Genomic DNA, 232,663 nt, shown 5'->3' on the forward strand with positions numbered 1-232,663 from the left:
GTTTTAGTGGTATAAAAATTGTTTCCCTGTGAGAAGATGATGGAGGAGATTTAGAGTAAGATAGATTGCAAGGAATTGAGGTAGATGTTACCTCTGCAAACGATTTTATTGCAGGTGGGAATAATTTTGATGCCTGGAAATAGGAAATGTTGTCTGAAGCCATTGATTGTTTAATATTCCTTTGTCTGGTCAATTCTGGACAGGCCACACTAACCGCTGTATGATTTCCCTTGCAGTTAATGCAACGTGGATCATTCGATGATTTTTGGCAAAGATCAAAGGGATGGTCCTCTCCGCAATGAAAACAACGTGGAGGGGAACGAGATATGGGTTTTGAGTGTCCGAAACGGCAGCAGTTAAAACACTGGATCGTGTAATAAATAAATACCCGAGATGGCAAAGTTTGGCCTTCAAAAGTAATAACAACCGATTGTGAGGGTTTCCATATAGTGGTTCCATTAGATGTATCTTTGTAATTTAATCTACGAGATTTTAAAACCTTGGGGGTCACTTGAGAATCATTAAGTGCATCAACAATTTCAGATTCTGAGAGATCGGTTGGTATACCTCTCACTCGGCCCATTCTAGTAAGGTTGTAAGTTGGAATATAAGATTTAAATTTGTGGAGTGAAAGCGTATCAATTTTTTGGACAAATTCATTTGCAAAGTTTGCGGATTTAAATTCTAGGGATAACTTATAGCGGCCTTCCAGCTTAATAGATCCGTTAACTATGCCAAGGTTACTGTTTTTTGAACTAAAAATGAATTTCCCGAAATCCAGAGGATGAATGATTTTTCCTTGTTCAGTACTTTGGACATTGACAATGAATGGAGCCGAGGAAGATGGGGAATAACTTAGTTCAGTATTTTTAGATTCTGATAATATGGTATCCTTACGACTTTCCTTAGGGTTTGAGGTTTCATCGGATTGCGAAGGTTTAATTTTGGGTGGTACATTAAGACAGAGCGATGGTCTTCGTTTTCTGGAAGGGAGTATTATAGAAACATCCGTAACATACTCATCTCCAATATTAAATATGGACTCGGGGTCAGGAGGTCGATTTTCATCTTCTTCCATATTTATAAATTAATTAACAAAAAAAAAAATAATACAGTCTATTTGATTGACTGTACACACTAATTTATCAAAACCTAAATATAACAAACAAATAATAGAAAACAAAAATGTAACAATAATTTCTTATCTGTACGAAGTCCGCGACAGCAGGTAGGCAATTCGTCAAACACAGAGCACGACTATCCACTACCGTAGTTCGATGACTCATCCATCGAAATTTTCAACATCACTTAAAGACAGCTCAGCAAACTATCTTTTGACATGTGTCACAAAATAGTAAAACTGCCCCAATGACCTTTATACTTACATTTACCTCAAATTTGTGATCTTCTCCGCAATATGTTGGTGCATATCCGTTTCACGGAGAACTTAAATAAACAAATATCAAATAAACAATGTCTTCCTCCAAATTACAGACGCTAATAAAAAAATTATGTAAATGAAGCCCTGACGCCATATTTCAAAAATCTTTTATGGAATATTAAAATATGGGCAAAGGAGAAAAATTTCAAATACATCTGGTGCAAAAACGGAAAATCACTAGCACGTAAATCTGAGGACTCGCGCATAATTGAAATAAAAAATCACAATGACCTGGAATATAAAATGGTGTAAACAAAGCATCGTTTTTATACCCATCTACAATATAATATGTACAGCAAAATGGACGACTTCGTGACCACGCAACTGGAAAACAGCTTCAAAATCAACGAATTCGAGAGTCTAAGTGCAAAAGAGTGCAACGAAATCGTCACTGATAGTTTCTGCGGTATAGAAATTACTAATACAGAGTATCTTTTATCTTGTTTATCAGCATATATCTGAATCTCTGAGATAATTCGCAATTTTTTATATTGCTTGATAATATGCTGAATATTTTGGGCACGTTGTATTCCAGGGTTCGCTGTCCGTATTTATTGTTATGTTTTGGTACAAGCATTCATTCATTTTTTGTGAACCTAGTATTATGTTCATGTTCCACTTTCCTCTTATATTCGGAGTCAGATATAATATGCTGAGTCAATATTTTGTGCCATAATAAGGCCTGTACCGGCAAGACAGTCAAGTTCCGATACAACAATGATATGTTTCGCCTCTGTGCAAATATCTGTTTTGGAACTAGTAATTTAATCATAGAATTTTGTACGAATTGTAGGTAATTTAAATTAGTTTTGCAAGAGTGTCCCCATGTGGTTATTCCATTACGCAAAGTAGATTCTGCGAGTGATAAGCAAATTATTTTAAAAATATTCACAGGAACGAAACATTTCAATTTGTACAGTTTACCCACTATCACCCTCAGCCTGTTACAAATTTTGTTTATTTGCAAGTCCCATTTAAAGTTGCAATCAACAGTCACTCCCAAATAAACATATTCATTATCTAGTTCAATATTATCGCATATGCAGTGATGGAAAATGTTTTGATTAATATATGCAAAATTGTGAGATATTATTTTAGGGTTATTCAGAACTGAAGAATGTGAAGATCGAATTTGGTTTTTTGGTATTTATGATTAGGCCTGCGTCGTGTGACCATTTAATCAGGGACGTAAAGTCATGCTGCATATATTTAATGGCATTAGATAATTGATCATCAAATATAACAAGAGCAGTGTCGTCTGCATATATAAAATGTTTTACATATAAAAAAAGGTTTTTCATTATTGATACAAATATTATATAAAGCGTGGGTCCCAAAATTGAACCCTGAGGGACGCCAGCGTTCATTTTTTTCTTCCCACTCAGTTTTTCTAATATTTTTTCACAGATAATAGGTTTCCTCTAATTCCAATTTTGTATTAGATTTTTAAAAATTTTTGTGGATCAATGGTATCAAATGTTTTGGAATAATCGATAAATAGTACTAATACATGTCTTTTATGGTTTAATTCATTATTTATATAATTCGAGAAGTCCTGTAATATTTTTCTGTGCTTTTTTTTCTTTTGAAATCCATATTGTTTTTGTGTCTATAATGCGAAAATTTTCTAGGTATTTGTTTGATTATACAGAAACATATTTTTCTAAAATTTTATCGATTGCAGGCAAAATAACTCACGTTATAATTAAAATTTTAAAGTTATTTGTTGCGATAACTGCTTTCTGATAGTAATAAATAGTAAGTTTCATAGATTCAGGGAATTCATTCTCTTGACGAGTCGCCATTCTGAAGGTTGTGTGTCAATAATACATATCTCCATCATGTGTACCATAATCAGGAAAATCATCACTTCACCCAACACCTACAAGCCTGGAGGACCCTACAGGTTTGTGAACTTGATTATTATATTGAGCACGTCTGTTGCAAGTTCTAGGTTTGTAAGTTACGTTTTCTTTTCCTGTTTAGGTGCATGGCTCGGTTTTTTAAAAATATTTTTTATTTATTTAAGACATAAACAGGACATTTAAAGTACATTCGTATTGTTGGTACAAAATAAATCTACATACAAATATAAATGTCCCTAGACTAATGTGTCTGCAGCAATCACATTTGCACATGTTTGCAACAATATTTGTTTGTTTTTTTTTAGGTACAGAAATCGCGGAGACATCTCTTGAAACAAGTTATATTATTTACGAAAATATCTATGCAAGCATGTGTTTTAGCAATATTTTTGTATGCTCGAGACATTCTAGGATTATAATTCATAGGATTTAAATAACCAGTGTTATTGGTAAAAATTTCGGTCCAAAATATGTTAAGGTTTCTAGTGAATTTGGGCCTAGCGTTTAACTTGATTTGATGGACTATGTTACTATCTACTTGATTATTCACAATTTTGTAAAGCATTAAGAGGTCATTTAAGTTTCGTCTTTTAACTAGACCCTCTAATTTGAAATATGTAAGTCTTTGTTCGTAACCGTCTAGTATCTAGTAGATGGTAGACACCTGATCGATAAGACAAAATCCGTATAAATTTTCTTTGGACAGATTCAAGTCTAGTTACCTGTGTGATATAATGTGGATTTCAGACTGTTGACCGATACTCAAGAACACTGTGGATTAACGAATTGAATAGAATTATTAGGCTATTAGAATTCTGAACAGTTTTTGATCTTACAATAAAACCAAGTCATTTATGTGATTTACTTACAATGTATTCGATGTGTTGGTTGAATGTTAGTTTGTTGTCGAATATAATTCCTAAATCTTTGATCGATTCAACTGTTTCCATATTGTGACCACATATGCTATATGAATAGTATAGGGTTTTATTGGTGTTCTTAGTAAAATTTATAACTTTGCACTTAGCTATATTCAGTTCCATTTAGTTGTCAACACACCAAGCAGATAAAGTGTTAAGGTCTTGTTGTAAGAGTTCACAATATTCCATAGATTTAATTGCTTTATATAACTTGAGGTCGTCAGCATATAGAGAAAAGTTACAGCGGAGTTTACGTGTAACAAACTCCGTTGGTTTGTTTGTTTCCTGTAAAAAACAAGTTCTATAATGTGTGGAGCTAGGAACGTGAAGGGCAACAAAATGGGATAGAGAATGGATAGAAATGCCTGATAGTTTTCCATGATTCAAAAGCATTTAGATATTACATCATGAAGTTAGGTACCTACTGAAAGTATGAAAGTGCACCGGAGACGATCAATATCAATTTTCAAACGTTACTTCTTCTCAATTTACGCCATTGATGCGATTGACAAGATTTTTTACATTGGCGGGAGAATGGTGGTTATTTGGGTTAGGTTCAATGGCTTTCGCCATGTTTGGTGACCGAATCTAAATGACCAGGTAATCCCAACTGTCCTCTTCCCCATCTCCTTCCCTTCCCCACTCCCTTCAGCGTAACAATATACCCCAGACGGGGATGCCGTAATCCAGCTGGCTCCTGACAGCTGGGGTTCTTGTACTTGTTCTTGTCATTGAAAAACGGGAAAGTTACTAGGCAAAGGGAAATGTAGGAGGGGAAGGGGAAATGTATTGGTTCGAGCCAGATAAATAACTACCTGATTATTCAGTTCTAGCAACATTTTCATCTTACTATGCCAATTTATTATTTTTCTAAAGCCGGGTTTGAACTTTTGACCTCTCTACTACAGAGGTCATCGGAGGTACATACGTCATAAAAAGGTGTGATTTTATATTGTTATGCTTGATATAACTTCTTGGATTTTATTGCAAAGCTAAATATACGATTATTTTACGACAGTTCATGGGAGTACAATGTACAATAATAGTACCTAATAGTAAATTAATAGGACTGTACTAGTGTAAACAGCGTCCGGAAAGTGGTGGTACAAGCGGAAAAATGATCAAACAAAGAACCCAAAAAACTTTTTTTTTCTATCAAAGCATTTCGATTATTACTATTTTTAACTTTTGGATCGGGTCCTATTAACTTCGTAATGATATATTTTTTAAATTGACCTTAAAAACTTCGGCCTAGGATTTTCTCGAAATCGAAAGCTCAAATCCATAAAAGTGATACTTCGAAATCGACTCCAAGTGTGACGTAGATTCCACTACTTCCCGCGTTAATACAAGTTTCCGGACACCGTGTATACAGGATGTTTAGGGACGTACTAGAATTACTTTAGTCAATGTTTCCTGGTATTATTTCTAGTAAAAAATGTAAATGAAATTTTGACCCCGGTGATTTTTTTGATGTTTTTATAATTTTTTTTTCAAAAACAATTTTTAAAAAATCTTCCACATGTCGTCTCTGGCAACTCAGCCAAGTAACCGCCAAACCTCTCACATCGACCCCAGCTGTCCAATTCTGTTTTTTTTTTCAAAAAGTCACCCTGTATGGTGCGGTTCAATCTTGGAGAAATTCAATTTACTTTTTTTTTTTTTTTTTTTTTGGAATTATTTTTTATTTTTAATAATAAGTTTACATGGTACATAATTCATTTTACATCTTGGGTTTTTTTTACTACTCTTCCATTGAAAGCATTTGCTTGTGTATGGAAGGGGAGTGTACAGAAATGTTGTTGTTAGTTAGTACTTAGATAATTCATTGTACATAAATGTATGTTTGCTGTAGTATTTTTTTTTGATAGTAGTGAAGGATAATATATTAATATAATAAATTTTAATAAAGAAAGAAAGTTATGGAAAACTAAGGATATTTTTGAGATTAATTAAGTGACAGTAGTTTTTTTTTCAGAATATTTTTAAAGTGTCTCTTGACAGAGAGCAGTATTTGGGTTTTATCATTAATGCTTCTGATTTCTTCTGGTAGACGATTGAAAAAAGTTCTTCCCTGGTAAGTATAATGATGTTGTGCAAAAGACGTATTTAGTTTTGGGCATAGAAAAACATGTCTAAGTCGCGTTCTGTTTTCATTTAAAAATTAATATTTATCTTTTTCTTTTATAATTTGGATTAATGAGTTTTTAATATATAGGTCTTTAAATGTAGGTACTTGAAATTCTTCAAACAGGCGTTCTGTTGGGTAGTCAAAGGATTTTTTTAATATAATTTTAATAATTGTTCTTTGTATAATTTCAATTGGAAGAAGGTTACATTTATACGCGGATCCCCAATTAATAATAGCGTATTGTAAAGTGGATTGAACTAAGGCATAGTAAATTAAATATAGATTTTTTATCGACAGAAAGTTTCTAATTCTTAAAAATATATATATTAATTTTCTAATTTTTTTTACTACTTGACATATTTGTTCCTTCCATTTCAGATTTTTATCAATAATTACTCCTAGATATTTAATTTCATTTGTTGTTTTTAGTACTGTACAGTTTGATTTGCAATAGTTTTGGTTGTGAATTTTAGTATTATTATGTATGACAATGTTAAAATTTTTAGGAGTATCATTTGTATGGATTGCAAATGGAATTACAAATGTCTTTTCATTATTAAGTGACAGTAAATTGGTGTCGAAAAAATTCTTGAGCGTGTTGATGTCTTCTGTGGCCTTTAATTCTACTTTTTCCCAAGTCTTATCACTTATTATTAATACTGTATCATCGGCGTATGACGTGATTTGACCATGTAAAGGTTGAAAAAAAATATCGTTTACATATATAGTAAATAGAATTGGTCCAAGCACTGTACCTTGGGGGATTCCAAAGCTTGTAATCTCTTGATCACTTTTAACACGATTGATTTTTACCACTTGAGGACGGTTTTTTAAGTAGTCGGTGATCCATTTAATCACGTTGCCTTTTATGCCGATATTATTCAATTTTTTTAATAGCATCTCATGGGATATGCTATCGAATGCCTTTCTAAGGTCAATAAATATACCCGCACATTTTTTACCTTTATCTAATGATTCGTGAATGTATGAAGTTACGTTAGCAATAGCATCTTGTGTGCTGAGTGATTTTATAAAGCCAAACTGGTTTTTGTGTAATATTTTATTATTATCTAGAAAATTTACCAATTGTTTTTTTACTATTTTTTCAAAGATCTTTCCTATATTAGAAATTAGACATATTGGGCGATAGTTCGTTGCTTGATGTGGATCTCCAGATTTGTAAATAGGTGAGATTATTGTGGTTTTGTAGTTCATTGGAAAAATTCCATTTGTTAAACTTAAGTTTATTAAATGAGTGATAGGTTTTATTATGTGAGGTTTCATAGTTTTTAACATGTGTGTCGTAATAGAATCAAAACCGGGAGACGAACCTCCTTTCATATTTTCTATTATTTTCGAGATTTCACATTCTGTTGTTGTTTCAAACATTGAAAGTATATTATGTTTCTGTATATTTTTATTTTTATGGTTTTCTTGGTTTGAAGGCTTATGGATATTTTTCGCAAGATTTTTCCCAACATTTGCAAAGAAGGAATTAAGTATGTTTGCACATTGTTTAGGCTGTATATTGGCATCTATAATTTTTTTATCATGTTCAATGTACTTAATGTTTTGTGTTTTTTTTGTATTTTCTATGGCGAAATTAACAGTTTTCCACATTTGTTTATGGTTATTTTCTGAAGATAATATTTTATTTTTAAAATACTCTTCCTTACTTTTTTTAATATAAGATGTTAATTTATTTTTATATTTTTTATAGAAAATATATGCTTTTTCATCTTGGGGATTTTTTAAAGTTATTTTGTAAAGTTTTTCTTTATTTCTGATAGATATAATAAGCCCTTTGGTAATCCAAGGCTTTAAACATCTTAATTTTGATTTTATGTGTGTTGTTATCTCAGTTGTCGAATTTTTAATGTGTTGTGACATAATATTTTCGAAGTTAGTCGAACAAATTTCAGTATCATCACTGTTTAAAACATTATTCCAACTCTCCTTTTTTAATTTTTCAGAGAGAATAGTCATATCTATTGTTGATTTTTTGGTTATTAAATTATGTTTTTTATGTTTAATATTATTATTATACAGAAGTAAGCATGAGTGATGATCAGTTATGTTAGTTTTCCAAACAATTGATTTTATTTTGTGAAGATCTTTAATGTTTACATTTGTCCAAATGTGGTCTAAACAAGATGGAGTATGTTCTTTTATTTCCCTAGTATTTTTATTTATGCAAGATATAAAATTTTGTTCAGTCATACAATTGATGTATTCATTTTTGTTATTATTTTCTATTTTTTCATTAATATTAACGTTAAAATCTCCTACGACGAAGCAAAGTTTATTTTTTAATTTTAATAATATGTATTTGAGGTCATTAATAAATGTAATAATATTCGAGCCATGCGTTCTATAGATAGCTATTAGATGGTATATTGATTTGCCGAGTTTGAAATGTACTTCGATGCAGTTTACTAAGTGTATTGGATGTTCTATTATGTTAACAATACTAAATTTATTGCTTGCAAATATTATTATTCCATATTCACTTTATCATTACATTGATCTAAAATTTAACGTTTTTCAATGAATGTACAATATCTACATCCTACATACCTACCTATATACTTTTCATTGAAACATGCACATTTCCCTCACTGTGTCTGCCACTAAACAATATAAAACATTGAGCTCTGGCTTCAAGAAATTTTCACCGCTTTTCTGCATAAAATTTATAGGCCAACGCAACGCAACTATTTTCAACTTGCCATGTCAATTCAATCGTGGACGAGGAAGCTTCAAAATTTTATAATGTTAAAAATAATAATTTATTGCCATAAATATATTGTTTTTTTCCCAAATAATTTACGTTATATATATATATATATACGTAGGTACCTAAATATATTTTGAAAAAAAATGCGCGGAACTCGAGCGAGGCAGGAAAATAATGAGTAGTTCGTAATAATTTTTCGATTTCACGTTTTGTGATTATTATGACCACATTATATATTGTAAGCTATCAGGAACTAAGTATATATTAACGTTTTTGTAGAAATTAAATTGAGAAGATAGATAGGTACCCACTTACTCAGGGCCGGACCCTGTCCGGGCGCAATTGGAGCGGTCTGCTGAATTGTCAAGGCAACAGTTCTAACACAACGCCGCTACACAGAAATACAAATCATCCAAATATGATTGATTACAGTGTGATCACAATAGTTGATCCTAACTGGGCGCCTACTGGTTTTGATAAGGGGCGTAAAAAAATTACTCGCGCCAGGCGCCGTTTGGCTCAGAGCCGGCCCTGCCTTAATACAATACTTAAGAATGTGAGTGTGTCTGTCCTTGTAAAATGGTGGTGAAATCGATTACTTCTGTCAAATTTTCTAAAAAATGGCAATAATTATAATTGCATCATATAAAAATACTTACTAAACAAGTCTTCAAAGATAAGGTTATTAATCACTCCTCTAAATTTAGATCTCAAAATGTACTCCAGCATGCGGAAATTATTTGTATTTTTATCTATAAGGCCACTCAGGGGTTAACAAGGTTTTGCAATAAGGTAGTATTTTTATCTTTCTTACAGCGAGTTTACAAATAAGTATAGGCATTCGAAAACTGACTAAGAAACAGTATTGTGATGTTTGGTAATAAGTTGGGTTTTCAAGCGATAGATGGCACCAGTCATAAAGTTTACTTCAGAGTCCGACAGATGTCGCTAGAGTATAGCAATTGCCTGTGGGATTTTATTGCCAGAAAACAAGCTTCGAGAAACAGAGAATTACCAACCCTCGGGTAATGAACAGTGTAGCTAAATCCAGACTTATTTATTGTAACGTAAATAAACGCAATTATAGTAAAAAAACCTTTTACTTTTCACAAGAGTTCCCAACACAGAAATCTGCTAGTAAGCAGAGATATAACAAGTATTAAAACATACTAATTTCGTTTATGGGTCTGTCTTTGAATGATAATAACTCGAATTTTGTCTTTTATCATTCTCAACACTGGAACTGATTGTTTCTGATGAGCGATAAAGTAGCAACCTATTGTAATATAATGTTAAAACAGAAAATTATTTTAATTATAAATTATTTGAAATGTGTGTTTCTTTTATATAAATTTCTTGGGGTTAATCTTGACAAGTGGTTAATAACAGTTAGATTTTGTAAACAATCATTTTTCTGTCAGTGCTTTTTCGATTTTCATCAAAGATAATATGAATCATTGAAGACGACTCTACAACGGAAATTTGAAACAGAAAAAAAAACCTTCAAGTTATTTCAAAAATAAAAGGTTTACGCTAGTTGGATACGATAAGAATGACCAAAACTATGAGAAGAATAATATAATTACTGATTTCAATGCATGAGATCGCCCAAAAAATTTATTTCCCTAGATTTCGGTCTGAAATTTCCCTAGATACCGGGGATACCACCTCAATCAAAATGATGATTGACACATGAATTTGTGTGAAGTAGCTTAATGTGTCAGTTTTCGCAACGTTTCTAACGTGATGTCTTTGAATTGCAGCACCGCCGTACTGGCAGACCACACTCTCTACGTGTCGGGGTTGGTGGGGCTGGACAAGGACTCGGTCAAGGTCAAGCTGGTGGCTGGGGGCGCGGAGCACGAGGCGCGCCAGGCCCTTTCGGATCTGGGGCACATCCTGGAGGCTGCCGGGAGCAAGTACGAGAACGTCGTGAAGACCACCGTCATGCTCAGTGACATTGCCGACTCCGCGGTTGTCAATTCTGTCTACCAAGAATGTAAGCGGATTTTCAATGTAGCATGCAGGATTAATTTCAATGACCTTAGTGTAATTAGAATAAAGAATTCACACTGAATTTTTAACCTTTAAAGAATAGAGAATGAATTAAATAAGATAACATCCCGGGGTTTTACAATCTGGCTGCGAAATGATTTATTTAAATCCACAAGTGTCTTATTTTTAAGCACGGCTTTGAAGCCTACTGAATAATTTTTGGAAAGTTAAATATTTGTATAGCAAAATGACTTAAAACGTTTACTTCACTTTATATAAACGCAGAAAAATTTCTGATGCATTATTCTTACACAAAATCGTGAACTGCCTTGTTGATTCATCATATCTGTTAGAAAGGATTGCAGTCGTTGCCCCAAGCAAAACACCAGATCGAACGATTTATTTAGAATACCACATTGTAAATCCAAATAGCGCAAAACTCTGTAATAGTACGTATCTGTGAAACTCACAATGCCTCTAGAGATGTAGACATTTTCAACCATAACTTGATATCATATAAAATTCAGCTAAATAAATTAATAAATAAAAATACTTTCATTTTATTCGATTTTTTTGTTGTTGTGAAAATTACATTATTATCACCCGTAGTGAATAGTATAGCTATGCGATAAGTTGTATTTTTTCTATTTGTTTTTAATTTTATGTATTTCTTTATTATGTTTATTTTTTGCCATTTAATATGTTGTGTAGGTAAAAAATACTAAATCAACATTTAACTCAATGGAACTTAATTAGTCTAGAACACATGAATGTTTATTGTTATAATTTTTTACTGTACGACTGTTTGCTTCCTAAATAAAAAGAAATAAAAAATAACCTAAATAAACGTGCATCGTTTTGTCACGATGCCGACTGTTATATTAGAAAAAAAATCACACGCGATTAGAGATGTCATCTTTGGGGATGCCGTGTGGAGGGTCTTTTTAACGAAAGGAAGGATAGGATGTTCTAGGTAGGAAAAAGGTATATTGTGTGCGTAGGAACCTGGTGGTCAGTGTGTCCAGGAGCGACGGACGCATGAGTCCATCCTTCACACTCCCGTGCAAGGCAATGCGATGGGTCGAGAGTCCGACAGGAGAAGTCAATCAACCAGCCCCTTCCGATCCGGCCCGCCACACAGCTGGTGGGGATAATCCACGCCATGAAGCTAGGCACCCCTGCTATGGCAGAAATTTTGATTATCCAATTATTAACGGTTCCCAGTGCGGCGGTACCATAGCCGCCTCACAATTTTTCACAAAAAGCCTGTTTACAGAGCATTGAAAATTATTGTCAAAGTGGTTACACCAGCGGAAGCCATCTAGAGACAGACCGACTAAGAGGTAGATTGCTTTGACACTAGATTGAGACTGATTGCTTGGAGGAAGACTGGTGCAGGATGGAGAGGTTCGAGGACTGGAGAAGAATGGCTAGGAATTGAAGCCGGTGGAGATATTTTTTAGAGGAGGCCAAATTCCGCCCTGAACTAGTATGGTTTGCAATCCCAGCTTCAGGGTAGATTATCTTGGTATAGTCAAATCATCATTCGATTATTTACAAATGTGTCAAAAATCTTTATTTTTGAGTCATACATTATACCCATAGGCTTCAAGTTGGTATTTCATTTGTTTTGTTTCAACCAACCCTCTTATCTTTACGAGTATTATATCTGAACTTCTGGCGTCGTGTGGCGTAAAATATTTTTAATTTGATTTGGTTTTATGGACTTTGAAATTGTTTTCTATAATAACAATTTTTATAATAGTTGTTACATATATGTAATATTTATATGTAATATTAAAATAATTAAATTTAAAAAAAAAATATATATATATATTTAAATCCATAAAATAATAATGCTCTTTTATGACAAGTATAAGCATCATACGTCAATAATCGGCACCAAATCACGGTTGTCAATGGTTTTGCATCTTGCTTAACGGAAATCGTCTCAGGTGTGCCCCAGGGGTCACATCTTGGACCACTCTTATTAATATTTATATAAATGACATTTACGTATGCTTTAAAAATAGTTACTTTGTTTTATACGCGGATGACATGAAAATTTATAAAGCTATACAGTGTTTACCCGATTGTATGGAATTTCAAAGCGATCTTGATAATTTGTGCGTATATTGTGAATCAAATTTATTGTCCTTAAACATATCTAAGTTTCACTCGATTACATTTACTAGAAATAAAAACAAAATCATCTATCCATACAACTTGAATAACAAACCTTTACAACCTATGTCTACGTGTAAAGATCTAGGTGTTTAATTAGATAGCAAATTAATTTTTGACAAGCACATTAAACACATTATTTCAAAATCCTACAGAATGCTAGGTTTCTTATTAAGAATATGCAAAGTTTTCAAAAGTGCTAAGACTCCGAAAATTTTGTTTTGTTCATTGGTCAGAAGTCCACTGGAGTATGCTTCCACAATATGGAATCCTCAATATAAGGTATACATAGATTTAGTAGAAAGTATACAGAATGAATTTTCGAAACATTTACTCAAGAAATACAACTAAACTACAAATAATATGTTGACTTTACAAAAAAGACGCACATTGTCAGACCTGTTGTTTCTACATAATTTGCTAAATAATAAAATTGATAGTCCCGAATTGCTATCCGTCATTGGTTTAAATGTTCCAACGAGGCGTACCAGGCACACTACACTATTTCACATTGAAGCCAACAATATCAATGCAGCAAACAACTCAGTAATTACTCGAGCAATCACAACATACACCCATTACGAAAAATTACTACATTTAGACATCTTTCATGATTCCTTTCTAACATACAAAACTAACTTATTAAATTTCTTAACATGACATATTTCAAAAATAATTTCACATCATTTTTCAAAACTCCTATGTATTAACAGTCAATTACAATTCGTGAGCTTATTATAATTCTTGTTTTCAATTCATTTATTATTATCTATCCACACACTTCCTTCCTTTTATAACAATCTCAGGCGAAATTACGTAATGATATTTTATGGACATACGTAATAGGTACTACAACTATGTAATAACTAAAAATATCTAATTGTATCTTATTGTACTGTGTATGTCTTAACAAATAAATAAATAAATAAAATAAAGTATAGCCTGCAAGTATAACATGTGGAATTTTGACTTTTTAAAAACATCAACACTCCTAAACAAGGTTTCCAAAGAGGAAGCCGTTGTCGATTACGGTTATTACGGTTGATCTGATTGTGATACACCTCGTTTTCAACCTATCGATGTATATTTATAATCTTTTCTTATAATACAACACAAATAGATAAACATTAAAGTTTGGCCCGTTGCCCCCAACGGGGTGATTAAAAATACAAAAATCATCACATCACACCACAACAACCACCACAGCAAACACCATAATCATAACCGCAACAACACAATAATAGTCCAGAATTGCTTCCATTGATAAGCTTTCGGATTCCACTATGTAATACTAGATGTCGGGATATATTTCAGTGCAGAAATTCTGGGACAAACTACCATATGTACTCGTCATTGCCCTGAATACTTATGGAGGGAAATAATTATACCGAGTCAGTTTATTCAATTTATTTATAATATACATACAAAAGATTGTTAGTCAGGCATATTAGTTTGGTGAAATAAATATGTAAAAGCCCCTAAAAAGGGCGTTTATAAAAAAAAATAAAAATAACCGCGAAAGCAATAACCACAATAACCACCACCAACCATGACAACAACATGAACGAAACCACAACAACAAGCACAAAAACCATAACAAACAACAAAAATATGGCTTCACACGCTACACATCACAACAATTCGTGTTTTATTTCACAAAAACCATCAAGCTAGACTCCCAAAAGACAAAGCCGGTACCTAAATAACTTCATTTAGCATGTATGGGAATCATTGATTTTTTATTATCTTATTTAGTCAATGATGGGAATGTTATATCCATGATATTAGTAAAAGACCCAGGACTGTCCAATTGGAGCAGTCCCACCCTTCAACACAGGTCACCCTTGAGGTTATTACCACTGCCGTTTATTAGATTACCCATCGATGGCGTTCAGCTGTCGAGTATTTTAGAGACCTAGTGTATAATAAATAAAGTGGGAACCTCAAGGTCGGGATCCACAATATTCCAACCTGCCATGCCCGCTGAGCCCATTGACAATCTATCACATTAAGTAACGTTTTGTACAGCTGAAGTTGTTATTTAATAAGCGAGTTGGTGAGAAAACCCCGAGATTCAACAGATACGACGTATGAATGTGAATGAATGATACAAATAGGGTGTGCCAAGACCGAATTGTTTGGCGGTTCCATCTCTTTGCCTACTAACTTACGTTTGTTATGTTTTGTTACAGTTTTCAAGACGAATTTCCCCGCCAGGTCTTGCATCCAGGTGGGTAAGCTGCCCCTGGGCGCCAAGGTGGAGATCGAGGTGGTGGCCCTTGTGGGAGACGTCAAGACAGTGGCATGACAAGATGGTCAGGAAGCCACCGACCAATACCATACATATCACCTCTGAATGTTCATAATTCTTACTAGATCTTTGGTTTTATGACACTATGTACACTCCATGTTAAACTTTTAGCAATTATCAATATTTTTTTAGATTTTTGGATTTATGGATTACCTTATAACATTTTTCAATAATTTTATTTAAACTTTGTATACCTATGTTTTTATGATTATTTGCATGCATGAGTATACATAAGTGATTGTATATGTGTGCGTATGAGTACATATAAATGTATGTATGCGTATTCATGTATGTGTGTATATTGATTAATAGGTAAATATACGGATATATAAATATATGCGTACGTATGTATGTATGTGTATGTGTAAGCATATATCTATATGTACCCGCCTCTGAACAGAAATCTTCTAGTGAGGTGGGTTACTTATTTGTTTGTAAATGATAATATTAGTTTATTAAACGCCCGGATTGCCGGCAATCAAAAAAAGGTCAATCTTATGTTTTGTATAATTGTATATGTACCTGTATGTATAAAAAAAAATGTCACAAAAAAACATATATTAATACTTAATTCAAAGTATTTAGTAGTTTTGTAGTTTTGGTCACATTCATTGTTAATGTATTATTCTTTAACTATCTTTTAACAACAATCATGTCCCCGTTTGCTTTTAAGTATTCATCATTTCAATTTCTTGATTTGAAGAGGAGAATCGTATCATCAACGAAACATACAATTTTGGCATCTATTTGAAGATTACACAATTCATTAATGTATATTAAGAACAAGGTAGGACCCAAAACGCTTCCTTGAGGCATGCCGTAGCTAATTGGTAATTGATTGCTTTTGCAGTTATTTTCACACTTTGCTATCGGTTTGACAGGTAATCGCTAATAAAGTTCATTTCAAAGAGTCAGGCACCGGTGCTCATCAAGTGTGCCAACTGTTCTGTAAACACTTCCAATCTACTTACGTAAGCGATGAGGGCACGGATGATCCCAGTAATATAGATAGTTCTACCTGCGTTAATAATGATAACCCGATCGGGGACGTACAAATAAGCAACTCATTGGTCAATAAATACTTGAATGAATTGGATGTTACAAAGGGTGCGGGTAGTGATGGTATCTCGCCATTTTTTATCTCAAAATGTGCCAAAAATCTTGCATTTCCTTTAACTAACTTATTTAACATGTCTTTAAAAAAAGGAATATTTCCTACAAAATTCAAAGAAGCCATTATAATCCCCATCCATAAAACTGGTTCAAAAAGTAACATTGCAAACTATCGCCCAATCTCAATACTCACAGTATTTAGTAAACTCTTTGAGCGTATTGTGTACGATGAAATTTATATAACTATTGTCCGCAGCATACAAAATCAACAACATGGTTTTTTACAAAAAAGGTCAGTAATAACAAACTTAGTCAACTTTACTGAATACTTAACAAGCAATATGGATAATGGACACCAAGTAGATGTTATCTACACAGATTACTCGAAAGCTTTCGATAAAGTTAACCACTCTATCCTCATTAAAAAATTACACCAATTAGGAATCCATGGCGACTTACTTAGGTGGCTAACTTCATATCTGCAGAAAAGACTACAGTGCGTATCAGTTGAGGGAACTAAGTCTAGTTTCTTAACTGTGCCCTCTGGCGTACCGCAGGGTTCCCATCTGGGACCATTACTGTTTAATGTATATATATTTGATATTTATAAATGTTTTTTTACATGCTAACTACCTTGCATATGCAGATGACAAAAAAATATACTTAGTAATCAAATCTATCAATGACTGCATAAAACTTCAAGAAGACCTAAATCGTCTTTTTGCATACTGTAAATTAAACAAATTAATCATAAACATTTCTAAGTGCAACAAATTATCTTTTACGCGCAACAAAAATAAAATTTATTTTAATTATAACTTTCATGATACACATATCAATGAAATAGAATCAATCCGTGACCTTGGGGTAGTACTGGATGTAAAACTAAATTTTATCAAACACATTAACGAAGTAATCAACAAAGCCAATAAAATGTTGGGATTTATAATTCGTATATCTAAACCTTTTCGCAATATTAAAACCATGTATTCCCTTTACACCACGTATATCCGCCCCCACTTAGAATACTGCACACTAATTTGGGCACCGTTCTACCAATGCCATATTGACAGAATCGAAAGTGTGCAAAACAAATTTTTTAAACACATAAATTATAAATTTAAATTACTCTTTGCAAATAACACCGAATCCTTAAAATTTCACAACTTTACTCCACTTCAAACACGTAGATTAATATCTGATCAAATATTTTTATACAAAATTCTGAATAACGGCCTGGACTCTCCTGAACTCGTAAATTATTTAAGAATTCACATACCTACAAGGCCAACCAGACAAAACCATTTTTTTCATTTGCCCGCATGCAGAACCAACCTTAGAAAAAATTCTCCAATCCCCCGTATATGCGCGCAATATAACACGCAATTTAATAATATCGATATTCTTAATAATACTCTTGTGAAATACCGAAACGAAGTCAAGCGCACGACCACAAATATTAATTAAATTAATGCACAGTTATAGAAAAGGTACAACATGAGCGTCTCCTGTCCCCATCCCATCTTCCTCTGCCTCTTGCCCTTTCCTATTCCTTCTTCCTTCTAATATATTTAAATGATTTTTATTTTTTTTGTTAATTTCATTTTCAGTCAATCTTGTATTATATCACATTAACCAACATTAGCATAAGAAACTATTTTGGCTTACCTCATATGTAACCTCTTGTATAACTAATCCTGTAAAAAAATGCTGTTTGTTTCTTACAATAAATAAATAAATAAATAAATTACAATTTATACCAATATTAGATAGTTTTTGTAATAGTTTAGAGTGAGAGATAGTATCAAATGGTATATATAATATCACAGGTCTAAGAATATTGCTATGCATTTTGAACCCTTCTCTATGTTTTCATTTAGAAAATCGGTAACTGTTGCCAGGGCTTCGGAGGTGCCTTTATTTTTCCTGAATCCAAACTGGCTGTGGGATAGTATGTTATGCAAGTTGTTGGGAAAATTTGTATTACAGTTTAGTGTACTGGTGTTGGCATAATTTACATCGATATTTTTTGCGAGTTCTTCACCTATTTTTGAGAAGTATTTATTTGCATGCTTAACAATAATATTGGGATTACTAGAAAAACTAAATATTATGTCATTAACTTTTACTCATTTTAAGTCATTCGTAGGATTAGGTTGAGAGTGTGTGGCTTCTTTAAGTGTTTTCCAAAGTTATTTAGGATCATTATTACAGTCTTCTATTTTCTGTTTGTAATATATCTCTTTGGCCTTTCTTATTATTTGTGTAAAAATGTTTCTATATATTTTGTAAATATCGAGTTGCATATCATGAGAAATATAATAACGTTTTTGTGCAATTTGTTACGTTTACGGATAGATTTAATAATAGTGTAGTTAATCCATGGCTTAATTGGTAAAATGTTATTTGGTAGCTGTTTTATAATTATGTTTGTATGTTGGTTAATTGCAGTCTGTAAGTAATTAATAAAGTACGTGCAAGCGTCTTTTGGATTTTTGATGTTATATAATTCTGACCACGATTTACTCATCAGAGATTGACAAATACAATCATAGTTGATTTGAATGATTTTTTTTTCTTATTTGCTGTCTTTTCTGTTGCATGTTTGTATGGAAAGAATAGTAGTGTAGTAGTCGTTAAGTGTAGATTCATGTATAATAGATGCTACTGGGTAGTTGGATTTGACCATGATGTGGTCAATGCATGAGATGGAATCTAATGTAGCACATGTGGGAGTGTTTATGGTGCTTTGGAATCCATGGTATACATATGAGCATATTTAGGTATTCTTGACACTGAGAATGTTCATTTGTGGGTAGAATATTTATGTTGAAGTCACCAGCAATAATACAATTTTTAATATTACATAATTCAGTTAAACAGTTAGTAATCGATTCTAGTAATGGTGAAGTTATAAGAGGATGGAGAATGGTATATTGCTAAGATACATGTGTCATTATTGAGAGTTATTTGTAAACAGTTTGCACCGCTAACTTGGATTTCATCTGTTCTACGGGTATTTAAATTTAGCCTGATCTACGGAGCTAGCAGCATTGATCCCCGGTGCACGTGCGTGAAACTCGTACACGAGCGGAACACCCGTTCACAGTTGATGTGGGCTTCATTAGAACGGTCGGCTTCGTCCACTCGTTTTTGTGTAAAAATTTTGTGTTTAAGTATGTGAAACGAGCTGGCATCTGTTTTTCCTCCTTCATTTAATCCTGACCACTTCAAGACCCGCATTAATAAATCCCTTCCTACAGCACCTACCTTAACTCTGAATTTGAAATATGAAGTTTACAAATATTAGGTCCCAATGGTCTAGTGGGTACATACGTTGTCCCTGTAAGACAGAGATCCTGGGTTCGATTCCCAGTTGAGACCGTTATCTTTTTATTATGAGTCTTGTTCCGTTTTATGTAACTTTTACATTTGTTAGCATTAACTTCTTCTTCAATGATATATTGCATTGCACCTTCAAAAGTGAAAGAAAAGTTGTTTTGAAAAAAAAAAACAATCATTTTTTGTTATACATTTCATCGTTTATTTTTCGTGATGATTTGGACTGTGAACCCCGACTATTAGGATATGAGACACGCACACTTCAACTCAACCACAAACGAGTCAAATTTCCATAAATTCAGCTGCGTACAATCAATTCTCAGCCTAATTTATTTTTGATTGGCCATCATCTGTTTATTTGTACGCTAGCTGACGTGTACCCGGCGGCGTTGCTTGGATTTACGAATGGTTCGGCGTAAAATTTGTCGACTTAAATTCGACTCTGTACCTCTATATAATCTATAATTCGACTCCATATCTCATTCCAATGCAGAGATAATGCGTTAAGCCTTTCTCGGGCTGCTATGACTTATTCTACCATTCAAAATACTTTCTAAACACTGACTTTATAAGAACAAAATAATTTTTAGAGAAATCGGTCCAGTAGTTTTTGGTGTCTGTAGGGGAGAAACAAAGAAACGTATACACTGGTGGGCTCGGGACGGTGTCCTGCCACAGTCCGCCTTCTATGTAGACTATATTTTATATAAACCTCATTTAGACCGCCTTTTATCTAGTGGCGCTTTTGTCGGATATTTTATGCATTTGACATACATAGAATACATGCGCAAGTCACATGCATCGTTAATATTGTTTTTGACGTTTCGTTTGATATCGATCATTTCAGTAGAATTTGATTATTTTCAGTGCGATAGAAAATAAGTAAAAATGCGACCGTCACCATTCTATACTATTAAAACTGCCTTAAAGTATGAATAAGATACGATGTAGGGCAGTTGAAATTTGTGGTTGTATGTATTTTTGGATGAGAAATCAAAAGAAAAAAAAAGATATTTTAATCTCAACAACAGCGCTACCTATCGGGTCCAAAACTGTCCTATATTCCAAGCAGTAACCAACCATACACATTCACGAAATTTCATTGAAATCGGTTGGGCGGTTTCGGAGATTAGCGTGTACGATAACAGAAACACATCATTTTTATATATTAAGATATAGATTGTTAGTTTGGTGTTATGCACACTCGTAAACTAGAGGTGAGATCTACGGATACTAAACGTACGCCACTTTGGGTAGCCATTAAATTGCTTGATTGAACACACTCAATGCTTTAATGTTTGATAATTTAATTCGATTTAAAGTGGAAGTTAAAAATATTTTAAGAACAATGAAAATACGATTAAAATGCTTTGATTAATAAAATTTGTAATATTCGTGTGGTGTATGTTTTTAGGCCTTTAGAAGTTTTTTTATTACTAAATTTTGGGCATGTCGCGTGGTCGGTTTTGTCAAAAATTTACATAATGCTTGGTTATTTTTGGGCTGGTAACACTGAAAGTTCAAGGCGTTTTTGAATGTAATACCCAAAGTTGAAATTCTCTTCTTGAAAGTAATCATTACAGAACTCACCACAAAATATGATAGAAATATAAGTATATTTTTTACATTAGCTCCACATAGCAGGCACTGAGGAAAAAAAATCTTCAGGGTCTATGTTATCTTTGGGGATACTGTGTAGGGGGTGTTTTTAGGAAAAGGAAGCAGAGGAAGTTCTGGGAAGGAAAACGGTGTGAGAGGTGGGAAGGAATCAGCAGGTCACTGTGTCCAGGAGTCTCAAGGTCTCCCTCAACCAGTATTTCCCCATCCGGCCCGCCATGCATAGGTGGGCAAACGCACCCACGGCCAAGACCTAGATAAACCTGATCCCATGAACCCGAGCACCCCTGCTAAGACACCAAACGTAACGAACTACTTAGGATGATCTATGGCGGGGTGTTGGTTATCCAATAAATGGTTCTCGGGTCGGTGGTACCCATAGCCGTCTGTCAAATTGAAAAAAATAGATAAAAAAAAATAAAAACAAAAAATTAACATTACATATGTATGGTAGATATAACGTTGATATGAATAATTATCAAACATACATAATACTGTCACGTAATGATAAAAAAAAAGATTTGTCATGTTTGAAGTCTAACCTTACATTTATAATAAATTGTGTTTTTCTTTATTAATAATATCAATTAACTAAACATCATGCCGTTTCCCCGCAGAGGTAGGTAGAGGATGGACCGCCAACCAACTCTGTCTTGGCACACACTCCTAGCCTCATTCACTTTCATAAATCGTTTCGTACATACTCTTATATTATTCTGACTCTTGACATGGCACGAGTCCAGTATCTGATTCACTTGGTAGTGCCATGTCTTCCTCGGGCGTCCCCGATTTCTGCTACCATTTATAGAAGCACAAACATGCACAAACCATCTGAGCGTCGCTTTCTTAAAAAATGTCAAATTTCAAATGTCACTACACCTTAAATGAATACCTTACATAAATTAAATACCTCTGTTTTTTAGTTTTTATTTACATACATTTGCTAACGTGTAATTGTTGGGTTATGTAATATAATGTGTATTTGTTGGGTTAGCTGGAAGAAATAGGATGTAACCTATAAGCCTTACCCTTTGTACTCTGTATTTTTTTGCAATAAATATTTTTAATCATAATCATTACGATTCTTACATCATTGCATTCTTTGAGGATTTTCACATTTCTCAAATGATCTTACATGGTTTTGACACACATACGCCTCAGGGATCTTATTTTTACAGCATTCATTCTGAAAACGATTCTGAAATCGAAACAATTCCGAGTTTATTAAACCAGAATTCCAATTACAGAAACAACCGAGAATAGTATTTTTGATGAAATCGTATAGTATCGTGAAGAGGAAATATCAGTTGATCATGAGATGTACTCTAATTATCAACATTATATTATACTATCACGTAATAATTTTAAAAATATATGTATGTGTATTGTTTGAGCTTTGACCTTTTCATCATAATAAATCGTGTTTTTCTACATAAATAATTACACTATTTAAAAAAAAGTTTAAAGTAGTTGATTACAGTAATCACGCTCATTGTTTTCACCTATTTGTCCTCTGCTGTACGTTACACGGAGAGGTGCTTGACCTGAGATGTAGATAGCCGCTGGAATTGAAACCGCGTAGTAATGGCGCTGTATCTCCCGTTCTCCTCGAGTGAAGTGGTTTGCTAAGGCGGAGGTAGGTGGCACCTAGACCAGTCACTCGGCTTCTTGACCCTAGCTCCGGCCATATGTCAGACTTGGCACGCCACCCCGGCCGTATCACATCACTGCTGTAAGGGTGTAATAATATAACACCACCAACCCCCCTTAATATCCTCCTTTAAAGGAATGCATAATTAATGCCACCCTCTCACACAAGGCTTTGTTCCCGCCTTGGCTAACTTGAAAACGCGTAAGAATATAGTTTCACGTTGAAGTTATTTTCAGTTTTAAATGCCGGTGTGAAAAATATATTATAATTATTTCTGTGACTCTCTGAAATTCTTTATTAAACAATTTGCATACCCGAGGTTTGAAAAGATCCGGATATAGGAAGTTGGTACCCACCTATTTACATACTTTGCGCGGCCTTTTTCATGCAAATCTTAATTTTTCATTATTTAAAAAAAAGTTATAATATATAGGCTATTAAAGAATTCTATTTTTGCTGACCAAAGTTGCAGCTTTGGTAATTTTTTGAGTGTTAATAGTAATTATAAAAAAACTATCTTGAAACTATGATAATTTAAAATAAAATATAATTTTATAATACAATATTATTATATAATACAATGTAATTTTATAATACAAGTATGAACATTGGTGGAAAATCTCTTTAAATTTTTGGTAATTCGGTCAAAACGGGACTTCAAGCCGTTTCATGATAAACTTTTAGTAAGTTCCTAACATATCGGAACACGTGTTCAAGCACAAGTGTTCAAGGGTAAGTAAGTTTACTAAACCTTACCTACTAATTTTAAATTATGCACGGAGAAAAATTAGTATTGCTAATGTATTATAAATTTCTACTTATTATTGGTAATCTGGTTAAAAATGGGATTGCAGGCCGTTTCCTGATTAACTTTTAGCAAATTCCTTTTATGTGTTCATGCAGCTGCATGTGTCTTGACAATATAAAATGACGAAATGCGAAACTAATAGGATTTTCATGATACCTGTTCCGACATCGTGATAATATGTTCGTCATTTACTAAAAGTTTATCAGGAAACCTATTAATACATTCGTTAAGGCCTGCAATCCCGTTTTTAACCGTATAGCGAATAATTTGAAGAGATTTCACTTTTCTCCATGTACATTCTGTGTTTGATATTTTCTTGTTGTTCTATCGTTATAAGCAGTTGAATATTTACCATTTTCCCTTAATCAATCTTCACAGCGATTGACTAAAATTATTATTTGTAGGTAAATGATAATTTACCTAAAATTATTATTTGTAGGTAAATGATAATTTTACAAATCTGGTAAAAAAATTGTTTTTTCAAAAAGGGTGTCCATTTGGTATAAAATAAAGAAGAAAACTAGAAGTGCAACAAATTTGAATGGAAACAAATGTGCCACTGACTTAGTACATTTTGGTTCTAGATCAATTAGCATGTGGTCTGTCTCTTTTACACTTGGTTGAAATTGTATATCACCATCCCATTTTAATTTCGTAATCACGGTGAAATACAATATAGGCCCAAATTGGTATTTTTGGTCTTTGTATTTTTGGGGTACGATGTTTAATGCATGTTTAATTCCGTGATAACTTAACACATTAGCAATTGACCTATTTTATCCACAATTTGTTTCATGACGTTTCATCATTTTTAAAATATGTGTTTATTTTCATTTTGATGAGTTCACCGGTTAATAATATGAATAATATTTGGATGATTTGTATAGCGCCGTTTATTGTGCAAAATCACATCAAGGGCGCTGTACAAATATATAATACATTTCTACAATGGTCTATGTCAGGGCTTCCCAAACTTTTTTCAACTGTGACGCCCTTGGGAAGTTGCCATATTTTTGCGACGCCCCCCCCCCCGGTGACTAAAAATCTAAGCCCCCCCGCCGCTCATTTGTACCAAGCGTAGTATTTTGAAGCCGCCCCCTGAACGGGTCACGCTGTATGGGTACGTTACCTAATAACAATTTGTCAGAAAAACTCCAAATAGTATCTAAATTTTTTATTAGAAAATAAAGAACACAACATAAAAACAAAAATGGAAGCAAACAAAAAGGATAAAAAAACAGTTTTTTTCTTTGGTATTAATGAGAAGGATGTGCTTGCTTTTCTGAGCATAGTTTCTCACAACGAGGTTGAAGTTTCGAAATCGCCACTCTCGTCTCTGCCTATAAATTTATTTTTGATCTGTACTTATTCTTAATGACTGCAACTGCAGAGAAACCTGTCTCACACAAGTATGATGTCGCAAACGGTAATAAAACACTTAACGCTGCAGTGCTGATGGAACGATATTCTCGCTATAAAGATTGCCTCACGACGCCCCTCGGATTGACTCACAGTTAGGGAAGCCCTGGTCTATGTTATTACTAACTATAGACTTGTCAAACTATTATCAATTTATGTCTAACAGATTGCATCCACCGGTTCGTCGATCACTAATACAAAGCTATACAAATGTACAATGCATTTGATTGATGAACATGATGCTAGAATGCACATATGTTATTATTCTTATTTATTTATATTTTAATGCTATATAAATCAGTGCTGGTATTTTACTGAGAGAGTCTACAAGCCCTGAAACGTGGGGTAAATTTTTTTTAAAATTTAAAATTTACAAAGATACATTTCGAATTTTATTTAAACCGCCATGCTAGGGATGTAGGGATGTAGGAATGTAAGAATTCCCCTGTGTTATGACGGGTGAAGTTTACAGTTTGGAGATTTTCATAACATACATTATAGTTGAATATTTATTTTATATTTTAGTTTTAGTTTACATTTTATGTGACAAATAATAAGTGAAATATTATATATTAAATGAATTAAGTCAGTTGACGAATGTGAGAGATGTGTGGAGGGAGATTAGAGATATGTATGGGATGTATGGGTGTCGTAGTTGAAATGTATTGCATATGTAAGGATCCATAGAGTTATTTGTGTTTTGAAAGTATGGAGTTAACATTCGTTCGAGTTGTCATTATTTTTTGGATATCAGGGAGAAGGTTGAAGATTTTAGGAGCTAGGTAGGTTGTCTTTGTGCTGATGTAGGTAGTATGATGTTTTAGTGCCGTTTGGTTATATTTCTTATATTTATTTTGGTTATACTGGCTAATTGACATTATTTGGTTATTCCCCATACGTTATTTTGTATTAATTATTTGTGGAATAACATTTAACAGAATGAAATATAAAAAATAATAAAAAAAAAATAAAAAAATAAAAAATAAAAAATATATAGGTATATAAAATTAGGTAAAAAGTAGGTATATAATATTATAATATTTATATAAAAAATAAAAAAATAAAAATAAATAATATCTAATAAAAAATTAAAATAAAATAAAATACAATAAAATAAAATAAAATAAAACAAAATAAATTAAAAAAAAATAAAATAATAATAATAATAATAAAAAATTAAAATAAAATAAAATACAATAAAATAAAATAAAACAAAATAAATTAAAATAGAACAATATAAAAAAAAAACAAAATTTAATTAAATAAATACTTAACATTTATTTGCCTACCTGGGTTTTAGATCAACGACCGAGCCAAGGAAAGAGGTCGTCATTGAATAGGTAGTAGGTACCTGATTGCAATACTAGGTTATCTCTGTCCATATCAGTGGGAATGTTGAATGCAATATCTACCACACTAATCACAAGAAGCAGCAGTAGTTCTTACTTACTATCCGGTGTAGGGGTGAGTTCACGAAGGCCATTTGCAGCCCTCTAATTACCCATCAGGCGCCATGGCTTGCTCATTATTAAGTTAGGATTCAAACGTTCAACGGGAGATTAAAAATTAAATATTTGATTAAATCTGGCGTCAGTGATTTTAGTTATTAATTTAGTAACTTCAAAATAGTTTTCATTCATGTGGTCTTATATAAACCTACATTTTTACAATATAATTTACCCTTGTTTCTAATACTAAATATGCTAAGTCTAAGTACATTTATAATATGGATACAGCGCCCTTGAGGTGATTTCTCACGAAAACGGCGCTATATAAATTAGCCAAATATTATGGATACTGTAACGCTGTCCAAAACTTTGGAAAAACTGCATTTCTAAATAGTAAAAAATAAAGTCGCTATCCGTGTCTGTCTGTTTGTGAGCTTAGTTCTTCTAGACTATGCAACGGATTTTAATAGAACTTCTTTTGGGAGGTTTTAATATATAATACATGCATATTATATTTATAAAAAATAGAGAAAAGTCAATGTTTTCTAATCAAGTTGTAAAAAAGATATTTTCGATCGCTTATATTGCTAATGCTGGCTAAACCTTATGAGATACATCAAAATAATGTTCCAAGGAATTGTATATCTTAAGAAGGCCTACAGAAAAGTCAATCATAGAATATGGCTATCTCCTAAAGATAACCCCCCAAACCCCCAGCAACGCCGGGTAAATAATACCTAATAACTCAAAAATTAATCACGATGATGACAAATTACGTTTTAAATTAACCCCCTTACTAATGAACATGTAAATTTTACACAGCTGATTTACCCTACATTAAGGTTTGTTTGTCCGTTGTGTAAAATTAAACTAGTTTATTAGTACGGCCCGTAACGTTTAATCAGAAGTGCAATAATCTAAGTCACTGCCGAAGTAGAATTTTAAAACTTTGTCAAAAATAAATTAGTGAAAGAAAAAGTACACCGCTTTTCCAACAGGTCATCTTTAATACACTATAAAATCTTGTAAAATATATTAAATAAATTATTACCGCTGAGCGTCGCCTGACGCAAAAATGTCGAGTAATAGGCGTCAACCTGTATTGTTATTCAAGGCGAAAGCCTTCAAAGCCTTTAAGATGAATGACCGGTTATACACTATTCATTAAGTTTAGTATGTAAGTACATTTTATTGTTCGCACTGCGGTAGTGCGGTTACATAAAGGGTTGAAGATACATAAAGGGTTGAAGTTACGTAAACAGTTGAAGTTACATAAAGGGTTGAAGTTACATAAAGAGTTAAAGATTCATAAAGGGTTGAAGTTACACAAATGGTTGAAGTTACATAAAGGGTTGAAGTTACATAAAGGTTTGAAATTACATAAATGGTTGAAGTTACATAAAGTTTTGAAATTACATAAAGGGTTGAAGATACATAAAGGGTTGAAGATACAAAACCGATTCCATCTTATGTGCTTCAATTGAATTTCTGAAATAAGATTCCTAAGTATCTTGTTTGGAAGAATCGTTCAATGATCAGTTTCAATGATTGAAGATAGAGTTTTCGAAATATAGGGAGATCTTTACTTGAGGGGAACGTTTGCGCGGCCTTTATCATACAACACTTAAAAATGGGGCCAAAATACTTAACGAAACTGAATAAGTATTATTTTAACCTAAGGGTACGTCAAATATCTAGTAATTCTAATTTATTTATTTATCTTTTAAGTTATAAATTATAGGCAACTAAAGAATTAAATTTGTCACGATTTTAGAGGCAAACATTTTTTTTGAGATAGTGGCAATTATTACAAAAATAATCTCGCATTTCGTACTAATAGTAAATTAATAATATATAAAATAAATACAAATATCAAAAAAAGCAATTTTTAGGTAGAAATTTTCGATTAATGTACGACATATTTGTGTTCCAATGTAAATCAGTCGTTTGTAATTTAAATGTAAACCCATCAAAATGCTTCGCGATTATTTATATTTTTTAATTATAATGATATTTAAAATAAAAAATCCAAAAATCATTTTAAATACATGTGGGATTACGAAAGATTTTTAAATATTTATATTGAGGGATCAGTAGGATTTATAGGTCCAATTATAAGTTCTACCGAGCCGAACCCTCTGATATGAAAAGGTGTCGGTGAATTATTTTCCCATTTGATCTCTGGTGATTTGACGTGTTGCATTTGTATTATTTTGTATTTATTATGCTTATATAATGCACTTGCATAATGTGGATTGACTAGATGATAATTTATGGAAAAGTGTGTGGAAGGGTTTAGTTTTTCCTGTGGGGAAGATTTATCCAGGTCATAAAGTCGGAAAATAAAAAGAAAAAAAAATTTAAAAGAATTTTGATGGGTTTAAATTTTAAATACCTGTTACTGTTAATACCCTGATAATACTTAAAATTTAAAAAATATACATAATTTTTTTTAAATTTGAAATATTATATTTAGGTATTAGGTTAGGTAAGATAATTTTATTAATTACAATTATCTCAGAAAAATTGTCTAGTAGCATACAACAGTAATAGGTATTTGTTACAACTTTTTATAAAAAAAATATTCAGTTCGGTTGAATATTTTGGAATCAAATCTAAATTTCAGTTTTGTATGAAAAAAGCTGCCGATCCATTCCTCCGTTCATTGCGTATTTACAAAACCTATATAGTTTGAGGCAAGGGGTGTGTGCCAAGACCGAGTTTTTTTAACGTTCTATATTCTCTGCCTAACCTGCGGAGAAAAAGCCTGATGGTTAGTTAGTTAGTTATATAGTTTCAGTCACGGTGGCCACTGAAATAAAGTCGGCTTTGCTGTACAAAATCATCTACCAAGGTTATATACCGTTTCAGTCAAGGTGACAAATATTTATAGCAATATTAGAGTACCTAGCTTTTGTTTGGGTTATATCATTGACAAAAGCTTTACTTTCTTGCAGCGGTTTATCCTATCTGTCTACCTCTGTTTATAGCTGTGGAGAACTGCCTGGTGGTTAGGATAAGTTAGTTAGGTAAGGTTAGGATAGGTCAGTTAATAAGGTTAGGTTAAGTTAACTAAGCTTCTAGACAACATTAGACTAGAATTAATGTATCTTTCAACTCATTAATACAGTATATTCGATTTTAGTCAATTTCTGTAGTCTAACAGGCTGTAACTTTATGGGTGATTTTGACAGCAAAACCTACTCTATTTCAGTCGTCAGTGTTACTGAAACGGTATAGGCTTTGTCAATATTCTGCCGGGACGATGCGCGGTGTGCGCAATTGTTATATATACCTACACTTTACCTAGAGAAAAACAGCAGGATGTTAGCAGAAGTAAAGACGTTTCCGGATGCTGCCAGGACTCTCAAAAGGATGTAGGATGTAAGTACAATCATGATATTTATTAAGAGGTTGAGGTTTATTTTTTTAACATACGTACATACAGGGGTCTCTGAGGATGGAAATCTTTCAAGGCCATGTCATCTTTGGGGATACTGTGTGGGGAGTACGCAGTATGTGGGCAAACGCATCCGCCGCCAAGACCTAGACAAACCTCATCCCATGAAGCCGGGCACCCCTGCTAAGTCACCAAATGTAGCGAATCACTTGAGGTGACCTATAGCAGAGGTGTTGGTTATCCAAGAAATACTCGTAGTTCCCGGGGCGGCGGTACCTATACCCGCATCTCAAATTGAAACGTATTACAATTGAAGAAAAAAGTAGAGATGCCAACATATAAAAAATAGACTTTTATTGAAAAAAGGTTAAACGTTGATTGTACCATTTTGACTCGCTCCCCTTTTCCTTTCCGACACAGATTTAATTGCTATTTTTAAAAGTAAACACAATAATAACATGCAATATTATAAAATCAATATGCAATCCTTGCACAGCATAATACACACATTTTACAACATAATTGCAGTAAGAATGACGTACAACAATAATTCAGTTATTAATTGACTTAATTTGCCGTGGTTTGTGCTGTTTTACAGGATGAAATACGCGTGTGTAAATAACTCCGGATAATTTATGTGGCCAATTCGAACCTTGTAGCTACATCACCCCGGCAAGGTCGCCCCTCGCCCCTCGCCACGCGGCTACTAAGGTATGCAGTTCAAAAGCGATTTTCTTTCGTTTCCCATTTATAATGGTCGGGGTGTTTTATAGCTACTGCCTCAAATAGCCTTCAAAACGTAACACCCGCGTTTTCTTTTAATCATTTTGTAAATACGGTTTTTAAATAAGGTTTAGACGTGGTAATATTCACGTGGATAAATTGAGAATGTGTTTATAATTTGGCATCCTAGAAATCTTCACAAATAACAACAATTTTAAGATCCGAGGACACTAAAAAAAAACCCCTTTGTATCCAATCATTGGAATAGAGTAGTGGAAGTATGGAATAAACTTCTACGACATGTCGTCGATTCTACTAAAATAAACCAATTTAAAGCTCGATTGGATTTTTATTTCGAGAGATGAAAGAATTAACTTATTTTAAATTAAATAAACTCGATTACTGTTAAATTTACTGTGAAATTATATGTGAGCTCATCAGCAGAATACTGCCAGCTAATTAAATAGTAATAATAATTGCAGAAAAAATCTCCAATTACATTATCATGAAATACCCCGAATTGACTTTAGTTTCCTAAATTCATGTAAAAATATTCCAAAAAAGTTTCCTGGAATGGCGGGTTCTCGCCAGCGGGATTATTGTCATTGCTTTTAATGAGTTCCTACTTACTCATTTTTACAAACGTTTACGTTTACGTTAAATTGGCTTGTAGGTGATTTTAGTCCCGGTCACGCTAGTTGTTTTACTTGCATTATATTATGAGATAGCTTCACTTTTAACGCGTTGAATTTAACAAAACTTTCTAAAATGTCAGGAGATACTACTATGTAAGTTAAATTAATCGATAAAACTCAAAATACAAACACATATCATCTCAAAAACTTTGATCAACATACCTAACTACACAATTCAAAACTGTATAGTGACCTCTCCCTCTTATTATCAAAGTACGCATGTAACGGAAAGAGATGTTTAATTATTACGTTGTACAAACATAAGGTCCCGTAGTAAGCGTTCAAAGATGGTCTGAAAGGGAGATATGTAAATACGAATGTTAGAGGGGGCGCGCTTATATTAAAAAATGATAACAATTAAGCGAATATGGTGAAAATATTTAACATTTAAATATTTAACACGACTTGTTCGAAATAGAGCAAAAATCTCTCGAATGATTTAGTTGCATTTAAAGATACACTGTGAATTTTTCATGTTTATAACATATTAAATAACAGAACAAAACGTGTTTTTAATATTTTTTACAGCTTAATTTGCGTTTTGTTTCTATCGAGGGAATTTCATATAATTAACGTTTCGGCATAACAAATCTATAGATATAATTTTTTTGGAACTTAAAAACTTAAAGAGTTAAATAGAAACTTGTTATAAATCGGTAGAAATTGGGATTAACGCGGAGTACATTTGACGTCAGATTTCGTTCGACCAATCATGGAGCGTACATACAATAGAGTTTTTAAATCATTTTTCAAGAACGTTTTATTAATTTAAAATATAGAAATGTATTTAGAATCGATGTTGTTTGATCTACATGAATATATTTTTTAAGAGTCTAAATATTTTTTACACACATTCCTTATTATCATCTTTGTTAAATGTTCATTTGTACCTATGAGAGATCCAACTCTGAAAATTCTAGAACCAGCAAACAAAGAATAACTATTGTCCAACACTGCTGAAAATATTAAGAGGAAAAATAGAATTATTGTCAATAATAATAAATCCAGTATTGCCAGCTAATCATCTAGAAATGTCTTCAAATTCAAACATTTTAACATCAAATTTATATTGGAATAACGTTTGATGGTTATATAAATGTAATATATCATTGAAGAAGATAATACTAACAAAACTAAAACAGAACAAGATACAGAAAAAAAGATAAAGGTCACCTTTTAACAACTTGGAATCGAACCCAGGATCTCTTCTCTTACCGGGACAGCGCCTTAACCACTCGACCATTAGGACCTAGATATTAAACTTCATATTTGTCGAATCACATTTCAAATTCAGAATTAACAATATTAGCTCATAACATTTGTTTGCAATATTTTTGGCAGCTACATTTCCAATGATAACAAATTTAGAATGAATCGGTTTGAAACCTAGATAGCGTCTCGGCTAAACATATCCATTTTTTTATTTATTTGGGTTACCTATCAACTTTTTCCCAAAAATATTTATTTATAATTTAATATCAGTCGAAGCTGTAAGCATAGCTTTCGATTATGAGGGTAACCCCAAACTCCTGAAAACATTTTTATTCCTCACTGTTATTTTGTAAGTATCAGTAAGGAATGATTATGTTTGCACAATGTTAGCAATTCTGTGCGGTGATAAATTAAAGCTTATCTGTAATTTAAGTGAAGTAAAGAATTATGTATTTTGTTATTTCGCGTGGTTTATGCTGTTTTCTTTTAAAAATGGACGTTGTGGACATTTTAAAACCGGGCATTTCGCAATACATAGACATGATATCATTTTTATACTAACTCAATGCTGTATGGCGGCACGCGACTAAATCCCAGGTTTAAAGAATTTTCTATTTATAATCTAGCCTTTGAATAATAATTATAACAATATGACCTTTCACTTTGCAAAAAAGTTTCATATAATATTAATATGGATAAGATACTTACTTGAAATTTACGAGCGCCAGCTTCTATAGAAGAGGAACATTAAAAAAATCAAAAGCAGTGAAAACTAATTGTATGAATTATTTTAGTTAACATTATTGATTATACTCTGTAAATTGATTAATGATTTTAATTTAATAAATAAAAAAATAAATTATAATATTTTTTTGAAACATGGAAATAATGTCATATATTGACAATATTTCCAATGTTGCAGGATTGATGAACTACCCGGCTTTACCCGAGATATGGGCGGAAAAATAAGTTTTAAATATATATATATATATTTTTTTTTAAATTTAATACCTCACAAGAGTCCCAACTGCTCACAACCATCTGGAGCCAGTTATCCCCAATCGGGGTATGTTGTGAGGCTGAACGTAGTAGGGAGGGTATGGAGATGGGGAAGAAGAAGATGGGGAGTACCTGACTATTCATATCTGGTCACCAAACATGGCTAAAGCCATTTCAAGCCACGTTTCAGTTTTGAATGGTGGTCTTACAGCAGGGCGATACTGAGAGTATCTTCCACTGTCGAACGTCACTATTTTGATAAATCTTTATAACGAATTGGTTTACATTATGAATACCAAAAATATGCTTTAGATAAATTGAAGGTTTTCCTATCTCTTCGCTTGAGTAGAATACAAATAAAAAATAATTACTCAATGTAAAAAATAAATGTAAGCTTCTAAAAAAAATATTTTTCAATAGAAATGTATGAACGCGTAAAAGAAGCAACTTTAAAAAATACAGTATTATGGCTAAGATTATCTGTGACAGTTTCACTTGATCAACTCTTTTGTTTTCTTATAAAATTATTTAAAAAATAAATAAAAACCAGTTTTTTGCTTGAAATCGAACGTTTCTAGACTCCGTTCGTCAAGCAATTTTAATGCCTATCAATAATATAAGGTATATCAAGAATATACACATTTTTGGCTTATATAGCTTCCTTTTAATAAGTTGAGAAATAACATAAATTCATAAAATAAAATTTACTTGCGCACGCCAGGATTTCCTTACGCCTCCTCCACCAAAAAGAAGTATTGATAATTTAATGAACTATAACGTTTCGGAATGCAAATGTAGCAGTACCTAAGAATGATTCTACCCTGAGTAGAGTATGTGGTATCTTACCCTCTATAAAGCGGAAAATTTGCCTGGTTTGCCTGGTTTGAAAACGTCGTACGGTAAGCTTATACTCGTACAACTTTAGGTCTATAAATTTGAGACTGTTTTTACCAACATTACTATTTTTGGCTAACAGCTGTCAAAATATGAAATTAGACGCCACTTTGTGAGTTCCACAGACATAGGAATTAATAGACGAGAAGATAATGGCGAGGGGTAAAATCAACTGTTGAAGAACGAAGGGAGTGAAGCTGACTGTGATTCGTCAATAAATCAATCTGACAGTAAATAGGCATCTCGCATTATAATATCACCATTTACTTCTTAAAAGTAAAATCTGCCTTTGAATGAATAGACATTTTTACATGGGAGCGCAAATTACTCGCCACGTTATGAACAAATTTGCGAAGTCCAAATTCGGCAAAAAAATTCGGTTGTATTTTCAGAGTCGAATATTTCGTTTAAGTATTTAGTTAAGACACTTTTATAAATGTTCATAATTTACTTCCCAGCAACCAACCAGCTTTGTGTTTCGCGTCCAGACGTTTCTCGATGTGATAGTAACAACTGATTCATATTATACGATGTGAATATGCTTAAAATAAAGTAAAATAATGCTTATATATGGAATGTAATACGACAATTGGGTTTATTCTCTTTTTCACATCTATTTTTACAAGTTTTCATAGTACAAGTCAACATTTTGCCGTGTTATTTCGTAAAATGAACCGATGATGCCTCGACCATAGTTCGCACAAGAATGATGACGTCACGTTTTCAAATTTCACTTGAGGCCATACGCGAGCACAGCCGGCTCCAATGGAACCGGTATGGGGAGTGGGGATAATACGCTTTTAATCACTTAGGGCAGGTCTACTAATATTCATATGTCTATGGTGAGTTCCATATTTTGCGAAAGATTATAAAAAATAAATAATATAAAACACTGTTAAAATCTCGGCCAAAGCCGGGTATGTCATACCGACGTATGTCATTGAACAATTAAAAATGTAAAACAATCGTTTTTTTAGTACTGCAAAACGTATAGGTATTCTACCCTTCTTATGGTTTTCTTAGGGATTATAGAATGTTTGAAAGTCACGCAAATTCAAAAGAAAATTAAGTCTGTAAATATAATTGCTACAGAGTAATTAGTTAAAAATTCTTTTGAATTAAAACAATTCTCTAATGATATTCTTTACGAAGTTATCAATAAATTTAAATATTAAATATTTATTATGCATGAAAATGACAAATCAATGAACCTTGTCGGTGGCCTAAGCGTGAGCTGTGGGCAGAGGCCTTGGCAAAACCTCCCCGCGGTTGGGGAAACAACCTGAGATCGATTCCTTATCGTACTTTGATTTTTTAATATTTTGGACTTACAGTTAAACGTTTCGGGCAGATTTTAGTCACGACAGGGTCAGGTTCATGATGTGGAGGTAGGGCTAAATTTGGATCGAAATCGTTCTGGAATAACCATAGAATAAGTGTCTGAAACAAGTGTCTTGTGGGCATGCCTAGTCATTATTATTTTTTATAATGATAAACTAATGTTATAAGACAAGGTTTTATGCATAGCATAAAGGATATCAAATAATTATAAGCAATAATTAATTAAAATATAAATTTTAAAATATTTCACTAACAAATGTAGATATAATATGTCTCGACGCCATCTAGTGGGAAATTTAACTCTAACAAAGCCTTTCCTACAAAAATAAAGTCGGTTGTTTAAAGGTGAAAAAAATATAATAAGCAGTAATTGTTGATTGAGGTACTAGTACATATTGAATTATTTGGCGTGTTGGAAATAAGCCGACATAGCTCAGTGGTTCAGAGCACCAGAACGGACATCAGAAGGTATGGGTTCAATTCCCGTTGGCGGCATCTATTTTGACTCGGGAGAAATTTTCAATTTATATTGATATATATATATATTTTTTTTAAAGCTGATCTTTATTGACTGAAAATTTTTATATTTTTTTTTTAGACAATGTATAGATAGTCCCACGAAGCTGCCACATGGCTGCTTGTCTGCAGGTTCTATCTCAATATACAATTATAATACAATATAAGTCTCCCGTTATTTAAAATAAATAACAGACTCTTACATACAATCATAGAACTCACTAATTATTGCTTTTAATTATTTGTTATGACTAATCATGCCTTAAAATTCCATTACAAAACTGTAATTACCAAGTTGAAATGGGATAGAGATCTATGTCAGTGCGGGTGTAAGTGAGACGGAGCTAATGGGTTAAATGAAATGTATTAGTTTCCAATCAAATTTGTATGGAAGGCACTTCTAGTGTTTGCCTGCCATTTTGGGTTATTTGATTATTAGTTACAAAAACCTGTATTTTATATCACTGTTTTCAGAAAAAAATAAAACAATTGTTTTATTATTATAAAAATATACACAAAAAAATATTATTAATTATTCATCATCATTTAGAATAGATCCAATGCTAATTTTAGTGAGAATATAAGCGAATATACCGCACAGAGTTTTGGCGGCCGGGCCCTAATTTTTAACGCGAACTCATGTAATGTTTAAAAGTCGGTTACCTGTGGTATGGTGTAAACTATAATTATTACCTCTTAACAGGAAACTAAAAAAAATATTTAATTATACGGAGGTATTATAAAAAAATACTGACTCTTCAGATTTTTCGTTTTATGTCAAAATATTTATTAATAAATTATTTTAAAAAATTCGGGATCGTCTACGGTAAACTTTTGTATGCAAACTGAAAGCGTGATGTTTTCTCTTTCTAACGCCTTTTAAATCATATATATATATCACCATAATACAAAATGAGATTGCAAGCATTTTGTAAGCCCGTATAGAGATATATCACGCAAAATGACTCGGGTGTTTGACATCTGGGACGAATATCTCCCCAAATTACTCTAGGGATCAATTAACTGAGAAAGTAGGGTAATCATTGTGACATCGTGTCTTTTTCGATACTTGTAGAGGTACATGGACATTTCAAAGATCCACAGATGATGAAGGAATTATTGCTGTAAGATTAAAATGGCAACGCTTGCACAGACACAGTGGAGACATAGATCCTGGTTCAAGATTTTCTTCTGCTTTAGATAAACAGAATTTCGATGAATATTACGATATATATGAAATAGGTTTCTTTTAGAATTTTGAGGTTCAGTTAGTTGTGACAAAATTGGAGCAAACTTTTACCCCGTAAAGGGTGTTCTCGGATATCATTTCAATATACTGTATAGAGAAATGAAAGGCCATTTAATTGACAATCAAAAATTGTCAAAGGATTCGAATAGCTTTAAGAAGTAAGATATGAAATTCCCAAAATGGTATAAAAAGCCTGATGAATTGTGAGCGTGCGTCACAAAACAATCACGCTACTTTCACAGGATAATAAATAACTAGTATAACAGTAAGAGCCATTTCTACCACAGTCCACTACTTGCCTACGTTAAGTGCTTTTAATTATTTTTTATGCCATTCTCTCCAGCCTTGCCAATGTTGTTTTGCCAATCTATCAAGATAAGTATAAACGTAAGGAATAAGGACTGCGTGCCATATATTTGTACATATATACATGTTATCTTTATTCATAAGCAAGGGCGAATTTAGGGAGAAACCAAATGCTTAAAAATAGACAAAGAGTAGCAAACATAAAACATAAATATGATTTTTTTACTATTTTCATATTAATAACTTTTATATTAAAATTACAAGTATATAATTATAATCTCCTTACCCTTAATGCTGGAAAAACAAAATTCTTAACCTTCAGTCTGTCAGCTGCAAACCAACCTACCAACAACCAGAAGATAATAATTCACTCCTGTCTGAGAACTTGCTCTTGCTGTTATTGCCCAATTCTGGAACAAGTCACCCACGTAAAATACCTAGGGGTCATCATTGATCAACATCTTCACTGGGATCAGCACTTGGCCAGTCTAACTCCACGCATCCGCAAGCTCTCTTATGCTTTTCGAAATCTAAGAAATATCCTTACTACCTCAATTCTTAAAACTGTATACTACGCTCTCTGCCAATCCCTACTAGCTTACGGCATTATAATCTGGGGTGGCTGTGCACAATCTATCATCGAACCTCTTCTAAAAGCCCAAAAAATGGTGATACAAGTCATTAACAAGCGACCGACAAGATACCCCTCCACTCGACTCCTCATAGAGTATAAGGTCTTAAACATACGACAACTCCACCTAAAATTTTCGCTAATACATTTCCTGTTCAAATATAAAAATAAAACTCTCTTATAACACAACTACACCACCAGAACAATAACCAACGGTCACTACAAAGTACCTTCACTACATACCACGTCAGCTCAAAGACAATTTTACTTCCTAGCTCCTAAAATCTTTAACCTTATCCCTGAAAACCTAAAAACCGTGTGTCAACCCCATTCCTTTAAAAAACAAATAACGAAATGGATCCTTACACACGGAATACATTATAACTACAATACCCATTCATTCTACACGCTATCAATTTAATCACCTTTCAGACAAAACATAATATATCCTTATTCCCTAACTTAGCTGTATAGTATGTACATAATTAATGAGTGTGATCTATTTACTAATAATCTCTCAAAATTTTCATCTTCTTACAATTCTCTAACTTCTCCATTCTCTTCTTTCAATCCAAATTAGCTTTACATCATCTTTCTTTTTCATATTATAGTAATGTATAGATTCTGTACAAACTGTAAAATTCACCCGCCATAACACAGGGTCATCCTTAGCATGGAGGGTGAAATATCGCAAAAACCATATGTACCCTCTAAATCAAGGCTGCCCAACCTTTTTAACAGTTGGGCCAAATTGACGATTTTGAATCACTGCCGGGCCACTGAATGCCTGACGGTTCCTATTTCCATGGGGGGGGGGGGGGGGGGGGGTTGTTAGAGAATTTCTATAAAACATAATTCCCCACAAAAAAAAATTCAATTGTGAAATTCAATGAGTGCTCCCCACAAGATATTTGAAATCCATGGGGGGGGGGGGGTTGTTACGGAACTTCGCTGAGAAAAAAAATTCCGCGCACGCAATTGGCCCGCGGGCCTGGGGTTGGGCAGCCTTGCTCTAAATCATGTATTAATAAAATAAATAAATAATTCTTACACTTATTGTTGTAATATGAGAACACTTTTTTGCCCTTGTGGCCCTTCCAGAATCCTGGACCTCCCTTGTTTATAAGCTATTCGAAGAGTTTTAGCATTATTTACTGATTATCTATGGTTTCCAAATACCCTAATTTAGTTTGTTGCAGTTATAAAAAAGGATATTATTATTATATAATTATGATTCAAACACATCTTATGATAACTAGAAATAAACAGAATCATTACAACGATGTATTCCATGTTCCAACCATGTTAAATTTTGATTTATATAAATATATTTTTTTCATAAAATTTTAATTTTGGAGGCGGGTATGGGTACCGCTGCCCCAGTAACCATTTATTGGATAATCAACACCTCTGCCATGGGTCACCCCAAGTGGTTCGCTATGTAAGGTGATTTAGCAGGGGTGTTCGGGTTCATCATAATAATAAAAATAAAATTATTATCTTATTATTTTTATAACAAATAGATATAATTTTATCCTCGAATATATATCCAATAGAACTCTCTCGGAACATCACTTTGCACTGCAGTGGGAGGTATGAGTTCATATTTATGTCACTCCTGGACACACTGACCACCAGATTTCTACCCACCCTCATAATTTTTCTTACCCAGAACTTCTTCCCCCCACACATCATCCCCAAAGATGACACAGGCTCTGAGGGGAATTATTTTCCTCAGGGCTTCCTGTGTTGAGCTAATTTAAAAATATTAATATTACATTTGATAGCAAAATGTTATTACACAACCAAAAGTTTTCTTCTGAAAAACTAATAGAATTAAAATAATATTTGTACTGACAAAAAAAGAAAATAATTAGATTCCTATTAGTAATTGCATGAAACTTGAAAAATGCTTTTAGAAATTTATAAATATGGAGCAAATTCGTGTCTTAAAGCACTAAACCAACTGCACTACCCGACCTTAAACATAAATTTTATACATCTCAAAAATAATTACTATCTCACGAAACATCATCCTTTAGGCATTTTGCGAAAAGCTTACAAAAGTGTTCTATCTAACTTGAAAAATTTGTGGAATTATTAGCGGAAAGGTTTGCGGGTTCAAGGCTGTTGTATGACCACCACCAGCCACCATAACTACCCTTACCTCATGTACCTGACTTTCCACTACCCTTACTTTGTACCTACTCTCCATACTCCACCCTTGTGACCGGTGTACTAGAGGAATTCCAATTGCCTCCCTTTGCACCCCCACATCAACCGCTTTTATTCCACGGATCGAAATAGGATTGTTTAATCGCTTTGACGTGAAAAGCTGAATGTATTTTGTAGCAATTTGTGTTTTACTAAAAGTACCGGAAATTTGTGTTCAAAACCAATTTTCACATTACGGATAATTTTTTGGGGCAGGGATTTTCCAATCACTAAAAGCAGGGTACTTCTGACATTATTTTTCATTATATTGAACGTCTCTAATTTGGTATAGGTAGGTATATGAGATATATTTAGTCCTAAGGTGAGAATGAGAATTAACCATTTCAATTAACCACTAAGAACGCTAAACAGAGGAATATTACTAATATTAAATATTGCTTATTTATTAAGTATTTCTTCAAATTATTAACAAATGAATTGATTGGTTTGCAATAGACGTTGTCAGAACACGTGTTGATAAAAATCCTAACATTTTCAAATTTCGTTATTATATATTATCAAGACAAACGCAGGTGCATGAACACATAACAGGAATTTACGAAAAGTTAGTCAGGAAATGGCCTGCAATCCCATTTTTAAGCGTATTACCAATAATTTTAAGAGATTTTTAAATAAGTTAGCATTACTTATTTTTCTTCGTGCATAGTCCAAAATTAGTAGGTAAGGTTTAGTTAACTTATATAAACTTACATCCTTACTAATAAACGTGTTTTAATCTTTACATAACTGATAAACAGCTAATTACGATACAATAATGGTGGTTTATCAATTGAATTACATTTATAATGCGTTTATTAGTAAAACCTCATATATTGACGTTTTAACAATCGTATATTTTTTATTTGGGTTTTATAAAGTAATTGGTTAAATTAGTTTGCTCGGTTAGGCAATTTACTTACTTGTTTATATGTTCGCTTACTTAGCAACAATGCTTACAAACTTACAAACTTGTTGATTAGTTAATCAACAAGTCTACGGATTTGTAGGTTGACTTTGTTATGTGAGGCATTATTACTAACAAAAAAAATGGATGCCTAACTAACATTCTTTATTGAATATTGGAAATTATGGAATTAACTTGATAGGATTAGGTGATGAGTTGTATTAAATTACCAATTCATTTTTTGGCTTATTTTAAGTTAATGAAAATAAATAAATTTGTGCATCGGGAAGGCACATAATGTAAAATAGGGTGACCGGATAAATCATCAAAATGATAATTCATCACATCTTTAAAAAGTTATGTTATATAAAGTCATGGTAAGTGATGAAACAAAAACTTTATTAACTGGGTTAAGTAGGTTAGGTTAGTTTAGTTTAGGTTAGGTTAGGTTAATTTTTTTATTTCATATTTTCTATTTCAGATCTCCCTATATTAAGTATCCAGCTTTTTATTTGAGATTTAAATGTTATAATGTTGAGGTTTTTGAGTGAGAGTGGTATTTTATTGAAGAGTTTAATACTATGATATAAGAAGCTTCTTTGCCCAAAAGTTGTATTAGTAGTTATTTGTTGGATAAGTTTTTGACCATGAGATCTAGTGTTTCTACTGTACGTGTTTTTTGTTATTTCTTGGGTTTTGTACTTATGCATGTAAATGAGTATAGTTTTAGAATATAGTTGTTTAATTGACATGATGTTAAGATTGGTGAAGATTTCGTAAGTGCTAGTTCTTACAGGAACTTTCAGTATAATTTTCATTATGGCTTTTTGAGTTTTAATTCGTGGATTTAGTATATTTTTATTTGCACAGCTTTATTGTAAAAGATAATCACAAGGACGTGTGTGTTAGAAATTAGTATTACCAATAAAATTCAGCGGACAGCTCCGAGCGTCTGCGTCGGGCCGGCCCTGCTTATAGCGTTAAATATTTGATCAAATTATGCAAAAAAATATTTTTTCGAATGATTCGTAAAATCGTATTATTTTAATCAAACGTTGGGAACACGCAATATAATATATTCTAGTGTTCTTTTATCAAATATTTTACAAGAGAAATAACATTACATGGAAAACAAATGACTCGGCCAAATGAGGTAAAAAATGTAGTAACTGTATTTAATTTTCCAAGAAGTTGTAAAACTTTCCAAAAATATTGTTTTGCTATTTTATCGGTAAGATTTCATCAGCTGATGTTATAAGTTTACATAAGAACTTATTGGCCGACAGGTCAGTGAAATAGATTACTGTTCTAGAAAGAATGTTAGATGTTCGAAAAGTGTTGATCATTTTCTCCCGGAGTAAGAGAAAATCCACATACTTCGGTAAAAAAAACAGTCACGCCCACAAAACACATATGTCGGTGTATTGGTTGCACTCATGTTAATTGAAATTAGTCTTGTAGCTAAACTTATAAAATTATTCATTTATTGCCCATTAACGGCTTTTACATAATTTATTTAAATAATATACCCGTAAACAGTGCAAGAGATAAGTGTGACTAATATAATTACGATACTTGAAACTATCGTTACACGGAACCTGATATAAATATTAATCGTATTACTGTTAAAAACGCTACTGCAGGCCCTTACTAAATGAATTGACAGGTTTCATGTTAAACTTTCAGTAAAAAGGGAATGTATTAAAGCAATGTCGGAACACGTGTTCATAACAATCATTAAATATCGTCTTTATATATTAAACAGCTCAAATGCAGGTTCATGAACAGGTGATACGATATATTCGGTGAGTATTAATATTTTATTGGGAAACGGCATGCTGTCCCGTTTTTAATAGGATTTTAATAAATCAGGAATACTTTTCTGCGTGTATCAAGAAAAAATAATAGACTCTTTCAGCAAACGATATAACGTTAATTTATTTATTTATGGATTCATAGTTACTACCTACGTCATAATACACTCTTTTTATATATTAGAAACTAGTTGTGTCTTGTTGCTATGGCTCAGGATGTCTGTGCAAATAGAGAAACAATTGTATGTCCAACTGATGGCGCTGCTTTTCAAAAAAAGCATATTTTTACTTGTCATATGTGACGTCTATATAATATGGGTAAATAAAAACACACGCGTATTCGAATGCAAAGTTGTGTCAAAATTTCAAAGCTATCGGTGAAGAATTTTCGGAGAGTTAAGATTTTGAACAAACGAAAATTCAATTTTTTATTTATATAAATAGAAGATAAATGTTAAAAAAAAAAATTAATTTCTATTCTAATTCCTTTGGTAATTCTAATTTAATTTGGTAATCTTCATTGCTTTGTACATCAAAGACTTGATTCTAGATTTTTTTCGGGCAGTCTTTTTTGATGATTACTTTTCATAGCCTCATGTATGTTCTCGTGCTGCAGGTTTTCAATTTTAGTCAAAAAATAATTTGATACAAGGCCATTGTATATTCAAAACAAAGTATCGAAGAAAATATTTTGTTTAAATGTCAAGATATTTGACTCCTACAAAATATAGATTACGATTAGGTTTACAATAAAATATCCATGTTTTTTTTATGTTAGGCAGAAAGGGCAGACCGAGGCGCGACCACTAAAGAGGCAAAGCTCGCAATTAATTATTTTACAATTCACACATCGGCGTGGCTAAGGTCGTCAGTTTGGGTGAGTGAGCTTTGACCATTCGTGCCCGGTGCCATCGATTCCTTTTATTTCTGAACGCAGAATTTTTACGACCTACACAAGCACAATATAACACAATATATAATCTGGACACGCGCCAAAAAATAATTCACAGAAGGCTTTCGTGATTTTTCGTCGATTTTTCAATGTAGAATGGAGGTTGACCTTCGCCTTTCAGCGATATATCGCCGTAATAGAAACGAAATACATAATACATCGTAAAACAGGTAATTGGTAATTGATTATGCATGCAGGGTAGGTACTATACAACTTATAAATCTTAACGATTCAATAATATTTAATATCTTTGACAAAAGCATAACATATTTTACTATAATTAAAACAGGTATTTTTTATTATTGTTTCGTGAAATGGAATTATTCTTATTTGTAATAAGCATTTACTTCGTGGCTCGTCATAATTTACAATAAAAGATATAAATTTGTTTTAGACCACTTTTTAGACCAAGTTTAGCCAATTTCCTGTTACCCAATTACATCTTCCTGTATGGACAGTGTGGAGTACCTACCTAAATCAGTGAAATTGCGATGATTGTACAAACCAGTTTGTTAAGAAAGCCTGTGCCGTGAACATGTTAAGTGCTCCCTCTCAGTGTGCATAAAATCGAATCTACTGTGGAAACTTGAGAAGTGATTACCACCAGTAATTCTCTGTTCCCAATTCTAACTGTTAATCAGCTATTTCAAATAGTTGTCAATTTGAAAAGTTATAATTGTTGATTACAGTCCACTTTATAAATAGAACCACAAATTGCTTCTCAAATAATATTTGCGACTACAGTTCTTTAAAGATGACTTTTTTTCTCAGTAAATCGTCTTCATACCATCAATCTTAGTACGCATTCAAGAGTTCAGTCTATTTCATCCCATAGATATAGAACTTGACTACACTACATGCGTATATCATTTTTCCTGTATTTATTTGTTTTCTAATATATATATATATATATTGTATTGTTTGCTAATTCTAAGAATGTAAGTTAATTCATCTCTGAAAATTGTATTATTCTACTTAAGATACCTTGACTAATTACTCCAGAGATTTTCGGTATACTATGCCGGGTCTACAAAACGTCTTAAGTGATCGCACGCCATAATGAGCCATTTTGACTCGCAGAATTCGCGCAATTGCACTTTAGTCAGTTTATATGTTTCCGTATTCAAATTTAAAGATTTATTTAAAATTTTCAAATCCAACGCCAATCAGTCAACTTATATTCCAGTTATTGACGAGAGCACTCAAGTGGTTATCTGATGCTGTTCCCCTTTTTTGCACGAGTTCTTAAAAAAATTGTAACATTGTGTTATTCGTATAAAGTGAGCTTTTATATTTAGGGTGCTATAGTTTATACGAGAGTCAACACACTTTAATGTGTTTCAACATTATAAGAATAATTCCAAAAATATTGATGACTAAAAACACCAATATTGTAATAATCGTAGTTCGTAATATCTTTTGATATCATAACTCTGTATGGGACAAAAATAGCCTGGTTTTTAATCGCAGTAATAATTCCTACCCCAATTATAATCTTCGAATAGACCTTAGTCTATTGAAAGATTTATCATTTTGAATCATGCCTAAAAAATAACGAATCGTTTTATTATGCTGCATGTACAATTGCGAACCGAAATTATGGGAAAGGAACGAAGCAACAGCAAATGGCGCGAAACGCCGCTTGTGGTTGCTTCGTCCCAATCCCACAATTCGAAGCTCGCATATGTATACGCAGCATTAGATGGGAAACATCGCTATTTTTAGGGTAGACAGGAAATCCTTTTTTATACTGCCGTGTAAGTTTTTAAGTATTGTATATTTTTTCTTGGTTTTCATGAATAACCGAACGGAAAACTACCATACCATTCAGATTTCCGAGGATTCATTTTATTCTCTATTTATAGGTGTATTGACCCAGCCAAAATTTAAACCGATTTTTTTTCAGATTAGTCATTTTGTAAAAGGTTTTCTCGTGTGAATCATCTACGCTGTACAACGACAACAGATTTTATATACCTATATTACATAGATGTCTCCTGTGACAGGTAAAACATGTTTTTTTTTAAACAGCGCCATCTGTTGGACGGACTATAGTTTCTCTGTCTGCGCAGACAACAACCACGTCTAGTAATAAATAAATGGCTGATTTTCTTGGGTAGAGGGAAGTCTAAAAAATTGTTAAATAATATTACTTTAAATTATACATACGTACCTGTTAATGACACACCTAGTAAAAACTTATTAGATTGTTTTAATAGAAAGCAATATTTTTTTACAGAATAATTCATTTGGAATTTTCACGAGCATTTGGTTCCTTAGAACATGCAATCTGCCTAACTAGGAACTATAACATCGACCTGAGAAGACATAATAACACGTCTTGTACACATTTAATTAAGATAGAATAAAACTTTAATTTTTTTTTGTTTCTGATTTTAAAATTCGAATAAATCATATATGGTAACTACTTCTGTATATAGCTTCACATTCATCAGGGCTAGTCACGGTAACTAGACAATCTTGTATTTCATCAAAACGTTGCTCAAAAATCATAATGAGATGTAACTAATTTGTAGCTAGGTACCAAAAACGTATTTAATAATAAATAAATAAAATAAATGTGATGTTTAATAAATATAAAGGGTATTTCAAAGTGTTATGATATTCCTTATGTAAGATAGCTGTAATTGAATTTGATAATTTATGTTTTAGATTCGTTTTACGAGTAGAAGCGCTCTTGTAAGTTTAATATTTTATCATATATAATTAAGAATAAAACGTATATTGACTAATTACCGATATCAACGATATAATTTCGACGTTTTGTCGTTATTTTTCTTATCTTTAATACTTTTAATGGAGATGTGAAATTTGTTATATCGTCTAATTAATTTTGGTATTTTTGTTAATAAAAATATTTTTTCACCTTATTTTTGCAAAGTTTATAGAACAAATAAATAGACTTGCCCTAACACGAATTCTGGGTATCATTTCGACGAGCTAGCCGTAAAAAGCTAAACCGTATTTTGTCACGAAGAGCGCACATTGAAATAACCAGACCATGCGCAGAAAAGTAAAGTTCGCTAAATTAAGGAAAAGGTTCGCAGCGATGTCTATTGTGAGACTTTTCTGCGCAGAATCTGAATGTTCGTTCTTAAACGAATCGCTTGGCGAACCGAAGCTAAAATTGAGTGAGGTGGGTAAATTAAAACAAAATATTCAATTTCAAAGTCCGCACTTTTGTTTACCCGATTTGGGATACGTAGTTAAGTTTTTACGCACCCAGCAATTTGCGCGCCATTATAAAAAGGACTAGTAATTCATTAGCAGAAATTATTTTTGAGGACCGAATGGTGATATTACAATGCGAGTTGCTTGTATACCTTCAGATTCATTTATTGACAAATCACTGAAAGTGGGATGCTCGCGCCACTTACAGCACTCCCCACAAGTTGGTTTTTTCCCTTTGTCTATTGGCTCGGTTATTAATAAAGATGTCTGTAATGGATTCAAATTTTCCAGTAGGTTTCAGAGCAACGTGTATTTAAAAGAACCCATAACATAGTTTCTTTAATGGTTATTATGGAACTAAGTCACTTTATTTCACCAATTTATATTTTCACTACGAAGAACCCGTCTAAAAAAGTATCAATAAAATTCCAACACGAAGTTTTCACGGGGTTGAAAAACCCTAAATTAGAATTGGGTATTAATAAAAAGAATCCAAATTGTATTGAAATAGGGGCTAGATGTTATCTTATCCCCCATAACGGGGTGGCCAGCAGACCAATTCTATCATTTGCTCAATAATTATATTTTATTTTTGGCCACAAGCGTAACCGTTCAAATTTATGGCATAGTCTATGAATAGGGATATCTATTTTCGGACCTGTTAATCTTATAAACCGGCGATACAAACTAATAATTTATTATTTCTTCGTTAACTGGTATCAAAATTGTTTGAATATGCATTTACTTTCTTTAAAGCTATTTTTGGCGTACATTAATTACTTTGATTGATGGAGCATTTTTGCTTGAAATGTAGTAAGACATATAATTATAAAGAGTTAATGTTTAGCTAAGAATTTTTTGCACCTAACGTTATGAACAATCAATTTAAAACTAAAAATTGCTGACACGAGTTTTTTTAGCGCAATTTCCTCACTTCTTTGTTCTTCCATGAATGTCTATTCAAGAATTATGATCCATGCAGGGTTTTATCCACTCGAGCGATTTTTGGCAAATTATGACAAATTTACAAAAACGTTTCGAGCGATCGCTTGTCATAATAGGCCAAATTTATAGGACCCAAAATATAGGATTAACGGCGAAATCCAGGTGAATTAATTGGCTGTAAACTGCAGTAAGCAGTTCATATTTTTTCATGTCAATATTTTAAGGAATGATATTAATCAAATAGTATATGTAGTTGACGTATTCATAAACAATCGTGTATATAAAATCCTTACCAATACAAACTGACATTTACCGGCCATAAAATAGTTCATTTAAAGATATATGTACATTCTTTATACAGCAAAAGAGAATTGTTTATCTGTTGTATGAACCTGGAATTTCTCATCGAATGTCGGAATATTGCCAAAGTATTTTAAATATGCTATTTCTTCTTTTTGAAAATGTTGTAAAAACAAATATTAAATTTTATCTTATATTGTAGATTGTATTTAGATTATATTTTCATATTATAAAATGAAGGCCTCAGCACGGGCAAGCCACCCAATGAGGCTTACATTACTGGAAAACTTTGAAATGTAAAAAAATATTGTACTAAATAAAAAAAAAATACCATTTTAGAAACAAGATAAGATTACCTTTTAGATTTTTATATTTTGAATGTACTTTAAATAGATATTTATAAATTGGAGTAATTTAATTTCAAATTTTATTATTATTCAATTTTAAATTTATTATTTTAATTTTAATTACATGAAAAATTTGAAAAAAAAAACACATATTTTTAATCGAAATGTTGAAAAATTGTTGATAAGGCGAAATTTAGAAAGCACATTCCTTTTAATTGAAGATTCTGCAAGATTTTCACTTCACTTTTAATCTTGCTTATATAAATAACATACTTCTTTAGTCCACTCAGTCTGTCAAAATGTGATGTTGCTAGTTTTTTTGCAACCAATTTAAGAAATTTTTTATTGGTAAGAATTCAAAGCAGAGTTTTTATAGTCTTTATTTATTCAATGCGTAAAAAAACACCTTAAAATGGTTGGGAAATGTTTTTTTTAACATTAACGGCTGTTAATAATTAGCTTTAGTCAACTCGTCTTATCAGTCATACAAATTCACTTTTAGCTGGCCTACGTAAGATCAACAACGCTCTACAAACCACTTATTTTAAGATAACATTTTGACTTGTTCAATTTGGTTGTAAGGAGGACATTTTTGTCCAATAGTGGTCAATGTCGGCAATGTTGGTGGTTTTATTTTACATGTTTCTCCTTCTGAAGGGATATCTTCAACGGTGATTAGTTAGTAGATTGTTTTTGTGATTTCAGAGATTATTTCCACTACATAAGAGTATTTCTCATCAAAATGCCCAGAGTTGATAAACAAGATTCCATTCAATGTACCTGCGCGTTCAACACGCTCTTGTGTCCTGTTCAGAGTTGATCAAAGCAAAACGAACTCTAAGCAGAATTCTTGCATGAACAGACTGTGCAATAATTACAATAGCGTATTATTCAAGGTTGATATTTTCAGTTCCGAACTTACCAAATACAAGAGGTGTATAAAAGAATATTTCTCTGATGGTTTGTGAATAATGTTTATGTCTCTATTGGTTATATCACTATTATGATTTGATTTATACCTACAATCTCTCTCCATGGCTATAAATGTATTGTTTCGTAAATTTTTCGTCTTATTTAATCTTTGTTTTGCATAATGTATTTAAATAACTTATTCCACATTATGCTGTCTCAGTTAAAGTCACAAGGAGGAAATCCATAATTGGTTTTATTTTACTATAAAATACTTATGTTTGTGAAATGTTACATGTCTGTTTGTACTGCATCATACTGACATGTTCTTCTTTATGTGTAACATATGTATGGTGTTCTTATACATATATACTCCACATATATACATATATGTTGACACCTATATACATATATGTTTAACACCCGTTCACGGTTGACGTTGGCTTCATGAGGACGGGCCGTTTTTACGACTCGTTTTTGTGTAAGTCGGCTCTTATGTGGAAAGAGCTACCGGCATCTGTTTTTCCTCCCTCCTATAATCCGAGCCTCTTCAAGGCCCGCATTAACAAATCCCTTCCTACAGCCCCTACCTTATTCCGCCTCACAACGCCGCCCAACCGGGTGGTGACATAGTTCCCCTGTCTGTACACTGCACAGGCAGGGACACTCTTGTGAGGTGTCACATAATTTTTTTTTTTTTTTAAAGTGTGAAATGTATATGTATAGCATCTATATAAACTGCTTGCTTCAGATGTCTTATCATGTTGGCTTTCGGATGTATTATTTTAATGAAAAATGTTATTTTTAATTGTTAAGTCTCTGACAGCCCTGAATTGTTGAAGCTACTTTGCCATACCCGCCGGCCATAGTGGCCAAGTGGAGATAAATTTGATTGTAACAATAAACTCACTACTATAATATTTTGCTAGATTATATCTGTTGGCAAGTCACCTTTTCTGTATATTTTATCCTGTTTAAATGAAGTGTTTTCTATTATTGTAGCATTCCTTAAGAAAATTTCAGCTGTATCTCATTCAATGTCGTTTTGTATACATATTGTTGTGTTCTTAAATGTAATACTAATATTCGCCTATGTACCACTGTGTACTTATAATCTCATGTATCACATTATTGTAAAAGCCTTTTATGGCGTTTAGTAAATAAACTGATTAAATGTAAACTGTCCCAAAAATGAATAAATAAATAAATAAAATTGATGTTTTTTCAAGCCTTTTAGTTCGTTTTTCCTAACATCCTCTCTCAAAAAACACATGTTACATCACTCTGATGACTTAATTATTTTATACCAATGCAGACAGTTTGAAGCTTTTAGATTCAATAAAACCAGGATGTGCAGAATACCAAATGTATATTTATTTGAAAATATGAATCAATCATCACCTAAACAATATTACATTGACAATATGTATTCACATAGTTGATTTTAAATATACATCAATTGAACATACATTATAAAATATTACACATAGTAAACAAAAGATTTCTCACATAAGAAAATAAAATATTAAAAGAACCATTTATTACTATTTAAAACTAACAATTTTTACTATTTAAAGGGCCAAAAAATTAATTGAAAAAAAACGGTTAGTTTGATAATAGTTTTGAACGCCAAAACAACTGTCACAATAATTTAAAAAAAAAACTGAATTACTTGCAGAACATTACAAATGATAGTGAAAATCATATTAAAATCAGTTGCGTAGTTTAAAAGAACTAAGCACACAAACAGACAGACAGACGCGAATAGCGACTTTGTTTTGTACTATTTAGAGCTAAATAAATTAAATGGAATTCTGCGAATTGAACATAATAATTCTTTTTCAAAGAAAGCATACTTTGATGTGAAATTATATAATGAAAAAAAACACACTTTAACAATAATAAAATAATTGTATTTCAATGTGTGTTTTTCATTTAATATACAAAATCAATTAATAAAAGATTGCACCAAAAATAATAAAATGCAAGTCACAAGCAAAATAAATTAAGAGGATTAATGTGATGTTATAATACTAGTAGTTTGACAAATTTTACAATATGACATTATTTGAAAAGGGAGAAAAATAAACAATATTAATAAATACAATTTTAGTTTTATAACACGATAATATATTCTTAGCTAACTATTATTTACAATCATTATAATCTTAATATTAAACACTTAGAATTTTATATAAGTTTAAACAAGTTTTTTATGGTAGACAAAATACCGTGGAAGTAATTCATTTATCCAATATGGGTGATAATACGTCTGAGTGAAATTATGAAACCCGAAATCATACAACTTTTTTATGTTAGACAGTATTTTGTCTAACATAAACAAGTTGTTTATGATAGACAAAATACTGTGGAAATAATTCATTTGTCCAATATGTGAGATAATACGTCTGGGTGAAATTATGAAAACCGAAATCAAACAATATTTATAAAAAGTGAAAGAACCAGAAACTGATGGTGTTATCTATTATCATTCAAGCAATTATCTGGGTTCAAGCAATACAAAAATCCACAAATCTAAACATCCACAGTTTCGCGGATCCCCACGTTCCACATAAATTGTATTGAACCCGGACATTTGCACTTTTTTAGCTAGACAGATATGAAAAGTACTGGTATATATCTGGTCGAACTACACCACTATAACGATAATAGACGGTGTCGAAAAGTCGAATATTTCGTTATTTAAGGACCAACCTACCCAACTCGTGGAAAATATAGAATTCGGTATACTGGCATCTTCAATTAGGTTGTGTTGTGAGGCTGGATGTAGCGGGGAGGAGAAGGAGATGGGGAAGAGGAAGGTGGAAAAGTACCTGGCTATTCAGATCTGATCACCAAACGCGTCCAAATCTATTTTAAGCAACGTTTAAATTCTGAATGGAAGCTATGAAATATACAATAAAATGTTCCTTGAAAGTATAGCAGATGCCATATCACTGTCTATATTTAGTTAGAAAGAAAATATCTTAATACATATGCACCAGAAACAGAAAATTTAGTATATAAAAGAATGGACGGAGAGTAAAACTAATTTTAAGCTTCCTAAGGCACAATTCTATCCTTAAGACATTTAAGCTCACATAAGAGTATTTATTAAATTTAATTCTTATAAATTATGATTGTATTTGCTTTTCCTGCAGTAAATATACAAAAATTTATCATTTTTTAAATTACTTTGCTGTTTTCAACTTTAAAACGCATTTTAGGGTGATTGCTTTGGAATTTCTCCTTCTTGAGTCAACATTTCGATAGCTTGCAAAATCTGTCCATCATCAGAGGATATTCGGTGAGTCTAATAATAAATGACTTTGTTTTAAAAAATATTTTAATTTAAAAAAATTAATAAAAATAGTTCCAAAAACTTATTTTACAATTATTTGCGAAGAAATTATACTATTATTATTTTTTTTATGATAAACTAATGTTTATAAGACAAGGTTTTTATGCATAAAGGATATCCAATTACTGTTATTTTTTTAAATATATATAATACGCAGAAAATTGTCAATTGAAGTACTTTTACATATTGAATTATTTGGCGGGTCGGGAATAAGCCGACGTAGCTCAGCGGTTGACCGGACATCAGAAGTTGCTGGTTCAATTCCCGTCGGCGGCATTTATTTTTACTGGGGAGATATTTTCAATTTGTATGGACATTTCAGGCGAGTAATTAATGCTTATAATAATTTAAAGAAATTATATGTTCAATCATATTATTATGTGTACCGAAGACAGAGTTAAATGATCGCCACGCGCAAGAAAGTATTGCATATTCGTACTCAACGACAACGTTTAAATGTGCATCCAGCGCTGTTGTTTTATGTCCTGCTTTTTATAACCTACTACTTTCAATAAATATAATTTCCATGTAATATATATATAAACCTTCCAAACCTTGAAAATCCTATCAAACTCCGTTGCATAGCTTAGAAGAACTAAGCGCACAAATAGACAGACGCGGATATTGACTTTTTTTATATTATTTAGAAATACCAATGTATTGTCACGATTACGAATTTACTCAAAATTAATCAGGAAACGGCCTGTAATCCAGTTTTTAATTCATTATGATGTTTCCGAACGTTCCAAACTATTCCCGAATATTCTACAAGATTCCAGAATGTTCCGGATGTTCTCGAATACTCTCGAATGTTCTGGAATGTTCTAGAAATTTCTAGAGGACGAACCTTCAGCCCTTATATCTTCAAAAGCACGCCCTTCAGGTAAAAACGGGAACCTTCTTCATGGATGGCGGATAGAGGGCTACCACACCATATACTCCCTTGATCGTACCAGGACTCGAGACTGAGTTTTAGCAGCACGCACATTGTACACTTACTTTAATAATATATATTTATTTAAAACCATATGGGTGTGATACTATACACTTTAAATCCTTTTTTATCGAAAATGTCGGCTGCGACTGCACCCTTTAACGTACCATGACAATCATCAGCAGTTATTTACATATTTTTGAGTCAGTTATGGCATATTGTCAAAACGACCAAAACCTTGGTTCTAGAGGTAGAAAGCCAAACACGAGTCAAGAACCTTATTTAATAGTAAATGGGGGGTACAATGTTAAATGTCAGAATATAAACTTATAAAAGCGCATAAATGTGAAACCAACATTGTTATTATTCAAGAAATTAAACATTTTGAATGACGTCCATAGATTTTTTTTACTTGACGACCATTCCGCCCGCACGCTATATTTTGTGAACCCTTAGATTTTACTGAAGATTGTTCTGTAATTGTTACTTTTATATTTTTATTGACCTCTGAAAGTACCTGACCGAATCCACTTATAACATAAAATATATATGACGTTGTGTTAAGGTGTTGTAATTCGATCAGATATACAGGATATAATTTTATAAGGTTGACAATACTCAGCAAATAATAATAATTATGCAATACAAAACATACCGTTACAGAATAATTGAGTGAATAACATTCAGGGTATATTTATTTTTATTTTTCAGAGTGATCTCCATCTTAGTGATGATTTGAATCTGAAATTTTAAAATATTATTTTTAGTATGATTGAAATAACGATTTTAATGTTTTACGTTTAAGAAATCTTTTATAATAAAGATACAAATCATTATCATTTTCGAGCCATTGATGTAAAACTTATTTACAATATAATGTTTTTAAAATATATAATTAATATTTTAAAAATTTATAAAGATTTGTTTGCGTTGCAATACGTTGTTAAAACATCTAATATTTTTTTTCTGAAAACATTACAAAATAAAATACATCATCTTTATTTTGACTGTTTGATCTAGTCAATCACCACACGGAGAAAACTAAATGATATAAAATATTGCAAATTTATTAAGAATCTCTTCAAATTATTCGTATTCCGGTTCAAAACGGGATTGCAGGCCTTTAACGAATGAATTGATAGGTTTCCTAATAAACTTTCAGTAAAACACGAATGTGTTATCGCGATGTCAGAACACGTGTTCATATAATTATTACATTTTCGCATTTCATTATCAGGGCAAATGCAGGTGCATGAACACTTGTTTCTATGTATTAGGAAAGCACTGATAAGGAAATGGCCTGAAATCCCGTTTTTAACTAGATTTTAATAAATTAGCATTACTCATTATTCTCCCTGCAAGTTTTTTCTTCACAGGCTTTTTTTCTTAATTACCTCGAAATATATTACAGATGGGATAAAAGTAAGTTATTTTCTGCTTTAACCAGTTTTATCATTGGTAAAAATAATTTGATAATCGTGTACTTAGAAGGTTTGCCCTCGTGAAAAATGTCTAAATGTTTCGCATGGGCTAAATTTTGCCCACAATAATAATAAGCTTACTATTCGGTGGTGTGACGCACAGCCAATGTGAATGTACGCCAGCATACCGCACGGTTCAAGGTGGCAAGTAAAAAATAACTTTCATAAATTAAAGGCTTTTTTACTCTTCTGACGTCATTCTTTTAGTCACAACCCCGAACCTTGGTTTACTCAGAATTTCCTATGAATAAGTCGTTATTACTACCAATACTGGGCTTAAAATAAATTGTTAAGATTAGCGTTCTACTAAAAGTAAAACCAAAGTTTGTAAATTTAAATGCAAAAAAAAACAATTGACAGGCGAAGTAAACAGCTTGGTTACAACTTGATCAAAGCAAATTTGTACGGATTTTTTATATGTACTTTTAGTAGAAATTTACGAATAATAGATTTTTTCATTTAAATTTTGAATGACTCATTTTATCTGGTAAGACAGAGTGAAATTATTACATTTAAATTTTGTATAACTCATTATATCTGGTGAGACAAAGTGAAATTATTACATTTAAATTTGGAATGACTCATTATTTCTGGTGAGACAGAGTGAAATTATTACATTTAAATTTTGAATGACATATCTGGTGAGACAGACTGAAATTATTACGTTTAAAATTAACATTTTTTTCGAGAAAGTTTAAACATTTTCAACGTTGTTAATACTATTACGTTACTTGACTTTTGGTAAATTGAGTTTCATTTTCAGGGCAGAATATGGATACTGTTACGTTGTTCGTAATATTACATACAAACTTTCTTATATTCCATCTTAAGTGATTTTAATTATGACCAAAATACTATTCTGAAATTTTACTATTATAAGTAAGATTGCAAAAAATGTTTATTAAAAAGTCAACTAACATAATATTACATTTTTACAAGAATATCACATTTAATGTAGTAAATAAATAAATACATTTATTTAAAAAAAATTAAGTGTACATGACCACTTATGAGTATAATCCACTCGAACGATTAATTATTTATATATTTATACTCGTTTACCATATTGTTTATTTAATATCGTTCCTTAAAATATTAATATGGAAACATATTACTGTTTGCTGTTTACTGCGGTTTAAAGTCAACGAATCCAACAAAATTTTGCTTTCTATCCCATATTTTTAGGATCTATAAATTTAGCACATTATGACAAGAGATCGCTCAAAACATTTTTGCAAACTTGCCATAATATGCCAAAATTTGCCATAATATGCCAAAACTCGCCATAATATGCCAAAAATCACTCGAGCGGATATAGGCGGCAATTTTTTCGGTAGTACGAAAAGTAGTGGCGCCTCGTGGATAGGCAATATTTTAGCACTTAGCTGATAGATTGTTTATTTTTAGTTTTTTAAGAAATTGATAAAAAAGCATTTTGCGCGCTATTTCATTTCTATAACTAAGTCAGTCTACGATAAGAGTAACATACAAAGTAATAAGAAGCTTATTTGTGAAATATTCTAAAATCTAAGACGGTGCAGCGAATTGTGAAGTACAAAAATCTAGATTATAATAAATATATATTCTAATAAAAAAAGTTATATATTTCATTTTTTCCTAAGGATATTGTTATTTTGAAAATATATTACCTGAACAGTATATTTGATGTATATCTTTCTTCATTTTCAACGTAATCTATCTCCGATTATCACAGACAAAATATACCGTAAAGTAACATTTTTAAGTTTAAATATGTGTGTAATAGTGTTACAAGGATTCATGTTTAAAAAAAACACCGAATCAAATACAAGTTAGGTTTTTAACCGCATGTATAATTTATTTTCTTCAAAGTTGTTTAAGACCAACTAGAAGACTTGTATTTGTACAATTGAGGACCGTTTTTTTAAATCCTCTAAATGCTGCTTTCGAGATGCATCGATGTCTTAAAAAATATATTAAAATGTCGTTTTTCCAAAATACACTGTAAACTAAAGCATTTTTTACAACACGTTCATATTTTTCTGTAGTGAACATAAAGTTTAATTATGAAATAAAAAAATTAAAATGCTTTCTGTTAATTTTTTATTTTTTTTTAATGTATGTTCTAAAAAAACGCAAAATTATATATTTTTTAATAGAAAATAAAATCGAATCATAAATGATGTGTAAATTGCTTTTAATCTTAACTATAATATCAAAAATTTTGAAATTTAAGCATTTAGTGGGTTTTGAATAAACGGTCATCAATAATAATCGATTATTAGTTTTATATAATGTGGTTGAATAGTGTTAGGCATACCTTTAATTTCTGACTTGTATAAATATGTACATAAGTCGCAGAGCAATTGTAAATAAAAAATTTACACCAATTAATCAAAGAAAGTTTCCTTTTTCAAAAATATTTTATATCTAAATACTAATAATTAAGCTCTTTTAATGATATATTTATATAATAATGATAATGAGAATAACATGTATTCAGTGTTCTTTCACGTTCACTTAACAAAGAAACCTCCGATCTCTGGAGAGATGAGACGAGATGAGTTAGTAGTTTCCTATCACAGCCTTTATGCGTAGTGCGCCCTCGCCACGGGCCGCCCGCCCTTATGAGGCGCCGTTGTCTGGAGCGAGCTCCTTGGGGGCGGCGCGCCCTCGAGCTCGAGGGGGGGGCTCGTCCTCGCCCACCACCGCGTACAGCTGCCCCGTGCCCAGGTCGATGGACATCCTGGGCGGCAGCTCCACAATGGCGTCTGCCAGCGCCTCCCACTTGGTCGGCCTCAAGTCGTACCTACACATCACCAGAACATGTAAAAGCCCCGCCACATGTACTAACCTGATAGTGACTGTTCTAGGAACGCGGCTGTGGTTTCATCGCGTATTTACAAGAAAGCTAAGCTTCATTAGCGGGCTTTTACGCAATCGGTTTAGTATTGGATTAGATGGGCCGTCGCCGCGTGATCTAGGTCTAAGTTCTACAGTCGAACCTACAAAGCATAATAAGCGTACTGACTTACTTATAGGAAAATCGAAGTCTCAGCTGCATTGAAATTAAAAAAATATACTCATTATCACCCGTTATCTTTAGCTTCTTGTTATGTATGTAGGATGAATGGAATCTTGTCGGATGATGGCATGGCTGGTGATACTCACTCAAGGTCGGCATCATCTCCTTCTTCTCCGTCTGCAGGAGGAGCGTCTGCCGGAGGAGTGTCTGCCGGAGCGGCGTCTGCCTCCTTGAGCTCCCCTGCCGCCAACAGCGGCTCTAACTGCGCCACCACTGGCGCTACCACTTCATTCATCGACTCCATTGCTTCTGTTTTCATTAGCTCTGTTTTCATGTCCTCGAGGGGAGGCAGCTTCTGTTTCATGAAGCTCATCGTCGATGTCTTCACTTCTGTGGCCACCGCCTCGGTTTCTTTCAACAGATCATTGGTCATGTCATCGAGGGTGATGGTGACTGCGCTTGCCGCTTCGTCTATCTTCTCCATGGGTGCCTCGAGAATGTCTGCCAGAGAGCCCATTGTCGCACTTGGAGTGGGAGGTTTATCGAAACTAGGTACGGGAGTTGGTTTGAACTTTTCTAAGGGATGCACGGTGTCCTGGGAGGTAGGAGAGTGTTGCGGGGTGTCCATGATGTCATCGATCATCTCAGCCATGTCTCCTTCCGGTCCCTTTAGAGGGATGTGTCTGCAGGCGTCTGGGTCGCTCCCGTTGCTGTGTAGGAGGTCTGGGGGCACGGCGGGACTCATCAGGGTGTCCGCCTCTTTCTTGATGCCTTCGGTGAGGGAGTGGGTGGCAGTGGTAGCGGCGGTGGCAGCTGCGCCCACGTGCCCGGTCACCGCATCAGCGGCCGAAGAGACTGCGCCCTTCACTCCGTCTATCGCCTCGTGAACCATCTTCCCGGCCGCATCGCCCATTTCTGTAATAAATAGAAACATTTACATCATTATCATCAAATATTGCAAATATTTTCTTTATACATAATGATCATTTCAAACTTCACAATCAAATTATTTGTTTTTCTTATAACATAATCCGCTTAAATATCGCTATCGAGGCAACAATAATACATCTACGTTCGACTAACATGTATTTTTGGTGTTCACGCCTTATCACAGTTTCAAGACTCTTCAAAAGCCTCTACCATTATTATTTTTTGCAAACTAAATATTAATCAAACGAAATCACTTTTAGATGATACCTACTAGAGAAACAATACTTTTATTATGACATTCACTTTCCGTCTTATTCAACCAATTCGTGGATTAAATCATTATTTACTTATTCGCCTCCAGTACTATTGCAACATAAATCTTATGCTATAATCACATTATAGTTTGTTTATAAAAATATATGGCTCTGTATGATGAATCGATTACGCCACGAATTTGGGTCTTTTGAGAGACTTTTTGAAGTTGTTTTTAGGTAGGCTAATTTTAATGTCAAAGCCAAATATATGGCAAACACATTGAATCTGAAAATACAGAATACTTCAACAAATACTTTGACCTTTGCCTAAGTACAGTAGTTGTTAGTGACCGACTAAAATAAGGGTTGGGAAATGAACACAAATAGTCATTTTGTACCATTTCTATTCATCGAATCAGACCCCGCCAACTTAAGGAGTAATTTACTGTTAGTAATATTTCACACACACTTCAAACATTTCGATCAATATTTCTGAGGCACGGGGTGGCATAACATATTCAAAGGGGTAGATTTACGAAAAAAAACTTAACATATAAAACAAAATGAAGTTTACAAAACAATGTCTTATTTAAATCTAATTTTAGTTCTCTTTGCCAAAATTTTGTTTCCTTTGGGTTTACGAAGTTCTTATTTATTAATTTAAATCAATTTGTGCAAATATTCAGAACACACGTATCACATAAGAGTCATACGTGAAGTAAGAATAAAATAGCACGAGTAAAACATGATATTATTATTATATTTTTTGCTGAAAATACTGGAAAAAAACAATTGTACATTGTAGAAGAGATTAAATTGAAACATAAATTTTAGCACGCAGGACACGGATGTGCAGAATAACAATAATTGATCTGTGATAGTGAGATCTGGATAATATGTGAAGATCAACTTCTGGAAAGTCTTGGAAAGTAAAATCTCGAATCTCGAAGCTCTCCAAGATGTTTTAATCGAAGGAACAACCTGTAAAAAAATTCATAATTGAGGGAAGCTTTAAAGGGTAACGAATATTCAAATTTTCGATATTTTACTCGGAAATCAATAGGTAATTAAAATGAAATCTATTTGTTTTTCATTATAAGTACCTATTTTTAGTTTTATTAAATGTTTATTAAAAAAAAAATAACGTTACGTAATTTACAGAAAATATATAAATAACGTCACCGTATTTTATACATAAGATGAACCAGCTAGGCTTGTATGTATGGGGGATGTGTCATTTTGTTTTTCATTTTTATTTATATCAAGGCAATAATATAAATATATCGTATTAAATTGGCTTCACCACATTTTGACAATGCCTTCAGAAGGCCAAACAGCTGTCACACGTTACACAGCTGAACTTTTTTAAAAATATTTTAACTGTTTTGTTTATAAATAGAATTAAAACATTATTGAATATAAAAGAGAGAAAACCTAAACTAAATTGGAGTTCTACAATTAAACTTGATAACAATAAACAATCTGTAGCCTGTAATTTTTTTTCAAAAGAAATACAAACATTCCCAGGTTACGAATAACCTGACATTATGTGAGAATCTTCTATTACCGCCACAGTAAGCGGAAAATTGTGCTTGTGTTGTGATGGCGGACTTAGCCAGCCGAGGAATTGAACACACTACGTCCAGTGTTGCCAACTCAACTACTTCAAAATATGCTAGAGTGATGGGAAAAATATGCCAGAAATATGCTAAATTCCTTTAAAAATGCCAAAAAAAGCCAACATAAATTTAACTTAGTATTTGTTGAGAAATAGAGTGATGGGGAAAATATGCCAGAAAAATGCTAAATTACTTTAAAAAATGCAAAAAAGCTAACATAAATTTAACTTAGAAATAAAATCAGTGAAATAAAATATCAATATCTTCATCTTCATCATCTTCTTCTTCATTAACAGCAGCTGATGTGGAAGGCTGAGAGACGGAGTCGTAACTTTCTTTGGTCCCAATGCAGCGTAGTACTTCGTCAGGAACAGTGTAAGAATAACAGCACTTTCCTGCTCTCTTTAGGCCAGATCTCACGTACAAAATGGCATTCAGGGTTCTCACCGCCAAACGATTTCGGAGTTTTGTTTTGACCAGACTCGTTTGGCTAAATACATGTTCAATGTCCGCATTTGAATGCGGCAATGTTAAAATAGACATTGCAAACTGACATAAATCACCGAAGGGGTTATTATTAGCTGCATCTTTATATTGCATGACTTCATTCCAAAACTCTACAGTGGAAGTCAAGGATTCCCATTTAATGTGAACTATGTTTCTTCATTGAGACACCAGTTTTTCAATCGATATCATTTTTGTTAGTTATAAAATTGGTTTTTGTTATTTTCATGTTTCTGTAAAAATAAGCCAAATAAATATGCTATATGCTAAAAGCATAATAGTTTTGCTAAACATGGAGTAATTATGCCAAATTTAGCATATAATATGCTAACTTGGCAACACTGACTACGTCTGGGTGGGACCCAAACGCGATGTCAACTCAGCCACCGTAAGATTTTAGGTAATGATTTTAAAATACATGTTTATTTGTTATAATAAGTATAAAATATATAATAGTATAAAATAGTTCAATACACTAAAACATAATTTAAAAAATGCAAACATTTGGTTGAAAAGCATTAAACCTCAAACAGGTTAGTTCGTGTGACGGCTACCATCTTTATTCCTTATCTTTGGCTACATATTAATGTTGAATGTGGAGAAAATGGAGTAATTTAGGAGTCAAAATTTGTGTATTTTTTGATAAGTGCTTTATTATCTTCGTTTTTGTAACAAAGAGAAATAATGATATCCTCGATGTGATCTCTCGTATTGAGGTTTACATTTACATTCTTTTAAAATTAAGTAGTATGGATAATATGAAGTAATTATAAATATATTCAGTAGTGTTTTTTCTAATGAAATTAAAAATCTATTGGATGGTGTTTTTTTAGTGCATTTGAGTGTCTTCGGTTTCAGTCTGTATTTGGTTTCAGTATATTTTCTATTTCTGATCTCCCTATGTTTTGTATCCAGCTTTTTATTTGAGATTTAAATTTTAATATTGTGGCGAGTTTTTATTGACAGTTATATTTTGTTGTACCTAGATTTTAAAACTATAGTAAAAGAAGCTTTTTTGCCCAAATGTTGTATTTGCAGTTGCTTGTTGGATATGTTTTTGACCCTGATATCTAGTGCTTCTAATATACGTGTTTGCTGTTACTTCTTGTGTTTTGTATTTATTAATGTTTGGAGGATTGTGATTATCGCCAATTTAAATGGTTGTTGGCCGAATGATTCTGTGGTTCTCTAATCCGCAGAATCCAAGGTTGCGTGATTACTCTCGGTGTGCAAAAATGAGAATTTGGATATCTTCAATTAAGTTTTTATTTTAACAAAACTCAAGTTACAATAATTTTATGAACAAAACAGATCGCGTACGTTAGAGGATATTTAAGGCTAAACAGGCGGCAAGACCACTGGAGATAGAATGAATTATTTGATACCAGCCTCACAAGAATGTGGGTAAAAGTAATGTTGTCATTATTTTCGGGAGATGTAAACTCCCTATAATTTACCCTACAAATGTAAAGGAGTATTGTTTTAGAATAGTGTTGTTTAATTGACAATTAATTGATGTCAAGTTTATTGAAGATTTCGTCAGTGCTTGTTGTGATCGTATGTTTGCGGATATGAAAGAGACCGCGTGCCAGAGTGAGACAGATGAATGGGAGTATAAAGTTGTCCATTGTCTCTCTCTTATCTCAGATTCGGTGCACTAACCTTACCTTATACACCTGATAGAATTGAATAACGTAAAAGTACCCACGTGTATCACATATATAAATACAATAATAGAAATTTTAGTAATTTGTCGGCCACGATACATAATTACTTTTCAGAAAAAAATTCATTATGACTTTTTGGGTTTTAATTAGTGATCTTAGGATTTTGTCATTTTCACTGCCCTGTTCGATAATAACTTATTCTAACAATGTTTTGATTCAAACTTTGTCAATTTTTTTATTTGCTAAAGGTTAGTATTTTTTTAAGAAGTTCAACAAGAAGCCACATTCGGTCCAAAAAATTCAGACCATATGTGGTAATTTTTCTATTCTTATTCACCAGTCAAGGGTCACTAGAATTAGAAGTTTCAGGTAAGTAATGTATTATACAGCCGCGTGTTCTTGCTGTCGCAATTATTAATATTTTTCGTACGTGGGGGGGTTTTTTAAGGCCCCATGCTAATTTAAGTTTTATGGGGTGAGGTTTTTTTAACGAAAGTGTGTCACTGTGAGTCATTTATTTCCCGCGAGTGAATAGGACTTTGTGGAAACTTATATGATCTATGATATCTTTATAATGGTACACGGAGAAAAATAAGTATTGCTAATTTATTAAGAATCTCTTCAAATTATTCGTAATCCGGCTACAAAGGGATTGCTGTCCCATAACGAATGAAATCTTTTTCTTTGATGTGCTAAATAATATTATATTTTTATTTATAGAAACAAACATGTTCTGCAGGATTCCATGATAACTTCTCAAAATGACAATTCAACACACCTTTAAAAGGTGACAAAGTCGTTAAAAGTGATGTTTCATTACTTTTCATAACTTTATAACACTTTTTATGTGTGTTGAATTGTCATTTTGATGAATTACCCGATCACCGTTCTGCAGTATGATTATTTTTATCCGTGACAGCTGTTTCGCCTTCCGAATGCATCATCAAACAGTTTACTTCAGAATGCGAAATAGCTGGAATAATTATATTGCAGAAGCTGTTTATAAATAAACTGTTTTTTTTCTTAATAAATTAAATAATATTGAATTATTGAAGACAATATTGGCGATTCCCAAACGAAAATCTGAAACAGAAAAATCAGAAAAAGGTACGGTTGTAACATTGTTTGCTAATGGATGTGTGATGAAGAGATTAATTGTATAAATTAATGATGGATCTATCGATTGTGACATTAATTGGTAAATTACCGAATACAATAATCTAGTCATCTACGCACACGCACTAACGCAATGTAGGTAGGTAGTGATGAGAACTGATAAGGAAGATTAAATAATAGAATGTTTTAATATCAACAGACGCTAATTTATTAAAACAATTATTAAAATAATTAATCAAATAAAATAAACATGAGACTCTATCAAACAACTTATCTCCGGGCGTGTCAAGAATAAACGTGTGTTTAACGCCATCTTGATAAAATTTTGACTAACGAACATGTAAAATTAATAAATTTAAAACATTTAAATCTTGTAAGGAATGTCTGAGCGGGCGCCAGCGAGTTATGAAATAACTACGCAAGAAGTTAAAATAAGTAATCCCTATTTGAGTTATAAGTACATTGTTAAAAAAGTTATAAGTGAAAAAGACCTTTCGTGATTTGCAAAGTAGACCCTCATTGTTCAGCGTCGCACGAACACACCGTCGTCTCCCGAGTCCAGCAAGCAACTGAGCATAAATAAACCAATCACTAGATTGATAACTTCGGCCTTTAGTAGGGAGAAATTTTGTCCACGATGACGTCACATCCAGAATTGAGGCATAAACAAACCACTCAGCAAAGTAGAGGAAACAAAAAAAAAAAAAGCGCGGCCATAGACAATATGATCTTACCTAGGTAGGCACCCAGGGAAGATAATATTGTGCTATTCATCAGCCTAGAATATTATTTTAAAAATAAATTTTAGAAATGTTAACAGATTCTCTCAGGACGACAAGGCTCTAACTCACAAAGTGCGGTCCTGCGAAAATGAGCTATAAGGTATCTTTCCTTACGGCACATTTTCTCAGGACGGCGCTTTGTAAGAAAAATGAAAAACTTTGTTACATGTTGTTTAAGTATTTTTTATTTTATTTCAGTAAGATAACAGAAAGAAACAAATAAATTTATAAGCACAAAACACATTTTAAATGATTACGAAGTCTGCGACTGAAGCTTTTTCTGGTTTAAATATTCATTTGAGTCGCTAATATTGTTTTAAATTATTAAATATTTCAATTTGAGGATTTAGTCATGAAGTTATTCAAAAAATAATATGAATACAGAAAACATGAGCACAAAACACATCTTAAATTTGTACCAAGTCTGCGACTAAATCTTTTTCTGATTTAAATATTCATTCGAGTCGCTAATATTGTTTTAAATTATTAAATATTTCAATTTGAGGATTTAGTCATGAAGTTATTCAAAAAATAATATGAATACAGAAAACATGAGCACAAAACACATCTTAAATTTGTACCAAGTCTGCGACTAAATCTTTTTCTGATTTAAATATTCATTCGAGTCGCTAATATTGTTTTAAATTATTAAATATTTCAATTTGAGGATTTAGTCATGAAGTTATTCAAAAAATAATATGCTTACAGAATTCATGAGCACAAAACACATCTTAAATGTGTACAAAAAACTATAAATATTCTTACGCAGAGGAGCATTGTGTTTCCGTGTAACGGCTGAATTACTGCCGCTGAGTCCCACAGGAACAGGAACACTGATGTCTGAAAACAAAATGATCTTAGTGGTCAAAGGAAAGGAAGAAAAGATCTGCATATTGGATAACAAGTAACATAGAACAGATTTACCTTTGTAATATTCCATGATCTTTTTGGCAGAAGGAACACACCGCTGGTACCCGGTAAGATGTTATCAAGCTCTGAAATAAACATATTTATCGGGTTAACCAAAGTTCCTGAACTAAACATATCATATTGCAAGTAATTATGGTCTTTTATGACATCACACCGTCCTGGTGGTACGCGGACGGGGTCTAAAAGTAAATTCAATTCTTAGGTGAAATTAAGTTACACATTACATGGAACACTGAAGACAAACAAAGGGATATTCACACCTGTATTTTCGTCATAACGGGTTCGATACTGTCTTAAATCTGCATAACTACCAATGCCGGGTAGATTTAAAGTCAGCAGTGCGCATCTTCGAAGGGATCCATTTGGCATTTTTGTTTCTTTTGTAACTTCCGTATTTTGGGTATTAATGAAGAGTGGTATGTCTGTCTGTACACACAACACAGCTTCATAATTTTAGACATTTTCACACAACAACAACTCATGAATTCACGAAAGCAAACAACATAAATAAACCACTCACGCAAACAATCTGAATCTGTCACGATCTGTCAGAAGGACGCAACCATGACGCAATAATGGCGTCACATTGGTCACATTGTTTCCGGGGGAAATGGAGCGTAGCCTCTCTCTCTCTGTTACACGGGAGAGAGTGAGAGATCAAACCAGGACGGCTTTTCATTGGATAGTCTGGAACTGACGTCATCAAAAAACCAAAAAAGTGTCGGAGTTATACCCCCCTGCAACTGAGGTCGATGAAGTGCGCTCTGCACCAATAGCTCGAAACAGTAGTGCCAATTGTAGAATGTTGACCAATGTTTATTCATATCGGGTAGGAACTGCCCGTCCAGAAGTACGCACTGCTACATTACCCCCCTTCCAAAGGAAAAAAAATTTTCGGCACGATAATTTTTTTTTTGATTTTCTCCTCATGCCTCCAAATCCAAGTCCAATGAGTGGTAAAGAGTCACAAAATGCAGATAATGCCTTAGAAGAAGAATCCAGCACGTTCTGTAGAAATCCGTGATGTGCTCGCTGAGCAAGGATTGAAGCGCCAACACCAAGGAAGTAGAAGGAAGAATTCTCGCTGATGGAATATCTGAATGACCCTCTTCTGACATCAGTGAAGAAGATTGAACTTGCTTGGCGAAGATAATGAGCCCCGATAATTGTATCATCATTCTCCAATGTTGACAACAAATGCAATCTTGAGAAGCTGCACCCTCTTTCTGATAGCAGTGAACGGCCAGGTAGTATCCTATTAAACTCTTCCCGTAGAAGAATGTTGCTTCCCTGAAGGCTCGAACTTGTACAAAATTGCTTCCTCGAAGAATTGATAAAAGTTTGTAAATCTTGAAATTTTGTATTATCTTGAGTTATCTTGACGTGAAGAACCGAAGAGTGATGAAGGCGACTGACTTCCTTGAGGCAAGTGAAAAGAAAGGTATGCTATGCTTGACAAAATGGATTACTGAGCAAGGAATTTAACAACTACTGAAGTGAAAACAAAAACTTGAATAGAATAACAAATGAAAAGATAAACTGTAGTAAAGACTAACAAAATTTATTAAAAAATTTTTATAAAACGAGTCTAGCTAAAAGTGAAAGCTGAGCGCCCAACAAAAGTTAAATTTGAAGCTAAAAGAAACACTATAAAATGAAAATAATAAAGTCTAAACCCACATTGCAGTTACTGCCCTCTGCGAGCAGAGATGAAAAATTATAAAGTTTTCCCAGAAACAAACCCAAATTCATAATAAGATAGAAGTGACCGGCTCAAACAGAACCATATATTAATGACCCAATATTGACAAAAATACAGCTAAGTCCAAATGAAATTGATGCGACTTGTCTTGAGCTCAGAGAGAAGCCACAGCAATTGCATGTGAAAACGCATAGTATTTGTTAAAAGAAAATGTAAAAAAAAATTACTCATTTACATTCTTAATAATATGAACAAATATCATTTTAATAATAATTCAAGCCAAGGACATTAAGAGCAAATAAAAGTAAAAAAAAACTTCATGAAAGGATGCAATTTTTAAAAGTTAAAAATATGATTATGTAAATCTCAAATAACCTGAGCGAGTGCCAGCGAGTTATGAAATAACTACGCAAGAAGTTAAAATAAGTAATCCCTATTTGAGTTATAAGTACATTGTTAAAAAAGTTATAAGTGAAAAAGACCTTTCGTGATTTGCAAAGTAGACCCTCATTGTTCAGCGTCGCACGAACACACCGTCGTCTCCCGAGTCCAGCAAGCATAAATAAACCAATCACTAGATTGATAACTTCGGCCTTTAGTAGGGAGAAATTTTGTCCACTAATGACGTCACATCCAGAATTGAGGCATAAACAAACCACTCAGCAAAGTAGAGGAAACAAAAAAAAAAGCGCGGCCATAGACAATATGATCTTCCCTAGGTAGGCACCTAGGATAGATAATATTGTGCTATTAATCAGCCTAAAATATTATTTCAAAAATAAATTTTAGAAATGTTAACAGATTCTCTCAGGACGACAAGGCTCTAACTCACAAAGTGCGGTCCTGCGAAAATGAGCTATAAGGTATCTTTCCTTACGGCACATTTTCTCAGGACGGCGCTTTGTAAGTTGAAAATCTGTCGTCCCGAGGCCGTCGTAAAATAACTCAAAATTACTTGAAATTCCACTAAGGAAAAACATTTTCAAACAATGATTGTGTTTTTCTACGACAGCATTGAATGTTAACATTTCTCTGTTAATCAGAAAAATGAAAAACTTTGTTAGATGTTGTAAAGTATTTTTTATTTTATTTCAGTAAGATAACAGAAAGAAACAAATAAATTTATAAGCACAAAACACATTTTAAATGTTTACGAAGTCTGCGACTGAAGCTTTTTCTGGTTTAAATATTCATTTGAGTCGCTAATATTGTTTTAAATTATTAAATATTTCAATTTGAGGATTTAGTCATGAAGTTATTCAATTCTTAGGTGAAATTAAGTTACACATTACATGGAACACTGAAGACAAACAAATGGATATTCACACCTGTATTTTCGTCATAACGGGTCCGATACTGTCTTAAATCTGCATAACTACCGATGCCGGGTAGATTTAAAGTCAGCAGTGCGCATCTTCGAAGGGATCCATTTGGCATTTTTGTTTCTTTTGTACTTTTGTAACTTCCGTATTTCGGGTATTTATGACGAGTGGTCTGTCTGTCTGTACACACAACACAGCTTCATAATTTTAGACATTTTCACACAACAACAACTCATGAATTCACGAAAGCAAACAACATAAATAAACCACGCAAACAATCTGAATCTGTCAGAAGGACGCAACCATGACGCAATAATGGCGTCACATTGGTCACATTGTTTCCGGGGGAAATGGAGCGTAGCCTCTCTCTCTCTGTTACACGGGAGAGAGTGAGAGATCAAACCAGGATGGCTTTTCATTGGATAGTCTGGAACTGACGTCATCAAAAACCAAAAAAGTATCGGAGTTATACCCCCCTGCCAGCAAGTAACTGAGGTCGATGAAGTGCGCTCTGCACCAATAGCTCGAAACAGTAGTGCCAATTGTAGAATGTTGACCAATGTTTATTCATATCGGGTAGGAACTGCCCGTCCAGAAGTACGCACTGCTACACGGTCACATCTAGAACTCGAACCCAGGAGCCTTTCCTTGCCGGGACACAGCTCTACCAACTGACTAATGGGACCCTATCTCCTTCGGTCACATTTAACTGTGTCACAATTCGAATAAGAACTACCGACATTGTCTTAATTTTTCTCACCGTGAGAAGATTTTTCTCACCGGCGAAATTTATTTATTTATTTATTAACGCAGATTATAGCGGCTTTTACAAAAGAATAACAATTGTTTTACATTTGAATACAGAATATACATAGATAAAAAAAAATATAAATATAAAATACATAAAAGGGAACAATAGAAATAGTAGTATCAACATAAAAAGTACAATGAGTAGGTTATTATAAATACAATACAACATATTATAAATCCCGGATATTATGTAATGAGTGTTAAGAAATTAATACTTTAAAACTGTATTTGATTATAGTTAATCTGAGAAGCGCTGACAGACAGTTTTAATTGAGAAGTGTTTGTATGAGGTTAAACTAGCAATGTTTATAGGTTCATCCAAAACATATTTATTACCAAGTACATGTAGGCGATTCATTATGGAATTGAGTTCAGCGTTAGATCCTGTATTGTTGTAATGATAGGGTAATTTGAAACGAACTGATCGACTAGGTACATGGAAACATATTAATGAAAGAAGTTCAGGGGAGTTCAACAGGTTGGTAACGATTTTAAATAAATAAAATAGGTTATAACAAATTCTTCTTTCTTTTAATGTATCGAGTCCCAATAATTAAATAAATAAATAAACCCCAGTAAAAATCTTAAAATTAAAATGGAGTTCTTTAAATTAAACTTGATAAAAATAAATAATTTGATATTTAGCAGGTCCATTTTATATTAGATAAACATCTATATAAATACTAAAGGGAATGTTTCTTTGTTTGTCCCGTACTTATTTCTGCGTTCCTATACCATTCATCCGATTGCAATTTAAATATAAAGTAGTGAATCGTAGAAAAAGTCGGTGACGCCCAAGGAAGACATGGCACGATCAAATAGTAAATCAATTACTTGTGTTTGGTGACATGTGGCGTTTGTTATGAACGATGAAAGGGGTGTAAGGAGAATGTATGTAGTGGAAGTGACTGGCAGAAGAAATTGAGGACGCCGGAGGAAGGCATGACATATAACATATTTCTCTTGAACACTTTAAGATCTTAAGTTCCTAAAAAAATATGTGTTATTTTATGAAGATAATATCTATACTTTTGTAAAGCCTAAACGGTAATTATATGAAATCACCTAGATATAAAAAAATCGCAAAGTAAGCTTCGAAAATTATTAACAACACGTTTTTTTCTGTTATTTAATATCTTATAGGTATAAAAAAATCACAGTGTATCTTTATTGATTTTTGCTCTATTTCAAACGAGTGGTGTTTTATTAAATATTTTCACCTGTTTCACTCAATTATTATCGTTTTTCAATATTAGCGCGCTCCCTCTAACATTCGTATTTACATATCTCCCTTTCAAACCATATTTGAAAGCTTATTACAGGACCTTTAAGTGAAACATATTTCCTTTAAGTGAAATTTTAAAGTGCACCCAGTTTTCAGGTAATTTCAGGTATTCATAACCTCAAAACTTTAGTCCATACCATTCATAACCTCTAGCAACGCCGGTACACGTTAGCTACTGAATTACAAATTACATTAATAAGTTGTTTCTCATTATATTTTACATAATTATACATATTTAAGAAAGCTAATTTATGGATTCGATTTCAAAAATAGTTTTCAAGGCCATCATTGCCAAGGGATTCGATGAATGTACTCAAACATAATATTATGCTTTCGCCCTGAAAAGGTTGAAATTTCCTCGCCAACCTTGAAATATTGCGATCGATTTCTGATAAGAATATTACCTGAACATTTTTAGAGCCTGATCTATCACATAACCAAATACATACTCATTATTATTCTTCATACAACGTTCGTGAATTTATTACGAAAATGTTGAAGGTCCCATTTTTTATTAGCTTCTTCGGAGGTAACTCTCCCACAATATCAAGTTTGTGTTTATTTTTAGTGTTTCATGATAATTAACAATATTATTTTTTATTTTTTGGAATAACTTGAGTTTTGATAATGAGTAAAACTTCAAATTGTACCGCTCTACCAACTGAGCTAATGGGACCCTATCTCTTTCGGTCATATTAACTGTATCATACTTCCAATAAGAACTACCAACATTGCCTTCATTTTTTCTTGGCTGCTATTTTTATGTATGATCGCTAGATTCAACTCGAACTAAATGCAATCTAGACAGTGTCTTAGATAAATATATCTTATTTTTATTTTGATGTGCGACATCTATTGACTTTATCTGCAAGTCTAGGATGAATATTTTATTTTTTGGAATATCTTAATGATTAAAACCTCAAATTGTAATATTTAATTATTTAAGACACTATCAGCGATTCCTAAACGAATATTTATTACGGAAAAAAGGCAGGGCAAAGGTCCTGGGTCCGAGTTCTAGATGTGACCTATCCTTTTCTGATTTTTCTGTTTCGAATATTCGTTTAGGAATCGCTAATATTATCTTCAAAAATTAAATATACTATATTTGCTACCCGGTTACCCCAGAGTTTCAATACAAATTTTCTTTTTGTAAACTCATCTTGTCTTAACTTTTGACAACGGATATTTCAAAGCTTCAGCTTCGTGATGGAAATGGCGTTGCGTAATAATCTCAACTGCCAAAGAGATCATGGTATCCTGATTTGGGGAATGTTCTGTTGAAGAAATGAATGAGAAGAAGGTGATAGAGGTTAGGTTAGGTTTTGTAAACATAGCGTTCGATAGTTCGAGTTACATATTTATAAAAAAATCATGTATATTTCAAATACGATAATAATATAACAAATATAAATACAAATAAATAATATAAAAAAATCTAAAAAGTCATTTTATCAATTTTCTAAAATGAAATATTTTTACGACATCTTCAAAAAATATATATAAAGCACGTTTAAAATACCTTATAAATATTTCGACGAAATATTTGAAGTTTATACAACAAATAAAACTACCGTCTTCCGCTATGTAAACAAGGAGGTATGGCTTTTTATGGCTGATAAATATCAGTTAAATAGTCCATTTTAGTTTATTAGTAAGGTTTTTACTTACACGGTTGTTTATCAAATGTATGAAATTTAAACTACTTTTCTCATAAGCTGAGTGTTTTATTTTGAAGAAAGGGTAAATAGCAAACACAGCAAAAATCATCTCAAGCAACTTTTCTATTGGCAATGGCCACCATTTTTCTTAATTAGAAGTTACTGATATTGTCTCGCATTCAGCACTGAGGTGTAAAAATTCAATATTATTTTTTAAATTTACTCTGTTACAGAACTAAAGGTATTCTGCCAAGGACCTCGTTATTTTTATATCCTACGAGTGTATTGCTTTATGTACAAAGTAGGTTGTACGCAAATAAAACAACTTTCAGCGAAGATTTAATAGAACAACTTTATTGTGTTGTTCAGCATATTGTGCCATGAACATTTGCCAAAGCTGTCTTCTCTCCGCACTTAGTGAATAATATGACCTAAGAGTTCATAGTTCCAAGGGTATGACATTAGTTTTTATTTATTTATTTATTTATTTAATACATGTTACATTGTTTTGAAATTTACATAAAGTAGATATAATGAATTACCATACTAGGCGGCTGCCTGTTTCATGGTGACCAATTGAGTGTACTTTGTATGAAATATGAAATCTAGTGTAAACATATGAAATTAGTAACTATAGATGAAGCTAAAATTTTGGAAAAATTGTAATAAAAAGTAGAAGATAGAAATTAGAAAGGAGAAAGAAGTAAATTAGCATTAGATTGTAAAAATGTACATAATTATATATATATAATTTTTAATATGTGTGCATGCAAGCACACATGTGTATATAGCAGCAGACATAGGTACCTATATACATATAACAACACATGTATACATACACCCATATGACGCATCCTCACGCATATAAACAATATATACACCTCTATCTGAGTACTTGGAATAGGCTACTAACACTATAACAATCAGTTTAAAAATATATTTTTAATTTAATTGGCTATTTTTGGCCTCAAATCCAAAATTAAGTTTTTCGTGAAAAAAGTATCCGTCTCGGACGCATGGAGATGCGAAACAGCGAAATCGATTTTTTATTGAATGAAGTGAAAATTAATTTTAACAAGCCTTAATATTTCGGACAATAAAACAATTATTTTATAATTAATAAAATATATATTACGAATTACAAAATTCATCATCATTTAGAATAGATCCATATCCAATTTTAGTGAAGCAAATATACCGCACAGAGTTTTGGCGGCCGTGCGGAAAAAGCCGACAAATCACGAGGCCGGCCAAATGAAGCGTCGGAGCGTACCAAAGATATTAGAAGAACGAGATGTGCTATGAGCAGTTCATACTGTGTGGAATTGTTTTGGCCAGTGTCGCCGGTTTTGTTCACCAATACTACTGCACACCTTCGCTTACGCCAAGGTATCCGCACTAATACATAGAACAGATTTCTGTGCGTACACGTCCCGATAGTATTCAAAGTACCCTAATTAGGTAGTACTCCGCCTACGGTCCGGCGGCCAACATAGCATATCTCGTTCTTCTAATATCTTTGGAGCGTACTAACGTTTCCGTGCAAGAACGTGGTCCCGTCTTACCACGAAGACGTGCCAAAAGATGTTTCACATCAAAAAGGCCGAGCAGCCTTTCATCAAAGTGTGAAATTTATCCTTCTTTAATCATTTCTTTTATTGCGGAAATAACAAAAATAAAACATCAACCCTTATTCAGGCAATTTTAATAGAGCCGTAGACTTAAAGAAAAATGAAGCAATAAAGTTGAATTATTCATGGAGCGGTTTGAAAGGCTCCCGGGTCAGAGAACTGGGAGGGCGGGGAGGGTGTCAGATCAAGTATTCCGATAATTCGCATAAAAATATTGATTTTAGGATTACACGTGTCATTGAACTGTTTTCTTTTGTGACCATATCTGGGTCGTGAAACTAAAACTTTTATTAAATAAAATTAAGACGTTTGGACGAGACCGGTTAGTTGATCGAGAGGTCCAAAGCGTCTTTCGCTTTCTCTGTGGGTGAATTAGACAGGAAACTTACGTATTATACTGGAATGAAATGTCAATTTTCTTTGAAATACAAATTGTCATGTCACCCTTTGTTTCTGAGAGGACGTGCTACCATTAGTATCAAATTAAGACCTTATTACATATTTATATTAACAATTCTCCTATTTTTATATGTAGAATCCATTATTTTTAATGTTACTTTTTATAGTTAAAGAAATATCTACAATCTGCTATTATAACTACATAATTCAATGCTATTATCATAAATTTATAATAATATTATTCTTATCCCAATTGGTTATTTATTATTTATTTATTTATTCACGTCTTGAAGGTTTTTAGATGTATACCTTGTCACATAGATAAGTTATTCAGGAGTAAAATAATAAGTGCATGGTACATAACATAATAAAACGAGAATGAACAATATAAGCAGGTACAAAACAAGTTATCATAAAGAGTTCTGTTGTACAAAGGAGTTTAACAATTGTATTTAATAACAAGAGTACAAAACAAGTACCCGGTACTATGAAAGTAGTTACAGAGTAATGTGAACAAAACTTTGCTGATATTGTTAAAAATAAACATGAACAATTTGTTGTAAAGCATCTTGGTGTTTGCAAACCTTTACTACGCCAGATTGGGTATTTTACAGAATACTGTTACGTTAGGTGCTTGTATTATAAGAGTACATTTTAATTTGTTTCACTTATTTTAAAAATGAACAGTTTAAAAAAGTTGTTACCAGGATTTTAATTTAAGTTAAATTATTTTATGGCTGCTAAAAGCAATTAAAATAATTACCTTAATTTCTTACAATTAATTTTCTGTCTTTCAAATGTCACTTCGCTAAATTAGAGCGGTAGAACGATTGTCAGAACGATTTTATAAAAATCAAGAAGTGTGTCAGGTAAGGTTTTGTTAGGGCTTGGTTAGGAAATGTTATAGGTTGGGTTAGGTTAGGTTCCCAATTATTGGTTATAAATATAAAAGGTCACGGAGTACCATTAGATTGTTGATAATAATCTTTACTTACATTATTATTTCATTCGTCTAGTGGAATTTCTGCGCATTGATTAGATTCCATACAACAGGCTAGAAAAGCCAACGCTGTTTACCGAGTTCTCCATCAATTACACACAACACGTGCATTCGGTTATACAAATAAACCAGCATAAATCCACGTCAAGCATTTTTTTAAATTTGCATTGTTTTTTTTATATACACGGTGTCCGGAAAGTAGTTGGTCAAACGGGCAACCGAATAATCTACATCACATCTGAAGTCTATTTTGTGGTATTTTTTGTTTTGAGCTTTGAAGTTGGAATTTATTAGGTAAAATTTGAAAAAAATCTGTCTCTAGGGGGCGTAGTATCACTGTGTGAGATACAGAAAAGTTTCTTTATGTGATGTATGAGCAGATTCACCAGTTTTCTACTTGTACTACGAGTTTCCGGATACCGTTTACATTGATTGATCATCGTTGATCAATTTTTGTGCATTAACTCCCCACAGGAGTTCCTGAGGAATGGAGTTCCTGAGGAATGGAGTTCCAAGTTATCATAATGATTGAAACATGATTTCACACAGTACATACATGAAAATTCTTTTTGACCGGTCGGTGGCCGAGTTGACATCGCGTTTGGGTCCCACCCAGGCGTAGTGTGTTCAGTTCCTCGGCTGGCTAAGTCCTCCATCACAACACAAGCAACATTTTCAGCTCACTGTGGTAGTAGTAGGAGATTTTCAAATATTGTCAGGTTATTCGTAACCCGGAAATGTTTGACTTTCTTTTTAAGAAAAAAAATATATCTCACATAAGGCCTCACATAACCAAAAGTTTATGAAAATTGCAAAAATTAGTAAAAAAAACTCCTTGCATAAGTCTAAAATGTAACAGTCGGAGGTGGCCAGTTTGGAGTGAAACCAGTCTGGTAAGTACCTAAACAAGTGGCAAAATGCACAATACTGTTTTTCATCAAAAGAGAATTTACATTTAATGGAAACAAAACGTACGGAAATTATTCGACGAAGAAAATGGAAATGGCAACAAATAATAATTAGCAAGTGGCATTTGAAAGCTTTGTGGAAATGTCATTAGATGCAAATTTCCAAGCGCCATTAGCGGAACTGCCATTCCGACTGCTGCACTCAGTTTTTACAGAGAAATGCATTAAGGTTAGCTATTTCTCTATCAGAACTTTCCACGGTCAACGCTGACAAGATGAATGAATATGTGTGCTTATAAATAGGACTACGTCATGTACTTCAAAAGAATACATTTTGTATTTAGTCAGAAGCATTCTTGAATATAATTCCTCTCTCTAGTCACCTTAATACAACATACATTCACATAAAATTGAATGAATACAGCATAAATTGCAAGGCACATAAATTATAAATTTCTAAATAACTCACATTACATTTGTTTCGCTAAATCAGGAGTAAATGTACACATGTACATGAAAAGCCAAAATGGCAAATGATACCTCAAATAATCATAAAACCAGAGCAACGTAATTATAGAGGAAAAATATACTTAAGTATACATTTGGTAGAATTTTTAGCTGTAAAGTTATACAACTAACTCCCAATTAGTATTTTTTTGCAAAGATATGCGACAAACTCTCAACCGTTATCAAACTCCCAACTAGTATTTAGCTTTAAAGTTATACAACAAACTCCAAACTAGTATCAATAGTATTTAGTTGTAAAGTTATACAACAAACTTCCAACTAGTATCAAACTCCCAATTAGTATTTAGCTGTAAAGTTATACAACAAACTCCCAACTAGTATTAAGCTATAAAGTTATACAACAAACTCCCAACTAGTATCAAACAAATAAAATCAACGAATAACTACGCATTCCCAATTTCTAACGATTTATAAGAATTTTTTCGTTAACTTTTTAAGTTTTTAAGTTCCAAAAAAATATATATTATTTTTGAAGATAATATCTTTACATTTGTTATGCCGAAACGTAAATTATATGAAATTCCCTCGACAGAAACAATTGTAAAATAAGCCCCCAAAATTATTAAAACACGTGTTTTTCTGTTATTTAATATGTTATAGGCATGAAAAAACCACAGTGTGTCTTTGTTCTCCGTCTAACATTCGTATTTACATTCCTCCCTTTCAAACCATCTTTGAACGCTTACTACGGGGCCTTAAGTCCAGCAAACAGACAAGAACCAACTATATAGTATTTTTTAAAAACATCGTCATTGATGTTACTGAAAATACTCTAACCTAACCTTAAAGTTGAACACAAAGTTCTGAAGAATTGGTTTGACTTTTTCTAAAATTCTAACGGTCTTACTAAAAAACAGGTTGAAAAATTTATTCAATTGATAAACGACCGTGTATGTAAAAAAATACTAATATAGAAATTGGCATAAAAAACAAACAAAAATTATATAAATATGTATATAAAAAAAAGAAAGAAATATTATATATATCGTTTACTCAGCCAAAGGGGGTGTTTATCTGTTGTATAAACTTGAAATTTCATTAAGGTATTTTAAATGTATTATATATGTCAATAAAGATGTCTTAAAAACAAATACCATTGAAACTAGATAAAATTACATTTTAGATTTTAGTATTTGAAATAGACTTTGATGTTTATAAATTTGAATGTTTTAATTTCACACATTAAAATTTAAAAAAAATCAAACATTATTTTACACCGAACGTTGAAAAATTGAGATAATGATAAAAATCTGCAAAAAAACTGTCATCTCACTTTTAATCACGTCTATACATTCAAAAAATATATTATAATAATTCCCAGAGAATAACACCAACAAAAAATAAGTGTTGAATGAATTGTTAGCGCAAAATAAAAATTTATTTATATTTACAAACATCTATGTTATTAAAAAAATCACTTTCATAGAAATCTTATTAAATTCACGCGGTAACAGTCAAATAAAGAAAAATGTGTCCGAAATAACCTAACTTTAACGTTGCCAGTTCTTTTGGAACCCAGTCAAATATATTTTTTATTAGTACTAACTCGAATCTAAAGGTTTACAGTATTTATACAATGTGTTACAAACACGCCCTTTAACGGATGTGAAGTGGTTTTTATTTAGTTAGACTGTATATGAATATTCAATTTTATTTGGAACAACTTTTCTTTAACTTTTGAAGACAAAGATCCTGGGTTCGATTCCCAATTGAGAACGTTATCTTTTTTTTATTTTTTGTCATGTTCTGTTTTATCTTTCATTTAGATTTGTTGGTATTATCTTATTCTTAATTAAAATAAATATAACTTTGAGTGTGGGCGTAATATTATACTTTTTGTGTGACATTGGGTACTTAGGAAAATGCATTTTTCCTATCGAGTCAAAAAATAAAAGTACTTTATAAGTGCTGAAAAATTTGCATTACTTTTTATAGGACCTAGCGAGGCATTAAAAATCCCTAATTGTGGGGATAAATTTCTTTCCAGTAAGTAATTGCAACACCAATAAACAATGGAAATTATTCTCGTTTCGTAGTCAAGCTCTGCAAGCCGGGTTGGAAATTCTGGCACGACAACTGAACGGCGACCATATCGAATCAAAATTGAAAGAAAATAACATACTAGGTATGTAAATGAAGAAAAATTGGGACCCTGACCAGAGAAAGTACCCATAGATTTGTTTTATTTGGTGCAGTAAGTATAATACTAGTTGGTACCTATACGATATATTTTTTATGAAATTTTTCACTTTTCTTTTTTTTACAAATTGTAAGCCGATAGAAAGTAAATTGTTGGCGTGTCTGTGTGCCAAATGTGAGCTCAGCATTTATTACCTCTGGTGAAATTTAAAATTATTGAACAGATAATAATTTTCATTGGCCTGTTTGGTTCCTAGGAGTCGAAAGATCTTATGTAAATTGGCTATTTTCTCTCAAATTGGTTTATAGGACACACACTACACTGCTGTAGACTATTTTTCTAGTGTATTTAGGAAATAAATATATACAGGGTGCATTAGAGCGTACGTACGCTCAGCAAATTTTAATAGGAAGCCACAAGCAAAAAATGTGTACATTCTTAGCGTGCATTCTTACATCGCCACGAATATTTATATTACATAATAGGAATAAAAATCACTTGGCAAACCGAGCCTAAAACGCTCGATTTCACTCCAAAAGATGATTTTGAAAAAAACCGCTAATTAAACCTTACCGCTAATTTTTAAGTTGAAAAGCCTTTTATGAAATATTCAAACCATTTTACATGCAATATTTGAATAGTAAGGTGCTGTTTTTATTAATCTCAGATAATTTACATCCGTAGGGATTATTCTAAAAATTTATTTATATTTTAGTTAAGAATTTGTCGAAATTAATAAAAATATGAGCCTCGAGCAAACCCCCCGTTATTAGAGTCTTGTGTCGCCTTAACCAGTGATTCCACAGCTTATTTTGGTTTCGACTTCTTTGAAAAGTATGTAGGGTTTTTTTAAATTATTTTTTATTCATTGAAACAACTACAAAAAAAATCACATATAACTAGAGTCAGTAGAATAACTTTGGGATCTCTTGCCCTGAACCTAAATGTATTTTATTTTTTAATGATAAACTAACGTTTATAAGACAAGGTTTTATGCATTGCATAAAGGATAACCAATAATTATAAGCAATAATTAGTCATCCGAAATACTAATACAAATTGAAAACCTATCCCGAGTAAAAATAAATGCCGCCAACGGGAATTGAACCCGTGCCTTCTGATGTCCGGTCAGGTGCTCTGTATCCACTGAGCTATGTCGGCTTATTTCCAACCCGCCAAATGATTCAATATTTACTAGTACCTCAATCAACAATTACTGCTTATTATCTGTAAACAACCAACTGACAAAAGTTAGTTTTGTATGTTAGAAAGGAATCATGAAAGATGTCTAAATGTAGTAATTTTTCGTAATGGGTGTATGTCTGTTGTGATTGCGCGATTAATTACTGAGTTGTTTGCTGCATTGGTATTGTTGGCTTCAATATGAAAAAGTGTAGTGTGCCTGGTACGCCTCGTTGGAACATTTAAACCAATGACGGATAGCAATTCGGGACTATCGATTTTATTATTTAGCAGATTATGTAGAAATAACAGGTCTGACAATGTGCGTCTTTGTTGTAAAGTTAACATATTATTTGTTGTTTTGTTGTATTTCTTCAGTAAATGTTTCGAAAATTTATCAAATATCTACTGACATCTAAATTTTTACTTCATACGAGTTAAGGAATCACTGGTTATATTTTTTTCGTGTACATTCTGATACGATATGTATAACGAGAGTTAATGAGGTGTTCGCCAATGCCACACAATGAAAGAAAATGAGGTGTTCGCCGTACTGATGCCCCTTCCGTCCGGCTCGTTCCATATTATAGTAATATATATAATGTATGTGTTATGTGTGATAAGTGAATTTCTGGAATTGTACAGCCATAAAAAAGTTAAATGTATCAGCACTGTCAGGGGCGGATCTCGGGAATTGGGGGAAATCCTTCCCCGACAGAGATAATGCGTTACGTCTGTATCTGGCACTAATAATTTGATGATTTTCTTTTCGAGGGCCCTTTAAATATAATGTAAGTACTTTGATTGCTCGGGCCCCGGGATCGATGTGTTTAATATTAAAACAGTTTTGGATAATATCTACCATTTTTCCCATCTTATACCTATTATCATACCTAGTCTACTATCCATTTCCTTCCTTAAAAGCAGCCTTACCCACATTGGAAAGAAGATGATTTTTTGCACTGTAAATTGCCGCAAGTCAACATTCGTATTCGTATCATGTAGCAAAAAGGTGCAATGGTCGTGTCCTCGTCGTATTATTTACATGCTTTGTGCTATGTTTGCAAATATCAAAATCATATTAAAGATTATCTCGTTTTGGAGGAAATTTCACCCCGTGAACAATGCAAGTTCGACGAGAGCCCTATTGCCGGGATTCCTGGGAATTCAAGGTAGGCAGTTCCTTCATTCCACTTTTCCCGTGATTTTTCAAAACCAATTGAATGAGCTTTACATTGTCATTTTTTTGTGGATTTAATTTACAGTTCATTTCCGTGTAATAGAACACGTTACACGATAATTTATACTTCTCTGAACCCCACTCTGTCTATAAGCAAGAGTTACGGGGCACGGCTCAGGACGGGGGCCCTGGGCTAGTGCCCCGCGTGCCCGTAGGGTAAGGACGGAACTGCAAAGGGGGGCCAGTCAGGCGGGCTAACGAGCGATAAGACATGCAAACGCTGTGGTTGATAAGCTTGAAAACTTCGTTGCCCCCGGCAACACTCCAAATAGCGCCTATTTATATGCATTACATAAAGCGACTAAAATCAAAACCATCTTGTGATCGAGGTGGTTTTGCTAAAATGTACTCAAGGCATTGCAATATGATCAAAAACGCACAATTATTGAGCCTTCTTAAAAGTAAAAATCATTTTTAAAAAAACTGTAAAACAAATGTACTTTTCTGACGGCCCATCAGCTGGTTGGTTATGTTAACAATAGTAATAAGCAAACTTCTGATTAAAAAACCGCCAACTAAACGCTTTAAAGTTCTTAAGTGGAGTAATAACGTAATAACTGACTTCTGCCTCTCGTAAGAGCTCCTTGTATGCAAATCCACGGGTTATTACTGGCTGTTAAAGTGGTCACGCAAGGAATATAGCTGGGCGTGTCTACACCCCTGACATGAGCATCCAAAGCCTTACAATATATATCTACAACCTTCTTACCTTTCCCGCACAACTAATATCTACAGCCCCATCGCTTGCACGTTAAGTAATTATTTAACCGGGATAGCTAACTGATAAGATTTTACTAAAACTAAAGAGTCTATGGTTTTAGGTGTTCGTGCATTTTTACTGCTGCTAAGACAGATTGAAATATTGTGTTACAGTTTTTGTAAGAAAGATATAAATCAAGCGTTGAGGATTTCACGGTCATGTGGTAGATTTATAAAATCAAGTTTCATTAAAAAAAAAACGCTCAAGAAATTCTAAGTATCATAAAATATTCAATGGTTAGATATCAGACTACAAATGCGATATTTTTTGCAGAATTTTTTGCTTTATTATGTATTTTATTAAATTATTGAAATAGGTAGCTCATGTCAAACAAAGGTTTAAGGCGAAGCTTAATGCCAAATCACTATTTTGATTAATATTTATAACGAATTGATGTTCATTATAAATACCAAAAAATATGCTTTGGATAAATTGAAGGTTTTCCTTCTTTTCGCTTCGCTTGTTTCGCTTGAGTAGAATACAAATAAAAAAATAAAATTCTCCATAAAAAATATAAATGTAAACTACTGAAAAAAGTTTTCTTCAATAGAAATGTATGAACGCATAAACGAATAAAAAATACAGTATTATAGCTAAGAATATCTGTGACAGTTTGACTTGATTAACTTTTTTGCTTTCTTATAAAATTATTTACAAAATAAATAAAAACCAGTTTTGTGCTTGAAATCGAACGTTTCAGACTCCGTTTGTCGAGCAATTTTAATGCCTATTACCTACAATATAAGGTACACCAAGAATATATACATTTTTGGCTTGTAGCTTCCTCTTAAATGTCGATTTACGGTTGCCCTTTGGCAGTGGCATGCTTCGCTCTATTACCCAAGGTAGGATGTGTGTAATTTGGTATAAATTACACGTTGAATATTTGAAAATGACCATTTAATCATCTTCTTCCGCTGATTGTTGAGGCAAAATTAATAAATGTGCCACAAGTCTCTTAAGGTGGGATCCCAGCTGATCTAATATTAAATGGATTAGTGAGAAGAGGCTTTTATGGAATAGTAACCCAAAGATGAAACAGATATAGCACGTACCAGAAGGATTTTAATCAACAATTTCTGGAAAAATTTGGAGTAAAAAACTTAGATGCATTTTGCTGTCCGACGATATTTTTTTCAATTAAAAACAAAAAATATACCGTACGTCGCCACTGATCACTCAGCTATACTTCGCGACAGGATGACATGGTGACTCGCTCTCGTCTCGTCCGTTACCGTGCTGCTGGAACGAGACAGAGTGCGAATCACGTAACCCGCTATACTGTACCCAATTAATCAGTTGCGACGTAGTGTGAAATTTTTATTTAAAAAAAATAAATATAAAAAAATATCAAAAATAGATTTACATTTTTTATTCTAAATATGTTCAGGAACCGCTGGTTAAAATACTTCGGGTACGTTCAAGGAGAAAACTTACCGATATAAAATATTGCTAATTTATTGAAAATCTGGTCAAATTATTCGTATTCCTGTTAAAAACAGGACTGCAGGCCTTAAAAGAACTCGAATATGTTATTAGGTTGTGTTCATAAAAATTCTAATATTGTAACATTTCGTCAATACAGAGGAAAAAGGACACCTGCAAGAACACATGTTCCAGTATATTCTGAATTGACTTATATTTTGTTAAGAAATGGATTGCAATCACGTTTTAAACATGATTTCAATAAATCTGCCATACTCCTTTTTCTCCGTATGCTGTCACACCCTGTTAAATTGATCATAAATTTTCACAGAATAGAGTGCGAACCCAGCTTTATAAATATATAATATTAAAAAAAACAATCCATTGTCTTTTAATTTATTTTTATAGTTCGTTATTTTTCATAGGCACAGCACCCCACTGTCATTAGATATATATTAATATTCATAAATGACAACATCACTTTTATTACGGTGTTCAGTTACAGTAAACAATATAATCGGCGTGCGTACAATATTTTGTACACAAGCAAATGTAGGAACTAGATTATAGTATGTAGTAAGTACCTACAAATACATAATTGAATGGTGCCTGTACCGGAACCTTTCAATTTCCTTTGATCGGCGTTCGTTGACAGTCTAGAATTTGCTGAATTGAAAATCGATGTAATGATTACGATTATACTTGAGTTGAAAATAACACTTTTTACGCAAGTACGCACGGTAAATAACCTATGGTTACGCAAACAATCGAAAAAATAGCTAGGTTTGTAAACTAACCATATCAGTAACTGTGCAAATTTATTTATTCCTAAAAAATATATTTATAATTTTGATAAGAAATTAATTTGTTTTATGTACATCCTGTCTTTTTTGGGGTGACCGGATAAATGATAATTCATCACATCTTTAAAAAGTTATATACAGTGATGAAACAAAAACTTTAGGCGATGCCATACGTAGTAATTTAAAATCATGTGTTATTGGTTTGAAAATTTGGTCGCCTAGAAATGTTTCAGATGATTTAATTAAATACTGCGAGTAGAATACATCTTCGCCTTTGAAAAAATCGAGTTTTTTTATATAAGTCTATAAGCCCAGAAAAAAAATAATGTATAGGCCTATGAAACTGCTTTAAAGTTCAAAATCTCCTACTTACGAACCCATTTTCGGTTATGATTTTATTGTATAATGTGGAAAATTAAGTTATTTATAAAATAATCGAAAAAAAAAAATTTATGCCTGAACATCCACAAAATAAAATAAAAGGCACTTTTTGGCCATGTTTTTTTCCTGCATAAATCAAAACAGGCGGATGGTGTTAAGCGGGAATTTAAACCTTATTGCCATCTAAGTAAGGGTTGTTATTGATAGCAGCTCAATTTAAAACATTACACGACGTAGTGCATCGCCTTAACTGTTTTTAAGTAGGTTAGGTTAGGTTAAAAAAAATAATTTTTTCTTCGTTTTTAATAACTTTATATCACTTTTTAAAAGTGTGTTCATTAGTCACTGTGTTGAGTTGAGCATGGAACCCATTTTTGGTTATTAATAAACGACAACCTTGACTACAGGTATTATCATGAGTAAGTTTTGGTTCGTGTAGTTTTAATAATTCTTCATTGAACTTAATTAATGTTATATCCTGTCTTATATTTGTTTTATTATAATATGTCATCTTGTCTCAGCACGACTCCTTCAATTACACCAGAATAAGCTCCTTAAATAAACGTTTTTCTTACTTTTCACGAAAAAAAATTTGTTTTAAGTAAAAATTTCAATATTTTTTGTGTTGTCATATTATATCTACAGTCAAAGTAGCAAATCCATAATTTTCTTTATTTTGGCTATACTGCACATATACAAACTGATAAAACAAATGAATAAATAAAAAAAGTTAACTTGATATAAATCACAAATTCACATTATATTATTCACAATAAATAAAGCAAAAACAATTTGATAACTCTATTTAAACAATATCTTAATTTGTAGTGATTTATTTTTGAGGTATTATGCCGTGTTGCGATTCCTTCTTCCTTAGCCAACGTTTCGGACAGCATTACAGTGTCTATCATCAGGGCAGCAGTATGATTATGGACACCTGATTTTAATTTTTGTTTCATATATATACATGTATTATATAAATGCATAGTAAAATAACATGTTATATCGTGGGGTTACTTCCAAAACTTGGTACCTACGATTTTGTTTTTTTTTTTAGTTAGCGATGATTTTAATGTTTTTGTATTATAATCTACATCGGGAATAAGTTTGGGTCTACTCTTACATCGTTAAGTATGTTTTTAGCTACTGTTTTTTTTATGAAACTTTGTAAGTTCATTAGTTTTTTTTTAAATTAATAGACAAGAAAAATATTATAAAGCACTTACGAAAATGAGCAAGATTGTTTAAAAAAAAACACTAAAAATATATTTTCTTAAATTAACATCATTATTTTCCAAAACCCTGATTTTATAATGAAAATCAAACATTAAAATTGAGTTTACTCCAAAACATGTTTTTGTAAGTTACCAACTTTTGGCAGTAACCACACGGTATGTATTTTTTTACTCTTAACTTACCATGTTGTTTTAGGTTTGTTAGTATTATTATTATCTTGTATACCAATGCTTTTTCGTTTTATTTTACTTGCCAATTATTATTTTTATTGAAATAATGTAATACCAATATTAGTATCACTGCATTAATGAAATCCATATTGGCAACGAATAATATTTGCATAAACATTCAAAGTTGGCTGTCCGGGAAATTTAACCTAGTTAGAGAGCCTTTGTCAAATACATTTTCTGGAATAAATAAATAAAAAAAATCCTTGTCTAGGTACATAATACGGGGGCTTGGGATCACAGGGGGCTAACTACAAAAACTGGTATTTTTTTCAGCCGTTTAAGAGATGCAGTTGGTCACATGAGCATGCCAATATTTATTTGAGTTTATCTCAAAACTATGTTTTTGTAGATGGGCCCCTGTGATCCTAAACCCCCTAATAATTAACGTTCCTATCTGCTTCTAAATATGTTTATACACGGAGAAAAATGACAAATATTGAATATTGCAAATTTATTAAAAATCTCTTCAAATTAACCGTAATTCGGTTATAAACGGGATTGCAGGCACATAACGAATGAATTGATAGGTTTTCTGATAAACCTTTAGTAAAATACCAATGTATTGTCACGATGTGTTGATGGATTACCAATAATTTTAAAATATTTTTTAAAACATTTCGCAACTCTCAAACGAAAATTTGAAACTGAAAAATCTGAAAAAAAGATACAGTCGAATCTAGGACATGAACCCAGGACCCTCACCTTCCAGGGCGCCCCAATTTGAGGTTTTACTCATTAAGTTATTCCAAAAGATAAAGATTTACTAATAAATTAACAATACTCATTTTTCTACGCGTAGGTACTCTATAACAGTTTACGGTATGTCATGGTTAAGTCTATTCTATTCGATGCGGTGATATAATTTTGGTTTGTTACTACGTGGCTTTAGTATAAACAAATACAATGGAAAATAACATAATTTTCCCAAAAAATATTTTAGTCATTTTCGCAGACATGGAAATGTAAGTATATTATGGTATTACAGTTTTAACTGAAGTAAAATCACAATTTTTTTATACAAAATACTACCCAGTACAAATTTAATTGTAAAGGTTCCACCCTATCGTACACGCGTATAAGTATACGGTTAATAAAAATGGTTGTTTTAGAAGCTTCGATTTGTCGGTCAGCGTGTGTGGGTACATGAATTATGAAATAAGTTGCCATCGATCGGTTTTTGCTGTCAAATCCTCTAGTTTTTTTCTGATACGAATTACTTCAAGACATTCAAACGAAATCTTACTTAAATAATGGTTATAACTTGAAGCTTTGTCAAGATGGTAAAACACCTCCCCTGTTATTATTTTCCAACATCGGAAACTTCGTAAATAATATAATTCTTTTGTTGTATATAATTATAATAAAGTTGGTGTGAACTTACAGTCTTCAAATAATAAATTTCTATATTTACTCATCATAAATAGTTTTGTTTATCGGTATAAACATATATGAACATATTTAAATAGCTTTTTTATTACGAGGTTTCAGAGTTTAAAAGATTCCTTTGTCTTTACCTAGCCTCGTTCAAATTGAAAAACACAAGATTCGTGGAAATCTACTTATTTTAAGTGCAAAGATCATGTTGTCATTTCCTCACAATTTATCCGGTCAATCTTAAAAATATTAATAAACAGCTGTTCATAGATGGCGTTAATTTAATTATTTAAGTTATGCTTTAAAATATTAACACGAATTTTTATTTTGTGCCTATACTTACCGGTATCATATCGGATTTACCGGTATGTATCGGCGATTCAATCCAATATTGTATTTGTATGACTTTCTTGAAAGAATTGAGTTTATCTCCAGTCAAGTGCTTTTTTATATTCTCCACATAGTAGACCCTGTAGGAAATTAATTCCCTCAGGGCTGATGTCATATGTATAATATATATATCAGTGTATTAAATTGTTATATTTTGCCTATGTAAGAAGTCAACTTGAGTACAATTCTACTGTCTGTAACACACATTAATATACATGTACAAGCTGTTGAAAGAATACAAAACAAATTCTTACGTTTTATATATTTTAATATGGGTATTCGAGCAATTATGTTGAACTACAACACCCTGTTAAATTATATGAATATGCTCAAATTGTCAGACGGAAGAATATTCACTGACTTGGTATTTCTATATAAAATTCTAAATGATTTAGTTGATAGTGCGGTATTGCTAGAATTGATAAGCTTTCGGATTCCACAACGTAATACTAGAAGTCAGGATTTATTTCAGTGCAGAAATTCTGGGACTAACTAACATATGTATTCCTCTTTGCCCAGAATACTAATGGAGGGAAACAATTACACCAAGTCAGTGGACATCTTCAATTTATCTTTAAACAAATATAAAATTATGTTAATGAAGCCATTCAGTTATGTACAATAAATAATGTATATTTCTTGTTGTTTGTTTTTGGGGTGTTATGCCGTGTTGCGCTAACTCCTTCTTTAGCCGACGTTTCGGACAGCGTTGCAGTGTCCATCATCAGGGCAGATCCGGTAGATCCGAAAATGTGTGGTCACACAAAAATGCAAACAACAAAAATGCTTTTGGCCGTGAGAATCTAAAAACTTAAATGTATATTTCTTAATATTCTCATGTAAAAGCCTCGAAAAAGGGCGTTAATTAATAAATACTTGGGAAGGATTTTGTCAAAAACAGGAAACGCCATTTTAATGGGACGAACGCTCAAAATGTGCGTTTAGTTAAACCAACACCTTATTGGGGGAGGGGGGAATGGATCTCGATAGAAAATAGTGATTACGTGGTACAAAACACGCATTATGTAGAGCATAGCTTTTGTGAGCTTAATAATTATGTTTTTACTCTGATTTAATCATCAACAAAACAAAGCTACCATCAAATCCCTTAGACTAAAATTCTGTCATATATTTTCAGATCAACCCCTCCAAAAGATTCATCGATAACCACTGGAACGATTTGTGTAGTACTCGTATATATCGTAAATCAATATATTTTCGTAAATAATATAATACTAATAAATTCTTTTGTTGTATTTAATTATAACACAGTTGGTGTGAACTTATAGTCTTCAAATAATTAATTTCTCTAATTACTTGTCATAAATAGTTTTGTTTATCACAAAAAACACTTTTGCAAGTTATGCTTTAAAATGTTTTTGTTTGGGCCTTTACGTACCGGTATCAAATCGGATTTACCGGAATGTATCGGCAATTCAATCCAATATTGTATTTGCATGACTTTCTTGAAAGAAGAGAGTTTATTACTAGTCAAGTTAATTTCTAGTCATTTAATTAATATCATTCCTCTAATTATTAATATGGAAACATGAAACTGCAGTAGTGCAGTTTAAAGCCAAATAATTCACATACATTTCACCGTTTATCCCATATTGTTAGGTTCTATAAATTTGGCACATTATGACAAGCGATCTCTCTAAACGCTTTTTGCAAACTGGCATAATATCCCAAATATCGCTCAAGTGGCAACTACTTATTGAATTTATAAATAAGTTCGTTATAACTTATAACTGTACAACAAGTGGGTAGGACTACACGAAACAGAATAATAAAACATTATCCTTTAAAAAAGTTGAACAGTGTATCTGCCTATTTTACCCAGAACAGAACTAGACAGCAGAAACATATTGACTGAAGCAGCATAATCTTGAAAATGCGCAGCATTTTGACCAGGATATCAATATGTATGAATCAAAAACTTTTATGTCGCAACGTCATTTTTTCACAACATTTATTGCGTTAGGAATGTTAATTTTACCGTCGTAAATAAAAAAATATGTTTAATTAACACTTAGAATCTAAACTTAGATAGTATTCGAATTCATTGGTGAATAACTGTGTTTTTGAGATATTTTAATGATATAAATAATACGCCGTATTAATTGTTCCATGTTTTCATCTGATCAATAAGAAAAATATATAAATCATTGAAGGCAATATTAATGACTCTCGAACAAAAGATGTAAAACAAAAAATCACAGAAAAAAGAGTCGCATCCGTGAATTGAACCCAGGACCTCTTCTTTGCCGAGGAAGTGCTCTGAACACTGTGCTAATTCTACCATATCAACTTACGTCAATTTGTACATTTGCCACGTCGGTTTGCTACATTTGGTGACAGCAGGGGTGCCCGGGTTTGGAGAGACTGGTTGAGGGAGATCTTTTACCTCTCCAGTAGGATTCTCTAAGCCCATCGCCTTACACCTTCCTTTCTACATCTTCCTCACCTTCCTTGCCTTAAAAAAACCCTCCACACAGCATCCGCAAAGATGACTCCTCTCTGGAGCTAATGTGAAAAATCATTCTACGACTAAGAGCTACCAACATTGTCATAATCCATAAACACGAGCTCCTGGAGCTCATCTAATGTTATGGTTTGATATCTTGTATTATTTTGTAATTAATATATAAAATAAAAGAACTTTAATCTTCATGATTAAACATTACAATTTGAGACTAATAGTTATTAATATTATTAATGGGTAGTAGGCACTGAGAAATAAATTGATCACAACAATTATTGCGTTGGTAGAAAGGGTAAGTACAACACCCACTCCACCATGAAGTGATAAAATGCCACCATATTGACATGTTTCCAATCACTTTGTATATTGATCCACCCAACTTCCTTTATATCCGTCCAATAAAATAGATTGTAAATTTGATTGTGCACTTCGATGATGTATTATTTGATTTGAATATCAAACACATTTAGAAACTGACAGTCAATGTTATTTATGCACGCTAGGCTAAAGTACCTAAAAAGTATTGCAATTCAGCGGATTTCAAAGGGTTTTTCAACAAAATCCCATTTATTATCTACATAATATAAAAATGAATGTGTCTTCGTTTGTGTCAACATAGACTCAAAAACTACTGGACAGATTTCAAAATTTCTTGTTATTAGTTCCAGGAGTGTTTATACTGGTAGAAAAGGGAAGACTATCTCTGCACTGGAATGAGGTAAGCAGTTGAATTAAAGTCGATATAGTGTAGTTTTTCAACAGTATGTATTTCAAAATACTACGTAAAGTGAATGGTAAAAAAAGTCGGGGATGCCCCGAGATGAAGAATGAAGAATGATGATGAAGAATGAGAAGTGATGAACGTAGAAAGAGGTGTAAGAAGAATGTAAGACTTGGAAGTGAATGGTTGAAGAGGTCGAGAACGCCCGAGAAAGACATGACACGATCAAGTGAAACAAATACTTACAATAATATTATTTCCACTTTAAAAATACACACAGATGTCAGGTACTATAGAATTTTCCAACCTCAGAACAAGTATAAATCCCCGAGTGACGCCGGGTACACGCCAGCAATCTATATTCAAACCGACAATAAGCTTATTTGGCAAATTACTCGTAAGTCATATTTAGGTTCGTGAATTTGGCATAGCTCTTGTTTTGCGTCAAACGAAAGACGACAAGCGATTTTAATTCTACCAAATTTTCGTCAGATCTGCTAAGTGATTTCAAGTGAAATTTACCAAACTAAGTTACCATACTTCACTGACGTTTTTTTTTCGTGAAAATTTGCAGATTTCACAAGGTATATGTATGTATATGTACACAAATCTACTCGGTAAGTACTTACTTAAATTTATAAATCGTTAAAATATTGGTAAATGTTAAAATATTGTTAAATGTTTAATAATGTAAAATTTTGAAATATTATAAAATGTTAAAATATTGTCAAATGTTTAAATATTATTAAATGTTAAAATATTTTTCGATGTTAAAATATTGTTAAATGTTTCAATTTCTTCCTTTAGCACTCTTTACACTTTCTCGTATTATGTTTTATCAATATGTTTTCGTCAATCTTCCCTTGGAGCCTACATACCATGGTTCATTTATGCTACGTACAGGGTAATCTTGTATTAATTATCGCACCTTGAGGTGAGCAACATTTGAAAGTGTTTCATAAAAATAATATGGTAATGGCCAGAACACTCTCACGGAGTTCCCAAGAGGTACAAAACTAACTCTAGACCTCTCCAAAACCTCGATAGCAAGATTAAAAGATGAACTAACCAATACGCCACTTCTCCGTAAGGATAGACTGTCGTACTACCATAACTTATAACACTATCTTATTAATTTTAATTGTTTAATATATGATCTTCTGCTGTACCAACTAAAAACTAGTAATTATTATGACAATCATTTCAAGTCTCAAAGTTCAATTAAATTGCTTAATTTAATACAAATATTTTAACGCAGCAGAAATAATAGAAGTTATTTTTGTTAATATCAACCGAATCGATTAAAACTGTTTAGTTAGTAAATTACCAACATGACCATTACTTATGTAAGTAAGTGCTGCCTTCGTAAAAGCACGTAAAAGCTTTGCGTGTGATTTTTTTAATAATGGGCAAGTGACTTTTACTTTCAATGAACCCATTTTTGTACATGTATCTGATTTTAAACATTCGTGTGATAAAAATATTTATTAGACGCTTTAATACTGTTGGACAAAGCGATTTTTAAAACAACTTAAAGCTTGACGCTTGGGGTGACAAAGAAAAATAAAAATATGGTTGTTTTGGTGAAATGAGAAAGGATATTGATTAAATCGGGTGTTTCGATAGACCTTCGTATATTCTCATGTCTAATGTTTGATATCGTAACAGGAAAGTAATTCTGTGGTAACTCCCGCTTCACTTACAACTTACAAACATGCTAGCTTTAGCTCTCCTACGGCCTCGCCCGTTATTTAAAATTTTATTATTATTTGTATTTATTATTATTTGTACGTGATTTTTTAATGCGATTACCGCGCAAGAGTCTAAACCACAGGTTCCCAAAGTGGTCTACATGAACCCAGTCAATTTTAGCTTGATGGGGATCCATGTCAGCGAGAAAAAAAATTGCAGTCCATTTAAATGGGGATACACGCGAGCGGACCTCCATTCACTCCAAGTCATGATCAACATTTAGACGTTCCGTAAATGACAAAATACACTTAACGGAGATAGCATAATACCTACTAAGAAATATTAATTTCTTATTTGATCTTTAAATAAAGTTTACGTTCCTTTTCTTGTCAGAATCGATATATTGAAGCAAACATTGCACATTGTAAGGCGCGAAATTTTCCAGTTCCCTGACTTTTCCGGGATAGTGACGTTTTGGTCTACACAGACTTCAAAACAAGGTTTGAGGACTTTTTTACTATGGAAATGGAACGTTGAAGAAGAACTGACCCGAATAAGCATTAACCCGTTACTTATCCTGATTTATAGACTAAATTTTTGTGTTGCGTAACACCTCACAAAGGAGCTCCTGTCTGCACAGTGTAAAGACCTAGGATCTATATCGTTACCCGGTTGTTGGGCAGACAAAGGAAGGGAATCTTCTTAAAAAATAAATGAAAATATCATTTGACGTTGATAGGTTTAGGAAAATTCAATATTCGGCAGACAGGGACTACGAAAAAAAAATATTTCGGAAAGTGGTCTACAAGGCAAAAAAGTTTGGGAACCTCTGGTATAAGCTGACTGCAGCCAGTGTGAATATGACATCCCCAATTAAGATATGCTGGGAGGCTTTTTTATTTAACTTCACACTATCATCTTTGGAGATGCTGTGTGGAGAGTCTTCCAGAGGAAAGGATGGAGTGAGCCTGGTTCTTGAATAGAGACATGTTGTAATAGAGATGAAACACAGTAGCCGGCGTAATGTATTGGTAATGCAATCGCCTTGCAAGTGGAAGATTCCGGTTTGATTCGTGGTCGCACTCAAATCTTTTACCTCTTCTGTTTAAATATGTTTCGTCTTTTTGCGATGATGAAAATTTATTCGAATAAATTGAATATAATTTATCCAACAGTTCATTTAAAAAAACAAATAAAAATATATAATGTGGACTAAAATATGTGATGCGAACCCCTTTATGTTTTCATCTTGTTGTTAAATGTACCTATTATTGCTATTTTAATAAGTAGGTATGCTAAAAAACATCAGTTAACTTTATGTTTTAATCTATTTTTAGGTTTTTTTTTACTTGTCCTCTTTTTTCTTTTCTCTCCTTATTTTTGTACAAAATACGAATGCTAATTGGTCCAAATTTTGACTGTCATAAAACGGGAATTCCTCCTAATTAGACAGTCAAAACATTTTACAAATGTGCAATATATATTTCCTGTACTAAATAAATAAATAAAAATAAAAATCATTTTTATAGATCATTAAAGAAAATTAGTATAGCAATTGAGTTTTGCCCAATTTTATCAACCCAAAAAGACGAAACAAAATCAAAACAACATTGTCTCTGCATATTTCAGCGGTTGATAAATATGGAAGAGCCAATACGGTGTTGTAGTTATTTTTTAACGACGAAATCAATAGCTCATGGTGTAAATGATTATGCTTACCGATAACAAAAACAGATATTGATTCTCAAAAAAATTAAAGTTCGATAGTTTTCGGATGTCTGCTTTAAAGTTAAGGTAATTATTCAATTACCTATCTTAACTGCCGCCATAACATTTGCAAGATTTTATACACAAAAATATCTAATTTAGGGTTGATTAGACACATAAACATTAGCCGTTACGATACTAAGATATACGTAGGTACTTTAAAACGAGGATAATTACTAGTTAGATACCGTTTCTAAGAGATACATATTTATTTATTTATTAACGCCCTTTTTCGGGGCTTTTACATATGAATATTAAGAAATATACATTATTTATTGTACATAAATAAATTGCTTCATTAACAACATTTTATATTTGTTTAAAGATAAATTGAAGATGTCCACTGAGTTGGTATAATTTTTTCCCTCCATTAGTATTCTGGGTAAATAGGAATACATATGGTAGTTAGTCCCAGAATTTCTGCACTGAAATAAATCCTGACTTATAGTATTGCGTTGTGGAATCCGGAAGCTTATCAATTCTAGCAATACCGGACTATTAACTAAATCATTTAGAATTTTATATAGAAATACCAAATCAGTGAAAATTTGAGCATATTCATATAATTTAACAGAATGTTGTAGTTCAATATAATTGCTGGAATACCCATTTTAAAATTTATAAAAGGTAAGAATTTGTTTTTTATTCTTTCAACAGCTTGTACATGTATATTATAATATGGGTTCCAGACAGGAGAATTCTACTCAAGTTGACTTTTTACGTAGGCAAAATATAACAATTTAATACACTTTATAAAAATAAGTACTGCAGTGAGGGAGCAATGAGGAACCGACTCTTAAAAAAGAATAAGTAATTACCTATCCTAAATGTTTTAGAAGATTTGTGAAAGTTTTGTCACATTTAATCATATACCTTTCTCTTCTGGAAAAGCTAAAGTCGAAATGGTTCAAACAATGTTCATACGCATGTACCCATAATTACAAGTGTAATAAAATTAGAGTAATAAAATTACAGAATTATTTTTGATCATCACTAACTTGTATTCATAACACCAAATAACAATGTCTATAAATAAATACATTAAAAAAATACTTGCCGTGTAGCGCTTGTTCCCCGCTCTCCACCATGTCCCCCGCCGCGCTCTTCATGTCCCCCAGGGCTCCGCCCTCCCCCATCAGGGGGGCGCTACTGGCACAGCCCATAATCTAACTTTAAACAAAGGGCCCCTTTAAATTGTAACTGTCTCCCAAAATTGTTTTTTCACTATTATGGTACGTAGGTAAGAACTCTTTCTCATAAAATCATTTTAGATAACCCAATGGTTTAAAAATAGAATATTCAACAGCCTAAAAAATAAAATAGTTATCTGATTTCAAATATCTATTCCGGAATATGCACCGAACGTATTTTTCAAATTGGGTAGGTACTTTGAATTTCGGGGTTAGGCTATTGAGTATAAATAAAATTTATAAATCTGAATTTTAAAAATATTCCGCAAAAGACATGGTTTGTATTCAAGTGCCTGCGTAGGTACTTTTGATTTTCAGATATTACTTGAATGGGAACAAATTTAAAAACACAACAGCTTTCATTTGATTTTGGATTCGCTCGCGTTGGCGGCACCAGGCCGATTGGTGGTTCGGCCAATACTGATGGTATTTTCTATGGTAATGTGGTGTTGACCGTGGGGCAGCAATGACCCCTGGCCCCCCTGTTACAGTAACAACCCCCATCGGCCTCTCCCCCCATGGGCGGCCCCGGGGGTGGCAAGTCTGCCGTTCCCGAGTTCTGCAGGGCTGGTGCCAGGCGTCTTGAAAAAGGCGAAGCAAGTGAATATGATTTTATACTTGACTGATTAATAAGAATTTACACATTGCCATTTTATACTATACTACTGGTTTTGAATTGAACTGAATCTATAAGTTTTTCAGAAAAGAAAATTTACCTGCAAAAAGAACAAAATAAGTGAAAAAAAAATTAATTCGAATAACATGCACGTGTTGTCCCTTTTCGCTAAAAAAATAATGATATGGTGGCGTAGGCAAGAAAAAATACTGTTTCTCAGCTAGGACCTCACTGTTGGTAGTGCACGGAAAAAACTTACTGATTTTAAATATCGCTAATTTATTAAGAATATCAAATTTTTCCTAATCCGATTAAAAACTGGACTGCAGGCCCTGCTGTTAAACTTTTAGTATTATCGCGATGTCGTCACATATGTTCACTAAAACCATTATATTTTCGCAATTCTTCATTATGTATTGTCAGGAGAAAATGCAGGTGCATGAACACTGTTCCGATATATTAGGAATGTACTAAATTTTTAACAGGAAACGGCCTGCAATTCCGTTTTTAATAAATCAGCAATTTTCATTTTTCACCGTGTGAACACGTACATACAATACACACAATTATTCTAAACACGACTCATTCAATTGAATCACCGATTATTTTATGGAATTAGTGCTTCATCCAATAGTGTTTTTTTATTTAAGTAGGTACTTACACAATGTGTATATTTACTACTGAATTCATTTTTCCGTTATTATTTTTCTCCGTTCTGGCCTGGCATAAAGCAATGTTTTAGCGGCGCGAAAAATACCAATTAATCACAGCTTATCGTTCGATAAATTAGCAAAATTTCCATGTCGCCTTCTGTTCGTTCAATATGCATTGTGGCGGCGATCGCGTCAGCCCCTTTATGTTGAAACCTAACCATTCGATGGCAGATACCTAACTACTGTAAAGTTTATGCCGGGTTTTACAGTGCTAATTTAATTATTATTATTATTAACAGGGATCGAAAAACACACAAACGTAAATTAAGAATTATGGCATGCTACTACGCCGACGTCGAAAGCCATTACTTTACTGCTGGTTGTAGCTATTGTATACTTACGTATTATTTTACCAAAAAATACTAACTAGCGTCATTTTTCCGACTGCTGCGATCAAGCATAAAGCTGCGATGGTTCTTTCGAGAACTCCGCTATTTTGAACAGCATCATAGTTAGTCCTGCCTTCCTGTACATGAGACCTACCTGAACCACCGAACCTGAAGGTGGGGAGAAGTAGGCACTTATACACGGTGTCCGAAAATTAGTGGTACAAATGAATCTAAATCACATAAAGTACCCAAAAAAACAAGTATCTGGTTCCCAACCAGGCGTCGTGAGTTCAATTCCTCGGCTGGCTAAGACCTCGAGAGGACACAAGCAACATTTTCCGCTTACTGTGATGGAATAGGAGATTTTCAAATGTTGTCAGGTTATTCGTAAGCAGGGAATGTTTATCTTTATTCATTATCTTTTTCCTCACAACATACCCTAATTATGGGTTTCATAATCTGGCTTCAGACGGTTGGTATTGTTGGGACTCTTGGACGTATTATTCACATCAAAGGGGGGAAAACAATTGAGCCGGGTTACACCTACCCATAGGTGTCGGCAGGGGGGGCAGCTTACCCACCCTATACAATTGGTGATCACAAAAAAATGTAAAAAATAACATATAAAGCTGGCGCTAAAACCACAAAATCTGTTATAATAAATGTAAATGGCCCTCAAGGTCTCGGCCAAGGGTTCCAACCTTGGGTTGGGGACCCCGACCAGCATCCTATTTTTAACATTAACCCCACGTAAGAGACCTCCATAAGAAATAGGTTCCTCTCAAGACAAAATTCATCTTTGGCGATGCTATGAAAATGATACACATTGAGGACGCAGAACTGTTTCACATTAGCGGAAAATATTGATTAGGTATGCAATGGAGGACTTAGCTAGCAGTGGTTTGAACTCGCGACGCATGGGAGGGAATCCGACTCATTTTTCCACTCGGTTACTAGACGGTTAAGTTAATATATTTGTTTTAAAAGTTTCCGTTTTAAACAATATTCAAATATTTCCGTTCAAGAAAATACTAAATATTGGTGGGATGCTGACTCAACAAAAAATAGAAATCGAAACCATTTATTGGTTTGCCTTTCGACCTAAAAAATTTCTCGCGTTTTCCATGTTTGAATGCAATAATTCGTGTTCCCCTCCCTTTACCTCACCACATACCTACCCCAATTGCGTTTGGGGCCGTTCAAGTATTACGTAAGCAGATTTATTACAATTATTTACCCCCTCTTCCCCCTTGTCGTCAAAAGTGAGCAAAGATCTTACCCCCCCCCCCTCCCATGCTTACGTAAAAATTGGTACCTATATGCATTTTTCTGTTAATGTATTCTGTTTTTTAAGCGAGTACCTAAACGTATTAATTATTTGTGGGAATCCCCGAATATATTCGGTTTTCAAACATAGATAATGTGTGGGTTGCCAATGTGTAAAAAAAATGACTACTGCTGAGCAGTGCTGACGTAATCACTATCTCGACCCCCCCACCCCCCATGTCATCAAAAATAAGCAAAGCAAAGACCCCCCTGCCCCCCTATAGTGCTTACATAATACTTGAATTTACCGTGGAAAAATTTCGCCTGTGGTGCATTTCCGTGTGTTTGTGAATGTTGTAACTAATTTTCCAATACTTTCGCTCTGTCAATTACTCCAGTTGGTGATGACATGGTTCCACAGACTCAGGTTATTTAGGAATTGAAACTATTACGTGTGGTATTCGCAATTCTTTTCGAAGAATTTTTTTTTATCCGTGCAGGTAAAATACACATTTAAAAGAAAAATTATGCATTTCATTTTTGTTGTGTTCGCACAAACAGTCTCCAACTCGTCTTGGAAGGAGTTTTATAAATAAGAGGTTCTTTATATTAATCAGGGATTTATTTAATACTACACATATTATATTGGTGACTCGTTATTCGACCTAACTAGGAACTAGCTAAATGTAATGATCTGGGCCAGTGAGATTGTCCGAGAGCCCTCGCACTGTCCATGGTGACAACCGGCCACTGGCTCCATCTTGTGGACCTCCCCGCAAGCTCCATGCACCGCCATCTGTGCGTGCATCTACAAAGCCTCCTAACAATTTACATAAGAATATTTGGTAAACATGCAGAAAATAGGGACACGCCTATTGTGCAAATTTCTGTTTTAAAAATAGTTTGTAGTAGTTAGATAATAATGAGAAGTAAGTATTTCAGTTTCCGTAAATGGAAAATAATGGCATTTTTATAGTTATTTCGTTAAGGTGGGATGTAGACCTCCAAGAAAGTCAATTATTTCCTACATAAGGAACTCTCTTGTTGAATTCCAAAATCTTTTTTCTAATTGGATTGTATTTAAAACAGGTTTGCCAAACATCTGGAAGATGGCGGTAACCTGATGGTATTAGTATTTCAATGCCTGAACAGTTTTGATTTTATTTGAATTTTTTTAAAAGAAAAAAATCTAACTTATGAAACCAAAGATATTCCTGTCACGGTTTCCGGTGACTGCTGCAAATAGATCGCTCAATATTATTTTTTCCAAGGAACCAGGTATTTTTAAAATTGGTTCTTTTTGGCTTTTATAAAATTTAAAAACTTGAGCTGTGCCTATGAAAAAAAAATATCTGCAATGATATATCATATATTAAATGTTAGAGCTCTCAAACCGGTTCGATTAAAGATTATAGGTGAGCTATTGGGGAGGTATAGCTAAAGGGAATATTTCTACAATGATCTATCTTATTAGGGGGAGAAACTAGAATTTTATGTCAAAATACACAATTTCGGCAGTGTTTTTTTTTTAATATTTTAACACACTAAATAAACTCTACTAACAGAGAACTTTAATAAATTGGCGAAGACCATCAAAAAGCCGCCTGCAGGGTCTAGCAGCAAAAAACGGGGTTTTAATTGGTAGCATTCTAACAATTGCTATTGTGCAAAGGGGCAAAACTCTACTATCAGGGAACTTGACTAAATTGAATCATAAAGCCGCCTCCAATAGTTAGTAATAAGCAGAGATGTGCTTTATTTCAAATAAATCCATTTCAAATGGAAATGCAAAATGGGTATTTTCCATTTGGCATTTTAAATGCTTTTCTCAATGCATTTTCCATTTTAAATGCTTTTTTGCAACATTCTTCCTACCATAATAATAAATATAAACCAAATTTCTTTCACTTTCATTTGTATTCACTTGTTCAGGTTCCTATTTTCATCTATTTTTACTAATCCCAACTCTGCATATTTTGACTGAGTTAAAACACTATTCTTTATGCATTTGTATATTTTTCTTGATTCTTTTATTGTATTTGTTTATATTCATATCATAGAACTATTTAAAAAAAAATAATGCTTCTAATTTTGGAAAAATCTGTTCTTTTAAATAACAAAAAATGCCCACTACTATTGTGCACAGGTTCCTATTTTTATAATTTTGTAATTACCCATTATTACCAGCTCTGTATTGTTTTTGTTAAGTTATGTTTATGTTACACCCATGTTATGTTTATGATATGTTATGTTCATGTTATGTGCATGTTATGTTATGATATGTTTATGTTATGTTCATAGTATGTTTGTGTTATGTTTTATAATCACATTTGTTTACTCCCATATGCTGTGTTTGTTTATAAGATTGCCAATTTCATAATTCTATTTTAAAAAAACGCTACTAATTTTAGAAAAATCTTTGGTTTAATAACGAAAAGCGCCCACTTATATTGTACACAGGTTCCTATTTTTATAATTTTGTGATAATCTACTGTTACCAGCTCTGTACCGTTTATGTTAAGTATGTTATGTTTATGTTATGTTATGCTTATGTTATGTTTATGTTATGTTATATTTACGTTATGTTATGTTTATGTTATGTTTGGTTTATTTATGTTACGTTATGTTATGTTATGTTGTTTTATCAATGTTGTTTTGTCAATCATGTCAATTTTATCCTGTAATTTGTTGTATTTATTAATAAGAAAAATGTTGTAATATATGGCCAAGATCACTCTTAATGGGTGAAAGCCAAAATAAAGAATAAAAAATAAAATAAAAACATTCTTCCTACTATCTCCACTCATCTTTTTTTCATAAGCCCCAAATATCAGTCAGTCCTCAACCTCACTATGAGAGATAATTTACATTTGTCAAGTTGCTCCCTGGTAAGAGCCCTGGCAATTGAATGATACCATTACAAAAAATTCTGATTCAAATACTGAACATGGGGCCATGACGCTGTAATATTAAATGTTAGATAGCAGCTTCTATGTTTTTACGTAGGCAACATTAGTCCCGCGCAATTTTTTTGTGGTTTCATAATCTGTAGTTGTGGTGTTTTTGGATTTACCATCATGTAATATGTTTGTTCTACAATGATGTCCATTATTAAATGAAAAAATTCTATAATTATTTTAATTGTTTGACCTGAGAAACCATTTTGCATTTTGAAAATAGGTATTTTGCATTTGAAATGCTTTTCTAAAAACCATTTTGCATTTTGCATTTTCAAATGGAAAAGTTTTGACCCATTTCCATTTTGCATTTCAAATGGTTTTGGGTACCCATTTTGCACATCTCTGGTAATAAGATAGATCATTGTAGAAATATATTATATACAATTTTTTTCATTTTTATTTATGTAGATTTGTACAGTGCCCTTAAGGTGATTTTTCACAAAAACCGGGCTATACAAATCATCCAAATATTATTATTATTAGTACTTTTGGGGGGATTACTTTTTAGAAGTAATTAAACTGTTAAAAGACAAACATTCCCGGATTACGAATAAGCTGACGGGTGTAGGTTAGATTAGGGGCTGACATTATTTGCTGATCACAAGTGGCTGCCCACTATTATATTTGCTGGCAGACAACATTTTGGAGTGGACCAAAACCTCAATACATATTATGCAGATTAAGGATTTACTATTTATCGAATCAGTTGCCAAAATATTAATTGAACAATATTTGTGGGCCTCAAAATATCTCACTTACTAATAAAAACATATATTTATTTGAAATTTATTTTATTTTTTGCACTTTCCACAACAGGTTTTCTCTTCCAGAAGGTCGGGCTTATGGTTAGGAGTCCATGGGCCTAAACTAGAAGAAGAATAGTAGTCCATCGGGTAGTGCTCCCCTTCTTGATCAGCTTTCCACTGAGCTTCTTCAACACAAACCGCCAGCTCATATGGAGTTAACAACGGCTTAGCAAATGCTGTACCCCAGTCAATAGACAAACGGGGACAGGCAACTTGAACAAATGCATCAATCCCACTTATCATTTTCAATTTGTCAGGGAATATCTCAGAAAGAAGAATGACTATCGAGTCTTGCGTTTTGATTTGAGATCGAAGGCTTTGGAGAACTGTAGTGCTACCTTGCCTGCCGAGAGTGCCTAGAATCAAACCAAACGTTCCAGCAGCTTTGGAAGCGTCTATCGCATTGAACCTATTCTTTCGCATCAACTCATGGTCATAAAATTCTTCGGTAAATTTCTTCTCGTAAGGATCGTAGCGGAATGCTTTGCAGGTGGGATTCGCTATCATGGCTGCCTCTAAGTGAAACCTTCCGTCGCCCAGGTAAAGGACAATATCTGAACATGTCATCTTCGGCGCAGTGCATCCCAGAATCTCTCCGGGAGATAAAGGCTTACTTTGAGGAACATTAACGGTGTATCCAAACTTACGTAGCTCCACAGCGGCGGTGTGCAGAGTACTGACAAACTGGATGGTACTGACAAGACCGAGTCTTGTAGTTATCTGAGGAAAGTTAAGTTTTATCGTATCGATGAAGTGGAGGATGTCTATCTTGATGTCCACGAATATATAGAGCAATTTGATTCCGGAAGTCTGATCGATGGGGATCAGACATGAATGACCGTAGTGCACCAGCAGGTCCACTCCCAGAGCCTTGGCGGTGTAGTCATCCACGCAGCAGGCTCCGTAAGTCACATCTCCCATTATGAGGGTCTCTGCGTCTGTGAAGGTCTCGATGATATCACAAATGGTGGTCGCAAACATTAGTAAACCTGAAAGTAATAACAATTTATTATCATTTAACAACGATCTCCAAATCTGTTGCAGTTTCATGTGTCATCTCATACACTTCCACTACACTATTGAGTATTAACTATTTTTTAAATTTTTTTTTTACTTATTAATAAATTTTGTGTTACATACATATAAATATATAAATTTTACAAGTAAAATGCATATATGTATAATATCAAAAAATATAGTACAATAGTATGCATATATGTATAATATCAAAAAATCCCACATACTATATTTATTATCATTGACTGATTGTTTTATTTTAAAACCAATATGTATCAGTTAGATAATAACGAGAAGAGAGTATTTCAGTTTCCGGTAATGAAAAATAATGCATTTTAATAGATATTTTGTTTAGAATAAAATCTGCATTTTAAGAGTATCCCTACTTTCTGTATATTTACCAAAACAAGTACTAAATACTTCAGTCAAACTTATTTTCAGCAGTTAGCTTTCAATTACCTTCCCCTGGATGTTGCTGTAGCTTGCAGGGTGAAGATTACCCTGATGATAGCCAACCTCCAATAGGAGGTGGCACCAGAAGAAGCTTTCGATTAATAAATAATATATTCATAACTGTTGTCACCAATTTTTCTTATTGATTTATTATGTCAGTGAATTTGTTGCACTGGTTTGTGCATACTTCTGTAAAAGTCCTGAAAATAAATAAATAAATAAGAAATAAACAGTAAGATATTACCCTCGGGCATTTGTAGGGCGACAAGCTTGGAATTCAATTGCTTAATTCGCCAAATGGTCTTGTGTATCTCGAAATTGTAGTTCTTGGGTAAGATTTCACAGGCTGCATTCAAGAGCTCGTTTTTCGTTATTTCTTCGGGTATTTTGTTCACAGATTTAATTGGCGCTTTGAACACTTTTCTTTCTGCTTTCGCCCTAACCACAACGACGGTGGAAGATTCTTCAGACATGTTTATGTTATTATCACACCAAACTTCACAAATATAAAATGAAAACAGCACGTTCAGTTATTTATCTCGGTGTTTAGCATGTGTTTAGGTAGATAATATTTTTAGAGCCTATTGTAAATATGCAAATGTCAAAATGTGATCCGTCATAATTTTAAAATTCCTCTCTATTTACTCTATGATAGAGCGTCCACACTGCACGACTTGCCCAAACTAAACTGAAGCGACCTCGTCGAAAGACTTGGCCGTCCCACCGTCTTTTCCTAAAGTCAAGTATATTGTTATATCTCTTACCACACATTTTCTTAAAAACCATAGACACCAGAATAATGGTTTGCTCAGAAGTTTGTCTATGGTTTTTAAGAAAACATATGGAAAGAGATCGAACAAAATAGCTTTATTTAAGAAAAGCACGATAGGACGGCCGAGCCTTTCAACACAGTGGCACCTGGGTAAGCTAGTCGTGTGTCCATGCACGTAACACACCTTCAATGAACGGCTAGATAAATTGATTATTTTTAATTTTGTTGTAGTGAAGCTAAATAAATTGCTCCTCTGGAAGACCGCGTTAAAATAAGCTCCCCATGCTAAAATATTATTTGCCTTCGACTTATAATAATGCAGCTTTCTATAAGGCACATGGGGTTTAAGAGTGTTGTCTGATTTTGATCACAACATTTAAAAAAAAATCACCTTACACCTTAGACCTCATTACATTTATAAATAATGTTGTATCACAAGAGAAATTAAATTGAAAATTCATCACTATGCTATTATTATCTAACATACATCAAAAAAATATTATATTGTAAATAAAAAACAAAGAACTGTTAAAAATATTTCAACCGTAGATATTCAAGATGTACGGCGATATTTTTTTCATTCCGAGCTGTAATTCCTTGAGTTCTCATTAAAAACTACTTTTGAACTGTACGTTTATTCGTTGAAAAAAGTAATATTTATTGTTACATATATATTGGTCGAATTATTGCAGTGCGAAACAATGTGCAATTATTTATATGAGAACGAGAGTGGTTTATTTATGATGAGAACCATTTTAGAAGACTGGCAACATGCTGGAAACTGCTGGAAACACTGGCAAGGGCGGCAAGCGGCGAGACGTCAAACGTCAAATAATATGTTCAATATTATTTCATTTCAATATAGTACCCAATAGTACCTATTCCTATTCATTCAATATTTAACTCACACTCGCCGTTTGTGCCATTTGAAATTGAAATCATTGATAAATGATAATTGCGTACAATTGATTTTAATCCTATTTTCTAAAGTAAATTCAACTTCGAACCCAATTATGTCTTACCAACAATATCGTGGAAACAATTTACCATTACAGCCTCCACTTCCGTCCACACCCACGAGTTAGTAAACAGTCATTTCTTCTTATTCACTTTATACTTTGAGGGCTTAGGATCACAGGGGCCTAAATACAAAAACTGGTCGGTAATGGTTAATGATTCGGTAATCTCGGCAAATCAGTTGGGCATATGAGCATGTCAATCTTTATTTGCGTTTATCTCAAAACTATTTTTTTGTAGAAAGGCCCCTGTGAACCTAAACCCCCGGCTTGTGCACTGGCATATTGAACAGAATCTCAAAAGTTGTCAAGATGATCAGATTTTATTTTTGTTTTTATGTACTTTTTTCTAGACGCCATTTAAGACACCATTTTGTGCAACAAAAAATAAGAGTAACATATTTTTATTAGAATTCTTGAAATGTGTAAACATGTGGCACAGTAAACACCTGATAACAGGTTCCATCCAGATTATAATTAAATAATTTTTCACACTTTTGTGGTTTTTATTGTTAAAATTATTGGCAAATAGCTGAATGCTTACTTAAGAGTGGGTTATAGGGCATAATGGTGATTTGCTGGAAAACGGCTCCCTAAAACGGCTTAATACTACCTTTCGTATGTCATTCTCAGACTTCATATTTTTTTATACCAATTAATGGACTATTATTTTTCAGTCTGCCTATTTTTTTTTGTAGTTGTTGTAGGCATTCGACTATAAAAAATAAAAACATTGATACACCATACAACCCACTTTTAAAACTTCGATCCATGATTATCGCATTAAAAACGCTTTTACACAATATTTTTAATTTAAAATATGTATATAATACACACATCTGTAGAAGTACGGCCTCTTATTATCGTTATGATATCTGTGGATATTAACAATTAAATAAATACTTCATCTTGCACCAAATTTTCAAGACATTTCACAGTATTTTACTTATTACGGGTGAGAAGCCCCCGTGAACGGTACTGAAGCTATCGCTCCCTGTTTCACGGCGTATATATTTCGAAAATGCCATCAAAATGTTTCATTAATGGGTCTAAAAGTAGAATACCGACTCACTTGAAGCATTGCAATAATTTAAAGAAGCTACGAAAACAGTAAGTACTCACAAATTCTCTTTTTTCATATAAATTTGTCGCATTGTATATTTTCAAGTGTCAAATTCTTTGAAACGTGTAATATCCAACATTTAATATGCGTTCCGTTTCCTAACGGTTAGCACTAACGTCATGTTGTTTACTGGCGGCATCTTTATGCAAGTGTGTGTGAGAGAATTCATTGTCTTTACGCGCTCTGACTAAGTGGGAGATAGAACGTTTTTTCATAGGGCACGTTTGGTAATTGAACCAGAAATTACCATCTCACGCCGAATCATTTTTAGTTCATATCACCTTTCCGCGTATAAACACGTAACCATTCACACATTGTCAAATCAAAGATATTCTATCTATGTGTTGTGTTGTACAGTTTCAAATAATTATATTATTTTTCTCTTTGTAGATCAACACATGATTTATCCATAGCAGCCGGAAAAAATACTCCAAACAAGGTATGCTTCGAGCAACAAATTAATTTGAGTGCGTTGGAGTCACGGGGGGGGGGGGGGGGGGGGTTCTGGACTTTTTCATCATAATATATTTTTTTTTTTGCTTTTTTATTTAGGAAAAAATACAGCAAAAACACCAACATACGATAGAACCAAATGAGTCTACTGTAAATATTGCACACAAAGGACCAAACTTGGAAGATTTAGACCACGAGGATATTCTTATTGGTTCATCAGCCACTACTGTCGAAAAGGTACTTATATACTTCAAATATCTCGCATTTACTATTCGTCACCTCATTTGGATAGGGTTCTAACTTCATTTAACTTGTTCTGAGATATGAGGTGTCAAAGTTTGAAAAGACGATTTCTCATAGCCTATTTACCTATATTTAGAGATGGCAAAATTTAGCATTAATTTTCAGATTTTGTTAGCATTAGCAATTGGAAATTTAGGGTTTTATAGCATTTTGAGGCATAATTTAGCGTTTTGTAGCAAAATAGAAAAAAATGTATTTCGTGAATGTTTTTAGCGCATATTTTAAGTATTTTTGGTAAAATATATGTTTAACCTTCATTTGCAAGTACATATTTCCATGTGAAAGATTATAAATAATTATTTTTAATATTAAATTAATAAGGAAGGAAACTCTAAGTACGGGTCGAACACAAACACAACAAATGCAGATTGCGATTAACATCAATAGGCGTAATTTATTTCGCAAAAAATGGGTAATGTCAAAAAGCTATTTTAACCTACAGTATAAAAATATTAAATATTTACACATAAAATAGTAACAAAGTTATAAAAAATCGTAGGAAAGGCTTCCAAAAATTAAATAAAGTAGGCATAATACTTTTCCCTGCACATTCACATGAAACTACCTTCCTTATGCATTTTTCTCAATTATTCTTTAGTTGTACAGGACTAAATATTACTGTATCAGCTTCTCCAATTTGTATGGTTCTTTGACTTACAAAATACGCTATATTCTCGGAAAGCGTTTAAATTCAGCGTACAGTATAAATTAAAAATATTAAATATTTACACATAAAATAGTAACAAAATTGTAAAAAGAGGTAGGACAGGCTTCCAAAAATGAAATAAAGTAGGCATATTTGAAATACAGGTAAATACATGCAACAATGGATGTGGCACTTTACTGATTGAATGATAGCATTGCGCACGTTTCAATAGTGGGCTCCTTCATTCTCGTACGCCTGTCAGTCAATACCCGGTATTTTCGGGAAATTCGCGCCTATTTCGCTAAATAGAATAATTTAGCTGAAATACGGCCAAAATCACGTTTTTCGCGTTAATTCGCGAAATAGAAATCACTGGAAACACTTTCAAATGCCTTGAAACGCAAAGAAAACTTATAAATGCCCTATTTTCGAACCATAAATATTTTTTCGCGTTTTTTTTTGCCATCTCTACCTATATTCCTGATATATCGGAACACTTGTTACATGCACCTGCTTTAGCCCTCATGAAGTATATTGTCGAAAGGCGAGAATTTTTATGATTTCTATGACGCGTGTTCCCAACATCGTAATAATAGGTTTGTATTTTACTAAAATTTTATTTTATGTTCAGGACCAAAAAGACAGCAATTTTTTGGGGAAAAAACCTGTGACCAATGACCAAGGATGGAGCTGTGAAGAATCAGAGCAAGAGCTTGTTATTGAAAAGGCGATAGAAGAAAGCGATGATATTTGCATAGAAGGGCGGAGAGTAGTACAATTTGATTATTTTTTTAAACAACTCCATTGTATTAGTCAACATGATTCCCTTTTTAACTGCAATTTAAAGCATTTACGATTTACCTCAGAAAATAGAAATGGTTTGAACTCTACTTTTAATTTAAAATGTGTGTTATGTGGTAAACATTTTAAACTTAAAACGTCCGAAAGCATACAAGAAGGCATTGGCATCAACGAATCTTTTGTGTCGGGAATAATGAGCATAGGATCGGGTTATTCGGGCATGGAAGAAATATGTGCTACCCTTGAAGTTCCGTCCTTATCTATTGCTGGATATGGAAAATGCCATAAGAAGGTTTGTGAATGGTGGGAGAAAACCAAATTTACCAGTATGGCTGCGGCAGCCGATGAAGAAAAAAAACTGGCTATTCAAAGCGGCGATGTTGATGAAAACGGGACGCCAATGATCACTGTAGTAGCTGATGCATGTTGGTCTAAACGATCTTATAAAACCAACTACTCCGCCCTCTCAGGAGCTGCTACGATAATCGGTTACCGCACAAAAAAAATTATTTACATGGCAGTTAAAAATAAGTACTGTACGAACTGCGCAAGAGCTATAAATTTGAAAATTCCTGTGCCCGAGCACACATGCTTCAAAAATTATGTTGGTTCTTCAAGCGGAATGGAAGCTGAAGCAATTTTAGACGGATTTCAACAATCGATAAGTATGTACGGTCTTATATATTCAACCCTCATTGCCGATGGAGACTCCAGCACTTATGCCAGAATCAGAAGTAGTCACCCATATCCCAATATTACAGTACAGAAAATAGAATGCTCTAACCACTTAATTCGAAACTACAGCAATCAAATTGAAAAAATTACGAAAGATACCGGCTTTCCATTGGAATTTAGAAAAATTGTTTCAACCAACAAACTTCGTCTTAGGAAGGCGGTAGTTGGAGCTGCAAATTACAGGATGCAATCAAATAGTACATTAGACCAAAAAATTATCGATTTAAGGAAAGATTTATTAAATGGACCCAAACATGTTTTCGGTGAACATAAAGATTGTTTACTGTACTTCTGCAAATTTAAAATTGATCCAAATAAAACATTAGACCACAATCACGTTCCAAAGTTACAAAACAATATTATATTTTCAAAAATTATGGAAGCTAATTCTCGTCTTGTCAACAATGCCCGGAGTCTAGTACATTGTTTAGACAGTAATATTGTTGAGAGTTTCAATGGAGTTATTGCAAAATTTATTGGTGGAAAACGAATTAATTATTCTTTAAAACAGTCATATATGGGTCGTTGTGCAGCTGCAGTAGTTTCTTTCAATTCCAAGCGACCGTATTATTCTTTACATAAGCAGATTTTCAACAGGAGCCCTAGTAATTTTTTGAAACGATTAGAATTGAAAAGAAAAAAAAGAAGAATGGCTTCTAAAACAAACGATAAAAGATCTTTACGAAAAAAACAAGGGAGACATTTACTTACAAAATCAGGAGCACCTGATATCCATTATGGCGAATTGTGCGAAAAAATGGATATGGAACATGATGCATATGAATGTGCTAAGGCAGAATTCTTAAAGCTACTCGACATTTCAAAAAGTGAAAAGAAGGCAGTTGAAAGACGAACTGTCTTGCAGTCTGATAGCGGGGAGTGGCTGCAACGCAGAAGAAACATGTTAACAGCTTCTTTATTTGGTAATATCTGTAAACGAAGTCAAACCATCAGTTGTGCTAATTTAGTTAAATCAATATTATACGGCCGCTCTCTAGATAATATAAAATCTGTGCAATATGGTAGAGACCATGAGCAAGTTGCAAAAAGGCAACTTTGCATTCAAGAAAATATTGTGGTCGATGACTGTGGCTTATTTATTGATGAAATTTTCCCATTCTTAGGAGCCACTCCAGATGGTTTGGTAAATGATAGTACAATATTAGAAATTAAATGTCCGATTTCTGCTAGTGGGATGCTATTTGAAGAAGCAATAGCAAAAAAAAAAATTACGTTCTGGAAGGAAGATAAAAACAAAAAAATTTTTTTTACAAATACAAATCACAACTGGTATTATCAAGTACAGGGTCAACTTCACATTTCCAATAAGTCTGTATGTATTTTTGCCGTCTGGTTGGGTGAAGCAATTCCATTAAAGATAGAAATAATAAAACGAGATGACAAATTTTGGGGAGAAAAGATGGAAAGCAGATTAAGTACTTTCTTTATGGATTGTTTATTACCAGAAATCATAGATCCTAGATTTAAAAGATCAATGCCCATTCGTGACCCACAGTATATTATATCCGCGTTGGAGAAAAAACGAAAAGCAGCGACACAAATTCGAACAGAAAAACTTAAAAAATGCAAGAAAAATCTGTTACGTGTTATTGAAACTAATGTAAATATTGTTCAAATTTTAGATTCTGATACGATTTTAGATAACTTCCTGAAGAGCTCACTCTGAAGAACCCTTCCTTGAAGTTCCTTTTATGTAATGTATTAAACATATACACAGGGTGTTGAGGGACGTACTTGAGTTACTTTAACCAGTAAATCCTGATATTATTTGCAGTAAAAACTGTAAATGAATTTACGGTCACCGGTGACATTTTCGATGTTCGATGTGACATTTCCGGTGACATTTTGAAAAAGTCACAGGAGAACAAAATTTTATTTACATTTTTTCTCTAAATAATGTCAGGAATCACTGGTTAAAGTAAGTCAAGTACGTCCCTTAACATCCTGTGTATATTAAAATAAACCTTTGTTCCACCGCAGGGGAAGCTTATGGCGCAGACTACGCCAGTCGAAGAATACCATCATCACTGCCATGGTTGCCTGGATGGAGTCCCCCCTGATGGCCTTCAAACGAAACAGGAGCCTGTCAAATATCCCCCATGAACATTTATTAACATATACTATATTTTTTGTTTCTTTTCTGTTCCATTCTATGTATGAATGCATTGTTATTTTGTCAATATTTGTACTATTTTTGTACATTCTGGAATAAACTCTCATTATTATATTTGTTTTATTAAAATAAAGAGTGAGTGTCGCTGCAGTTTTGTCATGGTTTTCTGCGGCCTTGCACGACAGCTACTGCCATGGTTAAAAAATATTGTTGTTTAGTTGTACTAAATAACACAAAAAAATTAAAAAATAAAAAATATAAAAAAAAACTTTATTTTATTTCTCGAGGTCAATATATAAGAAGAATAATACAAGATTGCCATTACGGAGAATCAAGCAAAGCAACACTTTAACATTACAAATACAGTAACAATAAAATGTATAACATGATAACATTAAATAACATGTAAAATTTATTGATAATAATTTAATGGATTACTTGAACCATGAGATCCCAAACACCGTTTACAATGGAATAGCGCTCACTCCTACCCACACTTCAGTCCCTAACGAAACGCGACCACGAAAGGAACCAAGCAACCGCTAACGGTGCAAAACGCCGCTTACGGTTGCTTTCCTCCTTTCACATAATATCGCGAACTTAAAAACCTATTGTCAGCTCTTCAAACCTAATATGATTTACAATAACAAGCAAATGATGAAACATTTGTAAAAAAGATCATACTAAATACTCTACCCAAATTGTAAGTTCCATAAACAAGCCACATTTTGTTATTGGTTTGTTTTTTTACTTGAATATCTATATGTCTCTTCATAACTCACGTATAATGTTGAATATTGTACATCGGTGAAGGCATCCTTACTGCCACCTAGCGATGTAATAATAAACATATTTTGGTAGTTTCGGAAATCTGCCTTGCCTATTATATGCCTTTAATAGATTGATATAGGTCACAGGTGGCACAGGTCCTCATCGTTCACATCTGATTTTAAAATTCCTCATACAGTTAGTCATACAAATGGGTCCCCTGATCCTCATTGGACGGCCCGAACTAAGCCTAATAAATCTGTTATGCGATACGTACGACGCGTAAGATGCGGACCTGTGGACACTTACCTCAAGCGTGGACTGCAAAATCAGCAGCTGGTTATCAATACTTTGCGAGAATTGTGCCTTTTAAGGGCCGTCTGGCAGAAAAAGACAGCTATTTTTTTTTCCAGGTCTGAATGAGGCTTACCTTTATCCAATCACTTATGAATTAACGAGGACATTTCAAGCCACTGTTCTATAAAAAAACTTATTTTCCAGTGCCTGGTATAGGAATGATTGGAGGCCATGGCTACGACAATATGCATCAGAGTTACAACATGAACCACAGCATGATGATGCCCGGCATGAATGACATCCCCCTCGAGTTCAAGAGCATGCAGCCTCCCCCGCCCCTCCACACACCCCAGCTGCACCCACACCCTCCCATGCCCAAGGAAATACCTCCAATGACCAGTGAGTTTGATCTGAGAAGGGATGAACTGGAAATTGAAAAAGGGCGGCACAACAAGCACAATAATCTACCCAATGATGCAAGGGGATCACACAAACGCATGCGCTGGCGGGACGTCCGGAAGCGCGAGAGGGATGGTGAAGTCCGCGGGGAGGAGCGCCGCGAGCGCAGCCGATCAGACTATAAGGGACGAAAGTCTGATGCACCTATTGACAGTGGTGGAAATATCACTGAAAAGAAAGGCATAACCTCTAATATGGGCTTGGATATTTGTCTACAGAATGTGGATATACCGAGAGCAGTCAACACCACTGTTAATGGCACAGGTCAGAAAATTCCCAGGATGAGTGCCGGCGAAGGACTCAGTCCTGGCAACGCGGCTCAGCAAGGAATGATGTACGGAGGTGTGGGAATGGGCAGCATGTTTCCCGGCAACATGATGGGGATGATAGGCGGAATGATGATGGACCCCGCCATGATGTCTATGGGGCAGTACGGCATGGCTGACCCCTCCCAGATGGCCACCATGCCGCTTACGGACGCCATGGCCTCCGGCGACATGAACATGATGGCCATGGGAAGCTTCCCGCTAACTCAGACTAAAGAAACCCTCCAATTGAAATCATGCTCGCTCGTGCCGCCGTACCCGAGTTCCATTATTCCGACAACTAGGGAAAAACCGCCCGGTTGCCGCACTGTTTTTATCGGAAGTCTGCCGGAGAATGTAACCGAAGAGATCCTGACTGAAGTGTTTGAGAGATGCGGAGAAATCAACTCTCTCCGTCTATCCAAAAAGAACTTCTGCCACATCCGTTATGTTTACGAACCATCTGTGGATGCCGCCGTCTCTTTGTCAGGGTACCGACTCCGCATCGACAACAAGACGGACGGCCCCAACTGCAGTCGGTTGCACGTGGACTATGCGCAGGCGCGAGACGACCAGCACGAGTTTGAGTGCAAGCAGCGTGCTGCGCAGCGTGAGGCCCGGCACCGCGAGCGCATGGCCGCTCGACGTCGCCCGCCCTCCCCCCCGCCTATCCACCACTACACCGACCATGATGCTGCCGACATATGCGACAAAATCAAACAAGATGAAAACTTTAACAAGGCTGTTCAGGTATTACACTGTTATTAAACAAGACTTTGTATAAGTTAGCCGAACGATAGCTACTCATATATAGGTCTCATCGCTCTAGGCTAACTAATTTTAGGTGGACGGTTTTTGCTGATTTATTTTAATGATTTTTATAAAATATGGGGAAAACGATCAAATATAGGTGGATTCATTGGCTTTAATCCACAAACTCCCATCACTCGAAACATTTTTTTTGTAAACATGCCATTGGTCAAGTGGTTATACATATATCAATGAGAAATAACTATTTCAGTATCCGAAAATGGAATATAATGCATTTTAATAGCTATATTCTTTTAAAAAATTGATAATTTAACATTTTTTCTTCACACCGTGTTTTGACATTATAATATTTATACAGTTTTTTGATTTATTTTTTAATTAAACGAAACCAAGAATTTAAGCACTTATTTTTGGTTCTTAGGTTCACGTTTTGAATCGAATAAGAGAAGGAAAAACTAACCTTTCACATCTGCAATGTGTTTATTTTTTAAAGTGTATTTTTAAGTATTTATTCTTTGACCATTTTCACTTTGGAATGATACAAGTTTCCCTCCGTGGGTGCAATTCCTGAAATATTTTAACTATTCAATGATAACCCAAAAATGTTTAGTGATAATGTCACCAATTGCATAATAATGTGTGCGATTTAGGTTGTAATTTCGTGGCTGGAACGCGGAGATTGCACCAAGAAGAATGTGAATGTGTTCTACTCCATGATCCAAAGTACCAACTCCCACATCCGACGCCTCCTGAATGACAAGACGCTGTACGAAGAAGAACTTCAGCGAGCCAAAGACGAGGCTAAAATCAAAATGCAAACTCTACTGATTCAATGTAAGTTATTTTATTTATTCAGAATCATTGTCTACAGTGGGACCTATTGTTAGACTCTTGCGTCCTACTCCTGACCTGATGCGATGTTACTGGATACAAATACCGCTTATTGACGACTGTTAAAAAGAAGCAACGGATTAGAAAGTCTCAAAACTATGATGAACTTTACATTATGCAGAACCTCAAGTATAGTAACGCTTATACTCGAATTGCACAGCTCCATGCTCCAAGTCTTATCAGAGCTTCTTATCATCTGCGATGTTTAACTGCCGCTTAAGTGGTGATGCTTGGGTGGTTTTAAGAAACATTGTCAATGCCACATTCCTTTGTTGATGGGTGGTAAGTAATGGTTTGCAAGAATCCAAGAATCACACTCCTCAACTGCCTAGGCCCAGTACATATTCGTCATCGCTCATTGATGGTTATCTTCATGCTACTTTTTATTTTAAAAAATTGAGATTTATTTTAAGTATTTTTGAGCTTTTACATTACAGATCTTTCTCCGTCTTTACTTATATTATATTCAGCTGTCATATTATTTTAGAAATCATATTTTTTTGTGAAATCTTCACTTTACTTTTTTTAAGTACACATTACAGTTATTATTCTCTAACACTTCATGTATCGTTTGATGAGACATTGAAATATTCAACTTATTAGTCTATTGAACAATAGTCACCCAAATGCATACTCAAGTTAGTCAGCCAAACATGTTAAATCAATAATTGGAATGTATGTTTTCATAAAGAAGCATTGAATACCTGCAGATATTCTCAGTCACTAGCTGGCTGGACAAGTGCCCGATAGTCTAATGCCCCCCACCTCTGAAGGGAGAACAGGAAGACATAGCAGTCAGCAGAGTTCCATCCCTTCATCCTCGTGTTGTGGGTTAATGTGGTAGGAGTCGGCAGCTCTGGTTCAGCATCAGGTAACACCATGACAGATTCTGCCCCTAGGCAGTCTGCTAACCAATTCATGCTGTTTGTTATATATTATGTTTTCACCTTATGTTCCGGAACACAGTTGGCGAAGTGGAGAAGGTATTTGCCGCGGCCTCGCATAAGAAGGTCTGGGACCATTTCAGTAAAGCGCAGCGCAAGAACATTGAAATCTGGAAAAAGCAGTCATCGGTAAGTAACACGGGAGGTATTGTTCTTCATTATCTATTATTTCCAAAGTGTTCACTCGTGTGACGGAACAAGTGGTTTGTATCAGAGGTATCCAAACTCTTTTGAACTTAAAGATTTTATTTTCGTTTCAAAATGGGATTTTAAATCGTGCTTTTCAACAGAGTTTTATTATGAATTTTGACAAAAAGTCCAGAGCAATCTGAGTCTACTCCGACCGGGTTTTTAGGACGGGTTGTTTAGCTGAATTTGAACAGTTCAATTTAAGGTCCTGTGAAGGTTCTATTCAAGTTCTGTTATTATTTCATTGTTGTGAAACAACAGGCCAATAATGATATAATAACTAGAATAGAACCTTCACAGAACTTGAAAATCAACTTTGAAATTTGATGAGTTGTTCAAATTCTGTGAGTAAATGCAAATGAGTTATTGTTGTTTCTCTATTTTCTCAACTAAGAGTCTGGAATTCAGGTTTGTTTAATCCACATTTTTATGCATGGATTTGCGACTGCAGCACTATTGGCTCATTTTTATCAATCTGCCAATACTCATGGTACATATAAGAAAAATTAAACAATTTGGGAATAGTCATCCAGTAAGTCAGAAGAAACTCCATGGGTTGACTAACAGTCCCAACTTGGAACATGATCGGCCAGCTCTAAAGGTGAAGTGGACAGACAGGATGGATATAACCACACCGTGTAAGTTCTCTGGATGATTTATCAACTGCCAACTGGAACAATGACTGCACACATCACTAAATGAGGGAAATATCAACCGCGAGCCTCGGTATGGAAAAGTCACAATCCTCAAATGTGTGTCCCTTAACATTGTTGTCCTGTAATCCTTCAGCTGCCAGTTCTCCAAGCTTCCTACTGCTTCCCTGCTTCATCTGGTCCTCGGCGGTGTTCAGAGGCAGGAGAACACATTTGTATCTTCTTATGATGCCTGCATACGATTTGTATCTTCTTATGATGCCTGACGGCCGGCGTGGTCTAGTGGTATACGCTTTTGACTACAGATCCGAAGGTCGCGGGTTCGAACCCGGCGTGCGCAAATAAATTTTATTTGATTAATTTGTGTTATTTCACAATTAATTAATTTAAAATAATATATAGTATATTTGCGGCACGTTCCAGAGTGGAAGATACTCTCAGTATCGCCCTGGTGTAAGACCACCATTCAGAATTGAAACGTTGCTTGAAATGGCTTTAGCCGTGTTTGGTGACCAGATCTGAATAGCCAGGTACTTCCCCACCTTCCTCTTCCCCATCTCCCTCCCCTCCCCAATACCCTCAGCCTCACAACATACCCCAATTGGGGATGCCATAGTCTCACTGGCTCCAGACGGGAGCAGTTGGGACTCTTGTGCGGTATTACTGTAAAAAAAAAAAAAAAAAAATAACATATATTATCAGCATTTTGGAATCATCATCTGGAAGCTCTCCGGTGATTTTTTTTAATTTTCCAGGATAAAATTTTTTTGTTGTTGATATTTTTATATGCAATCCAACTTTTATGCATAAAAAAACTGATAGGTTAAATAGGAAAACTTCATAGGTTATTTTTAAATAAATGAAGTATGTGATCATTTTTAAAAATTGGATATAAGAATACATACCGAACAAAAACTTTTAATTTTGGAAATCCACGAAAATCAGAAGAAATGTTACAACACATTATCGTTCTGCCCATTCTTGGAGGTTCACAAATATTACATACCCCAAGATACTCTACTGTACTGCCTGACTAGCCTTTGGTGATAAATATTATTTGTAATAAAACTGTTGAATGAAGGGAAATGAATTTACCGTTTTTCCAATCTTTTCGCTCAATCGGTTTGGATACCTTTATTGTTCATGTGAAGGAATAATACAAATAGAGGATTACCAGTAAGATAACAGAGAAGCCTCTCTTCATTGTTCATGCTCCTACACTAATTTATCAATGTTTCTTCTTGCATATAAACTTATAAAAAGTAACGATGTTTTTTATTTTTTATAATTTTTATTTAAATATATATTTATTTATTTATTATTAATAATACCCGAAACTAGGAAAATGCTTGTATTATGGTGGTAACATAAATAAGAACATATAGAAACAATAATATAATGTTATTTTTTATGCAGTTTTCGCAATTTGCTATCCATCAAGTTAAAATTAAAGATTAACATATTTTATTCAACTGATCTATTCTCAACCCAGAATAATGGAGATAAAACAGCACACTCTGCATAGCGTATTCAAAGTGTGCTGTGTTCTGGAAAATATATTATATAGTATAAGAAGAGTGTCTGTGGGTGTCTTTGTTTAACTATAAAAATCTTTAGTTTTTTTCTGAGATCCATTTAATTTTGTACACTTAACCATCAGAAAAAGAGAAAGGTCACCCACCCCCTAAAGCAGAATACCCGGGCAACGCTGGGTGCTTGAGCTAGCGTACGAATGAAGGGCTTAAAGTTAATAGTTTGTATTACATTATAGGAAATTCGAATTCTGCAACTGGAGGATTTCCTACAAGAAACTGGTGGCGGCGAAGAGATGGACTGCAGTGACGAGGAAGGCATTCCCAGGAAACGCAGCAAGCTCGATGACGAGAGATTGCGGGTAAGTCTGTCATCCCACTGACAGTAGAAGCTCAAACATTTGACAATATACAAATTAACGACGGGCACTAAAATAAGTTGCTAAGTGTCACTATGTATCGCTAGTACAAACAATACCACTAATAATTTATCTATAAATTCTATATGGGTAGTTAGTTAGAAAAATGTCTAATGATACTCTAGTAAAGGAATTTTGTTAACTGTAATCTTATAAACTGTAATATGTCCAACTAATCGCAATATTTGGAACCTACAGAATCTTACTACATATGTTCATTTTGAATGATAATGCTTGTCCACTGATCTTCAGCTAATATTAATATTCAATTGAAAATAAATTCCCTTTTAACTGTCTCTGAATGGCAAAGTGTGTGGTATTTAATAGTAAGTACAATGTAAAGGGATATGTTTATATTGAATTATTGTGTATTCAATTCCAGGAAGAGAATGACAGCCTGAAGTGCCAGTTGGAGGCGTACAAAAACGAAATTGACATAATGCGCTCCGAAAATGTAAATGAGATGGACTCCAAGTCTCAGAACATCCACCAGCTCAAGTCCCGTATCGGAGTGCTGGAGAACCAGCTCGTGCAGGCCAAGAAGAATCAGGTCCAGGAGTCCATCAGGCTGCGCATCATGGAAGCCAAAGTCAGGACCTCGCAAGCCGACAAGAAGGAACAAGAGAAGGAGGACAAGACGGACAGAGACGCACTGGTCATTCCCACACTCGAGAATGGAGAAAAGGTGAAATTTTGATAAGATTAAATGCATATACAATTTCTGAACTGTTGTACTAGCTATTTTTTATTTGTATAATGTGAAACCGCACAAGAGTCCCAATTGCGCCCGACCGTCTGGAGCCAGTGAGACTATGGCATCCTCAATTGGGGTATGTTGTGAGGCTGAAGGTAATGGGGAGGGGAAGGAGATGGGGAAGAGAAAGGTGGGCAAGTACCTGGCTATTCAGATCTGGTCACCAAACATGACCAAAGTCATTTTAAACGACGTTTCAAATCTGAATGGTGGTCTTACACTAGGGCGATACTGAGCAATGTAAATTGTTAATAACATTTTAAACACAACCCATCGTTTCTTGCTTGATGAACCTGTGCAAATAAAACGCACAAATAAACGGACACTGAAAAAATATTTTGTTAATTTATTAGCAGTAAGATTAACATCCAACTCCAACATCCAATCTCAACACATTATTACGACCAGGAATTCTTAAAAATCTTCAGCCCCTTCTGTCGCATTTTTCTTAACCCTTTGAATCGCTTATAGTGAATATTAAATTAAATTTGTGCATCTGTGCCCCTACCAAATTGAGCTCACCTTTGAACTGATTTCGTTACAGGTCGAGCCAAAGTCAGAACTATCCCAGGGTCTGTCTGCGAACAAAGAGGCCAAGCTAATTGGCGTGACATCAACATTCCTTCACGTGCACCCCTTCGGGGCCAGCACCGACTACCTGTGGTCTTACGTGCACAAGACGGAGCCTGAACTGCGTCAGAACCAACTGGAGGAGATGCTGTGCCGGTTCCCCACCGTGTTTGTGCAAAGGGTCTCAGGCGTTGGGGCTAACATTGAGCGAAAATGGATGTTTAAAGGCTTCTCCGGCACCGAGGCTTGAAGCACCGCCCTACTAACGAATCTCTTTACTTGTTTACAGTCTGACCAAAGGAGGGCATCGATGAAATTTATGATTAAGTTATGATTATTTGTGGGTCTGCACTAGTATCTTTTATAATTTGTTTATTGAAGTTTGCTGTGACAGATCGGTGATGTGAGGCATTTAGCACAATCAAGGTGCGATGATATACTTTGCACCAAGATAGTTCAAAGTGTGACTTTAAAATAGTATTAACGTCCAGCTGCATGTTTTTCACATTATGTATACACGGCGTGGGTAGGGTTGCCAGACAGTCCAGATAAAACAAACCGAACATTTTTTATCAAAGGGTCCCCCCTTTAACAACCTTGTACAATTTGTCGAAAATTACCGAAAATTTCTGGGCGGAACACAATGAAACACTTAGTAAACATTAAAACTTATATTTATTAATTATTATTATATTATTAGTAAGAAAAAATCACTTTTTAACATATTTGGCACTAGATGCTACTGCTTTAAATAATCGTTTATTGCCTGAAATTGTATCTTTAAATTCAGTGCAACAGACATTTTTTATTTATTTATTGCATCTCACTACACATAAAACACGTTTTTTTCACATAAAAATCAACCTCTCTAGGACTAAGCCTGTATCGAGGTTAAAAATTTACATTTGAGTGAAGCAAACATAAGAGTAATCACAAACGTTAAGTAAATCTACATACAAACACAAAATATTTAAAAATTAAAGAAAAAATATGTATTAGATGTGTTACCAGATGGGTAATTTGACAGTATATTGTAACAATATTTGAACCATAACTAATCATTATTCAAAAGAAGAAACAAAGTAGATAATAAATACAGATAGGGTGACATTCAGTTGAAGTTAAATTGAAGAAAACACGTAATTCGCTTTTTACGGTATTCACACCTAGTCAATTTCTTACGTCAGTCCATACATTACCCTTTACACTAAAAACTCTTTCTACGAAGGCATTGGACACAGGAAAACTGCACACGTATTGTACCATTTTTAACAGATTTACTACCCGCCAGAATCGCTCACGGCTTTTGCTCTGTAAATAATCTCGTGAGGTATATATGTCGCGAATTTTCAAAAAAACCGGACATTCTACTGTCCGGTTTTCCAAAATTTTCTAGACCGGACTGCCGTTCAAAAAACCGTACTGTCCGGTCCAAAACCGGACATCTGGCAACCCTAGGTGTGGGCTCTATGTAGGTAGGTAGCTCCTTAGCCTACTAGCTACCTACTGGCCATAGCTAAATTCAAATTTGAAAGATGGAAAAACGATAGTGAAGAATAAAACAGAAGAACAACGACCATGTGTCTCAGACCTGCTCTCGTATTTTTATCGATTCTCATGTCTTATAACCTGTCATCTAATATCACTACTAATGATTATAATAAATACACAGTTGGTTGCCTCAACGTGATGTGAACATGCTTTACTCTTATTGTTGTTCAGAAATGACTGGTATTTTCCGAAAGGAGATGATTCTTATAATGTACTGGATAATTTTACATACAAACTTAATATTAATTATTTTTGACACTTTGTAAGCGAGATATTATTGCATGGAAAACAGAGTTTTTTTTGTATTTTTTAAATGTTTTGAAGCGATTTATTGATGTTAAATCAGAATAAAACTATATGGAAAATAATATTGTTTTTAAAATAAAAACATTAAAAAAATATATTTGTCATTTTTTCTTTTGACTTCACTCCCTACAAAAATACACACATAATTTGCAGCTTGAAATGGATAAATTTGCAGATAAGAACTGTTTTTTAGCATTCATAAAATCTACATTGGTGACGTCACCAACTGAAAAATTAACCTCTTCAAGCTGAACTTATGAATTTTATTTATGAAACATTGCAAGGACAACATTGCAAAGAGAGGATCGCAAGTATTTGGTATTTGTCAATGAATACTTACAATAGTACTTGATATATATTTAAATTGAAATAAGGTAGGTAGGTACCTATCTAATTACTAATTAGATATGGTAACACTACTTCAACCGGGAATTGGTGGGAACATTGCAAACTGCAAATAGTTGTGAAAACTGCTTTCAAAATGGCGGGACTTCAGCGTTTGGGATTGAATTCCTTGAATATTGATATAAGCAATTCAATTATTATTGGAATCATAATCGCCAAGTCCAGTCCTCGAATGTTTAAGTCTAAGAAAAAACAAAATGAAACTAATGGCGTTTGGTCTTTCACCATCAGAGATACTGAAATCGATTATATTAACGCTTGCGTTTGGGGATCTGCCCATTATGTGACTTCTTTCGATGATATGTTTCATGTTGGAGACGTGGGTTTGTTAATTTTATTACATATTTGTAGATCATAATCATTTTATTAGGTTTTAATCAATTTTTATCATTTTCAGTTGATATATTAAATGCAAGAATAAAAACTCGTCCACTTGGAGAACGAACTGAACAATTTTCTCCACAAGTTAGTACCAGAAAACGTATTTTCTTCTGCATAATATTTATGTACTTGTTCATAGCCAATTAATCTCCATTTCTTTCCCAATACTATAGGTAACATCTCCATTTGAACTTGTGCTAAATGAAGGCCATTCAGAAATGAACATACATGAAGGGGATGACTTTTTTCAATTTCTACCTCTTTTGCACATACCCACCAAACCATCGGCCGGGTATATAACTCTTGCTGAAATTAAAAACAGTGGTAAACTCTTTTTTCATCAATAAAGATGAACTTATTTATTATTATGATGCAAGAAGGGACTGATTAAATTTGTTTGTTATAAACTTTACTGGCTGCTTTAATATAATTTGAGATTTGGTTTGGCGAATATTATGTACTTACAAGGATATTGATCTAAGTGGCCATCAATTCAAATGTTTGTTTAGTAAAGAGACTTTCTCTTTTTAAATTTCCTACTTTGAGACAAGAATCAATATTTAATAGCTTGTGAATTGGTGTACTTATATAAAAGTGGTTTGCAAAGCAATTTAACACAGTTTACTTAACGCGGGAAGGGTTTTGTTCTACCTTTTACATTTGTCCTATTTTAGAAATACTGTTTGAAAACAAAATACATTTTCTCTAACGGGACCGTTGTTTTCGCCTACTTGAAGTGAGTTATGTATTATGATGTAGATATGTATATATATATATATATATATATATATATATATATATATATATACATTCATTTTTCTAGCACAATCTTCAAGAGATGACTCGCTGAATCTGCTGGCGTTGTAAAAGTGTATTGTATTACATATAATGTACATATATATACATTCATTTTCCTAATTTTTCTAGCACAATCTACAAGAGATGACTCGGTGGATCTGCTGGTGGTTGTGAGATGTATAATGCCACCTAGAACCATCAAAACAAAAGCAGGTAAACTAGGTAACTAGTAGAAGTTAACAAAGTTAGCGGGCCAGATGGAATACGTGTCGTTAATATTATTTTTCCCATTTCAGGCGGCGAGGTTCAACACCGGGAAGTGACAGTGATGGATCAAACTACAACAGATCCACTTAAGATATTGCTCTGGGACATAGATATGATTAAAAGGTTGTTTCTTTTAAATCCCCTATTATTTGTAGAATGTTAGTAGGGACGGTCAATATGGTTTTGAGCTAGCCAAACTTTAAAAATAGCCAGAGGGAAGGGGGGGTAGATCACAGAGAGATGTGGCAGCGGTAGAGACCAATTCTTGGTGGCTCTAACCTATCCTGTGTGCAGTTCTCTTTGATTCTTGGGTATCTTCTGCTTCTCTTTCCCTGCCAAAGATGCCATCTGATGATGCTGTGATTCCTATAATTCAGCATGGATATAATGAGGTTGGATGTTAGTTGATAATAAATGTTTTATAATTTTCCTTTTTTTATAAGAAATAGAGATAGTGATATCCTCACTGGGATCTCCCATGCTGAGGATTTAATTTAAATATGGTGATTTAATAGTACAAATGATATAAATATATTATATACATAGTATTTTTAGAATAATAAATATATTATGTAGTGTTTTTTTTAACGAATTTTAAATACATTATGTAGTTTTTAAAGAAATAATTATAAATATAGTATCTAGTGTTTTTTTCTGAAAGAATTATAAATACATTATGTAATGTTTAATAAATATACTAGCTAACATGTACCCGGCGTTGCTAGGGCTTATCCTTGGGAGATTGACATGTAGCACCGTGGACTTTTCTGTAGGCCTTTTTAAGATACGTACATAGATTGTACATTATTTGGATGTATCTCACAAGGTTTAACCAGCATTAGCAATGTAAGCGCCCAAAAATGTTTTTTTATGACTTGATTACAAAAAATCGACTTTTCTAACTAACTAACTAACCATCACGTAGGCAGAGAGGACGGACCGCCAAACAACACGGTCTTGGCACACACTTCTTGCCTCATTCACATTCATACATCGTCTCATACATACTCTTCTATTATTCTGACTCTTGACATGGCCCGACTTGAGTATCTGATTCACTTGATCGTGCCATGTCTTCCTCGGGCGTCCCCGACATCTGCTACCATTCGCATTTGCATCATATATCCTCCTTACACTCCTTTCTTCGCTCATTCGCTCTACATGCCCAAACCATCTAAGCGTCCCTTTCTTGATCTTACTCACTACGCTTACATCAGCCTTGCACTCTTTGCGGATATCCACATTCCTCACACGATCATACATGGTTTTACCACACATACGCCTCAGGGATTTCATTTCAACAGCATTCAATCTACTTTCATCCTTTCTTTGCCAGTTCCATGCCTCACTTCCATACATCAGGGTAGGTATCAGCACTCCATTGTGGACTGCTAACTTCGCTTCTTTGGACAATTTTTTGTTATCGTCAACTGCGTTCAGTCCTCCATTAACGGAGTTTCCTATATGTACTAGACTTTTCTATACTTTTTATAAATATAATATGCATGTATTATATATATAAACCTTCCGGAAGAAATTGTCTAATTGATAGTCAAAAGCGGGATTTTGTTGTAGAGTTTAGTACCATAGAACAAGAAGCTTTTTGACAAATATTGTATTCGTAGTTACTTGTTGCATGTTTTTGACCCTGAGATCTAGTGTTTCTAATATACATGTTGTTATTTCTTGTGTTTTTTTTTATTTATTATTGTAAAGTAGAATTGTTTTAGAATAGTTGTTTTGGTATTATGTTAAGATTGTTGAAGATTTCGTCAATGCTAGTTCTTAGGGGTTTTCAGTATAATTTTGATTATGGCTTTTTGGGTTTTAAGTAATGGATTCAAAATATTGTTATTTGTACTTTCTCATCCGATAATACCGTATTCTAAGTGATTGGCAGAGAACCATGAAATTCTTGATTAAATCTTTTTTAATTAAGAGATTCCTGATGGTTTTAAAAAAATAATTTGGTTTTTTAAATTTTATTGATTAAATAACTAATGTGGGTATGAAAAAATTCTAACATCTACATTTGAAAATTCTACATCTGTCTGTACTTAGGTCTGCATCATGGCAGTCTCGGGAGACGGTGTTGTTTCTGGCAGACGTTCGGCTGGAGTGGAACGCCTACAGCCGCTCCGTGGTGGGGCGACTGGGACCTCGCAGCGTGGTCACTGAGGACCCGCAAATCCCTGACGCAGAGGCTCTCCGGGTCTTCGCCCTGACGGCTCCTATACAACCCACGGCTGTGATGAATCACATGCAAAATATGCCTGACCGTAAGATAGTTATATTTACGGCAGTTTGACTTACTACTCGAATATTTCGAATGTACGGTGCCATGAACAGTTACACCAAACCAGCCAATCTGGAAGAGATAGATAGCCTGCCTATAGTGTGTCCTAAGATATTTGGATACTCTCCAAACTTAGAAGTCAGACCCCAAGAAAATTATAATCACTGGCCAAGTGAAGGGCAGGAGAAGCAGGAAAATCGCAGATGCACTGAACTGATCAATATCACAGGCATTTAGTACATAAGTCTCTGTAAGGAGCCTAGTTCAGAACAATTGGAGCAACAATCCTCAGCAAAGACTGAAGAAGAAATTTTTACTGAGATTTTAACGAAAAATGTAGATTACTCGATGGAAATTATCTTTGAAAATGCTGTGTGGAGGGTCTTTTAACTACTCAAGCGCCAAAAGTATCCATTGGGCGCTTTTATAATCCTACGGCAAGGGCGTTTCATTTCTTTAGTACATGTGAGGGAGATTTATGATAATGATTATATTTTTCACTCGGGGGAAGCAGAAATACGTACATAGTTTGTTTCGTTTTCCACAGCTCTTTCTTACACACTATTATTAAGTTTGTAAAAAAAAAAACTGCAACATTATTGTGAAAAAGAATGTAAGTTGTACGTTTTGTTTTTTTTTGTGCTGTTGCTGTGCCATAGGAATTATAAAAGTGCCCATTAGATACGAAAAATTTGTATCTATTGAGCAACAGATTATTCATATGGTAATCTAACATTAATAAATTTGGTTCGTGGGATTTTTTCCCTCGGCACACTACGGAGGTATTAGGTCGTGGGAGCTCGCCATTCCAAAGGTTAATGAAAAGAAAGAGTGAACCCCAATCTTGAATCGGCCCATGTTGTAGAAGAGAGAAAACACAAAAGCCAAGGTTTTTCATGTGCGTTAACCTATAAACCTAGGACTAACTAGCTAACATATCATTATATTATACTGATTGGGTTTCCAGCTGGCACAATTCGCACGGTGATGTCAGTACAGCAAATCCTGGACCGGGCCAGCGAAGATGACCACTCGCAGTTCACGGCGCTCCTGTATGCCATGGTCACCAGTCTCGACCTAGATGGGAGCTCCAAAATAATTCTGTTTCAATGGTACTAACTTAATATTTGTTAATAGAACGAAAACGGTTTGTTCCTGCGACCCTTTCTTGTGTAAAACGTCACGCACGCGGAACAAGCTGCTGGTACCCTTCCTCATTTAATCTGAATATCTTCAAGACCTGCATTAATCAATTTTCCCGATTTCCTTCCCAACACGCCCCTTAACATTACTGAACTGAGTGGTAACTAATTCAGATACCTTTTTTTATTTTTTTAAAAAGAAAGACAAACATTCCGAGGTTACGAATAACCTGACAATATTTGAAAATCTCCTATTACCACCACAGTTAGCGGAAAATGTTGCTTGTGTTGTGATGGAAGACTTAGCCAGCCGAGGAATTTAACACACCTGGGTGAAACCCAAACGCGATGTCAACCCCACCACCGACCTTTGAATTGTTTATTATTCTCAATTCCAGCGAGGGCTGTTTGGGGATGCTGAAGGGCCCCAGTGCGGCCTGCCTCAATGTGGACTGCCCCATGGCCGTGGGAAGCAAGGCCCCTTTAGTCAATGTGGCTTTTGACATTCGAGTGAGCCTAACTGACCACACTGGCACTATTTCAAACATCCACTTGAGCGGGAAGTACGCTAAAAGTGTGCTGGAATGTGATGTATGTTTCCTTACTTATGATGTATAATTTATCTAATAATGGCAAAGTTGGGGAACATCATAATAGATGCAACAGTGCGATGGTTGTTTGTTAGTTACAGGACACCAAAAGCATTGTTTTGAAATCGATTCGACTAGAAACATATTTCAATAAACTTAGGGCTATATTTCTACACTAGGCTAGGGTCATTTTTAGTAATACATATTATCAGTCAGTTAATCTAGACAGGGTTTCTACCTGAGAGCAACTTGACAAACGTAAATATCTCTAATAAGATCAACTGAAATTCTGGGCCATAGTAAATAAAAAAAATCAATATACATACATACATATTGCCGTTGGGAGATATTTTTGATATCCATGAATACTTTTCAGGTATATGATTTCATAGCAATGAACGTGGACGCCCGCGGGCAGCTGAAGTGGCGCCTGCTATTGGAGCGTTGTGCCGCGCGGCTGCTTGTAACGCATGGCCGTGTGCTGCTGCTGGCCGCCGTCCCCGCTGACCCCGCCGAGCTCGTCAGCAAACTGCCCATCTATTAAATCAAACACGTTATATACCAAAATCATCTTGTTTTCTTAATAAATAATTAATTTTTGTTATCATTATTAGATATTATGTTTTATTGGGAAGGAAGAGGCGATTGTCTCAACTTAAAAATAAACTTATAATTTGACTATATAATAGTAAATCAATAAAGTATTGTAATTATGCTAATCGTTTTTTTTTATTATTTGTTTTAATGGCATTTATGCAAAACTTACTTCCCTTGAAGCAGGGGCGGATCTAATACTCAAAAGGCAGTCGGGGAAGGAAAGTCTATTTTGAATGTGAATTTATGCAACACAATTTTACTAAAGAGGAACAGTAGTGTCATGTGGTCTTTTATATACAAAACTTAATTTTGGACTTAAGGCCAAAATACCATGGGCACACTGAGTTTGGGGGAACATTTTGAAAACCATAAACCTACAAGAAACTGGTAAACCTCAAAATAATGTTTCTTTAATTTTATTGAAGGGGTTTTTATAAGTAGCTAATTTCTTACAAAGATATAAAATTGCGAACGCCGCACATTAGACTCAGTTCCTCAATAATCTCGGTGCCTATGCAACAATGGCATTCCCAACTAGAGTAGGTAGGTGGCGAGAGCGAAAGGAGGGGAAAAATTATTATAACTTTCACAGAGACTCAGAATTTTTATTACATGACACAATTGAGGTACCGATGTGTTGTGCAATATGAATTATTTCATTCCCGAATACACAGAAAAAGCATTTGCTGAAATGCTGACCGTATAGATCCATCCCTTGCTTGAGATAAATTTTGCTTAATTTTTTTATTCATACAAAATGTATTTGGATAAATAGGTACCATTCTCAGGTAATAATCTTTTTTCGAAACGCATTTAGGCCCGCATGTTGTACTCTAAAAAAAATACAACGTTTATGTTGACTGTTGTCTTAGCCGTCTCTATAAATTTTTTCACGCAATGCCTTTACTATAATATTATGTAAATTATAAATATATTTTTAATAAACAATCATTTTTGCACAATTGTATGATTGCCACACTGCGGGGCACTTCAAGTTCCAAGGGTTCCAAGTTGGCACCCCCGATTATTTGACGTTTGGCGATGTATATTGACATCTGTTTTTTGTTGTTTATTTTCATGTTTTGTTTTGAATAAGCCCACCATGTCGAACAAACCAAAATGTGTTTCCGTCGTAGTGCTAGGAGATATCGGAAGAAGTCCAAGGATGCAATATCACGCCATGTCACTCGCTCGTTGCAAATATGACGTGGATCTTATAGGTTATGCGGGATCTAAGCCCTTACCCGGCATCATTAACTGTGAAAATATTAACGTCATCAACATGACTCCTTTGCCAGACTTAAACGGCCCTAAAATCCTTCAGTATGTTCTGAAAACGTTTTGGCAAACTTTGACCTTGTTGTTTGTATTATCAATGAAAAGGAGAAGTGATTTTGTGCTTTGCCAGAATCCTCCAGCCATACCTACCCTCCTCGTGTGCTGGCTGTACTGCCTGGTAATCAGGGCTAAATTCATCATTGACTGGCATAATTATGCTTATAGTATAATGGCGTTGTCACATGGAAAAGAAAGTCTTATAGTAAAAGTTGCCAAGCGCTTTGAATTCTTCTTCGGTGCTAAAGCGCATGCAAATTTGTGTGTAACTAACGCGATGAAGAAACACCTGTTGCATAAAAATATTGTGTGGGTAAATACTTTAATCTGTTAAAGCTACAAATATAATATTTTTTTAACTGTTATAAATAATCAATTTATATTTTTTCAGTGCTAAAGTATTGTACGACAGACCGGCTGACATATTTCACACAATAACAGATAGAGAAAAGCATGACTTCATCAGTAAGATCAGTGTCCAATATTCCGAGTTTGGCGTTGCAACTAAATCACAACTGAATCACCCCGAACAAAATGAGAACAGCGGGAAGACCATTCTAACGGAGCTGGTTGGAAATGAAGTCCACAATCGAGTGCCAAGACCCGGAGTATTATTTAGCAGTACAAGTTGGACACCAGATGAAGATTTCCAAATATTATTGAGTGCTTTAGAAGGTGGGCATTTTACTTTTTTTTTACACATGAGTCTTTGTGACGAGAGGAAGAAGTGAACACGGGTCTCTTCAAGACCGCTGTAAGAGGGAGGAAACACAGAGGCCGGAAAATCACTCCACAGCCGAGCTGTTAAACTTAAGAAAGAGTCGTAGAACTGTGACAAATGTCAACCGAGTACATATGTTGGGCGCGCATTTGGCATGTTTCCCGACTATGCGCCGGTGCCGAAAGGATCAATGACACTAGTTCCTCGGAGTATCTTCCATTGTAACATAGGTAGAACAAGGACACCATACCTACCTGACGCATGTGCTCTAAAGGTTGCAATCTGTTTGTTAATTAGGGCAATCTATTAGACAGACCGCCCATTTCTGAGTCAATGGTTTTTTTCATGTATTTTGGGGCTCCAGACCAGAGGTGGCTGCCAAATTTAACAGTGGGATACAGGGTCAGCAGTCGTGTACTATTAACATACCATTGCATATTAAACATTGAATATTCGTTGAACATTACTGACCAAGAAACAGTGTCAGTCAGTTTGGCTAGTACCAGATCATAATATTTATTTTTATAGGATTTGTACAGGAGGAATACAATATTTCGACAGTTATAAGCGAAAAAAACTGTAAAGAGAATGTTGAAAAAACTCTTTGGATAAAAAATGCTTTGGACACATCGCTCGCCAAACTGTGAAGTGGACGCTTGCGAAGCTCATGGTCAGTGGCAAAGTGTTCAGAAGATGATCACCGATACGTTGGGCTGGTCAAGTATCACAGGCGTCTGAAATGTCGGTGTCCTCATGTATGGCTCTCAGGCATTGCAACACTGGATCGTACGTGGAGAGTAGGAGCCTAGTTAATCAGTTACCTATTTTTATTTATTTATTATTTTTAAAGAAAGACAAACATTCCCGGGTTACGAATAATCTAACAATATTTAAAAATCTCCTACTCCTACCATAGTAAGCAGAAAATATTACTTGTGTTGTGGTGGAGGACTTAGCCAGTCGAGGAATTTAACACACTTCGCCGGGGTGGGACCCAAACGCGATGTCAACTCAGCCACCGACCGGTCTTAGAATGAGTGTTGTGATACTCAGCAGTCAGACAATGAAAAAAAATAAGTCCCCGTTTTCTTTCACACTGCCTACGTACTTGGTAAAAATTCACATTCATACATCGTCTCATACGTACCCTTCTCTTATTCTGACTCTCGACATGGTCCGACTTAAGTATTTAGTTCACTCGTTCGTGCTATGTCACAATTGCGTTATATATTACAGTAACAACACGACAAAATACAATATTCTACAGCAGCACACATTGCCCACTCTCCGATACAACGACTTCACACCATGGGAAATCATTACTTGGGTGATGTTGACATATTCAATACCAACTTGGCAAGTTTTGTGGATCATTTAAAACATTTATTTCAACAATACTCCTAAACACATCATGTAAACGTACAAATAGCTGTAATTTTCTGTTTTTGTTTTTTGTGTTTGTATGACTTGTTGCATAGCTTTTATCAAATGTAATTTTATTCTTATTTTTTATGTCTCAAAGTATCTGTCAAATTAAAATTATACTACCAACCATGTAAAAGCCCTCTGGGCGTTAAATAAATAAATATATTCTCCTACACTTCTTTCTTCGTTCATTCGCTCTACTTGACCAAACCATCTAAGCATCCCTTTTTTTTCTTACTCATTTTTTATCACTCTGACACAATCGCCCATATGTCCCAGGGATTTCATTTCTACATCATTCTTTCTTCCTCTGCCAGCTCCAGGCCTCACTGCCATACATCATGATTGTCAAAAAAATATTATTATTTTGCAGATTACGATAACGCCTCCACAAATAGCAATACACTTCCAAATTTGATTTGCGTTATAACGGGCAAGGGCCCAATGAAGCAGCATTACACTGAGTTGGTGGCGGCGAAGAAGCTAAGGAAGGTGCGGGTGGTGACGCCGTGGCTGGAGGCAGCCGACTATCCGCGGATGGTGGCCAGCGCTGACCTGGGAGTCTGCCTCCACACCAGCTCCTCGGGACTGGATCTCCCCATGAAAGTGGTCGATATGTTCGGATCGGGTTTGCCGGTGTGTGCGTATAAATATCAATGGTAAATAATGCTTTTATTCAATACTAGCTGATGTGTACCCGGCATTGTTCGACTTTTCTCTACTTTCTGTAAATATAATAAGCATTTTTTAATATGTATATAAACCTTCCGGAAGAAATTCTCTAAATGATGGTGAAAACCTTATCAAAATCCACTGTGTAGTTTATAAGAACTAAGCGCACAGACAGACGTGGATAGCGACTTTATTTTATACTATTTAGAGATTATCTGGAGATGGTTTTGATTAGCGTTGAATAATTAACATTTGGTTTCACCATACAAAACGTATGTACAGCAATTTGAAAGAAAATTGATGTTGCCAATTCTATAAAGCCTTTTGACTATAAGGCCCCAGAAAGGCAAATGAAATTGGTTATCTGTTCAAAAAGATTTTAGACTTTTGAAATTTTTTATCAAATTATCCAAAGTTAAAATAGTTTTTTTTTTGGGCGCACAGACATTCCCACAATATATCAGTTTATCTCTTCAGTGGGTTCTATTGTAAACTATTTTTTTTAAATTAAACAGCGATACGATACACCTTTGGAACACCGGACCCTTTTTGAAGGAAATCAAAAATAAACTGTAAAGTGTTTCAAATGCAAGCCATTCTGTTAAAAAAATTTATTCATTTTCTCATGGCATACAGGTTTAAATCGCATATCAAAAAATTCCATCTATATGGGTATTTTTAAATTAACGCATTGTCCCTGCAATCTGTAGTATTTCTCGAGATTTCAACTTTGGCCTTTTACTTCTACAAATTTTTTTTTTATTTGCCTCATGACATAAAACGACAACAACTGTTCCTAACAATCAGAATGCTACAAAATTACTGCAGAGTTATACGTAATACTTTCTGGAATTAGAATTTTGAAAGGCCCTTCGTACACAGAGAAACGGCGCCTGGCGCTTGCGAAAACCTCAAAGGCGCTGTGTTAGGTATTGCGGTAAGGACCAGCTTGATAGTTATACACTCAATCGAACATGTCTCAACGTGTGTACTGTCTCGCTCGATGCAAAAAAGAATCAAGGTCCGTAACTCTTGCTCGATGTTTGACGGAAATTTACTATATTACTGAGTTTCTCGGAGGTATATCTATGGCGTCTTGTGTCGATCTGCTCGAGTGTGTAGACGCAATGACGAGCATAGTTCCAAGTCAACACGTTGGATCGAATCAAACCGTCGACCATGAATATATGTCTGTAAGTAGCTTCAGGTTATTTTTTTGGCTCCTTGACAAGTCAGTGCCCGCAGCGGACTGCTCCAATTGCGCCTGAGAGGACCAGCCATGAAGCTACTTGACTGAGATGCAACCACAAATCGCCTACTGACATATCCAAATTATACTGAACTTGGTTATTTTTGCACATACAGCTGTGGAATAAATATGATGTGACTAGTGATGAAAACAATATTGTTCTTCTTTATTTTTATAAGTACAAAAAAATATCTAAAAGAAGATATTGGGTTCACCAATACAGCGAAATAAACATTAATTGTAGGGCATTCGTCGCTTGTGAGGAACTACACGAGAATGATGTCAAATTGCCTTTTTTCCAAACTCAATCCACACCTTCTCCGCTAAATCCTTTCTTAAGGTGTTCTGGTAAATTATAGTTATGCAAACATGGATATTTTTCCACCTCCAGAACAAATTTAACATTCAAATCATGCTCGGACACTGTCGAACGAGTAGTAGATGCGTACGCAACTACCGTAGCGTGCTGTAAGTGTTATTGATTTCAGACCCGTTATTAACATATCGCATTGCTAGCGATCACTAGCAAAACAGTACGGTAGATACTTACGAGCGACACATAAGTTCAGCTTACTGAAAAATCGAGTCACTTTTAATTATCTCTGTGTACGAATGACCTTCATCTATCTAATATCCCTTTCTGACAGCTGGTGATAATTTGTTTGCTATAAGAAAGTGGCTCTTGTCTTTTACCATCTACGACAATTGCAATAAATTATTGGATGCGGTATATTCAATTGCACACTTATAATATAGCTGTTTTGTTTTCAGCTTGGATGAACTTGTCAGAGACGGAGAAAACGGTCACACATTTGAGGATGCCAAGCAGCTAGGACAGCAGATCAAGTTGTGGTTTGAAGGATTTCCCAATAACTTGGAACAAAACAAAAAAGCCCAAAAATATAAAGAAAACATTCAAACGTTCTTCCACCAGAAGTGGGAAGGCAATTGGGACTTACGTGCAAAGGCCATATTTACCTAGTTTATTCCTTTTTAGTCATAAAACAGTTATTTTTTTAATATTTTTCAGATAAGTTAGAAAATGTAATAAAATTGATAAAAATACCAATGTGTCTATTTTCTTCTATTAGGCTAGCATTACACTTGTAAATTTTTTCGTAAATTTACGACTTCTAGCCAATGGGCATCTTGCATTTTGAAAATCCAATGCGCCCATTGGCTAGAAGTCGTAAATTTACGAAAAAACTTAAAAGTGTAATGCTAGCCTTACATATTAAGTAAGTTAATACGTCATGATAATTTTCAATGTTGAGTAGGCACAGTGTAAAATTATTTGATTATAAAAGCAAAAGAGATTATTTAAAACTTAAATTTTATTCATAAAAATAATATGTAACAAATACATAGCGAGGAATGCCATAAATTTGCCGATCCTACACAAAATAAGTAAAATATAGATTGAATCACGGGATCTTTGTACTATATATAATATTTACATCTAGACCAGCAACTTTTCAATTTCTTGCTGAATGTTCTGGATTTGAGGCTTGAGCTGAGATCCTTCGTTGACGGTGACGGAGCACGCGATGATGGGGCGGGACACGCCGCACGCGCGGCCTAGGGCCTGCTTGGAGCGAACGAACACGTACGGCACGTTCTTGTCCTCGCACAGCAAGGGCAGATGCAGCAGAATCTCCAATGGCTCAGAGTCGGCCGCCATCACGATGAACTCAGACAGTCCCCTGTTCAGAGTCTTGGTAGCTTCGTTGGCGCCCTTCCTCAGCTGCTTATAATTCATCGCCTGTTGGACCAGGTTGAGGATTTTAGACGTCAATGTCGCATCGGCTAGCGGGTAGGCCTTGGCGTTTACTTCTTCAGTCTGTAAATAAAAGCACGTGTTTTAGAATTACATCAAAAATCACTAAAAATAAAATTAATGGTTCATTAAACAATAGTTACCATGATTGCTGTTGTTAGTATCAACCTCTCGGCGACGTTTTTCGCTTCACTGAGGAGTTAAACCTCAAAATTTGACCAGTTAGTAGAATTCACAATACAACGTGCTGTGAACACTGCGAAATCGTTGAAATTTATGAATGTATTTTGTTTATAACCTCAAAAATGCAGCGCGGTATAAAATAACGTCAAAAAAGTGTTTCCTGCGACAAAATACATATTCCCTAAAATTTAGTACCTAAAGTGAGCCACACACCTAACTATGTGTATTGCGTACGTGGAGAAAAGTAAGTTTTCGGCGATTCGAGAACGACAAAACCATAGAACAAGAATATTGACTTTGTTTTATTGTCTATTGTCGTCATTTCTGTGCTTCCGAAGAATATCTGTGTATTGTGTTGCGTAGAATGACAAATAAAATTTAATTAATCTAAAATACATCGGTCAAGTATCAAAAAATAAGTTTTACGATATCTCTATCTTATGATGCAAAGATTTTCACTTTCAAAGTTGGCATCCGGTACGTATCCTCATTGAAATTGTCGTCTCAAATTCCAATGTTATGACGTGCATATGACATCGCAACTGTTTATTTCCGCAGTACTTCCCTAATATTATTGTTTTTTTTTTATTGTAGGTGCAAATAAATCTAATTTTGAAGATGTCTGGCGAAGATCACACGCTACCCGTGGAACTGGGAAGACTAGAAATAGTCTCAGGCAAGGGGAGTGCAAGTACGACGTGTGGTGATGAGAACCCTTTCCAGAGAAGGAGCTTCGGGTCCCGCGCCAGCGTCGCTCTCTGGGGCCGGAGCTGCAACTGCTCTCTGAGCAAGAAAGCCATGCGCCACAAGGGGGTCTTCAAGCGCAACAGTGGCAAGCTTCTGAAAGACCCCGTGCTGAAGTATGTTAACACATGCTGCCAGGGAGGGTCGCGATCTGAAGAACTGGCGACCTCCCTGTCTTCAGTGTCTCTCTCTCCGTTGTCCAAATGCGGTTCCCGGACAGAAGAAGTGCACATAGACGGGGCTCCATTGCTGCACGCAGAGTCCGCCCCTGTTCAAAATGACTTCCGCTCGCTTGTGTCTAGTTGTAGTCAACTGCGAATCTCAAATAGCACTGGTACCTTCACGTCTGAGAGCTTCCAGAACCTGCAGTGCCGTGATAGTGATAGAAGCAGCATGGTGCAGGCAGCCGGGGTCTCGGGGGCGGAGGGCCGACCCGGGGGCCTGATTGCATGCTCCCAGCAAGCCCTGAACCCCCCGTGTGATGTCACCATTGACGAATTGGCCAGCTATTTTGAAACATTAGTTCATATTCCTAAGAAGATGTCCACAATGGCAGAGATGATGTATATATAATATTGTGTATTTTCTGTCTGACATTTTGCTGATTCTCAGCAACATCACAGTGCGATTCTAATGTGAAATTTATGATTATTGTTCAATGCCCTTGTAAAACATATCTTTGTAAATATGCTCCTTTTTAGAAAATAGCCAATATTTTTTTGCTCAAAAGTATTGGCCAATGTAAAATGAATGTTACTTCAAAGAAAATTATTAGATCTAGAAGATTGTTGAAATAAACCCTATTTTCTACACTCTACTTGTGAAAATATGTTATACTATTTTGCTGTAGACAATTATTATAAATTTGTATTTTTCTTCTCTAGATTTCATTTTAATAGATACATTGAGCATTTCTGAATTACTAAGATTACCATATGGATTTTCGAACTGCCTCAATGGATGGGCCCCAAATAAAATACCTATTCTATCTGTGCAATCTCTTAATTTTCAGGAGCCACCCTCATCGAACTTCTATTATTTTTCCTAATTCTGTCAAAAAAATAGATAGTATGTATTTGGTATTCTTAAATTGCTAATTTGAATCTGTATTTATAATTATTGATTGATGAACTGTTCTTTTTTTAAAAATATTTGCAGAACTTTTAATTTGGCTCTTGTAAGATATGAGATTTTACATAAAGTGTGCGTGTATATCTGAATGAATGAATAATGATTTATGAAGTTTTCTGATCTAATGGATGTGCTTTCGTGTGATCATCTGAACAAAGAGAATGTCACATTCATAGATTTAACTAATTGGATTATTGTCATGTCATTTTTTTGTGATTAATATTAATATTAATTTTTACATTTTTTATTTTATAATGTTTCTTTTTTAGTTTTTTTTGTTTATTTGTAAAACTTTTTAATTCTCATATTTTAGAATTCATGTGGAATAAAACTTCATTATGATATAATATTAATGATCTATTCATTGTACACTATCCACATCCAGCCTTAAATTAAAAATATCCTATTCCTAAAAATATATTATAACAACCTCGGTAGGAAATATATAACAGAATAATTATAAATTTTATAACACTTTCATTACTTTTGTTTAGTTTGCAATGTTTTCTGTGTATTTCAAATGCCTATATATCTTTTTTTTTAATTTTCCATAAAAATAAATTCTGTTGACTCGTTTAAAAGCATTAAGCGGTTAAACGCTGGAGTGGTTAAATTATTACTATCGAAAAGAAAAACATGCGTCTTGATTAGAATAAATATTTAAATGTGTAAAAAGTTAAGCAAAATTATGAAAATCTAAAATGATGGTATTTAAAATTTAATTAACCGTTATGCCATTTATCTATAGGGATACGCAGAGACGACAGACCGCTACATAACTCTGTCTTGGTGCATGATCCTTGCTTCATTCACATTCACGCATCATCTCATACATATTTGTAGGCAAACATTTGTCAAACTAATCTCTGGAACTGTACTTAGTCCACTTATATACAGGGTGTCCTGGGGTAAAGAGCACAAACTTCGGGAGATGATTCTACGTAATGGTAGAAGCAAAAAAGATGAATAATGTTTTCGAATTTGTTTTTTTCGAGGTCAATTATCGATTTTGTAGTAATTGACTCTAGGTTGAGAGCCGTTACCGAGGACACGAGAGTTTTCAGAGGGGCATAAGTTGAAACTGACCACTTTTTGGTGGTGTCGAGAGTAAACCTCTTTCGCGGTTGGCGCTCTAAAGTGAAAACGGCACTAACTCCAACAAGAACCAAAATAGAAAAACTACAAAACGATAATGAGAGAAGTAAGTATGTGAATTGTGCAGAGATGAGATTGAATAAGAAGAAAATGGACAGTCTAAGCATAGACGAAACATGGAACCACATAAAAGTGAGTCTTTGTGAATCTGCTAGAGAGGTTTGTGGAATAAGTACGCAAGGTAGGAAGAAAGGTGATGCATGGTGGGATGATGAGATTAAAGCACTGGTCTCAGAGAAGAAGATAGCATGGTTATGTCTGATTGCGGTTGGCAGTGCTTCCAGCGAGGAGAAGGATCGAGCGAAAGAGGTATATAAGGAATGTAAGAAAAAAGTAAGAGTTGGAGTGAAAGAACGAAAGAAACGCCTGGAAGAGGAAGAAGGAATGAAAATGACAAACCATTTCCAAGAAAACATTAAGTTGTTTTGGAAGGCAGTCAAAAGGTCCCGGTGTGGCCCATAAACCAGAAGCATGAAAGTGATAAAATCGAAAGATGGAAAAATGTTGACGAATGAGGAAAAAATAAAAGAGAGATGGATGAAGTATTTAGAGGAAGTCTTTGAAAGCGAAGTGAGTGACAGTGATTCTAGCAGCGAATCAGATATGAATGATGATGGACTGAATGTTACCGAAATTAGCATGGATGAGATAGAAAGATCAATTAAGTATATGAAGAATGGTAAGGCTGTCGGTTTCGACAATATTGCTGCTGAATATTTTAAAGGAGGTAGCCGTATAATTCTCACATGGTTGTGCAATCTTTTTAACCAATGTTAGGATGAACGAAGTATGCATGAAGAATGAGTTAGTGATGAATGTAAGTAAGTCTAAAGTAATGGTATTTGAAAGAGAGAGTACGAAAACAGTGTGCAATATAGCTGTGAATGAGGAATACTTGGAGCAGGTGGATGAATTTGTCTATTTAGGAAGCATGTTTACAAGAGATGGGAAGGCTGACAGAGATATTGAAAGAAGAGTAAATGCAGGTAACTCCATTAATGGAGGACTGAACGCAGTTGGTGATAACAAAAAATTGTCCAAAGAAGCGAAGTTAGCAGTCCACAATGGAGTGCTGATACCTACCCTGATGTATGGAAGTGAGGCATGGAACTGGCAAAGAAAGGATGAAAGTAGATTGAATGCTGTTGAAATGAAATCCCTGAGGCGTATGTGTGGTAAAACCATGTATGATCGTGTGAGGAATGTGGATATCCGCAAAGAGTGCAAGGCTGATGTAAGCGTAGTGAGTAAGATCAAGAAAGGGACGCTTAGATGGTTTGGGCATGTAGAGCGAATGAGCGAAGAAAGGAGTGTAAGGAGAATATACGATGCAAATGTGAATGGTAGCAGAAGTCGGGGACGCGCGAGGAAGACATGGCACGACCAAGTGAATCAGATACTTGAGTCGGGCCATGTCAAGAGTCAGAACAATAGAAGAGTATGTATGAGACGATGTATGAATGTGAATGAGACAAGGAGTGTGTGCCAAGACCGAGTTGTTTGGCGGTCCGTCCTCTCTGCCTAACCCTGCGGAGAAACGGCGTGATGGTTAGTTAGTTAGTTAGTTAAGAAAGATATCACGTCAATAATTTTGCTGTCCTGCACTTTATATATACTTGTACGGACATAGTATTTTTAACATTTACTTCACACAGGAGGCGCCGATAGGAAATAAGTTCCTTAGGGCATATGTCATCTTTGGTTTTGCTGTAAAAATGGTTTACACTGAGGACACAGGATGACAGGGCCCTAACCTAGAGGGTTAGGTGCTAAAATGATACATTGAGGACACAAGACTTGGCACACTCACTCGGCTACCAGCCGGTTAAGTTGATATGTTTTAAACAAATATGAGTTATAACTTTTCCACTCCCTGTGCATCACGCACCACGCACAAAAAATAGAAAAATCAACACACGCACTGCAAATGGATAATATATTTTTAACAACCCGATATCGATGCATTACATAATTTTTTTAAATTTTATTTATTTAGGAAAACCGTGAGATTTTTTACATCTTTAAATAATAAACTTATAAACAATACAAATAATATCTAATGACAGGTTTCCACTTAAACATAAAATTATAACAACAAACTAAGGGTCCCGTACCCGTGGGCAAAAAATATTTACAAAAAATAGAAAATTGTAAATATTAAATAAAATAAAAATAACATAGGATAAAAGAACACAAATAAATGACAATATATCAATTTTATCCTCACTGACAACACCAATAATCACTAATATATGTATACACCTACAACTAAACTGAACAAATGTTTATAAAATGAATCACAATCAACTGGACAGTGTTCATATCAACAACATGATAAATTGTAGTATGTTATTTTTTTTTGGTTTTTAGGCATTTCACCCTGAAAAGAGTGCTTTGTGCCGGTAACAGTTAAAGTGGATAAAAAAATTCGGTTAATCTATTGGGAGAATAATAAAACTAATTAAATATTGGACTCATTTAGATCACTAAAACAAATTAAATGTTGAATTCATTCAGGTTAATAAACTTACATAAAGCTGTATGAACACGAGAATTGTTAAGAGATAAAAGGTATGAAATGTTAAGGGGGGACTGGTGTGTGATTTTAATAAGCCGGCGGTATATGTTCTTGAAAGATGAATGGTTTTTACAGTTAAAGAAAACGTGGTCGAGGGTTTCCTCTTCCACACCACACTGGCAGACCGGATCATCCAAAAAATGTAAATATGTAAATGCTGTAAATATGGAAACTTCTTTCGGTAATTTATAAGTGAGATTGATGTTGAATTCTGGACTATATATCGATGCTCCACAACTCTTATTTTCAAATCTGGAACCATCTGTGTAAAGGATGGAAAATCCAGGGAATTTTGAAGCCACAATGCTTTTAAAACAGTCATCCACATTTTGAAATTTATTTGGGGAAGATAAAATATTCTTCCGAAAGTCTGATGTTATTGTGTTCGGCATAAAAATGATTGCCTTAAATGGAATATTGTATATAGGGAGATTGGGAACTTCTTGAAGATATTGGAGGGAAGATGACAGAGAATTATACCTAGAGATGAAAACTTTTAATTAGGAGAGGAAAACATTTTTTTTCTCTCAATCTTTTGTTAGAATTCAAATGAACACTTAACAAATTAAGACTTTGTTTAATAGGATGATGTGATAACGATAAAGCCTTGAAAATATATTTATTGGCAAGGAATTGCCTTCTGAAATATAATGGAGGCTCCCCACATTCCACCTGAAGCGCATTAATTGGAGAAGACTTCATAGCTCCAATAATCATTCTGAGGGCTTTTGATTGAATTCTTTCCATTTTCTTATCTAAATATTTAGGGAGGGGGTCAAAAAGGAATGTGCCATAATCCAAGTGGCTCCGAACTAGGGAATTATACATTAATTTAAGAGTGGTAGGATGAGATCCCCACCATACTCTGGAAACTGCTCGCATCATATTAAGTCCCTTTTCACACTTTGTAAAAATTATCTGAATGTGTGGAAGCCAGGATAATTTATGGTTCAAAAGAAGACCAAGGAATTTGATTTGAGTAGCGGTTTGTAGAGGCACATTATCAAAAGAGATTGAGAAGTGGGGAATTTTTCTTTTGCGCGTGAAAGCCACGACCCTTGTTTTAGATGCCGCCAGATTCATCCCATTTATTGACAACCAGCTTTTAATATACTGTAAAGCCAAATTCATTTCCTTAGCTGCAAGAATAATATTTGTATGTAACAAATATATAAGGATATCATCCGCAAAGTAAAGTCGCTTGATAGAAAAAGGAATTACTAAGTCTAGGTCGCTTATATAAATATTAAACAACAGAGGACTGATAACAGAACCCTGGGGGTAAACCTCTCCATAGTTTGCGCCTTAAGCATTTAGAGGAAGACTCAATAATAATGGACCTATCTGTGAGCAAATTAATAATAAATTGGACTAATTTCGGGGGGATTTGTTTTTTAATTAGCTTTTCTTTCAAAACATTCATTAAAACATCATCGTAAGCTGATGAAAGGTCAAGGAATGTGGCCAATGTATAAGAATTTAGGGATTGAGAAACTCGGATATCAGTTGTGAACAAACTTAAATTATCCATTGTAGATTTCTTTTTCCGAAAACTATACTGATTTGGTGAGATAATATCTTGACTTTCAACAAACCACTCTTGTCTGTTTTTTTATCAAACGCTCCACTACTTTCATCAAACATGATGAAAGAGCAATAGGCCGATAAGACGAAATTTCAGATGGATTTTTCCAGGTTTTAAAATGGGAATGCTTTTTGAGTTTTCCAATCATCCGGAATTAGTCCTGTTTCAATCATATTATTAATAAGAGATAAGAATTATTCAACCGCCATATCAGAAAATGATTTAATGAAACTATAAAATATTCCATCGGGACCCGGAGCAGAGTCAGAAAGGGCTCTTATCACTCGTTTCATCTCATCAAAGGAGAAAGGAGCATCTAGCCAGTTAAAGTGAGATGGATACGGCTTAATAGAAGGCATTTCTTCACATCCGGCAACTGATGGGGGGGCTATTTTATCCGCAAATCCTATAAGAATTTCTTCTGATATATGTTTGATTCTCGGCGGAGAATACGATGATCCGAATTTTTTAAAGCTAGACCAAACTGAAGACTGGGGAGTTTCCGGAGACAGGTTCTCACAGAACTTCCGCCATCCAGCGCGCTTCTTATTTTTCAAAATTCGTTTGGTTTCTGCCTGGGCTTTTTTAACTGATAAAAATTTTTCTAGTGCCATACACTTACGAAAAGAGGAAATTGCTTTTTTTCGAGAGTTGACGGAGCGAGTGCATTCCTCGTCCCACCACGGAGTAGAGTGTTTTATTTTAATGTTCGCATTGCGTTTCGGGATGGATTTTTCTGCTGCATTTATAACCATAGAAGGAAACGTCTCACACTGCATTCTGATGTCTCCCGGGGACGATTTTGTTAAATTAATAAGGTTATCTAGTTCAGAAGAGAAAGTGCTCGAAATTCGCATCTTTCGTTCTAAATTTGAGATTATTTTTAACTGGGGGGGAATAAGTGTTGAATTGATGGTGGAAGCGGATTATAATTGGGAAATGATCACTAGAAAGGGGATCGTTTAGGATGTCCCAAGAGCATTTAGATGCTAACGAATACGAACAAAGAGATATATCAACAGCACTTTTCCGTTGATGAGGGGGGGTGAATCTGGTTGGAGATCCGTCATTTAAAAAACATAGGTTATGGGTGTCAGTAAAATCTAAAAGATTGCGGCCAGAACGATTTGTTATTTCGCTACCCCAAGAAGGGGAATGTGCATTAAAATCTCCAAGGATCATATAAGGGGAACAAATCTGGGTTAAGATTGGTGCCCATTCATTTTCAATAAAAGTCGTACAGGGAGGAATATATATTGACAATATTGTGATATCAGATAAGACATCTACTATTATCTGGATATCGTCGGAGGGAGTATGAATATTAATTTGTTTAAACGGGATAGAATTATGGATTATCAGAGCCGTGCCGCCTTTACCATCCGGTCTGTCGTGTCTGAGACAATAATTACCTGGAATTCTTAAGTGAAAGGAGGGTTTTAACTACGTTTCAGAAATGGCGGCTACTGAAACGTCGTGTTCGTCGAGTAATTGAATTAGGTCAGATTTGTTAGCGAAGAGGCTTCTACTGTCCATCTGAAGAATTTTGTTCAGTTTCGAAGCCATTGGGGAGGCAAGATAATAGAGATTTAATGAAATCGGCAGCGTTGAACGGTACAGTATTGTTGTTTGTAAGGATAGAAATTAAAAGGGTAATTAAAGTTTGTATAAAAGAATTATTATTCATTATTTCGGGGAGAGCAGGAGGGGAAGTATTACCATTAATGGCACACCCATTGGGCGTCTGGGATTTGGCATTCCCATTCGGGCTGGCCAAAATATTATTCAATTGTTTTTTATCAAGGTAAGGTGTATATTTTGGGTTGGGTTTGACTGGCTTGAGAATGGTTTCTCTGTGAGAAGATGACGTTGAATTTAAAAAGGTGGTTGTTTGGAATGGAGCTGAGGACGATGTCATCTCTGCGAATGATTTTTTAGCAGGAGAGATTAACATTGAGGCCTGGAAGTACGAAATGTTGTCGGTAGCCATTTTATGTTTTATGTTCTTCTGTCTTGTTAATTCTGGACAGGCTAGACTGACCGCGGTATGTGCACCCGAACAGTTAATGCAAATGGGATCATTGGAAGATTTCGGACATTGATCAAATGGGTGACCTTCTCCGCAATAGTAACAACGTGGGGGGGAGCGGCATACGGATTTCGAATGTGCGAACCGGCAGCAATTGAAACATTGAATTGTTGGAAATTTATAAACTTCGACGGGAAGCGAGGTATAATAAATTAACACACGAGAAGGTAGGGATTGTCCCTCAAATGTAACAACAACAGACTGGGAAGGTTTCCAGATCGTGTTTCCATCAGTAGAATCCCTGTAGTTCAGTCGACGTGCTTTTAGTACTTTCGGGGTTCCGTGGGAATTATTTAAAGCATCAACAAGTTCAGCCTCTGTGATATCCGCGGGAATTCCTCGCACAAGACCCATTCTCGAAAGGTTAAATGTAGGGATGAACGATTTATATTTATGATTTGAGAGCGAGTCAATTTTTTTTACAAATCCACTTGCGGAAGCGGCAGTGTTAAACTCGATAGATAATTTATATCGCCCCTCCGGTTTAATTGAACCGTTAGCAATACCAAGGTTATTATTTTTTTAGTCAAATACGAATTTTCCAAAATCCAAAGGATGAATAAGTTTTCCCTGTTCAGTTCTCTGAACACTAACGATAAATGGACCGGAAGCTGAAGCAGGATAAAGTAAGTCAGTATTTTTTGCATTATCGCTAGTTAAAGTACTTGGCTGGATGTTACTATTGGTGTTAAGGTCGTTAGAGGTCGAGGTTTGTTGAATCGGCGGTATAGATTTAACTTTCGATGGAATGTGAAGGCTACGCGATGGTCGTCGTTTACGAGATGGGAGCGCAATAGAAACCTGGCTCGTATTAGATTCCGAATCAGAAAAATCCAATATCGACACTGGGTCGGGAGGCCTATCTTCGTCTTCCTCCATTACATAAAAAACTTAACTTTTAAAAATTAAACTGAAAAAATAATACGCAGTCTATTTCATTGACTGTACAAACAAAAACGGATTAGCCGTAAGCAGGAATGCAAACAAATAGGTATACGATAAACAAAATTAAATAAAATGTAACAATAATCTCTTATCTGTATGCGGCACAGGAACGGGCGAACGGCACTAAGCAATAGGTACACACAACCACTGTTGACCGCGGCTCGAATCTGACTGTAGTATGTTATTAATAATTATATAATAATAGCTAAGGTATATTTTCAAATATTCCTAAACTACGCGAAAATATGTTGATATCATTAAAATTCTTATTATATAAGGTAAAACCGCTCTGAATATAAAAGCGTTTTGTCTGAGATTAGAACATTTTCGAAGATGAAAATAAGGCTGTTGATAATTTTATGGAGATATCTGTGGAGTGTCTTCTAGTTTTGAATGACTTTAGTCCATAATATTCCATTGAGCTGTTAATTTCGTGGTTACCAATATTCATTATTACAGCAAAATGCGTCCACAGTAAGCACTACATAATTCCTATATCTTTTAATTTTAAAAAATCTGTTCTGTTCCAAGGTTTTGTTATGAATTTTGGCCTCAAATCTAAAATTAAGTTTTGTGTTTAAAGGGCCACGCAGCCGTTCCATTTAATTTTTTTTTCATTGGAACAAATTCAAAATTCACATAATTATTATAGTTTGATGATTGAATAGCGCGTAGTTAACTTGTTCATGATATTTTTTTTTTCACGTTCCTGAGGAAGAACAAAAGCAAAGAATGGGTTAAGTTTTCATTGCCAATCACTCCCGTGGCCGGACCAATCATATAATATGTCATTTTAGTGGTAACAAAAGCTCCTGGCAGCTAATGTGTCAATGAATCGCTGTATTGTATCTCGTAGTTAGGTCGCTAATCTCTGGTGCTGTGATAAAATTCTTTGAGACCTAGGGAAAAACATATTATGGAAAATATCAACATAAAGGGGTCCAGGGAATATTTTTTGATGAAACTATTCCCTAAATACGTGTTCCGATATTCGACATTAAGGGCCTGCAATCCCGTTTTTAGAGCATTAGTGTCGGGCGTCTCTGACGTATTCCGTCGTAATTGAAGAAAATATATTTATACGTTGATGTTATCAATATTACATATGTATTAAAAATATCTTAAAAGATTGTTGGTAATCATTTGTGTAGATTTAAATTATTTCGTAACAAAGCATCTGACAGTTTATCTTATCCGAGGCCAATAAGCCCAATCTAATTATTTTACACAATGCGGGATATTAATAGACGCATGGGGCATGACGCGTGACGATGCGACTCCACGGTCCTGAATGGTCACAAGGAGTAATATAGTCCAGTAGAGCACGACGCGTAACAGCGCCAAGGATCCTAGGGTGCCATTTACAAGGGGCGTAGTCCCGTGGAGCACGATGCGTGATAGCGCCAAGGATCCTAAGGTACCATTTATAAGGGGGTAGTCCCGTGGAGCACGATGCGTGATAGCGCCAAGGATCACAAGATGCCATTTATAAGAGTGGGAGCACGACGCGTGATGGCGACAAGAATCCTAAGGTACCATTTATAAGGGGGTAGTCCCGTGGAGCACGATGCGTGATAGCGCCAAAGATCACAAGATGCCATTTATAAGAGTGGGAGCACGACGCGTGATGGCGCCAAGGATCCCAAAGTATTATTTATAAGGGGGTAGTCCCGTAGAGCACCGTGTTTGATAGCGCCAAGGATCACAGGGCAGCATTTATAAGAGGGGGAGCACGACGCATGATGGCGCCAAGGATTATAGGGTGCCATTTATGAAGAATGTAGTCCCGTGGAGCACGACGCGTGATTAGGTTAGGTTTGCGGTGAAATTTGTGATAAAATCTGGCCAGGTTAGGAAAGTTCATGATTATTTACAGTAAAGTTATAGAATTAAAAATATATAACTTAATAATGGCTAACTACGCCAGGGGCAGAGCGTCGACACGATGCGCCCTATTTTTCAGTAGTTTGATTTGGCTCGAAATTCTGTAATTTCTTTTTGCCTCTTACTGATAAGCCTAAGTATTACAGATAGATAAAATATGTCACAACAACATGTAAGATACACATTGTCATGTTCTAATTTATGTCAATTGTTTTGTTTTTATCTTAAGACGTCACGAAATGATATCACAATAATCTCGTTGGTTTTCGATCATTTATATTATTATCCGAGATTGAGCAATAAGTATTAGATAAGTACCTGCCCACAGAACGAATTAAATTAAAAATAATATCTATGTGTAATATATAAGTATTGAAACTTATTGCTAATTATTTTAAAATGATATTTATACGTTTTTAACATTAATTCACGCTGGACAACAGGGAGCCTAAACTTTTGCATAATATTATATGTAAAGGTTTAAGCTTTTGGCAGATTACGCTATTTTATGCGCGCATAAATTGGGCGTGGCATGTACGTATTATATGTTGGGTTAAGACACTGCGCTATAATCTTGCTCCGGAGAGGGGTTCAGATAAATTGGGGGACTGCCGCGAAATATCATTTCTTTGTATGGGAGCTGTCACTTTGACAGATGAAAGCCGCGTAATTACGGCTCTCCGTAAATTAATTTTCAAATATAGCCTGGCTAGAAGATCACAGAACATGTAGTCGCCACGCCCACACTTATAGCACATCATCTTTTAGGTGTGACAGGTCTGTTTGGGATTGCATGGCGAGCTATATGGAGTTATACAAAACGCTTTGAACTTATAGGGTAATCTGTCACCCCCTTTAGGCTCGGTGTATATGTTAACAAAACTACAAATAATTTAACTTTACAAAACTTTCCTTCCAATCAGCCTTCCAGCCCAAGGAGACTGCCATGGTGGTTCGTGCATGGTGAAAAATGAGTACTGCTGAGGTTCGTGCATGGTGACTACACTCCCTATTAATGGCACTCTAAGATACTTGATTACCACGGGACGACACACCTACAAAATGATAATCTAAGAATCCTGGCGCCATCACGGGTCGTGCTCCACGGGACTGTAATACTCCTCATAGCCCCTCAGGACCTTGGAGACAGGTCGTCAGGCGTCGTGCCCCATGCGTCTATTAATACCCCTGGCCTCGGATAAGGTAAACTGTTATATCCTTTTTTACAAAATAATTTAAATCTACACGAATGATTCACTAAAATCCCGTTAAAACCCGACGACACGCAATTTCCCAACAAAAATATAAGTAAATTCAGAATATATCAGAACAAGTGTTCTTGCGGATACGCTTATTCTAATAAATGAAAAAAGTGCAAAAAATGCTAAAATATTATAACAAGACTGAAATGCAAAAACACGTGTTCCGATATCCTCATAACACATTCGTGTTTCACTGTAATATTTTTTTTAGGAAATATGTCAATTCCTTCGTTAAAGGACTGCAGTCCCGTTTTCAGCAGGAATACTAATAATTTGACCAGATTTTCAGTAAATTACCAATATTTTATGTCAGTTAATTTTCTCCGTGTGAAACAAAGGAGACGATTAATTAGATCATTAGATCCTCTCCCTCAAAAGATACATAATCACGATACACGCGGTGCACTCTTTCGCTGCAGCAGCTAGTCCAGTTTCCTCACCACCTAGGATTCTTGCTGCAGAGTCTCCATCTTCTATCTTCGTGTCACCTGTTCCTGTACTTAATTTTATTTAACTTAATTTCACTTTATTCTTGTAATATTTATATTTTTTGTAATTCCTGCATCAACTGTAAAGCGCCACTGAGGTGATATCTCACAAAAGCGGCGCAATACAAATTATCCAATAAATAAATAAAAATTCTCACGCTCAGGAAGGTTTCGCCTTACACTGATAGGTATCAATGATTGGGTCAGATGTCTTTTCCATAATTTACCGGTATCCTTTACATAAATTAAAAAAAGTATTTTATCGTATTGTTTTCTTAATGATTACTGCTAACAAATCTTTCTTTCCTCTAAAACCCTTCAACATAACTTTCTTTTCCAGATCATAATTTTCCATTTCTCTCTTTCTACATTTATATGACTTTCAGGGACTCCCTTCTGTCATTCTGCATTCTTTCCATTGCCTTCTCCGACATACACCTCTTCCCTCTTCATTCTGCATATTGCGATTTCAGCGTCTTCATATCTAAACTATGTTCACCGAAAGAATAGCAATTATTCACAACACGAAATTAATAGAGCAACTAAGAATAATTGCTCCGTAAAATCTCAACCTATAATTTTTAAATTATAAAAGTAATTAAGGTTTTTGGTACTCGGGTACATAAAATGTTCCAATTGGTTGTTATTAAATCTGAACCGTTTTCAATAACAACCAATTGAAACATTTTATGTACCCGATTACCAAAAACCTGCAAATTGACTTTGCCATTCGATTTTAGTGGATTATTATTGTAACTCGCTAAGTGCAAATTACATTCAATTAACTGAAAATGTTCAAAAATACAATTTTTAATTAATTTCCGCTCCAGAATCGATCATAGTTTCGATTAATATTTATAAAAATCGAAAGCATTTCTTTTCATTTCCGGTGCTTTTTTCGTTTGTTTGTGAAAATAAAAATTCAGATTCTACTCCCCTCACAAACACCACACATACCATGGACAAATTTACGCCTGCGGCGCTTTTCCAAAGTTATAACTGATTGTTTTTATTCAGTTGAATGGTTTTGGTTTTAGTCTGTATTTGATGTCAGTATATTATCTATTTCTGATCTCACTGTTTTGTATCCAGCTTTTTATTCGAGATTTAAATGTTAAACTATTGTTGTGAGTTTCGAATGAGAGTGGGATTTTGTTGTAGAGTTTAGTACCATATTATAGGAAGATTTTATATAATATAGATGTACACATTGATTGTACAATAGATATGTATTGTTTCATAGTGCTTTTACACAAACGAAGTATTGAATTCCGTAGGTCTAAACATATTCGCCCCACAGATGTTCACCGAAGGAAGGGTGCATGGGTTTGCTGCTTTGATGCGCCACAGAACAGCCATGACGAGTCAACGCTACCAGAGATCGGACAACACTCTTGTCCAGGCCGTTGCCCAGTGGCAGGGAGCGCCTCTACTCCAGAGATGGAGAATTTCACTCAAGCCACCATAAAGTCCTAATGTGTTCATCAATTTATTCCTTTTTTATTTATTTCTATATTGATTTTTTTAATGTTTTAACTTAAATGTAAACTTTTATGGCAGGCAGAGCATTGCACACACCGCTCTGTCCAGCTGAAATAAACATTATTATTATTATAAACTTTAGGGTGCACAGTTTACATCCGAGCTGTGCCAGCGGTTTTAAAAAGAAATACAAGTAATTCTGAAAATTGAAAGAAATTTACAATAATTATATGAATTAAACAATTTTAAAAGTGAGTCTAAAAAATCTAATTAAAGCTGTGTATTTTACCTTATTCCAAGATCAAGTCTACAAGCCCAATGTGTAGCCACTAAATATTGTGTACAAAAAAACCGTCATCCATATAACCTACTTTATAAGGAATGCAATGTTGTGTATAAAACGGTCACTAATACTTAATAGATTTTTGTTTAAGCTGTGGACCTTTTATAACACAATCAATTATTCGTTGGCAATGAATTTATAAGGGTATAAGGGTACTTACGGATGTAAAGGATCATTCACTTGTTGGGATTCACTGATTCACTTGGATTCACTGTAATTTTGGTTTTAGCGAAATATTATTTATTGCGATGCGTTAAGATGATTTTGATTGTTTCTTGCGATAAGATACGTTATGGGTAATGATGTTCCCTTCGCGTCACGGCGGTTGGTTTTGCACTGACTGATTCCCGGACAAAGAGGAGAGGTATGAAGGAGAAGAAAACGGGGTTCAGGAACAAAATTCATTGCCATAAACAATTCGCAATTACACGAAAATTAGCCATTATTTGGCGTAAACAATTTTTATCAACATCAAATTTACAGAAAGAACACAACAAATCCGTGCCACTAGAATTGACTGTAAATTGAACTTTGTGGCCGTACATATTAAAACATCTTATTGTAAAAGAAACTTTTTTATATTAGGTTCAACTTATGTATGATTTAGTATTTATAAGTCTTACAATTCCTTCGTTATAATTTTCAAAAGTTGTACTAATTAAAATTGAATATTCATTTAGACCTTTAGAAGAAGTCAATAGGTATCCTGTATATTTTATATAAATACAAATCGGATATGTTTATCCGAGACACTGTCTAGGTTACAAACCTATTCATTAGAAATTTGTGATCATTCAAAAAGGTCATTGGTCGAGGGGCTAAAAGACGCTGTCCAAGATCCTGGGTTCGATTCCTAGTTGTGACCGTTATATTTTTGTTATTTTCTGTGTCTTGTTCTGTTTAATGTTTCGTTTAGGTTTGCTAGTATTATATTCTTCTTCAATGATTGTTAAGATGTTTTGTGTTGACAGGATTACCATAATACTTTTTCGTCCTTGTCCTTCCTTAAATAATAAAATTTTATAAAAGTTCCGTTTGCTAAAAGTGTCTTTATCTTTACTTTGTTTCTTCTTGGGAATAATTATTGATGACTTATTTATGGTTCAAATATTCTTACAATGCACCCTCCACCTGGTCACTCATGTAACACTTTTTTTTCATTCTTCTTAATATATTTTATGTTTTTGTAAGTAGTGATTATTTTATGTTTCACTCAAATGTGTAAATTGTTAACCTCGATAAAGGCTTAATCGTATTGAGGTTGATTTTATGTGAAAAATTATGATTTATGTACAGGGTGGGACAAAAGTAATCACCCGATGTTCTTTTGCTGTAATTTTTTTTACGATAAACTTTGGTACGGCTTGTTACTTCGCGTTCTTGACATTTGACATTTGGCGTCATTTGCAAAAGTTATAGCGTTTTCCAATAGGGTGATTACTTTTGCCCTACAAGTCTTGTAGATTGGTATTCTGCGTTTGTTTACTTCACAAATGTCAAAACTGAATTGACATTAAATTTGACGCCATTTGCAAAAGTTATAGTGTTTTCCAATAGAGTGATTACTTTTGCCCCACCCTGCACAATGCAATAAATAAATAATTTTTAAACTACTAACACTTAATTTTTCATTCAATTCTTAATTGACAGTCAATTACAATTCTTGAGCAAATCAGCTCTCCACACACTTTCTTCCTTTTTTATTATTGTTTCATTATTATTACTCATATATTCATTAGTGAAAATTAAGAGCCGTTTTTGTCTCAGGCGAAATTACTAAGATATTATATGGACATACGTAATAGGTACTTTGAATCACTTATAAATAATGTATAATACTGATTATAAATGTTTTATTATCTTCTTTTTTACTAAACAAATTATAGATAATGATATCCCCCCTGGATCTCCGGTAATGAGGATTTCATTTACGTATTATTTAAATGTAGTAATATGGATAAAATGAAATAATTATAAATATATTCTTGGTATTTTTAGTGCAGTTGAGTGGTTTCGGTGTCAGTATATTTTCTATTTCTGATCTCCCTATGTTGTTCATCCAGCTTTTCGTTTGAGATTTATGTGTTATAATCTTGTTGTGAGTTCTGAATGAGAGTCGCTTTTTGCTTTAGAGTTTAGTACCATAGTAAAGAGAGCTTTTTTGCCAAAATGTTGTATTTAAATGTTGCTTGTTGGATATGTTTTTGACTTTGAGATCTAGCTTTTCTAATACATGTATAAGTTGTTACTTCTTGTGATTTATATTTATGAATTTAAAGGAGTATTGTTTTAGAATAGAGTTGTTCAATTGACATGATGCTAAGTTGAAGATTTCGTCAGTGCTAGTTGTCACAGGGACTAGTATAATTTTCATTTTGGCTTTTTGGGTTTTAATTATTGCATTAAGAATATTGTCATTTGCACTGCCCAATCGATAATACCGTTTTCTGACAGTGATTGGCAGAGAGTCATGTAGATCTTGATTATATGATTTTTAATGAGGACATTCCTGATGGTTTTGAGAAATAACTTGTTTTAAGTCCATTTAAAATTTTAAACAATTTTTACACCTAGATAAGTTATATGGTCAACGTTTTACAATGACGGTCAATTTTTACAACGCCTATTTAAGTGATGAATTTTCAAGTTCAGGTCTCCTTTCGAGTTTTTTGCATTATTTTGAAAGTGATGATTTTGGTTTCATTAGCATTAAGTGTAAATTAATGGTAGTCTAGCCATGTTCTGTTATTATTTGGTGTGTATTCTGCTTTCTTAAATATTTCTGCTCAATTATTCCCATTAATTAGAAGAACAGAATCATCCACAAAACTGAGGATTTCGCCTTCGAATATAATGTCTATGTGGCATAGGTCATTAATATAAATGAAGAATAGGATTGGACCCAGAATACTTCCATTTTTATGTTGTCAAGTTTTACCGCTTGCTTTCTGTGTTCCACATATCTTTTTAATAATGTCAATTATCAGTAATCCCTGCATTTTCTAGTTTTTTTTTAAATATGTGAGTGATTTGTTGTTTCGAAAGCTTTAGAAAGATTGAGGTATATGCAAATGTATTTTTTTTATGTGAGTCTAGTGAATTTTTAATATATTCAATTACTTAAGGCTATGGCGTTGGACGTTCCTTGATATTTTCTGAACCAAAATTGTTTATGTGATAATAGTATGTTAGATTCTAGGTTGTCGATGAGTTGATTCGTTTGATTGTCCCTATTTTGAGTTGAGTTGGAAATATCCCTTCCTTAATGGAGATTTGTAAATTAGAAAGATATTTGGTTAGATAGGTTCGTCTTGTAACTATTTTAATGTTTTTATTGTAATTCCATCACAACCCGTGAACATATTCGTTTAAATTTAGATAAAATTAGTGTAACTTTGTGTTTAGTGGTTGATTCTATTGCAAATTGTTATTTTATTCGCTAAATTCGAGTATATTTTTGAAAAAATGTCGTTTGTGTGGTGTACTAATCGATGATCATTTATGTTGAGTGAGAGTTTACTGTTATCTGTGTCGATTTAATCCAATGACTTTGTTTTGTTTTGGTTTTCCTAGATGATTTCTTTAATTATTTTAATTAATTATAGTTGTCAAAATGTAATAAAATTAGCTGATAAGGTCGATCAATGACAGTCTCAGCTTATCTGCAAGGATTACCCTACGGATAAAATGGTTTTCAGATGTGAATTTTCCGCAGTAAGGGAATAGTCACAAGACGAAATGGTCCTGCAAGTGTTCGTATTCCTAGCGGCAATTTCCCTGGCGGTGGGGGGCGTATTCCCTAACGGAGGCGCTCTATACGCAGGGGACAGTAAAGTAGACATCGAGGAGGATGCCAGGCTAGATGTCGTAAGTACAAATTTTTAATTACATTTTTCAATTACAATTTTAATACGCACTATTACTTCAACTATAAAATACATTGTTTAACCCTCAGCTTGCGCAACCCACGCCCAACACAAAAATATTTATTAATATTCATATTGCGTATGTACAGGCGCAAACAAATAATTCACCTTAGTAGTTTTAAACATAACTTACAAAAAGTGTTTAATCCTAAAACAATTAAATAAGCGCCATCTAGGAAAGAACAGATTATGAATTCTTTAAAATATACCCTTAATTATTGGCTTATTAATCTAAAACGTCGTGTTAAATGCTCTGCACGCCCTTCTTCAACGCAAAAGCAACATTTATATGCAAAAATTTGTATAGGTTTAGTAGGAAAATATATAAAATACAATAAAAATAAGATGCAGTTCAAGAATTACAGTTACCAATTCGGCGAAAAGCTTTTGACAGTATACGCAACAGAAAACTATAAAAAAATTAGAACATATTGAAATTCAAGGAACGGTAAAATAATGGTTAGATGTTATGTATCTAAACGACACCAACATGTACAAATTAATAATGCATTAGGTGAACCCACACATTCAGATTTTGGAATCCCTCAAGGAACAGTCCAAGGTCCAACATTATTTATCATTTGTGTAAATGAAAAGCTATCGATTCGAAAAATTGGAAAAATAATATCTTTCGCCGACGATACAGTCTTGATCTGACAAAAAAAAAAACTGGGAAGAAGCATACCGAAGCGCAAATATCGAATTAAACCTATCTTTAAACTCGCACGAAACTTACTACATAACATTTAAACTAATGAACAAAAACCTTTCAACAATAAATTCGAAAATTACTATTCATATTCTGACAATTGCAACTCTCCAAAATGCTCAATACTGTCAAAAAAGAATTTCATTAAATATTTAGGAATACTAATCAACACAAAAAATCGACAGAACATGTTGAACAAACTATTTAAAGGATAATTTTGACGTAATTTTTTTTTTTTGATAATTAATACGTAAACTGTATTGTAATGTAATGTAATGTAGTAACATTTTCCTTAAATTGAGAAAAGTCTTCAAAAACGAATGCTACAGAAGGTTTACTGTACGCTAACCCAATCAGTTCTTCAATACGGAGTAATAGGCTGGGGAAGAGCATATAAAACTAACTTAGCTCCGCTAGAAGTAGTCCAAATAAGTTAGATTACTTGATTCGTGAATAATTCTAAGGATTTAAAGTTTTAAAATTTAACAGAATCTATCGAAAAAATTCATTACTTCAAATCTACGAAGATAAACTAATAAAAGAGTTATTAAGACAATTCGGGGAAGTTATCAAGTCAATTTAAAAAAGGTGGGATTGAACAATGTCCAATTTTCATTAAAAGTGAGATTTTTTTTAAAACTTCGTTGAACTTTGAAAGTAAGCCCAAGTTGGAAAATTTATGTAAAATATTGATGTGAATATTTGAATTTCAGCCCGGCTTGCTGACGAAGTACGGCTATGCCAACGAAGCACACGAGGTGCAGACCGAGGATGGTTATCTGCTCACTATGCACCGCATCCCCCGCGGCAGGGGACAAAGCGAGGGAGATAGGCCGGTGGTGTTCCTCATGCACGGACTATTTAGCTCCTCCGCTGACTGGATCATTATGGGTCCTCAGAGCGGATTCGGTATTTTATTTTCTTATATTTTATTAAAATAATTACATGTTACATGGTTGAAGTTATCACATAAAATTCAAATTATGTAAAAAAATATATTTTAGACACACATAATTGATAGGAAAAGAAAATTTAAAAAATAAAATAGGTAATGTAAAATTAAACTTAGTAAATACCTACGTACAAATAATTCATGCCTAAATCATAAAATGATGTTTAAAGATAAACAGAATAATGAAAGAAAAACAATATAATGAAAATGAGAACATAACTTAAATAAGCAAGGGTTCGTATTTAAAAATTGATCCGAGGACAAATGGAAAATATCACTATTTTATTTTTTGCACGACCTTCTGAAAAATGAATGTTGTGTGTAGTTAGTTTTTGAGTGCGGGAAAAGCGGCCCTTGATTTTAGCGGCATTAGCCGAGATGAGATTCCTCCTCTTTTAGCCAACTTTTCGGACAGCCTTATATAAGATATGCCCTGCTGATGTACATAAGTCTGAAACATTTACTATAGGAGGGAGAAGCTCAACAAGGTTGCAAACATGCAATCCAAGAACTGTGTTGTGTCTCATTGATGAAGATTTTGATTCATGGCTCAGAAAAAGTTGAGGAATGTCTACTCCTACAAACGCATCACTCTCGACGTCCCGACCAAGATTCCACCTCCTGAAAGTTCAGCTGGAACCGTTACTACGTATCGGCCAATTTTGATCATGACGTACTTTTTTTTCAGCATATTATCTGGCGGAAGAAGGTTTTGACGTATGGATGGGAAATGCTCGAGGAAACTTCTATTCCCGCAAGCACGCTACGCTCGACCCCGACCAAGATTCCTCCTTCTGGAAGTTCAGCTGGAACGAGATCGGCTACTATGACTTGCCAGCCATGATTGACTACATCCTGGCCAAGACCGGCAAGACCCAGCTGAACTACTCTGGACACTCCCAGGGAACCACCTCTTTCTTCGTCATGGCCTCTCTGAGGACGGAGTACAACGCCAAGATAGCTCTGATGTCCGCGCTCGCTCCTGTTGCCTACATGTCCAACTTAGAGAGTCCGCTGGTCCACTACCTGGCACCAATTGCAAACACCGCAGAGGTGGGTTCAATCAGTATTTTTAAAAAATGTTATAAGGTATTTATTATTCATTAGTTTTTCTAAGTCGGTCCACCAAACCGAAAAACCAATTAAATCATTCAAACTGTTAATAAGATTATCTTCTTTTTGCAATAATCCTACTTTTACACGGATACATTTTCAATAAAAAACGCTGGTCTACCTATTATACACGAGTATATATCTCATAATATACGTGGGTATATTCGAAAACTAATTATTAGCCCTATAAGTGATTTCTCACCATATTGCAGAAGTAGAAGAAAACTAATGTTATTTATTTCTATATATGCATAATTTTTAGTTACATATGAATTTCTGAATTAGCTGTTGACATCCCTGCTCGGAATAAACGAGCTGTTGCCCAGTTCCGAGCTGATGGCCCAAGCGGGTGAACTACTGTGCAAGGACAACTCCCCCTTCCAGCCCGTGTGCACCAGCTTCCTGTTCCTGTTCTGCGGAGCCAACCCTGAACTAATGAATGCGGTAAGTACTGTTGCTATTGAATGCGGTAAGTACTAATGTATTTGATTGCAGACTCAGATGTTTGTTTTAGTATAAGCGTTTTTTTCCAATTGTTGTGATATTGTAGAATTGGTTCTCTACTTTTTTACAATTGATGCATTGTTAAGGGACAGTTTGTTAGCGTTCGTTTTGAGGTTGGGCACGTTTAGCAAGATTGTCACGGGACCGTGAACTAGTCGCTACACCACTGACTCTAATACTACATTTCTACAATCCTAAATTTGAATGATTTCTGTCGTCACGCAATTTTTTTCTGTTATAAGACTCTGTTAATATAATTCTTGGACTTCGACAGATTTCGACTTGACATTAATTTTTTTAGTGTTCATTTTTGTCTATATTCATGCATAAATTGTGTGCTCTTTTTCTTAGTCATCTCTGCTTTTTTCTTATTGATGCATTGTTATTGGACAATTTGTTAGCGTTTTGAGGTTGGGCACGTTTAGCAAGATTGCCTCGGGACCGTGAACTAGTCGCTACACCACTGACTCCAATCCTACAAAGACCCACAAGTATATTTTATAATCATCTTGATATCAACAGATTTTAATGGATTAAACACGTAGCATTAAATATATTTTGTATTACTGGTTAGATAAGATTGGTGAAACAAAGCTTATAATGCTCTGATTAATAGGTACATTTAGGTATTTGATTGAGACCTTACTTAACGTACACAGGCATTTATTTCATTTATCTCACTCAATATTAACTTTTAAAATGACCTAATACCCTAAAAAAAGTCGGAATCTTAACGACGTTAGTGAAGCGTGTACAAAAATATACCTACGGTCGAATTTTCCATAGCAAATATTCTAAAATAATGTGGGAATCATAACGATGTAAATAAAGAAGACATGCACAAAAATTATCGGCGCCCGGCCCGGCATTGAATGGATCTACGGTCGAATTTTCCCTAGAAGGCCTAGAAAACAGATCTTAATCACTGTCGGAATTAATTAAAATGTGACCCGCGAGCAAACCCTCTTTATCTTGTGTCACCCGTAGTAACTTTTATTATTTCTCAATGAAAAAGATAATATTACCAACTATAAATGAAACAGATCCAAAATCCAAATCCTCCAGTCTTACCGGGTCCAACACTCCATCAATTTATTGAGCTACTGAGACCTAATTTTGTGTGTCCACTTCATTGCTTAAATATTACAACGAAGTTTATAACCTTCAAAAAGTTATTCCAATCCACCGACTAGTTTAATATATCGATGATTGTTCCTGATAAATTTAAATCTTATTATTACCATATTACAACTTAATACATATTACATTGACTGAGCGTAGCAAAATTCCGTTTTCACTCGGCGGTTTTGCATATCATGTGTCTGCATAGACATATGAATATTAGTAGACCTGCCCTAAGTGATTAAAAGCGTATTATCCCCACTCCCCATACCGGTTCCATTGAGCCGGCTGGGCTCGCGTACGGCCTCAAGTGATATTTGAAAACGTGACGTCATCATTCTTGTGCGAACTATGGTCGAGGCATCATCGGTTCATTTTACGAAATAACACGGCAAAATGTTTACTTGTACTATGAAAACTGGTAAAAATAGATGCGAAAAAAGAGAATAAACCCAATTGTCGTATTACATTCCATATATAAGCATTATTTTATTTTATTTTAAGCATATTCACATCGTATAATATGAATCAGTTGTTACTATCACATCGAGAAACGTCTGGACGCGAAACACAAAGCTGGTTGGTTGCTGGGAAGTAAATTATGAACATTTATAAAAGTGTCTTAACTAAATACTCTGAAACTAACTACGACTCTGAATATAGAAGCTGCCTTACTTTGCCGAATTTGGACTTCGCAAATTTGTTCATAACGTGGCGAGTAATTTGCGCTCCCATGTAAAAATGTCTATTCATTCAAAGCAGATTTTACTTTTAAGAAGTAAATGGTGATATTATAATGCGAGATGCCTATTTACTGTCAGATTGATTTATTGACGAATCACAGTCATCTTCACTCCCTTCGTTCTTCAACAGTTGATTTTACCCCTCGCCTTTATCTTCTCGTCTATTAATTCCTATGTCTGTGTGTGTCTGTAAATTTGTTTGTACGTTCCGTTTCTTTTCATTATGGTTGCTGTTTTAATGGTTCAGTAAAAATTATTTTTTCAAATGTGAAATCTTTGTGTTTATTACGACTGTCTATATGCCTGCCAGGGCAAATCCGACTGTATGTCCGTCCAATAGGCCGGGCCGCGCGCCGAAGTTTTTTTTACAAGACTTCTTCACTTACGTCGTTAAGATTCTCGTTTTAATTAAGGATATTTGCTAAGGCAAATTCGATCGAAGTCTTTCCAATACACCGGGGGGAAATGTCGCATACTTTTGTGCTTTTTACGGCTGTTTTACTTATGTCGTTAAGATTTCGACTTTATTTTAGGGTACTACATCATAACTAAATGATGCCTTAATCTTATTTAAAAAAAACTCATTGACTGCTCGTACACACGCGTTTATCTGATTAATATCTTGTGATTCCAGACGATGCTGCCTATCATCCTGGCCCACACCCCGGCAGGTGCCTCTAGCCGACAGGCCGTGCACTACGGCCAGGAGTTCATGTCCGCCATGTTCCGCAAGTACGACTTTGGCACCGTCATTAACCTGATCGAGTACAAACGCACAACCCCCCCGGACTACGATCTGAAGAACGTCACAGCCCCCGTGGCCCTTTACTACTCCGACAACGACTATCTGGCACACCCCACTGACGTAGAACAGCTGCACAGCGAATTGGCCAACCCGGTAGCTAAGGTTAAAGTGCCTCACCCTCTGTTCAACCATTTGGATTTCATCTGGGCTATCGACGTTAGGCCGCTGCTTTACGATGGTGTTATTGCGCTCATGAAAGAATATGCATAAATAATGCGTCAATAACAAGGGAAAATAGAAGGGAATGTGTGCTGAAGTGTTCAAGTGTCTATGTAAATAAGATGTGTGTATTATATTAATACACAAAATAAATAACATCATTGTAAAAACGGGCATTTTTATTTGGTATTATTTTTATATCCTCAATGACCAAACAGAACGTTGAAGAAATGTGAAGGACAAAAAATAAATAAATAAACAAACCTAACCTAGTCTATTCTAAAATAATACTTCACTAAGACAATATGAACACAACCTTTACTTTCCTACTCCCAACATTCTAACTCAGAGACTTGTAGAAAATATTTGTGGTTGGTTGTCCGTAACTGACTAACGTAAATTAATGTTACCAAAAACACAAAAATCTAATAAATTGCTTAAACGGTAACCCGAGGAAACTCTGGGATGAAATAAACAATCTAATAGAAAAACCTAAACATAAAATAGATAAAACGATTCTTACACACATGAAAAACCCAGAGGACACAAAAATTTTATACGACACAATTTTCCACAATATTTGTAAATGAAATTCAAAACATAAGACACAATTCACCTACGAAACTTCAGCGGCTAGTAGGTAGTAACGCTGTCGTTAGTTCGTAGCATAGTTAGATGTAATAGGAGAAAATCGACAACGTGGAAAACGGCTATCGACATTGTACAGATTGGACAATTTTAAAATACACTGATCAATTTTGTAGATCAGTTTTTAAGATAAATTGTGCATTTTTTGCGAAGTTAACGCTATTTTTGTAAATTTAAATCGGATAAAAATTAACAAAAATTATTATTATTATTTTTTTTTTTTTTTTTAATTTATTAACGAGGCTTCTGACTCACATAATGCTGTCATTTTTTGCCTCATCTGTTTTTAAAATTACAATATTAAAATATTTTAATTATAATTTATAAGTTCTTTAAAAGGTGCCTTTTGTCCAAGATTACACTTTCAAATATTTTCCAATTTACATGATCGAATAAATTTCATGATTCTTGATATTTTTTTATATTTATGGCATAGAACTCTGTTGAGGCTATTAAATTCTGAACTTCCGATGGGTCCGAGGTCATCAATATTGTCACTCTCTGTTGTTCATACTTAATGCACTTTGTTAATGTATGTTGGGCATCTTCAATTTCTTCACATATTGAGCACATTGGAGAATCAGAGAGGCCTATCAAACACAATACTCTTCCCATTAGTGCATGTCCGGATCTTAATCTAAAAATTATTCTCATTTCTGATCTTTTCAGATTAACCTCAGTGAACCAGGGTTCTTTAAACGGTTCCTTTTGGAGTTTTCTATACCATATACCCTTATTGGTAGATAAAGTCTCAAAATGTTGATTCCACATCATATTACATGTTAAATTAATTTTTTGGCAGTAATCTTCGGCATCTGGTTTCCAGTCATACATGTGTCCATTCACACATGCTTCGTTTGCTAACAAATCCGCTTCTTCATTCCCATGTATTCCTACGTGAGATGGAATCCATTGCAAGCATATTTGCATACCTTTCTGCTGTAGCCGCATTATTTGATCTGCAATATTGTAGGCTATTTTTCTGCAGGCAATTCCTTTTGAAACACTTTTGATATATTGAAGCGCGCTTTTAGAATCGCTTAATATTACAATTTGATTCCAGTTATTTTTAATTGAATACTCCACAGCTTCTTTGATTGCTATCAATTCTGCATTCATAATAGTGCAATTTTTATTCAGTTTTATTTTATGTGTAAAATTGTTTTGTATTGAAATGAAGGCAGCTCCAACTTGATCCGGTTTTTTCGATCCGTCGGTGTAGATCTGGTAGAATCCTGAATATTTCTTAATTAGCATATCGCTTACGACATTACTAATTTCTCTCAATGAAAGATGTCTTTTGGGGTAATTGAAATCATGAATATCAACTGCAATATATTCTAAATTAATTGCTCCAACCCAGGTTTCGAAGGAGTACATATCGAGACATTTGTTTCTATTTGTTTTCCAATCAATGGTTTCTGTACAAATTTTTATCAACATAGGTAATTTTTTATTATTCCAGAATCTGTTTTGTATCAAGGATTTTAGTTTGAAAATTTCCAAAACAAGTGGATTATTTTCAATTGATACAGCTCTTAGCCAAAATCTTGCAGCTAGTTTCCAAGTTCTTATATGCAAAGGAGGGGCACACATTTCACTTTGTAAGACATGCACCGGAGTTGAGTTCAGGAAGCCTCCACATATTCTTAAGGCTCGTGATTGTATTCTCTCTAATTTTTCAATATTGCTTTTGGCAGAATTATGAAAGAGTATACTACCATAATCTAATCGACTTCTTATAAGGGACGTGTACAATCTTCTCATATGAAGTGGATGAATTCCCCAGCTTTTGCCTCACAACACTTTCAAAATATTCATCGGCTGGTTCAATTTTAGACAGGTATTATTTATATGTTTATTCCAAGCGAGTCTGTAATCCAACCACACCCCAAGGAACTTATGTTCATCCACTCTTTCTATAAGTATATCATTTATTTTAATATTCAGGATGTTTCGTCTCTTTCCCCTTGCAAATAGACATATTTTCGTTTTATGTTCCGATATTTCAAGACCTTTTATTTGAAGAGCATTCTGTAGTTCTAACAGAGCTTGTTGAATAATGTCTTCACATGTTTTTACTTTCTTACTTGAATAATAAATACCAAAATCATCAATGTACTGTACGCGTTTCACTTGAGGATGGTTTCCTATACCAGAAGTTCCAATATTGAATAGGAGGGCAGACATGGGATCTCCTTGCAGTAGTCCTCTCGAGCACCTTTGTGTAGCAAATATGTTAGATTCTTTAATAATGATCATTCTTTGTTTAAAATATTCCCAGATATACTTTATAACTTTTCCTTTTATACCTTTAGAGATGAGAACCTTAATGACCTCTTCGATTTTTATATTATTGTATGCATCTTTAATGTCTACAAAAGCAGCAATTGTAACGGCATTGGTTGTTTGGGCAACTTGTATTTCTGTAACCATTCTTCCCAGATTATCCATGGTTGATAGTTTTCTTCTAGATCCTATTGTAGACTTATCGAATAAAAAATTACTTTCTAAATACCACTCTAATCGTCTTGTAATTATAGTGTTGAAAGTTTTACAAAGACATGAAATTAACGAAATTGGCCTTATAGAGGTCATAAGTTTCGGATCTCTTCCGGGTTTAATTATAGGCACAATTTTTACCTGTTTCCATTGCATAGGTAATATGGAAGTTCGTAAAATTGAATTGAATAAATCGATAATAAGCAAATGACAAGAAGTAGGTAAATTAGTTATCATAGAATAAGATATCATATCTATTCCTGGGGATGTATCTTTCATTTTTAATACTGATTTTAGTTCAGAAGCTGTTATCGGTTTGTGAATGCCAGAAGTATCCGAGGTTTCTTCTTCTGTCCACACATGTTCAATTATATCTTCGTTTGGGGCCAGATATTTTAGATACTCTAACGCTGATTCGCTATTCTCAAAGATATTTGGACGGGAGGTTCCTATTCCCTTATACCATTTCATTTTCTTCCACATATCAGAGTAGGTTGTATTAGAGTCAACAGAATCACAGAACTTTCTCCATCCATCCCTTTTTGCTTTTCTTACTATCCGCCTAGTACTCGATTCCTTGCGCTTTAATTCTATGTAATTGTCAATATTAACATTTTTCCGTAAACTAGTCAGAGCTAATCTTCTTTCAGCTATAGCTTTCGAGACTTCTTGATTCCACCATGACTTCGGTTTGAATTCTTTATTTTTAGACTTCTTAAAGAATGGAATACTTTCATCTGCACCTTTGTTTAGAACTTCTTCTAATTTATCATAGTACTCTTGGATTGACAATGCTTGTTCTGGAAGATTTTGTATTAATTTTTCCACCGTGGATTTATATTTGTTCCAATCTGCTTTTTTGAAATTTCTTTTCAAAATTGGTTCATAGTTACAACAATTTTCTTCTAAAGTGATAATTATTGGTAAATGATCACTACCCATCGTATCTGAATCTACCCTCCAGTTACAAGTCAGTAGGAGCTCTGAAGATACCAGGGTAATATCCGGGCTCGAACTCCTTTGTCCGGGATGTCCTAATCTTGTTATATCTCCGTTATTGACAATAATAAGGTTTGAATCTTGGCAGGCTTCTGCAATGAGATCTCCCCTTGTATCTCGTATAGCTCTATCCCATAGTGGATTGTGGGCATTGAAATCACCGCCTACTAGTGCACCTGATCCCATCTGATCAAAAGCTTTCCTCCATGTTTGAATTGTAACATTTATATTACTAGGACAATATATCACGTTGACGGATTTCAGATTTCCAGCATTGAGTAAGTTAACACTGCATAATTCTAATTCACAGGATCCGATGATATCTAGGGTTCGTTCAATTGACTGTAAACTTTTATGGATTAAGATTGCAACTCCTCCATAGCAATCGGCTCTGTCTCGTCTATATGTTGTATAGTCTTTAAATGTCAAAATGTAAGGAAATTGTAGCCAAGTTTCTGATATTAGGGCAATTTTAATGTGTTGACTCTGTAAATATATTTCTAAATCAGGTTTCTTAAAATGTAAACTTCGAGCATTCCATTGTAATATGTTAAGGTTATTCTTATCCATTATTCGCCGTAACAAGTGATTTCAATATATCATTTAAGCCTCCATCTTTAATCATACCCATTATGGTGTCTATGAATCTATTAATTGCTATTTTTACGAGATTTTCCCAGTTTTTCCCATTTATAATTGCTGTCAATATTTCACGAGCAATGTTGACATTACTGTTGTTTTTTGAATTTATATGCATTTCAGCTGTGTTTGTCTTATTTCGTTTAAGTTTCTCAGCATAAGTAGTTTTTCCGCTTGATTTGTACACATTTTCTTTATTAAACATGTTATTTGGAATATTTACTTTTTCTTTTGAGTTGGATATCTTCTTTTCTATGAGTTTTTTCGCCTGTTTATGCGTAACATTTTTTTTTGCCATTTTTTGTGTAATCTCTTTCTCGTTCTTCCACTTTGGACAGTTAATGTCATTTGCCGGATGGTCTCCTCCGCAGTTAACACATTTGGCTACCTGGTCACAGGTCTCGTGCTCTCCATTACATTTCGGGCACAGCTTAATATCTTTCTTGCTACAGTTATTTGCAATATGTCCGTACCTCCAACAACAGTAGCATTGCATTACCCTGAACACATAAGGTTCTACTCCGAATTTGACCCCGTACATAAAGACGTGTGATGGGATCTCTTTCCCCACGAATTTCAGGCTCACAGTTGTCGTCAGTTGACCCTCTTTCCCCTTTTTAGAGAAACGCTTAATGCTAACCACACTTTTATCAGATTTGACGACTTCCATGATTTCTTCGTCTGTCACATCAAGGTCTACCCTTCGTATTACACCGAATGAAAATTCATTATTATTTTTTTTTGCCACTTCCCATTTCTTAAAATTGAAAATTGAATTTTTGATGGCTTTTTCGGCTTCCAGATCGTTTGGGAACGTAATTTCCATTTTTGTTCCGGAAATTATTTTCAATTTCTCCATTTTCATTCCAGCCTTAAAAAGTAGTTTCGCCATTCCTAATTTTCCAGGTAGGTTTTCTCCTTGTACCACAATGATTCCTTTCTTTTCATTCAATTCTTTTTTCCCTGTTTCACTAGTTTCGGAGTTCAGCCTTGACCTTTTACCGGACCGTGTCACGGTTTGCCACTCTCCAGAAATCTCATCACTTTTATTATTTGATGTTTCCATTACATCATTAATCACTATTTTAGGCGATAGCGGGTACACCATATTACTGGATGGATCCAGAGCCTTCTGGCCCTGGTCTCCCCTTTATTTATATTTCAAGCACGAGTAGTTTTTCGAAAACAACGTTTTGTAGATTTATTGTCACCAATGCGCGTCCACTGGTAGTAATTTCTGATTACGTCAAAATACGGAAATTCGAGCGCGGCTCGGACTGCTCACCACAAAGGTTCGCGGCGTACTGTAACAAAAATTTCAAACATATCATCTTCTTCCCAAAGCGAAATTAGAATTGGACGCTTTGGTTTTACTTAACGTACTAAATAATATTCCTGGAAAATTATGTAGGTGTGTAAGAAAATATAAAATTCCTTTATTATGGGATATATTTCTTCATATTGTAACACAAGGAACACCTGGAAGATTTTTGGCTGCCTTCATTTAGTTTCCTACTAAAATATTAGGGCTACCACAAAATGTGGCTTTAAAACGAAGTTAGAAACCACATTTATTAAAATAAATATTGAATAAAGGTTTTTTACGTTAAGAGTTAATTTCAACATACACTTATTTAAGTAGTTTTAAAAAAATACATTACATCGTTATTTAGATGTTTTCTGTGTAACAATATTTTTTGGTGAAAAATGGTCCTTAAGCTAAAATACCAATATAAAATTCTTTTTGACAAATGAAAATAAATACGATTGTCTTTAAAAAAATAATTTTTAGTACGAATTTTAAAAATCAATTTATTTGTTTATTAAATTTATTAAATTCGTAACCATCGCTCAGTTTGCAGCCCTTGTGAGGCACATTTACACCGCAATCCCGAGTCGCAGACTGAGGGACCCACACGTCCCAAACACGCCAAAAGATTGACTGAACCTATAAAACACGAACAGAGTATCAAACATGAGACGTTGCCTGCCATTGGGGTAGCTCGTAACGGTATATCCCCTCACACAGGAGGAGTATGAGAGAGGTTGGTTCAGTAAAATGAGCTTTGAACAAAATACTCAAGGAAAGTGAGGAAGAAACCCCACTCACGGCGCTGACAGAAGCTTAATTTGTTGTAAACAACAGACCACTCACGCAAATATCAATGGACCCGCGTGCTGACGGCCCAAGACAGGTGGCAAGTGACAAGTGGTGCAAGACGTTCAATCACTGCTTGCTAGTAGCTCTAGTAGCTCTTTATCACAAAGACAAGGAAGAAGTTTGCCTTAGCCGCCAATAGCGAACCAGCCAACAGCTCGCAGACATGCTCTGGCAGCGCTGGCTGCGCGAGTACCTTCCCAGCATGGCAGCCTAACAAAATGGCACCATCCAACAACACCAAACAAAACACACGTCATCCAACCCTCCCCGATGACCACAACACTAACACAGGCCACACCGACCTTACGCACTGCTGGTTCATACGCAGGGACCACTGCAGAGATTTAACACGTTCGACGAAATATATGGGTGCAGCCACAACTGCACGGGAAGGAGGAAGGAATATTATTGCTTTTAATAAAACGCATTATTTGAAATATAAACTAGATGATACTTGCAGCTAAATCGAACACATGTGAGTTCGATGACCATATTTTCTAAAACGAAATCGTAATATTGACAAAGGCGAAAAGCTGTTACTGAGCGAAATATTATTCACGCCATTGTACACCTGCATTGAAAACTGAAAATATGTTTTTTCAAGCTGACGCTGACGTCACTCGAACACCTGTAGAAGGTATTATTAATGGCAGACTTTTTGTCGATTCTTATCCTAATCTTGAGTAATGGAGATTGTTAATGAAAGTTACACAGTTTATAGGCTAATGTGTACAACAATTTCATACTTTTTTATTCAATTGATTTGGAGGATATTGGCAGATCATCTATTTTTATTTCACTCGCTTAAATTTGCCATGTTGCCTACGTTTCGTAAACTCTTATATTTCATATTACCTATATTTTGTTAACCTATGCATTGTTAAATCTTATATTTTAAAGAAAATAGCGTTCTTGATTCTCAACTAAAAGCTGCATTCGCTTCAGTTCCTCCATCACGGCAGTAACTATGTGCAACGAGCCATTTACTGCTGGCACTCCATCAGCTGAGCTGGACGCATATCTCTCAAGACATTACAATAGTGGAGCGTCTCCGTGTGCCGGTCCTTATAATCAAATAACCATCCTGCTGCTACCGACTGCTGGCCACTACTGTCGATCACCTACAGGCTGACCAATTCCTGCTGCTGCCGACTGCTGGTCACCAATGGTGACAGCCAATGCTGACACCTAAAGGCTTTCCGATTCCTGTTGCTGCTGACTGCTCGCCACTGCTGACGATCACCTAAAGGCTGGCCAATTACTGCTGCTGCCAACTGCTGTTCACCGATGCTGACAGCCTACAAGCTGGCCAATTCTTTGTGGCTACGGACTGCTGGCCACCTATGATGGCCACCGATGCTGACACCCTAAAGGCTTTCCAATTCCTGCTGCTGCTGACTACCTTGTATCCTTTACTTAAATTAAAAAAGGTATTTTATCGAAAATTGACTTTAACGAGCTACTTAAATGGTCTCATGATGTAGGATTAATTATTAATGTCAAAAAAACTAAATGCATGTATATAAGATCACCGAGCTTGAAAATGTAGAACTTACCTAAAATAACTGCACATAATTTTGATTGTATACATAAAAAAATGGATAATATTTGCTGCTGTGAAAAAATTGATTTTGCAAACGAATATACTTACCTTGGCATAATCGTAGACAGTAACTTTAAATGGGACAAAAGTGTGATCAAAATTTGTAACCAGCTCCGATGTTTGGCGAGTAATTTTTATAAATTAATATTTGTATTGCCTCGATTTACTCTCAAACTTATACATCATTATATGGTCGAATCAATACTTAGATATGGAATTCGAACTTGGGGACACTCGAGTAATATTAATATTAAATACATTCAAAATCTACAAACTGCTATAATTTAAAAAAATGTTAGACCTAGCATTTACAAACAAAGAAACAACTTAAAATTACTGTATGGCTCTGAGGGCCTACTCCCAATTAAAGGGCTTCTCTGGTTTATTATAATTATGGATAATGCGGGAGAAAATGCGTACAAAAAGCCATTGGTGCATAGTCACAAAACAAGATATACTGAAAAAAAGGCCTAAAAATTCCACTAATATCAAATAAGTATGGTAGCAGAACACTTGACTATTTGATACCTGTGATTTATAACAAATTTAACGAAAACTTTAACTTGAAAAATAATGAGGAACCTTGCCCTAAACTGACAAAAAAGTGGTTAGTAAATATATTTGGTATTAATATTTAAACTTAAGCTAATGTGTATTATGTTATAACATTAAATGGTAGAACCTACAGACAAGCTGATTGTCACAGCTTTGTGGGACTGCCCATATCTTATATTGTATTAAATGTAATTATATTAAATTTAATAAATAAAAAAATAAAAAAATAAAAATTCTTTTCTTAATGATTACTGCTAAAAAATCTTTCTTTCATCTAAAACCCTTCAACATAACTTTCTTTTCCACATCATAATTGACCATTTCTCTATTTCTACATTTATAAGACTTTCAAGGGCTCCCTTCTGTCACTCTACATTCTTGGATTCTTTGCATTGCCTTCTCCGACATACACCTCTCCCCTCTTCATTCTGCACATTGTGATTTGCAGAATGAAGAGGGGAGAGGTGTATGTCGGAGAAGGATTCTTTGCATTGCCTTCTCCGACATACACCTCTCCCCTCTTCATTCTGCACATTGTGATTTGCAGAATGAAGAGGGGAGAGGTGTATGTCGGAGAAGGATTCTTTGCATTGCCTTCTCCGACATACACCTCTCCCCTCTTCATTCTGCACATTGTGATTTCAGCGTCTTCACATTTAAACTATTTTCACCGATAGAATAACAATTATTCACAATACGAAATTAATAGAGCATCTAAGAATAATTCCAAATGATTGATTGATCCATAAAATCTCTATCTATTATTAAATCTGAACCGTTTTCAATAACAACCAATTCGAACATTTTATGTACCCGATTACCAAAAACCTGCAAATTTTCTTTGCTATTCGACTTTAATGGATTATTATTGTAACTCGCTAAGTGCAAAATTTCATTCAACGAACTGGAAATGTTTGAAATACAATTTTAATTAATTCCCGCTACAGAATCGATCATAGGTACGAATAATATACCATTTAATCTCAACTTAATTATATACGGTTGAACCCTATCTATACTAAAAAAAAATATTTCTACAAAATTCAGCTATGTGGCCTTTTTGTACTTACTTAAAACATTTCATGTACTTATTGGTAACTGAAAATTGGTGAATTTAACAAGTCCAAATTTATTTTAATTTAAACACCTTTTATGGTCCTTAAGAGGAAGATACAAGACGAAAATGTGTATGTTCTTGGAATGCCTTATATCTTCACGAATATAGGTAATAGGCATTAAAATCGCTTTGCAAACGGAGTCTAGAAACGCTCGATTTCAAGCACAAAAGTGGTTTTTATTTATTTTGTAAACAATTTTATAAGAAAAAAAACAAGTTAATCAAGGGGAACTGTCACAGATATTCTTAGCTAAAACATTGTAAGTTGTGTCTTTATGTGTTCATACATTTCTATTGAATTTTTTTTAATAGTGTGTATTTATATTTTTATTGAGTAATTTACATATTTTTCTGTATTCTACTCAAATGAATCGATAGGAAAACCTTCAATTTATCTAAAGCATATTTTTTAGTATTCGTAATGTAAACCAATTCGTTATAAAGATCAATCGAAAATAGTGATTTAGCATTAAGCTTCGCCACTGGATGCTTCAATTACGATTTTTTTTATTTTATTTCGTGGGACTTTCTTCTAGAATTACTAGTATGTGAATTTAAACTCTCACTTCAATTATGTGACAATGCCTCGATTTTAGGGTAGAGGTATTAATTAATCAATCAGGTTTACTACATAAATATTTTATTATACAGATGTCCATTATCCACTCGAGTGATTTTCAGTATATTATGCCGAGTTTGCAAAACGTCTTGATTGATCGCACGCCACGATATGCCATTTTTAACTAACAGAATTTCGTGCATTTTCGTTTTTCGTCGGCGTTATTTTCAACAGTTGAAAATATCTAACTGTATCAGCGTTGGCGTTGGATGCAATCATCTTCAACGCCAAGTACTAGCAGTCTGTATCAGGAACCTACTTGTACATAGGTGTGAATATTGATACATTTTTGAGATGGAACGACCATGTAATGTCATGTCATGGGCGTTGGCAGGGCGGGTCAATTTGTACAGTAATACAATTTGGTGAGAAACAAAAAAAACGGAAAAAGAGGTTTATAACTGAATAAAACTATACATCTATTATTTTTTTATGGTTAATATGACAGATTTAGTGCCACATCCAGACGTAACGCGTCGTCTTGGTCAGGGCCGAACTTCCGCCTAGGCCCGAGAGGACCCAGCCAGGTATTTTATTTTTTTATGTAAACTCAATAAAGGACCCGATGAGAAGTACATTTCTTAAGGCGTAATATGTCATGTTTGGGGATGCTGTGAAAATGGCATACATTTAGGACACAGGACTCGGAAAATAATATACCAACTTTTCCATAGGGCCCCAACATCGTTAGGCATATGACGTTGCTTGTGCAATGATGGAGGACTTGGCTAACAGTAGTTTAAATTCTAAACGCCTGGGTGGGAATCCGATTCATTTGTTCACTCGGCCACCTATCGGTTAAGCTGATGTGTTTTTTTGGACAAGATCATTAAATTTAAATACTTTTAGTTCTTCAAAAATAGAGATGTTTTGGATAATCTCTTAGTGTTTTCAAGATTATTTTTATATTTATTCGTTGCACAATTTCAACAGCGAGTAGATTTGTATTGTATGCAGCTCCCTGCTCCCCAGCTGACTAAAGCGTATTTGGAGATTTGATTGTACTATGTCGCGATAGACCGATATTAGCTCCCCAGGCTGACTACACATTTTCCAATGTGAGAAAGTTTCGAATTTACGAAAATATTTAAATTAATTTTCATATTTTGTTGACGGTAAGGTTGATTTTATCTTTCCAACTTAGGTTTTTGTCTATTATTATTCTTAAGTATTTAATTTTATTTTTAATTTTCTATGTGAAACAGTTTATTTTTGTGATGGACCAAGGTCTTATCCAAAGAAGGTGGCGCAAATTGTATATTTGATTATGAATTTTCTACAGGGATGATCAGAAGAATTGAATTGCCCCATCGGAGGACAGGAAGAGAGAAGGCGGGGTATCGTCTGACAGGACAAAGAAAATGCCAGAAAAGGGGTGGAGTTTTGATTTGATTTATACGACGTCGACCTTGAAAATATTCCCATAGAATTTTTGGGTGAAAAACTGTTTAGGGCCACTCAAAAATCAAGGTTGATTAACATGACATTTTGAGGGATTCACAACCCTTTGTGCAGGAATGTACGATGCGAGACAGGGTTGCAACAGATTTGTTAATCGAGAAAAATGTTTCCGATTTAAAACGTGATTAATGGAAAAATACAGCTATAAATAGTCCGGATTTAGGAAAAAGGGGACAGTCCCGCAGGTTTTTGATTAGAAAGTGGTAATCACATTAGGTACTATGTTATAATAAAGGACATTCTCACGGAGTTTTTAATTTGAACGAATTACATATTTGTAATTTTACGATTTGTATATTTACGACGCGTATTTTCGAGCATGAATAATGGTTACTATATTTTATTAAAGGACAGTCCTGCAGAGTTATGATTTTATAATTAAAAATAATATACCTAAAAGTCCTCTTGAACAAAACGGAAACGCAAGTGTTAAGATTTTGATAAAATCACGGATTATGAATAAATTTGTAATAAAAAAATAATATCCCTGAAGTCTTCTTGAAACATAATAGAAACACAACTGTTAGATTTCAATAATTGCTAGATCAGGAAAGAATATTGATTTTACAATTATGGGGTTAACTCCATACGCAATTCAAATATAGATTAGCAGAAAGTGGGAAATTTGAAGTACATAATCATGAAGGTAGTATAGGAAGCGCAGCCACATAAGAAAATGAGATTGTAGATATCTCGGATTCAGATATAAATTTTCGTTTACCATTTCAGAATAAAATCTAATAGTAATTCAGGGACGCTTAACCTAAGAGCAATGTTCGTGTACTTTCCGACAGGATTTTTCTATTAGCGGGTAGAACCCCGGTAAGTGTTTACATTTCTGATTGAGATGTTCTAATTTTCCCAAGAACGATCGATGCTGACATCTGTCAACTAACAATTACCACTAATCCGTTTTACTATATATAAATCAATATGTCAATTTTTCAGATTTCCTCAACAAATCCAACATTACCTCGGTAGTTTTATAAACCTCGCAATACGGGCAAATCAGCAGGATTTTTTTCTCAGGCAATCGTGTGGCAGGGGACGCCAACATACTAACGGGGTTTTGAAAACTATTCTCTCTGGCGGGACCATGTAGAGTGATGGGCATGAGAGACGACTGAAAAGTGAGATGCCGCCATGGAATAAACGGGAGCATGGTCCGCTGTTGGGGCGTCTAGAATGAAGGTACCTCGGGATGTCTGTGAAATCCATGCGGAGGGGGTGGGACGTGAGACTAAATCTGCAGCGCTATTATATACGCAAATGGCGTCGACCTGGAAGCTGATGTAAGCCAACTAGTACGCACTCTTGGCGGATTACAGCAGTTTCTAAGAGGTGATGTGTAGGTCTGACAGCGCGTGGGAGATGAGTTTCATAAGACAAAACCTACATGACACACTTTCCGCGTTAGCATCATGATATGTGATGCAATTACTTTCCCCATATAGAGCCAGTAAAGTAGAATTCCGGAGGTGAGGACGCTGGAACAATTCAAGTGGTGGGAATACATAGTTTGTTTTCTTTCGGGCGTGAAGGGTCCGTGTAGGCCAGGGCACCTATGAAATGAAATATGAAATTAAATGAAATGGGTCGAAGGTATAAGGGATAGCCTGGACATGTCGGGGTCAATGTTTGAGTTCTGATCACCATTCACCGTTATTGTATTAGTTAGTGGAGGAGCCAAAGTAGTTTGAAAAGATTTAATTCGTATAGTTTACCCGTTCTCCTTCCCCTCCCCCACCACTCATTCCTTCCCTATAATAAGAAAGTGTCAAATAACAAAAATAACATATATCAGAACAGGTGGAGACAACCCCAGAGTTGAGATGTCAGGGAATCCTCGAAACCCGATACCCAATGCATGTCGGTAGAATACTACACTAATTTGTGCAATAACGAAACTATTTCATGTTCTCGGATTTATTTAAGGTTAGCGAAAATAAAACATACATATAGACGCACGGTTTTATGAGAAAAGTTTTAAGAATTTCAATAGTAAAGAGATCACCCACTCTAATTAAACGGAACTGGATTACAACAAACATATGCATTAATGGCTTGTTCATATAGGGGAAGTCCTCTTAATAGGAAATTCAAAACCAAAAAAATACACAACGCTGAAAAAGGAGCATTATTGCGAAAATAACTCTTCTTAAGATCTTTTTACTCTGTACTCTATACAGGGATCGAGATACTTAGTTAGGGTTTCTTTTTTTAAGGTATGCCACGTAAAGAGCGCCACCACTAGCTTAGGAAAGTTGACGGACCAGACCAGGAGGCTACTTTACTATCAAATCAGTTTTAATTTACTATGTAAAATAGATGAATCATTACATTGTATAGTGGAATCTTAATTTTTCATAAAACTTTCCTAACTTTCTTCCTTTTAGTTTTTCATTATTATTATTACTCAAATATTCATTAATTAAGATTGAAAACCGTTTTAATCAAAGACGAAATTACTAAGATATTATATGGACATACGTAATAAGTTACTTTTTTAAACAAATATAGATAATGGTTTCCCCCTTGTTTCTACGGTGTTTTCATTTACGTATTATTTAAATTTATTAGTATGGATAATACGAAGTAATCATAAATATACGAGTATTATGTAGTGTTTTTTCTGAAATAATTATAAAAATATCACATCGTGTTTATAGTACAGTTTAGTGGTTTCGGTTTTATGGACATTTTCAATTTCTAATCTCCCTATATTGTTTATCCAGCTTTTCATTTGATATTTACGAGTATGTGTTATTATCTTGTTGTGAGTTTTGAATGAGAGTCGCAAAAATTTGTGTCGTGATTTTGTTGTAGAGTTTAGTAGCATGTATACCATGGAAGCTTTTTTGCCAAAATGTTGTATTTATAGTTGCTTGTTGTTGAAGATGCTTGTTGAAGATTTCATCAGTGCTAATTGTCACAGGGACTGTTATAATTATCGTTTTGGGTTTTAATTAGTGCATTAATAATATTGTCATTTGCACTGCCCCATCGATAATACCGTATTCTGACAGTGATTGGCAGAGATTCATGTAGATCTTGATTAGATTATTTTTAATGAGAACATTTAAATTTTACACAATTTTTACACCTAGATAAGTTATATGGTTAGTTTTACGATGAGGGTCAATTCTTATTTAAGTGATGGGAGCTATGAATGTTTCAAGTTCAGGTCTCTTTTCGTGTTTTTTGTATTTTTTTATTATTTTGAAAGTGATGATTTTGGTTTCATTAGCAGTGTAAATGATTGGTAGTCTAGCCATGTTCTGTTATTATTTAGTGTGTCTTCTGCTTTCTTTAATATTTCTGCTCAATTATTTTCATTAATTAGAAGAACAGAAACTTCCACAAAACTGATTATTTCGCCTTCGAATATAATGTCTATGTCGCATAGGTCATTAATATAAATTAAGAACAGGATTGGACCCAGAATACTTCCTTTTTTATATTGTAAAGTTTTACCGTTTGCTTTCTGTGTTCCACATAACTTTTTAATAATGTCAATTATCAGGAATCCCTGCATTTTCTAGTTTTTAAAGAGATGTGAGGGATTTGTTGTGTCGAAGGCTTTAGAAAGATCGAGGTATATACCAATGTATTTTTTTATGTGAATCTAGATTATTTTTAATATATTCAATTACGGCTATGGCGTTGGACGTTTCTTGATATTTTCTGAACCCAAATTGTTTATGTGATAATAGTATGTTAGATTCTAGGTAGTCGATGAGTTGATTCGTGTGATTTTCCCTATTTTGAGTTGAGATAGAAATCTCCTTTCCTTAATGGATTTGTATATTAGAAAGAGCTTTGGTTAGGCAGGTTCGTCTTGTAACTATTTTAATGTTTTATTGTAATTCCATCACAACCGGATGAAGATGTTAATTTAAATTTAGACAAAATTAGTGTTAGTTTGTGTTTAGTGGTTGATTCTAGTTCAAATTTCTTCCTTTTTTAGGATTTAACTGTTAAAGTTATGAGATATTGTTATTTTGTTCGCTAAATTCGAAACTATGTTTGAAAAAAAGTCTATATTGTGGTTTACTAATTGATGTTTATTTATGTTGATCTGACTGACTGACTGTTATCTGTGTCGATTTATTCCAATGAGTTTGTTTTGTTTTGGTTTTTCTAGATGATTTCTTTAATTATTATAATTAATTATAGTTGTCAAAATGTATCCAAATTATCTGATAAGGTCGATCAATGACAGTCTCAGCTTATCTGAAAGGATAACCCTACGGATAAAATGGTGTTCGGATGTGAATTTTCCGCAGTAAGGGAATAGTCATAAGAGGAAATGGTCCTGCAAGTGTTCGTGTTCCTAGCAGCAATTTCCCTGGCGGTGGGGGGCGCATCCCCTAACGGAGGCGCTCTATACGCAGGGGAAAGTAAAGTAGACATCGAGGAGGATGCAAGGCTAGATGTCGTAAGTACAATTTTTTAATTATATGGTGCAGTAATGCGTTAATTTTAATACGCACTATTATTTCAACTATAAAATACATTATTTAACCCTTAGCTTGCACAACCCAAGCCCAAGTCGAAAATATTTATTAATATTCATATTGCGTATGTGCAGGTACAGGCGCAAACAAATAATTCATCTAAGTAGTTTTAAACATAACTTACAAAAAGTTTTTTACCCTGAAACAATTAAATTAGGGAAATCTATGAAAGAAGAGATTATGAATTATTTTAAATATACAGACAGTATATGGCCACAGAAAACTATCAAAAAATCTGAACATATTGGAATTCAAAGAACTGTTAAAGAATAGTTCGTAAGTTATTTATCTAAACGACACCAACGGGTAAAAATTAATAATGTATTGAGTGAACCCACACATTCAAAATTTGGAATCCCTCAAGGAATAGTCCTCTTACGTTCAATATTAATTATCTTTTGTGTAAATGAAATGCTATAGATTCGAAAAACTAGAAAAATAAGTCTTGATCATACACAAAACCTGGGAAGAAGCATATCGAAGGGCAAATATAGAAATAAACAGGTTAAAATAATGGTTGGATGATAATTACCTATCTTTAAACTCGGACCAAACTTAATACATAATATTTACACTGACAGACCTTTCAAACAATAAAATCGAAAATTACTATTCATGTTCTGACAATTGCAACTCTCCAAAATGCTCAATACTGACAATAATTTTTAATAATTAATACGTAAACTTTACTACATTTTCCTGATATTGAGAAATATCTTCAAAAACCAATGCTACAGAAGGTTATACGCTATACGCTAGCCCAATCAGTTCTCCAATACGGAGTAATAGGCTGGGGAGAAGCATATTATAATACTAACTTAGCTCCACTAGAAGTAGTCCAAAGAAGTTAGATTACTCGATTCGTGAATTATTCTAAGGATTTAAAGTTTTGAAATTTAACAGAATCTATCGAAAAAATTCGTTACTTCAAATCTACGAAGATAAACTAATAAAGGGTTATTGAGGCAATTCGGGGAAGTTATCACGTCAATTTAAAAAAGGTGAGATTGAACATTTTCCAATGTTCATTAAAAGTGAGGATTTTTTTAAAAACTTCGTTGAACTTTCATAGTAATCCCAAGTAGGAAAATTTATGTAAAATATTGATTTGAATGTTTGAATTTCAGCCCGGCTTGCTGACGAAGTACGGCTATGCCAACGAAGCACACGAGGTGCAGACCGAGGATGGCTATCTGCTCACTATGCACCGCATCCCCCGCGGCAGGGGACAAAGCGAGGGAGATAGACCCGCGGTGTTGCTTATGCACGGATTATTTAGCTCCTCCTCTGACTGGATCATCATGGGACCTCAGAGTGGATTCGGTATTTTTTTAAATATTAAAATAATTACATGTTACAGTTTTTAGTTCTAATGATTGAAGTTATCACATAAAATTCATATTGTGTAAAAAAAGTTTTTAAACAAACATAGTAAGTTCCTACGTATAAATAATTCATGCCTAAATCATAAAATAATGTTTAAAGATAAACAGAATAATGAAAATGAGAAAATAACTTAAAGAAGCAAAGGTTCGTATTTAAAAATTGACCCTAGGACAAATGGAAAATATCACTATTGTATTTTTCGCACGACCTTCTGAAAAATAAATGTCATGTGTAGTTATTTTTTGAGTGCGGAATGTGGAATAGTTGTTTGGATCGTGTGTTTACGTACTGCAAAGTGGAAATTAATGATTCTAGAAGGTAATCATTGTCAACAGCGTCGTTGATGATTTTCAATTTAATAAATTGGTCGGATATATTCTATTTTCTAGTGTTGATAAATTATAGAATGTTTTGAATCATCATCATTTTGCGGAGTTCTGGTTCGCTTGATGTGATTTAAGATTCTCGCGGTCAAAAGCGCCCCTAGATTTTAGCGGTATTAGCCGAGATGAGATTCCTCCTCTTTTAGCCATTTTTTCGGACAGCCTTATAAAAGATATGCCCTGCTGATGTACACAAGTCTGAAACATTTAATATAGGAGGAAGAAGCTCAGCATGGTTCAAACCATTCAATCCAAGATCTGTGTTGTTTTCTTATTGATGAAGATTTTCATATCTCAGATTCAAAATAGACAAAAAGTTGATGAATGTCTACTCCTACAAACGCATCACTCTCGACGTCCCGACCAAGATTCCGTCTTCTGAAAGTTCAGCTGGAACCGTTACTATTGTTAATAATATCGTTAATTTTGATCATATCGTGCATTCTTTTTCAGCTTATTATCTGGCGGAAGAAGGTTTTGACGTATGGATGGGAAATGCTCGAGGAAACTTCTATTCCCGCAAGCACGCCACTCTCGACCCCGACCAAGACTCCTCCTTCTGGAAGTTCAGCTGGAACGAGATCGGCTACTATGACTTGCCAGCCATGATTGACTACATCCTGGCCAAGACCGGCAAGACCCAGCTGAACTACGCTGGACACTCCCAGGGAACCACCTCTTTCTTCGTCATGGCCTCTCTGAGGACGGAGTACAACGCCAAGATAGCTCTGATGTCCGCGCTCGCTCCTGTTGCCTACATGTCCAACTTAGAGAGTCCGCTGGTCCACTACCTGGCACCAATTGCAAACACCGCAGAGGTGGGTTCAATCAGTATTTTTAAAAAATGTTATAAGGTATTTATTATTCATTAGTTTTTCTAAGTCGGTCCACCAAACCGAAAAACCAATTAAATCATTCAAACTTTTAAGTATAATCTTATATTGTACGTTAATTTCACACCTTCTAAGTAAATAAAAAAGGCTAAAAAATAAACCGTTGAACTTGTTCAATGTTTGCTACTAGTATAATTGGGTCCACTTTACCAGTTTTAATACCATACCCCTGAAATTCCACGATAACTCTGTGTTGTGATGACAATGGTTTTATGTTCTTTCAGGAGAGCGTAGTTTGAAGTGCTTATTTTAAATCAAAAGTAGCACAATTAGTATCAGAACGCAACCCTTTTTAGGTGTTTTTAGTTACATGTGAATTTCTGAATTAGCTGTTGACATCCCTGCTTGGAATAAACGAGCTGTTGCCTACTTCCGAGCTGATGGCCCAAGCGGGTGAACTGCTGTGCAGTGATAACTCCACCTATCAGTCCGTGTGTACCAACTTCCTGTTCCTGATCTGCGGAGCCAACCCTGAACTAATGAATGCGGTAAGTACTAATGTTATTGATTGCTGGTTCAGATGCTTGTTTTGGTATAAGCATTTTTTTCCGATTGTTGTGATATTGTCGAATTGGTTCCATGACAAAACATAACACTTTTGAAAATTGATATATAGTCATGAAAAAAAAACACGTTAACACTTTTACGTTATTTTTTTATCACTTTTCATGATTTTTCAGAAGTGTTTTGTCACTCCTTAGTTTATTTTTGGTAATAATGTCACATTATTTTTTAGTAGATGGATACTTTAACAGAAACCAAAGTAAATAATATATACAACGGACTTATACCAAGTCAAAGCAATTAATTTTTTGGTTCAATTCTAAATTTGAATGATTTCTATCGTCACGCATTTTTTTCTTTTATAAGACTCTGTTAATATAATTCTTGGACTTCATCCAAACCTTGTTCAGATTTCGAATTGACATTAATTTTTTTGTGTTAATTTTTGTCTATATTCATGCATAAATTGTGTGCACCTTTTCTTAAACATCTCTGCTTTTTCTAATTGATTCATTGCAATTTGTTAGCGTTCGTTTTGAGGTTGGGCACGTTTACCAAGATTGCCCGGGACCGTGAACTAGTCGCTACACCAATGACTCCAATCCTACAAAGACCCACACTTGCCCACACTTATTTTACAAAGACCTACATTATTACATCAAACATAATGTGTTTTTTTGTTGTTTGTTTTTGGGGTGCTATGCCGTGTTGCGCTAACTCCTTCTTTAGCCGACGTTTCGGACAGCGTTGCAGTGTCCATCATCAGGGCAGATCCGGTAGATCCGAAGATGAAACGTCGGCTAAAGAAGGAGTTAGCGCAACACGGCATAACACCCCAAAAACAAACAACAAAAATGCTTTTGGCCGTGAAAATCTAAAAACTTACCAAATATAATGTGGTTTAAATTTTATAATTAGGTAGGTACCTACATAAAAATTTATTATCTCAGAGAAAATTTTGGTTTTGATTTGTTATATACGAAAAATAAGTGAAAATTTTTTTGGGCGCGAGGTATATTTTACTAGTATTTTTTTTGTACAATCTATAGGAACTTTAAAAAAGAATAAAGAAGAAAGAAAAAGAAAGAAAAAAGAAACTTAAAAAAGAAAAAAAAACACCTACACACTTAAAGAAAAAAAAAACAATTATTATTATTCTTATTAATACAACTTAACATTTCTTAATACATTTAATAATTTTAAAATAGGTACTTACCCATTTTAAAATTATCTTAATACTCGTGTGTAATATATGTATTACCTTATTACACACGAGTATTAAGGCGACACAAGACTCTAATATCGGGGGCTTGCTCGAGGCTCACATTTTAATTAATTCCGGCGAAATCATAACTACACTATCTTTCTTTTCAGATCGATAACTATGAATGTAAGCTATTAATAAAAACGGTATCTCACCATTAAAATAACGTTTGAAAAAATATAAAATTAGCAGTAAGGAATAGATTCTAAACGATGAATTAGTAACTTCCCGAGGTTTTCAGTAAAAAACACACTTAAAATACGTTGATCTGAATTAATAGAAATAAACCTAGTGAAAAGATCAATTTTCTAGCCCTGCTAGGGCAAATCCGACTGTAGGTCCGTCCGTGTTCACTCATGTCGTTAAGATTCTCATTTTAATTTAGGGTATTTGCTACGGCAAATTCGATCGATCTCTGTCCAATACGTTGGGGTCACGCGTCACATACTTTTGTACACGACTTTTTCACTTATGTCGTTAAGATTCCGACTTTATTTTAGGCTTTGGGGATCTGGTAAAGAGACAGTGAAAGATCATGTTGTGTTGTGTCACAACGTTTATTGTGAGTCAGGGAGTTGCGCAGTTGGGAGATGACTGGGACCGATGAGGATGACACCAGGTGTAGACGGCGATGACGGCGGTATAATGGTCGAGGCGTGGGTCAGTGGATGTGTTTAGCACTGGTGAAGACGTGGAGTATTCCAGGTACTCCAGTGTGAACGAGGTAGCCGAAGGTGCGATGGACCTGTCGGCAGATGAGCCGGAGAAGCAGGCCGGCGACGATGCTGTCGGGCCGAGGCGCAGACCGGCAAAGTGGTCGCAGGGTCTAGTTGCGTGAGGTCAGCGCTGGCCAAGAACAAGGAGTCCAGAGTAAATTGTAGTCCGTGCAGAACCGGGTGTAGGTGAGTAGGTCCTGTAGTGGTGTGGTGAAGAAAGAGCGGGACGCGACGCGGGGGAAACGGTGGTCGGTGGTCGGCCGCTTCAGTATGCAGCAAGCAGTAGCGGCGCTCGCATTGTTGGTCACTCTTAAAACTGCTAATTAATGATTGGCTAAGTACATCTCAGCGTGACTCATTATATAGCCGCCCGGGTATATTCGATAACATTTCATAATTGTAGGTAGGAACGCCGAACGCTCGCATTTCGTCTAGAGCAGTGGTTCTTAACCTGGGTTCGATCGAACCCTAGGGGTTCGGTGAGTCAGTCTCGGGGGTTCGGTAGAGGTCAAGACCCCCGATTTATATGATTCGTGGTGACATGCCCCGCTTGTCCATCATTGGCTGCAGGTGATCACGCAGCGGTAGAGCTTGCGATTACCGGTCAAGATGGCCGCCCGAAAATGACCATAGTCATTATATACGGACCATAGACATTTTACTCCTAATTTTGCAAATTAGGAGGGGTTCGGTGAATGCGTATATGTAACTGGTGGGGTTCGGTACCTCCAAAAAGGTTAAGAACCACTGGTCTAGAGTGTTCCCGCTGCAATGGGTTTTATATTGGCGAGCGTTCAATAAATTCTCGTAGCATCGCTACAAGGGTATTATATCATAACTAAATGTTGCTTTAATTTGATTAAAAAATTCATTAACTGCTCGTACACACGCGTTTATTTGATTAATATCTTGTGATTGCAGACGATGTTGCCAATCATCTTGGCCCACACCCCGGCAGGTGCCTCTAGCAGACAGGCCGTGCACTACGGCCAGGAGTTCATGTCTGCCAAGTTCCGCAAGTACGACTTCGGTACCGTCATCAACCTAATCGAGTACAAACGCACAACCCCCCCGGACTACGAGCTGAAGGGCATCACAGCCCCCGTGGCCCTTTACTACTCAGACAACGACTACATGGCAAACACCACCGACGTGGAACAGCTACACAGTGAATTGGCCAACCCGGTAGCTAAGGTTAAAGTGCCTCACCCTCTGTTCAACCATTTGGATTTCATCTGGGCTATTAACGTTAGGCCGCTGCTTTACGATGGTGTTATTGCGCTAATGAAAGAATATGCATAAATAATACAAACAATGATTTCAACAATTTTATTTTTTACTAACGTGTTTTTTTTAATGTTTGCAATGCTCTTATTAACAGTCGTTCCAATTAGAAAAGTATGTATTGTTGTGGGGTTTGAGGATTTGAGGTCAGCGTTTAAATGACGGCCTACATGTTCGAGGGGTAAGACTAGCAATCCGAAGGTCGAGGGTTCAAATCGCGGGTAAACAAGTTGCAGAGTGCAGATACAGAGTACAGATCACCCTGGTGTAGGCCCATCATTCAGAATTGAAAAGTTGCTAGAAATGGTTTTAGCCTTGTTTGATGACGAGATTTGAATAGCCAGGTACTCCCCCACCGTCCTCTTTCCATCTCCTTCCTCTCCTCATTACCTTCCGCCTCACAACACACCCCAATTGGGTATGCTATAATCTCTCTGGCTTCAGACGGTTGGGAGCAGTCGGGATTATTGTTCGGTATTCACATAAAAAAATATTTTTTTTATAATGTTAATTCATTTAGAAGGGAATGTGTGCTGACGTGTTCAAGTGTCTATGTAAGTAAGATGTATGTATTATATTAATACACAAAATAAATAACATCATTGTGAAAACAGGATTTTTTATTTGGTATTATTTTTACACCCTCCATGACAAAACAGAACGTTGAAGAAACGTGAAGGACAAAAAAAGAAAAATAAACAAACCTAACCTTGTCTAATCTAAAATAATACTTCATTAAGATAATATGAACACAACCTTTACTTTCCTAGTCCCAACATTATAACTCAGAGACGTGTAGAAAATATTTATGAAATTTAAGTATTTTACCAAAAACACAAAACCGTAATAAATTGCTTAAATGGTAACCCGAGAGAACTAAGGGACGAAATAAACAATCTAATAGGAAAACCTCAACAAAAATAGGATAAAACGATTCTTCAACACATGGAAAACCCAGAGGACACAAAAATTTTATACGACACAATTTTCCATAATATTTGTAAATGAAATTCAAAACATAAGACACAATTCACCTACGGAACTTCAGCGGCTAGTAGGTAGTAACGCTGTCGTTAGTTCGTAGCATAGTCAGATGTAATAGGAGAAAATTGACAACGTCGAAAACGGCCATGCTATCGTCACTTTACAGATTGGACAATTTTAAAATATACAGATTAATTATACGCTCCATTTATGTAGATCCGGTTTTTTTGTAAATTTAAATCGAATACAAATTAACAAAAATTTTAAACATATCATCTTCTTCTAAAATTAGACGCTTAGGATTTACTTCACGTATTAACTAATATTCCTGGAAAAATATGTAGGTATGTAAGAAAATATAAAATCTCTTTATTATGGGATATATTTCTTCATATTGTAACACAAGGAACACCTGGAAGCTTTTAGGCTGCCTACATTTAGTTTCATACTAACATATTAGCTACCAGAAAATGTGGCTTTAAAACGTAGTTAGAAACCACATTTATTAAAATAAATACTGAATTTAAGTTTTTCTTACGTTAAGAGTTTATTTCAAAGTACACTTATTTACGTAGTTTTCAAAAATATATTACCTCGTTATTTAGCTATTTTCTATGACAATATATTTTTTAGTGAAGAATGGTCCATAAACTAAAATACATATATCAAATTCTTTTTGACAAAAAGAAAATGAAGACGATTTACTTTAAACAATTAATTGTTCACCAATGACTAAATAAAATTGTTTTGGGCTAATGAAAAAAGACTGGAGAGAAAAGTAAACCTCATTAGCCCAAAACTGTAACTTGTCCAAGAAGTTGAAATTGCATGAACATTCTTGGATGAGTTTTAGTTTTGGTTTTATTTAACCTTATACAGGGTGTCCCAGGGAAAAGTGTGCTAAATTCGGGAGATGATTCTACAATACATAAAAACTACCTTAAAATATTTGAATTTCGTTATTAAGTTATTTATCTGTTTTAATTATCATAAACAAATTTATACAGTTTATCCACCTGTCTTTTGAAGATTGACTGATTTGCAGATAGCTAATCTTGATGAGATGATCGATTTTAGTTTTTAAATAAATTAATTACATTCCACCACTTGCGATAACGCTATTTTTATGCTAATTTCGTAATATGTTAACCAATTATGACATTTTCAAATATATATATTTTTCACGCGACATTCTGATATGCAAAAGTGGCAATATTACACGTTCTAAATATTTCTTTTTCTGTAGTTTTGACTAGCTTGAATACCATCAAATTGGAACGCAGCTTACTTCATGTCGAAAACACTGCGAACTATAAATCGAATGGTATTTAGTTTTTTTTTAAGTTACGCTACTTTTTGCTGAAAAATACCACATAACATTAGATACTTTCAGTACAAAATGCACCACCTTTCCTAAAAATAACGTTTCACAATCTACTTCATCAAAAAAATTACTCGAAACTTTTGTTAATCCCCACAACTTTCAAATAAAATATTTTTTATTTGGTTAAAAATTGTACATCCCTGCTTCTTGTGTCCTATTTTTTTGTATGAAGGTATTTGACTCTTTGGATCGTAATTCTACTGCCGCCCGTCAGAAAGAAATAAGATATTTTATTTTTGTTGCGACATCATTACAAAACTAATTTGTGAGTTTTCATAAGAAAAAAATATATATACGTGAATTCTGTCTTTTCGATCTCACCAGATATTTGTTTATATTTGTTCTAACTTCACACCTAATACCCTTTCTACCCTCGTAGAAGAATGTAATAACATATATAAACAAATTATACTATCATCGTGTAAAACTAATAATATTTGAAATTTGGATGAAATAATTTTAAAAAATTCAACCCGAAATTGATTTTTTGTTATATAAATTATTATGATAAAATAAATACATCTCAAAAACAGTTAAGGTATTTTAATTTATTTTCAATTCAGAATTGATATATAAAAATTATAATGGTGTATTAATATAATACATTATCAAAAAGGATTCGTTTGCTATTACAGCAATTTTTTTTAAAAAAGAAAAAGAAATTCGTTCATTCCTCGGTTGCTTCATTTTTTTTAGAAAGCTTGTTAGTCGAAAGCAACGATCAAGTTGATGATGCGATCGTAGAGCAGTGGCCTGACATCAATTGCCCAGAGGTAATCCAGATGGTTGAACTTGGGGTGAGCCACCTTGAACTTGCCGATGGCATTGCCCAATTCCTTGTACAGCTGATCCACGTCTCCGGCGTCGGCCATCCAGTCGTTGTCGGAGTAGTGCAGGAAGACAGGGGCGGTGACGTCCTTCAGCAGGTAGTCGGGCGGGCTGGTTTTTCCGTACTCGGCCAGATTGCCGATCAGTCCGAAGTCGTACTTGCGGAACTTGGCGGACCTGAACTCCTGTCCGTAGTGCACCATCTGCTTGCTGGAGGCTCCGGCGGGGGTGTGGCCGAGCATGATGGGGAGCATGGTGGTGTTTAGCAGCTCGGGGTTGAAGCCGCAGATCAAGAACAGGATGTTGGAGCAGACGGGTTGGAAGAAGGCATTGTCGTCGCACAGCAGCTTTCCGGCGATGCTCATCAGCTCTGTACTTGGCAGGAACTCGTTCACACCGATCAGAGATGTCAGGAACTGAAAACAATTATTTATGATTAAAAAATATATTTGGAATATACACTGGCAGCTAATTACTGCTTGATAATTATTGACAAAGTCGTTAAATAGATTTTCGGCTTACTCGTTAGAATTAGTATAAAGAGCAATAAACTCACCTCCAAAGTGTTGGCTAATGGAGACAATAGTTGAACCAAGGGGCTCTTCAAGTTGGACATGTAAGCAACCGGAGCGAGGGCGTGCATCGATCTAATCTTGGCGTTGTACTGCTTCCGCAGAGCGCACATGACGAAGAAAGAGGTAGTTCCCTGGGAATGTCCAGCGTAGTGCAGCTGGGTCTTGCCGGTCTTGGCCAGGACGTAGTCAATCATGGCTGGCAGGTCATAGTAACCGATCTCGTTCCAGCTGAACTTCCAGAAGGCGGAGTTCTTGTCGGGGTTGAGGGTGATGTGCTTGCGGGAGTAAGTGTTTCCTCGAGCGTTTCCCATCCACACGTCAAAACCTTTGTCAGCGAGCAGGTATCCTGTAACACAAAAACATGATTAGAACATGGAAATCTCTTCTTCATAAACGACTGATGTAAATTAATAAATAATGGTTAAAACGATGTCGTGAATAGCTGCACCATATTATAAGGATAATTATCAGAAAGGTAACTCATAAACCAGCAAGGTCCTTACCAAATCCGCTGCCGGGTCCCATGTTGACCCAGTCAGCAGAGGAGCTCAGTAGTCCGTGCATCAGAAACACCACGGGCTTGTTGCCCACCTGGGAATTTCCCCTGGCGCCTGTGATGCGGTGCATGGTCAGCAGATAGCCATCCTCGGACTGTACCTCGTGCACCTCGTTGGGGTAACCATACTTCGTTATCAATTGAGCCTGAAATTAAATAAAAATATCAGCTTAGAGACGCAAAACTTTTCATGATTTAGTGAACGATTTTTCATCACAATTAAAAGATTTAGCAAATAGAGTATTTTTTAGAGAAGTTTCACTATCAACAACTACTGTTCATACAGGTTTAACAGCTGTGACGGCTTTTTATGTCTTTTTTTTAAAGTTTAACTTCTCCCTATTACTCTCTTTTATGAAATAAAAGCAAGATTATAACGGCACTTTTAGTTGAATGACCATACTACGAACAAATTCAATAAAATCTTTATGATTATCCAAAGCAATCTCATATCAGAACAATAATGACAAAATAGGTACTCAATACCTGAATTCAAGCTATATATTTTAATTATTTACTTAGATAGATAATAAAATATAAATTTTATTATGCAATTGCAATATCCGTTGGAAATGTCAATATGAAAAATATGATCATCGTCGATAATAATATAACCATTAATCACATTAATTTTTATTCATAGCACGTCAATAAATACTTGCTTTTTCATATAGAATAAATACTATTTTTCTAACTATGACGACGCGTTCCTAGACATCGTTAATAATTAGACAACTATTTAATATTGTAGGTTTATGTGTTCACGCGTTTCAATATTTTTTGTAATGAATTATATACGATTTGATTACCAACCGGCATTTTATAAAAACGATCAGTTTTAAGAAAAAAATTACTCTAAATTCCCACTGTAAAAAAGCCCATAAATATGAACAAATTGTAAAATCTTATATACGCAATACATTTATTTTTGACTCTTGAGATAAGATGTTTGCAAATTTCTAGGCATTATAGCAGGATGATTTGACAGGAGGCAATGGGCAGAGAGAGCTACTAGTCAAAGGAACCAAGATAACGTAGGGCGCTACGCTGAACTTCGTTAACCTTCCCGTACCCGACATTACAAACTTACCTTACCTAACTTCTTCAATCTTTATCTCCGTAAGCTTACACAATATCAGTATTAAATTTAAGTTATTCATAGAAAAGGCTTTTTTATTATTTCTTTAATCAAAAAATTCTAACCGTTCACAAAATAATGTTAAAAGTATTTATTACTATTTATTTATTTTCAAAAAATTTCACTGAAAGCTTAGACAACTTATTGAAATTAAATTGAATGCATATAAGAAATATGTTTTAGATACTTATTTTCGAAACAAGGAAATGTGTAAATAAATCCGATATTATGGTGCAATTATGAAGTTGTTGCAGATAAACTTTTTATGAAATCGATAAATTCCTAGATAGTAAGCACTATTTTTCTAGCTCAACAATGAGTAATAAAATATTGGTGTATAATTTTAAGTCTACTTATTCGTGTCATATAACTTACGGCATTTAGTCTTGCATCTTCGGCTATGTCAATGCTGATCTTGCTATTTTCATCTTCAAAACTGGGAGCACTGCTTCCATACACTAGTGCCACTGCTGCAAGGAAAACCACCACTTTAAGAACCATGTCGCTGTAGTATGTATTCCTTGACTGAAGAGTTGAGCCAACCGCATATCATTTTATACTCCACCGATAAGCTGATGATCTGCCCAATCGATCTTTTGTTAAGAATGACTGACGCATGGTGATATATCTGTGGCGTACCTAAACTCGGAATGTTCGTTTTAATTTGTTTTTTTTTTAATGTAATATTATCACGGTTGTAAATGCCAGGATTGCCAAGTGAAAATTTCGCCAAAAACATCAAAAGTTTCTTGAACGCAATCATAAAAGTAAATATAAATATTCAGAAAATTGGGACACGGTTAATAGGCACATTTTATTCTAAAAAAAATTCATATCAATTTGTTGCCGTCCCCCCGGAGCCAATTGGTTATCTAACCCCAAGTGGTTAGCTACGTTTGCTGACTTAGCAAGGTTGTCTAGGTCTCGACTTCCGATGCGTTTGCCAACCTACTGCGTGGTGGGCCGGATCGTGAGAGACTGCTGGAAAGACACCTTTTGACTTCTCCAGCCGGACTCTCTCGACCCATCGCCTTGCACAACAGTTTGAGGGATGGATTCATATGTCCGTCACTCCCGGACACATTAATCCCAGATTCCTACCACCCCTCTTTCCTTTTACCATCCCAGAACTTACTTTCCCAAAAAAACACCCTACAAACAGCATTCCCGAAGATGACATAGGCTCTGAGGGAATTGTTTTCCTCGGTGACATCGGTGAAACAATAATAAATTAATAATAATATATACTAATTAAAAGTAATTTTGAAAAATCCATCAAATTTACATTCCCGTCAGTAACATTGTTCAAAATTTTCCAAGTTCAAAAAATTGAACACATCTATAAAAACCTCAATATTACAAATATACAAACATAATGCATTAAAGAATTCAAACTCAATTCATCTTTAAGGCGCATAACATAACATCCAAATTATTTTATTTTCTATAACTATAAATGCACAATAATTAAAAATACAAAATGAAATAAAAAAAGGATTATTTGAGTGAAAAATTAAATTCTTTAAAACTGGAGAACTAACATCTTCAAAAAAAGTAACTTCATTTCAAAGCATTGTAAGAACTGAGCGTAAACAATTTTTAGTCTGCAACACCAAAACCACTCCAGAATCTATTGCGGCGGATATTGGAACCTCTAAACTAACTGCGATCGAAAATTATAACCGAAATATTGTGACGTCATATGATTGCCTAACTATATCCACCAATGAAAACCTCTAATAGGAATGGAATAAATTTTCGGAGTTTTTTTAAACTAGTAATTAAAACATACAATTTTGTACTGATTGTAGGTACATAATATAAATTGGTTTTGCAAGTATGTCCCCAAGTGGTTATTTCATAGCGTAAAGTTGATTTTGTGAGCGATAAATACATATATTTGTTTATTATTAATACGCTCACTATCGCTCTCAGCCTTTTACAAATTTTGTTTATTTAAGTCACATTTAAAGTTTCAATCAATAACCACAAAAAAATAAACGTATTCATTTACCAGTTCAATACTATCGCATATTAATCGGCTTCATATATTGAGTAAAATAAGCGAAGGCAAAAAACTAACCTTAAAACTTTCACATCAATAACAATGGCCGCCAACTGAACAACTGAACAATCGATTTTAATTTTAACAAAATAACTATTAAAATGCATTATTTTTTCATTTCCGCAAACTGAAATACTTACTTTTAACTATTTACTAACCGACACGAAGTGCTTTTTCACCGTGTTCCACATTTCTGTATATTTACCAAGCAATTATTATAAATTAAAAAATTATACTAACCAGCAATAAAATCACAGAGCGATAAATTTTCCCGGCTGATGTTCCAAGCTAATAATAAATTTGTGTTAGTTTTTATATATTTTGTAATTTGGAAGGCGGGTTTGGGTACCGCCGCACCGGCAACCATTTAATGGATAGTCAACACTTTTGCCATGGGTCTATGTGGTTCGCTGCGTTTGGTTATTGAACAGGGGTGTCCGGGTTCATAGGCTGAGGTGTGTTCAGGATGCGCTTGCCCTCCAGCTGATATAAAAAATATTACATTATATATTCGGCTTAAAATTAAGTACCTAGGTAGGTACTTATGCACCTACTTACCCAATCTAATTATTTTTCCTTTCGCATAGATCTCTTGTTTATTTTTTCCATTGGTCTGATGTTACAAACATTGTTGACGAACAAGTTGTCCATAAAATAAATTTAAAAAAAAAACAAGCCGACCTTATCCTGACCTGAACTTTTTTTATTTATTGACTGGCTGACGTGTACCCGGTGTTGCTAGGGGGTTATTCTTAGGAAATAGACATATACCTTGGAGAACTTTTCCGTAGGCCTTTTTAAGATATACAATTCCATCATACATTTTTTTGATGTATCTCATAAGGTTTAGCCAGAGTTAGCAATGTAGCGCCCGAAAATATATTAAACGACTTGATTATAAAACATCGAGTTTTCTCTACTTGGAAATATATGGAAAACCTTCTGGAAGAAATTTTCTTAATGATAGAGAAAATCCTATCAAAATCTAAGAACTAAGCGCACAAACCGACAGATGCGGATAGCGACTTTATTTTAAACGATTTAGAAATAATAATACTATTACTCAATTTACAAAAAAAAAAACAGTTTATCAACAATTTCTGCTGTGTAATTTTTACTACGCATGATGTGTTTTTCGCCTTTGGAAGGCATTAAGGAATTGTTTATTTGTAAATTTAATATGTAAGAAAAACTTTAAATCAAATTCACTCTTTTTGTGTTAACTTTTGTTTTGTGGGTGTACACATTTTGTAGGTTTGTTTCGGGACCGTGAACTTTTGGCTGCGCCATTGACCCAAATCCTATAAAGAACTACACACATAACATGTTTTGATTCCAATGGATTTTAACTAATTAAAAGCGTATTATTTTTAAGGATTAAATATACTTAATGTATTAACGTTATAGATAAGATTGGCGAAACGAGGCTTACATTGTTCTGATTTACATTTGGGTATTTGCTAAAGACCTCACTAAATGAATTTCTCGTACGCGTGTATTTATTTTATTTATCTCACTCAGAGCTAATATTAATAAAATCTAAAATGAATTCAGTTAGCAAAATAAATCCACCCTGTAAATCACAATTGCTTACCATGTTGCCTTATTTTGACTCCTTCCACTTTCCCCCCTTCTGTGGTAGGAAGCTGAAGGCATTGAGGTATATAGATAGAGCCAAAATTGGCGTTCGAAGTATGGGCCACTTACATCGGTTCATTGTCCGCTGTGAGATACCAGGGGTTCCAGCATTCAGTCGGTTACAAGCACTCACCGGGCACAGGTCTCCGTCGATAACTTCAAAATGCTGACAAGCACGCTGAAATATTGCACAAGTCGTACTGGGAAAAATAGAGAAAGCATCCGGTAAATATGGTTTTACCTAATCAGCGATCGTATAAATTGACTTTTAAATATTAAAAAAACTCGAGGAGCGCTTGAAGTTAGCGCGCCGGTACCCCAAATGTTCCGGGCGGTGGCGCAGCGGGCGGTCACCATCGACTCCGTTCATTGAGTTCGTTCGCGGTTGGAAGGATTCGGGTGACATCGACAGCCGCCTCACCGCCCTTCCCGCCTCCCGCACGGGAACAATATTTTATTTATTTATTTATTTATTAACGGACATCGTCCAAATTACAAAATAATAACACGAATAAAGTAAAATGAAAAATATAGGAGTAGACAAAGGTACATGAAAGCAAAGACATATGGTAGATATAATATTAGAAAATAAAACCGGTCAGTGGTTGAGTGGGCATAGCGCTTGGGTCTCACCCGAGCTTCGCGTGTTCGATTCCTCGGCTGGCTAAGTCCTCCATCACAACACAAGCAACATTTTCGGCTTTCTGTGGTGGTAGTAGGAGATTTTCAAACATTGTTGGGTTATTCGTAACCCGGGAATGTTTGTCTTTCTTTAAAAAAAAAAAAAAAAAATGACAAGTCGAATCAAGTCAAGAATACGCCGTGGGTCAGGACCACAGGACACTTAATATTCCGTCACTTGTTTAGCGACTGGCAAAAATCATTTAGACTTATCCCAAAAAAGTTAAGGTTTTGACTTGAGTTGACCAGTCTACACATTCTGGACAATGGTGAATAATATCCATAATTTGTCGAATGATGGTTGAGGAAGAGCAGTTCATTATTTCTGAGTCTTTGCGAGGGGATATTGAAGGGAATGAGTTGCAGTAGCGTAGGTGAATCAATAATACCATTTATAATTTTGAAGAAGCAAATGAGGTCATTTCTTTCCCGACGGACTTCCAAAGGAGAGAGGTTTAGGGTTCGTTCAATTTCATCATATGAGTATTTGCCTTTTTCTAAACCTAGCCTCCTAGCAATCCCTCTTAAGAACCGATGTTGAACAGATTCAATGCGTCGAATGTGGACAGCATAAAAAGGAGACCAAATAACACAAGCATATTCAAGATGGGGGCGAACCAAGGAGCAGTAAGGGGTTCTAAGGGTATTTACGTTTTTGAAGTCCGAAGTGATTCTAGTGATGAAACCAAGTAGTTTGAGCGATTTATTAACGATTGCAGTTATGTGATCCCGAAAAGAAAGCTTGCTATCAAGAGAGACACCAAGGTCTTTAATAGATGTAACAGTTGTCAAGCAAATATTATTAAGTTTGTATTCGAAGACAATCGGTTTTTTTGATCTATAGAAGGACATAATTTTGCATTTATCGACATTTAGTTTCAAGCAATTAATTTTACACCAATCATTGAAAGAGTCGATATTCGATTGTAAAAGAAGGCAGTCATTGTGATTTTTTATTATCTTTAGAATCTTATTGTCGTCCGCAAAAAGCCAAAAGCGTGTATGAGAAAAAATACTAATAATGTCGTTTATAAACAAGTTAAAAAGAAGCGGTGCTAGATGTGCTCCTTGAGGTACGCCGGACGTTACTTCAATAATAGTAGACACAAAGTTGTTTAATTTAACTCTTTGTTTTCTATTGCTTAAATAAGAATTAAAGAATGATAGCAAGGGGTTTCTAATACCGATAGCATATAGTTTGGCCATAAGGATTGAGTGGTTTACTTTGTCGAAAGCTTTAGAGAAGTCGGTATATAGAACATCTATTTGTGAGTTATCTTCTAGACCATTGACGATGGAATTGATAAAGGATAGTAAGTTAGTAGTAGTAGATTTAGCAGATCAAAATCCATGCTGTTCCTCGATCAGTACATTTTTAAAGATAGGTGTGATTTTCTTCGTGATTATTGACTCAAATATTTTAGGAATATGGGATAATATCGATATGGGTCTATAGTTTTCTACGTTCGACTTATTGCCAGATTTGAAAATAGGTCTGATATAAGAAACTTTCCAGGAGTCTGGAAAAGTGGCAGATGATATTGACAAGTTATATAACAAACAAAATGGCTTAGATATAGTAAATTTACATTCCTTCAGTAATATTTCTGGAATATCATCAGGACCAGTGCTTGTTTTGCTGGGGAGATTTTTTAAGGAGTTTAAGACATCTATAAGTGTGATTTGGCAATTATTTAAATCAATAGTATTAGTATAGTTGAGTGGAGGGATTAGTGCACGAGGTATCAGAATAGACGGAGGAGAAGTGTTCAGCGAAAAGGTTAGCAATGTCGAGACCGTTGGTAGCATGATTTTCATGAAAGAACATACTTGGAGGGAGATCATTATCATTAGTACTTTTTTGTTTAACAAATTTCCAGAATTGTTTAGGGTTAAGATTTAATTGTGTCTCAGTGAGTTCGATGTAGGATTTGTAGCACCTAACAGATTCGATTTTTTTTATACCGAATTTGCTAGAAATATAATCTACACACCTCGATGGCTAAAGGGGCTTAAATATTTTTGTTTGAGAAATGAGTTAAATACACCAAAAGATGTAAAAAATCCTTTTATCCAGGTAAAAGGGTCCGTGTCACATACAACACAATAAGAGGGTTTTAGGGACAGTACAAATTTTACTACTATTTTCGACTTGAGCCCCTTCACTTTCCTACCACAGCAATATTTCTGTGCTTTTAAGTTAGTTAAGAACGCTAGTTAATAATACGGATAGCGGAATATCAACAAACAATTAACAAATGTACCTAAAACTTGTACAAAATTCTTTTTAATATTTTAGGACGCTTGTGAACAAGATAAGTATAAAACGTTTTCTGAAAATAGAATGCGATGCTAAATAAAGGGATTGGACATGTTGGTTCCATGAGAACTCAACACAGAGACAATTCAACACACTTTTAAAAAGATGTCATTAGAAACGATGAAAATTTTTTTTTAACCTAACCTAACCTAACCTACTTAACACAGTTAATAAAGTTTTTGTTTCATCACTTTCCATGAAATAATTTTTTAAAGATGTGATGAATTATCATTGTGATGATTTATCCGGTCACCGGACATGTTACACCGAAATGCAGATTATTATAATCAATTCGTTACTCAGCAGGACTTGTGACTTGCCGAACTCAAAACGAAACTTGTGATGAAATAGACTTTCCCCAAAAGAAAATGTATTGAAGAAAAACTCTCAATTACGTAGAAATCATTACACTAGAGACACCTAGCGAATATTATTGGACTAACTACAGGAAACTGTAATTAGAAAAAGAGGCGTTTTTGTAGGATGCGACTATCCAGATTTATGATTAAAATTAACCAATCATTGAGGGCTTTTGACAGGACAAAGAGTAAGCCGTGATATTTATGACATGGGAACGTTAGCATCGACTTGAAGGGTCAATATACGATAATCTAAATAAGTTCAAATGGAAGACTTCATTGGTCGAAAACTTGCGGTGCAAGGAACGAGAGGTTGACAAAAAATGACAAAAGAGGATTGATAGTAAATTTAAAATCGAATAAAGTATCATAGACTGTTATCTGGGAAGAGCAAGAGACTAATTAATAAGTGAAATTGACGCGTGAGAGTGAAATGGACTCAGGAGAGTCTGAAAAAACTGTGTTGGGAGGTGAAAACAAAACAAAACAAAGTGATTTATTTGGAGTTTGGGATGATGTGGGGAAACTACACTTACAGATCAATAAGAAACACGCAAAATCGATATGCAAATTTGAGAAGTTCGTACTAGACTATTATCGGGCAAGGGGCCAAAAGTTGTGGATCGGAGACTGTGAATACAATGGCTTGATTCATAAATATATGTATTTACATTGAAATAAACAATACAAGACCCACGGTCGTTACGAAGACGATTATGTTGGAAAAGGGCAATTAAAAATAACACAGCATATATGCGGCTGTTTACGTAAAAGCAAATACATTAAAATGACAGGCAGACACATTAGCTAGGATTGATGATTTAGGTACAAAAATTTTATGATAATGGTTTCATATTAATTAAGAAATAAATGACTATTTTTGGGGGAGCAAGATGCAGTACAGTTAACACCCAAATATTTAATTACTTTACAGTGGCGAACAAGTGAAAAGGGCAAAAAGAATGTTCATTTCAGGTCTAATGACATGAAGGTGGATAAAGAATTGAAATGCTTAGAAGTACTGCCTTGTACGCTTAACCTGAGGTAGATGTGGAGGAGCCTAGGAACAATACTGAATGTTGAATTATACCACATAATAGGGCAGATAAGAATTACAGGACTCCTAGAAGGGAAAAGGTATTAGCATAGAGTCTCGTATATGTTACACATGCGGCTGGAGGTAGAATTGCACCAGAGATCGGGGGAGGGAAATGTAGACCGCCTCAATAAATGAAGGTAAACACCAACAAACATGATTGGATTGAGGGAATCCAGTGCGAACATAAACTTACCTGCTAAGACAAGAACAATAGTGATTGAATTATGAAACATAATCCCGAAAAGAACAAAAATTAGTGAGAAAATTCTTTAAGGAATAAAGAAATAGATAAAAAAAACGTTGAATATGAAATGCGCATAGGGAATACTGTGATTGACTGGTAATATTCCCAGAAAATAAACGAAATTAGGCACAGCTAGAAAAACACATTTAACCGTACGACAAACTCTATGAAAATAATTAAAGGATACTGATCCAGCCCTGCAACTACAAAAAACAGAGACAGGTTATTTTAGGGCGTTGTCGGATTATGACTATGTCGTCCGAATAAGTGACAAGATTTAAATATCCGAAACTAGTGGCAGATATGTTCAAATTTACGAGTTGATTAATGATCAAGTTGTCTGAAGGGTGAAATCGACTTAAGTCATTTTGTTGAAGACAGTATAAAAACAAGTGCAGAGCGCATTTCGGGGGAGTTTTTTCGGAAGTTTTTGGGGAATTCTTAAGTGGGGAAAAGGTGCGGTTAAACGCGTATATACGTCGGATCAGGTAATTAATCAAGTCTCTGGACTTAGGAAATTTTGTGAATTTTCTACAAGTGTTAAATTGAGTTTTAAAATCTCTTTGAAAAATCCCACCAGTATAATTTTAATAAGTCAGTTTTAAATTAACTAATCAGTGTTAATAAAATAGAGTTTAAATTCAGTGGCTTTCTATAAAAGTTAAAAGTGTAAATTCAGTGGTAAAAGAAATCTCTTTGATAAAATTTCATCAGTATAAATTTTAATAAGTCAGTCTTAATTTAATTAACCAGTGAAAATAAAATAGAGTTTAAATTCAGTGGTTTTCAATAAAAGTGCTAAACTCAGTGATAACAAAAATCTCTTTGGAAAATCCCATCAGTGTAATTTTAATGAGTCAGTCTTAATTTAATTAATTAGTGTTAATAAAACAGAGTTTAAATTCAGTGGTTTTCTATAAAAGAGTTTTAAGTGTTAAAAGTGTTAAGTGAGTGGTGAATTATTTAAATTATAAAATAATTATTTCATTCAAAGTGAAAAACATTTAAATTCAATCTAAGTGTTTTATAGGAAATCTAAAGTGAACGTGATTGCGAATTGATACTTATAAATAGATTTTAATTTTGTATCAATTTTGTTTAAAAATATTAGTGGTAAATGCTTACATCTTAGTTTAAAAAGAAAATTTTATATAGTTCGAAAAATAATAACAGTGATTGGATTTGATTAATTTAATATCATTTGTGATCTCTACTGTCCAGTTAAATTAATTGCGAAATAATTCAGCGAGTACTTTAACAAGTGAAAATAATGAAATAAATATTATCTCTTTGTCTTAAAATAATGATTTGAAAAAAAAATAACAATAATCATTCCAGGGAGTAATAGTAATACGACTAGTTTATATTTTGTCTAAATAATAATATTAAATAACTTATTTTTGTTGGCGATATCTTTCGAAAAAAAAAAATTTTTAACGGAAGGTAGGTAGAATTTGGAACTTTAATCGCAAATTTCGTTGTTTACCCGATTTGATTATTTGCACGAAAGATCAGATTAGGTGAGTCCAAAAAAAATCAAAATATAAAAAATTTCAGGAATCAAAAAGGCTGCGTTCCAGAAAAGCCGAGGAGGGAGAGATTAACAAGCGAAATCTTATAATATTTTATATTTTTATATAACAGGTTATGAAATCGGTCCAGCCTCTGGTTGCGATTATTTCAGAAAACTAGATCCATCCCAAAAATTAGGTACATATGATACCTATTACATGGTATAACTTTCTACCACTTCACATATAAAGATGTATATATCACGAATACCTATTATCACACTCGTGTCAAGCACAACTACCTACTCCAAATACCTATTATCACATTCGTGTCAAACACAAATATTTACTTCTAAATATCCTTTTCGAAATTAGGTAAACCTCATTTACCTATATGTACTATGACAATTCAAAACAATAACGAACGATTGGCCTTTCTAAACTATCAGCTGATAGTAGATATTACGTCCCTGATAACAGATAAAAAACCCACAAAGAATTCATAAGACCTAACTAGGTCAAGGTCCCTTTTAAATAAACAAACCGCATCGCAGCCGTTATGAACTCGATGGTAAACAAAACATCGGGTCCGATAAGGGCAGGTTTCTCAGAGCTCGTTCTTCATACCAAATCACAGTAGGCATATTTATGTGTGTTTAATACACTTGCTAGAAGTCAAAATAATATCAACAAGAAAACATTCTAAATACCTAACTACGTACGTCAGAGATGAATAGCTCACTCAAGACGCCTATTCGGTTAATTATGGTTCAATTAAGGAGCCGCATATACCATTAAAGTGATCATATTCAAAGTGGCCAAATCTAAGTGTCATAATAATTTCGTACCTATGAGTGCGAACTATTTCCACACAATGTCTAACAACTCAGTCAAATTCAACCAGAAGAGGAGGAGGTGGTAACTCCTTATAAAGTCCATCAACGAAACAAGAAATGTGGTTGTCAGACAGCGATACCAAAACTGTCAAACAAACAAACAATCAAATATATTACTAAGTATATCGTATTTATTCGTATTTCCTATTAGTATTTATGTATCGAGATATCGGACTCAGGACTTACAACCCTGGGATTTGAAATTCTCGGTTCCCAATGTTTCATAAAAGAAAATGTTACATTGTGAATTATAAAAACCCACTTTAAGTTTACATATATATTTTTGAATGTATTATCCACTGGGTGATGTGAACTCGCCTACAGTTGGCGTTTTAGACCGTTTTATTTAAGATGGTCATGTCACATCGCTTCTTGGAGTGATGGCGAGCCTAGGAAACTTGTCATTACAAAAGACCGTGAGTATATGATTGTTCAGAAGACGAAACCGGTTCTCTTCAGTAGTCGTAGATCCGGAGGTGATGGAATTTGGAGTGTGCTGGACCCTGGGGAGGTTCGATCGTAGCACTAGAGGGTTGCGGATCTGGGGATAAATGGGAAACCCTAGCAAGTACCGATCACTAGAGGCACCTGACTACGGTGTGAAGATCTTATTCGACCTTGGATCACCCGGTTACATTGCAGGAGGAGGTGCCAAATTTTGCAGCAATATGCTTTCCGAGTTCGTCTTCGTACAAAATCACTACCACTAACCATTACTAATAATTGAATGTGTGTCAAATTTAATATTGCTTTATTTTGTGTTTATAATAGGTTATGTACACACCGTTCATTACTACGGCAGAGGAAATAGTTAAAATTGATGTCTAGGATCGGAATTAAAACAGAATAGAAAGATAAGTTAAATTTAGATTTGGTTTAAATGTTTTTGAGGCTTTCAATGGCCGGGTTTCATTCACTCTACCTTCTAAAATAACATAGGTTACCACACCACCGAATTACATTAACCTTCCCATATCTTAAAACAAAAAAAAATACACAACGTTAGATGAAAGATTATTGTACGATAAAGCCACGAAGATCTTGTTTACTATGTGAAAAAATCATAGGGAATCTTGGAAGTTTAGGCAATAGGAGTAAGAACCTCCTTACATTTCAAAAAAAAGTTACGAGCTTTAAACCCACAAGGGTTATTTCCCATTAACAGCAATGGGTAGGCTCAGTTAATTAGTAGATGAGAGGAGAGGCTCAGATAGGCAGCTCCGAAGGTCGGTTCATCTCAAATGGTCCACGTGACCAGGACAGTTAGTCGTCATCAAAAGCCATATCATCACAAACTCACATAAGCAAAATGCGAGAACTCCAACGAAAATTTGTAGGATAACGAAAAATTTCAAAATATCTGTAGAATTTCCATGAATATTTAAGTCGGGTAGATTTTAGCCGAAATCGGTAGATTTACCGAAATTTCGGTAGGAATGGTTTTTCTTCTTGTATCCCGCAAAAATGGCCGATGGCATATGGCATGCGTTTCGGGGACTAGGGTCAAGGTTTATAGAAAATTTATTTATAAAAAAGTACGCTCTTACAAGCACTTTTTTAAAAAAAAACGAGATCTTTATTTTCGGACTCCAGTTTGAGTCCGAAAATAAAGATCTCATTCTCTTTTCACTAGGTATATGATATTATTTCTTAGTATATACGATTCAAATTATAGTCGGTAAAATGTGATTTTTTAGCAGTAACAAAGTGGTATACGGTAGTGATTGGTAGAAAAAGTCAGGGACCCCCGAGGAAGCCATGACGCGATCAAGTGAAATAAGTAATTATGGGTGTTAAAATTAGACGTAAATGATGAACTAAGAAAAGGTGTAAGTAGATTGCATGATTGCAAGATGTCGAGGACGCCCAAGGAAGCAAATACATTCTTTAATTCTTAACAATAATTATATTTCCACTTTAAAACTACACCCAGTTTTCAGGTATACTAGAATTCACAACTTCAAAACTTTACTCTTAACCATTTGTAACACCTAGCAACGCCGGGTTCACGTCAGCTATTTAATATTATTTTGGTAAAGGTTACGAATTCCGCTTCACTCTTAATATGCAATATTACACTTTCAAATAAATGGATTTAGCTTTATTAATTCAAAACATGATTTATTATGTCGGGGGAGACGGAAAAATACGCACTTTAAATTTTAATTTCGTTTATTAAGTCACTTACGCGATATGTCACACGAGATTTCAAAGAAACAAAATAATGTGACATTTGCCGGAAATACCACAACTAGTTATTTACCTAGCCAGTGCGCGGGTTAGGTACAGTACCTACCTACTAACTAATTCAGTTAAAGAAAATAAAATCTTGAAAATATTAAATATATAACCTAACCTAATCTAACTGTGATTTTCTATAGCAAAAAATTGCCCCTTTAATAACGCCTGCTCGCGTCCCCTTTAGAGTTATATCCCAGTTTTCAAGTAGTTTATGGGCTACGCTAGGTTTGTATAGACTGGTTTGTGATTTAATTCTAATACCTATTTTCCATGTTCTAACCTAACCTAACCTAAACTACCTAAACGGAATACGTTTAATCACATTTTATTCTATTTGTTTGTTATACGGGTTATTTTATTTTATTATATGTTGATTATTTGTTATAAATAATACATTGACTTACATATAAATATGGATTAATTATACACGATGATATTATTTATTTTATATGGCAATACTATATTTTTTTGTTGGCAGCAGTGTCTATGAAATATTTTGTAGGTATGAATTACGATATTATGAATATAATCCAACTCTTGATATGAACATAGTCGCTTTTGGCGGCGCCGCATACTAATTGACATATCGCGTAAGTGACTTAATAAACGAAATTAAAATTAAAAGCGCGTATATTTCCGTCTCCCCCGACATAATAAATCATGTTTTGAATTAATAAAGCTAAATCCATTTATTTGAAAGTGAAATATTGCGTATTAAGAGTGAGGCGGAATAGGAGAAAATTAATATTATTTTTGGTATACCTTTCCACGCTCTTATGTAGGTTTATAAATACTACTAAACACTTTTAACTACTGTTGAATTTGGCAGAAATCCAAAAGGAATGGCGATATACAATGTCAGGCATATGTAAAAGAAACAGAACGCGTGCTAAATGGAAATAAAGTCAGTGGTCACATTTGTTTCCATTCAAATTTGTATGGAAGGTACTTTGGGTACTTGTAAGTAAGGTAGTGTTCCTCTTTATTAGTACGCTACCAAGCTAATTATAACGCATATTCATGATGTTTTTTTTAATTCTCCTTTATTTGTTAAAAACCGGGCTAATTATAACGCATATTCATATTGGGACAGCCCTGTGATAGTGAGTTGCTGCCCTAGTTGTCTTCTTAATGTTTTCAAAATGTTCATATAAATTTAATTTTAAACTTTTTGTAATTATTGAAGACAATATTAGCGATTCCTAAACGAAAATCTGAAACAGAAAAATCTCAAAAAAAAGATACGGTCACATCTAGGACTCGAACGCAGGACCCTTGCCTTGCCGGGACACCGCTCTAACAACTGAGCTAATGGGACCCTACACCCTTCGGTCGTATTTAACTGTATCATCCTTCGAATAAGAACTACAAGATGGTCTTCATTTTTCTCACCGCAAATTTTTATTTGCAACTATCTTTATGTATGATCGCAAGATTCAACCCGAACTAAATGCAATCTAGACAGTGTCTTTAGATAAACCTATCTTATTAGCTCAGTTGGTAGAGCGGTGCCCCGGCACGACAAGGGTCCTGGGTTCGAGTCCTAGATGTGACCGTATCTTTTTCTGATTTTTCTGTTTCAGATTTTCGTTTAGAAATCGCTAATATTGTGTTCAATAATTAAATATTACAATTTGAGGTTTTACTCACTAGTTAAGCTAAGTTATTCCAAAAAATGGTTTCTCTTTAGATTCAGCAATAACGAGGAGAAATTATTTCAAATTTATTTTTTATATTTTAGTTAGGTTCTGTATATTTGTAATTGAGTGTAAATATGTATATTTATGTCCCTACTCATTAATAATAATTAAAAATGTATCTTCGTCAATAAACTTCACCCGATGAACCCGGGCACTCCTGCTAAATCACCAAACGTAGCGAACCACAACCACTTGAGGTAACCTATGGCAGAGGTGTAGGTTATACAATAAATGGTTCCCGGGGCGGCGGTACCTAAACCAGCCTCTGAAATTGAAAATAATGATAAAATACTACCTCATAATATAATGATAATAATACCACATTAGTAAAATGATAAAAACAAATAATACATCTCAAAAACAGTTAAGAAATTATTAATTTATTCCCAATTCAGAATTGGCAAATAAACATTATAATGGTGTATTAATATAATACATTAACAAAAAGGATTCGTTTGCTATCACAGCAATTATTTTTTTAGGAAAATCACAAATTCCTCGTTTGCTTCATTTTTTTATAAAACTTTTTAGTTGAAAGCAACCATCAAGTTGATGATGCGATCGTAAAGCAGTGGCCTGACATCAATTGCCCACAGGTAATCCAGATGGTTGAACTTGGGGTGAGCCACTTTGAACTTGCCGATGGCATTGCCCAATTCCTTGTACAGCTGATCCACGTCTCCGGCGTCGGCCATCCAGTCGTTGTCGGAGTAGTGCAGGAAGACAGGAGCGGTGACGTCCTTCAGCTCGTAGTCGGGCGGGCTGGTTTTTCCATACTCGGCCAGATTGCCGATCAGTCCGAAGTCGTACTTGCGGAACTTGGCGGACCTGAACTCCTGTCCATAGTGCACCATCTGCTTGCTGGAGGCTCCGGCGGGGGTGTGGCCGAGCATGATGGGGAGCATGGTGGTGTTTAGCAGCTCGGGGTTGAAGCCGCAGATTAAGAACAGGATGTTGGAGCAGACGGGTTGGAAGAAGGCATTGTCATCGCACAGCAGCTTTCCGGCGATGGTCATCAGCTCGGAACTTGGCAGGAACTCGTTCACTCCAATTAGAGATGTCAGGAACTGAAAACAATTATTTATGATAAGATACTATATTTGGAATATACATTGACAGCATAATGCTGCTTGATAATTATTGACAATTACATTAAAAATGTGTCTGGCATTAGTCATTAGAATTAGAACAAAGAACTAACCTCCAAAGTGTTGGCTAACGGAGATAACAGTTGAACCAAGGGGCTCTTCAAATTGGACATGTAAGCAACCGGAGCGAGGGCGTGCATCGATCTAATCTTGGCGTTGTACTCCGTCCGCAGAGCGCACATGACGAAGAAAGAGGTGGTTCCCTGGGAATGTCCAGCGTAGTGCAGCTGGGTCTTGCCGGTCTTGGCCAGGACGTAGTCAATCATGGCTGGCAGGTCATAGTAACCGATCTCGTTCCAGCTGAACTTCCAGAAGGCGGAGTTCTTGTCGGGGTTGAGGGTGATGTGCTTGCGAGAGTAAGTGTTTCCTCGAGCGTTTCCCATCCACACGTCAAAACCTTGGTCAGCGAGCAGGTATCCTGTAACACAACAAATATTATTAGAACTGAAAATCCCTTCTTCATAAACGACTAATGTAAAATATTAAATAATGGTTAAAACGATGTCGTGAATAACTGCACCATATTATAAGGATAATTATCAGAAAAGTAACTCATAAACCAGCAAGGTCCTTACCAAATCCGCTGCCGGGTCCCATGTTGACCCAGTCAGCAGAGGAGCTCAGTAGTCCGTGCATTAGGAACACCACGGGCTTGTTTCCCACCTGGGAATTTCCCTTGGCGCCTGTAATACGGTGAATGGTCAGCAGATAACCATCCTCGGACTGTACCTCGTGCACCTCATTAGGATAACCATACTTCGTTATCAATTGAGCCTGAAATTAAACCAAAAATTCAAATTAGATATGCCAAAAATTTTATGATTGAGTTATCGTTAATTTCTTCACTTACTTAGGAGTATGTTTTTAGATAAGTTTAATTATCAACAACCACTGTTTACGGAGGTTAACAGTGCTGATGGCTTTAGGTTTTAACAAGGCGGGTTACCCCTCCTTCTTATTATTTTTTTAATGATAAACTTATGTTTATATGACAATGATTTTATGCATAGCAGAAAGGATAACAAATTATTATAAGCATTAATTACTCGCCTGAAATATCCATACAAATAGAAATATCTCGCCAGTTAAAATAAATGCCGCCGACGGGAATTGAACCCGCACTTTCTGTGTCCGGTCAGATGCTCTGGACCACTGAGCTATATCTTCTTATTCCCAACACGCCAAATAATTTGGGAGATATTTCAATTTGTAAGGATATCTCAGGCAAGTAATTAATGCTTATAATAATTTATTATCCATTGTGGTATGCATAAAAACCTTGTATTATAAACATTAGTTTATCATTAAAATAATAATAGTATTTGACAAGTAAAATATTTCACCAACAAAAGTATATACACGGTGTCCGGAAACTCGTAGTACAAGCGGGAAACTGGAGAATCTACACCACATGGGGAACCCAAAAAAACAACAAGAGAAAAGAAAAGTTTTTTGATTTGAGCATTTTCAAAAAAAAAAAAAAAAAAACAAAAAAAAATATTTTTCGGCTATTTTAGGGTTAAAGTTTTTTCTGGTGTTTAGGGTTGAATAACAGATGTTTTAACCCTGCAGAGCAGAAATATTTTATGATTACACCGGGTTAAATGAAGGGTGATTTCAAAATAATGCTTCAAATCCGAGTATCTTCATTTGTTTTACTTTCAAATAGTTTTAATTAGTTGGGTACTTTGATCTTCAGTTATAATTTATAAGAATTTGATTAAAAAAAAAAAAAAAAAAATCAACTTCAAACTCGATTTACTCGATAACGAAAGCTCAAATAAAAAAAATATATACTACAAAATCGACTCCAAATGTGATTTAGATTCACCAGTTTCCCGCTTGTACTACGAGTTTCCGGACACCCTGTATAATATATCTCAATGCCATCTAGTGGGAAATTCAGCACTAACAAAGCCTTTCCTACAAAAATAAATTTGGTTGTTTACAGGTGAAAAAATATAACAAGCAATAATTCTCTCCCTCTTTCTCATAAAAGACGCATGTAACAGAAAGAAACCTTATAACGGCACTATCAGTGGAAGGACGGTACTACGAATACTTTTGTGTTTAATAATGAAGGTATTTAATTTATTTATAAATAACTGCTGCTGTGTAATTATTAATACATTATTAAACTGGATTGAAGCCACTTGCAAACGATATATTAACATTACTACTTAAAATACTAAGGTACCTACTTAAAATGAATGTTAAATTTCTTTTATATTAATTATTATCATTCTCGTATTGATTTCCGAGTAAATTGTTGGAAATTATTATTTTTTTATTTATATTTATTTTATTTATAACAAGGTAAGTTTATACAATTACATAATAATGCAATGTTTCAGATTATAAATAAAACATATTTACATTTACGAGAGTGTAACCACTCGTGTGTAAAGGGGAAAGAAAATAATTATAACTTAAGGCGATGCACTACGTCGTGTAATATTTTAAATTGGGCCGCTATCAATAACAACCCTTACGTAAATGGCGATAAGGTTTAAATTCCCGCTTAACACCATCCACATTTTTTATGCAGGAAAAAAACATGGCCAAAAAGTGCCTTTTATTTTATTTTGTGGATGTTCAGTATTGTTCAGGCATAAATATTTAATTTTTTTTCGATCATTTTATAGATAACTTAATTTGCCACATTATACAATAAAATTATAACCGAAAATGGGTTCTTAAGTAGGAGATTTTGAAATTTAAATCAGTTTTCATAGGCCTTATACATTATTTTTTTCTGCGTTTATAAAAAGACTTATCTAAAAAATACTCGATTATTTCAAAGGTAAAGATGTATTCTACTCGCAGTATTTAATTAAAGCATCTGAAACATTTCTAGGCGACCAAATTTTCAAACCAAAAACACATGATTTTGCATTACTACTTTTGGCATCACCTTAACATAAATATTTGAAAAAAAAATTGTAATTAGTTCCACATGTTGTACGCATGTGAAGTGAAAGAGAAAAAAAAGAAAAAACAAATATATTAATACAATATAAAATTATGTAATATACTAGATATTACATAGTATAAGATTACTAATATGATATTATATGTTATGATGCATATTAATTAAATTATTTAAGGTAATATTGATTTTATTTTAATTTTCTTTATAATCAAGTTCTAATCTCAGCTCTATAGCTAGTTGATTAAACCAGTCGACTCCAGTGCACGTGTAATAGTGTTGTGTAAAACTGGTATGCCTTAAGGCGAAGCTTAATGCCAAATCACTATTTAGAATAATCTTTATAACGAATTGGTGTACATTATGAATACAAAAAAAATATGCTTTAGATAAATCGAAAGTTTTCCTATCGTTTCGTTTGAGTAGAATATAAATGAAAAAATTATATCTCAATAAAAAATATAAATGTAAAATACTAAAAAAAATATTTTTTTAATAGAATTGTATGAACGCATAATGGAAAGAACTGTTTAAAAATACAGTATTATAGCTAAGATTATCTGTGACAGTTTCACTTGATTAACTTTATGCTTTCTTATGAAATTATTTATAAAATAAAAAATAACAACAGTTTTGTTCTTGAAATCGAACGTTTCTAGCTTCCGTTTGTCAAGCAATTTTAATGCCTATTACCTACAATATAAGGTATACAAAGAATATACACATTTTTGGCTTATATTTTCCTCTTAATGGAGTGCAGAAGCGACCCATTGTGCTTTGTCTACTGCTCTAACACCCACCATTGGGAATGGTGCGATTGGTTTGAAATATCTTTGTATATTTAAAAAAGCGCGTTTTTCGGCGATGGGGCTTGAAAAAGTTATGAGGTTGAATAATCTGGTGGTTTTTTAACCAAAATTTTGATTATTAGTCCGAGTAATTTTCAGCGGCGGCATTGAGGTTTTTGTAGGCTATACCTGTACTAGGCTAGACGATACCATATTATTGTGTGGGCTAAAGCGTAGTATATTTTATAAGTTAAGTTTATTTCTTAAATAAATAAATATTCGTATAAGTTTTCTTAATCTAAATGGTTATTATCGCGCAAAGTTTTCGCACTTACTGAATTATTAAAAGTTGACTCAATTCAGCAGGAGTTTTTCCTTCCCGTACCCAAGATGATAACTTACGTTACCTAACTTCTTTAATCTGTATCTCCACAAGCTTATACAATACGAGCCTTATGTTTTAGCTATTCGCGAAATTATGTTTTTTCTGCTAATTTATTAATCAAAAAATTTCAAACCCTTCATGATATACTTTTAAAGAGTTTTCTGCGTGTGATTATCAGAAAAAACCACTGAAAGCTAAGAGATATGTTATTGAAATAAGTTTGAATGCGTCTATATGAACGAATTTATGTAATAGATATTTTATTATAAATCAATACAAGGAAATGTTTAAATAACTCCAATATTATGGTGTAATGCTGAGGCAGTTACCAATAAACGTATTATTAATCCTATATATTCCGATATACTACGCACTATTTTCTATCTCTACAATTATTAATATAATATTACTCTTTTTGTGTAATGGTAATACTATATGTTTATATTATATGAGTAACTTACGGCATTTAACCTAGCATCCTCGGCGATGTCAAGGCTGATCTTGCCATTTACGTCTTCAAAACTGGGAGCACTACTTCCGTATACTAGTGCCACTGCTGCAAGGAATACCACCACTTTAAGAACCATGTCGCTGTAGTATGTGTTCCTTGACTAAAGAGTTGAGCGATATGAATATCCTTTTATACTCTCCGATAAGCTGATGATCTGCCTAATCGATCTTCTATTAAGAATGACTGTCGCATAGTTAATAATCTACAGAGAATAATTAATGAATAATGTGACACCCTATTAATAACACACACTTGAAATCAGAACGCGGTTTTACCCAAAATAGAACTATTTGAATGAAAATCACATTTAAAACAATATTCCTGGAGGATAATAGTGATGTAATATCACAAGCATCTGCAATGCAGGACAACGAGGAGTGTATGAATCTTACGAATGAGGCATCGACTAAAGGAGAAAATGCAGAGGCGGCTCAGTGCAATGCATTCCAAATAATGAAAAGCTAGACAAACGAAAATAACAGTGGGTACATACAAACAATCATTGATTAACTAATAAAGTTACCTAAACAGAATTTTGTTCATGGATAGATATTGATATGTATTGACATATATGTCTTCAGATGTCCTTCGAGGGGGACTCCTTCCAGGCATCTATGGTGGCATTCTTGGATTGGTGTAGTCAGGAGGTCTGGCACGGACGATCGAAAAAGCCCTGTCAATGTGATATTGAATAATTCCGTGGTAATTATTCGGAATCGCTGGACAAGGGTTATATGAAATATTTATATATAAAACCTTCTGATTTACCTTAATTTACTATAAAAGGAATCTGACTGCATTTGGGATATTTTTAATTTTAGCATTTTAATTTTTAATTACGTAAATCGAAAATTCACTCTCGTTGTATGGGATGACAGCTGGAATGGTTTCTGTTGATAAAATTTTCTTTTGTTTGTATTCCTGATACGAGTGGCTATATTTTTTACCATGTGCAAATACTAGGTAGGTACTATTTTAGCTAAACTCGAAAAATAAAATAAAGATATTTAGGTATGTTTTATAAAATAGAAAAATTAAAAAAGGTGATGTTATTATAGGTTAGGTTGGATAATTTTAGGTTAGGTTGGTTTATTATTAGGATTTAGGTTAGGATAGATTGGATATTATAGGTAAGGTTGGATTATTATAGGTTAGGTATGATTATTATTAGGATATAGGTTAGGTTGGATTATTATAGGTTAGGTTAGAATATTGTAGGTTAGGTTCGATTATTATAGGTTAGGTTGGATTATTATTAGGATATAGGTTAGGTTAGGTTAGGTTGGATTAGGTAGAATGAAATCACAAACCAGTCTATACAAACCTAGCGTAGCCCACAAACTACTTGAAAACTGGGATATAACTCTAAAGGGGACGCGAGCAGGCGTTATTAAAGGTTCCCCAACATTTATAGGTTAAGTTAGGTTGGATTATTATAGGTTAGGTTAGGTTGGATTATTATAGGTTAGGTTAGGTTGGATTATTTTAGGTTAGGTTAGGTTGGATTATTATAGGTTAGGTTGGATTATTATTAGGACATAGGTTAGGTTAGTTTAGGTTGGATTATTATAGGTTAGGTTAGGTTGGATTATTATAGGTTAGGTTAGGTTGGATTATTATAGGTTAGGTTAGGTTGGATTATTTTAGGTTAGGTTAGGTTGGATTATTATAGGCAGAGGCGGTTCCTTGGTACGTGCATTTGTGCATTGCACTGCTTGTCTTCAATCTCTACATAACAAATTACAACGACATCTGTGCCCCAGTGATCGATGTAAGAAATTCGTAATTCCCGTCAGGTCATTATTTGAGCTATCTTCTAGTAAAAAAATCCCGCTCAAAAGCAAGCGGTCGTGCATACCCCGATATGCACAGAACCAACTTTTACTATGCTACTAAAACAGCATCGGGCGGTATCGAGACAGCCCGAAGTAGCCGAAACGGTGACATGAGCGAGACAGATTACACTCTTAACGTCAAATTACGTGTTAGAGCAGTGCAGATACATAACCAATCCGTGCATTATCGAAGTGCTTTGACGGCGAGTGAATTTTGCATCACTTTGATCATGCGTAATCCAATGCGTTTGGAATGGATTCGCTTAGAAATACTAATGTTCAATGTTAACGCAACAACATTAACACATTGGAACTCGTTCGCGGTGAAATCAAACGGTTTCGCTATATTTTCAACGATGAATTGAGTGTCCTTTATTTTCAAGATAATTTTGTATTATTTAATCAGTTATTTTACAAATATAACTTAGAAGATAGAAGGAATTGCAGTAGGTGTTCCCATTCATTAATTTGCTCCACCTAAATTACAGACTAGGTACATTTTAAAAGTGAAATGCACTGCTGGTAATTACAGTCACGGGCCGCGTCTGATTATAGGTTAGGTTGGATTATTATTAGGACATAGGTTAGGTTAGTTTAGGTTGGATTATTATAGGTTAGGTTAGGTTGGATTATTTTGGGTTAGGTTAGGATATAGGTTAGTTTAGTTTAGGTTTGATTATTATAGGTTAGGTTACTATAGTTTAGGTTAAATAAAACAATAATTATAATAATAACTAAATATAAGTTTTTTAAGTAACATAAAAATATTTTATTTTTCTAGTTTGGCCAAAACAGTACCTAACTAGAATTTGCATTCTGAAATGATTCAAATTCTAGCTACTCGTATCAGGAATACAAACAAAAGAAAATTTTATCAACAGAAACCATTCCAGCTGTCATCCCATAAAACGAAAGTGAATCTTCGATTTACGTAATTAAATATTAAAATGCTAAAATTAAAAATATCCCAAATGCAGTCAGATTCCTTTTATAGTAAATTAAGGTAAATCAGAAGGTTTTATATATAAATATTTCATATAACCCTTGTCCAGCGATTCAGAATATTTACCAATTCCGTCATCTATGGTCAGATAGCGATATTTGCAAGCACTGTCAGAATATGATTATGACAGTCTTTAAGCCACAACTTGGATAATTTCGTTCTTTATGCAAAATACTGGCTTTTTAATGAGTATGGGTGAACTATCTAAGCTCTTAGATCCACAAACTTGATTAATTAATCTAAAACGCGATCAATTGATTCCGTTCCAGCATCGACAAATAAAAGTTTGACTAATGACCTCATGAACTAATTAATTCCTTTTTTAGTGTCAAAGTTATTATTTCATTTCGAAATTGACTATTTTTTTAGTATTTTTAACTTTTACTTAGCCGTCTGACATTTAAGAATGCATTTTTTTTTAATTGCATTCTATTATAATTTATAATTGGGTGGGTATTTAAGTACCTACTTACAAATTTTATGATTTCAGAGGAAATTTTTGTTCTGATTTATTGAATAAGAAAAAAATTATAAACATACTTTTTGGAGGCAGAATAGTTTGACTTTATTACACTTTTATTTTTTGTTAGTTTTAAGTAAAAATGTACCAGTCTGAAGATGGACGCAATTGTCTGAAACTAGTCCTGTTAAAAATATGTATTTGTTGTTTTAATAAGTAGATAATTAACAGAGTTGAAACCAACACCTTAATACCTGGACCGTACTTTTGATGAATAATTCTTATTTTCAACATTATATATATATTTTATTTTTTTAAAGGGTAGACGGTTTACACGTAGTTCCCATGAGCACTTAGGCCATAGACCCATAGTGCTATCTCACATTTTACCTCAATCCTTTAACAACAACCCAGTCCCTTTAATAAAGTTCACCAGGGTTGTCATTGGGTATGTGGCTATGTCTTCTGGTTCTACTGTATGTCTCGCCAGGTGTCTGACCCTAGTTCCCACCAGGGCAGGACATTGGCACCATATGTGAATTGGAGTTTCTTCATTCTCTTCACATTTTCTGCATATTTTGGTGTTTTCTACTCCCAATATCTGCATGTGTCTCCTGAGATGGCAGTGTCCCGTTAGTAGTCCTATTAGTTCCCTCAGCGAGTTTCTGTCTATATCGAGTAGTTTCTTGGTTCGTCTAGGATCTGGTCCTTTTATGAGTACTTTGGATTGTCTCATTCCAGGTGCCCTTTTCCATTCTTTGCGGTGCTGGGATTTGACCCACCTATCCATATGTAATTTTGTGTGGCAAGCGGCTACTCCAATGGCCGGCTCGGATCCTACAAGTGGCGCTTTCGCCCCTTTCCTTGCTAGTTCGTCAGCCCGCTCGTCGCCCTCAATACCTTTATGTCCTGGTACCCAGATTAGCGTTATTTTATTGATGGTAGCGAGTTCTGTAAGAACAGTCCTGCATTCCATCACCAGTATAGAGTCGCATCGGTTACTTCTGCTGCCTGGCTATCGGAAGATAAACTTATGTTTTTATTCCTGTACCCAATACGTATATTCTCATGTGCGCAGGCCAATATGGGTTTCATCTCAGCTTGAAACACAGTACAGTGTGTTCCTAGAGGTATACTGAGTTCCATCTTGCATCCCTGCAGACAGACTCTGGCCCCTGTTCCCTCCTCCATCTTGGACCCATCTGTGAACCAGATTAGTTCCTGATTGGAAGTAGGACCTGAAACCGTATCCCGTTCCTCCCTTGTGGGGTAGGTCACCCCAAACTGCCGTTTGAAGAAGTATTCGGCTTGTTGGTCCTGCATCCTTGCGTCCTGCTTCATTCCAGCTGTCAGGCTAATTGCTCTCAGTCTTGTTTTAATCTCTGTATGACTGTTTTTGGGCAGCTCACCTCTCCATTGACCTTTGCATTGTAGCCTGTAGGCTGCCGCTATCGCCGCCCCCTCTATTTCTAGGTTTAGTGGGGGTAGGTTCGGGAGCACTCCCATGGCTAGTATTGGAGTGGTTCACATAGCTCCCATGATTCCTCTGCATGCGAGTCCCTGTATGTGATTGAGTGTGACCATCACTGTTTTCAGTGTTGTTCTCCTCCACCATACTAGGGCTGCATGCATGATCCTTGGTTTTACAACGGCTGTGCACAGCCATCGCATCATTTTAGGATTAAGTCCCCACGTTCTGCCGCAGATCCGCCTAGTTGCCCACATTAGCGAACATGCCCTTCTGCCCACAGATTCCACCTGATTTTTCCAGCTCAGTTTGGAATCTATAATGACTCCGAGGTATTTAACCGTGTTGGAGGGTTGGAACCCCTTTCCATAGAAGGTTGGATTGTTTCATCCCTCTAGTTTTCTTTTGCGTGTGAAGATTACTTGTTCTGTCTTGTCTGGATTGACCGACAGCCCTGTTTCTTCACATCATTCTTCCACTGTTTCCAGTGTCGGTTGTATGAGGCCTCTGGTTGTGTCTGCTTCCCAACTATTATAACTAACGGAAAGTTTTTTAAAAACTTATTTTACCATGTTTTTCAATTTTTATGTTTTGTACAAATTCATATTAGCGACATCTGTAAACATATTTTATTTATCTTATTTGATTTATCTAAATTTTTTTTACATTTTTCAGACTTTATGTCCGGGTTAAATCTTCCCTGCAGGAAAAACTAAACCCTTCCACACACTTTTCCACAAATGATCATCTAGTCAATCCATATTATGCAAGTGCATTTTATAAAATACAAAACAATACAAGAACAACCCGTCAAATCGCCAAAGAGCAAATAGGAAAATTATTCACCGACTCCAGATATTTTCATATCAGAGGGTTAGGCTCGGTAGAACTCCTAATTGGACCTATAAATCCTAATGATCCTTCAATATAAATATTTAAAAAATCTTTTGTAATCCTACATGTATTTAAAACGACTGATTTTTCCTTTTTTATATATAAATTCTTTGACATATCTGATAGGCCTAAATTTTAAATGAGAGAGCTAGGTATAATGCCAGTAGCCGAAATAACAAATGGTAATATTTTTATAGTCTGTGAATGCCAAATTCCTTTAATCTCATTTCCTAAATCTGTGTATTTTCTTTTTTTTCAGAAACAGATTTTTGAATATTAGAGGAATTTGGAATAGCGACATCAATGATATAAGTTATTTTTTTAATTTTGTCATGTAAAACTATATCGGGTCTATTATGACCAATCGTTCGGTCTGTTAGTATAGTTTTATCATAATATATTACATAAAATTCATGTTATAAAAATGAATTTGGTTCGTATTCATAATATGGTACTATATTACGGCAGTCAATCAAGTTATGTTTAATTACCAAACTTTGGTGAATTATTTTTAAAACTTGATTATGCCTAAATGTATACTCGGACGGCGCTAATATAGAACATCCCGATATAATATGTTCTATAGTTTCGGAAAAAACCAAACATTTTCTACATAAATCATCAATTTGATTTGTATCTTTGATTATATGTTTCCTATAAATTTTAGTATTAATGACTCTATCCTGAATGGAAAGCATAAATCCTTCTATTTCTGCACTCAACTCTCCAATATTCAACCATGTGTTTGACGAAAATTTATTAACATATGTTTGGTTGAGATAAATGAAGTGTTTTGCATGTATAATTTTATTTGACCAGGAATCTAATGATTTCTGGTTGGGATTTATAAACATGTTGGCATTCTCGTCGTATAAATTTAAAGATGTAATATTTCTATCTGCCTTGAAAATTATTTTGTGCATTTCTGAATTATAAATATGTGCATTTCTGAACTTTAAAACAATATGTATTAGCTTTCCTATGGAAAAAAGTTCTTAGCATTTCTACTTGTGTTTCAAAGAAGATATTTTGACTATACCTCTACCTCCTAAATTTCTAGGTAAATTAATTAGTTCTATAGCTGAATTTGGATGATGGAAATTAAACTTTCTTAGCGTAGTTCTAACTAATCGTTCTAAGTTATCTAAATCTGTATTGGACAATTTAATTATGCCAAATGAGTACGTTAATAGAGTATTGCCCAAGTATTTATTGCTTTTACTAAATTTTTAGCATATAGATTGTATTTTAATTTTTTCTGATCTTAGTTTGAAATTCAATCCTATTATCATTTTTAATACTAGTATGGTCTAATCTATTTGATTGTGGGTATCCTAAATATTTATAAACCACATCCCATTTTTTAAATTTTGTTCAGAATTGGAAAATAGTTTTATATCATCCATAAATAATAAATGCGAAATTGTACTACTCTCCCTTGTATTACCCTTAATTTTTATTCCAAACTTGCTTTTAATTAATATTTTAGATAGAGGATTCAATGCTAAGCAAAACCAAAGAGGACTCTCCTTGAAAAATCCCTCTTTTAATGAAATGCCCGGTATTACTATTTTTTACCTTTAAATTAATGAGTAAATTGGTATTCCAAAAGTACATAATTTTTTCCAAAAAGCTTATGATAATGGGGTTAATTTTGTATATATTTAATACTTTGATCAGCCACGAGCGCGGGACACTATCGAAAGCCTTTTGGTAGTCCGTATAGCAAGTATGTAAATTACGTTTTCGAGTTTGAATCTGTTTTAGAATTACATAATCAATAACTAATTGGTCTTTACATCCCATATGTTTTCTGCGACAACATTTTTGCTGTTCACACATTTAAAACACACGGAGAAAAATGAGTATGGCTGAGTTAATGAAATCCTGTTAAAAACGTAATAGCAATTAATTTCTATGCCACATAGAATGTGACGGAGAAATCATCAGTTTTGCTGATGATACTGTTCTCCTTATAAATGGGAAAAATTGGACAGAAACATTTAAGAATGCAGAAGACACACTAAACACGATTAAAATGACTAGACTACCATTCGCTTACACTAAATGCTAATAAAACCAAATTCTACACTTTCAAAATAAAAAATACAAAAAACTCTGAAGAAAATCATAACTTGAAAATTCATGGCCTTGTAAGCATTGTAAGTGTCCCTCATTAGAAAACGTTGACCATAAAACGTATCTGGGTCTAAAAATTGATGGAAATTTAAAATGGACCAATCACATTAGCTATTTAGATAATAAAATTAAAAAACTAAGTTCCTGATAGTTTTTCAAAACTATCAGGAATGTGCTCATTAAAAAAGACTTAATCAAAATCTACATGGCTCTCTGCCAATCACTGTTAGAATACGGTATTATCGGATGGGGCAGTGCACATAAAAATATACTAAATCCACTAATTAAAACTCAAAAAGCCATAATGAAAATTATACTGAAAGTTCATGTAAGAACCAGCACTCACGAAATCTTCACCAATCTTAACATCATGTCAATTAAACAACTATATTCTAAAACTATACTCAATTACATTCATAAGTACAAAACCCAAGAAATAACAACAAACACGTACAATAGAAACATTAGATCTCATGGTCAAAAACTTATCCAACAAATAACTACTAATACAACTTTTGGGCAAAAAAGCTTCATATATCATAGTATTAAACTCTACAATAAAATACCACTCTCACTCAAAAACCTCAACATTATAACATTTAAATCTCAAATAAAAAGCTTGATACTTAATATAGGGAGATCTGAAATAGAAAATATACTGATATCAAACACAGACTAAAACCGAATCTACTAAACTGAACTATACAAAAAAACACTATCTTACTTATTTTTAAATTATAAAAAAAAATGATACTACACGATATATGTTTATAATCAAATTCATATGTTACTTTGTTGTAATATTAATTTCTTATAATTAAATTATAATATGTAAATGACATCCTCAGCACGGGAGATCCCAGTGAGGATATCATTATCTCTATATGTTACTAAGAAAAGAAGACAATAAATCATTATCATTATTATTATTTCATGATAAAATGTGAGTCTATTTAAAATATTGACGAACACGTATTCATTCAGGTACTCTTTTCCTAATAAATATAACGACGAAATGCATCAATTTTAGTTTTTTTATGAACACGTGTTCCGCCAACCTCATAACACATTCGCGTTTTACTGATACTTTGTGAGGAAATCTGTCAATTCATTCGTTTAAGGCCTGCAGTCCTATTTTTAACAGGAAAACGAATAATTTGACTAGAATTTTAATACATTAGCAATATTTTATATCAGTTCTTCTTGTTCCTTGGAAATATTTCGAAATTCTACGAGAAATTTCAAGTTTATACAACAGATTAACAACTTTCTATGGCTGCATAAACAATGTATATATAATTCTGTTAACTATTTTATGCTCGTTAAATGTCAGTTTATATTAGTAAGGATTTTTTCATACACCGACAACCATGTTGAAAAATTATCAATTATTATCAATTGAATAAAGTATTCATCACGTTTATTATTAAGGCTGTAAGTTTTAGAATAGTTTTTATTCCTAAGTCTTGTAGGTACTTTCACGTTATGTTCAAAGTCAAAAAATGAAAACAATGCAAAAAAATTAAAAATTCATTTTTCCGGTCTCTACGTATGACCTATAAATAAAACCAAACTTATTAATTTTAAATATACAAATGATTTATTATTTATAAGGGTTATTTTGGTTTTTTACATTTATCAGTTGATATCTTTTCAAATCACTTTTAAAAGGGGAGTAAAAGTAATATCTAAAGAGAGTGCTGAAATATTGTCAGGAAAAAAGTGCTTTAAAATAAGTGTTTCAACAGTGATATATATAAATAGTACTTTTTATAATATTTTAATTCTTTAAATGGATTTTAAATTTTATAATGTCCATTAAAGATACATAGTATACAGTATAATATTATATTTTCACAATCCTCCTCAATACGAATTCCTGTTCCGAGGCGGACTCTAGATTGTCGAGTTGGTTATTGATTATTATCATTACCATCATGATTTTTACAACTTCACCTCATCTTCATGTTTTGTAGCCCTCATTTTCATGTTTGTTGGTTGCATCGTCTTCATGTTTGAAGACCTCGTCTTCATGTTTTGTAGACCTCACGTCCATGTTTGTTAATTTCTTCATCTTCATGTTTGTAGACCTCAGTTTCATGTTTGTTCATTTACTCATCTTCATGTTTATGGTCCTCAATTCCACATTTGTTGATGGCAGGTTGGTTGTAGATTGTTGTTCATATTTCTTTGTACTTATCTTTTCTTTAAAACAACATTTTCTATTTATCTCTTTTATTTTGTTTTCATTTCACTTATTTTCATCGAGCCTTTTCTAAACACAAGCACCAGTTTATATTAAAAAAAATCAAACAATATTTTTGCAAAAATTGTATACTGCACAAATACGTAGTTCATGCAGAATATCTAACAATCAGTTACTACTTAATAATATATATTACAGAAACCTTAAGGGCCCTTCACACCTCCCTGCAATTGGAGGTGATTTCGGGAGAGTGGTGGAAAGGGTAAAATTGGCGTCTTCTCTACACACCCGCCCCTGCTGCAGTGTCAAGGTGGCGGCAACACTTTCCGAACATCAGAAAATAGGAATGACTCTTGCGCTTTCTATATTCTGACATCGTTAGGTCGCCGGTCTCGATTTCGGAGTTAGGGCCGATGTTTCTACTGACGGGGTGATCAAGGAAGCGATCTACGGTGCTCCTCACCAATGCCCAGATATTGCCTCCGATTGCACGGAGGTATGTAAAGCTTTTTAAAAATCCTGGGGCCTTTTAGAATCCTCTTCTTCATTTCTAAATTCAAGCTGCTCTAGACGCCACTGGACAGAGGGAGGGGTGAGATACCTTCATGAATTTATTCGTCGCCTTAGTTACAAGCGTTATCTCCATCGGTGGATGTATAAATAAGCTGCATAGGGATATTGTTTATTTTATGCATTTTGATGTGACGTAGATATCTTGATGACGTATCTTTCATTCGTTAGTGTCGGCATGACTTTTAAGATTTATCCCAGATATAGATATTATAATTAGTTTGGAATTTAATCCATGTATTATTGTAGATATAGCGGATCAGTGAAGAAAGGAGACAAAGATAACAAACAGTTGGCTAGAAGAGACAATGTTATCCTGTCCGAAACGTTGGCTAAAAAATGAGGTAGCGCAACACGGCATAATACCCCAAAAATAAATCACTGTAATACTTTTAGCCGAGAAAATATCAAGTCATCTCTTGCTTATCTTGTTTATTTTGAGATTAGTTTCATACCGACACGTGTGGGAGTGGCCTTACTGTTATCAGTGTTAACCGACATCTTTGAAATTATTTTGATTACAAACACTTGACGAAAACTACATAAATAAATCTGTAAAAAACCTGAAATTCTCTAAAAAAAAATATTGTAGTTCCTTATCAGTAAAATTTTGTAATGTAGCTCTGCTTTCCTAGAATAAATTCATTTTTCCATTGAATGCAATTTTTAACTTTTTGCCATTTTGTAAAACGTTTTGAGAGATCGTTTGTCATAATGTGCCTTATTTATAAAAACTAAATATAATATAAGCGGCGAAATCTAAGGGGATCCATTTTCATATCAATATTTTAAGGAATGGTATTGATTAAATAATATGGCAAATTAAACCAATCACTCCAGGGGTTAACTACATCAATTTGAATTTAAATTGCTTTCGGCAATTTATTTATTGATTGTTGGAAACGTTTACAGTGTTAACAATTATTACATTAATGAGAAAGAGAATGAGAATGTAAAGAAACAATAATAAAGCAATTACATATTTTTGTTTAAGTACTTATATTTACCATGATATCATTTTAGCTTATAGCTAATAAAATTTGCAAATATTTTTTAAAATATACGAGTTTATGGTTTATAACAAGTTTCTCGTTAACTCTTTTTTAAGTTCAAAAAATTTATTTTTTAATTTTTGAGATAATATCCATACATTTGTTAAGCCGAAATATTAATTTTATGAAATTCCCTCGATAGAGAAAAATCGCAGTCACTCCGAAAATTATTTAAAACACGTTTTGTTCTGTTATATTATTTTACAGACATGAAAAAATCACAGTGTATCTCTAAATGCAACTAAAGCATTTTTAGAGAGATTTTTGCTCTATTTCAAACGAGTCGTATTAAATATTTTTACCATTTTTGCTTAATTATTATCGTTTTTTTTAATATTAGCGCGCTCCCTCTAACATTCGTATTTACATATCTCCCTTTTAAACTAACTCAAAATTAACCTATTTCATGTAATGTGGGTTCCATATAACACTCCTATATTCTAATTTAATACTAACTAATGAATTGTATAAGGTTACAATTGATTGGAGGTTTTCGGGTGGCATTGATTTTGTGTAAATAAATCATAGCATTTTCAATGATTTACTCTTAGAATCGCTAATGTGTAAATCAAACATAAATTTCGAATCAAGAGTAACGCCTAGATCTCGTATGGTAGTAACTAATTCAACTTGTAATTATTAATGAATTATGCATAATCTTTTCTGCGTCTGTTTTGACTAGACAAGTTAGTAAGCGTATCAAGGTAATTTTGAAGCACATCGTGGTCCGAGGCAGTAGAAATTTTACGGTAAATCTTTAAATCATCAGCAAATGAGACATAATCACAAGGTAATATTGAGCCAAGATCATTAACGAATATTAAAAAAAGTAACGGGCCAAGATTGGACCCTTGGGGTACGCCTGGGGTTTCGACTGTGGATGATGAGTCATAACCATTGGCAAGGTTGGTAAATTTGTCGAGTTTCTGAGTAGTGATAAGATTCCACCGTCAGTCAAACAAAAGAAAATGAGTTAAAAAGACATTTTCAAATAGAAATAACTTTGTTTTTGAACATCTTAATTCAGTAAGCAATTGTGGAATCCGGGAAATGTTCATTATTAGGGTGGCGTGGTTGCTTTTCTATATGTACGATTCTTAGATCTTTGGTTGAATCTTGGATTTTTCGATACATACATTAGATACGATACAAGAATTTCCCACCAGATTGGAGGGTCGTTAAGTAAATCCCATTTCCCATATCTCTTGTCTATTTTTTCTACGTAGGTGTCTAATCTCTCCTTCTGTTGCGATAACGACTTACAAAGTATATCAGCAAGTTTCCAAACAAAGCAATCAAACATTGGGAAATTATTTACCGACGCTATAATTCCGATGTCATTAAACCGATAACAGCGAAACACAGGTATTTTTGTCAATAATCTATGTCAGTGACGTAAGTAAAATATTTGATACGCATCACGATACAGTTAGTACTATTATCTCTGGTATGGCTGGTAACGATGCTAAAAATAAAGCAACATCAATTCTGTCAAGCCCGTTTCACGCCTCCTATCTTTAACCCTTTGAACGCCACTGTCAATGTTTGTATTATAACTTTAATATATATTGTATAATGACTGCCTATGATTGTCTGTCTAGTGCAAGAAGTGATTGTTTCTAAATTTCCCGTGGGACAGTTTTTTATATCATTTTTTTAAATAAATTTACAAAATAAGACAAAAAATCCCAATAACTTACTTTTAAGTGGTTTTGCTGTTCATGCTTTTAGATCTTGTCATTATAAGCTTACGGTTTCAGTTTGTATACATCTGTATTAAATAAAAATGTGGTGATCGTATGTTTGCGGATATGAGAGAGACCGTGTGCCTGAGGGAGACAGATGAATGGCAGTATAAATTGTGTCTCTCTTGTCTTAGATTTCAACGGAACAACATCCTTACACTGTACACCTTGCATAGTAAAATAACGTTAAAGTACCGACGCGTCTTTATTATCGCGAAGAATAAATCTGAGTAATTCGTCAGCCACGACTCACAATTACTACAAAAAATAAAGTAAATAACAACTTATAACAAAAAATAAAGTAAATACATATTCAATCTGTCACTTCAAACTGGAATATATCCCGATCCTTGGAAACTTAATCACTTGACACCTGTATTTAAATCAGGTGATAAAAATTGTGTTTTAAATTATAGACCAATTTGCATACTGTCTAGCACCCCGAAAATGTTTGAAAGTATTGTCTTAGATAAAATTGCTGTTAAGTTTAGGCATATTATTACTCCAGAACAGCATGGTTTTGTGACCGGTCGGTCTACCACAACCAATCTTCTATTGTATGAACACTATATCTGTGAACCTTTCACGTCTCGTGCACAAGTAGATTCAATATATACTGACTTTTCAAAAGCCTTTGATAAAGTAAATATTAATATCCTTCTCGCGAAACTGCAATCCCTTGGTATACATGGATCATTCCTAAAATGGTTGAATAGTTACCTCTGTAACCGCAAACTGATGGTAAAATTAAATAATAAAGTCTCATATAAATTTGAAGTAACATCGGGAGTTCCTCAAGGCTCTCATCTGGGCCCACTTCTCTTCGTATTGTTTATAAATGATTTATCTTTTTGTTTCGAAAATGTCAAATTCATTCTATTTGCAGATGACCTAAAACTTTTTAAGATTATAAAATGTTTAAATGATGCACTTATCCTTCAGCATAATATAGATAGACTTGCTAGCTGGTGTGAAATAAACAAATTATTCCTAAACGTAAAAAAATGTTTCCACATGTGTTTTTACCGTTCACGGACTCCAATAACCATATCGTATTCAATTAACAATAATGAAATTGCATTAGTACCATTTATCAAAGACCTTGGTGTTATTTTTGACAGAAAACTTACATTTGATCGTCACTGTGAAACAATTTCCAATAAGGCCATGCAAATTCTAGGTTTTGTAATGCGTAACACAAGGACTTTTCAAAACATTGAGTCAATTAAATTACTCTACTGCTCTCTTGTGAGATCGCACCTAGAATATGCATCTCCTGTATGGTCTCCGATTTATACCTGTAACTTACACCGCTTGGAGAAATTACAAAGAAAATTTCTTCGATACATTCAATTCAAATTGAGACAGCCTGTAATTGATATCTGCTATAATACATTAATGTCTGGTCTAAATCTACCACTTCTTTCTACCCGGCGAACTATTAATGACATTCTTATACTTTTTAAATTACTGAACAATCTCATAGACTGCCCTCAAATGTTAAGTGTTATAAATTTTCGTGTCCCTGTTAAATCAACTCAACTCCACCATCTTTTCCACAGTGACAATCATAGCACTAACTATTTGTATCATTCACCGTTGGCGCGTTTTCACCGCACTGCCAACACGTATACAGACCTTTTTGATATTTTCAAAACATCACCGTCTTGCATCAAGGCAAAAATACTTGGTTGTGAATGTAACTGATATGTTTGTGAAATGTTAAATGTCTGTTTGTACTGCATCATACTGACATGTTCTTCTTTATGTGTAACATATATATGGTGTTCTATACATATACAATTCCACATATATACATATATGTGAAATGTATATGTATAGCATCAATATAAACTGCTTGCTTCAGATGTCTTATAGTGTTGGCTAACGGATGTATTATTTTAATTAAAAATGTTATTTTTAATTGTCAAGTCTCTGACAGCCCTGAACTGTGTACTTATAATCTAATGTTTCACATTACTTTAAAAGCCTTTTATGGCGTTTAATAAATAAATAAATATAAACTTCAAATCTTTAAAACATAAATATTGTATAATAATAAAATGAAACAAACTATTTCCATATGTGTTCCTTAGAAATAAAAATCGGATATGTTTATCCCAGACCCTTATCTAAGTTACAAACAAATTCCTCAGAACTTTCTAATCTTTCAAGAAGATAGTAGCCAAAAAAATGGGAAAAATATGTTAAGGATAATATTGTTCCTTCTGAATTTGAAATGTGAGATCGACAAAAATGAGATAAAATTATTTAGTCCCAATGGCCGAGTGGTTAGAGGCGATATCCCAGTAAGACAGAGGATTGATTGGGTTCGATTCCCAGTTGAGAACTTTACTTTTTTATTTGTGTGTGTCTTGTTCTGTTTCATGTTTCGTTTAGATTTATTAGTATTATCCTCTTCTTCAAATACAAACTATTTCTACTCATATCTATAAGAAATAAGATATAAATAACAACATTAAATCTAAATATAAAATAATTATCTAATGCAAACGATTTCTTTCAGGGAACCGGTAGTGTTTTATTTTAATACAATATTTCATTCTATTTCAACTTCATATTATATAAACAATTAAGAATCATTTATAATCTAACGTTCTTTGTCCATATTCATATGAATACTTAGGTACAATAATTATTAGTCTTTCAATAAAATTGAAACGAGTTTTATGAGTCCATAAGTTTAGTAATTTAACCAATGAACTAATAATAAATACCTTCGGTAGTAATAACCTGTGGGCAATTTCAGAGATTTTAGTATAATGACAGAGGTCTGTCTGCGTCTGTCAACTACCAAACTCATATAGGTTACTGAAAAATGCTGCATAAAAAAATCACTAGACGAATATGTTGTAAAGTAGTTACACACTAAAAACGGTTTTTTAAACTTTTCGCACACAAAAATATTACGTAGGTACCTTTTTAAAAGTTTTACATTACCTCTTATTGGGTAATAAATGAAATCTTTTACTTACGGCATGTTTAGGATCCAATATTTCTATCATTGAAAATTTTCTCTACGATCGTTGTTTGCAGTATTCACCTGTCCTACGCGAACAACGATTAATCGTTTACAGGCATCCAGTGGGTTAAGTGTCATACAATTGTTTCACGGTCGATTTCATAACTTTTCGACATATATCGCTTGTAGACACAAGTTGTAAGTGATATTACCGGTGGGATGTTCACTGACGTCAAAAGATGTTATCTAATTACAAATACTTTTAAACACCCAGCCGAATTCATTAAACAGTGGCAAATTTTATATTTTCTTATTTTGACGTGTTTAAATGCATAACCATAAAAGTAATTAATTGCCAGAGCGTCACAACAAAGTACCATTACTATGGAAATTTTTGATTTCATGGGGTTTGAGAAAAGGTGACCGGCGAAATTCTGGGGGAAAATAAGGCTTCTAAAAAAAAGATCCCCTCTTTTCGATAAAATTTTTCCAGCTGCTAAGAATACAAGAATATTGACATCAATGAATACTTATAAATGAACACCTCATACTTTTAATATTTTTTATCGCGAGAATACAACAATTCCCACAAATGCGTTAACGTCCATAAAAGGTTCAAATATTCACTAACGACCAAAAAGGCTCAAATATGTAGATGATATCTAATCCGATATCAACTAATTACCATTTACCTAGTATGTTCGAGTTTATTGAATAAATTAACCACTCGACCGATGTCTACCCAAATTTAGGTATGTGATTTTTAAAATAACTTACGATTTTTAAATAATAAATAACGAAATTCTTTTGTGAGACCTAAAAATATGGGATTAACGGTGAAATCTAGGTGAATTCATTGGCTTTAAAGTGCAGTAAGCAGTTCACATATTTCCGTATTAATATTTTTTAAGGGATCAGCCCACTTAAGACGGGTGAAAAATTTGGTATTTTTGGAAAAATTTTATGGTTTCTACAGAAGATAATTGGTGTAAATCTTTTTGGGCTTCAAAAATATTTCTTGAAATCTACGAAAATTTTAATTTTATTTATTTCACATAATTAATTTATCCCTGGTAGCAACATCCGTATAACCCATCGAAAAAAAAAGTTCCATGATAACTCAAAACAGTGACAATTCAACAAACATTTAAAAAGTGATATAAAGTCATGGAAAGTGATCAAACAAAAACTTTATTAACTGGGTTATGTAGGTTAGGTTAGGTTAGGTTAAAAAAATGTGATGAATTATCATTGTGATGATTTATCCGGTTACCAAAAAAAGCTATGTCAACTTCGTTTGTGTTATTTCTAAGTAGATTTATCTGAAACACAAAACCCAAAAATATTTGAGATTTGAATGGTTGTAGCTACTGTCCAAATAAGAATTATTCATTTAAAAATAGCAAAATGGTGGCTAATTACAAAATCAAAAATAAGCCTATTTTGAGTTTGATTTTAAAAAGTACATTAAATTTTTAAAAATTCAAATAATTCTAGTTCCAGCAATAGCAACACATGTGGTAAATGTGTAATTAAAATTGCGTAATAATCGGTTCAACAGTTCCGGAGAAAAAATCAACGAAGCAAGCAGTTTTTTACTGAAAAATCTATCTGCTATACTATTGCTATACCGGCATCATACAGGATGCCTTCCGCTTGTTCAAACAGTCCATTTTCTTCAAATCTGGCATCTCTTCTGCTCGTTCTAGCTGTTTGTGTATATACAGCCGAAAGTCTTAAGAAGGGGCAGAGCAGCTAGGCTAAAGTATACCTGATCGCTCAAGTAAAAGCATGCCGGAGAGCGCCCTCAAATAAACTCGAAAAAATAAGACGCCTTTATCTTTAAGAAATTTATACATATGTTTTCGAAGTAGTCTATTTTCGAAATCCATCATAAAATTATTTTTGAAGTTAATAAAGTGCGATGATCCCTTATAGAATAGTCGAATCGAAAACCGAACACCCGAAAATCTCCATCACCCAAATAGGCAATTATTAAAGAAAAAAATATTAAGCAATACGTTTTTCTGGAAGCATTCTATCTCCTAATATCTATTATTATCAATACGGGGCCGTCTAATCATCTATAATCAACAATACTGTGATTAGTATAATTAGGTTATTCTGAATAATAAAAAAATAAAATACTTAAATATTCCAATAATTAGAGCAGGTACACACATTTTGAATTGAGCTCAAACTTCTAAGTAATTGGTAGGCAAGTACACGAAGAAATATTACTAATATTGAATCTGGCTAATTTATTAACAATATCTTCAAATAATTTATTTGATTTCCTAGTGAAATTTTGGCAAAATACGAATGTATTATCACGATGTTGAAACATGTGTTCAGAAAAATCCTAATATTTCCGCATTTCGTCATTCGATAACGTTAAGGTTAATCTGCATTAACCTGCGTGCATAAACACCTGCGTGCATAAACACAAGTCTCGATATATTGGGAATCTACTAAAAGTTTATCAGGAAATGGTCATCGATCGTATTTTTAACCGGAATACCAATAATTTGAAGAGATTTTTAATAAATTGGGACATACAACCAAATTTCCCGCACGAATAGGTGAAACGCAGTAAGTAGAAAATAGGCTTAGCTTGATTAAAATCTCTTAGTTTTTATCTGAAATCTGTTTACCTATTGTATGGGAGTATTGAATTTAAATCTTGCAATCAGAATTGCTACCCACAAGTGCTCTCCTATCTCGGTGAGATTCTCTTTTTATCTCGTCAATATAATCAGTTTCTTTTATAATGTTTTACTGAAATGATTAGTGTTTTTAGAAATAACGTAAATCGTGATAATATCAGTACATACCTATCCAACAAATCAGCTCACTTTCATGTAAAAATATGTTTGTTTATCGAAACGTTGTAATTTGAAAATTTTGATTATGCGCCATTCGGATTAGATTGACTCAGTTGGCTGTTTACTTCGAACTTCGATTAAATCTTATTTAACTTTTTAACGGTTTTCACGCATTCGAATTTCGAATTATAAGTGAGGTTTGTCCGGGTCTGGTTTGTCCGAGTCTTGACGTCAGATGCGTCTGCCCACAAATTGCGAGGCAGGCGGAATTGGGAGAGACTAATAGAGAGAAAACTTGACCTCTCTAGCACGTCTCTCTCGGAATATCGTCTTGCACCGCAGTGACAGGGATGAATTCAAAGCTCCTTCACTCCTGGACACACTGACCCCCTAAATTCCTAGAACTATTTCCCCTTCCTTTCCTAAAAAGACCCACCACACAGAATTCCGAAAGATGTCACAGGACCCGAGGGGAATTATTTTGCTGAGGGCCTCCTGTGTGGAGCTAATGTGAAAAAAATATGCATATAATAATGTTCTTGTTATGATGGCGATAGAATATTTCTTATATTTAACTAGATGGAGACCCAGCGTTGCCCGGGCTTTACATGGTGTTTTAGAAATTAGACTTAGACGGTGACCTTCCTCTGGTTGAAGGTCAAGTGTGCAAAAAATCTCCAATCTTGAAATAAAACTGTAGATTTTTATAAAATACAAATCCATGCTGCTCGCCTGGTGTCCTCCCGCCCGCGCCCGCCGGCTCAAACACTTTCC

The 232,663-nt window shown here is 34.2% G+C and overlaps 10 protein-coding genes, 1 long non-coding RNA gene and 1 pseudogene across 12 annotated transcripts; 7 read left to right on the forward strand and 5 right to left on the reverse strand.

Moving 5' to 3' along the window:
- Window positions 1-2,993: 2,993 nt before the first annotated feature.
- Window positions 2,994-15,804, forward strand: LOC149422661 (rutC family protein UK114 pseudogene; annotated as a pseudogene). Its single transcript, XR_016302439.1, has 3 exons — window positions 2,994-3,347; window positions 10,858-11,093; window positions 15,466-15,804. The product of XR_016302439.1 is annotated as a rutC family protein UK114 pseudogene (transcript).
- A 43,101-nt stretch (window positions 15,805-58,905) lies between these two features.
- On the reverse strand, window positions 58,906-97,342 carry LOC149422662 (uncharacterized). Its single transcript, XM_089633984.1, has 3 exons — window positions 97,237-97,342; window positions 59,452-60,220; window positions 58,906-59,089 (listed from the first exon to the last, which is right to left on the reverse strand). Exons 1-3 carry the CDS (start codon window positions 97,340-97,342, stop codon window positions 58,906-58,908), a joined length of 1,059 nt encoding a protein of 352 aa, XP_089490110.1.
- On the reverse strand, window positions 66,699-67,779 carry LOC149422663 (uncharacterized). The gene is made up of 3 exons (XR_016302435.1): window positions 67,368-67,779; window positions 67,102-67,172; window positions 66,699-67,017 (listed from the first exon to the last, which is right to left on the reverse strand). It is a non-coding gene; the product is annotated as an uncharacterized LOC149422663 (long non-coding RNA).
- A 6,621-nt stretch (window positions 97,343-103,963) lies between the features above and the next one.
- Dph1 (diphthamide biosynthesis 1) lies at window positions 103,964-106,418 on the reverse strand. The gene is made up of 2 exons (XM_089633893.1): window positions 105,774-106,418; window positions 103,964-105,048 (listed from the first exon to the last, which is right to left on the reverse strand). The coding sequence occupies exons 1-2, from the start codon at window positions 106,000-106,002 to the stop codon at window positions 104,045-104,047; spliced, it is 1,233 nt and encodes a 410-aa protein (XP_089490019.1). The 5' UTR covers window positions 106,003-106,418; the 3' UTR covers window positions 103,964-104,044.
- A 699-nt stretch (window positions 106,419-107,117) lies between these two features.
- LOC149422665 (ecto-NOX disulfide-thiol exchanger 1-like) lies at window positions 107,118-123,936 on the forward strand. The gene is made up of 7 exons (XM_089633894.1): window positions 107,118-107,381; window positions 114,782-116,091; window positions 116,763-116,946; window positions 117,970-118,076; window positions 120,561-120,683; window positions 121,123-121,425; window positions 122,039-123,936. The coding sequence occupies exons 1-7, from the start codon at window positions 107,315-107,317 to the stop codon at window positions 122,312-122,314; spliced, it is 2,370 nt and encodes a 789-aa protein (XP_089490020.1). The 5' UTR covers window positions 107,118-107,314; the 3' UTR covers window positions 122,315-123,936.
- LOC149422666 (uncharacterized) lies at window positions 107,868-113,065 on the forward strand. The gene is made up of 5 exons (XM_089633522.1): window positions 107,868-108,427; window positions 108,831-108,879; window positions 108,993-109,130; window positions 110,474-110,648; window positions 113,022-113,065. The coding sequence occupies exons 1-5, from the start codon at window positions 108,339-108,341 to the stop codon at window positions 113,063-113,065; spliced, it is 495 nt and encodes a 164-aa protein (XP_089489648.1). The 5' UTR covers window positions 107,868-108,338.
- A 153-nt stretch (window positions 123,937-124,089) lies between the features above and the next one.
- hdm (meiosis specific with OB domains hold'em) lies at window positions 124,090-130,352 on the forward strand. Its single transcript, XM_089633896.1, has 9 exons — window positions 124,090-124,649; window positions 124,724-124,791; window positions 124,881-125,031; window positions 125,635-125,718; window positions 125,802-125,895; window positions 127,834-128,051; window positions 129,036-129,180; window positions 129,609-129,801; window positions 130,177-130,352. The coding sequence occupies exons 1-9, from the start codon at window positions 124,403-124,405 to the stop codon at window positions 130,342-130,344; spliced, it is 1,368 nt and encodes a 455-aa protein (XP_089490022.1). The 5' UTR covers window positions 124,090-124,402; the 3' UTR covers window positions 130,345-130,352.
- Window positions 130,353-131,420: 1,068 nt separating this feature from the next.
- Alg1 (ALG1, chitobiosyldiphosphodolichol beta-mannosyltransferase) lies at window positions 131,421-136,807 on the forward strand. Its single transcript, XM_089633897.1, has 4 exons — window positions 131,421-132,041; window positions 132,124-132,407; window positions 134,252-134,537; window positions 136,571-136,807. Exons 1-4 carry the CDS (start codon window positions 131,500-131,502, stop codon window positions 136,779-136,781), a joined length of 1,323 nt encoding a protein of 440 aa, XP_089490023.1. The 5' UTR covers window positions 131,421-131,499; the 3' UTR covers window positions 136,782-136,807.
- Window positions 136,808-137,117: 310 nt separating this feature from the next.
- On the reverse strand, window positions 137,118-137,913 carry hoip (NHP2-like protein 1 hoip). Its single transcript, XM_089633898.1, has 2 exons — window positions 137,720-137,913; window positions 137,118-137,639 (listed from the first exon to the last, which is right to left on the reverse strand). Exons 1-2 carry the CDS (start codon window positions 137,720-137,722, stop codon window positions 137,259-137,261), a joined length of 384 nt encoding a protein of 127 aa, XP_089490024.1. The 5' UTR covers window positions 137,723-137,913; the 3' UTR covers window positions 137,118-137,258.
- Window positions 137,914-138,086: 173 nt separating this feature from the next.
- LOC149422670 (uncharacterized) lies at window positions 138,087-139,983 on the forward strand. Its single transcript, XM_089633899.1, has 2 exons — window positions 138,087-138,236; window positions 138,354-139,983. The coding sequence occupies exon 2, from the start codon at window positions 138,378-138,380 to the stop codon at window positions 139,074-139,076; it is 699 nt and encodes a 232-aa protein (XP_089490025.1). The 5' UTR covers window positions 138,087-138,236; window positions 138,354-138,377; the 3' UTR covers window positions 139,077-139,983.
- A 17,189-nt stretch (window positions 139,984-157,172) lies between these two features.
- On the forward strand, window positions 157,173-186,749 carry LOC149422671 (lipase 3-like). Its single transcript, XM_089633900.1, has 8 exons — window positions 157,173-157,312; window positions 158,794-158,989; window positions 159,721-160,085; window positions 160,431-160,589; window positions 181,427-181,622; window positions 182,522-182,886; window positions 183,291-183,449; window positions 186,367-186,749. Exons 1-8 carry the CDS (start codon window positions 157,184-157,186, stop codon window positions 186,745-186,747), a joined length of 1,950 nt encoding a protein of 649 aa, XP_089490026.1. The 5' UTR covers window positions 157,173-157,183; the 3' UTR covers window positions 186,748-186,749.
- A 2,890-nt stretch (window positions 186,750-189,639) lies between these two features.
- LOC149422672 (uncharacterized) lies at window positions 189,640-212,785 on the reverse strand. The gene is made up of 8 exons (XM_089633985.1): window positions 212,660-212,785; window positions 208,672-208,870; window positions 208,150-208,514; window positions 207,488-208,015; window positions 192,570-192,719; window positions 191,004-191,202; window positions 190,482-190,846; window positions 189,640-190,341 (listed from the first exon to the last, which is right to left on the reverse strand). Exons 1-8 carry the CDS (start codon window positions 212,783-212,785, stop codon window positions 189,802-189,804), a joined length of 2,472 nt encoding a protein of 823 aa, XP_089490111.1. The 3' UTR covers window positions 189,640-189,801.
- Window positions 212,786-232,663: the final 19,878 nt, after the last annotated feature.

The sequence above is a fragment of the Hesperophylax consimilis genome, chromosome 7 (assembly GCF_061612785.1).
Source record: "Hesperophylax consimilis isolate HC1 chromosome 7, BYU_Hcon_1.0, whole genome shotgun sequence".
Taxonomy (NCBI): Eukaryota; Metazoa; Arthropoda; class Insecta; order Trichoptera; family Limnephilidae; genus Hesperophylax; species Hesperophylax consimilis.

What these genes read in the sequence shown, in the direction of transcription:
- LOC149422662 (XM_089633984.1), bottom strand. Translation starts at nt 97,342, where the DNA reads ATGGGCTGTGCCAGTAGCGCCCCCCTGATGGGGGAGGGCGGAGCCCTG. An exon ending in CGGGGAACAAGCGCTACACG is followed by an intron (nt 60,221 to 97,236) that starts GCAAGTATTTTT and finishes TATTTATTACAG; the next exon opens with AAATGGGCGATGCGGCCGGG. An exon ending in GGAGATGATGCCGACCTTGA is followed by an intron (nt 59,090 to 59,451) that starts GTGAGTATCACC and finishes GGTGATGTGTAG; the next exon opens with GTACGACTTGAGGCCGACCA.
- Dph1 (XM_089633893.1), bottom strand. Translation starts at nt 106,002, where the DNA reads ATGTCTGAAGAATCTTCCACCGTCGTTGTGGTTAGGGCGAAAGCAGAA. An exon ending in CGCCCTACAAATGCCCGAGG is followed by an intron (nt 105,049 to 105,773) that starts GTAATATCTTAC and finishes TATTACTTTCAG; the next exon opens with GTTTACTAATGTTTGCGACC.
- LOC149422665 (XM_089633894.1), top strand. Translation starts at nt 107,315, where the DNA reads ATGTCTTACCAACAATATCGTGGAAACAATTTACCATTACAGCCTCCA. An exon ending in ACTTTAACAAGGCTGTTCAG is followed by an intron (nt 116,092 to 116,762) that starts GTATTACACTGT and finishes TGTGCGATTTAG; the next exon opens with GTTGTAATTTCGTGGCTGGA. An exon ending in GCAAACTCTACTGATTCAAT is followed by an intron (nt 116,947 to 117,969) that starts GTAAGTTATTTT and finishes TCCGGAACACAG; the next exon opens with TTGGCGAAGTGGAGAAGGTA.
- LOC149422666 (XM_089633522.1), top strand. Translation starts at nt 108,339, where the DNA reads ATGCCATCAAAATGTTTCATTAATGGGTCTAAAAGTAGAATACCGACT. An exon ending in GAAAAAATACTCCAAACAAG is followed by an intron (nt 108,880 to 108,992) that starts GTATGCTTCGAG and finishes TTTTTTATTTAG; the next exon opens with GAAAAAATACAGCAAAAACA. An exon ending in CAGCCACTACTGTCGAAAAG is followed by an intron (nt 109,131 to 110,473) that starts GTACTTATATAC and finishes TTTTATGTTCAG; the next exon opens with GACCAAAAAGACAGCAATTT.
- hdm (XM_089633896.1), top strand. Translation starts at nt 124,403, where the DNA reads ATGGCGGGACTTCAGCGTTTGGGATTGAATTCCTTGAATATTGATATA. An exon ending in AACCATCAAAACAAAAGCAG is followed by an intron (nt 125,719 to 125,801) that starts GTAAACTAGGTA and finishes TTCCCATTTCAG; the next exon opens with GCGGCGAGGTTCAACACCGG. An exon ending in GACATAGATATGATTAAAAG is followed by an intron (nt 125,896 to 127,833) that starts GTTGTTTCTTTT and finishes GTCTGTACTTAG; the next exon opens with GTCTGCATCATGGCAGTCTC.
- Alg1 (XM_089633897.1), top strand. Translation starts at nt 131,500, where the DNA reads ATGTCGAACAAACCAAAATGTGTTTCCGTCGTAGTGCTAGGAGATATC. An exon ending in CTGTTGCATAAAAATATTGT is followed by an intron (nt 132,042 to 132,123) that starts GTGGGTAAATAC and finishes ATATTTTTTCAG; the next exon opens with TGCTAAAGTATTGTACGACA. An exon ending in ATTATTGAGTGCTTTAGAAG is followed by an intron (nt 132,408 to 134,251) that starts GTGGGCATTTTA and finishes ATTATTTTGCAG; the next exon opens with ATTACGATAACGCCTCCACA.
- LOC149422670 (XM_089633899.1), top strand. Translation starts at nt 138,378, where the DNA reads ATGTCTGGCGAAGATCACACGCTACCCGTGGAACTGGGAAGACTAGAA.
- LOC149422671 (XM_089633900.1), top strand. Translation starts at nt 157,184, where the DNA reads ATGGTCCTGCAAGTGTTCGTATTCCTAGCGGCAATTTCCCTGGCGGTG. An exon ending in GGGTCCTCAGAGCGGATTCG is followed by an intron (nt 158,990 to 159,720) that starts GTATTTTATTTT and finishes CTTTTTTTTCAG; the next exon opens with CATATTATCTGGCGGAAGAA. An exon ending in ACCCTGAACTAATGAATGCG is followed by an intron (nt 183,450 to 186,366) that starts GTAAGTACTAAT and finishes TTGTGATTGCAG; the next exon opens with ACGATGTTGCCAATCATCTT.
- LOC149422672 (XM_089633985.1), bottom strand. Translation starts at nt 212,785, where the DNA reads ATGGTTCTTAAAGTGGTGGTATTCCTTGCAGCAGTGGCACTAGTATAC. An exon ending in GGGACCCGGCAGCGGATTTG is followed by an intron (nt 208,515 to 208,671) that starts GTAAGGACCTTG and finishes GTTGTGTTACAG; the next exon opens with GATACCTGCTCGCTGACCAA. An exon ending in GCATCATCAACTTGATGGTT is followed by an intron (nt 192,720 to 207,487) that starts GCTTTCAACTAA and finishes TCAACTCTTCAG; the next exon opens with TCAAGGAATACATACTACAG.